Source organism: Macrosteles quadrilineatus, unplaced genomic scaffold, assembly GCF_028750875.1.
Source record: "Macrosteles quadrilineatus isolate MER2022 unplaced genomic scaffold, UCM_ALF_1.0 Scaffold_3__2_contigs__length_128488019, whole genome shotgun sequence".
Lineage (NCBI taxonomy): Eukaryota > Metazoa > Arthropoda > Insecta > Hemiptera > Cicadellidae > Macrosteles > Macrosteles quadrilineatus.
In genome coordinates, this window is record NW_026542596.1 from 7,875,182 (window position 1) to 8,149,688 (window position 274,507).

At 35.8% G+C, this 274,507-nt stretch overlaps 7 protein-coding genes across 14 annotated transcripts; 2 read left to right on the forward strand and 5 right to left on the reverse strand.

Moving 5' to 3' along the window:
* Positions 1–8,460: 8,460 nt before the first annotated feature.
* Positions 8,461–20,284, reverse strand: LOC128989749 (survival of motor neuron-related-splicing factor 30-like). 2 transcript variants are annotated; one of them, XM_054411784.1, is made up of 7 exons: positions 20,250–20,267; positions 20,019–20,089; positions 17,496–17,625; positions 15,353–15,467; positions 13,666–13,800; positions 12,312–12,438; positions 8,461–8,664 (listed from the first exon to the last, which is right to left on the reverse strand). In XM_054411784.1, exons 2-7 carry the CDS (start codon positions 20,061–20,063, stop codon positions 8,521–8,523), a joined length of 696 nt encoding a protein of 231 aa, XP_054267759.1. In that variant the 5' UTR covers positions 20,064–20,089; positions 20,250–20,267; the 3' UTR covers positions 8,461–8,520. The 2 variants fall into 2 exon arrangements, with proteins under 2 accessions (XP_054267759.1, XP_054267758.1); XM_054411783.1 differs by having other exon boundaries at positions 20,019–20,284.
* Positions 20,285–22,261: 1,977 nt separating this feature from the next.
* LOC128988538 (uncharacterized) lies at positions 22,262–44,548 on the forward strand. Its single transcript, XM_054409912.1, has 7 exons — positions 22,262–22,424; positions 28,843–29,110; positions 31,523–31,577; positions 35,731–37,106; positions 41,139–42,098; positions 42,646–42,842; positions 44,320–44,548. The coding sequence occupies exons 1-7, from the start codon at positions 22,342–22,344 to the stop codon at positions 44,546–44,548; spliced, it is 3,168 nt and encodes a 1,055-aa protein (XP_054265887.1). The 5' UTR covers positions 22,262–22,341.
* Positions 44,549–44,834: 286 nt separating this feature from the next.
* On the forward strand, positions 44,835–50,436 carry LOC128990069 (zinc finger protein mnm-2-like). 2 transcript variants are annotated; one of them, XM_054412299.1, is made up of 3 exons: positions 44,835–44,913; positions 47,187–47,234; positions 48,194–50,436. In XM_054412299.1, exons 1-3 carry the CDS (start codon positions 44,905–44,907, stop codon positions 48,416–48,418), a joined length of 282 nt encoding a protein of 93 aa, XP_054268274.1. In that variant the 5' UTR covers positions 44,835–44,904; the 3' UTR covers positions 48,419–50,436. The 2 variants fall into 2 exon arrangements, with proteins under 2 accessions (XP_054268274.1, XP_054268275.1); XM_054412300.1 differs by lacking the exon at positions 47,187–47,234 and having other exon boundaries at positions 44,837–44,913.
* A 1,363-nt stretch (positions 50,437–51,799) lies between these two features.
* On the reverse strand, positions 51,800–92,798 carry LOC128990921 (transmembrane protein 181-like). Of its 2 annotated transcripts, XM_054413581.1 has the most exons (13): positions 92,716–92,798; positions 89,124–89,299; positions 83,427–83,530; positions 82,345–82,515; positions 75,676–75,775; positions 71,521–71,674; positions 67,788–67,868; positions 63,491–63,590; positions 60,911–61,038; positions 57,369–57,518; positions 55,191–55,293; positions 53,567–53,791; positions 51,800–53,008 (listed from the first exon to the last, which is right to left on the reverse strand). In XM_054413581.1, the coding sequence occupies exons 2-13, from the start codon at positions 89,279–89,281 to the stop codon at positions 52,878–52,880; spliced, it is 1,605 nt and encodes a 534-aa protein (XP_054269556.1). In that variant the 5' UTR covers positions 89,282–89,299; positions 92,716–92,798; the 3' UTR covers positions 51,800–52,877. The 2 variants fall into 2 exon arrangements, with proteins under 2 accessions (XP_054269556.1, XP_054269557.1); XM_054413582.1 differs by lacking the exon at positions 92,716–92,798 and having other exon boundaries at positions 89,176–89,277.
* Positions 92,799–95,270: 2,472 nt separating this feature from the next.
* LOC128988722 (pre-mRNA-processing factor 17-like) lies at positions 95,271–136,652 on the reverse strand. The gene is made up of 10 exons (XM_054410306.1): positions 136,371–136,652; positions 133,123–133,339; positions 114,653–114,879; positions 113,571–113,667; positions 112,106–112,320; positions 110,466–110,574; positions 103,937–104,091; positions 100,424–100,557; positions 97,262–97,483; positions 95,271–95,517 (listed from the first exon to the last, which is right to left on the reverse strand). Exons 1-10 carry the CDS (start codon positions 136,518–136,520, stop codon positions 95,340–95,342), a joined length of 1,704 nt encoding a protein of 567 aa, XP_054266281.1. The 5' UTR covers positions 136,521–136,652; the 3' UTR covers positions 95,271–95,339.
* Positions 136,653–143,493: 6,841 nt separating this feature from the next.
* On the reverse strand, positions 143,494–223,556 carry LOC128988721 (CREB-binding protein-like). 5 transcript variants are annotated; one of them, XM_054410301.1, is made up of 35 exons: positions 223,027–223,556; positions 214,839–214,949; positions 209,321–209,559; positions 207,314–207,473; positions 206,667–206,801; positions 206,231–206,385; positions 205,117–205,285; positions 204,406–204,680; positions 203,299–203,494; positions 201,934–202,122; positions 201,215–201,378; positions 199,633–199,784; positions 197,124–197,241; positions 196,262–196,316; positions 190,880–191,059; positions 190,047–190,234; positions 189,354–189,656; positions 187,548–187,752; positions 183,254–183,364; positions 181,832–182,121; positions 181,256–181,413; positions 178,761–178,865; positions 171,755–171,889; positions 169,732–169,947; positions 167,636–167,896; positions 161,708–161,873; positions 159,039–159,206; positions 156,682–156,918; positions 155,309–155,539; positions 153,850–153,969; positions 153,278–153,484; positions 151,210–151,334; positions 150,071–150,224; positions 149,465–149,628; positions 143,494–147,882 (listed from the first exon to the last, which is right to left on the reverse strand). In XM_054410301.1, the coding sequence occupies exons 1-35, from the start codon at positions 223,109–223,111 to the stop codon at positions 146,991–146,993; spliced, it is 6,819 nt and encodes a 2,272-aa protein (XP_054266276.1). In that variant the 5' UTR covers positions 223,112–223,556; the 3' UTR covers positions 143,494–146,990. The 5 variants fall into 5 exon arrangements, with proteins under 5 accessions (XP_054266276.1, XP_054266277.1, XP_054266275.1 ...); XM_054410302.1 differs by having other exon boundaries at positions 178,761–178,841; positions 209,321–209,562; XM_054410300.1 differs by having other exon boundaries at positions 209,321–209,562.
* Positions 223,557–233,792: 10,236 nt separating this feature from the next.
* On the reverse strand, positions 233,793–252,860 carry LOC128990039 (membrane-associated progesterone receptor component 1-like). The gene is made up of 3 exons (XM_054412264.1): positions 252,534–252,860; positions 237,699–237,848; positions 233,793–237,273 (listed from the first exon to the last, which is right to left on the reverse strand). The coding sequence occupies exons 1-3, from the start codon at positions 252,844–252,846 to the stop codon at positions 237,158–237,160; spliced, it is 579 nt and encodes a 192-aa protein (XP_054268239.1). The 5' UTR covers positions 252,847–252,860; the 3' UTR covers positions 233,793–237,157.
* Positions 252,861–274,507: the final 21,647 nt, after the last annotated feature.

Sequence of the window (274,507 nt, forward strand, 5' to 3'; positions counted from 1 at the left end):
ATTTGTGAAATGCCGTAATAATATTTTTCACCACACTATGATGTTTTTAGCTGTTTTACATGCGTTAAATGGTGGCTGCAGAAAGTTACGTTTTGCTAGCCATGCAGGCTGTCATCGTCATTCAGACCGAGAAGGTTGCAAAGTTCATTAAGTCTGTGTGTGTGGTAAATAAATTAATACATGTCCAAGGTTTACAACAATAATCACATAAACCTTTTATTGATCGAATTTTACAAATAGGGTTATAATAGTTGTATGATGAAACTCTATCTGGGGTACTAGGGTTATCGTGCCGGCTCAAAGTAGAATTGAGTGAAAATTTAAAAACATACGTTTTCAGGAAAAGCACTTTGCAAATTTTTTTCCCCTTTTTTCAAAACTTTCTTTGGTAGTTTAAAAAAAAAAGAGCATCTTTAGTGGAAAAACACAATATCCTGTCACGACCATAACAGACGTTTAAATGAATATTAAAAATAGTTAATATTATTTTTATAACTATGTTTTGCTATAAAATAATTTACTTTTATGACCTTTATACAATAAAAAGGTCACTGAGCTTTTGGTATATTTGGTCTTTCTAGAAAAAAATAAAAAAAACTCAAAAAATTGATAAAAGCCAATAAAATCTTTTTAAGTTTGTATAACTCCGAAAAACTTACCTGAGACCCGAAAAATCTTTATGTTTGTATAGAGGTGTGCTTCTTTTGTGTATAAAACATTGAAATATGACGATATTTTAATTTTTGAAATTTTTATGATAGAAATCATAAACGTGATGGTCAGGGACAAGCGTTACGGTCGTGAATTTTCTGAAATAATCTAAATCTTTCTAAACAATCCTTCAATTATACTGTTAGTTATAATAAAAATATGTGTTTCAATTGAAATAAGCTGTTCAAATTACAATTATATTAAAGTTATTGTCACGACCAAACACACTATAATCCATAAGGCTGGATTGGTCATGAAAAAACCCGCGATGGTCGTGAAACTTTGGTCGTGAAATTACGTGTTATTTGGCTCTGTTCTGGCGGTAGCCCTGCACCTCATGTTCGAGGATACAATGTGGAGTTCTAGGTTAATCTAGCAATTGAAATATCTTATAAACAAAAATTAACACCATGTCTACTTCATCGAATGACTACGTACGGTCATGGACACACCAAAATTACAAAAAACACAATCTTTCCTTTATTAATCTTGTAATTCCTCCTTGCAACTCGAAACGACCGGCACTACAATCCTGAAGTACACCCCGAACTAGTCTCTAAAACCAACTGACTCCATCGACACCAGGCTTGCCACTGTCGTGCTCCAAAGTTGAAAATTTTTCCCAAATGGTCGTGACGCCAAATCGAGGGACAGACTTATTTTGTCATGGTAGTCAGGTTTCAATGACAATAAAATTATAATATGCTCCTTTTTTGTAAGTTTAATAACCATTGATGACATAAAAATATGGCTTTATATATTTCGGCATGAATAATTAGTCTAAAAACAGCGTGAAAGTTGGAAAATGTACCCTAGGGACACGTCTGTGAGTGTTTTTTGTAATTTTGGTGTGTCCATGACCGTACTTGTCATTTTACGAAGTAGACGTGGGGTTAATTTTTGTTGATATGATATTTCAATTGCTACATTAACCTAGAAGTCCACTTTGTATCCTCGAACATAAGGTACAGGGCTACCACCAGAACAGATCTAAATATCACGTAATGTCACGACCAAAGTTTCACGACCATCGCGGGTTTTTTCATGACCAATCCAGCCTTATGGATTATACTGTGTTTGGTCGAACACAGTTATAAAAATAATATTAACTATTTTTAATATTCAGTTTTATGTCTGTGATGGTCGTGACAAAATTTTGTGTTTTTCCATCAAAGATGCTCTATTAATAAAAAATCACCAAAGATATTGCGTTACCATGGGACATTTTATGAAACTTCAAATGTCAATGAAATAAAAAAAATAAAAATGTTTCAAAAAACGGAACAAAAGATTTTAAAAGTGCTTTTTTTTGAAAACGTACGTTTTTAAATTTTCACTCTTCTACTGTTGTTTACATTGAATTGACTCTTGTTTGTTTTGTCTTTTTGAGCCTACAATGATTTACCTTGGAAGGCTATAGTTCTCATAGTTCTCTTAAATAATGTAGAAGAAATGTTACAAGAAAACAATGATAATGATTGTGAGTTGTGGCAAGTTCCAATGTCTGCATCTTCTCTAAAAAAGAGAGGAAATGATATGGCTCATTTGGTCGAACCATTTCTGTGAAGAAAACTCGGTGTTTTAAAACACTCAACTTTGTTTACATACTTGCTTTTGTGGAGATAAAATTTGAATTAAGAAATGATTTTTAAAGACAGCGGATTTGGAAATTTGTTAACTATTGATTATCTAGTTGTAAAATTATGTAAAAAATGGGATTTCTTGAAGGAATTTGGTTATTCTAATACCTCTGTTGCAGTAAACCTGCAGACTAATGCAGATTTTAATTTACCTGATTGGATTTTGACTGAAACATATATATTCTTAAAAATGTCAGATAAAAATGACAGATTTATTCCATAACTAGGTTTAATGAGTACTTAGGATTGCTGCTAAAGGCAGTAAATTTTATTATTTACAAAATTATTTACAAAACTTATCTGCTCCCGAGATATTCTAAAAATATGAAAGAAGCATTTCAAAGTAAAGATAAACATCTGATTACAGATAATAAGGTTTTGGTTATGTAAACAGGCCATGTAAAATAGATTTAAAATTGTTATTTTTAGTCCAGTCAATAAAGGGATTGTAGAGGACATGGACATTTCACATTAAAGACTAAAAAGTAGAAAATAATTTATAAACATGTTGAGAGAATAAATACTTGTAAGATTTAAAACGAAAAACATGGGACGCATGCTAATTTACAATTAACTTCACCTATTGAACTATTTTGATCTATTAAATGCGCCCCACGTTTTTTGTTTTAAATCTTACAAGTATTTATTCTCCTAACATGTTTATGAATTATTTTCTTCTTTTTAGTGTGTTTAAAACCGTGCAATTTTAAATAGTATATTAGTTTATAAAATATTTTCTACTTTTTAGTCTTTAATGTGTAAATAAATATTTTAAATCTATTTTATATGGCCTGTTAATACATAACCGAAACCTTATTCTGTAATCAGATGTTTTATCTTTACTTTGAAATGCTTGTTTTATATTTTTAGAATATCTCGGGAGCAGAATCTGTACCTCTTAACCTCTCCTCTTCGAACATTCAAATTTAAGTATTTACAGCTGACTTAAATTAATTGATATATTTACATTCTTTCAAAATTAAACATTAGTCCAGTAAAATAAGACATTTTGGTATGCAAAAGGTCGGGTAGTTCTGATTTTTGGATATGTTGTTAGTATTGGGCCCATAACATAAAATCCAAGTTATCCACCTCAAGATGCTGCCGCTCGCCGCGGGGCGCGCCACTTGTTATCGAAATATCAAAAATATGGCAATTCCTATTGTTTTTCACTCAATCTCGCGAACCGCTCATTTTACAGAAAATTTTATATCATTACATTAAAGAAGGATAAATTTGTGACAGTTTAAGCCCAACAGCAAGTATGTAGCGTAAATAATGGTCAAAATACAGACCATCAAAATAAATAAATTTTCCAAAGACCGAAAAAAATTGTGGTTTTTTCAATATTTCCACAATATAGTTGTTTGAAGCAAACACCGTATTGATTTAGAGAGTATGACAGTTTATTTGCTATTTATAGAAAATAAATTAAAGTATGAATAAAAATACCCCCACCTCAGCAAACCTGCAGACTAAGCGAATTTCCATTTGCTTGATTTGATTTCCACAAACCTATTTAAATAACATTAGGTTTAACCGGTGCCTAGGTTTGCTGCTACAGGGAGGGTTATATAGTATATAAAATAATAATAGTATGATAAGAAACAAATAAATTTACCCAATTTTATAAAAATGTGTCTATAAATAAGGAAAAAAACAATAATTAAAAAATCTTCGCTATTGGAATAACTTGAGGTTTTTTTTAATTTACATTTTTTAATTTTCTCCGTAACCAATAACTGTAAAAAAACATTTTAATGTACTAAATTATATTTTTTTAAGCTCTACAAAATGGTCTAAAGATACATTGTAAAATTGTATGTTTTAAGGGTCAAAAATACGAAAAACCCGTTCAAACAAAAAACCCTATAAAGCAACCGTTCCCATGGCCTGATCAAATCAAATCAAAATCTGTTTTATTTCCAAACATTTTTACAATCTATACATATACAAAATACGAACAATAGTCCCGCATGGGCCGTAAAAGACCTGTGCGCAGGACGAGCTCTATTACAAATCAAATTAAAAATATTCTTAAAAATTAAAACTACATTAATCAAAATAGTATTTACAACTAAGCTATGAGACAGCTACAGGAATAGTTAATGCTAAGTAAAAGGTAGTCGAGTGAATGGAGTTGCAGTTACTAATGTCTGTACGCTAAATATTGTTTGGTGTACTTGTGTATTTATTATTGTTATGTATTGTATACTGAACTGATAAGTGTCTCAGACTGATCGAGCCCAATCTCCGACAGCCAACTGCTTACCGAAGGTTTATAAACTGGAAGAGATACCTGTAGATCTCTAATCTCTGATGGTATATTCCTATACAAAAAATTCGCAATATAAAAAGCATTGGTAAGGTTTGCAGACTTGAAAACTCGGGGTACCTGCATACCTACATTTACAGCTCCTCTGGTGGGATAGTTATGTGTGATTGGCGTCACTATCAAATCTTTATTGGAGTAGGTATATACAAGTAAAGTTTTGATAAAAAGTTGACGCACCGAAAGTAATTGAGTGTTTTTGAATAATAAATTTGTAGGGAAACGCCTGTTGAATTATAAAGCTATTTTAATAATTAGTTTTTGTATGACAAACAGTGGCTTTAAAATATTGCTACTAGCTCCTCCCCATACTATAATTCCATATTGAAGTACCGATTGGACAAATGCATAGTATAACATTTTTATTTCAATAATGTTGAGTATTTTGCGTACTTTTCTAAAAACATAAATAAATTTCCTAAGTCTTGTCTTATACTTCAATGATCATGCTTCGCGAACTCGTTTTAATAAATGTAGGTTTACATGCCGAAAAACAGACCTTCAAAATATACCTTCAACGGCAAAACTACTCTTCCCAAAGCTGTCAAATATTTTTACATAAACATTTAAACTAAGCTTTGGGTACAATACTTTCACATGAAAACAAAATAAAACAGTTTAACATAGTTAACAGTTTATTGAGGCTGAAAGATCAGGCAAATAAGATCTTCCAATTACAATCACTCTACAGATCTTCCAGGCAGCGGGTAATTTTTCCACGCCAAGTGCGCCCATCTATACAGGACATGCTGAATATGAATTGAAATACAGGATTAATATTGAAGAACAAAAAAAAATTCACAAAGATCGGAAATTTCACTACAAGACGTACAGACCAGTTCTGGTGTGGAATTTGGTCTGATTAGGTCATCGAACAGGCCCTCTTAAAGACAATGAAAAGCTCTGGTGGATTGACTCGGGGACGAGGGATAACAGACAAAATGTTGTAACTTGATGGGTGCTTGGGATGATCCGTCCTCATCAAATCTGTAGGAAGTTGAGAAATATTATAAAAAATTACGTCATTTGAACATTAACAGTGAGCAACATGTTGACGTGCGCCATTCTCGCATTGCTCGAGACAACGAAATTGATGAAAAGATTCAATAGTGGTTTCCTCAACACACACCATTCAATATAAATGATATGCTGATTATTAGCAAATTTACCTTCGAATACGCTATTACAGTAGGTCTCATGGTAAGACCTAGACCCGGGACCGATTTACTTTTTCATTTTGATATTCCAAGAGGCCAAAAATACTGTTGGTTCAAATTGTTATAACATATATAAATATATATATACCGGGTGTCTGAAAAAGACTCCATAGTTTTAAACATACCTCACGATACTATTGTTCAAATGGATGAGTAATAATCATTTCGTGCTGTGTAGAGTATATTTCAAAGTTTTAGTTTCGTACGTTGGCAATGAGTTGCGTACACCTATTTGACCTTGAACATAGTTTTGGTTATAAATTATAATACAAATAATAAAATATTAAAGATAAAAATGAGTAAAAATATTTTGCATGTAAGCAGGGCTACAAATGGTTCGCATATTGAGGTGTGATAGTTTTAAAATAACTTTTATTTAATTACCTTTCATTTAATGTATCAGCATAGCCTTCTCTATGGTATCAGTCGTTGAACAGTAGTTTGTATCTAGTACAATAAATAAATAAATTTTCAAACTAGGTAAGTTTTTTGGAGACCCTGTATCTAAAAAAACTAAAGATTTTACTAAACTGTATCCAAAAAAGTTATTATCGTCCGTTAGCAAGATGATTCCCAAAAATCATCCGATTTAGTGGAATTTGGTACAAACATTACTTTTATTTGTGAATCAAGAGATGGACTATTTATCATTTACTTTGTATTGTAAGTGACTTAGCCTATTGCTTTTGCTTAATGGCCTATATAAATCATTGAATCATTGAATAATGCACACGCACATTTATTTATTAAAACGAGTTCGCAAAGCATGATCGGCATGATAAGGCCATAGGAACGGTTGCTTTATAGGTATTTTGCCAGTAAGAATATTTTTTTTTCATTTTTAACACTTAAAACATAAAATTTTACATTTGTATCATTAGAGAATTTTGAAGAGCTTAAAAACAGATAATTAAGTACATTAAAATGTTTTTTAAAGTGATTGGTTACGGAGAAAATTAAAAAATGTAAATTAAAAAAACCTCAAGTTATTCCAATAGCGAAGATTTTTAATTATTGTTTTTTTCCTTATTTATAGACACATTTTTATAAAATTGGGTAAATGTATTTGTTTCTTATCATACTATCATTATTCTATAAACTATATAACCCTCCCTGTAGCAGCAAACCTAGGCACCAGTTAAACCTAATGTTATTTAAATAGGTTTGTGAAAATCAAATCAAGCAAATGGAAATTCACTTAGTCTGCAGGTTTGCTGAGGTGGGGGTATTTTTATTCATACTTTAATTTATTTTCTATAAATAGCAAATAAACTGTCATACTCTCTAAATCAATACGGTGTTTGCTTCAAACAACTATATTGTGGAAATATTGAAAAACCCACAATTTTTATCGGTCTTTGGAAAATTTATTAATTTTGATGGTCTGTATTTTGACCATTATTTACGCTACATACTTGCTGTTGGGCTTAAACTGCCACAAATTTATTCTTCTTTAATGTAATAATATAAAATTTTCGGTACAATCAACGGTTCGCGAGATTGAGTGAAAAACAATAGGAATTGCCATATTTTTGATATTTCGATAACAAGTGGCGCGCCCCGCGGCGAGCGGCAGTATCTCGAGGTGGATAACTTGGATTTTATGTTATGGGCCCAATACTAACAACATATCCAAAAATCAGAACTACCCGACCTTTTGCACAGCAACCCCATATTTTCTGACAGATTTACTGGACTACATGGAAAATTTGGAGGCCCATTGGGCTTAGCCAAGAGAAATATGAAAATAAAACGATACAGTATTGCATTGTCATCCATTTGTGAGCTATATTTCAAGTTTCAAGTCTCTAACTCATCAGGAAGTTAGTTTAAAATTGATATCAAAATTTGTACCGGACAAGAGAGCGAGCTAATAAAAAAAAGCCCATGGGGAGTAGCCCAAGGGGAAATTAAATGATATAATATTGCATTGTCATCCATTTGTGAGCTATGTTTCAAGTTTCAAGTCTCTAGCTCATGGGGAACTCTGTTTAAAATTGATATCAAAATTTGTAAGAAAGCAAGCTAATAAAAACAAGCCCATGGGTCGTAGCCCAAGCGAAATATGAAAATTAAATGATATAATATTACATTGTCATCCATTTGTGAGCTATGTTTCAAGTATCAAGTCTCTAGCTCATCAGGAAGTTAGTATAAAATTGATTGCAAAATTTGTACCGGACAATAAAGCGAGCTGATAAAAACATTTCAAAAAGTGTTTTGTTTAGTGAAATCTTATAATAGCTTACACACCTCAGCTTAAACATATATGAATTTGAATGGATGGTGTTTTTAGCCTCAGGGGACATAAAAAGAATGTCCCCAGTCCTGGATTTAGGTCTTACCATGAGACCTAAGACGGTAGTGGCCTATTCCCTCTATGAGAAATTCGCTAAAACATAAATCATATTACCATTTGGCAAATAAAATGCCTTAATAAATTTTCAATTGCATTTTCCTGCAAATATAATACATTTTTAAGTTTCCTAGGGCTACATGTATGCTAAACCACAGGGTTTTTGATCTCTGAAAAAAATAGGATAGAAAAAAAGAAGTAGAGTTTATATAAAACATGTATTATTATAATTTACACACTTATACAAAGCTGGTGTCAATTTATTTATACACCTTTCCTCCATTTCTCGGCAGATGTGAACTCTGTCATACCCTTGCCACTAACTCCGCAAGTGCCGATTCCTACTCGGCCATTTACATTGTCCGGTGATGCAAATATACTCTTCCTGATTATCCCCTTTTTTGTTGTCTGAAAAAAAAAACAGTGCAACAAACTTACTCAAAAGTTATATAGGTATCTATCTATTATATTATAAAGAATATGTAGTTTATGCATGTACAGTAGAACTTCTCATATCTAACCATGACGGGAACAGCGAAAAGGTCGGATATCGGGAGGAGCATATCATGCAGTTTCAGCGACATCGGTAATCGTCTCTCGAGATTGCAAAATCACCCGTGAGCGTACATGCAGTCTACGTGACTTTGGTAATCTTCTCTGGCAATGGTGGCAACACCTGTAGGCGTAACTTGCAGTCCCCGCGACTTCCGGTAATCGTCTCCCGCACCCAGGCAGCAACACCTGTTATCGGCCACAGTGGTGATCGGCTGCCGCAATTACGGCAACATCCGCAATCGGCCTTTCGGTTAATCGATCGCCCTCGGCATTATCGCCCCCAGACAGGAAACTAGTAGACCTGGGTATTTTGAGGTTGTCCAAATGGTAAGTCCGAATGTGCACTGAATTTACTAAGTTAATTGGTGAATTTAAATTAAAATAAACAAGAATATCCTGAGGAGTCGGTTTTTCCGAGGTCGGATATAAGGGGTTTTATTGTATGTCAGTTTGTTTGTTCAAACTGAACACAAAAACGAATGAACTGTAAACTCTCCACACAATATTCCTTTTAGGCTAGGACTATTCTATGTTTAATAACAGAACGATATACAAAAAGTAGTGATGGGCGGATCCAAGAAAATGTCGGTACCGGATCCGGATCTGGATCTTGAAAAATTCAGATCCGGATCCAGATAACCACTGTCATAAGGGCTTGTTAAAAAACCTAATTAACAGAATACCAATTTAAATCATACTGTTTAAAATTAAATTGGTAATGTTTAAAGGTTAATATATCTTATATATAGAGTAATCTCCAGTTGAGCCCATAATCCCTCATTTTTGGGGACACTAAAACTTTTCCAAATCTTAAAATGAAACTATTAGTTGATGATATTAGTTGGGCAATGTCACAGTACTGTATATTACGACGCCAATAACCTGTATGGTTAGGCAATGTCACAGTATTGTATATTACGACGTCAATAACCTGTATGGTTAGGCAATGTCACAGTACTGTATATTACGACGTCAATAACCTGTACGGATGGGCAATGGCACAGAACTGTATATTACGACGCCAATAACCTCTATGGTAGGGCAATGTCACAGTACTGTATATTACGACGCCAATAACCTGTATGGTTAGGCAATACAGTATTGTATATTACGACGTCAATAACCTGTATGGTTAGACAATGTCACAGTACTGTATATTACGACGTCAATAACCTGTATGGTTAGGCAATGTCACAGTATTGTATATTACGACGTCAATAACCTGTATGGTTAGGCAATGTCACAGTACTGTATATTACGACGTCAATAACCTGTACGGATGGGCAATGGCACAGAACTGTATATTACGACGCCAATAACCTCTATGGTAGGGCAATGTCACAGTACTGTATATTACGACGCCAATAACCTGTATGGTTAGACAATGTCACAGTACTGTATATTACGACGTCAATAACCTGTACGGATGGGCAATGGCACAGTACTGTATATTACGACGCCAATAACCTGTATGGTTAGGCAATGTCACAGTATTGTATATTACGACGTCAATAACCTGTATGGTTAGGCAATGTCACAGTACTGTATATTACGACGTCAATAACTTCTATGGTTGGACAATGTCACAGTACTGTATATTACGACATCAATAACCTGTATGGTTAGGCAATGTCACAGTATTGTATATTACGACGTCAATAACCTGTATGGTTAGGCAATGTCACAGTACTGTATATTACGACGTCAATAACCTGTACGGATGGGCAATGGCACAGTACTGTATATTACGACGCCAATAACCTCTATGGTAGGGCAATGTCATAGTACTGTATATTACGACGTCAATAACCTCAAGGGTAGGGCAATGTCACAGTACTGTATATTACGACGTCAATAACCTGTATGGTTAGGCAATGTCACAGTACTGTATATTACGACGTCAATAACTTCTATGGTTGGACAATGTCACAGTACTGTATATTACGACATCAATAACCTCTATCCCTAACTGATTTAGAAATGTCTGCTAAATTAGAATTTAAAAGTCTGAATCAGTTTTTAAAAGACCATAATTTAGTACTTAATACTAGTAAAACTAATTTCATTCTTTTCCAAACAAAAAGAGACAAAAATGATAAAAGTATAAAGTTAGATACCGGTATAGATACAAATTCCATTGCTCAAGTTAAAACCTCAAAACTATTGGGTTTGATAATAGATGAGGATTTAAGCTGGAATAAACATGTTGAGTATTTAATAAAAAAACTAAATTCTGGTATATTCGTCCTAAGAACAATGTCATATCTCTGTGAAGGATCAGTCCTTAAAATGATATATCATGCTCATATTGAATCACATATTAACTATGGAATTAGTGTTTATGGTGGGACAAAGAAAAAGAATTTTAAAAAGATTTTGAAAATACAAAAAAAAGCAATCAGGATAATACATAAATTGAAATATAACCAGTCCGTCAAATCTTATTTTAAAGGGATGGGCATTTTTACAGTTCACTCCTTATATATTTTTGAAACAATTAAATATTTTTTAAATATTGCTGAGACTCAAGAATTGCCTGTGCATAATTATAATACAAGGGGTAAAAATTATTTAGCTAAAGAAAAACCAAGACTGGAACTTTTTAAAAATAAACCTTCTTATATTGGAAATTATTTTTTTAGAAAACTTCCTAGTTTTTAAAAAAACGAAAAGGACAAATCTAAATTTATGAAAAAAATGAAGGCATTCTTACTTGACCTTGCACCTTACAAAATAGAAGATTATAGTAATTTAAATTTAAAATAATGTAGCCTATAGTATTTTGTTTAAATGTTTCTTATTGCTAATTTAGGTAGTAAGTAACAATAGGCACTATTCATGTACGAAAATTTGTACTGTGTGAATAAAGACTCTTTGAATCTTGAATCTATGGTTAGTCAATGTTACAGTATATGCCTCATAAAAAAAATATATTCTCGAATCCCGATCTTTTCTTAAGATTCAGTGGATTCGAGATCCGGATTCGACACATCCCTAGTCGTAATATAAAACACTAAAGCCTCGTTCACATGGGGCGAGTTTACACGCAACTCGCCGGCGTGTAAGAAGCCGGCGAGTTGGCAAGTGGACAAGCTCCGTGTGAACGAATACAAGCACACTCGTAGTGTAGAAAGACGCCGGCGAGTGCGCTTGTAGTCATTCACACGATGCTTTTTCCACTCGCTCAGTAGCTGGCTTGAACTAAATCCTCCGGCATCTTCGAATAACATGCGCACAAGCACAAACAACTATGTTCACACTGGGCTACTTTACACGCCTACTCGCTCAAATGCTGGCGAGTTGGAGTGTAAAGTAGCGGCAGCGTCAACTTTTTCCAGAGCTTTTTTACAAGCAGCTTTTGAGCGAGTACGTCGTTCACACTGAGCTATTTTACTAGCTGCGTGTAAAAAATCCGGCTTGTAGCTTGCAAACTCGCCCCATGTGAACGGGGCTTAAGGTGGATCTTTCTAGATTTTAAAAGCATAAAATTACATTCTTACCTTATGACTGAATGCCAGCCATTTGTTCTTTTCTTGCTCCCTTTCCTCTTCTAATTGTTTATATCTTTGTAACTTCTTCTGTTTCTTTTTCTTCTGATATTCTCTAACTTTTGAAATAGGTTGTTTTCTAAAAAAATTAAGTTATGCAATAAGTGTGTAAATTCTACTAAAGGATTACTTTCTAAAAATGGTCTATTAATTAACAACAGGTTTATTTGAACAAGCTTGTTTGAACAACTGTTCATCCTACTAATATTTTAAGTGAGAAAGTTTGGATGTATGGATGGATGGATAGATGGATGTTAGAGACAAGTAAACGCAAAAAAATACTGGTTGGATTGGGCTGAAATTTGGTGTCGATTAACATATAGACACATTATTATCTCAAAAATCCATCCGGGCTCCCCCCAGTGGCTCTGGAGTTTTCCATTTTAACCTTATGAGTATTCATATTATTCATAGTATTCATATATAAAGGAATAAAAGAATTTTGTCAGCTGTTTCAACTACACAAGTTGGTTCTATCATAGACAAAAAAATTAAATATTGACTGTCAGCCGTGCTACGGTAACAATAGGTTCTGGCACGCACCGCTGGGAGCACTGTATAGGCTAGTTACGTAGCGCGTACACCATAACTACATGGCGCTCCCAGCGGTGTGCGTCAGAACCTATGATAGCGGTTATCATAAAAACCGCACAGCTGACAGTCTATATTAAATTCTTTTTGTCTATGGTTCTATGATATTAAATAGCACTAAACAGTTATAAGGTTTACCATTAGGATGTATGAGCTGACAGAATAAATGAAATGAGTGATTTTGACTACATGATCCGAAAATAGCTATTAGGCCTAACGAAATTAAGTAAAACTATTGTCTAACACGGTACCTCCATGGGGGCCATACCCCCATTTCCCACGTCTTTAGCAAGGCATCCTTCTGGGTTGACAGCAGAGACACAACAGCCAGTGTTGGCGTCGTGCTCCCCTAGTCTCCTCCGTGCGCATGGGCGACCATAATGTCCTAGGTAGTGTATCATGGCTTGAACGTGGCAGGATATTTAAATTATTGTGGACTGATCTCCACACACACAAAATAATTATTGGGAAAAAATTACCTTCTTTGGTATAAAGGTGTTATAAAAATCAGCTTTTTATGTACTGGTATGTCAGATCCAATTCAACATGAACGGATCCTTATCACAGAATTAAACCCACATTGATTATTCACTGATTTAACAGTACCAAGTACAACATTCTGACTATAAGGTCAGCCCCGCTTCTATCTACATTATAGTAATACTGTAGGTACAATTAAAGATATAGTTAATGTAGATTGCAAAAAATGACATACTTGTGTTTTAAGCTTCCTTCTTGATGAGGTAATTCTTTTATGAACTCCAATGTGGACACTTGCGCACTCTTGTACTGGTCAAAGATCACTGACACCTCTTCTCCATCGATGCTTTCAATTGTGGCTTCATAGTACCTATGTACAATGTTACAGAATTGAAATACATGCTTAAGGTTTTACATTTCTTACCTCTATAATGGGTCTACTAATACTTTTTATCACAGAATAAAATATCATAGGCTCTACTTATACGAGAAAAGGATTGGTTATCAAATCTCATAGTAAAAAGGGGATCAGTGTCTTTTTTCAAGTTAAAGTAAGGTAGTGGTTTATGGGTACTTTGCTATTATACGGAGGCCACTCTAATACAACGCGCTGCGGCGGTTATGTTAGGTTGGGTTATCATAAATAGAAAGTATCACTCATCTGGTATCGTTTGATTCATAATGAAACAAGGAAATCCCTACAAACATATTTATGATAACCCAGCATATCATAACCGCCGCAGGGTGCTGTAAAATATGTGGCCTCCGTATAATACCAAAGTAGCGGTTTTGTCCACAATCAATCCAAAACTTACCTTTTACACCCAAATTAAAAAAGGACACCCTATACCTGTAGAAAAATGCACTAAAACCTTATGAATGTTTAGAAAAAGCACAATAAACAGACTACAAATACACTGTAGAATCCCAATCAACCGACCTAGAAACTGGCCAACTAGGTTGGATAAGTGAAAAGACTGCATGGTACAGTAATTAAAAACTCCTTTCAAAAGGGGCCTTTGATTCAATTAAATTTCTCCCTTGTCAAAACTTAATTAAGGTCATAAATGAAAAATAACTTACAAAGCGAGCACACACCCACTACTTTGTAGAGTAAACCGTAAGATCAAGCAACACAAAACCACTCAACCACAGGGCTCTGTTCTCACTAATACTAAGACATGAGAAGTAGCAGAGGCAGAGAGACATGTATGAGGATTTGATGAGTTGAGTAGTATGCAGTACATCAAAACAATAAACAAATACAGTCAAGGGTGACAAAAGGGTTTGTATCAAAGCACCTGCTAGTGTGCTATGTATCTGTGAGTATACAGTCATTCCATATCATACAGAAATAGGATGCAATATTAGAGTATTTGATCATTTGTAGGAAGAATCAAATTTATACAGAAGAAGATTGGATGACCGACGATTAGAGAATCAAAACTGTAATACTGTAGCCTACTGTACGATTTAAAACATGTAAGAATTAGATTATTTTGAGTTCATATTTTAGAAAAAAGCATTTAGCTTGGATTAAAGAATTATATAGGATTTAGAGGACACAGCTAACTCACCAAAGGAAAGGTTGCAGACAAGCCACAGCACAAATATGTACCTACACACAAAATACTTGAAATTTTGCAAGTACCTAGATGTGTAGTTACAAATACAACCTGGTTTGGTTACCTTTGTAACTTTCATCTACTTCTGAAGAAGCCTCTGAAAGAGGCGAAATATCAACTCTTTTGTGAGTACATAATTTGTTTTGCTGTTACTTGTCTGTAACCTTTCTTCAGATGAGTTAGCTGTGTCCTCTCCATATAGTTCTTTATTTGAGTGTAAAGATTTTAAGTGTTTGTAACTAATCTGTGTAAAATTAGGGATACAAAGAGAGTAACTCATGCTAAAGAGAAACTCACTGGCCGTCCTGTGTCCACAAGGCGAGGCAGCGGTCTCCAACTATCCATTCGTGTTTGGATTTATGCGATGTTGCTGCTTCCAAAATAGAGTCCTCGATTTCCCCTTCTGCTGAATCTGAAATAATACAAATTGACAACAAATAATTATTGTGCCTTATACAATAAGCATAGGCTATATTAGCTAACTCTGTAGTGAGTCAGGACATGAGAGCTTAAGATAGAGAGCCACTCTTTTCAGAAAGTAAATAGTTTTCAGTATCTAGGAGTCCTATTATCAGACAACAATAATGAAGAATTGGAAGTGTTAAACAGGTTAAATTCGGCTAACAGGTCCCTCCATGCATGCAATAGATTGTTAAGCTCAAAATTATTATCCCACAACACCAAATTACGTATTTATAAAACAATAATAAGACCAGTTTTACTGTATGGCTCAGAAACATGGGCAATGAGCAAAAAAATAGAAAAGAAAATTATAACATTTGAAAACAAGGTTCTCAGGAAAATATATGGCCCGACGCTCGAAGATGGAATATGGAGAATGAGACACAACATCGAGATTAGAGAGCGCTATAAAGACCCTGACATCATAGCGGAAGTCAAGAGCAGAAGATTGAGATGGTTTGGTCATATTTCGAGAAGAGAGGAAGACTCCACTACGAGAAATGTACTTGATAGAAACCCCGAAGGCAGGAGACCACGAGGCCGTCCCAAACTTAGATGGAAGGATCAAGTACAAAAAGATGTAAGAAGACTGGGAAGGAGTGAAAATGACACCAAAGACAGAGACATCTGGAGGCAGTGTGTGGGCGAGGCCAAGTACCTCTTAGGGTACCAGTGGCCAATCCAGTAAGTAAGTAGTGAGTCAGGAAAAAATAACACAAATCATTTTACATTGAAGTACCTAAATACGAGACATTTGTATTAAACTATTACCCATTAATCCGGCTATGAATTACCACTCTAAATACGTCTGAACAGTCACAACATCATCACTTAAGGGTAGAATCCAGCTAGTGGTAAAGAACACGTCGCTGGTGTCGGATTTGAATAATCCCACTTCATGTGACAAAAGGTTGTTGGAGACACAAATATTCAGACAAGCCTCGTACCTTTGAAATCAATGATACTACAGCCACTTTTTGCTATAGCCTCTAGAGTTCCATTGCGTTAAGGTAGTTTAACTTAATAGGCCTATGTAGGAGTAGGCCTACACCCGATGATTAAACAGAAAGATTGCCAAACACCAAAAACCCTTAAAACCCTAGATATTTCTGCTCCTAAAAACTTCAATCCGAGTTTTCAAACAATGAGTAAGGTGCCCTAATTAAAATTTCAAATTTTAGACTTTTACTAGGCCTATATCTGAGGGACGCGTTGCAGAAAGTCAACAGTGCCGGAAGGTTGAATAATTTATAATTGTGCCGATAGGTAAAAAACTACAATGTTTGCAGTGTCTGTAGATCAAAAATCCCAGTAAATCAAATACACTGCAAACATTGTAGTTTTTGACCTATCTGCACAAGTATAAATTATTTGACCTTCCAGCACTGTTGACTTCCAGCAACATTCCCTATCTGAGCTGCTGAGCATGCAAGTTAATAGAGTGCCTATTATTTTGCAATTTGAGAAATACTGGAACTAAGTCATCAATATTAAGGTAACGGTACCAATAATGTAGGTATTAACATGAAGTTAAAAGTGTATTGCGCTATTTGCCTCAAGGTCCAGCTCCATGTCACCGTGTGTTATGCTTGTTTTCTACAGTTTACTTAAAATCAGCAACTTGAATACAAATCTTTTAGAAGCAAAATGCTCTTAGAGAACAGTTAGACTGTATTTTGCCGCCGAAATGAAGTTTATGTAGCTGCTGCTAGGCCTAGCCTTTTGCTCTCTCCCTTCACTCTCTACGCCGATTCTCTGTCCCACTCACACTGTGGGTCCCATTGACTCTGCTCTGCGTCAGTGAATGCAGTGCCTTTGCTACAGTACCTAGTAAGTGGTCACTTCGGGAATTAGCCAAAATTAAAAAATCCCAGATTAAATTTGTAACATGGGCATTTAGCTTCATGCAAGTTTTGCATTCATTGAAATCAGTCGTGTAAAGCATAACTCATGAGAGAAGAGACTTAAGTAGGCCTACCTTTTAGTTTTTGTTCCTCGAGCAACTGGGTCTTTATGAGTTCAAGAGTTAACTGAATAACCTCCTCAAGATCTGTTTTTAGTTTGTGAAGTTCTTCATTATCTGGGTCAGTTGTTAAAGCTGCTTCCACCTAAAAGGAGAAATGTACAACATTACATTAATCTTACCTAGAATAAAAATCTATAGGTAGGTACCTAACTTAATGGAATATTTTCTACATTTGGTTAAATTTAGATGAGTTAAATATAAGTGTTGAATTCGGATATGGTCTAGTTTTGTTACAAAGATAAGATATAGACAAGGCTTCGCTGTAACAAGAGTAGGCAATGCAGAATATTTATGGTTTCGGTTGGTTTGGAATACTTTAGCTTCGCTGAAGTCAAAATGCAAATCTCACTTAATCTGTTAGGCCTACAATCAATTTTGGCTTGGGTTGGGTGAATTCTTCTTTATTTAGGCAACTGTAAGTTAGTTAAGTTCCTACTACCGTAATCTGTTTATCCTTATTTGTTATGGAGGAGATAACTTTTTGACTTTGACTAACTTAACCAGTTGCTCTGGGGAATTGTTGCTTTTTTGAGAGTTCAGTAAGTTTAAAGTAATTTTAATTTTCTATAATTCCGCAAATAAGACAGCCTCTAGGTAACTAACTTCGGTTGAATTTCTTTAAGTTAGCTTAATTCTACTCTATTGTTTGGTAGCCTACTAAATAATATTCAGGAAATTCCCATATCACATCAGTTTACAGTATTTGTTCTTCCACCTCACTCAAGGTAACTTAGCCTAACTTGGGAATTATTTTAAATAAACTTATTTCGGTACCGGTAAATTAGTTCAAACCTCAAATTTACAAAAGAACTTGGTTGTGTTTGCACTTGATCAAAGTTTTCAATGAAAAATTAGTGCAGGCTAGCCTTTAAATTGTCAAGCTCTTTTTTCAAGTTTTGAACAGTACCGGGAGCCTACTTTTCTTAGCCTAATAAATGTTCTTGTGAAAGGAACAGAATGAATTTCTGGTCCCTTGATGTTCAAACCATCCAAGTTCCACTGTATTAAAGAGGAGATACATTTTAGGAAAAAGTTTGGCTGCACTTTATTGTAGGTACTTAGTTTGTAGTTAGTCAAAACTTAAGTGTATTCATTCGAATTAATATATACGCAGAGGATACGCGTCCGGTAACAGGACGTGGATTAGGCGTCCAGCAGTTACTGTCATAACCTAACCTAACCAACCAAACTTGCTGATAATGAAAATAATCAAATGAAGGTTCAATTCTCTTCATAAAATAAAATTATAAATGCCAAAAATTCTAACAAAAGATGTACAGTTAAGAAGAAATTACATTCAAAGCAAAATCTGTGACAAAAAGTTAAAGAAACCGATGGGTTTCAAACCAGGGACCTCTTGGATATCAGCCGAGCACTTTATCCCCTACACCACGAACAACGCTGGCCGAACATCGTATCGTTGTGGTAATGGCGTTCCGGGACCCCACAACCCGGTGACGTCACTACCGGACGCCTAAGCCACGTCTGGTTATCGGACGCGTATCCTCTGTGATTAATATAACTTATCGATTATTCTATATCGAATCTATATATCGATTAGGCCTAGTCACTATTTTGATTACGGAATTGTATATTTCGATTATTCTGTTGTTTTTATTGTAACTTAAGTTAACTTAAATGTTTACATTTTTGTTTATTTTATTGTTTTTGTTTGTATTAGTTATTTTCAACTAACTGTAAAATGAATTAGGCTATCTTGAATTTAGGCAAAAATGTTTTATCAAACACAGACAACTGCATTAAATTGATGCAGGAACTAAGTAGGTTTAGCCTAGTTCCAAAATCTTTATAATCCAATAACTTAAATTGTTAAAATAGTTTGAATTATTAAATACCGTAGGCCAATCCTTTTATTTATAATTTGTAGGCCTAAGTTATCTATTTACTAATTTAAGATAAAATAACTTAACTTGAATAAACTACAGCTAGGCCTAATATAAGTAGGCCTATCATCTAAAATGATATTTTTAATGGAATGAAAATAATTGAGATTAGGCCTATCGATTATAATCGAATAATTGATATAGGATCGATCGATATATTCATTCGAATGAGTGTAGATTGACCTAATCTTAAGTGCAGCCACAAGTTTCATGTTTGACTCCTTAAGTTATTAATGGTAACAACTGATAACTTTAGGCCGAGTGTCAAAAACAATAGGCCTAACTTAAGTAACCCTAATTGAGTTGGATAACTTAGGCTAAACTTATTGAAGTTTTGCCAAATTTTAAAAATATATTTTCATTAGGCCTAGATAGGCCTAAGCCAATATAATGACGCATTTGCCAGTTTTTGTAGCCAATAGGGTAAATCTTGTAAAAAGTTAAAACTGTAGGCTAAGTTCTATAAGTTGCTCAAAAATGGGGGTCTAGTTTATAAACCAGGTAGGCCTAGTACTACATGTCGGCCTACCCTTGTATGATTCTATGATTTGAATCAATTACAGCCTTTTACCTGCTGTAGTTGAAGTTTGTAGTTTTGCAAATCCTCTTCAGCCATACCAACCAAGAACTGAAGTTAAAGAACTAAAACAACAAGTAAGGCAAAGTTTTAGTGTCAACAAACATAAAAAAACATCATAGATACTGAGGAGTAGGCGAATTGACCTTATTTAATTTTATAAACATAAATACATCATCTAATTATTATTATTGTTATACTTAATTCTAAAATAAATATTCTCACAAAACACAGCCCACTGCTAAGGGTGGAAGTGGAAGGTGGAACCAAAGTTGTGTAGTGTAGTTAGTTGAGTCGTTGTAGTGAATGTAGTTAACAATAAATAAATATTAGACTAATAAATATTAGACTGTGATGTAGTGTTGGTTGAGTGCAGTGAGTGAGTTGAGTGTTGTGCGTGCACTCGCACTGTTGCCACTGTTCTGTTGTGTTTTGTTTTGTGTTGTTGACATGACATGAGCGAAGCCGGAGCGACTCAGCGAGCGAGAGTCGACTGAGTCGAAGTCGAGACGCGACTGGACTGATGCGAGCGAGATTAGGTACGTTTTGCTTGGAGCGACAGGTGCGACCCGCGCAGCGACTGTCGCCGAGCGGCTGTGACAGCCGGGCTGTCGCGGGTCACTGCTGATCTTAGGGGTTTTGCATAGTCCTGTTTTGCTTGGAGCTACTGTCGCTAGAGCCGCGAGCTGCGGTCACTGGGTACTGCTCCAAGACCAGTCAGGAGCGACAGCCGCTTAGCGACAGTTACATTTCTGATTGTTTTTATAGTGTACAACATTTTGACAAGTTCGATGACCTTTTATTTTCGATATATGGCGTCGTACAACGTCTGGGATTAAGTTAAATTTTAGTAGTGAGGAAGACGATAGTTTATTAGAAGAAGTGGCAAAAAGACAACGTCAGGTTGTCCTAAACTAACCTGACGTTGTCCTTTATTCTTTGGTCTTTGTGGGAGATATGTTTCAAATCATAAAGCGCGGGGTGTTTTTCCACTTCTTCTAATAAACTGTCTTCTTCCTCACTACTAAAATTTAACTTAATCCCAGACGTTGCATATAGCGAAAATAAAAGGTCATCGAACTTGTCAAAATGTTGTACGTACACTATAAAAACAATCAGAAATGTAACTTTCGCTAAGCGACTGTCGCTCCTAACTGGTCTTGGAGCAGTACCCAGCGACTGCAGCTCGCAGCTCTAGCAACAGTAGCTCCAAGCAAAACAGGACTATGCAAAACCCCTATGATCAGTCGATCAGTGGCCCGCGACAGCCGCTCGGCGACAGTCGCTGCGCGACCGTCGCACCTTTCGCTCCAAGCAAAACGTACCTTTTACTCTACTCAGTCTTCATCATACATAATACAGCAGTAAATTCAAAAAATAAAAATATCACATGAGTCACAATGACCTGTGTGAGTCCTTAACTGATCACCTACTTGTTAGCGAATTTCCCATGAAAATAAGCTATTACCGTAGTACTCATGGTAAGACCTGGACCCGGGACCATTTTTTTTCGTTTTGAAGTCCCTAGAGGCCAAAAACACCATGTGTCCGTTAGTGCGATAACTCTAACAAAAATGATCCGATTTTGATGAACGTGCAACGCCAACACTGGACAACTAAAAAATGTGTCCATGTCCGTTTTTTGTCATTTGCGTGCAACGTTAAACTTGGACACATTTGAATGTGTCCAGGTTCATCGTTGTCTGCTTTTATCGTTGATTTAGGTGGTGTCATGTCTGTTTTTTATCGGTGGTGTCTGTTTTTTATCGTTTTCCGCGTTGAACCATGTTAAACGTTGTCCAACTTCGTCATCAATCGTCCCATTCAATATACATCACCACACTCAACACTCAATTGATGACACATACATCATTGACACTTCTCAAACACACGTAAAAAAATCAGGTTTTACCATTGGATTTGGATTGGCCGAGCAGTACTACTAAGTCATTGAAATACAGTAATTTAAATTTTTTTATCAGAAGTATATACATTAGCATTTAATTTCGATTCTGATGATTTTATCTAGCTTCTATAATCAATACTCATTCCAAGTAAACATGCAGTTGCTGCTTTGTATTACCAGGTATTACTGTATAAATCTGACGTAATAAATGCAAACAAGTGAACAGAAAAGAAAACTAACCTTCAATATCGTTTCGTTTGTCGGTCTCCGTAGTTTCATACGATACGATTACGTATGATAGGCTTGTTTTTGGAGGTTTTCGGTTTGTTGTGCTTGTGGAAGTGATGAGTTTGATTATCTACGGATTTTTATGGACCTTGAGAGTTGGAAGCTCTGTTTTTTCTTTTTCAAATGAGATCTCCAGAAAGAAGTGAATTATTGAAAGACAACAATAAATGTAAGATCGTAAAAACAGATCGAGTCTACGTAGATGAGTATGTTTTATCTATGGTAGATGTATTGTATTTTTGGTAAGTAGCCTAGTGGTGGTTTATAATAATTGTAATGGTTTGGTAGGCCTAGCTTCGACACAACCAATTAAGTTACGCTTCCCCTAAATTATTTGCCCAAACGATAATTTGGATTTGACAAATGAAAAATGTTTACTTAGCAGGTACTTAATTCTTTAACTTATTGTTAGGCCTAGGCCGTAAGTTACTATTTAAATAAATACATCTTCATAATTAGCCAGTTTTAACTTTTATTGCTTAGCCTATAATTGAACTTGGACACTTAACTTACCATGTAGCTTTTTTCAAAAGCTTGTTTGCAGTACAAGAGTACAGAATAAAAATATTAGGGTAGGCCTACAGTTTCTTAACTGGGCTAAGTTATGCTAATATCAATTCGATTTGTAAACCTTCATTTGATTTTTTCATTGTGTTGTGCACATTCGGAGTTTAAACATTTTTGTAATAAGTTAAGCCTAGCCCTAGCCTATGTAAGTAGAAACTTGTCGATTTACTTTCACTTAAGTAGTGTTAAGTTAGCATAGTCCTTCTTGCCTAGCTAACTTAATTATTCTGAATTCACTAAAATATTATAAGTTAAGTTATGGTGCCAAGGAAGCTTGGTTAGCACAAAATACAAAGTTCCCCAAGTTATGTTGTGTAAATAGACAGCCTAACATTTAGGGCTTTTTTCTTGTGTCTGCGTGAGTAGCTTTTTAGCGAATCTCCCTTTAGGGGATTCTTCTTATCGTAAGTGGCACGGTAAGTTAAGACCTAGGCCCGGGACCGATTTACTTTTTCGGAAAATCTGAACTTTCTGGACTTTTCTTTAACCCTCCGTGGGTCACGTGTCTGAAAATAGACGCACAACACACTTTGTGTAGTGTCACGCGTCTATTTTTAGACGCACGAACATCGTTTACGGCGAAGGCTCTATGACTGACTGAATCGGATTGAACTGGATCGAGTTAGGTACCTATCGTTCTTTTCATTAGATTCTAAGCTTTCTAAAGGTCTTTCTCTAAGCGCTGTTTGTTCTCTGAGCCGATCGTAATTGTAGCAGACAGCTGACGTGCATATTAGTAAACAGGTTAGTTAACCTCTGACCGATGACTGATGTGTTTTATTATGTTTATCATTGTTTTAGTGTTAAAAATCAAAAGTAGTGATATACGTGGTGCATTATAAGAAGATTTAAGTGGTTTTGAAGTGCTGGTTGATGATCCTGAAGAAGTAGGTAGTGATATTGATGTAAATTATCAGCCAGATTCCTAGCTATGGTTAGGCTATGCATTCTTAGCTAAACGCTATGTACTGAAATCCGTTTTTCGCTCATAACTTATTTATTTGATAACTTACCTCGCTATATGATTATATATTTGTAATCCTCATTAAATTTAGAACAAAGTGGCTATTTTCAAATATTTATAGGCCTATAATTTATACAATTTCATTGAGCGCGAACTTATTTTTTTTTGAAAATTTTCGAAATTATATTTTTTTTTACCTAAAAATTTTTTTTTTTAAATGTTCCTTATGTTTTATATATAATATTGAAGCCCATGATTTTCCAAACAAAATGGTATATAGAACATTAGAATTAACATTGTTTTAAGCTTCTCAGATCCGTTTTAATAAAACCTTGCAAATGCGCCAAAAATAGGTGGACATTAAGGCCTAAACTATGGACCTTTGGAGGGTTAAAACATTTTAAAATCATTCCTACAATCTTAAAAAACAAGGAAATAGCCTAAATTTTACCTTTAAACAAAGGTATCTTTTTAAGGCGCCGAAACCAGTGCAAATTACAAAAATATACAGAACTATTTGCTAAATGCGCGGAGCACATCGCTTGCCGAGGAACGAGGAGTGGAGTGATACAGACTGGTGACTAGGCCTACTTACTCTTGGACTCCTAGAATGGTTTGCGTTACCATTGATTAAATATTGATTGTTAATTTTACGGTGATTTTGAATCACATTAAAATAAAATGAAACTATTCTAAACTAACCTAACCAAACGTGCTGTATGGTTACATAAATTGGGTTTACAGCAGAAAAGGCATGTGTGGAAGGCCTGTGGTTTATGAGAATTTGTGGCTCCATTAAGTGTTTTGAAGTCCCTTCTGTCCTTGAAGTCCCCTTGAATCCCTTCTGTCATAGATGAAGGGACCAAAACCATCAGATTTGTGGTGTTCTCCTCACAGACCAAGAAGTACCGGTAGGTAAGGTTAGATTAGGAAGGTAAAGTGTAGGTTATAGGTAATCGGGTTCATTATTTGTGTTACACCATACCGGTATTGTTTTTTATCTTTTGTAGGCCTAATAGTTGGTTAAACGGGGAAACGGTTTCAAAAATGCAAGCAATTTGCAGTGGTTTCCGCGCCTTAAAAAATGTTTTAAAGGTACCTATTTTCTTGTTTTAAGATCTTAGGAATAATTTAAAAACGTTTGAAAGAAAAGTCCAGAAAGTTCAGATTTAGATGCAAGCATTTTTGAAATTGTTTTTCCGTTTAACCAACTATTCCAAAAGATAAAAAACAATATGGTGTTACAAAAATAAACAACCCGATTACCTAAACTTTACCTTCCTAATCTACCCTTACTCCAAAACACTTAATGGAGCCACAAAATACTCATAAACCCCGACCTACCTTCCCCACATGCCTAAATTAGATCATTGTTCAATCTGCATTTTATTAATGTAATAAATTACTGTACCGTCGATATAATTCAACATTCATTATAACCTGTGAGGTATTATCGGAATAAATATCGATTTCGATGCGGTTCGATATATCGCTTATTAAATCCTTATTTCTAATCAGCTGGCAACACAAATAGGTGCCCAAGAGGGCCAAGAGTAAATAGTCACCGGTCCGTATCTTTCCGCTCCTTGTTTCTTGAAGTGCGATATGCTCCGCGCATTGAGTAAGTAGTTCTGTGTGTTTTTGTAATTTGCAGTGAATTCCACGCCTTAAAAATGTTTGTAAAGGTATTTTCTTGTTTATTAAGATTGTAGGAATGGTTTAAACACGTTTAAAAGAAAAGTCTAGAAAGTTCAGAAATACCATCACTTTTTCATTTTGATGGCCCCAGACACCATTTGTTCAAATTTTTGTATCATGTATTGGGCCTAAACCTCCAAGATTTATATATAGGCTACGTCTGTGAACGTGATAACTTGAGTAATTTTTGTCTGATTTTGATGAGATTTGGCTTAGGCTACCGGTAGAGGTGTAAGGAGGGATTTAACTTAAACTTGAATGAGTTCACGAACCAACATGATCGGACTATGGGAACGGTGTTTTACGGGGGGTTTTGAACGTGATAACTTGAGTAATTTTTGTCTGATTTTGATGAGATTTGGCTTAGGCTACCGGTAGAGGTGTAAGGAGGGATTTAACTTAAACTTGAATGAGTTCACGAACCAACATGATCGGACTATGGGAACGGTGTTTTACGGGGGGTTTTATGGGGTAAAAAAATGGTTTTTCTCATTATTTACCCTCAAAAAACAAGATTTCTCAATTTCTCTCAAACAATTTTAAACAAAGAGCTTAAAAAAACAAATAATTTAGTATATCAAAGTGTTTTTGTACGGTTAGCCTATTAGTAACGGAGAAAATTGAAAAGTTGTAAATTTAAAATTCCGATGTTATTCTTATGGAGAATATTGTAACATTTTGTAGTTTCATTTTTTATGGATATATTTTGATTAAACCTGGGAAGTTAATTTTGTTTATACTAATTTCTGTAGCAGTCTTTCATGTGAAATACTAGGTCTATCAAATGCTTTAGAAAGTCCATGAAAATACCAGCAACACTTTCTTTTTTGTCTATTGATTCTATAATTGATATAGGCCCTAGTGAAATTGATCAGATCTGTGGTGACAGATTTATCTTTGAAAAAACCATGTTGTTTGTCATCTAAAAGACTATTTTGTTTTAAAAATAGCATGAGTCTTCCATGCATGGCTTTTTCGAAAACTTTTGAGATTGAAGACAGAATAGAAACTGGACGATAATTTTCAACATTAAGTTCCTCCCCTTTTTTGTAGGCCTAGATTGGTAGGATTATAAAAACATGATTATAAAAATCTTAAAAATTTTAGAAATCAATTTGTCCGGGAAGATGCCAGAAATGAAGGATGAATTTATCAGGTGCTTTATCAATGCAATTTTGGACAATTTTGTAACTGTTGTTGGTATTTCATCATATGATCCGTAAGAGTTTTTATTTTTCAAAGAATCAATTACTTTAGCCAATTCGTCTTCATTAAGTGGATTGCAACGGAACACTTTTTGTGGATTTAATGAGTTATTTGTCAAAGTCACGGGCTGTGCTGGAGGCAATTCCTCAAGTAAATTTTCAGTTGCATTCACATAATAGTCATTAAAAATGTAACTAACATGCATTGGATTGTTAGGACTAACAGGCATACTAACAAACCTTGCTTTTAGGACTAACAGGGATGTTAGGACAACTAATTTTTAAATAAAAAAAAATATTTTAATTGACATTCACTGAGCTATTTACCTCATTGGTGTGTACACTTCCCCGTAGTTGGCATCCACCAGAAATTGATTGAGACGGTTAATTTTATCCTCAGAAAGAATTCAACATTTTAAAATTTCCTACACGTTTTTTGTTTTATTTTTGTATTATTCATACCCTACTAAGGTCAGTGCTGAGACTAAAGGTAGTCCATACACCTGCATGGTCAGGTAGTATATAGGCCTAGTAACTGTTCTAGCAACCTTACCTCCACCTGGTCAGACATGACGTAAGAGGCTATACAAGAATAAGGCATGCGTTGAACCTGGTTAATTCTTCATGAACAAAATAAAAATTAAAAGATCTCAAGATACAACTTAATTCTAAGGGATTTGAGAATATCAACATTCAGGTCACCTGCAAAAATAGACATCAAGAGAAAGCTTAGAATCTGCTGAAAACAACGATACCGATCTGATTAAGTCAGTCCCAGAGCCTTCGCCGTAAACGATGTTTGTGGGTCGCAAAAGCGACGCATAACACCACGGCAGGTGTGTTGTGCGTTGATTACGCGACGCATAACACTCGGAGGGTTAAGACCTCGATTTAAAAAGGTTTTAGGCTATCCCTTCCATATATCTTAAATTGTTGGTCTCTGTGGGTATTATATTGTTTTTTTTTCTGTTTGTAAAGACAAAATTGAAATAAAATTAAATTACCATTTACAAAATACAAACTGTAAGCCAAATTTCAATGACGCAACTAGTTGGTTAAAAGTTTCGTAGTGGACTGTACGTCTCCAAAGTCGAGGAAGTGTGGTGGGGGAGGTTTACTGACTTGTTTCACCACCTTAACTAACCTTCTGATTTGATTCACACTGAAAAGTAAAAGGTTAGCTGTTCATTAAAAGTAGATTATCGATAAATTATTGATTTATAGTTTCAGCTTGGCTGCTTCATTTAAGATAGTAAGCCTACTGGTTTCAGTAGGATAAATCAATCTCAAAATTTTGAAAATATTGCACCAATAGTAATAAATTTGAAATATTGTAAATTTGATTTTTAAAATGTTTCTGTTTCTATTCCTATTTATGATTCAGGGTTAGTATTCATGTTTATAACATTATTTCAATAATTAAAAACAAAGTTTAGGTAACTTTCTCTCTATTTTGTAAGAACGATCCAATCTTGCACGGCATCTGTAACTACTCTACTACTTCAATGGAAAATGCATCAAAATTTAAAAATGAAATTATAAAGAGTTTAAATTAATACTAAACCTAAGTTAAAAATTAATTAATTGCAATGTCGATACAATGTATATTGTCAAGACAATGAAGTATTTATTTATTTACTGTAAAATATTAACTATACATTGATTTTAAAAAGAAGTACCATTGCTAAGGATTTTTAGTTAAAATATTCATTACATTGACTTGGTCATAAAATAACAATGGTGAAACAAGGTATAATTTTACCGTTAATCCTACTTATAGTATGGTATAAACCAGTGCTTGTATAGGTTATGCCTATTTATTTATTAGGTATATTTAATGAATAACTTCTTGATCAGCATCCTACGTGGTTTTAAATTAACTGAAAAAAACCAAACAAATTATACGACTAATAACACTAGTAATAATATATTTACACTTATACTGTTGAACCACAAGACAGTAAATACATTTTATGAAAGAAGTAAGTGGTGATCAATTTTGATTGGACACTCCAATCATCATCAGACCCAATAGGCGAAAAACCTATTGGGTATCTATTTCGCCTATTGGGTTAAAGTTATTGGGTTTCGCCTATTTTGATCTTTAATGTAAAACTTTTTATTTTAGCATTTTACTTCCTGAATACCCTTGCTTTGTTATAAAAAAAACTAAATTAAATTTTGTTTCAGATTGCAGGCAACAATCAACCTCTCCAGACCAGAGAAAATGATTCCCATCCACTGCCCACTGTGCTGTGATCAGCCGTTCGACGACCAAGATGCTTTGTTCCACCATTTGCGAAGTTTACGGAACAACCTCTTTTGCCCAATCTGTTCTGAGAGGTTTAGTTCCCTAGACTTGCTCATTAAACATCTGTCTCGGAAATGTGATGGTCCCCTCTCACCTCGCGAGGCCAAACGGAAGTGTCTGTACAATCAGAGCAAATTACTTGAAATGGTAAGATTTTATAACTGTCATTTTAGATATCTGATTCATAGTTTACTCTGTAACCTTAGTGTTTATGTCTGATTTTGTTATTTTTTCCTGTCCATTATTATTACAAATACAATAGCCTATATAAACTAACTAGTGATGGGTTGGTCGGTACCACAATTTCAATGTCGGTTCCGGTACGGGTTCGTAAACAAAATCGGTTCTCACTTCCGGTACCATCGGTACCTCATTTTAAATTATACTACCTGTACTTGTTTTATTTTAAAAACAAAATATCCCTATTTCAATTTTTTTTAACTGATTATTTTTCATTATTGTAGGTTGGTTATATTATGGGATTAAGAAAATAAAACTTAGGCCTATTTGTATAAACAACACTTTGACAACCAAACACATTCAAATTAAAACAATATATACCATAGCCTACCAGAAGTGTTAAATATAGGCCTATTTGTTGAAATGATTCACTGTTAAACAAATAAATTTAACATAGGTCACTAACCTTGGAAAGAAAAGGGGCTCTGGAAATGTGTTAACTAAGTTAACTGCCTGTTAAGTTCTAGCTAAATATTTAGAAGGAAGTAATCTTGAGTTATTTTGTACCTATAGTCTGCATTAAGTTAATTTTAGATTCCATTATTAAGGAAAATTTAGAACAAAAGTATTTATGGAAAGGACGTTTTGAACAAAACTTTTTAGAAAATATGCCTATTCATCTGAGGTTACAGTTTGAGGTGCAGGCTTGTAGAAAAAAAGATTTAACAAAGGCTTAGCTCTGTGGTGCATAGTTTAGATCTTAGTGAACATTTAACAGTTTATTTCAACTCAAAACACATTAATTATGCTAGGAGGTTCATTTTTTGTAGGACCATGTTTACGGCTTAAACAGCCGGCGGGTGGAACCCCCCTACAGTAGACTCCCTCTTATCCGGACACCTTTTAACCAGACATCGGTTCAACCGGACTACACTCCACGGTAATTACATCTCTTTAACCGGACAATTTTTATCAGGGCCATTGGTTTAACCGGACTAAATCGGCAGGAAGTGGGTGGTACTGAAACGACTGTTCTCGTGGGAAAGATTTGAGACCACCAGTGATTACATGGCTAAATACTATGCTCTCCTAAATTTAAGTCGAATAACACCGTAAACGGTCTGTTTTAACGAGTTTTTGGGGACGTTGGCTTAACCGGAAAACCCGTTATCCGGACTGGCCTTGGTCCCAAGGAGTCCGGATAAGAGGGAGTCTACTGTACTGGAATATTTGCTGAAGGATATGAGAAACTATAAAATATTAACATCGTATTCATCCCTTGAACTTCTATGACTTGGTTAGTGGTAGATTTCAACAGGCCTTGAAATGTGTGCATACACTCCCACCTCAGCTACAGTACTATTTTATAGGGAGGAAGTAATTATAGAAAAAAAACTTTGTATTGCAAAAAGAGCCCTAAAATTTGCGTACAATTTTAGTCTTAATTAGTGAATTTTGATCTAGTTTCGACAGAAAAGGTAAGCCTACGGCCGGGCGCACACCTGATGCGGCACGGCACGGCACGGCGCGACGTTTTGCCTTAAGGCGCCTTATGCGACTAGATTTCTATTATTTCAAATGGGGGTGCCGCACACATCATTGAGCACGGCAAGGCAAGGCAAAACAGCGCCGTACGGCGCTTTGTTCTGCCTTTTCAATTTTCGTCTTTCGGGCAAAAGGCTTGAGGCAAAACGATGTGCGCATGCGCGAGGATCGACACCACGTTCAGCGCAGTGACAGCCCCTGTCAAAATCAGTGTGCACTTCCAACGATTAGTAATTATGATTTTTTTCCGGATCTGCTCTTAGTTATGCAATGAATGGTTTCAAGTTCCTTTTTTGGTTGATGGGATACACCCACGATTCTCTGTTAGGGAGATCATCCATTACATTCATTAGGTACCATCATTGACTATATAAACACAACAGTCAATGGTACCATATAGCAGCGATGGCAGCAGCCTCTTCTTCGCCTTCTGCATCCATCCTCACAAAATGTGCATTACAAAGTGTCACAAAGTGTACAAACAACCTCATAACACACAGTATCTCACTTTACTGAAACCATGGGTTCGACCATGTGGGTGCTCAAGTTGCCTTGCCGTGCCGTGCCGTATGCATCTCAAATCTCCATCGGGCACGGCAAGGCGAGGCAAAGACGTCTCGCCTCGCCTTGCCGTGCCGTGCTGTATCAGGTGTGCGGCCGGCCTACTGTTAAACTTAACCACCACAAATTCCATTAAAATACAATATTGTGTTGCATACAGGGGGAGGGTTTGGAAATGTGTATAAAATCGATTTCATACTTTGACCATTGTCGCTTTAGCTTTGATTCTGTAGTTTATTTCTTTACTATAATCATGTACTCTCTTTGTTACAGTTGCCAGGCATCCCTCCAACTCCCCCAAGCAGCCTCGAACCAGCCAATTCTTCAGGTGCTTTTCTTAAATAGTTATAATACAGTAATAACTTTCAATGGTGTTGCTGCTTTAGCCTATTCAAAGCAGATTATGACTGTCCAGTTGGTAACCCAGAGTTTGTGGGTTTGTTGATATCACCCAACTTTTTAGGATTCTCTACGGAGAAAATTTGTTTAATTAGAGGGAAGTCTCAAATAAAATAAATAAAATGACCCAAACTTAAATTACTTAACACAGGCTATCAGTAAGGCAACAGTTTTCTTCAATTTTCAATGCTCGAAAAACTTTGTTGTAACAAGTTAACTCGAATTGAAGCAGATGGTTTAGCATTCATTAGAAGTTATCAATTAAAACTGAGAGCAGAAATAATGAAGGTGAACCTTTTACGACGCAAATAGATATATTTAAAATTAGTTTCTAACAAGTTTTTTAACAACTCTAAGATGTACTTGAATTAGATTACTTGAATTTAAGAATAACGTTTTCAAAGGAGCTATGTTTCACACTATGTGGCTCATTGAGCCGCACGGGTTCTCTAGTAAAATATAATATAGGTAAATATAGGTATAGGCATATAGGTAAAGTAATACATCTTGGTATATGAATAATAACCATAAATGTCTACTCATTCAAGCTATTATTACATTTTTACGTATTAAGGGGGATGCCCCACAAGAAGTATGACGAAATTCTCAAATAGCAGCCTAGGTCAAGTTTCCTAAACTAAAGGTATTATTTAGTAAATCACAATTCCGCAAACCCGAACTCAAGCGGACAACCAAATCGAAAATGGCAGCAGTTCAAATAATTTTTTTTATCTGCCACTTTTTACCCAGCTGTTATTTTGAGATCAAATTTGCGGCATTGTATTCTAAAATAAATAAAATAAATAAAATAAAAATGCCTTTATTTATTAAGCGTTTCTCAGTACAAATACTGCTTCTCAGAACAACTTTCGTCAAAAACAATATAAAACTAACAACAAATAAATAGAGCAATAACAAAACAGAAACAAGACAATATGAGTAACAATAATTAACCATCAGTGCACAATTCTTTGATCTTAACTCTAAATGATGATAAAGAATACTTTTTGAGGCCAGAGGGGAGGTCGTTGTACAGTTTTGGACCGAAGTACGAGAAGCTTCGTCTCCCAAACTCAAGCCTCACTCTTGGAAAGTGAAGCTGGAGACCACCATGGCGGGTACTGCGCTGAGAGACCTCCTCCCGGAAAGAGAGCCTCTCAAGAAGGTACTGTGGCTCCTGTAAGACAAGAGCCTTGTGCACCATGCAGCACGTCATGATCCTGCAAACAGTGTCTACTGTTGTCATCCCCGCTACAGCTCTATAGGGAGAGACATGTTCAAATTTTTTGAGGCAAAATATGAAGCGAATAGCTGAATTTTGCAGTTTCTGCATTCGGGTCATGTCTACTCCAGAGATGCTGTTTCCATAAGCAGGGAGACAATATGTAAACACCGACAGGACTAGTGACTGCATGAGGCGCAGCTTCGCAGATTCTGGCAGCAGACTTCTAAACCTGTACAGCCCTCTCAGCCTTCCTAACGCGCGCTGCGAAGCATGTGTGACATGGTCAGAGAAGGTGAGGCTGCTATCAAGCACAACGCCAAGAGTCTTTGACTTGTCACACAAAGTCAAAGATTCCCCGTTGAGCACAACACTCACTCCTCTCTCGCTGAGGGACTGCACCAAGTCTTGTGGCGCCGTATGCATCACAGTACACTTGCCAGTATTGAGTTTCAACCCATTTGCTTCTGACCACAAAAGGATTTTTCCCAGATCAGAGTTAATGAGATCGAGTGAAGCTCTAATCTGGGATGGCTCATAAGACAAGTGCAGCTGTGAGTCATCGGCATACAAATGAACTGTACAATGTTGCACACAGCTAGGAAGGTCTGCCGTGTACAAATTGAACAGAACAGGCCCAAGACAGCTGCCTTGGGGAATTCCTTGGGTTTTGACAAGCGGGGTTGATGTCTCACTCTCTAACTGCGTCACTTGCAGCCTGGAGTCTAAGTATGACCTTATCCATTTCAAAATATTTTCGTCAAAGCCATAATATTTCATTTTGGCCAATAGCATCTCATGGTTCATTGAATCAAATGCTTTTGAATAGTCCAGCATAACTAGAGAACTATATTTACCCTTGTCTTTGGCGTCAATCATATCACTAAATAAGTTCGTCAGGGCTGTACACGTGCTATGGTTAGGTCTAAATCCAGACTGAAGTTTGGGTAATATATTTTGTGTGTTTATGTAGCTGACTATTTGGCGAATAGCTATCTTCTCTAATATCTTTGACATAGCTGGTAATATTGAGATTGGCCTTAGGTCTTCGACTTTTCTTGGGGCTGTAAGTTTGGGTAATGGTCGGATAATACTAATTTTCCAGGACTTAGGAAATTGTCCCTTGTCTAGTGATAGATTTATCAGATCATTCAAGCTATTATTACATTTTTACGTATTAAGGGGGATGCCCCACAAGAAGTATGACGAAATTCTCAAATAGCAGCCTAGGTCAAGTTTCCTAAACTAAAGGTATTATTTAGTAAATCACAATTCCGCAAACCCGAACTCAAGCGGACAACCAAATCGAAAATGTAATAAACCTTTCTACTAATAAAGACATCTATATGAAGTGCATATCGACCTATGCCTTCGTTTATGATTTTCTTTTGACTTCTAGCGGGTGCCCCACAGTGGCCACAGTATTGCAAATTCAGGGAATCTTTGAACAGCTGTCATTTTTGACTCCATTGTCCGTTTGAGTTCAGGTTTGTGGCATTGTGTTTTACTAATGACGATCTTTAATTTGATATCAAACTCGACCTATGCTGCTATTTAAGAATTTCGTATGACTCCTTGAGGGCCGTTCCCCTTAAGGGGAAAAAATTAATAATAGCTTAAAATAGTAGACATTTATAGCTATAATTGAGTTACCAAGTTTCATTCCTTTATCTATAGGTAACAGTATAAAATATATTACCCCGTTCCAAGACTTCAATCACACTGTATATAGCTAAGCCGACCAAATACTCGCACCATGGCGGACTATTTGCGGGTTTCATTTTGACAGGATGTGGTCAAAAGAGGTTTCATTGTAATGTATTTAATATCTGTTATTTAAAACTCTTTGATTTGCAGGATATTTTTGGTACACAAGCACTCTGTCATAATCTAGCTCAAAAATCTGACATGACTCATAAACTTATAAGGAAAACACATTAACTACAGTAATGTTTAATTAATTAGTTATCTAATATTAGCGATATCACTGACTATTGGATACTGAAGAAGACTTCCCATCCATATGGACCAGGTGTAGCCATTTTTTTATTAAAAAAGAACATGTAGTTGTGTGAACCAGTAACAGAATGAGCTAGTGTCTAAAATTGTATTTTATACTTTATTTATGGTTGCTGACTAGGTTGATGGGTCATAACAGTCAAGGTGTATAAAAGAAGGAGCTACAAAAAAGGTATTATATTAAAAACTATTTGGTCACCCAAAAATATTGCCTGTTAGGCAGTTACAGCATTTACTGAGCGCTTTACTGTTTTTCGATTAAAATGTACTCACTATCAAAATGTTATATACTACCACCATTGAATATCCTGTATAACACTATGACTATATTCAATATTGAATACAACACAAATTTAACATGGGGATGGAATGTCTAAGGTGATATTCAAGTATCTGTGACACCTGTTTTTGAAATAATAAAATGTGCTGCTTACAAGGTGTTTTTGTTGTCAAACAAGATTATTAAAGAATTATCCACAAAATTAAACTTGTTGGGCACAAAAACGCTAGTGACACATATTAAGACATTTTCGGAAGTACAGTGAACAGTCAGAAGCAGCCGGGTTCTAGGTCGGATAAGAAGGGTTTTTAATGTAATAGTGTAATAGGGGAGCAAGCTGGTCTAGTGGTTAGAGCGCAGGACTCCGTTACCTGGGGCCCCGGGTTCAAATCCCGCCAAATCACCAATGAATTTTATCTAAATGATAATGCTGTAACTCCTAGGTCTAGCCTGAAGTAATGTGAAAAACAATTCCGGGCTTATGCCTAGCGTCCTAGGACAAAAAAAGTGATAGTGTTAATTATATTTTTGTGATATTGTCTAATATAATGTTGTCAACAGATTCACTGGAAAGCATGAGGTCTGCTGGTGTTGTCGTTGCAAGTCCAGCTTCTACACCAGCCATTGCCCAGCAACCAACTCCGTTGAAGCACAAACTCTCTTCAAGTGTCTCCCTCCGTCCGTTGCACACGGTACTACCTTCGCAGCAGCACAGCAAACTTACTAACAACTCCTTGAGTGTAGTCCTAAACCCAATTTCACTCCATCCTAGTGTGGATATCAGTTTTACACCAGGTAAAGCCAAAGGCACATCCCTTGAACAATCAATTCTTTTGGGATTAGGGAAAGGTTCTCAGCCGAAAGTTGTCTTACCGAACCATACCCAGAGCTCTACGTCTAAACACTCCAGAAAAGTAGGCCCTTTATCCTCAAAACTGAAAGAAAAGGGCAAAAAGTCATTAGAAGTTCAAACAGAGGACACGTGTGTTTCCAAAGGATTGAAAAAGTCATTAGAAGTTCAAACAGAGGACACGTGTGTTTCCAAAGGATTGAAAAAGTCATTAGAAGTTCAAACAGAGGACACGTGTGTTTCCAAAGGATTGAAAAAGTCATTAGAAGTTCAAACAGAGGACACGTGTGTTTCCAAAGGATTGAAAAAGTCATTAGAAGTTCAAACAGAGGACACGTGTGTTTCCAAAGGATTGTTACTAGTATCAAATGAAGAAAAAACTCGAGGGGAAGAAAAAGTTTTAACAAAAAGTAATACAAATGCTGAAGTAAGCAAAAAATCTATAATGAGTGATACTAATCAAAGTCCCACAGTGAATGGTGTTACGATTGTAGAGAAAACTCCTAATAAAACTACAAATAACAAGAGACCACACAGGAAATCTAAAGCCAATTCCACACCAGAGGTGACAGAACTAGTTAGTCACAGGAGGACCAGAGGAAAAAAAATCTGTTATAGTAAACTATTAAGTGACCTCGATGATGGTTTTGGCGATGACTCCAGTGATCACGTTGAAGATGACATAAGTGATAATTCCAAAATCAGTGAAATAAAAGAAAGTAAAAATCTAGGCAGTCCCAAAAAAGATGAAAAGACATCTGATCCAACAATTAATGCCATAAACAAAGATTTAAATGGAAAACTTCCAGATATAACTAATTCAGTTCCTCTAACAACAAACTTAGATTCAGTAAAGAGTTCTCCTACAGAGAACTCTACAGATGCAGGAAGAAATGGAGGCGTAGATAGTTTATTAGCGAAAGAATCAAATACATCAAAAGAAGATGCCAAAGACGTTTTGTCATCGGATGAACAAAAAGCTGAAGAAGACGAAGAAGAATACACTTGCTCAGCGTGTAACATTAGGTTTACTTCGATTTACGAGCATATTAAACAGTATCACAATGGACAGGAAGTTGTTGTGGAGGTTAGTATGTTATTTGCACTTTTCATCCTAAGCTCTAAAAGACAATTTTCCTCATACTGCAGTGAAAATAGCTGTTTTAGTATATGCATCGCAGGTTTAAAGAAGCCCCTCTTTACTCCTATGTGGAGAAAGAGAGTAATCAGGGGCGTAAGTTATACATTATTCTAATTTATAAACTGTGATTGTAAGTAATTGTTTGCCCAGGCAAATTAGCCCAAAAAAGAGCTGTAGCTACTAAAAATTGGGGAAAAGCTGGAAATTGTTTTAATCTGCTCTGGAGATCCTAAATAAGTTAAAAATGAGTTTGCAACGGATGCTGAAGTGAGCTAAGTGTATGGAAGACAAAAAACTAGGTCGATTTTTTAAGTTTTTGCTTATAACTAAAAAAACAGTGCATCCCACAAAAAAGTGTTTGCATACTTTTCTAAAGAACATTAAATTCCCCGTCAAATTACGTTAAAATCATTAAAATTGGCTCTGTCGTTCTGCTACAACAGGTCGTCAAAGTTCAGTAATTTTAACATTCTCCTTGTCATCCTACTCTTGATGATTACGGTGTGTTCCGCCAGATGGCAGTGTATGCTATAGTGTTCGGTTAAAATTACCGAACTTTACCGACCTGTTGTAATAGAACAACTGAACCGATTTTAATCATTTTAACGTAATTCGACGCAGAACTTAATGTTCTTTAGAAAAGTATTTAAACACCTTTTTTGTGTAATGCACTGTTTTTTAGTTATAAGCAAAAAACTAAAAATGAGCAAAATCGACCTACTTTTTTGTCTCCCATACACTTATCTCACTTCAGAATCCGCCGCAAACTCATTTTTAACTTATTTAGGATCTCCAGAGCAGATTAAAGCCATTTCCAGCTTTCCCCCAATTTTTAGTAGCTACAAGTCTAATTTGCCTGGGCTATGTAAGCAACAAATGTTTTTATCGATTGTAGTTTAACCAAATTGCAGCAACATCATAATTTAATTAGCCTAAATTTATCCGTTAATCCAAAACTGTAATCCTTAAGATGAGTAGGAGAGTATTCTTTATTGCAATCGATTGTTCAAAGTGTTTGAAATATTAATAGTTATAGTCAATCACACTCCATAGTGCAATACTAACACAATCGAGTAAAAAATTATTTTGGATAGTATGAAGTGTTCCATTGTGTTTATTTTATGTATACTTGTATAACAAAACACAAGTAAGGAAAATTTATTTTTCTTTTTTCCTATAATTTTTTCCTGTTCTATGTCACGATTTCGCACGACCGGGAAAGGTACATTTAGTACCCTTTAAATTATTAATTTATTGAATAACTAACATGTTTCGGCTCTTAAGCCATGATCACAGTTATTAATAAACAGTAAATAAATAAATATAGGCTAAATGTTAATAAATAAGTAAATTATCATATATATACTAGCTGTTGGATCCGTGCTTCGCAACGGAGAGGGCACTGAAGCGAAAAAATTTGATCTTGAATTCTGTTGTATAAAAATAGTTACACATTCCCCTTTGGTTTCAGGAACATAACTTAATTGAAACTCTTAGTTTGAAGAATATCTTTCTTCAGGCTAGGCTAGGCTAACTTATAAGGCTACCTAGTACGAATTATATGAGGCGCTGATGCATTTATAGAAATAATTTACCCCTACAATTCAATTTTCAAATGATAAGCATGCTTAAACATTTATTTTGTTGATAAACATACATATAAAGTTAATAAGGAAAAATAATCGCACAGCATAAAGCACTGTAGTAAAGCAAAGAAATAATTATATTGATTTTACATATAATTGATATGTTTTACCGTAGCTAATGAGCTTTTTTTAGTTTTTTTCAAAGTTCAATCTTTACCTTGCAGATCAGTGTGTATTTATCAGAACAATTAGCAAAAATAAACTAAATATAAAATGGAAAACTTGTATTACCTTTTTTGGAAAACCAACCACTATTATTGTTAAACAGGGCACAAATTTAATCAATCTATACTTATAAAAGGCAAAGCCCTCACTGACTCACTAACTCACTCATCACTCATCACTATAGTTCGGCCGCTTAGAAAGCGACCTCCAGCATTGGTTTAGCATTAGCGCTCAGGTTGTTTTCTAAGCGGCCGAACTATAATTCTCCCACTTCCCATTTACCTAGGAGGCTGAAATTCGGTACACCGATTCTTTGGGCAATAAATAGGAAAACTAAGTAGTTTTTATTCTGATCGGGCTTTCGGGCTCCGCCCCAGTGGCTCTGGAGTTTCCCATGTTAAACTTATGATTTTTCATATTTAAAAGGAATTAACGAATCTTAACAGCTGTTTCAATTAAACAAGTTGGTTCTGTTCTATGATGTTCAATGTATTACCTTTTTTGGAAAGCCAACAAAGGATTTTAACTGTACCAGTACATATCTCTTAGTTTTGAAAATATATTAAAATCCTGATCCAAACATTTGTTTATCAGTTCAAATTTGTAAACAAAAAGCTACCATATCGAAATTATTCCAAAAAATTACACATTGTAATGATCCTTCTGTTTCCATGAAAATAAGTATACTTTCATAAATATTTTAAATCAAACTATTCTCATAATCATAAAACTTTAGAATCTTGGGAGCAGAACCTGTACCTCTTAACCTCTGCTGTTTGAACTGTAAAATTATAGTATTTACAGGTGACTTCAATTAAAACTTTTTACTAATTACATTGTTCCAAAATGTAAACATTGATACTTTGGAAGCCCATGGGGCGTAGCCCAAGGGAAATATAATAACAGGAATAGGCCTATATGTTAACCAGGTATATAAGCTACCTTCATACAAAACTTTACTTCAATCGGTTCAGTGGTTCTTGCATTATTAAGTAACAGACAAACACACACTAACACACACCATCTTATTTTTATATATTAGTATAGATGTGTGTCCGTTAGCGCGATAACTCGAGAAAAATGATCCGATTTTGATGAAATCTGGTACAGACGTGTAAACCTACGTTTATTCAAATGAGTTCGGGAACCAGCATAATCGGACTATGGGAACCGGGTTTAATGGGGGGTTTTATGGGGTAAAAATAGATTTTTCCCATTTTTGACCCTAAAAACACAAAATTTCACAATTTCTCTGCAAACCATTTTGTAGAGCTTAAAAAAAATAATTTTCAAATTTTGTATATCAAAGCGTTGTTGAATGCCCAACAGTTACGGAGATAATTAAAAAAATTGTAAATTTAAAATTCCCATGTTATTTATTTGGAGAATAAATAAACCATCATAGTTTGCTTGTTTATGGATATATTTAAACCAAATTTGGAAATTTTGTTTATTTAATACTAAGCTGTGGACATGGCAATAAAAAAAGCCAATATCTTCCCTGTAGCAGCAAACCTAGGTACTCACCAAAATTAATATTAATTAAATACATCTGGAATATTTTAGTAGAAATCCAGCCAGGTAAATGGAAATTCGCTTAGTCTGCAGGTTTGCTGCTGCGAGGGTATTTTTATTTTTGTATAGCAAAACTGAAAACAAGATGGAATTCATTACCCAAAGTGAAGAAATAATCTATTTTGTATGGTTAAATATAAACTGTCTATACACAAAAATCTAACAAAATCAATTTGTTATTTCACCTCTCCAAGGTTAGTCAAGTAAAAAATTGTAATTCTGTACATAGCATCCATTTTGTGGGGCAATTTTTCTTCCTCAATATATAAATAAATATGTGTAGCCCAAAGTAACAGTCTTTCCAATCGTAACCATATTTTAAAGAAAATACCATATACACAGCTACAGCTTATATGCATCTAGTGATATAGTTTGGATGTATAGTTTACTGTTGCACACTAATTACACTGGTCATGTTTGATGCCATTTTCTCATCATGCGTTACAATTTCAATAATCAAGTGTTATGTGTTACCTGTAACTGTCACTATTTTAACTTTTAAGTCCTTTTTCTTCTCAAAACTACTGTATTTGCCACTCTAAAAGAATATTTACCAATTACAAGCTGTCATAAAATGTTTTTCTTCTTTTAGGTTCCTGAGGAAGAAATAAAAGAAGATTTGAAAGCGTATCAAGAAACATCAGAATCATTGGTGTCGATTTCAGGACCTGAAGCCACCGACACGCCGACACCGCCTATTGACAAGGGGGAGATTCCAGAGGTAAAAAATGAAATTACCTCTCCCTGCCCCGAAGCAAAAACCGCAGGGAAAAAAGATACTTCGGAGGTCAAAAATGGAATTACCTCTCCTCGACCTAAAGCTGAAAGCAGGGTTAAAAATAGAAGTTCAAATACTGAAGACAGTGAAAATGATTCAGAACACACTAAAACACCAAAGAAGGCTAAAAATGACACTGAAGAACACTGGGAAGAGTTACGGACAGAGAAGAAAAAATTCTACCATTTTGTGAGGAACAGGGAAAAATTCAATTTGCTTCTCTCCGAGTTCAAGAATAATCTCTCTATTCACCCTGAGTTCAAAACGACAATGAATTCTTTATTCGAATCTCCAAAAATTAACGTCGTTGAAATCACATACCGAGAAAAAACACCTTATTTTGCAAACAGAACAGTCAACTTGAATAACCCCATGCCGATTTTTATTGTCGACAGAGAGGCAACTGACAACCCGGCCTTACTCGGTGGCATAGCTAGTTTTGTCATGGCTGGCAAGGACAGGACTCCTGTGCCGAGCGATTCTAAACTGATCGCTGTAATGAAGGTGATACTCGCGAGTGACCGGGAACTGACGGTGGAGAATCTGGTGTTCAACGACAAACCACTCAATGCGGATATGGTGCCTGTGTTGGAGGATGTCAAAACCCCAGAGATTCCGTTGTTGAAACACGCTAAAATGCTCAAGTGGAGATGCAACAAGTGTTTGGGCACTACTTGGAAGTTCCCTGTACACAAGGACTCACACTTGTGCAACGCCTGTCCCATCTGCCACCAAAGCTTTACCAGTCCGGTGTCACTCAAGAAACATTTAGTTGTAAGTAAACATTAATCTGTGTCATGTTCTTTTTATTTTCTAATAGATAATTTTGTACACAATGAACTGTTATATTTTGACATACAGTTACTTAAAGTTTGGCACAAAGGTTAGGTTGACCATGTCCAGGAGTAAGAAAAGACGTAATTGGTTCCTTTTATAGGAAGCTACACCCAGTTTCAACCATGTCTTTAACAAATGACCAGTTATTGTAAGTAATTTAGATCAATCAGTTCAAGTGACTTGCTGTAGTTTTACTTAATATGGAAATACTTTTACTTTACAAAAACCTTACACTACAATAATAAATTAGTCTGGTATTTTTCAGTTTACAAATATTGCTGTCCCATCCAAAAAAGAGGTAGTCTTCTGTGCAATATTTTTAATGTACAGGATAAAAAAAATAACAAGCTTGGACTTGTAAACGCTCAAAGATTGTGGGTTTGTTTTATAGGCTAGACATCATAAAATTCACCCCCTTAAATCAATGCTTACCCCAGAAAGATCTTGAAAGTATTGTTTGCACTGTAATTTTTTGCTGTTTCAGCTTCACAGGAAAGATGGTACAAAGTATTGCACTGAGTGTCGAGCTGCGTTTGTCAGTAAAGAAGCACTTAACCGTCATTTGACACTGCACACGACGCATGTCCTGTGTGACAAATGTCAACTCTTTGTACAACGGGAACTCTTTGAAATACACAAGGATGTACATAGTAGTGACTTATCTGAGCAGTTTCCATGCAGGTATGTGACCCGATTACTTCAATGGACTAATATGTCCAAATACCAGGATGTAAAATTACACTGTTAGTTTATAAAACTGAACAAGTATGAGCTTATAAATAGTACCATACTCATAGATAATTGGTATTTTTATTGTTGTATCTGGTTACTTCGCCCCGGTTTTCCCCTGCATTTGGCAATACAGAGAACCTGTTAGTAATTTTCTTCAGTGCTGCTACCTGTTGGTTTCTTGTAGAACTACGCCCACAACGACTGGAACACAGTACATGCTGCATTGAGCCTCTCCTATTTAATGACATCAAATTTAAACATTTTTTACATTTTCACACACTCATCCATACAGCTGCCAGCTATCATGCAACTAAATCAAATGTTTAAGGTTCACCAGTAAACGGATACCAGTTTCATTTGGATCCTTGAAAGAAGAATGATTTAACATTTAAAAGATTCAATAAGTCTGGAATAGATAAATTTTTATCTAGCCTTTTAAACACAGTAAATTCAATTCAAATATCTTTATTCATTTTTTTGTACATTGTACAATAAATAGTGTCAAAATAATCACAGTTTCAATAGGATAAAAACAGCAAAAAATGAGGAATGATTATAAAAACAACAAATAGGCCCACATAGTATTATAAATCTAGCAAGATAATGTCAACTATCGTAGGGACTTAGGGAGGTCGAAAAATCTTCCAAAGAATAAATTGCTAAATTTATTAAAAACTCTTTCAATATTTGTATTAAATTTGTTTGGATCTATTTTTTTTTTTTATATATTATTTGGAATAAATTTTAAAAATCTATTACCTGCATAAGATGATTTAGTCCTGTGTGGTTGTATATTTTTGGTCTTATTTCGTAAATTATAAGAATGGGATTTTCTTTTGGTTCCGAATATACTTCTTGTGTTTTTGCAATTATTATTGATTCATATATATATACTGCCCGTAAACAGTAAAGATTTTTAGGTCCTTAAAATGTTTTTTAGCTGACTCATCACGCTGCAGTAAAGTCAGCCTCACTAACCCTCAGTGTTGTAACCTAAGTAAAACCTCAATAACTTGACATCCGGTAACTCGACAGTCTGTGTAACTCAATTGTCAACAGCTGACAGGGCAATTGAAAAAAAAACCATTTTTTTCAGAAAATTAAGTTTTAAGGGTTGAATATTTGACATTTCTTTGAAGATTGTCTACTCAGGTATGTAAACGTACTCAAGTAAGTGATACATTTATAGGTAAAAAAATTAGTCAGTTATTTAGGCTACTCATTTATTGAAACCCATTTAAAATGTTAATATTTTGGATAACTCGACAACCTGAAATCTATAAATTGTCGAGTTAGTGAGGTTTTGCTGTAATTTATACTAAAAACTGGATAAAGTTGCTGGTAACAGTTTTACCACTAAATCAGTAAAACGTTACACTAAACTAGCAAAGAATCAGCTGATTTTATCTTTTGTTTCACGTTCCAGTGTGTGCAAGAAGGTTTTTGGATCAGGTGAAGATTTGAACAAACACGAGACCAAGGTGTGCTCAAAGTTGGTCGCTCGGTTTAACTGTTTCACGTGCGACAAGAAGTTTCTGTCTAAGACAGCCCTCATGTACCACACAAAGGCCCATGAAAATTCTCCTGTCAAACTCAAGTGTCGTTTCTGTCCTAAAATATTCATTGAGGAAATGGAACAGGTGAGTTATAATTGACAGAGTTATTGACTTCTGACACTTACAATAACAAATTAAGGATTTGACGTTTCTCTTGTCTTGAATAATGGTGATAGTTAGAAATGAAATGAAACATTTATTTGTCACACAAAATTTAGGCTACATAATTGTGGTACATCACTAGTAAACATATGACATGGAAGTTTTTTTCCTTTTAAAACTAAAAGGAATTTAGGAATATTTTTGAACATTTTAAAATAATTTCTTTTCAATATCTTTTGAAGTCCTATATTAGGATGAAATATCAGTGAACTATACCGTACCACACAAAGGCCCATGAAAATTCTCCTGTCAAACTCAAGTGTCGTTTCTGTCCTAAAATATTCATTGAGGAAATGGAACAGGTGAGTTATAATTGACAGAGCTATTGACTTCTGACACTTACAATAACAAATTAAGGATTTGACATTTCTCTTGTCTTGAATAATGGTGATAGGCTAGTTAGAAATGAAATAAAACATTTATTTGTCACACAAAATTTAGGCTACATAATTGTGGTACATCACTAGTAAACATATGACATTGAAGTTTTTTCCTTTTAAAATTAAAAGGAATTTAGGAATATTTTTGAACATTTTAAAATAATTTCTTTTCAATATCTTTTGAAGTCCTATATTAGGATGAAATATCAGTGAACTATACCGTTTTATCAATGTCTACAGTGTGTCCTAGCACATTGACTTTTACATACCAGGTTAAGCCAGCACTACACTATCCCGTTTTGCCGGTCCGGGCAAACAGAAGCCGTTTGGCAGGATGGTTAGAACTCATGGGTTTTAATGGCCACGGTCACTAAAGTTGAAAACACGTGCAGTTAAATGAGAGCAGCCACACCATCCCGTTGTGCCTGCTGTCGCTATCAACAGTGCACAGGATGTGATGCTCGCGCTCTTCACTCGAAGTATGTTGAGGTAGAACAGGAAGGTGTGACAAGGTAATGTGTTTGCGGTAAAAGCGCATCCATCTCAACCGCATCCTGCTTAACGGAATAGTGTGGCGCCGGCCTTAGACATCCTATTTGGGCCAACTGTAGGAAATCTGTATTCACATAGTATCCATGGTATCTCCAAGTGTTTTTTCATTTATTTGAATTTTTTTATTGTGATTTTCTCACAAAAACGCATAAAAAATGGAAAAATTTGAACGTATATAAGATAGTAAATATATATACATGCATATACAAATTTGAACGAATAGTGTTTTTGGCCTCTGGGGACATCAAAATAAAAAAGTAAATCGGTCCTGGGCTCAAGTCTTATCATGAGACTTGGTAATAGCTACTTCCCTACAGGGAAATTCGCTAAAACAACTTATTATTAAACGTTACACATTTTGTATCAATCATCCAAACTATCACATTGTAAAAAAAAACTAAGAGAGAAATCAAATCTCATTTAACTACGAATACAGAGTTTACAGAGTACAGAGTACCTATTTGAATACAGAGTAACTATGTGAATACAGAGTAACTATGTGAATGCAGATTTTCTACAGTTGGCCCATATAGGATGACTAAGGCCGGCCCACACTATCCCGTTTAGCAGGATGCGGTTGAGAAGGATGCGCTTTTACCGCAAACATATTATCCTGTCACACCTTCATGCTCTACCTCAACATACTCACATTCTAAATTTCATCAAAATCGGAGCACAGGGTTAGTCTGTGGCTCTGTACACACATACTCACACATACACAGATATCACTTCTAAAACCACTTTTTTGGGTTCAGGAAGACCCAAAACAAATATATCCTCACAAAACTCAAACTCGAAAATGATGACGAAATCAATAGGGTACTTTCTCCATATTAATACCGGTATGGGGGATGAAAGTAAAAAGAATTTAAATTTATCTAGTGTAAAATGTATTAAAAGTACTTGGGGTATCTGTCATCTTGAAACTAATAAGCTTTTGTATCAAGTTCAAATTTATGGAACTACAAAAAGATTTTACTACAAAAAAATGATCTATACCTACACTTATATGTTGTGTTGTACAATAAATACTACAAAACCCATCCAACAACAGCCTAGACATTTTCTTAGTTGTTTTTCAAGGAATAAATAAATATATAGTGTAATAGTAATATTTTTGTCCTTAACTTTAAAAGTAGGGTTAATGATAAAAGTTTAAGATTTAACCACTTAACCAACTATGTTCTTTTTAAAATTTGTTTTCAATTATTCAATAATCATATAATTTTACAAAATTTATAACCTTTTTTTTTATGATTCAAGTAGATACTGACAAAAATAAAGTTCTCTCACATTCACTTAGGCCTACTAATAATCTACCACACGACATTCTATGGTGAAGTTGTTACTTTAAGCCCTTAGCCCCGTTACTTTCATTGTAGGTAAAATACAACTAATAAACCACTTTAGGATTGAAGGTTTTCTTTTCCTTGTCATTCTGACATCGGAACATGATATGATGTATGTAAGATTTTGTTATAACGTTACTTGTGCAAAAAACTTTGCAATATATTTCTTTCTTGTTTGTTAAAAAATATTTAAAGTTTTAATTTATTTTCTCCCTTGTCCTATTATTTCTTACTATCAAAAATTCATGTTTATTCTAGTAAGCTAATTTTTAATAACTCGTTTTGCTTTTTCAGTGTCCTAAAAAGGCAGGGAAAAGAAAACCTTCCTACTTCAATCAGAAAGTGAGTTTGAGCTATACTTATTTTTCATTTAGCATGGTATGAATATAATTTTTAAAGATGCAAATATTTTTTATCTGCACTCTTAAGCTTTTTGTGAAGCTTATTACCGTACCAAAATTACCAGGTTCTTGAGCAACGTCTAGAAACTACTGTTAATACTATGGTCGCACAAGGAAGTTCTGTAGTACAAAAGAATCAAAATGAGCATTTTCCTAAGTATACCCAACCTCTGCCCAATGCCTGCTAACTCTGTGAAATAAACCTAAACTCTGGCTTATTCTGTGTGAAACACACCTGAAACCAATGCCAGATTAGCAGAGTTTTAGCGAATATCCCTATAGGGAAGTAGCTATTACCATAGGTGGCATGGTAAGACCTAGACCCGGGACCGATATACTTTTTCATTTTGATGTCCCTAGAGGCCAAAAACACAATTCCTTCAGATTTTTATGTATGTACATATATAGATTTATATACAGGGTGTTGAAAAGTCTTAACACACCCAAAAATAAATTAAATGATGTAAGATAAAATTTTGCAACTTCAACATATCATTATCATATGATGACTTTTCTAGCTTTTTGCAGGAAATCAAAATGTTGCCCCCCCCCCATTTAATTCTAGGGGGCAAAAAGTTTTCAAATGTAAAGACCCATGTTGTGACGGCTTTGGAAAATTTTTGATTCCATATTGACTTGATTTGGATTTGATAAATTGTCTTAAGAGATAGCACTCATGATGTCTTAATCATATCTTCAACAAACTCACTGATTTAATCTCAACATAGAAGTGACTAGACCTGGACACAATCGGGTCTGCATGTTGGCTGGCTTCATAATACATCTTTGTGTTCAATTTCAGCCCAGTTAGTTCAGTAGTTATTTCCTTCACTCACAAACACACAGACACCACATCTTCTTTATGATACAAATGTCAGTAAAATGTTGATTCTTTCGCAGATCTGGCATGAGCGGATACACACGCGGGAGAGGCCGTACATGTGCAAGTCCTGTCCCAAGTGGTTCCGTACCAAGCATCATGAGGTGCAGCACAGCTTGACAGCTCATTCAACCTCCAACACATCAACTACTAAGAGTGTACGTTTCCACATGTGTACTTATTGTGATAAAGTGTTTAGTGGTGAGAGACAACTCCACAAACACATGCAGAAACATACTAAGTGACTCTCATAGGTGAAATTATTTCAGGCACTTTTGGAATATAGTTCAGTAAGCTCACCTGTGAAATTTAGAGCCCAGTGCACATAGGCCTTCTGAAACGGAATGAGCTTCAGTTTTGAACTTGGGTGAAAATGATCTTTAATCTATCCTCAGTAGAAGTCCTATATTTGGACGAAATATCAGTTTAATTTCTTGTGACCTTTTTGTGTATCATTTAGCTCCAGGACTGAATACCTAGCACTATACCTATCCCTTTAAAAATCCAAGATTAGATAAGAAACGTTATTCTTTTGTACATTAGTTTTGATATATTAGCCTCTAAAATACTGGATTAATCGAAAATATTTTAAACTACCTGATCTATTGAGTGATCTTTGTTTAGAAGTATGCTACTAAAAATGTACTCGTTTATTTTTCACCTAAGAATCAAGAATTTATTACAACAAATTATAAACTGTACATTTTGTATAGTTGATGTCAACACATGAATGGGCAAAAAGTATCAATGCTCCTCTACAGTATAGTGAACAGTGGATATTATATTTATGAGGGCCTACAAGATATAATACAATGATACTATAATATTATACGGGAATTTAACATACCATGGACATCCAGTCAGGACACTAATATCAATGTCAGACATAAAAAAATTCACTTAAACTATAAAGAGGATGATTTTATAACCAGCAAAAAAGTTTACTTTCGAATAGCTTTAAATCAACACAGTATGCTTCAGCTGGCAAATTATTCTTGAGACTTTGTTAGTGTGACCAAAGGTCAGATGGACCTGAGAGCATCCACAAGCCAAGTATTTGATATTCTTGTGATATCTGTAAATGGTTTCTGAAGCCTGAAACCTAATAGTTTATCTCTAAACAGGGGCCTCTTGACAGATCAGGTAATAGAAACCATTTACAAAAATTTTTGTTGACTTAATAGCTTGCATGTCTTATCTCATTTGGGGTATTTTTGAATGAGATTGGTTCCTTAATCCTCAGCCTTTCTGTCAAAAATTGATTCTGAAGAGTCAAAAAGATAGTGTTTTAAGGTATTTGTTTTTAATTTACGGTATACACTGTGAATAGAACATCTTTGTTCTGCTTGGTTTACTATTGAATAACGGTGCATGTTTGTTTGGTGAGACAACTAATTTCTAGACATCAATACTTTTAATAAATAAAATCTCGATTGAAAACAGTTAACCCATTGGATCTAGTTTTCCTATTGTTTAAATTCTACATTAATGTATGGAATTAATATAGAAAATAAACAGTATCAGAAATCTGACACATACTTTTAGGAATTAGCTTATCAATAATAATTTATTATCTTGTGTTTTTATGCACTTAAATTTAATGTTTGATTTGTTTTTGTTTATACTGGTTTGTTTCTCCTAAACAAAATTAAGATAGCTTGTAATGCTGGCCCGTCACAAGGTTAATAATTGCTATTTAAAATAGTTTTAAAACGATTTTTTCACAGTTCCTTGTAAATAGATTACACAATCAATCTATTATTAAGTAACCATTTAAATTAAGTGTCTGGACCCTAGATGACCAACCCAAATGGGGGTTTTAAGCAAAAGAAAGAACATCTTTAGTTTTTTAATGAAATCACTCAGTATAACAGATTAATCTTTACCTGTTATAATGATTGATGTCAAATGTAAATATAGATTTAATATTTGATTTTCCATTGCTTCTCATGTGTTTTTAATGAAAAAGAAAGAGTAGGCTATTTTAAGTTTTTAAATGAAATATATATATAACTTATAACTTACTTCTAAACCTGTTAATGAAGGCTAGATTGATGTAAATATAGATATAAGATTTGGGTTTCCATTGGATCTCAGGAAACAAAGATGAAACATAGGTTTATGTTATTATGTTGTTTGTATTTTATATGCGTTCTCACTTTTAAATTAGGTACTATGTCTGTAGCAATCAGTTGTACAAGCTTCTTACATCTATAGGAAGTGTTAAATATATTTTGTCAATACGATAAAACCATAGTTTGTATTTTTCAACATTATACTTGTATATATTATGTGCAGTTTAATATAAATATTGTTTCTAACTATCTTTATTTACTATACAATTAATCTGTAGAACTCCCTGGATGATTTAGTGATGCTTATTTATATGATTATCCGTCATTTTGTGACTGCGACAATCCAAATTCCTATAAAACAAGTTTCAAGACACATAGCAAGGGAAGGCAACTCACAAAATTCACCCTTTATACTGAGTCATTTGCTTTTAGTTAGGCCTCTCACAAAGACAAGTAAATTCTGCATAACACCTAACCGAAATGATTCCAATCCTTGGTCTCCTGGCAAGAGAAGCAATACCTTGACTTGCGTTTACACCTGAGTTTACAAACAAAATTTAAGACTTGAGACTTGATGATGAAAAGTTATTTTCTTCTGTATGTATACCGGGTGCCCATAATACTTCTCTCCTGGTTAATTTTTGAACGCTGCATATATTCAAACGAGCATCGATACACGTTTATCTATATATCATCTATATATATATATATACATAATACGCTAAGCCGATTTTTGTGAACAGAACTCCTTCCTCATTTTTGGACCGATTTTGATGATTAAAGTGTCAAAAAAATGGCCCTTATCTGTAGTTTTGCGAAGTGTTTTTCATTTTTAACGAATTTCCCATATAGGGAATAAGCTATTACCGTAGTACTCATGGTAAGACCTGGACCCGGGACCGATTTAATTTTTGTACAGGGACTGCAATTACAAGTGAACAAATTCTTATCCATATAGCAAAGCTACGCTAATGTTAAGACAAACATTAATGCTCGGGATCTGTTATTGACTAAATTATTTTGGTTTCATGTGCTTTAATAGTAAGGTATTGCCTAAATTTATGCTTAAGTGAATTTACCAAACAACTCAGATTGGAAAGAGTACATTCAACAGCAGTATTCTGGTCAACTTTAGAAATTGACTATTCAGCATCCTCAGTCAAAGTTATCCATGTTAAAAGTGAATAATATAGGCTATTCTTTTATTTTTTTTATCCTGAACCATTCACTTGGGAAACAGTACAATTTTCACTTGGAATCTAATATTTTATTTGATATCTTTTGTGGAACAATTGACAAGAAAGGTAACACTCACATTCAATAACTTTATGTTTATTACAAAAATTATTTTTATACTAATGTGATGGTTGTTGGAAAAATTTGTAAACAAGAAAACAATGGTTAAAAACGTATATAATTGTATAACTTACAAATTGTTTATACATTTAACAACAACATACACTAATATGTACAAAAAACAACTCATAATAACAGTATTTTAATGTAAAAAAACTATGTATACCTAAATTAATACATGTTTTATAAGGGGGTTTGAAATGTAATATGTAAAACTGGTGTAATGTAACATGAAATTTTATTACTGAGATCTAATATAATTATAAACGTTATTATGAATCATTTTACATTTTTGCTTGATTTTGATTCTATGACTCTTCCTGCATTTACAGGGACAAAGTTAACCTGGAAAAGGCATACTCAATACTGCTGGAATTGTTTATAAAATAGTAGAAAAGACACTTTTTGCCTGTGAACTATATTTTTTGTCTTATTGCATGCAGCTTTAGTTTTAACAAACTAATTTATATAACAAAAAGCACAGAGCTGCACAATTGGCACACAGCTCAAAATTAACAAATTGTATGCCTTTCATAATTCTTTTCCTAACACATAAAACGTGAAAAAATGGCGATGATTTCTCAACTTTCATGGAATTTTGAAAAAAATACTCTTAGAGGAGAAATAATTTGTATAAATGTTTTTCAAAGCTTAAAAAAAACAACTTCCATAATAATTGTAAAAATTCCAAAACAAAAATAATGTTATTCTTCAAAAATGTGGATTGTTACTAAATTTAGAAACTTTAACCGAATTAGCAATCAGAAAGTGAACTCCAATTTCTAAATTTTTTTGTTCTTGTATGTACCAATAACAACTTTCCCGCACTATAGCAACTTAAATTTTACAGATTTTTATACATCAACCTAATGTAAGATGGCCATTTACCGTTTCAATTAGTAAACTGAAAAAATGTGTGATATTTGTTTGCCGAACAATATTGACTTTATTCCCATATTATATTTTCTGATGTAAATTGTCTGCATCAATGACTTACAGCAATCTTCTGAGAAAATCTTTTTTTCCTAAACCGTTTTTCAACAAACAGATAACGAGATAACAGTGTAAGTAGTCATATTTTAATACAAGTACCGGTACACTCACAATGAATCTCACAAATAGATATTTGTTACAAAAGGCTAGGCCAGATGAAACCATAACACGCAGCCTTTTTTATCCTTATGACAACCATATACTGGTTACCAGCTAGGAACCCTTTCTCAAGAGATGGATCATAAGTATTTAGGAAACACCAGGATTGGACTGAGGCTCATCAATCGCTGTCATCTTCATTACGACTTCTGTTGAGCGGCTGACGACTCTCCTCATCCGACCCATAGATCACATCTTCGTCAGAATCATTGATCATGGAAAAGGCGGGGTTGTCCTTCGTGATACCTGTTTCTGAAACAAAACGCCAAACATGGTAAAATTACGATATTTACACTTCAGTACGAGTGTTAGTATAGATAAAACACTATGAATTAGAATTAGACATATTTTTTTTGACATTCTACTGTTTGTGTACTGTTGTGTAGAAATGAAAATCAAGGGATAGAGGAAGATGGTATAATCTTGCTTGTAGTAGCGGTGGAAGTATGGCGGTATTTTTTAATGTCTGAGGTTACACTTGGGACTACTGGAATGGCTAACATGGTCAGGATTGGGGGACGAGATGGTCCAATGGTAGAGCGAGGTGCCTTGATCCCTGAGATCCTGATTTAAAATCCTGCTAATTACCAATAGCTTTAGTACTGTGATGATGCCGGGACACTCTAGGTTAGCATTAAGTATTGTGTAAAACGGTTTTGGCTAGGTTTGATATAAAATAACATCAAAATAAAAAAAAATAAATTAAAACTGGATTACGAATGGAATGTAGATAAAAAGTAGGTTCAAAAGAGTCTTGAATTAAAATCAAAACAAATATCTACTGGAGTTTACTAAAATAAGGTAACCTACCGAAGATAGTCTTCTTGCTAGGGGAGTAGACATAGGTCATTGTATAAAGGTAGAAGTTGAGTAGACCGTAGCAAGCCATGAACTGAGCAGAGCTGGCGTAGTTAGTGGACAGGTCAGCAACAAAGTTGTCTTCCAACACTCCTAGACCAAACCTTGACACGGTGATGGACATGCTGATAGACAACACGATCAGCATCAGAAGCGTCACAAACTTCAGTCGCATGTCTGCAATCACAATCAGTATGGCAGTGTGTCAATAACTAGAACTTAATGTCCACAACACCTTAGGTCTGTTCTACATGGGAAGTAAATACCCCCGCCTCAGCAAACCTGCAGACTAAGAAAATTTCCATTTGCCAAATTGGATTTTTACTAAAATATCACCATTAAAATGTCAAATTTATATACCCTATGTCAATTTAAATAAAATTAGTTTACTGAGTTGGGTTTGCTGCAATAGGGAAGGTAACAAATTGCTCTTATAATTAAATGTTGATAGTATAGTATGAAATAAATAAATTTTCTTACAGTCACCCGACAAAGTGACACTGCACTGATTATAGTACAAAAAGCTGCTTAATTACTTACTTTGCCGCACACTTTTAGCAAATTTCCCATATATTGAGTTTGGATACTGCAAGTATACAGTTTGTTTACGTGAACCCGACGTATCATTCAAATTGAATACTGTCAATAGACATTCCATTTAATTGAACTAGGCATACCATTGACTTAGGATACTGCAAATAGGCATTTAATATATGAGAAGCAGATGAAACATAGACTTTGGTTCCTGCAAGTAGACAATTTATTTACGTGAACCAGGCTTATATAATTGACTTTGAATACTGAAAATAGACATTCCATTTATGCAAACCAAATACACCATTGACATTGGATACTGCAAGTACCTATTTAATTTCATTTACGAGGAACAGATGTAGCATTGACTTAAGAAAAATTGGATTAATATTCTTGCTCCGCTCAATATTGCAAGCAGACAACTGCACTGTACACCTAGTGCAATGAAGTATGAACTACTATTGTCAACAATAGTAGTGCACAACATACGGAGTTAGTCAAGGTGAGACCAGTGAGCGTCAATGTCGATGTGTTGTGTGTTTGTGGCATGTGTGGTGAGAGGGATGGGGAGCTGTAGGTGGGAGCCGGGAGGGGGAAGGAAGTGTTCTGACACTGCGCTGTCCTAGTGACTCATTCCACAGATAACACAATGCGTGCTCATCCTCAAACTCGCTCCGTACAAGTTCATCCGGACCATAAACAATTCGTAAACAGTCTAACAGTCAGATAGCATTCATCATTTCACTTGTGTTTGCACTTGAAATGTAATGATTTTCTTTTGCAACAAACGTCACATTAAAAATATTTTGAACAATTTTTGTTTGAAAAAGATCTGTGCCCGTGTTCGCGCCCCCAACAACTGGCGCCCGTGGCTCATGTCCCCCCCCCCCCCTCTAGTAACATCCCTAGCGATCCGCTGGCAAGAGTTGATGACGTCTTTCCCGCTATAACTGAAGAATAGGGTATATATTCATAGCGAGAAAAACATCACGCTAGAAATAATGTAAACTCCGAAAATCTCCATTCCATAGTATTGACTTACCAAAGAATGGCATCGAGCGCAGTTCGCTGTAGGCTCTCAAGATAAGGCACAACAAGTATGTAATGTAGAGGCCCAAGAACAAAAAGAAGGTCATCTTGAAATTCTGTAAAAAAACCAACAAAATTACTAAAATACTCTTACGAACTATAACCTGCAATTAATTGCACTGTTGCTGTAATTATATTTTTTATAAATTTGTTGATCATCCGAAAAAGGTCATTTTATAAAGTCTGATCTTATAAGAATAAGAATATCTTTATCGTCATTAAATACAAACAAAAGTACAATAGACAACGTCAAAACAAATACAATCTTTCTATGGATTGGGTCTATTGTGTTGATAGAAAATAAGTTACAATAGGAATTGAAAAAAAAAAAAATAAACTAGGCCTATATATTAGGTATTTGGTATCCTAAAAATTCTTTTACTGAAAAAAAAAACTCTGTCAAGAAGCCAAACAGCCAATTTATTTTTAAATTTATTCAAGCTAAGCTCTTGAAACGATACAGGTAGCTTATTAAAGAGCTGAATTTGGAGGAATTTGTGGCTATTAGTTGATTTTGATAATCTTACCATCACCATCGGAATATCTAGCTGGTTACTTGTTCTAGTATTATAACTGTGAAATTCATTACGTTTTGGGAATGATGAAAGATTTTCTTTAACAAATAGAAAATTTTGAAAAATAAATATACATGGAAGAGTCATTATTCTGTGTTTGATAAAGAAAGGTTTGCTGGTCGTTCTGCGTGGTATATCAAAAATTATTCTTAGTGCTTTTTTCTGCTATGAGAAAACCTTTCTGGCTCCAGCGCTATTAGCCCACAGAATGTTTCCATACAGAAGATGAGAGTGGAAGAAACTGTAATAAGCAGTAATGAGCATACTATCCGAGACACAACTCTTAAGTCTTCTCAACAAAAAGCAGACTCGGGAGATCTTAGACACAACATGCGTAGTGTGGCGTTGCCAGGTAAGCTTTGTATCCAAATGTATGCCTAAAAGTTTCACTGATGACAGGATATTTGAACCTTCTAAGTGTTTTAGCAAAAAGCAAATCCGCTCAGTTTTCTCATGATTTAAGGTAAGAGAGTTATACAATAATATTGTAGGTTAAACTTATTTAAACCCCGTCCTGTATATTGTGGAGTCATGAAAAGTATTGTACCTAACCCCCTGTATATTGTCGGGTCAGGTAAAATCTTTGCACAACATTCACCTGCGTGATGTAAAAACGCTCTTACTACACTTGTAATGTAAATAGGCTATTACCTCACTTGTTAAATGAGTTTCCAGAAACAGCTATACCTACTGAGGACAGTTGTTCAATATGGCATCACACCTGACACCAGAACAACAGTGGGCTCTATAAGTAGCCTAGCGTATCTGTGAGTACAACAGGGCAAATTAGAAATTTGATGCCATATCTAGCTTTAAATGGACAGTGGACACTCTAAGTGGCCTATAGATCGCAGAGGGTTAAGTTTAAGTTGATAATTGTTTTAAAGCTAAAGTTAACATAACTTAATAATGTTTTTTTAACTATAATTAGTTTTTAGTGAGTTTCCCATTAAGAGAATAAGCTCATACTGTAGGTCTCAAAGTGAGAATTAGACCCAGGATAACTTACTTTTTCTTTTGATGCCAAAAACACTATTTGTATGAATATTGAATAATTTTAGTATCTAAACGATATTAAAAACATATATAAAAGATCATATTTAATATGATCCAATATTTAAAAAAATTAAGTTAAAATGTGTAAACCTACATCCATTTAGGTTTGGGAACCAGTTTGGATTATTGGGATTACGGATTATGGATTATTAAACCCCCGTTGGTTTAAGGGGGGAATATGGGGTTTTCTTAATTTAGACAGTAAAAACATGAAACTTGACTTTCCTGTCCAACCGTTTTAAGACCTTAAAAAGCCAAAAAATTAATATGTTGGTGTTGCCACGCTTGTTTCGCTGCGTCCTTTACACTTTTATCACCTTTTCTGCAGCAGCAAACTTAAGTTCTTTTAACCCTACAGTTTTTCAAATCGGGAATATCTGACCTTTTGAGGAAATAATCTAGTGAAAATCCAATCAGGCAAATGGATATTTGCTTAGTCTGCAGATTTGATGCGGCAGTGGTATTTTGATTTCAAAGCGATACCGGTATGCAAAACATACGTAGAAATAAGATGTGTCCAACTGGTAGCTGTAGGTCGGGTCGAGATGTTCGTTATACTTCTGCCATGTAGCCATTATGACAGCACACAACCACACGGGACCCACAATCAGTAGCTTGGGCAGATAGAACGTCAGCAACCGCCTCTCATTCTACAACAGTATATCACATTAGCCTAGTATTAAAATAAATAATGGATAAAGATTTGGAGCTTCTTTTCTTGCAGTAGCAGCAGTATGACACAGTATAATTCTACAACTACCATTTTGTATTTACCTATTTGAGGTTTGTCTGAAAATTAAGGTCTCCAATGAGCTCCTTAAGTTACCAAGCTAACAAATTCAAATCTGTCAGTGACATCTGCGTTACTTCCCTGGCTACTATTTCAGCTGATCCCCAACCAATGTCACAATTAGTTTTGTCTTAAGCAGCTCGTTGGAGACATTGATACACAGGCAACCCTCGTAATTGGATTTTCCCTTTGTTGTATTGTTATTATGATACAAAACTTGAAAATTAAAAACATACTAGTGTCCCTGTTGCTCGAAATCGAGCAATTGCTAAGTAGGCCCACAGTAGTACTACAGGTGTTATTTTAAAACAAATATAACAGTCATAATTTTTTATGACATTAAAAGATTCGACTCAAAGATTATGGAATACTCAAGATGTACATAACAGATCAATATAATCAACATTTCTTGTAAATATCTTATCGTTTTTCAAAAGCTGATCTTGTTTTTTATATTTTCTACAAATAGCCTTACTCATAGCCGCATTAGATTGTCCATAATAACGATTACAAAATTAAAAAAGAAAAAAAATATTTCTATTTCTTCTCCTTGGTGGTGTTCTATGGCTTTCCTATGTTTCCATAGTTTGAAAATCGGCTCTTTCAATGATTACTAAGAAATGTAGCACAGTGTTAATTCAGTTTTCTTTTAAGTAAATCAATTTATCCAGGCTCTAGTTTTCTCCATCGTAATATTTACGCCAACCCAAATTCTAATAGTAACTATTTCATTTCAACCAAGTAAGTAAATGTTTGTAGCAAACTAACTGTTACATTAGCAAACTTATTGAATGTTTACAATTAACATACGTTCTTCTTTTCGCTTTTAATTTCTGACAACAGCTGGAGTTTCATAACAATTTTTGTTTCCCATGTTAATCTTATGGAGAAATACGAAACTTTAAGGGACCCAGGGCCTCGCCCTCTAATTATTTCCCTAAAAAGAATGTTTCCTGCACAACTTCACGCTACGCTCTTTCCAATGACACCAAGAACATGTAAATCGGTTCAGTAGTTTCGGAGGAGTAATTGTCACAAAATACCTGCTTGCGTATTAAATAAGTATAGATAATAGTAATAACTCATTCACTACAGCAATGGTGCCAACTGCTGTCTATATTTAGGCCTAAAAAGGATGTTTGTACAACGGGTTCTAAAGATGTATTATCAATATTTATGTTGGGGAAAGCAATTGTTTTGTTTTTGGTGGAAAAGTTAATATAATTAGTTTTAGAAATATTTAAAATTAAATTATGCTCAATTAAAAACCTTTTATTAATGAGTTCTGAGTTTGCCACATATACTCCTCCAATATCCTCCAAATTCTTTCCTGATATCTTTAAGTGTAAATCATCTGCATAAAGAATTATTTTGCTCACCCTTTGATTTACTTGTGTTTGGTTCAAACCGTTGATGTAGATTATGAACAATAAGGGTCCCAAAATTGACCCTTGAGGTACACCTTTTTTCTGTTATTTTTGTTGTACAGTTTTTGTGAGAGTGTGTTACTTCTACGAGCTCTGTTTTCTATATATGACTGAAACCAATTATAAGAAATTTTGGTAATTCCCACATTCTTTAGAATTTCCAACAACTTACTGTGGCAAACACTATCAAATGGTTTTTTAAGGTCTATAAAGATGTCAATACATGTTTCACCTTTATCTATTGAATTTAGAATGTCTCATAGATTTTTTAGAATGTTGAGAAAGTTAACTGGGGGTGTCCAGACTTTATCTTGCTTGCTCATCTTAAATTATTAAAATGGCTGCCATTTTGATTAGGGGTTTGATATTGACCTCTGGTTTGCACCATTCAATTAATTTCTCTTGATAAAACCTTTAAAATGAGGGGTCAAATGATAGGTGTTTACATTTGAAAATTTGGGGCTCCCCCCAAAATTCCCAATTTGGGGCTCCCCCCAAAATTCCCAATTTGGGGCTCCCCCCAAAATTCCCAATTTTGGGGGCTGGGGTCAAGTTGTAACGTTGATGAAAAAGTGCAATTTCTTATGTTGTAAATATGTGCCGAGTTTGGTTTTCCTAATGCAACACGTTAAAAAGTTAACTGGGGGGTTCTAGACTTTTGCCTAACCCTGTATATGTGAGGGTGGGGTAGGTTGAACCTGGAGGCATGTCTCGTGTCATGGCTGTGGAAATCTGACTGGTGGTGATTTCTTTTCAGCATACAAGATTACTTCCTTAATATACAGGGCAGTTGCTGTTAGAACTATCAGGGTTGTAAATGCTTCCCTACATTTGCTATCTCTGTATTGTAGACCAGACATGGTCCTTACAGCTCTTTTTTGCAAGATAAGTATGCGTTTGAAGTTGCCAGCTGTAGTGCCCCCCCCCCAGACTATCAGACCGTATCTTAGGTGGGATTCGAACAGAGCATAATAGGCAGTCATTACTGTGACCTCGTCACTCAATATATCTTTTAAGACAGCGGCAGGAGTTAAGTTCCTTCTCCCCATAAACAATTGTACTACAGGGCTATTCAAAAATATGGACCCAGTTTCGGGACCTTGTATCTCGAAAAGTATAAATCGGAAACAAATAAGTTTTACACCAATGGAAAGAGAAAATTTTGAAGCTTTATTTGCACTGATTATAAATGCTCAATGTGTTCCCCCTGTGCTGCACAGCAAACATCTAAACGATAGCCGAATTAGTCCCACATACGTAAGCAACCTGTTTATTTTTATTGAAAGAAACTAACTAGCTCACTGTCTATTTACAATCACATGGTTTATAATTAATTAAATCATGTGTATGATTGTTTTATCTTGAATCAGTTTCTGTAAACACAGTTAATAATAAAGTTTAACAACTATTAATCAATTATATTTTCTTTCTTTATTTAAACATTTTATTTTACTTTCACATCCAATTTCTTGAAATTGCCTAAACTATGCTATGAGCTATGCTTTTTCTAGTCGGCGGTTTAATACCAAATTCGATGCGAAAAGCCTGCTACACTGTAACAGGAGACTCATGTTTTGCAAACTCTGTCACACAGAAAATCAAATGGCATGGTAGGTATAGCCATCTTACTACTAATGGTAAAACAAAATGGCTTCCCACTGTTGAAATAACTTTGTCTGCCGTTTACTGAACTACGGAAAAAAACTTAGAAATTTTCTCTTTTTGATGGTGTTAAGTTTATGTCTACCCGATTTATACTTTTTCAGATACAAAGTAATGAAGTTATGTCCATATTTTTGAATAGCCCTCTAAATTTAAGCCTCACCTGTCTCAGCCCGTGGTAGATACACAACCAAAACAACAACAAGGAACAAAGGAACGAAGCCTGGAACAAAGCGTCCAACATGCCAGGGATCCATGAATCCATCAGGAACGTCAATGCAAATATAGGGTCTGAAATCAAACTTTACATTAATTAAACATCAACATAGCATACAGACTTGGTGGCAAGAGGATAAGTAAAAGGAACCACAAATCAATTTGTTTGTTAGTTATGGGACTGACCTTTTTCTTTTTATTTTCCTTTCACAAATACAAATTGAATTACAATTAATTATTATTTTTATTTGCGCCCGACAAATGGTATTAACCCTACTTGGCTGACTACTTGGAGGGTGAGTCAAAAAATTATTGACAACTATCAGCCTGCATGGTCTGGTATGTATTTTACTTTGGTTACTTTAATAATTTTCAACTTAACAATCTGGAAAACTTAAAAGAAATTTATTGTTTATTATATTTATTTATATTTAGTCCAGTAAATAGAGACAAAAATAGGGGGGTTAACTTACAAACGGTCCGGTAAGTCTAATTTTTTTATATGTTGTCTAGGGTGGTAAGTAGGTGTTTAAAATGAAAAATGCACAATTCTTCCCCCTCCGTGCCCGCCACCATATTGAAAAATCGAAAAAAAAACTGTACTTTCTAGAGATTTTCGCCTATATCTCCGTTTTGGTGTGTTTTAGCGAAAGATATGTAATGTCAATGTTGTAGACAATTAAATTTCCTATAATATATGTATAACAATTTGGTTCTAAGACTTATGGATACAAAAATATTAATTTTTTTTACAATAAAACGTCACATTTTTTTGTTATTTTGCCAAATCTCTATTAGTCCAAGCAAACTAAAAAAAACTGACACAGGGGATGATAAAAAAATTGCAAGAAAACGTTTTATGGTTTTATTTTGTAGTGTTGGGTCTGTAGAGTGACATACTAAAAGCTGCCAAAAAAAGGTCTACAGGAAACCTCCTAAAATCACGATTAAAACTGAATAGCGGCTTTTCCCAACATTGGACAAATTTGAAAAAAGTATATCACATGCATTTATTCAAAGTTTTTTGAGTTATTGACTTGGGACGACCACCAATGTTTGTTGGGTGGGTAGTACTTCATTTCGAAAGGGAACTCATTTTTTGCCGCCATCTTGGATCTGCCATATTGGATATAAATAAAAGAAATGCATGTAATGATAACGTTGTGACACATCATTATAAACAAGATTTTCACCCTGATTTCAATACCGAAATCCGTTTTTAAATATCTGTTTACTTTTTGAAGATATATTCAAACGAAAACTCTCTCCCATACATTTCTTATGGACCATTCGTACTTTGAAGGTTTTTAAAAACCATTTTTCTTATATCTCCAGTTCTTATTAACGCTTGCAGTTCAGTCTAGCCTTTAAATATTCTGTGATGTAAGCGCTTTCATTTGACCTATTGATCATTCAAATTGAACGAGTTAGCATGGAGATAGGATCCCCAAAACAATATTAAATTTAACTTTTGTAAATATTTTTTATTAAAAGATTTATATCTCGCGTTGTTAATACGTCACCAAGTTCGTTGTGGTCTCAAATTACTCATTTATTGTTTTGCTTTAATTTTATTAATCATATAATAAAATCTAACAAATTTAAAATGAGCAGAGTCCCTTTATTTGACATAAAATTATTGTTATTTTGAAATTTGTCTTTAGTTAAATAGTTATTTCCCCAATTACAAATCTATATAATTAACACGCTACATGAAACTTTGTCGGTTATAGACTAGTAAAATTGTTGGTTAACCTAGAAGTAATTGTAATATAATTTCTGTCAATGGATTCTTTTGTAAAAATGGCTGAAAAAAACGATGGTGAAAAGTCTACCACTCTACGGAGGTGCGTTGGCCTTGCATGAAAGGTTTTTCAAAATGGCTACCGGAAATATTTATGTTTTTAGCCAATAAGTCCTAAATTATTACAGGTAGCTTAAATAAGTAAATGAGTAAATTTTAAAGAATTAAATTATGCATTCTTTGGTATATAATAAGTTAAGTTAAGGTAAGTACTTACATTCTTACAAGAAAATAATGTTGTCAAACAATTTTAATAGTTTATTGTAATTCAGGGAAATTTTGAGTTATGGATTTCAACTTGGCAACAATGATTGTTTTGTTCCAGCTGAGAGTTCTAATTGTTATTGTTAATATTTCAATATGTTTCATGAGTTTCAAGTTAATCCCCCTTAGTATGACGATTGTAAAATAGAAAAATGAATATCGAAACCTGTTTTATTTGTGAACAAATTATACACGACAGTTGTGAGGTGTCATATCTCACTGAAAAAGGAATTGAAGCAATACACCGACCTGTAAGGCAAGGAAAATAACTGAATTCCATGTAATTGTTGGTCAAAAAGTTCATAAAAAATTTAGGGCATAGTTTATTAATTTCTCCATTCAGAAAGCCTGGATGATACCAGTTGTTCCCGTTCGACACATTTTAGTGAAACCTATTTTGATTTCAAAAGTAATTGTTTTTTGTACTGTAATGCTTCTACTATGATTATATAAACTTACTGTTATACAGCATAAGGAGGGGTAGAAGAACTGACATCCACTTCTGCTCAATGGACCAATCGTGGACTGAAAACGTCCTCAGCGTAATTGAGAACCAGCACTGAAAAATAAGGTTAAGATGAACATCAGTGATTGCTGAACGTAGGAGCTAACAAACCGGAGTAATACTAAGCTACATGACCACCATCAACTGTTCGCTACCAGCTATCACAATGCTCTGTTGTGTATGGTCTACTGACACGGTAGTGAATTTGAACCAAGCAGCAACAAAAAGCTGTGATACACAATGGAAATTGTCTACAGTTATGCTTATGTTTTAGATTTATAAATAATTTGTGATATTGTGGGAATATTTTGGTAATTTACTTTTAGCGAATTTCCCATATAGGGAATAAGCTATTACTGTAGTACAAAGTTATAAAATTTACCAACAGGGTGCAGCACTATAATTTTTTATTTATTCATTTATGAAAACAGCTAATTTGAACCAAGCAGCAACAAAAAACTGTGATACGCAATGAGAACTGTCAAATTAGGATTTATGTTTATGTTTTTAATTTAATGAATAATTTTGTCATATTTTGCGAATTCAATAATTTATTTTTCTCTATTATTTAGGTGATGAAGTAGCAGAACATTATGGCTATAGTAGATATGTAAATACTGGGTACCGTAAATTTAAAGAAGCAAATTTGATCAAACTGTGCCTCTCTCCATTGCAAAATAGCTTGAGTATAACTGCAATAAGCATTTATATTTATATGCCAATCAGGTACGAAGGACGGGTACTCTGCTAGTATATATATATACTAGCTGTGTACCCGTTCTACGCACGGGGATCTTATAGTATCAGTTGAAACCTTCTTATATAAAGAACAGTAGTTGGTTTGCATATTTTCAGATATGCTGGCCAAACTATTTATTATACATAACTTCATTTTATGTCGTTTGTTGTTGTTCCGGATCGGTATGACAATCAATAAAAGGCTAAATTACCTGTGTCCGCCGGTCGATCCTAATGTATCCTATTACAGGAGATGCATTTCGGCGAAATTAAATCGCCATCATCAGTCCTAATATAAGGTCTTGAGCTTCCCCATTAGGTGCATCTTGGAGTTTTTGAAACACATACACGAACTGTACACTTATACACATAACGAATAAAACATAAATACACGGTAGGCCTACTTTTATTTTTACTATGGACGGACAAGTAGACGCGCGTCGGTCGTGTGCCGAGTCTTGACTGAAAACGCTCATTTAAAAAATGTAAGTTTCCCAGCAATATACAACACTGATTCAAGGTCTATTTCCCGGTTATCAAAACTCAAGAACAATTTTATGCACAAAGAATCTCTATTTTCATTTACTGTTACCCTACAAATTATTGCACTTGCGATTAATTAAATCCGTTATGTAAGGAAAAACGTTTTTAATCTTAATTGGTTTGGATTTGCTTTCAAAACGTGATCGGAAATGGTTGCGGTATTTGTAAACAACATTCAATGTAAACATATCAGTGACAGCTAGAAGAAATAATCTTGATTTGAACAGCTGTTCGTTATTTCATAGAAGAATATGTGCTAAACATTGGGAGAAAACTTTACAAAAATCACACAAAATTGGGTTTTTAAACGTCCGTCATTTTATTTACAAAGTGGTGACGCCATATTTTAATGGCTAAAGACAATCTCGCCAATCCAGTGAATGCATTAAAATGATTTGGAACTTGATAGGTACTCTCATTTTTCAGGAGTAGGCCGCGTAAAATGGCTCTTGGGTCGTAACAGACTGGAAGACAGACAGAAATTTAGATGAGACTTGTTTCGGTTTCTCTAATGTATAACACGTAAAAATAACCTAAAAGTTTATGATTCTGAGCAATGTACAGACAAAACTCTAATTTTATTTATATGTGTCCGTTAGCGCGATAACTCGAGCAAAAATGATCCGATTTTGATGAAATTTAGTACAAACCTGTAAACTTGCATTTATTTGAACGAGTTTGCAAACCAGCATGATCGGACTATGGGAAGGGGGGTTTATGGGGGGTTTTATGGGGTAAAAATAGGTTTTTCCCATTTTTTACCCTAAAAACACAAAATTTCACAATTTATTTCTAAACCATTTTGTAGAGCTTAAAAAAACAAATAATTTAGTATATTGGAGCGTTATTATGCGCCTAATGGTTACGGATAAAATTCCAAAAAATTGTAAATTTAAAATTCCCATGTTTTTCTAACGGAGAATAAGTCAACTGTTGTAGTTTGCTTGTTTATGAACATATTTTGATCAAATTTAGAAAATACATTAATTTCTTACTAAACTACATAACATTTTACAACAACAAACACTTTTTTGCCCTCCCTGTTGCAGCAAATCTAGGCTACTTGTTAAACTAATTCTATTTAAAAATAGGGAATAAATGTGATTTTTTTTAAGGAGACACTTTAGTGTAAATCCAATCAGGCAAATGGAAATTCGCTAAGTCTGTAGGTTTGCTGTGGCAGTGGTATTTTCTATTGTTTAGGTGCAGTGGTTTCTACCACAACAATAGAAAAATACCCCCGTTATTATGGCGTTATTATGGCTATGGTAGATGTGTTATACTATAGCATACCATAAATTAAAAGAACAAAATTGTTTCAAACCGTGTCCTCTCCCAATGCAAACGCAAAGCACGAGTATAACTGCAATAAGCATTTCATACTTATATGCCATCCCTGCACATAGGACGGGTACTCTGATAGTATTGTAAATGTGAAAGTTTGTGTGTTTGTTTGAAGTTCAATAACACATTAACTACTGGTCGGATTAATCTGAAATTTGGTATGATAGCACTCATTCCCGATTAACCTATAGGCCTATTCTTATCTCAAAAATCCTTTCGGGCTCCGCCCCACTGGCTATGTAGTTTCCCATATTAACCTTATGAGTATCTATATATTTAATTCCGTAAGCGAAGCAGTCCCCACGAAATATCTAGAGCTAGGAAAAAGGTAGCATGGCTGTTGAGGATTAGTTATAATTTGAATTAAGCAGCAACAAAAAGCTGTGATACACATTGAGAACTGTCAAATAGGATTGTTTATGATTATGTTTTTAATTTAATAACTGATGTGTGTTATTGTGCAAATGTTTGATTATTTCCTTTTTTCTATTGATTAGATGCAGTTAGAACATTGTGGCTATGGTAGATGTGTTATACTATAACATAGGCCTACTGTGTAAATTTAAAGAACCGAATTGTCCTTCCTCATTGACGGAAAGTAAATAAATGAAATGTCTTATAACAGTTAAAACATATATTTACGCTTATACTGTTACTCACAAGACGGTAAATATACATAAAAGATGGTAAGTGAAGGTCGGTTTTGATTGGACACTCCAATCATCATCAGACCCAATAGGCGAATGACATTTATTTTATTTACTTTCTGTAAATTTAATAACACGTACAATGCTGATCAAGAAGTTATTTAGTGAAGCTAGCCTTCCCCATTGCAAACGCAAAGCTCGAGTATAACTGCAATAAGCATTTTATACTTATACGCCAAACCCGTACGAAGGACGGGTGCTCTGCTAGTATGTTATATTTAGTAGTTAGTTAGCTGAGTGGTTATAGTGCTTGTATAACACTAAAGAAGGTTGACAGTTTGATTCTAAAGAAAGTCAGAACTTTTTTGTTCAAAAAGAAGGTTGACAGTTTGATTCTAAAGAAAGTCAGAACTTTTTTGTTCAAAACTAGATCCAGCTCTCATTCATTGTTCAAAAATCAAAACTACTGTAGATCCAACTCTCCTTGATTGTTGTGCCTTTAATAAATGGTCCTCAATACACTTTTTAAGTGAAGTTTTCACTTATCATATTCATCCAGGTACATTCTCTTAAAAAATGAATTGATCGATTGATCATAAAATGAAAAAAGAACAGTGGTCATTAACCTAGGTTTAATATTAAAAATAAGGTAATATCTACTTGAGAAAATTTGCCAAGAATTTGACAACTTCATTGTGTTATGACATATAAAAAAAACAAATCTTTGTGTTCCATTTTGCAGTGGACTCAAGTACTGATAGTGCCAGCGGGGGTTTTTTTTTTATTGGACTTGGATTTAAATAAAAGCTTGTGTTGGAAATATTTTTGCAAAATTTTTTTCTGTAAGTTCATATACTAATTAAATCAACAACAATTCATTTGGCTAGAAAGTGTTATGCAACAGGAGTGCTAATTATTGCATATTTGTTAACTGTTTCTTGTGCCTTTTATAACTACATATTTAAAAGTTTTTATTTACCGTAACTCCAAATGTGGCCATGAGGAAAATAAGGCGAAACCACATCTCGATCTGAGTAAACCCAGGATTGTAACTCTTGAACTGAAACAAACAAAGAGAGATTAACACTTGTGGTGGATCCTAAGTTTAACAGAAAATTGAACCATTTGTTTGTCACAGTACAAGGGAGTGTCTTCTAATTAGCTGTGTAGGTGACTTGTGCTGGCCGGCCAACTATGTTAAATGTCTACCGTGTTATGTATGTGTATTTAAGAAAATTTGACAACATTCAATGAATCGAATATTTTAACATTCATTTTGAAAATGACTACTTAGTAGTCGAAACTAGTTAACGGAAGTTCGACTAAGGAATTGTGGGTGTCAAGGTACGTAACCTGTTATAATTGATAACCAATTCTGGAAGGCTTCAACATGAATAAAGAAGTAAAGAAGAAGCAATATTTGATTAATTTGTTAGCCCCAAAAGTATTCCATGATCTAAGAATTAGTTTAAGCCTATCCAACACTGAGGATCAAAGTTATTATGATTTGTGTGAAACTTTACAGCTATTACTTGAACCTGAAGGTAGCATCATCGTGGAACAACACAAGTGTGACTCTGTTAGTAGCTTCGCCAAAGATCTCAAAACCTTAGTCATTAAATGTGATTTTAAATGGGGTGGCCAAAATATTATGCATCTCAGGTCCACTTGCAGCAGCAGCTTATTTCGGGTATTCATATGATGGAAAATTGTTGTCAAAATTAATTAAAATTTACAAAAATAAAACTTTTAACCAATGTCTTGAAATACCTAGTGGTTTTGAACAGATCAAAAGCGAAACAATGAAAATCCAAGAATCAAATTTGGGTTCTAAAGTGGAAGAACAATATCAGATTAGAGGAAAGAAGAACGCAGGGTATTCACAAGGAAGAAAGGGTGGGCACTTAGCCTGTTTCAGGTGTGGGGGAAACTATCACATTAGTACCTGCAAAATTCCTGCAGACATAAAGTGTTGGAATTGTGAGAGAAAGGGACATCTCAGCAAAGTTTTTTGGAGAAAGAAGCAAAACATGCCACAAGCTGACGATGCCTCACCTTATGATGAATATGAAGATGAAGGTGAGTGTCAAAATCCACCATTCATGTCAATGTTATCCATTGTAGATAGGCAGAATAAATTTAGACAATTATCTAAACTCTCAGATGCATATCAACCAGAAATGATGAACAGGACGGGGAAAATATGTTAGAATGCACCATTGACGACAAGCGTAACTTCTTTTGAGTTAGATATCGGTGCTGCGGTCAGCACTATACACTTGCATCTGTTTAAACAATTATTTCTAGAAAATATTCTTAATAGAACAAGAATGCCATTAAGAACATATACAGGAGAAGTAATTCGCCTGATAGGCTTTGCAACTGTCAAAAATTGTTATAAGGATCAAATATCAGTGGGAAACCTATATGTAATTCCTGGAAATGTAGACAGAGTTTTCGGAAGGGAATGGTTAAAGTTGTTCAAAATTGAGCTTCAGAAGGAGAATGATCACTCAAGTAAGCAAGTTGGATACGCAGTGGAAAACAAGACATTGACAGAAGGCCGGAACACGATAGGAATGGATTCAAACCCTTGACGCTCGACCAGATTGCAAAAGAGGCAAAGGTTCTATTGGCCACAAAGCGACAGGCGATAGCTGAGGCCAGAGAAATCAGGATGAGGGAACTAGAAAGACTTCAGCGGAACAACAAAGTTAATGACAAAGTCTACGATATCTACTCCACTCCAGATGGGGTAGGCATCAGACCTTCTAGAACTAGCCCTGTCACCAATCCTAGATCTCTTATGTGCTCCAAGAACAGCTACCACTCGTCCCTTCAGAGTTCTGAAAACTCTCTGGAGGAAATCAAAAGCATACGAGAGGTTAGGCTGAGGGAATGTGAGAAGTTACGTAAGGTTGTGGTGACCAAGACGCAGCTGGACAAAGAGAAGGCTGCTTTGGTGTATCAGGTCGATCTGTTTAAGGACAAGCATGAGGATTGGGAGGAACAACATCTTCAGTTATTGAGAGATCACAAGGAGACCTGCTGGAAGTTTGAACAGACCAAGCGGAGCAAGACCAAACTGCAGGAAGATATGACTGTATCAAGAGCTCAGTTGGAGGAGTTATAGCAATTGATCAAGGAGAAGGGTCTAGTGGTGGTAGAGGTTGAAGAGGATTATGACGAAGGAGAGGTCAGAACACCGAGGACCAAACCTCCGAAGAAAGCTCTGGTTGCAGCAGAAGTAGCGGAAGTCCTAAAATATGGATCTGGATCTCTAGACATTCGGTTGAAAGGTGATGATTACAAGTTCAAAATTCAGAAGGCTGAAAAAGATGTCAACACTTTAACTTTTCAGGCTAACCTTGCAAGATTGGAGACTCAAGTAGTTAGGAGGTCTAAGTCTATTGCAGAAACTTAAAAAAAAATAGATGATGAGTGAATATTAAAAAATAGAAGATTACAAAGAACGCTGAAGGAAGCTCAGTCTTGTGTAGAGGAGATGGAGACTTCTCACTCCCACCTGCAGAGGACGCTAGACAAGCTAAAGAAATTCACAGTATCTCACTGTTAGATTAATTTTATGGGGGAAGAGTTAGTTCTACTATCTGTTCACAGACGATATTAATTTTTTTGTTTATCAGCTGGGTTATTTGTTTGTTTCTGTTTGTTTTTTGGTTGGCTTAAACTGAATTAAATGATGTACCATAGTATTAGTTTGATTTTATGTTAAAATAACTTGCAGACTCATAGAGTTAACATCCCAAAAGCCATCTTGTAACAAAACCATCGCCTACTATACAGGGTGTTTTTTTAAAAACTTGCATCTTTATTTATGTAAAAACCGCAATAGATAGAAATATGCAGTTTGCGGGAATCATCTATTGACATAGGGGGCCCAATCTTTTTTAATTCAACGGTACATTCACATTCCCCCCTTTCCCCCTTTCTCCCCCTGCCCTCAACTTATTTTTTTTAAATAGCAAGGTACCCCTTGTGACATATCAAATGAAAGAGCATGAAAAAAGAAAATGTTTGATGAAAAAAAATTTAAAATCGGTTCATAAATTTGTGAGATATCCCCCCTCCATCTCCCCGGAACTTAATTTTTTTTTTATAGCAAGGTACCCCTTGTGACATATCAAATGAAAGAGCATGAAAAAAGAAAACGTTTGGTGAAATTTATTTTTCATTTGATATGTCACAAGGGGCAACTTGCTATTAAAAAAAAATTAAGTTTTGAGGAGGGGAAAAGGGGGGATTATCTCACAAATTCATTAGCCGATTTTCAATTTTTTTTTTCACCAAACATTTTCTTTTGTCATGCTCTTTTATTTGATATGTCACAAGGGGTACCTTACTATTAAATACAAATTAAGTTCTGGGGAGGGAGGGGGGGAATATCTTACAAATTTATGAACCGATTTTGAATTTCTTTTCATCAAACATTTTCTTTTTTCATGCTCTTTCATTTGATATGTCACAAGTTGCACCTTGCTATTTAAAAAAATTAAGTTGGGGGCAGGGGGGAAAGGGGGGGAATGTGAATGTAACGTTGAATTCAAAAAAATTGGGCCCCCTATGTCAATAGATGATTCCCGCAAACTGCATATTTCTATCTATTGCGGTTTTTACATTAATAAAGATGCAAGTTTTTAAAAAAACACCCTGTATATAAAAGCATAACTCAACTAAAGGCGGATACTCACAAAGAAGTTGATCTCTCTAATGTGATAGAGTTTATGGAAGCTCTGGAGACCATAAAAGCGGACGGTGATCAAGTAACGTGAGAAATAGAGGTAACCAAGGTGTGCAACCGTGACGGGCTCACAGCTGCGCTTTGCACAGTGTAGGTGGCGAGTTCTGGAAACAAAATGAAACTATTGGACCCAACATTGACATAACCATACTTCCACTTACAAACTATTGACAATTATAACTAAAAAACAGCTGAAAGCTATAATTAACCTGGGTGCAAAGTTTAGAAGTACAGTGCTAAGATTGGGCTTTAGGTTGACAGTGTGGTAGTGTGGTAGGTCTGATCTGAGGGTTTGTATCCGACCCCAGTCAGGACAGGTGTGCAGCTCTTGATGTGTTCATCTGTCCGTGTCAGAGCTTTATGGGAGAAGCCCACCTGAAATGAACGGATAGGGCCGGAGGAAATTGATGGATGGGTAAATATTTTTTTTATTTTAACATCAAATAAAGCGTTTTGTTACTTTATTTGAGTAGGCCTAAATCAGATTGTTTCCCTTTTTTTTGGGGGGGGGGGGGGTTTAGGGTATTCATCAATACCTTGCTACTTTGGCCTATTGACCTATTGTAGCACCCCTTAACTCAGTCTGACAATTAATAGCCTATTCAGTCTGGCTTTTGGCATAGCCTAGGTGCTGTGAGACGCAAAATTTCCTCAACTTTGTAGGTTCCAATAGCGGCCTTCCCAGAGATTCCAACCTTTTTTGGGCCAACACCAGACAGTCCAGCCATAAGTAGTGTTCAGAGGTTTCCACCTCGTTTTCGCAGAACCTGCATTGGTCTGTCTGTGACCTCTCTATGGTTCTGGGTGTTTCTTAATAGGTCCATGCCCAGTTAGCATCCCTACTAGTAATCTGATTTAACCCTTTTTAGGCCCAATAAGCTTTTCCAGTCTTTCATTAAGGGGTCTATTAGTGTTTTTGTAATAGGTTGAAAGAATGGTTATGTAACATAAATGATACTTCGTTACTTAGGAATGTTTTAGAATAAAATCTATTGTTTTCATCTTGTTAAATTGTAGTATGTTTTTTTATATATTTAGTGTTCATCTATACTATTATAAAAAAGAGGTGGTTGCTGTATGTGTGTATGTGTGTATGGGAAAAGTAAACTCGAAAAATACTGGTCGGATTGGGCTGAAATTTGGCATGATGATAGCTCACATTCCCGATTAACATATAGGCATATTCTTATTTCAAAAATCCTTTCGGGCTCCGCCCCAGTGGCTCTGGAGTTTCCCATGTTAACCTTATGAGAAATGGAATTATTGAATCTTAACAGCTGTTTCAATTAAACAAGTTGGTTCTGTTCTATGATGTTCAATAGCATTAAAGTTACAAGGATTACCAACAGGGTGCAGCACTATTATTTCTTTTACATTTATGACAACAGCTAATTTGCAACCAAAAGGTGAGTGAGCGTAGCGAACGAACTTCAACCTGGAGGCGAGTTAGCGTAGCGAACGAGCTAACCTGAAGGCAAGTGAGCGCAGCGAACGAGCTCTAACCTAAAGGTGAGTGAGCGTAGCGAACGAGCTCCAACCTAAAGGTGAGTGAGCGTAGCGAACGAGCTCCAACCTAAAGGTAAGTGAGCGTAGCGAACAAACTTCAACCAGGACGTGATTGAGCCATGCGAACGAGATAATCTTGAAAATTAAGAAGTTAAACGGGGCAAAGCCCGCGGGTTACAGCTAGTTACTTATATTTTCAGGCAGTCAAATATTATATTTTAAGTTTTTGAAGTAGGCCTAAGTTAATTATGTAACGCTACAGGTAGCAGCAGGAGTGACAATTTTATAACGGCCTGATAAGACTGAACTCTTCATTTCATGTATCATAGATAAGATAAGTTTTTGTGTACACTGACCACAAATACTGGACAAAGTGGTCAGTTAATTTCCGAATTGATTTATGTTTTTATAATTGTTTGCTTTTGAGGAAATAAATTCATTATTCATTATTCATTTTCGAAGTCCTTAGTCCTGGGTTGGTCCTCCAAGCCTCTGCCTTCTGGACCTTAACCCAGTCACGGACTTTGGCTACTCCCGAACTAATCTGTGTACCACAGTAGGGTTTTGGCCCTGTAAGCTGTTCTTCTGCACCCATCCTGGCCAATGCATCAGTTTTATCATTCCCCTCATGCCCCGAGTGTCCAGGGACCCAAGCTATTTGGACTTGATTCCGCTTAGCTAAACTTTTGAGGTTGTTTTAACACCCCTTTACTGTTTGTGAATTTGTCACACAAGATAACAAGACACAAGACAGCGCCTTATTGTAGCTTGGCTGTCTGAGAGGATTATTATTTTCCCCTTTCTCAGATTCTTGCCCAGGATGGTATTCGCACAGCACTCAATCGCCAGGACCTCCAATTGAAAAACTGTCGCTGTGCTTCCCAGGGCTAGGGAGCCATATTGGTTTTGTTACCATAAACCACCAACCCCGAACTCTCATCCATCCGACTTCCATCTGTGTAAAAAACCAAGCATGCTCTGTCCATCAAAAGGTTGCTCTGTTGCCTGTCATTCCTTTCCCCTATGGCCACTGGGTAAGGAATCTCAAAGTCGTACTACTTAGTTATAAAGTTCTGGCATTGTTAGTTTCATGTCCATACTCCCGAAGTCCCTTAGTATGGACAGGTGTCCAGTCCCTCTCTGAAGCTTTATCTCGCCTCTGCTACCCATTTTGAGGGCAGCAGTGGCTGAACGTTTCTAGCCTTCCAGCCCTAGTGGAAGCATGTCGACTATTGCTTCAAGTGCAACTGTAGGACAGGATTTCATAGTCACACAGATCCCCATACAGCCACTGTCTGCTCTGCCTTTGGCCACCACACTAGGGCTGCGTATGTAACCATTGGCTTGACTATGGTCTCATAACTCATATTTTAGATTGGGGCTAAGTCCACATTTCTTTACAATGGTTCTTCTACAGGCTCCGAATGCTCCTATGCCTGTTGCGAGGACATTGTCAAGGTGCCTGTTCCAGGTAAGTTTCTGGTCAAGGAAGACACCAAGGTATTTTGTTTCCTTCACTGACTTCACTCTTTTCCTCCAAATTTCTCCTTCTCGTGAAGAAGATTAGCTCCATTTTGTCCGGGTTGATCCTGAGGCCCTCTTTTGAGCACCAATTAAGATTATAACTTTATTATTAAGTTATATTAATATACTTATGAGATCTAATTACTGTACTAACCTCTCTATCATTCCCAATGAACCTAATGCTCTGGCTTATTAATTAAATGGATTTGTCACATAGGTTAAATAAAGCACTTGTCAGACATAACTTTTGGCCGTGTTCCATAAACTGAGAAGATTGATTTGAATTTCTTACTTGATAAATAAATGGTATCAGCAATCTGACACATACTTTCTCCCGTTAGCTAGTCAACAACCTTTGTCATGGGTAAGCAGTGGGAGCATATTTTATAGGAAAAATCACAAAAGTTGCATTTACTTTTAAACCCTAATTTTTACAGCTATGAGGGGTTGCACTATTTTTTTGTTCAGAATGATAAGGACCATAACATACAAATTTTAATCAATACTGAGTTTTTCTTTCGGAAAATTCGATTTTATGTTTTTTATAGGAAAATAACAATAGTTGCAATAACTTTTGAACTGTAATTTTTACAGGAGTGCGATTAGTACCATTCTATTCAGAATTTAAAGGGCTATAACATACTAAATTTTTATCAAAATCGTTTAGGCCGTTTTTGAGAAAATTTGATTATTCCGTTATTTTATGAGTTTTTATGGGAAAATCACCGTAAAAAAAATTGCAACAAAATTAAATGAAACGCCTGGAGATACCATGGATTAGTACCTACATACCAAATTTCACCGAAATCGAATCACTGGCGTGGTCTGTAGCTCTGTACACATCCACACATACAGACATACACACACACGGACAGACATTACTTCGAAAACCACTTTTTTGGTACAGGGGGACTCAAAACGGATATATCCACTCAAAACCCAAATAAATACATTCTCCATATACTATGTATAGGGGGTAGGGGAGTAAAATCACGAAATGAGATTGGTCTGCTCATGGCTTTCACTGCTCTAAAAGCAATCCTAGTTTAGTTATGAATGATTTTCCCCCTCTTACCTGTTATGGATCCTGTCAGCCCTAAGAACAGCAATCCTCTTCTCAGAAGAAATACCTTCAATTGTGATAGATACTTGGAATGGTTTTTCATATACTTCATCTGCAACAGTAAATCTTTTACTAATAATAAGGAATATAGAAAGAAGAATCAAAGCTAAATTAAATTGAACTACATTAGATTAGGAAGTAAACTCTTAAATTAATAACAGTAGTTTTGGCTGATACAAATATAGTACAGTAAAAATATGTTTTGACCCAAAAAAAATTAGCACAACCGGGGAATTTGGTACAGATGTTGGGTGTACCTTCCTTTTGAACATACTAAAAGTCCCCTAAAATTGAAGCTGTGCTACGGCCGCCATATTGGAAAATGGCGGCATATTTCAGTATTTTTCGCTATAGTGACTTTATTATTAGAGATACAGGGAAAATATAAATATACAAAATGTAGGTCATCTAAAAATACACATTTTTTGTATTTACCATCTTTCTCTAAACCCAACGGTTTTTCAGTTATTTGTTATTAAGTATATTTAGTTTTTTCTATTTATCAAAAATAGGTGAAACACATGGAAATTGACCGTTACTATCAAGGATTATGATAATGTATTATATTTAGTTAAATAGTATGATACTATAAAATCTCAAAATTTAAGCTTATTTTATGAGTAAAACCAACGCCACAGCAAACCTGCAGACTCAGCAAATTTCCATTTGATTGGATGTTTTATTAAAAAATGTATATAAATAAAATTAGGTTCAACAGGTACCTAGGTTTGCTGCTACAGGTAGGTTATTATATTGTCTTTTTTTTAAGTAAAATATCAATACCTTACAATAAAATAACTAATTTTCCAAGTTTGATCAAAATATATCTATAAACAAGCAAACTGCAACAGTTAACTAATTCATAAGAATAGCATGGGAGTTTTAAATTTACAATAAACAAATTTGAATATACAAATTTTGGTTGTGTTTACTAAAAAGGTGGCGATTATTCGTCACGATTAGAATATTAACCAAATGGGTTTTCAAAAGGAGATGGAGCCTGTTATTTATGTAATATTAATTCGTACCAACCACCAAAAATATTGTATGCAGTAAGGTAATCTACCATATTTTGTAAAGTACGCAATAGTCATATTAATATTTTATCTTCATTTTTTACCCATTTAATAGTTAACATTTTAGTATTTTGATGGCACCACCACACTAACTAACTATACTTGACATCCCATTGTAAATTTGGAAGGGTGTTTTTCGTGTCTAGTTCATGTTGGTGACTAATTAAGTATGGTATAGTATAGTTTGTTTTATTTATCAAAAATCGGTGAAACCCATCGCAATCGACGGTTACTTTCAAGGTTTACGACAATTATTCATCCCACTTAGTTGATATCAGAGTGATAGTGGTAAGCCATCAAAATATTAAAATGTTAATTTATTAATTGGGTAAAAATGAGTATAAAATATTAATATGACTATTGCGTAGTTTACAAAATATGGATTTCCTCACTGTATACAATATTTCCGATGCTTGGTACGAGTTAATATTACAGTACTTAAATTACTTGCTTCATCTCCTTTTGAAAACCCCTTCGGTTAGTATTCGAATCGTGACGAATAATCGCCATCTTTTTAGTAAACACAACAAAAATTTGTATATTAAAATTTGTAAATTGTAAATCTTAAGCTAACATGCTATTATTATTAATTAGTTAACTGTTGCAGTTTGTTTGTTTATAGATTTATTATGATCAAACTTGGAAAATTAATTATTTTATACTAAGTTATTGATATTTTACTAAAAAAAACACACTATAATAACCTACCTATAGCAAACCTAGGTACCTGTTGAATCTAATTTTATTTAAATACAATTAATAAAACATCCAATCAAACAGAAATTTGCTGAGTCTGAAGGTTTACTGTGGCAGAGTTGTTTTACTTATAAAATAAGCTTAAATTTTAATATTTTATAGTATCACACTATTTAACTAAATGGGATAAATTATCATAATTTTTTAAAGTAACGGTCAATTTCCACGTGTTTCACCTATTTTTGATAAACAGAAAAAACTAAATATACTTAATAACAAATAACTCAAAAACCGTTGGGTTTAGAGAAAGATGGTAAATACAAAAAATGTGTATTTTTAGATGACCTACATTTTGTATATTTATATTTTCCCTGTATCTCTAATAATAAAGTCACTATAGCGAAAAATACTGAAATATGCCGCCATTTTCCAATATGGCGGCCGTAGCACAGCTTCAATTTTAGGGGACTTTTAGTATGTTCAAAAGGAAGGTACACCCAACATCTGTACCAAATTCCCCGGTTGTGCTAATTTTTTTTAGGTTTATGGAATTTTTCTCTTATTTTTACTGCACTAATAGGAGTTGGTTACAAAACTTTAATATTTTGTTACTGATGACCTAATTTAATTTAATTTAGCTTGGTCCTTCACTTACTGTTTTGTTTCTTTTAGTCACATACGGGTGCATATCTGTGGATGTTTAAAAAACTTAAATTTTAAGTTTAAGCATTGACTTTTGGATACAGAAGTAGACTCCCATCTATATGGACCAGCTGTCACAATATATTTATTTAACCCTTTCACTTTCAGTGCTAGGCCAATAATTCATATTTCGTAAGAGTTTTTACGCCACACTACACTATTTTGACGAACTTCCCACGCAAGGATTTAGTCCATAAAACAGCTGTTTGCTGCCAGCTTAATCAAATGGGGTTTCATTGCGTACTACTATACTGTAATGAGTTTTACCGGACACCAATCAGCTGATTATACTGTATTTGTGTGGCAATGAGTGGTTATAAACAAAAACATAACCTCTCTTAGAGGTTATGACTAGTGATTTTTACTCCTTTAGTTGGTGGTAATATATAATGATTTGTACAGATTTAGTAGTATGGCGTAAACTATCGTACGTAACTCGTCCAAAATGTGTGTACCGGACTCGTATGGTAATCCCGTACTCGACTTCTTCTCGCTCGGGAACGACCACACTCGTCCGGTAAACACTTATTTTCAGGACTAGTAACGTAATATACTATTTTCCAGCAAAGTGTCAGTAACACAATTTATGATCACTGCTGTGGTTCAACTGAAAAATATAATCTAAATAGTCCGTGACTAAGTAGTGCTGCTACCTAGTACCACATTGAACAACAAGCTGTCGGGCTCTGTTCGCAATCCTTGGCGTCGGCTTAAATACCGGTTTTTGACTCCTCAGTCTCCAAAGTACAGATAGCCGAGAAGGCTAGGGAGTGTGTCACTTGGCCAGTGGCATTCGTTTGCTCGGGTTCGATTCCCCTCCTGTGTGACAAATAATTGGTGACCTGTGTGTTTGTAGCGATATAATACAAGCTCTGGGGCATAGTTAGGTGTTCATAAACCTTGGTTTAGACATACACCTCGAATCATCGGATTGGGCAAATCTTTTAGCTAAGTGGTTGTTAGTGTATCCTATGAACATGCAGGTCACCAATGGCCGTTTTTCTACTTTTTGTAAAAATAACCTTACTCTCTATATTCCTTAGAGATTTTAGTAAACAACGATATATCCTTGCATAGCACTCAAACTCAAAGGGTGAAAAAGAACAAGCTGAATGAGCTCAAAGAGTTTGCTACACTCTAAATAGTTTATTTCGTACCTAGGGTTAAAAATGAGGTTTTGCCGACTCGAGATCATTTTTTAAGTTTGAGACGAAGTCGGCCCGTGGTACGAAAGATACTTTTCGGACGGCTACAGAGGCGCTGGTAAAATCCCCGTATAATTAAAGTACATTATAAAAAAAAAGCATAAAACTGTTAGTAAATTGCCTGGCATTGTAGCTGAGTGAAAATTTAAAAACGTACGTTTTCAGGAAACACACTTTGCAAATTTTTTTCCCCTTTTTTCAAAACTTTTATTATTTTTTTGATTTCATTAACATTTGAAGTTTCATAAAATGTCCATGGTAACGCAATATCTTTGGTAGTTTTTTTTTTAAAAGAGCATCTTTAGTGGAAAAACACAAAATCCTGTCACGACCATAACAGACGTTTAAATGAATATTAAAAATAGTTAATATTATTTTTATATCTATGTTTTGCTATAAACTAATTTACTTTTATGACCATTATACATTAAAAAGGTCACTGAGCTTTTAGTATATTTGGTCTTTCTAGAAAAAAATAAAAAACTCAAAAAAATTGAAAAAAACCAATAATATCTTTTTAAGTTTGTATAACTCTGAAAAAACTTACCTGAGACCCGAAAAATCGTAATGTTTGTATAGAGGCGTGCTTCTTTTGTGTATAAAACATTGAAATATGACGATATTTTAATTTTTGAAGTTTTTATGACAGAAATCATAAACGTGATGGTCAGGGACAAGCGGTACGGTCGTGAATTTTATAAAAAAATCTAAATCTTTCGAAACAATCCTTTAATTATACTGTTAGTTATAGTAAAAATATGAGTTTCAATTGAACTAAACTGTTCAAATTACAATTATATTAAAGTTATTGTCACGACCAAACACACTATAATCCATAAGGCTGGATAGGTCGTGAAAAAACCCGCGATGGTCGTGAAACTTTGGTCGTGAAATTACGTGTTATTTGGCTCTGTTCTGGCGGTAGCTCTGCACCTCATGTTCGAGGATACAAAGTGGACTTCTAGGTTAATCTAGCAATTGAAATATCTTATAAACAAAAATTAACACCATGTCTACTTCATCGAATGACTATGTACGGTCATGGACACACCAAAATTACAAAAAACACAACCTTTCCTGTATTAATCTTGTAATTCCTCCTTTCAACTCGAAACGACCGGCACTACAATCCTGACGTACACCCCGAACTAGTCTCTAAAACCAACTGACTTCATCAACGCCAGGCTTGCCACTGTCGTGCTCCAAAGTTGAAAAATTTTCCCAAATGGTCGTGACACCAAATCGAGGGACAGACTTATTATGTCATGGTAGTCAGTTTGCAATGACAATAAAATTATAATATGCTCCTTTTTTGTAAGTTTAATAACCATTGATGACATAAAAATATGGCTTTATATATTTCGGCATGAATAATTAGTCTAAAAACAGCGTGAAAGCTGGAAAATGTACCCTAGGGACACGTCATGGTCGTGAATTTCGAGACTTTAAAAATACGAAAAAAATACCTAGAACCTATTTAAAACCAAATAAATGTGTGTAACATGTTGCCCTCATCCTAAAAAATATTAAAACACATAATAATAAACTACAAATCCAGTAGCTACGAAGTAAAAGGCCAGGGACATGAAAACGTACGTTTTTAAATTTTCACTCAGCTACATCTTTCAGTTGCTATAATTTCAATCTTTGGTTAGTTTAGCAAATCATACTCAAAATTACTTATTGTGTTATTTTGTCCTTATTTGGTATTTGTATTATTTGTATTATTTGGTATTTGGTATTATTTGTCCTACATATTTACTTTTCAATAATGTTTTTAATTATTATTTACTTAGTTTTAAGGAATAGTCACACAGTAAATTTTAACACATGTTTTTCTTGGATAATAGCTATTTAACTTACCTTACAAGTGTAGTAAGAGCGTTTTTACATCACGCAGGTGAATGTTGTGCAGCGAGCGGAAGCGAGTTGCATAATTTACCTAAGTGATGTAAACACGCTATTGCGTATCGTGTAACGTACAAGATTTTACCTGACCCGACAACATACAGGAGGTTACGAACAATATTTTTCATTATCCATTTCACATCCTCTAACAGTAACGTTCATTTACAAACCAAAGCTAGGTTAGGAAAATTCTTCAAAACATAACAATAAAATTCAAGCGCACAGCTGATTTCTAGCGTTGAACGTCGTTGGCTCCATAGAGGTAAATTTTTTAAGTTAAGCACTCAATGTTATTTAAATGGGTTTCATTACCTCACCGAGTGAGTTTTTTCAACTTTACATCACTCGAGAAGTAAAGAAGTTGTATACATCACGCTTGGAATAGGGAGGTTTAACATGGCGGGTTAGGTAAATTAAATTATTGTATATCCACAATGCAATGGTTAGTATAGGCTACATAAGCAGATTTAGAACTCTTTTTCCACACACGGGCTTAAGCCTATGCGGAGAAATACATTTCATTATTAATATGTATCTGTTTATTGTCTGGTTCAATTTCTGGAGAAAAACTATTTGACTTTAAGTTTGACTTGGTTAAAAGGTTTGTGTATTCAACATAAATCAATCATTAAAATTGACTCGCTCTGTCGGTGCATCAATTCAACTGTGTCCGTTTTATGTTAACAACTTTAACATGGGGATGAAATGTCTGGTTCTGAGAAAAATCAGAGGTTTAAATAATAATTTACTTTCCTTTTCAACACTAGGGTTGTTTTTTTGTAGGGGTCCCGGGTTTAATACATGTATTGTTTTGTTTTGTTTTCCTTTAGTTATATTTATACCTTTTTATATATATTTTTTAGAAAATTAACTACATTAAATCCATCCTATACATAATTTTCATTATCAGCAACAAACTGGACAAGAATATATTCTAAATCATCTTACAACTAAACTAATAAAAAAAAACTATACTCTGAATAAACCAAAACACTACATAATCAAATAAAGACAACATTATAGAGTGTTGCTACCATCATTGTTGCTGGTCTGTACAACAGTGATGACCCATAACTGTTGTCTGTAAACTGACAGTAATGGACTCTGGATGGGGAATGGTCCTTGGTCCATGAGCTCATAACTGATGTTGTGGGCCTCCAGAGCTGAACTGCCTTTCACATGTGTCGTCTTAGTTATTGGAGGTCCTGCAATGCAAAGAATAATAATCATAGATCTGACTACACAAAAAGTATGAACTATCGGAAGAGTTTAGTGACTCTGTTTTCGTCAAAATATATCATTAATAAGTGAGTTAATAAAGTCTGCACAATTATAACCTATAAAAATACTTAATCAAAACTTCATATATTGGCGTATGTAGGCCCTAATACAACTGATATTGTTTTAAGAATGCACTGGTTGTTAATTTTTATTTTCAAATTTATTGAATGTATGCAGTTGTAGGATATGTACTAATTTAAATAATCATACTGTATTATATTATAGACAATTAATCTTTATCTACACATTCATTAAGAATAGCAGTAGCGTCAATTTATAATTTTTTTTATGTGTGGTTGAGGTGTTGTTTAGTCAAAGATCTGTTGATGGTATTCTTTTAACCCTCCAAGTGTCTCTAGTTTTGGTCTTAATGCTCGCCCATTTATTGCGCAATCGCAGGGGTTTATAAAAATGTACCTTAGAAACCTAAAAACAATGTAAAGTATACTGTTTTATATATCATTTTGTTTGGAAAATTATGGGCTTCAATGTAACATATAAAACATTACAAAAAAATGTTCAACAATTTTTGTGGGGTTAACATTTCGCAAAAATACGCACCCGTCCCCATCTTAAATAATTGATAATTGATAATTGTATTAGAGGAGGCTATGGTAGCTTTGATGGTGATTAGGAACAGGTGTTTTATCCACCCATTTATAAAGGCCGATTGATCCAGGATACATGGGTCCAATTTCAAATGCAACAACTAAAAATGCACCACTTTCACTACAATCTGAATTATAACTAACAAGGTCTGGTATGTTTTTCTTTTTTAAAGATAACAAATATGAACAAAAACTAGCCAGGTATAAGCTTTGCTTGAACATTTTACCTGCTAGTCCGATGAAGACACTGAGTCCCAGACAACAGAAGAAAGCTAAGAAGACCATCACAAACTCTCCCTTCTGCATTGAGTAGAGCCTCATTTGCACAGACCTACAAAATTGTTTGTCTTAAGATAATTAACTAAGATCATAAGATTATCATTTGCTAATTTTTTGGGACAATAATATATTGTACACAGTGTTTCAAAAGAAGTTTTAAACAGGTTAGAAATCACATTTCTATTATATACCTGGTTTACACCATCATTAAATAGGTATTGGCCATATACAGGTAGGCAGGCTCTTTTACCTGTACTGTAATTTTATACTGATTATTAATACAGAATTCATTTTACAAATAAATATGCTTGCTTACTCCAATTCAAACCCTCCATTTATTTATTTATTTATTGAGTTACATGTCAGTACATCATAATAACAGGACATATTGTCAATGGTTAAATAAAGACTTAAAACTACAGTAATACATCTGTATTTATACAAAATCAACTGAATCTTCCCAAAATAAAACATTGTTACATGACAAAAAATTGAGCTAGAAGGAGTGGGAAGGTTTAGACTATCACATGGTGGAAGGAAAAAACATAGGTGTGCTATTCCCGTCAATTCTGACGTCACTCGGATTGCAAACAAACGGTCACCTGATTGTAACTGTCAAATTAGTATAGGCTATGTATTTGTTTTGATTTGGTTGTTATTGTTTTTGTAATGTTTTCAAAATAGTGGAATGGCGTTTTGTGCAGTTGCCGGTTGTAAAAATTACTATCGCAAAACTAAAGACTCCCAAATAAAATATTATAGATTTCCAGAAAATGATTATCTAAAACGACAGTGGTTACGATCGTGTGGTCGGGTTGGCATTAATGTGAAAAACGCACGGGTCTGTTCGGAACATTTTACTGAGGACAATTTCGTAACACCTTTAAAATTCAAAATTCTAAATTATAAACCAACCAATTTTAGGAACCTAAAAAAAGATGCAATTCCAACTTTGAAGATCCAACAATCAAACGAAAATGGCACTTTGGAAACGAAGAACACTTTGGCAACCTCACAAACAACAGAAGAATCGTCATCAAATGATATTGAAATCCAACACCAAACTTTACCTAACGAAATTGAAGATTTGCAAGAAAAATTAAGATTAATGTCACAAAAAATTGAACACCTAGAAAACGAAAACGAAAAACTAAAACAAGAAATGAAATCTTTAGTTTGTAAAACAGTTTTAGAAAAATCTTCTTTGTACGAAGAAATGAAAGAACTAAATGCTCAGTGTAAACATAAAGATGAGAAATTAACTGCTGTGTTGTCCAAAGTCTTTACACCAGGACAAATAAAAGTTTTATTAAATCCGAAAAAACGGGTCCGTTGGTCAAACGAGGACATTGCTTGCGCCATCAGCCTCAGATCGATAAGTGCAAAAGCTTACCGCTACATGCGAAGCAAATTAAATTACCCTCTTCCTGCTTTGAGCACTCTCAGAAAATGGGCCTCCAAATTTGAATGTTTGCCAGGAATAATGAGACATGTGTTACTGGTCCTTGAACAATATGCTAAGACAATGACCGAATTTCAAAAACTCACATGTCTTTCATTTGACGAAATGAGTGTGAGTGGTCGAATGGGTTTCGATAAAATAAATGAACAGATTGTTGGTCCTCATGAGCATGTGCAAGTCGCATTTATCAGAGGACTAACAGGAAAGTGGAAGCAACCTGTTTACTACGAGTTTGACAAACCAATGACGCTTGGAACTCTAAATGAGATAATCACTTCAGTTGAAAAGACTGGATACAAAATTGTATCAGTAACGTGCGATTTGGGCGGTGAAAACCGAGCAGTTTGGAATTCATTAGGAATAACTACAAATAAAACTTATTTTCCAAATCCTTTCGACAAATCAAGAAACATTTACGTTTTTGGTGACGCTCCACACCTCTTGAAACTGGCTAGAAATCACTTTTTGAACAAAGGGTTCATTACTGTTGACGGAACTCACATAACCTCTAAGTGTCTTGAGGAAATTATGGAGCTTCAAGATTCCGACTTAAAAGTTGCTTTCAAGCTGAAAAGTGACCACATACATGTCAAAAATAAACAAAACGTCAAACTGGCTGCCCAACTAATGTCAAACTGTACCTCTAAGGCTGTGGAATTCTTAGGAGAAAAAGGTCTATTGACGGATCCTAACTGGAAGCTCACTTCTGAAATGATTGGGTTATTTAATGATTGGTTTGATGTACTTAATTCCCAAATACCAAATCACAAGATTCCTGAGAAATGTGCATTTGGTGTTCAGATCGAGAAACAGACTAACATATTGGATAATATGTCTCAGTTCATTTCAACCATATTAGTATTTGGAAAGAAATCCTTACTGCCATTCCAAAAAGGAATTCTAATCACGAATAAATCACTCAAAGATATGTTTGATGATCTACACAAAAGATATAAAACTAAATTTATAATTACATCAAAACTGAACCAAGATGTCTTGGAAAACTTCTTCTCCTACATAAGAAGTATGGGTAGGGCGTATGACCACCCAGATCCAATGCAGTTCTCGTATAGATTACGATGGTATATCCTAGGCAAACATTCCTCTACAGCCTTTGCTGTGAAAGGAAATGTCCAACCGGATGATGAAACGTGCTTGGTTTCAACCTTTGAAACATATGTACCTACAGCTTGCGAAGGAGTTGAAATGGAGTTCTGCCAAAGCGCAAAGATTTTAGGCACTGTGCTTACAACGCCTCCAGATGACGATATGGACGATGACGAAGAAGATTTGTCTCTAGATCTGTCATTCATAATACCTCCAGAGTCAAAACCAGCAGACATCATAGGGGACGAAGGACTGCGATATGTGGCTGGTTATGTCGCATTTAAGTTGAAGAAAAAATATCCCCACCTGGGAACACCCTCAAGCCACATATTGAGCGTTGATCCAGAAACATCTCAGCAGTGGATCGAGACTGTTTCCAAAGGGGGGTTAAGCGTCCCTTCAGACGATTTCTTAGGCTTTGCCAGACAGATTGAAAATGCATTCAATGAAATTCATGGTGAATGTGTTTGCAAAGAGCGTGGTATAATAAACAAAGTGTTTGATAAAGTGATTAAAACCAAAGAATTGTATCCAAATATCCCCGATGAAGCGGCGTTACGACTGATACAAGTTAGAACTTATATACGAATAAAGCACCTCAACACAAACTCTAATGCTGCATTTGAGGAAGGAAGGAAAAAAATGACAAATAAGTTAAAGAAGTTAAAAAGGTAGACGAGCCTGTAAGAAAACAAAAAGTTTTAATGAGTGTTTAAAAGTTTGTTTGATATTTATTCCAATGTTTGTAATTTTCAATGTTAAATATTTAAAAAGTCATAGAGTTAGAAATTTAACAATCATAACTAGGCTAATTAGTAACTATTGAACACTGTCTTTATTGTAGGCCTACAACTATCACACACTGTACAGTACTGCAATGTCTTGTTTGTTTTTTTATGCCATGACTTAGGGTATTTTGTCTTATGTATTGTATCCTAGTTCAATTATAACAATAAACCTAATTTTTAATTAAACCTTTACCGACTAAAATGAACTCTATTTTAATGAGAGGTTGTTCACTTTTATAACCACAATATATTGAATTCGATACTTTTAACAGTCAATTATACAATAAAATGAAAGTTTAACGTTGTTCAGTTCAGTTTTAGAAAGGGTTTGTCGATCATTACATTTTAAGTTGTTATCCGATTTCTTAAAACGCGGTTACGAATTTTAAAGGTGTTACGAAATGTTCCGAACAGACCCGTGCGTTTTTCACATTAATGCCAAACCGACCACACGATCGTAACCACTGTCGTTTTAGATAATCATTTTCTGTAAATCTATACTATTTTATTTGGGAGTCTTTAGTTTTGCGATAGTAATTTTTACAACCGGAAAATGCACAAATCGCCATTCCACTATTTTGAAAACATTACAAAAACAATAACAATCAAATCAAAACAAACACATACCAAAATGACAGTTACAATCAGGTGATCTTTTGTTTGCAATCCAAGTGACGTCAGAATTTACGGGAATAGCACACCTATGTTTTTTCCTTCCACCATGGACTATCACACCTAAAAAATACCCCCGCTGCAGCTAACCTGCAGACTAAGCAAATTAAAATTTTTATGTAGGATTTTTGCCAGATGGAGCCACAATCATCCCCTGGAGCAAGAGCCAATGTCTAATCTGGGATTTCACTTGCTCTGATACTTACGCAGTGAGTTGTATAAATCAAACAAAGCAAACCGGAGCAGCAGCTCAAATGGCCACCCAGAGAAAACATACAAAATACTCAAATATTATGTCAAAAGGATACCAGTTAATCGTCCTGGGTGTGAAAATTGCTGGGCCATGGTGCAAGGAAGGCAAGAGCTGGGTAAATGAAAGAGGCCGCAAGCTAATTGAAAAAAAACAGGTGACTATAAAGCGAGGAGCTACCTAGTTCAACGAATTGCCATGGCCATACAAAAAGGAAATGTCACCAGCATCATTATTTCCCCACCCGCAGACAACGACCTTTCTTCGATATTTTATCTATAAAATTATTGTAAAAATTGGTTTATAAATTGGTTTAAATATATATTTATATTAATAGTTAATTTTTATGTTGGTTGTTCACCTATTTTGCTTGAAACTTGTCCAATTTGAATAACTAATAGCTTAAATGAAAGCCGGTATTTCACTGAAGGTTCCTAGACCAAAATATGTAGGATTATATAATTATAACTGGTGAAATACATCTTAAAATGAAGTAAGAATTCTAAAATAAATCAAATTATGTTTTTTGGTTGAGTAATACAGTAGGTAAATATATGCCGATGCGTGATGTGAAATCTTTGCGTGCATGTCTTCAATTTGAGACCTCAATCATATAAATCAGTCAGGTAGAAGAGCCAAACGAACTCGGCATAGAGAAACCATATTTAACTCCCATAAGAAATACATGGAGAGCAAATTTCATTTACATATAATCCGACTGGGATTATAGATAAATATATGCCGATGGTTGATGGCGAATCTGTGCATGCATACCTTCAATTTGAGACCTCAATCATGAAAATCGGTCGGGTAGAAAAGCCAAACGAACTCGGAAAAGAATAACCAAATTTTTTAAATATAACTTTAATAACGCCTTAATATACAACATAAATTTGTTTTTTAAGCCATACAAAGTGGTTTAGAAAGAATTACATTAATATTTGAGGGCCAAAATGGAAAAATCCCATTTTTACCCCTTCCCTTCCCAAAAACTCCTGTTCCCATAGTCCGCGGTCATGCTGGTTCGCGAACTCATCCAAATAAACATATAGGTTCACGCGTTGGTACCAAATTTCATCAAAATCGGATCATTTTTACTAGCGGGCATGTGTATATATGAATTTGAACGGATGGTGTTTTTGGCCACTGGGGACCACGAAACAAAAAGTAAATTGGCCCTGGGGTTAGGCATTACCATGATAATAAATTTTCCCCTCGATGGAAAATTTGATAAAACCAGGGATTTTTAAAATCAATATTATATGACTCACAAATATTGTTAATAACTTTAGTGATAGTTTTGTTTTTCAATGAATAGATTTTTTATATTTAAGACAAAGCGTATAGCTAAGGTTTCTACACCCACCTCTCACATCTATCGTGGTGATAGGCAGGCGCTATGTACTTGTTAAACTCACTGAAGAGGTCACTGAACTGTGACAATGCGTTGCGCAGTCGTAGCAAACATCCCCCTGATGGCAGGTGGTAGGCATACCCAAGATTGACTCCTTCTAACTTTGCCATTCTGTTTTATGCTTTACCCTGAAAGCAGATCCTTATTTTTAGTACGAAGCATTCAAGTAATCCTTCCGACAGATGTAAAATATTTGTTGTAATTTTTGTACAAGTATTATTTATTAGTGTGGTAGACTGTTAAGTAATATCAATGGCTGTACAGTCTCTGTCAAGTCTCGTGTGTCTGATGCGAGAGGCCCACCTAAAGTAAACATTGGAGAAGTTAACAGGATGGGTGGATTCTATTCTAAGAGAATTACATCTCCAAACAGGCATTATACTAGTACTAGTGCACATGTTGCTCAAATTCGAGCAATTGCTAAGTATTACAGGCGTTATTTCAAAACTAATAACAGTAATGATTTCCGATGACAAAAAAAGTCTACTCAAAGATAATGTTATCAATCACTCCACTCTAGTTATCGAAACTGAAAACGAACATACTTTGAAAACGAACGCTCTTGTGTGTATTATGAGCAGCTGCAATTAATACAAATTATTTGTCTGTTTAAGTAAACAAAATCTTTCCTTCATAAGAAATACATTTGGACTTTGATGGCCTGTGGGGCAAAGCCCGAGGACTTTCATTGCAGGAATTGTTGAAAGGGGGGTTCTGCACAACAAATACTTAATTATGACACCTCGTTTGTAAAAATCCGTCCATTATTAACGGAGGGGTAGTGTTTCGTATAAATCGCCTTCACGTATTATATTTTTGGTGAGTGTTCAATTATAACTTGTTTTACAGTAGTACAGTGCAGACCCCACGGTGCGGGGGGGCCCACGAGGTTTAGGGGCCCGCGAGGTTGAGATACCCTTTTCTCCTAAAACCGTCCGTAAAACCAACCACGGATGTTTTTGCTCCTGACAAATTTTTTAAAACACAATGTGTTGGTAGATACTTTTATTCTGCCAAATCTACTGAAGTTTTATCTTTTAATTAACAAAATTGTTAACGAAACGCCACCGCCCAACACGATCATCCGACAATTTTGTCCGTGTGGTTGTGTTGCTACATGCTAGGAGCTGTAGCTGTGCGCCTGCTGCCTGGGCGACACACACTCGGAGCCAGACCCTACCTGCAACTCAGCTGACCGTAGATCACCTGATTTTGATAGAGATCCATGCGGGTGACTCACCAGCGGTGCCTGTCATTGTGTATTAATAATTCTATTAAACAATTAATAACATTAATGTTAGTAATATGTTGACATCGTTTAATGTTGTTAGGCCTAAAAGTGAGAATGAACTAAGGTAACAAATTTAACATTTAAGGTTAACAAAATTTAAATCATTTTGATGAACTAGCAGTGAACGAACTGCCTATCGGACCCTGACCTATATATTAAAACCGTTGTGTATCATGGATCTTAATAAGGTACTGTAATAATCAAATCACTTAAATATTTCTTGGGATGAACAATGTAAGTAGTATGTATTCCGTTCTCACCCCGGAGTTTTTATCGTAGTCTACAGATGAACAGTTAAATCAACAGAACTAGATGCTGAATATAACGAGGATTTCACTTCACATTTTCCTCATTGAGTTAATTTAAAACCATTGTTAAAAACTAACAGAATTTATTATTTAAAATGTGTTATAAATTAAATATCAAACCTCCTTTATATAAAACATTCTGATACGTATAAAAATAAGGTATTTTGATTTTATTTTAAATTTAGGCCCACAACCATTGATATTGATATTTATATATATAATGATGTAGTGATGTAACTTTATCATCAAACCATGACTGAAATAACTTAACACATAATTTTATGAAACATTACCCATAATTTATTTACTACTCAATTTATGATAAAACAACTGTTGGTCCAAAAAAACGCAGGGGGAGGGTGTTTGATTATGTTGTATTGGTGGTCTAAAAATAACTCATAGGAGGGGGGGCCCAAAAAATAGGTTTGCAGGGGGGCCCGAAAAAATCTGTTACACAACTGGGTTTTTCATATTCATTGAATGGGAAGGAATATAATAAGCCTAATAATATCAACTAGTGTACATGTTGCTCGAATTCGAGCAATTGCAAATATTACAGAAGATATTTCAAAACGAATAACAGTCATATTTACAACGAATTTAAAAGAGTCAATTCAAAGATTACCGGTGTGTAACTCAGACTATGTTTATCTTCGTTATTGATAAACCTAAAGCATTCGGGCCGGTTTTCTCCTTCTCAAAATGCCTCGCTGTACAGGCAACACAGGTCATTTATAGAGGGCCAATTGAGAACGAAAAGTCGTTTTGGGGTAGTGTTAGGGGGCATTTGTAACCTAATAGTTGAGATTGTCCAGGGTCAGGTGCTGACTGTGATGAGTTAAGCCTAATACTCGCCACTGTTCTGTGAGCTGCGGTCGTTATCACGATTACGCCTCCTGTCTATGTTTCGTTGTCGTCGCGTCGGAGACATTTAAACACAACAACAAACAACCAACAAACAAATAACAAATAAACAAATTATAGCTACACAAAACAACGTTAAATGCACAAATTTAAGTTACAATCATGCTTACACGATCCGTCTTGGGGGTTATGTTTGCACAAACTCAAATAGTAAATAAATGTACTCAATGCGTTTCATTGAATTGAAAAATAAAAAACAGCAATTAAATTATACAGCTGATCAAAATGTAAACAATTAAGTTCTCCATAAGGATAACATGGGAACTTTCAAAGCCACTGGGGCAGAGCCCAAGGGACTTTAAAAAAATGTAAGGCCAGTTTGCAAATCTACGCGACACGCTCTTTCCAATGAGACGTCAATGGATAAAATCGGTTAAGATATGGCGGAGGAGTTCAACCGACAAAATTTCATGTAGCGTATTAATTATATAGATTAATAATACATGTGCAAAGTGTTGATAATTTTTGCAAAATGTACACATCAAACAAATACCCCTCAAGTACCTAGGTTTGCTGATATAGGGAGGGTAATAAACTGTGTGTTTTTAGTAGAATATTAAAAGCTTAGTACAAAATAAATAAATTTACCAAGTTTGACCAAAATGTACCCATAAAATATATATACATATGTAACAATTTGAATGGATGGTGTTTTTGGCCTCTGGAGACATCAAAATGAAAAAGTAAATCGGTACCGGGCCTAAGTCTTACCATGAGATTTATGGTAATTGCTAATTCCCTATTGGGAAATTCGCTAAAAGACCCTAGTTCCATGATAGCACTTGTCTGCTATATTATAAAAATTACAAACAATTTAAATTTAGGATGGAAAACATTGAACTACCAACCAATATTGCAAAAGCTAATAAATGCATGTAAATGTTCAATGGGCCATTACTACTTGCCATCCATATGTTTTAGCCTTCGCTCTGACTAAGTATTAATAGTCAGTGGTTTGATCAAATTTACTATTTAATAAGCTAATAAACAAAAAACGTAGTGTAATAAACGAGTAAATTACCTTTAGAAACAAAGTAATCCCAATAAGACAGTTGACTATTACATGATGTTCTCAATCAGCTGGGTGGAAGGTGTTTATTGATTCTCACCCCCTCCCCTTCCCACCACTTGAGCATCACCATGGCAACAGCTATCTATCCACGTGCTGTCATAATCAATGTGCAGTGACTTTTTTAGCGAATTTCCCTTAGGGAATAAGCTATTAATGTAGGTCTCATGGTAAGACCTGGACCCGGGACCGATTAATATTTTTGTTTTGAGGTCCCCATAAGCCAAAAACACCGTCCGTTCAAATTCACACACACACACACACATAGGCCTATATTGGTGAGTTTCAATAGTCCCCCCACCAACTTTTTTCTAATTTTTTTTCAAATATCAATCCCAGACCACTTCCAAACATTTTTGGGTAGTAAGTACTTCATTTTGACAAGGTGGTAATTTCCGGCCACCGTCTTGGATTCGCTATATTAGAAAAAAAATATTTTTTTAAAATATAAAGTTGGGGTTGTGACCCATTATTTTGAATTAGATTTTTACTCTGATTACAATGCCACAACCCGTTTTTGAAAATCTTGATTCATTCCAAAGTTATGAAGGCTTTTTATCACTTTTTTTAGCCCATTTTAACATTCTGTATTAACAAACTAAGACCCTAATTTTAAAATAGTGTTAGATAAAGATAAGTATACACCACCACTCATTTTTGACTTATTTTCACTTGGTTATGACGGATGTAATTTTTCGGCCGCCATCTTGGTTCCGCCATTTTGAAATGTGATAATTTTTTTTAAATATGAAGGGGGTGTTGTGACCCATAACTTTGAATTACTTTTTTAAGCTGAACTCAATGCCGCAATTCATTTTTTTATCAGGTTTTCTTTATTAAATATTGAAATATTTTTTTTTAAATGTCAATATTTCAAAATAAAAATATGAAAATGAAAAAAACGGATCATGGAATTGAGTTCAGCTTATAAAAGTAATTCGAAATGATGGGTCACAACACCCACTAGAAATGAACAAACTCAACGTTTCAAGAACCAATTAACAACATGGCTGCAAGAAAGGCCATTCTACTCAGAAAAAAAAATCCTTGACAACCAGCTTTAACAACACATTAATTTCACAAATTGTATTTATTATTCTGACGCATGTACTGTTCTAAATGAACATGTCAATAAAAATTATTGTCTATTGTCTATTCCCATGTTATTCTTGTGGAAATTAGTGTAAACTGTTGTAGTTTTCTTGTTTATGGATGGATAGATGTTGATAAATCATGGTGAATTTCTTTATTTTATACTTAGCTAATATAATATTTTTATACAAAAAAACTTTATTACCCTCTCTGTAGCAACAAACATAGGTGTTTGTTAATCTAATGTAATTTAAATAGATTTAAATGGGTGTCAATTCAGGCAAATGGGAATTCGCTTAGTTTGCAGGTTTGCTGCGGCTGGGATATTAAATAATATTGCCAAACACTAGACCAACAATTAAAAAATGTTAAAATAATGTCCTGAACTAAAATCCATACAAAGTTATACAAATTAATTGTTAAATTATTTAGAATCTAATATTGGAAACATGTTGTGGGTACTAATATTGCGTATATTTACAGCTAACACCACAGCTCTCAATTAAAAAAATGTTTTGAGTTGTTTCATCCAAAAGTAACAAATCAATATATGGTTTTAAAAAAAGGTAATACTTGTACTAAGACAGATTTTGTTTGAAAAGACAAATAATGTTATCGTGTGAGTACATCTAGTTTTTAAATTTTGTATTGTATGTACACATTTCCTTGGAAATCAACATTTGTCGATTATGGAACTCTTTGAACACATCCCTCAACTTCCATTTAGTTTGATTTATTAAAGTAAAGCTAGTAGTCCTACAAAATTTTATCTTTCTGAATAAACAATAGATGAATACAGTTGGCGTATTACTGGGTAGAATTTAGAGGACAGAACTTCTTTCCATGAGTCCCAGGTTGAAACCCTGCCAATCTCCAATGGCTTTAAGCTATTTGACAAAGCCCAGGTGTTTGGTCTCACATCTAAAGCTACACGTCCACCTGTATTGTAAGCTATTTGACAAAGCCCAGCTGTTTGGTCTCACATCTAAAGCTACAGGTCCACCTGTATTGAAGATCAATAAGGAAAGGTTTCTAAGGTAAGGAGAACCTTCTCTGCATTGTACAAGCACAAATAGTGTGAAAATCCTGAGTTCTAAACTACGACATTAGCTTTAATTTTTTAGTAAGGAAATAACAAAACTCAGTAACCTACCTAATTAACTTTAAACCTACCAAAATTTTCTTGTAGTAATCCACCTTATAAGTTAGTTATATCAGTGAGTCAACGTTTAATAATATCAAAAGGAATAACGAGTTGGACTTATTCCATTTTTCTTGAGGACCTAATTACTGAACTACAAAGGCTTTTGAATGTGTGGTAAATTAAAATTGTGACATTTGATATAAAATAAGGAAGATCTAGCAAATTGAGGGAAAACTATGTAAAAGAAATAACACAAATTTACTCTAGGTAATCTTTATATGGCAATAAACTGTATAAATTATTTATTAAAAACTATATACAAAATGTCCGTTGGGTTAGTTTAGTCCCAGTATTTGATGAGACCGTCCCAGCCCGCTGTGGCTAGCTTGCTGGGCTCGTGAGGATGCCAAAGAACAGATATACAGACGTTGTCATGTGCCTTCCATTTGCTGAACAGTTTGGTTGTCTTCCAGTCCCACACGTAGGTCTTGCCATCAGCATCTCCTGACACTATGTAGCTGTAACAACCCAAGCAATAGACAGGTCTAACAGTTGTAACTTACGTAAAAACAAGCTTAGTTAAAGTATGAAGAGTTTTTTTGGGAAACCAGGCTTACTAAAAAAGGAAAGTGTCAATTTTGGTACAAGAAACATAAACACTCTACACAAAAATTAGAATATTTCATTGTAAACTGACAGCACTTTCAACCAAAGAAGATTTGTGTTAAAGAAAACAGGATGTCTAAGAGATTAAAACATCTTTCTACCCGACACAAATATTCTGTCAGTGAAGCAGTGCTCCGAAACCTGTCAAGTTACAGTTCCGGAACCTCATTTTCTACAAATCGAGCACTGCAGTGAAGTATTATAACTTTTGTTTGCTTCTAGTGTCAGGATTACAGTTGCCAATTTTGTCATATTTTGACTGAGCAAAACACAGGTACACACCACCTGTGGGAGGAGGTTTATATATACAGGTAATGTAATTTTATTTTGTAAAACAACTTATTATTACCTTGGAAAAATTTATTTTTTCTCGTCAAAACAGTGCCATAGTTTACCTTGATTTTTAAGTATTTTGTTAAGGATAGGTTTTAATTAAATTAGTCAACCCTAACATTAAAAACTCTAGCCCAAAGCCATTTTCAACAAAAACCTCATAACCTTAAAGACCCAGTTTTCACGCTACGTTCTAATTGTTTTCTGTCCTATTCTTTTTTCCTATCAATGTTTCCTTTTAAATTTTTATGTACGAAAAATACTTCTAAATGTCTGGTTAAACAATTTACACCTTTAGCCAAGAGAAATCCACATTTCCTTTTTCTTTTCTATCAATCTAGGCCTAGCCCCAAAATGCCTTTCCTGCAAACCACCAGTATCAGGTTGTCATAATTACATGAGGCCTAAAATCACCCTAATGCATCAAGGAGACCACAATACTGGTTACTAAATCCTACAAAAGAAAACAACCAGAACTATCTGGTAAATTAAACACAACAGCCAACACTATTTTATCCCACTACCCCTATCTCACTGAAATTACACTAGTTATATATTGAGTAGACACTGTTGTTAATGAAGCAAACAAACTGCAGGATGACCTAGCCAAGATAAAATTAATGAAACTTTCTCAACTCCGTGTTAGCCAGATTTAAAAGGTAGGCTTCATAGCCACTTTTTGTCAAACTACACATAGACCTAACCACTGTTCTTTTTTACGCAAAAAGCCACTTAATCAATCTTATCCACCCCAGTTGGTCAACTTCCAAGACTATCAAAAATCCCAAAGGCACTCTGCAGTGCAGACCTAACACATATTTTAAAACCAAGGAAAACCTTCACAAATCTAGTCGGAGCTGAATCCAGCTTATTTTTCAAAGGTCTAACATTCACCCCAGTGCCGAGATCGTTTTACTCTTGGGAAAGATGTTTTCACGTTTGGTAGAAACCTAAGGCTGGCTGAAACACTACAATTCACAACTACCGTAACTCAAACATCAAACCATTACACTAAACCTGAAAACAATTTTCTTCCAATGTATGGCAACTCAAGTCAGGATGGAATCTTCCCCATTCAGGCAAACCTTTTTCAAAAAAATCTTTCAACCCTAGGCTCTTAAGCCCATACACAATAACCTTGTTACATGATAATTCAAGCCTAACCTGTACTTATAAAATATTTTTGTGTACTAGATTTGGATATGGAATTATATCTTTCCCCTTTAATATACCATCACTGCAACAACCCTCATGTTTCACTACCTCATATCAGGAGAGAAGTCTAGAGAGCAGGCATATCCAGCGACCATGTGACCTGTAAATGTCTTCTTGCGGTTAAGTTTGAACCGGTTGAGAGCTGAGAATATGACAATCTTGTTGTCCATGCTCTGACATGCCAGCCACTTGTGGTTGGGTGACGGAGTGACAGCAGGCATGGAGTGCATGCTGGGATCCGCTATGTACTTCATGTCCACTGGGATGTCCCTGAAAAAAATTATTATATCATCAGAAATCCAGAGGTCTTTAACAGACCTAAAAACTATGTGTTGCAAACAACTACGGGTCTGTAGTTCCTAATATTTTTGGGTTGGGTTCTGCCAACATTTGGCTAGACAGATCGGTTTGGACTGGAAACAATCTTCTCCAAGATGGTCGATCGAAAAGTGACAATATGCTGCGATCAAGTGTGATATTCAGGATTTCCCCTGATCATGAGAAGATGATGTTACCGTGATCGTAGAAAATGGCATATCGTCACTTTTCGATCGCCCTGATAGTTGAAGATATTTCCGGCTTTTCCACGGCTGAAGATGTTCACAAATTCACCGCGATATAAGGAAGATATCATGTAGATATTATGTAGACAATAGACAATTCCTTTATTACAATTTCAAAAACGAATAAAGATATTTGAATTGAATTGAATTTACTAATCTATCTATGTAAAGGTGTATTAAAGTAATTTATTTGTATCATTTTAAATGTGTTACAGTTTCTAAAAAGAAAAAACTAAACCAAAATGAATGTTTGGATAGATTCCTGAATGCTCTACCAAAAATGCCTTCACATTATTGTCAGAAGTCTTCATCCCGTTTGTACATTGAGCCTACATTTGAGTCAATGACTCACTTGTATGATACTTACAAAAAACATTGTCACACTGAAGAGCTAAAAGAGGGCAAACATTCCTTCGACAATTCTTTTTATAAGAAGAATCCCTCCATTTTTCAACTTAAAAAGGACAAGTGCGATGTTTGCGCTTCGTATGAAGTTGGAAACGTCACAGAAGAAACCTACCAAGTCCATATCAAGCTAAATGATGCCAGACAAGAAAAAGAATCCGACAAAAGAAAAGCCAAGGATAAAGAGGTGTATGCGTTTACATCTGACGTAGAGGCCGTCAAGGTGGCACCTTTTCTAAAAGCAAGTGCGCTTTACTATAAAACAAAGCTCGTGGTGCACAACTTTACCATGTATAATCTTGGTACAAAAGAAGTGAAATGCTTTTGGTTTGACAAAACAGCTGTGACACTTGAAGCCTCTGTCTTTGCATCATGTGTCGTACATAAGCTGAAGGAAATGTTGTCTATAGACCCCAAGCCAGTTGTGCTCTGGTCTGATAGCTGTGGAAACCAAAATAGAAACGCGATCTTTTCTAATGCTCTTGCTCTGTAATTGAACAAAAGTTTTTACTTAAGGGCCACACTCAAATGGAGTGTGACTCTGTCCATAACAGTAGTAATATAGAAATATAGTAATAGTAATATAGTAATAGTAATATAGTAATATAGAAGAAAAACTAAAGAACAAAGAGATATACTTACCCAGCCAATATCACGCCCTGACAAAAGAAGCCAGGAAAAACCCATTTCCTTACGAATCAGAATTTCTGAACTACACCTTCTTTGAGAACTACTCAAAGACAGAAAGTATGGCTTACACGTCAATAAGGCCTGGACGGGTTGCTGGTGACCCAATAAATTGTCATCATGACATCAAAGCTATACGCTACAACCCTACAGTAACCCAGTAACCTTGTTATAAAAATCAGGGTCTACCTTGCATGAAATGGGGTAGTAGGTTTCTTTTTTTTATGTTGTTTGTAATAGTACCGAGTTGCTAAATCCAAATTTTCGACCTTGGCGACCTTCCGGATCACCTCCAAAAAGCTTAAAAATCGGCGGAACTTCGGACTATTTTTACGTTTGTCCGATTTTGACCCTGAAGCATCACTTTTTCATAAAGAACAACCATAACCATTTTTAAAGTACATTAGATTACCTATAATTTAAGTCTTAAATTATTTCATTGCATGTTCTGTATCTTGTCTTATATTGTTGTATGTGGCTGTTAAGGTTTAATTTTTTTTTTGTTTCCAATATTTTTTTTATTGTGTCGAAGGTACTTTATGCAATCTAAATCTTATGAACTAGAATTATGATAGTGATTTTGCTACCCTCATTGTAACCTACTCAATTGTAGGCCATCCTAAATAATTAGGTCTAGGCCTGGGTCTTTTGACTCTTTGGAAGAGCTTTAAAATGTACTAAGAACATTTGATTGAGTCTGAGATAAACTAATGATTTATATGTGTGGATGTTAACTTTGTAAATGAAAAGACAATAATATTTACTCTGTGGTAATACAAATTTTAGTTTCAAGCTGATAAAAAAGATGCTTTTTGCCATTACTTCATCATAGCATCCTATTTTTCATTGTCATCTGTTGAATGTGAACAGCTGGCAACTAAACTGTTTTCGTACTGAATGCTTTTATGTGTTTTTAAAAGTTTAAAAAACAACTAGACATTGTGTTGGTTGGAAATAATTTACCAGCTGTGTGAAATTATCTTGTCAATTAATGCTTCAAACATGTTTATTCCTAAACATTCTTATCCTGATTTTAAAACCACTTTATCATGGCTATTCAAAGTATCTCAGAGTAAAATAGGTAAAGCCTTTATCTTAACAGTGATTTTTCTTGACACAATCCTCGTAGTAGTAAAAGGTTTTAATAATGTGTGGTACAGTAATTGTTGTTAGTTAAACCATGAATGTAGGATACTATCCATTTTCATAGTAATGTCAATGTATTAAAATTAAAAATAATGGTTTAAATACAGTTCTGAGAAGAAAACTGCAAAAAACGGGTAGCCGCGTACCGTACCGATTTTGTACCGAGAACCGAGGTACAAAATATTCTACCGTACCGACCTTAAATTTTCTGTACCGCAGACCCCTAATAATATACAAATTTGAACGGATGTTGTTTTTGGCCTCTAGGGACCTCAAAACTAAAAAGTAAATCGGTCCCGGGTCCAGGTCTCACCATGAGTACTACGGTAATAGCTTATTCCCTGTATGGGAAATTCGGTAATAAAGAGATTGAAATACAAAAATACAATTATGTCAATAACTATCTTACCATTCCCAGACTCTAAGACTCTTATCATCGGAGGTGGTGACAAATCTTCTGTTCTCATCTACAAAGGTAATGGAGTTGACTGCTCCAAGATGCCTGTCATACTCCTGGACAATCTCACCACTGCGGGTGTCCCACTGAAACAAGACTAGTTGTCAAAGTGGTTTTGTTTTGAAAAGACAACTTTTTTTTACATAACAAAATCTAAATAATAAATTAAGTTGCTGGAAGACAACCAGATATTGAAGGCTAACTAACCATGCTTGTAAAATGAAATATGAATCTCATTCATAGGTCTACCTCTAAAACTTTGTTTTTAATAATAACAACAAAAGGCTATCCAGTTTTATAAATTATCCATATTTTACTTCGCTAGCCTATTTTTCTACTTTCCACGCTATCATCGTATCATGATCATAAACTCCAGTAGTCTGGCCATGAAGATAAGCATCGGATACATATCTTGTAATCAAAAAGCAATTCACTGTGACCTTACCTAGGACGCGGAAGGGGATTCAATGGTTTAAAAAGTTTGTAAAACACACAGCGAGCGTACATGACAGCTACATAGCTTTAATTTGTGTCATTCTGGTCACAAGTGATGCCAGTAAGTGGGGTGAGGAGCCTCTTTGTGGCATACAAGCAAACTATGGATTAATACATAAAACCGGCCTTACTTAAACCGCCCCTAATTTCAATATCTATCTATACTATTATAAAAAAGAGGTGGTTGCTGTATGTGTGTATGTGTGTATGGGAAAAGTAAACTCGAAAAATACTGGTCGGATTGGGCTGAAATTTGGCATGATGATAGCTCACATTCCCGATTGACATATAGGCATATTCTTATTTCAAAAATCCTTTCGGGCTCCGCCCCAGTGGCTCTGGAGTTTCCCATGTTAACCTTATGAGAAATGGAATATATAAGGCAAAGCCCTCACTGACTGACTCACTCACTCATCACTAATTCTCCCACTTTCCATTTACCTAGAAGGCTGAAATTTGGTACACTGATTCTTTAGGTATTAAATAGGAAAACTAAGTTGTTTTTAATTTGATCGGACTCTCGGGCTCTGCCCCAGTGGCTCTGGAGTTTCCCATGTTAACCTTACGAGTACAGTGCAGTCCGGCTAATCCGAACTAATTGGGACCGAACCCCGTTCGGATTAGCTAATTGTTCGGATTAGCCGAAATAATGTAAATAATCAAGAAGGAAGCAATTTTATGCGGTCGTAGTGTCGTAATATGAACAAGACATACACAAAAACCAATATTAATAGTCCATTTACTACAACAAAACTAAAAAACAAAAGTTAAATAAGCGCATTAGTTAATCAAACTTAGCGTAGAGCGATATGAACGGGTGGGCAGACGTGTATGATGTGAGTGATGTGACGATAATGCGCGCGGACTGTACGTCTGCTCTGACTGTCGTCAGACTCTGACTGACGATGACATCATAGCAGCTAGCAGCAGTGACGCAAGATCATGTTCAGGGCGACGAGGGGGAGGGCAGTGTTTCCATTCTCTGGATTATTATCCCGAAAACAGGACTTTTAGACCACGAGTGGGATTAAAACGGGATGCGGGATAAAACGGGATTTTCAGCTACGACGTGTATTTTTATACTTTCTATTTAATTTGAGGGGAAAACGAACTACAGTGGATAAAAAAACGACTGTAGTAAAAGATAATAGCAATGTTTATACAACTATTTAAACATGGTACGTCAAATAAAACACTCGGGATTGAACAAAAACACATGCGGGATAAAACGGGATTTTCTATCATTCAAAAGCGGGATTAAACGTGATTTTTCGACCCGGCAAGCGGGATTATTATTTTGGTCGTGAGGATACACTGGGGGAGGGTAGTGATGACGAGCTAGGGGGCGGGGGAGGAGAAGAGAAAGTGACACACAATGAGGCAGCTGCAGCGCTTGACCTTGCCCTTCGCTACTTAGAACAACAGTCAAACCAAACAGTCTACTGCCACTGCTACGCCTGCAGATGTGATGTTCATGAGAAAATGGCGGAACTACGCGGCAAAAAACAGACTTACTAAACTGCAGCAAATGACAATGCGGGATTTAATGTCCAATAACAAGTAGGCCTAACCAAAGTTAATTTTTCAGTACGGTATGTGCAATATTTCTTACAAAATAATTCTTTGTTTTATTTGTTGTTTTTTATTACGATTTGTAAATTTAAACTTTACGTAATAAACAAACCATTGTATTCCTAAATTGATTACTCTGTTTATACTTCATTTCAAGATATTTTACCTTTCCCATTGCATTTTATATAGTGCAAATTTATTTAAAATAATATCGGGAACGTGTTCGGATTAAGCGGACGTTCGGACTAACCGTGTTCGGATTAGCGGGACTCAAGTGTACTCATTTTTAAATGGAATTAATGAATCTTAACAGCTGTTTCAATTAAACAAGTTGGTTCTGTTCTATGATGTTCAATAGCATTAAAGTTACAAGGATTACCAACAGGGTGCAGCACTATTATTTTTTTATAATTTTTACCAGCTAATTTGCAACCAAAAGGTGAGTGAGCGTAGCGAACGAACTTCAACCTGGAGGCGAGTTAGCGTAGCGAACAAGCTAACCTGAAGGCAAGTGAGCGCAGCGAACGGGCTCCAACCTAAAGGTGAGTGAGCGTAGCGAACAAATTTCAACTAGGACGTTGATTGAGCCATGCGAACGAGCTCACTTATGAAGTAAAGCGGGGCAAAGCCCGCGGGTACAGCTAGTATCTATATATAATAGGCAAGCATGTTTCTTTCAAACCTTTTTTTCTAAGCTCAAAAAAAATCACAGGAAAAATCTATGCATACTGCTAGAAAGATATTTTCCTGGGATGTGCAAAATTCCTGTATAGATTAAAATAGGTTCAAAAATAAACACAATAAATTAATTTTAAATTTTAAAAATTAACATTGGCCTTGTGGGTTGTCATGCTGGTGACAAAATAAAATAACAACAAAATATATACAGAAAATAAAAACAAATGGAAGAAATTCCAATCACATTTTTTATTACAGTGTGGGGTGAAAATAGAGAGTCTATACATTACATATTTTTGGTTGAGTTTTCGACCACTGGAAGGAGTGGTTATGAATAGTTTGTTTAAAATGCAAACTACTGTACTTGTTTTGTGATCAAATAAATACTAACAATGGCTTAAACAATGTCGGTTTGGTATTTGTTCTTGTGCCATGTGTAAACTGTGACATAACTTATTCTGGTAACACATTAAGAAGTGGTTTCTTTTGTTAGACTGACTTTTGCTAGACTATGGTGAATTGTAATAACATCCAAAACATATATAGAAAGTTTCACCACATGCTACTCTAATTGTTAAGGATTGTCTGACAAAGTAAGTTTTACCTATTATTTGTAAGTACTGTAAACACAATCCTGGTGTTATAAAAATGAATTCTACAAGATTACTATTGTATTAAGCCTAGTAAGTCTAGTTTTAGCCATCACCATAATGAACTTACGCAAATAATCTTTTTGTCCGATGTTCCCGCTACAAAGAGATGTTGTTTATCTTCGTCAGGATTGAATTTGACACAATACGGTATCTTGCGGCTGGTGAAACGAGAGATACATTCTCCTGTTTCAGTATCCCATAACTTGATGTACCGATCATATGCTGCATGCACAAAAAAGGAATATTGAAATCTTGGTGAGGTATCCACACTTCAATACTGTACATCCACTGCAGACGGCAGATGACATTTTAAATTAATAAATTGAATTAATTTAATGTAAAAGTAAATATGTAACCCCTAAAGTTAACTTAGGGGAATTTTACTGAAAAAATAGATGGACTGCTTAGTAAGAGATTATCGATCGATAGATACATTTTACTTTGTGTAGCTAAAAACGTCAATTGAACTCCTCACGATTCCCAAGGAGATTTTTGTTAAGGGATGGTGTTTAGCTACTGTAACTTACCTGAGAAAGCTAAAAGTCCAAGGGCTAATAGATAGGCCTACACAATATAAGGTCTCTGAAGATTCTCTTCAATCCACTCTCTGAAGAAGTACTATTTTAGGACAAAATATCAATGTTATGTTAATGCTGGGCGCACACTGATCCAGCATTTCTCCTGAAGCAAAAAGTTGCACAACGAATTGCTTGAAGCATTTTGTATTTTTGCTTCTCCAGTGAGCGGGAGGTTCAAGCATAATTCAGAATTTGGTTTCAAGCAAAATTAAGAAAAAATAAATATCATTTTTACTGGTCATCTGCTATAGTATTGTTTGGACATGTGTGACGAGGACGTCAACATAGCTATTGTTGTATGCTAGTTTTTGCAAAATGCTGGACTAAATAGAAAGAAAACATTGGGTTCGCCCAATCAATCTGATGATGATAGTAAGGCTTTCCTCTTGAAATTAAATCAGATTCAGGGAAATTTTACAATCATTGTCGAATAATTGCTATACTATTTTATTGGAAGAGTTTTAAATACCGTAAGGGATATTGTAAGAAATTATCATTAGATAATGTTGTGATGGTTATATAAAATGAACTGAGTAACCATAAAATTTCTTAATTACTACTTTGCATGGGCTGTGAGACTACCAAAAAGGTAGCAAGAAAAAATAAACAACATTCTTCAATGGAAGTTCAAAATATAATTGTTGAGTTATAACGAAACTTCAAAATTCATTTTTCAAAGAAGAGTTATTTTTTTGAACAACAAATGGTCAAACAACAAATTGGATATTAAAAGCCACAAAGCTTTACCATACAGGGTTAGGCAAAAGTCTGGAACCCCCTAGTTAACTTTTTAAATAACGTGTTGCAGTAGGAAAACCAAACTTGGCACATATTTACAACATAATAAATTGTACTTTTTCATCAAAGTTAAAACTTTGCCCCAGCCCCCAAAATGGGGTATTTTGGGGCAGCCCCAAATTTTCAAATGTACCTATCATGTGACCCCTCATTTTATTAGCGAATTTCCCATATAGGGAATAAGCTATTACCGTAGTACTCATGGTAAGACCTGGACGCGGGACCGATTTTTTTTTTCGTTTTGAGGTCCCTAGAGGCCAAAAACACCATCCGTTCAAATTCATATATATATATATATATTTATATATTTATATATATATACAGGGTGAGTTTCTACTGACGCCCATAACTTCGCCAGTGGATTCTACTGATCAAAATGAACAAAAAAGTTGATATAAACCCTAGTCCGATTCCGAACCGTTTGGTCGTAATTGAGAATTTTGTGTTTTCTAAAAATATTGGACTTTCTGTCACTATTTACTTTATAAAAATAAAACCAATTACTCTAGCGATTTATATAAAAAATAATTCGAAAGGGCATTAAATTTGCTACAAAACCAAGGTTACATGAAAAAATATTTCATTACATACATCGGTTCCTAGCCGAATTAAAGTAAAAAATATCGTATAATAGTTATTTTGTTTAAGTTTTAAGACCCATTTTTCTTACCTTATTCTGCTGCCACACAATGTCCAACTAGATGAAAAACTTCCTCATTTAATAAGCTTTAAATTGATATGCAATTTTAAATTGTTGTTGGTAGAATTGACAGAAAAACTACCATCAAACTAAAGTAAAACACGGTTTACCGATTTGGTTTTAGCAAGGTAACAAAACTACTAATATTAAACTCACTGATTTACACATGTCTTGGTTCAAATCGTACTGGTTCAAATCAGCTGATTCAATTGTTATGATTTGTAAACAAGTCTAAATCAGCTATAGCAAATAACGTTGTTTGGTTTCCTAGTCAGATTAAAACGCTTGTTTGTTATTTTTCACGTTATGGATCCTTTCACAAGTTCAGAATATGCTGATATGCATTATGTTTATGGTGTTTGTTCTGGAAATGCGTCCAAAAGTGTTCGCGAGTACATTCGACGCTTTCCAGACAGGAGGATTCCTGATCGAAAAACATTTATTCGCGTCCACCAGTGTTTGCGTGAAAATGGAAAGTTTCCCACCAACGGCCGCTTAGTTGGAAACTTTATGCAAGATGTTGGATTGGAAGAGGCTGTCTTAGAACGGGTAAGTGAAGATCCAAGGATAAGTACGAGGACATTAGCCCGTGAGTTTCTCAAACATTTGTGTCAAAACTATTACGAAAAGAGGGGTTGCACCCATTTCATTTCACGCGCGTCCAGAAACTCGAGCCGAGAGATCCACCTCAGAGGCTCCAGTTTTGTCAGTGGATCCGGCAACATGATCACAGGGATTTCCTGAAAACAATTTTATGGACTGATGAATGTACGTTTACGAGAGATGGAGTCTTCAATTTCCATAATGAGCATCACTATGCTGACGATAATCCGCATCTCGTTCGTGAATCTAGGAGTCAGTCACGATTCAAGGTAAATGTGTGGGCTGGACTGATAGGAAATCGAGTGATTGGACCATATCTTGACCTTCCTCCAACACTGAATGGAGTTGACTACTTACAGTTCCTAACTGAAATCCTACCAGAACTCCTGGAGGACATTCCATTGAATTTGCGAGATCGCATTGAGTACCAAGCTGATGGCGCACCCCCGCACTTCAATCTCAATGTACGTGACTATTTAAGCAACAACTTCCGCTTGTGGATAGGAAGAGGTGGAACCGTTGCCTGGCCTCCACGGTCACCAGACCTCAATCCATTGGATTATTACTTTTGGGGGTATCTTAAACAAGAAGTTTATCGGACGCCAGTGGAATCAGCTGAAGAAGTGAGAAACCGAATTGTCACAGCTACTGCACGACTACGCAATACGGTAAACTTGAATGCTACCGTTAGAGAGTTGAGAAAACGTGTCCGCATCTGCATCAGACAAAATGGTGGTCATTTCGAAAACTTGCTTAAGTAGCAATCAACATTGATTGTCTATTCTGAACGCTTGTAATTAATTTGTTAATGCCATTGAGTTACTGTATGAAAATGTTGTGTTCATTTGCCTCGCATTATTAAAATAAGAAAACCCTTACTCGTAAACCTGGTTTTTATTTAGTTTCATAGTAGTTTGTTCATAGTAGACTTGTTTACAAATCATAACAACTGAATCAGCTGATTTGAACCAGTACGATTTGAACCAAGACATGTGTAAATCAGTGAGTTTAATATTAGTAGTTTTGTTACCTTGCTAAAACCAAATCGGTAAACCGTGTTTTACTTTAGTTTGATGGTAGTTTTTCTGTCAATACTACCAATAACAATTTAAAATTGCATACCAATTTAAAGCTTATTAAATGAGGAAGTTTTTTATCTAGTTGGACATTGCGTGGCACCAGAATAAAGTAAGAAAAAGGGGTCTTAAAACTTAAACAAAATAACTATTATACAATATTTTTACTTTAATTCGGCTAGGAACCGATGTATGTAATGAAATATTTTTTCATGTAACCTTGGTTTTGTAGCAAATTTAATGCCCTTTCGAATTATTTTTTATATAAATCGCTAGAGTAATTGGTTTTATTTTTATAAAGTAAATAGTGACAGAAAGTCCAATATTTTTAGAAAACACAAAATTCTCAATTACGACCAAACGGTTCGGAATCGGACTAGGGTTTATATCAACTTTTTTGTTCATTTTGATCAGTAGAATCCACTGGCGAAGTTATGGGCGTCAGTAGAAACTCACCCTGTATATATATATGTGTCCGTTAGCACGATAACTCGAGCAAAAATGATCCGATTTTGATGAAATTTGGTACAAACGTGTAAACGTACGTTTATTCGAACGAGTTCGCGATCCAGCATGATCGGACCATGGGAACGGGGGTTTACGGGGGGTTTTATGGGGTAAAAATAGGTTTTTCCCATTTTTGACCCCAAAAACATAAAATTTAGCAATTTCTTTCCAAACCATTTTGTAGAGCTTAAAAAAACAAATAATTTAGTATATTGAAGCGTTATTATGCGCCTAATGGTTACGGAGAAAATTTAAAAAAATTGTAAATTTAAAATTCCCATGTTATTCTTATGGAGAATAAGTAAACCGTTGTAGTTTGCTTGTTTATTAACATATTTTGATCAAATTTGGAAAATGTTTTTATTTCTTACTAACTACTAACATTAAAAAAAAAAAACATTTTACCCTCCCTGATGCAGCAAACCTAAGTACTTGTTAAACTAATTCTTTTTAAATCGGTAATAAATGTTATATTTTTAAGTACACATTTCAGTGTAAATCCAATCAGTCAAATGGAAATTCGCTTAGTCTGCAGGTTTGCTGCGGCGGGGGTATTAAAGGGTTTATTGAGATAAATTGAATGGCTCAAACTAGGTCAATATCGCATCCCTAATCAAAATGGCAGCCATTTTAATTATTTAAGATAAGCAAGTCTTAAGCATAAAGTCTTGACACCCCCAGTTAACTTTAAAAAATTAATATTTTAATATTGACCAAAAGGTGAATTCATTTTTTTTATAAAGGCATGCTGAGTTTAGTTTTCCTGCTATAACCTGTTAAAAAGTTAATAGGGGATATTTAAAAATGACTGCCATTTTGATTAGGGGTGCGATATTGACCTCTAGTTTGCGCCATTTAATTTGTTTTGAGAAACCCTTTAAAATGAGAGGTCACATGATAGGTGTTTACATTTGAAAATTTGGGGCTGCCCCCAAAATACCCTATTTTGGGGACTGGGTACAAGTTCTAACTTTAAAGGAAAAAGTGCATTTTTTAATGTTGTAAACATGTGCCGAGTTAGGTTTTCCCACAGCCACACGTTATAAAGTTAACTGGGGGTGTCCAGACTTTATCTTGCTTGCTCATCTTAAATTAAAATGGCTGCCATTTTGATTAGGGGTGCGATATTGACCTCTGGTTTGCGTCATTCAATTTCTCTTGATAAACCCTTTAAAATGAGGGGTCACATGATCATGATAGGTGTTTACATTTGAAAATTTGGAGCTGCCCCCAAAATACCCCATTTTGGGGACTGAGGCAAAGTTGTAACTTTGATGAAAAAGTGCAATTTCTTACGTTGTAAATATGTGCCGAGTTTGGTTTTCCTACTGCAACGCATTAAAAAGTTAACTGTGGTTAGTTGTGTTGGTTAGTCTATGGCCTTACTAGCTAGAAGGGATTTGGCGCATACGCAGAACGTTTTGCTCCTTGAAACATCAAACATCGTGCTGTATGGGATCCATTCTTCGAGCGGCTGCTCAAATGTTTCAAGGCGTTGCGAGGCGCCTCGTTTGATCAGTGTGCGGCCTCCCATTGAAATACATGGGGCGCTCGTATCCAGCTAAACATTTTGCCTCGCAACACTTGCATCAGGTGAAATGCTGCATCAGTGTGCGACCGGCCTAAGTAACCATAAGTGTGTTATCTATTATCCCCTGAACTGGGACCGTGTCGTCGTCATGTAATCCAGCTACCTGGAGGTCAAGAATTTTGTATATTTATAGGCATGATCTGTGGATGTGATACTCTCTGGTGTAGATTAACAAACTAGTGAGCACTACGACTATAGGCAGTAGGCCCTACTATCCTGATTATTAGACCAAAATTGGTAAATTCCAAGGCAAAAATGTAGTTCGATTCCACTATAAACTAGTCAGTAAAAAAAGTATAAAAAGTATAAAAGAACTCTTAATTTCTTCATGTAAGCTAGCTAAACCTAAACCTATTTGTTTTGTTGATAAATCATAAATTTTGTAAACAAGTCAATTCATATACTTAACATTTTATAAAATATATGTTGAAAATGGTTGAATTTGACACAATACGGTATATTGCAACTGGTGAAACGAGAGATACATTCTCCTGTTTCAGTATCCCATAACTTGAATGATGTACCGATCATATGCAGCATGCACAAAAAAAGAATATGGAAATATTGGTGAGGTATTTCAATACTGAGGCTTCAAAAAGTGAAGCCGTTTTTTTATGTAGGCCTACTGATAATATTCATTTTCATTTTAACTCCCAAAATTGTTTAAATTTACTATTATCAATTATTTTTTCATTTATGAATTTAACCCAAACATATTCTCGTCATTATCATTTTCCACTCACCTGCTGAGAGGAACTGTGTGCCAGGGTTGTTGAAGGCAATGTCTCTGACAGCCTGACGGTGGCCGTAGTAAGTCCTCACACACCGTCGGTCTTTGTAAACTTCCCACAGCTAAAAGGAAGTATAGGCTAAGTTATTTTATTTGCAGCTTATAGAAAACGTTAAATACCGTAAACCATTGAAATCTAACCCGTTAAACCGAATCATTGAACCCAGGGAGTTTTCATAGATTGACAATTTGTTTTTTCCTCCATTTTATAAACACAAATTTAAAATACCCCCGCCGCAGCAAATCTGCCGTCCAAGCGAATTTCCATTTGTCCGAATTGATTTTCAATTGATCTATTTAAATAACATTATTAGGTTTAACGAGTACCTAGGTTTGCTGCTACAAGGAAACTAATAAAGTAGTGTGTTTTTAGTAAAATATTGATAGCTTACTATAAAATAAATAAATTTGCCAACTTTGATCAAAATATATCCATAAACAAGCAAACTACAACATTTTACAATATTCTCCATAAGAATAACATGGGAATTTTAAATTTACCATTTTTTTAGTTTTCTCCGTAACCAATAACCGTACAAAAACACTTTGATATACTGAATTGTTTGTTTTTTTAAGCTCTTTAAGAAGGTTTAGAGAAAAATTGGGAAATTTTGTGTTTTGAGGGTAAAAAGTGAGAAAAACCCATTTTTACCCCATAAAACCCCCCATAAAACCCTGTTCCCATGGTCCGATCATGCTGAATCGCGAACTCATTCAAGTTTATCCCGCCTTACATCTTCAAACCAAATTTCATCAAAATCGGATAAAAATTACTCAAGTTATCGTGTTCACGGACACATATATATATATATATAAATCTATATATATACCTATATATATATACATATATAAAAATTTGAACGAATGGTGTTTTTGGCCTCTGGGGACATTAAAATGAAAAAGTAAATCGGTCCCGGGCCTAAGTCTTACCATGAGACCTACGGTAATAGCTACTTCCCTAAAAGGGAAATTCGCTAAAAAATAATGAAACCAGTTTTTTTGGTGGATATACACATAGTAAGAACAGTTAAAAAGTAGAGAAATGCCTTATTCAAAGGAAAAATGCAGAAAGAATTTACTTGTCAATACCTTTTATTTAACACTAGGCCTGAGTGAGAACGTATCCAAACCCTTTATCTATGCGACTGATTCCTGGCTGGAGAAACAATCCTTTAGACTGCTCCGCCATTGATCAGGCTACAGTCTACCACACTAAAAGACATACTCAACCCCGAGCGTAGTAGTTCAAAAGTTGACTAACAAGTTTCAGCACAAGTCGGGTAAAGCTTTCAACCATTTTGCCAATGTCCCGAGTTCAAATCCCATCAATTACAAATGGATTTTATCCATGTAATAATGCCGCAACGTTTTAGGTCTAGCCTGAATTATTCAGTATAACAGTTCCAAGCTAGATACCAAGCTGTGTCCTATGTGAAGGAAGAACATAACACCCCAACAGGGTTTTTAAATAAATAGCTGTTTAGGCTGGTAGATATTCTTTCAGAACCTGATATTTATATCAACAATGTAACTTAGATGGTGTAAAATACTGGAAACACTTCAATGTATGACGTTGTGATATGACAGTTGTACCTTGACCCTACAATCCATACTGCAAGACAGCAGCAAGTGAGCAGAGTGGGGGAACCAGCGGATGGCAGAGATTCCCTTGGTATGTCCCTGCCAGGTGTGAATGTGAGATTTGGGCAAGAAGCATCTATCTGGAGGTGTCTCTGACTTGAGGTTAACACCGACGTCCTGAGGAGGATGTATAAACGAACGACCTTGGTAGTCTGTACTGTCCTTGACTGCAACATAGTGGCACCAACGTTAAACATTTATTTGTATATTATAATGGTATATTTTTTCACTAGAACCTGGGAGTGAGCTGGTCTAAAAGCGACTTGGGTCCCTGAGGTTCCACGTTCAAATCACGCCAATCACTAATGGATCCAAGTGATAAGGCCTAGCCTGTTTGAAGTAATATGATAATGTCAAACAGTTCTGGGATAGAGCACACGTCCTAGGATGTGAAGGTGGGACTAAAAAAAGACTCCTTTAGATACGAACTTAAACTTGACAACAAAATTAAGCGGTTTTTTATGTAGGCCTACTGATAATATTCATTTTAACTCCCAAAATTGTGTTCATCTTTGTTTCTGCTAATATAAACCCAGGCCGACGATGATCTCCACATGGCCGCGGGAGATGATTACCATTTTGACACAATCACGGGAGGCAATTACTATGTCCAAACGACCGCGGGGAAGGTATAATGATGCCTTCACGGCCGCGAGGGGTGTTCAGTATTTTATCGCGATCGCGCAAGACGATGATAATACCCCCACAATCGCGGGAAAAGATCGGAGTTTTGCCTCATTTACTGTGACGTTGATGATCTACACAAGACCGCAAGCAATGATTACCATTTTGCCGCAATCGCGGGCGGCAATTATTATGATGCAAGGGATTATCTGTTTTAACGCGATCGTATGCAAATACAACCACAAAATATTTTACTTTCCAATTTTTTGGCGTCCCCAAAAAAGCCAATTGCCTCGTGTCCTAGGCACTTGCCTACTAAATTTAAATAAAAATGTGTTTAATCTTTTATTTAGAACTATTTGCTTCCTCTAAATAAGCTAAAAAGGTTAACAAAAGAGAACATGTTCAGCTGATGTTCTCGACTTTCAGCTTATTTTTAATAATTCACACTGTATCAATCTCTTCCCAAAAAACAATACAACTTAAGTAATGCAAACACCATGGAACCAGTAAAAAGATTCAAACTAGCCTAAATTTCTATCATTAAATACGTTTAAGTTTTGTAACAAAGGCATTGAAAATGGAGGAGTGGGAAAGAATTTTTAAAAACCACTGCTGTCTATATTTTTTTATCCGATTTTCCAGTTAGGCCTACAAAGAGATGTTGTTTTTAGCAATTTGTCAAGTGTATATACGTGATATCTTAAGAATAAAGTTTTTTGTTAGAAACCTAACTACTGTATTCAATCTTAAAACCTATTCCAGAATTCACTGCAATTTTAATCCTACTTACTGTGTAAAACGGTTTTCTCCTCCAAAGGTTTATCATCAGATTGCTTCCCGCGTTTCTGTTTCTTGGCCAAATACTCCTCTAGCTCCTCAGCTTCAGCCTGGAATTAATAGCCTACTTTGAATCTGAACCAACTCCCAAAGAACACTTGAATTGTAGGCTCTACTGTGTATACAATTTTGTACAACAGACATTTTTTCAATACACAATTTTCCGATCAATATTTAATTAATAATTTATAAATAGTTTCTTTGCATTATTCAACAAACTAAAGACAGAAAACAAATTTATCGAACCAAAGACCGAAAATAAACATTGATTTTTTGGAATTGTTGGAAATCGAGTTATTTTTATATAGTACAGATTCAAGATTGATCAACAGGACATATAAATGACAAAAGTACTCTGAAAAAAAATATTTTATTTGAATCACTTATTAAGTTGGACAAGGAGTGTAATAAAGGCGGCCGGGGGACAAAGTTCAGCTCCTGAACCAGTTGAGACTCGGCACCCGTCATGTGTACACCAGTGTTTGTAGGCCTACAGTCTTTGTCCCCTTTTTTAAATGTTTTTAATGTTTTGTGTAATTTTTATGAACTTTGACGCGACCAATTAAAGAATGGTTAAGTTTCTTCAAGTTTTGTGACCTGATAATGATGCTAATGCATTGAAACGTGCGTAGTCCAGTATGGGAGCAGAGGCATCACGAGGCAGTTACAGGTATTTTTAACCTTTTTACAATATTATTGTAAACCTGATTCGGAATAAACAACACAACATGAAACCATTGACTATATACAGAATTCTGTGTATATAGTCAACGATGAAACTAAGTCTTCAACTAATTTTAGAGTGACTATTTTATTGAGGTCTAGCAGTTTATGTTTTTGTTCTTAATCCTTTTTTTACATGTTGCAGTTTTGCTCGATTTTCAGCAACAGGTTATCTAGTATCATTAAATATAAATAGTACATGCTTGGATAAATATTTTAAAGGCATTAGTTAAAATTGACTAAGTACGAAATTACTCTTGTTAATATTAGAGTCATCCCTGCAAAGTTGGTTTTCAATCAAAGTTGTTTTACCTCATTAGGTTTCATAACTCGCTGCTCATCTTTAAAACCACCCCAAGGACCAAGAAATCCCTCAATGTCTCCTGGATCATCATTTTTCTTTCGTTTTCTCTTGTCCAATGGTCTTTTGGTTGTCGCCTCAAACACAGTCTTCATCGATGTCTCCTCTGCTGCGAGCGTGGCCCCAACAATAGTTTTACCTTCGTTTTCATTGTCAACAGTAGGGTCAATAGCATAACCTGAAATATCAAATATTACATTTTGGAGATTTTTTTTGTCAGCTAAACAATGTTTTGAATAAAGATTCTGTTCATTCACAAACACTTATTAATTTCTTGGTTTCTTTTTAAGTAATTAACCCTGAACTACTAAAATGTAACTAAGAAATATAGTATGTAAATATTTTACGGTGCTTGTTCTGTTCTCAATGAACTTTAATAAACTATATATCTTCTATTTTCTACAATGGTACGTGGTGGAAGGAGGAAACTGCATGAATTTGTAAGTGTTTGAAACAAGTTAAAAAATATTTAAATGACACCTAATTTTCTTTTTAGGGAAATCAAATCAGACAATAAGGACTATAAATCTTAATTTTAATTAGAATTTTATATATTTTTAGCGAATTTCCCATATAACTTAGGAAATTAGCTATTACTGTAAGGTCTCGTGGTAAGACTTGGACCCGGGACCGATTTACATTTTCATTTTGATGTACCTAGAAGCCAAAAAAACCATCCGTCCGGATTCATATACAGTGTATATCCTACTTATAATATTATAAATGAGAAAGTTTGGATGTATGGATGGATGTATGGATGTATGTTTGTGACAAGTGAACGCGAAAAATACTGGTCGGATTGGGCTGAAATTTGGCATGATGATAGCTCACATTCCCGATTAACATATAGGCATATTCTTATATCAAAAATCCTTTCGGGCTCCACCCCAGTGGCTCTGGAGTTTCCCATGTTAACCTTATGAGAAATGAAATTATTGAATCTTAACAGCTGTTTCAATTAAACAAGTTGGTTCTGTTCTGTGATGTTCAATAGCATTAAAGTTACAAAAATTACCAACAGGGTGCAGCACTATTATTTCTTTTACATTTATGACAACAGCTAATTTGCAACCAAAAGGTGAGTGAGCGTAGCGAACGAACTTCAACCTGGAGGCGAGTTAGCGTAGCGAACGAGCTAACCTGAAGGCAAGTGAGCGCAGCGAACGAGCTCCAACCTAAAGGTGAGTGAGCGTAGCGAACGAGCCCCAACCTAAAGGTGAGTGAGCGTAGCAAACGAGCTCCAACCTAAAGGTGAGTGAGCGTAGCGAACAAACTTCAACCAGGACGTGATTGAGCCATGCGAACGAGATAATCTTGAAAATTAAGAAGTTAAACGGGGCAAAGCCCGCGGGTTACAGCTAATATATATATATATATATATATGTAAATATATATATATATATTTAAATATATATTATATTTATATATAGGGTGTCTATAAAAGAACTACGGGGTTTTGAGGCAAAATATTACACTGAAGTAAAAAACTTAGTAAAAATAAGTAAGTAACTTAGTAAGTAAAAAATATACATGTTTAATACATGATTGGAAAGGTTACATTTTCAAGTTTTTTTAACAATTTAATAAAGTTCAATATGAGCGCCGTTAGTGGCACGGCACCCATCGTAACGGTATTCCACCTCTTCCCATGTCCTGACCAGCATGTCTGGGGGGACGGTTGCCACACAATTGATTATTAGTTGCCTGAGATGGTCAACATCATGAATTTTCTCCGCATACACAAGATTCTTGATGTGCTCCCAGAAGAAAAAGTCCAACGGAGTCATGTCAGGGCTCCTTGGAGGCCATGGAATCGATCCTTCCCTTCCAATCCATCTGTTGCCGAGTCGAACGTCAAGTGCCTCACGCACACGCAAACTGAAATGTGGCGGTGTCCCATCTTGTTGGAAGTAAACTAAACGCCGAAAGTTTCTTTGTACCGTAACAACAGATTTAGTTTCTATTAGCCAGATAATGCACTGAGCATTTTGTTGCGGCGTCGCCATAGCGCGGCAATCCAGACAGCACTGACAGCCTCACTACGTTGTTTCAAGGTCAACGCTCTGCAGCGCTGCAAACTGTTGATGAAAACATTCCCAATCGGTAGTAAAACTTGATGAGCTACTCGTTTCAGAGAAATTAACTACATTTTGCTATCTTCTACAGTTATTAAGATATTAATTTTTAAAATCCCGGAGTTCTTTTATAGACACCCTGTATGTAAGTGTATATATTTAACTGTATTGAAACAGTTTTCATAATTTATATAAGTGTATATATATATATTCTCCCATAAAAAACATAGGCTAAAATAAAAAAAATCTCATTTTTGGAGAAAAGCTGGCTTTGATCAAAATTAATATGTTATGGTCCTTACAATTCTAAAAAAATAGTACAACCCCCATTGCTGTAACAATTATGGCTCAAAAGTTATTGCAACTTTTGTGATTTTTAACTATCAAATATCATATTTACTCTCACCGCTTACCCATGATAAAGGTTGTAGACAAGCTTATGGAAGAAAGTATGTGTCAGAATGCTGATGCTGTTTATTAAATATTGCATTATTTTTAAGCATATTATGTAAATTTCATTAAGTTCAAAGGTCATACAACCAAACTATATTTTAAAAGCTCATTTTATTTCTTTAATGTACCGGTACATTTATTTATTTATAATAGGTGTCTTACATAAACTATTAAAAACAATAAAACTGTAAAACAATTATTTAAAAATACATTTTTGTGTTACAGAGCCTAGCCTACTGAAATTGGAGTTTATTCCAAATAAACCTTTCTTTATTTTTAATGTTAAAAACGACATCTATAACTTTTAACCATAGTGATAAGTTACTTGTTCTATGAATAACACTTTTCAATGTCAAGAAATTGTCCTTTGTCATTATGCATAGGGCAAATTGTGCTTCAACAAACGTTGCAGAAAACAGTATTCAGCAACTTATCCTGAAATCGGCTTTTTAATTTAAACATGTTGAAAATTGTAAAGTAAAGTAACACGTAGGCCTACTTGGCTATGTAACAATTGGCTATAGTAGGCTTACAACAAGGACTGTAATAATCTATGTCTAATCTATGCCTGCCTTCTTTCATATACAGTTTAACTAACATATGTTTTATTGATTATTATGATTTTTGTAAACAGTCAAATAAATACACATCTTTTGTGAAGTCCTAATAGTCTTTTATCTTGTCTGTCTAAACAGGGATCCAATAAAAGAAAAAGCGTTAGAGAAGGAATGCCAACCCCTGGAGGCTAAGAATATGATTCAAGACCCTGAGAAACATTCTGACATTCTCACCAGTGTCCAGACAGTCCGAGTGGTTGGAGAGAAAACGGAAGAGCCTGATAAAGAAAATGAGATAGGTCTAGTTGACGATGAGCCGATAGAAAATTCCAAAATACTTGAAGTCTTGAAGGAAGCCATGCTGGAATCAATGTTAAAATATTATAGACAGACAAGATAAAAGACTGTCAAAAAATATGTCAATCCGAAAGTCAGGGAGAGAGAAACACCCTCCAAATAGATATTCCCCAGAAAATGCAAATGACAAGAATGATGAACCCATAGAAGGAGATAGTCAATCAGTAAAACCACCTTCTAAGTCAAAAACCAAATCTTCAACTTCCAGCAAGCACCGGTTAGTTCAACTGCAACTAGAAGAAATAGAAGAAATAAACAGGCTTGAGAAAATACACGAAGAAAGAGAGTTGCAACGGCTGAAAGAATTTGAAGAAAAGGAGATGGAGCGACAGAGACAAGAGATGGAGCGACAGAGACAAGAGATGGAGCGCCAAATGCAGGAACAACAAAGGCAAAGAGAGGAGAGGGCAATGGAACGACAACGTCAAGCTGAAGCAAGAGAACTAGAACGACAGAAGCGTCTGCTGAGAGTAATGTGGGAGTAACCCACATCACCGCCAATAATTATATATATTGAGGTAAGAGTCAACCCCATCGGCTGATCCAAAGGCAGGCAGACAGCTCTAGTCGGACCGAGACTAGCGCTCCAACCGGAAAAGACCAACCGCCGGCAAGCAGGTTTGTCTGAGATCCGTCGCCGAAGAAGAAGGAGGTCCTGATCCTTGGTCAACAGTTGGTAAAGTACCGATAATGTCTAATTAATTGTAATCTTTTGGGGGATAAAGGGGGTAAGGGGTATCTTTTCTAAATTAGGGCAGGTTCAACCAACAATAAATTAACTGATGTAACTAAATTAACTTTACAATTATCGATATCATGTTTAGGGCAAGTTGCTGCAGGCGAGTTTCAATGGCGAGGGGTAGTTAAAATTAAATAAAAAAGTAGTTAATGAATTTATTCACGACTTATCAAAGCTGGCTTACGCTGGGCAGGGTTTACGTGAGTGCTATTGGGTAGTGGAATCAGCACGATATTTATTAAATGTGGATCTAGCTGGGTTAATTCCAGTCAAGACCCCACAGTTGGTAGCAGAGCAAAGCGTTACGTAACATCATCGTGGCCTGCATAGTAACTATCGCGGGATCCTGTTCGGCTGGCCAGGCTTTGAGTAAGTCTTAAGTTCCATAATTTTCACTTTTGAAACGATTTTTTATTTTCGGGGAAGGTAATTTAAGGTGTTCAGTAATGGTTTAGAACATGAATTCCATTGTGTAATCATGCAAGGTCAGATCATGTGATCGAGTTTGGAATTTCCGGCGTGACCTCGTGTGAGCAAGTTGACTCATCAAGATATTAAATTTAACTTCTGGGAATTTATTTATTTATTAAGTTGAGGTTCCAAATGTCAAGGCGTGTTTACAATAAATTTTCATTTCAATATCCGATTTTAAGTGACGAATATGCGTGTAATTAGTACGACGTGGGACTACTTAACCCATGTGAGTGCCTAGGCTATGTGAAGCATCCTGTTGAGCTGCGAAACACATTTCAATAGTAATAGTAAGTAACGTACCTTTTATTTATTTTACAGATAATTATAATTCCCAATATTTTTTCCCCAAGGTTAGTTAGGCCTATTTTCAGTATATTCAGCATAAGTAGGTAAGTTTGTTAGGTTAAAGCCGCAGTGTGTTCAGATTAAATTGATTTAAGTATTCAAATGCAATGGCCCTTGACTTTTACATACAGAAGAGGTATATTTATCACCATGCACAGTAATTTTGTGTAGGCTAACTCCTTTTGGGTACAATAATTTTTTGTGGTGGTTTCAAGCAATTTAGCCCTAGGTAGGCCTAGGCCTAGTTAGTCTTAAGTAGTTAATCTTAAGTAATTCCTACCAGAGAATCAGGTCATTGTTCTTTATTCTTGATCTTAGCAGCCTAGTTTATTTTTAATAGTGAAATTTACACCCCTTTTTTTTTTTTTTTTACACAATTTGCTAGATTTAGTACGGTGATTGCTAGAACAGTTTAGGTTGAATTAGGCAATGGGTGGGTTGACCGCAAGATGTAATAAGTTTTACTGACTTGATTCAGTACCTGAGTAAAGCATGCGATACACAAAAGGTAGTAACATTTTACTATCATTACTCGGGACAATCACCCCCCCCCCCCTCAATTCACACAAACATTGATATAGATTAATTGTTACTGGCGGTCCTCTTTCATGATCTAGCGCCTTGTTTTTTACAGTTAGGCCTACTGGATTATTAAGCCTGCAATAAATTTTCATAAATTAGTTTGCATTGTTTATAAATTAGTTACAGTTGCATTATTCTTAGTTACAGCCACAGTAGCCTAAGTAAATTTTTTCCCGCAGTTAGTAGTTGTACCAAATTTTCTTTTTTGCGATGCGTTGGAGCGTACTTGTTGATGAGTAATACAGTAGGCTAATTATATTTAACTTATAAGTTTATTGTTTAACTCTGTTATCGGTTAGGCCTATTATTTAATGTGCTATATGCATAAGTTAGGCTTTTCCCACATGGTTGAAAATTCCCACGACTAATTATTTTGCATTTTTCACCTCATTAGTAGGCCTATTATATTAATCCCCCTCCCCGCACATCAGCACATCATAACCCCCCCCCCCCACCCCCTTCGAATTATTACCATCCAAGGATCAAACAAAATCAGAATTACAAATGTATGCAATTAGTTTAATGGGTGACTCCCAATTCTGTAGATATGCCAACTTTCTGCAGGAGCACAGATCATTAATAGCTTTAGAAAAATCATTTTGTTTTTCCGGCGCGACGATAGCTGATTACAAAAAACATTATAAGTCAACGCATTCGTCGATACCGCCGAATTCAATTATCCTTATTTGCTTAGGAACGAATGACATAATTCGAAATACGCCATTGATGCATATGAAGAATCAATTTTTGTCTTTATTGAAATTAGTTAAGAAACGCCACACACCCAAACTGTTATTAATCCTAGCCTTGCCTAACTTTCCACGCCTTGCACAGAACAACAACGCACTCGCTCACATTGATGACTTCAACAAATACTTAGCCACTTTACAGTCTCACTCCACACACTTACTACGTTTGGATATTCCAACTCACAGCGCTCATCGATACTTTGAAGCAAAATATTACCCTTCGGGAAGAAAAGATGGAATCCATTTCAATGCCAGAACTTTTTCGCGCCTCGTGGAAATACTAGGGAATCATTTGAACAACATTTCACTTTAAATTAACAAAATAAATAATTTTTTTTTTTTTTATTAATTGCAGCGAATTTACAAAAGCGTTTGAGCCGACCATTGTCGCAAGCCACAAGCATCGATGCATTTCTTAGTGTAGGCCTAGGTATATTTATGACGATTTTGATGAATGTTAAAAAAAAAAAAAAATATATTCATGGAAATCGTCAATTTAATTTCACTTGAAACGAAAGTCTGCTTTCTACGAATTCAAGATAGGTCACCTTACCACCTTATCCAGTCTGGAACCAAGTAGGGATTCTGTCAATATTTAGTTGGGTTACTCAACCCGAAATAGAATTAGGGCGAGTAGTCAACATGTCTCTCAGATGCACTGTCACATTTCAGGTGATGTGATGACATCACATAGATGATTGATGGTTTTGAGGTCCAAGTCTTTAGAACAAAAAACAATAACTTAATTCGAGTTGAATGGTATCCCCTTTTGTTAAAAAAAAATGTATGTATATATGTATATTATATGTTATAAATATATGTATATATATATGTAAAAAAAAAAAAAAAAAAAAATCATCATGAGCAAGTACCTTTATACCTATCACACCTTGTTACCTCACCTGGAAAATATTTAATTAAGCGGCTTCCAAACTCCAATCCAGCTTAAGACGGGTACAACCCCCCCTTGTCGGCCCATTAGCATGGCACCCGTGGGTGGTGATGGGATGGATAAAAAAAAAAAAAAAACCCCATCGTATCACTCATCCGCGGGGCTAGTGCATACCCCTGGTATTTAAAAAAAAAAAAAAAGTAGAAATGCCAGCAAGGTGACACTGGTAGCCCGCGATGCGTCGTCGGGGAACATGGAATGGAATGTGACTAGTCAATAAATTCAAAGCCGCCAAGGTATCAACGTCCCTTGTCTTCACCCTCCTTACTACTTGCTCAACCAAAAAAAAATAAATAAATAAATAAAAAAGAAAAAAAAAAAAAGTTCCCCTACCATCAACTCGGAGGCCTCTCCCCAAATCAATAAATTGTTTGTTTTTTTTTTTGTTGCTGCCCCCTTTGAACACCAAGATATAGGATTGAATTGCGTTTGTGAAACCCAAAAAAGGTTTCAACCGGGGTTCGCTTCTCCTCCATTCACCATAAGGTATCCGGGAAACCGAACGCCTTGGAGGCTCACCGTTGACTTATTGTCGCTGTATAGGGACAGTGCATTATGAGACAAGAGTTTGCTGGTTATTCCAAACTTTTTATGTATGGTGTCCAATAGAATAGGGTGGTTCCATGACAAAACAATCCTGCAATCCCATATTAACTCTCCACTTGTAATTACCTCCTAACATAAAAAATCAAACGATAAGCAGATTTTCAGGGAAAGTAATTGGGTATGGGAAAATAGGGATTGTGGCCCGACAATGCGTCCGGTGCAATACGCTCAAATAATAAATTTTTTTTTATAGATTAAACAATTTTATAATTTTGTATAGGTACATAAAACACACACATAATAATTTTTTTTTTAGAACCAATCATACAGTTTTAGGATCGCCAACACCTTTCACCTTTTTTAAGTCGATACCCCCACCCCCCTCTAAGCCCCCAGTCTTCGTATTGAATAATATGCCAATTTATACTCTTGAGAATGTACCGAGCACGGTAACATGGATTAATGCACTTAACGCTCAACAAGCAGTAGCTCAATGCGCTGCTTGGAATATTAACTCAGCCCCGACCTTAGAGGAAAATAGGTCAATTCTGAAGAATTTCGTGAGAAGTCTCAATGGAGAAAATCTTCAGCATAATGGCTCAAATGAAGCCAACCTTCAATCGCCAGCACCCAACGCTGAGCAACCGGTCACAACAAACACTGAAATGTCACCTACCGCTGTTGTCACGACAATCACTGGAACTTCACCTCCCACTGCCACCATGACAACCACAACATTTACTACGACTACTCCACTAACTACAGCTACAACCAGTACCAACACCCTTCACAGTCCTTCACCAATCCTAGACCCAAACATACAAGTCCTCATTCAGTCCTTGCAAACAATGACCTTGAACGCGGTCGCTCAAACGGCAAACACATTCACAGAACAATTTAAAGTAATTCATACGCCAAGTCAGAGCCAGACAGAAAATTTTAGTTGTCCGCCATACGTCACGGAGTTGCTAAAGGAGCTTCCCAGAATTTCCGGCGCTGATACTCGCGAATTGGTCACTTTCCTTAAGAAGCTACACCAAATCATACAATTAAATCTCGTCAAAGATAGATACATCATAATGAACATAATGCCTTATACGTCGAACCGTTTCAGAGAATTCTGGATGACAGCGATCGCACAAAATCTTTCATGGCCCCAAACACTACATAGCATTAGGGAGAATTTTTTCACCTCGGACACTCTGAGAGAACTCAAGAACCAAAATTTATATAGGCGTCAGCACCAACGGGAACACTTAGCCGATTTTGTTAAAGACATTCAAACCCTGCACACCATTTTGTCTCCTAGCACCCCTGAACAGGAAATTTTTCAAACCATTTTTAGAGGTATTAATCAGCAAACACGAACAACCTTTGCAGGCCTTAAGCCTATCACTTCAATTCAGGATTTACTTGATGTGGCCCCCCTGTCAGCAAGCCCGTTAGACCAATCAACCCAAAATCAACCAAGAGACCAGCAACCATCCACTAGTAGACCTCAGTACCACAGCAATTACCAATTTCGCCCAAATAGAGGCAACTTCTCAAATAATTTCCAGCACAGACAACCCCATTGGCAAACCAATTACCCCCAACAATATCATCAGACTCAACAATTTCCCAATCATTACCAATTCAATTCACAACCGCCCAATTTCCGACCCCAATATCAGCCACCAAGTAACCCGAGTCGAGGATTCAACACGTATCCACGTAACACTAACTTCAATCGGCAGCCCAATCGTGAAAATCAACCATCTTCCTCTGATAGTAAGCGGAATTTAAACTCCACCAGGGGAGGTCATTAGGCAGCGCATCTCTCCGGACCATTCAGTCTGCCATACCACAAACTAAAGCCCTTCAGGCCTCAACCTCTACCAACACTAGCACACCCCAACAACAAAAAACCACCCAACCCAACAATAGTAACAACAACCTCAAAGCCAAATTAAATAAATCAGCCTTTGTCTCTCTAAAATTTCAGCATCAAATATCACAGGCTTTAGTAGACACCGGAGCATCATGCTCAATTATCTCTAAAGAATTTTTTGACATCATTAAGGCAATAAAAGGAGTGGTTACAGGTCCGCCAATTAAAGTTTCCACTTCAGCCACAACAGCGTCGTCAAGCTCTTTAAAATTTCAATTCAAGGTCAATCTTCACTTTAAAATTCAATACCTCTCATGGACATTTCCCTTTTACATCGCCGAAACATTACCAGTCAAAGTTATTTTAGGCGTAGATTTTTTGAAATATACAAAAGCAGTAATAAACATAGCAAAGCAAACCATCATTTTCCCATACACCCAACCTCTTATATTAACACTCGGCGAGGATTCACCACAGGAAATCAAACAACAACCAATAGGCCCAACCTTTGGTGACAATCTCACAAACGATCAAATTCGCAAACTTAAGAATTTAATTGAGCAGTTCCCCAATACGGTAACCAAGAAATTAGGAAGAACCAATCTCATCAATTACCATATAAACATGAAACCAGGTCATCAAGCCAAGTCCCGCCCATACCAATTTTCACCACCAAAAGCAGAAATTTTAAGACAACATATCGACGAGCTTTTAAAAAACAACGTTATTAGGGAATCCACTTCACCTTTCGCAGCTCCCGCATTTACAGTTCCCAAAAAAGGAGGGAAAACGAGAATGGTCGTCAATTACAAAGCCTTAAATAATGGGTTATCCCTAGAAGCAGTCCCTACCCCCACAGTTGAAACGGCATTCCAGTATTTAGGTAAGGCCAAATGGTTTACTCTTTTAGACCTCAATTCAGCGTACAACCAAATACCCCTCGATGAAGAGTCAAAGCCCTTGACAGCTTTTGTGGTCCCTTGGGCCCAATATGAATTTAATTATGTCCCTTTTGGACTGGCCAACGGTTCTATGGTACTCAACGATTTGATGAACAAAGTATTAGGTGATATCAAATTTAAATATGTTTTTTCTTTTTTCGATGATTTAGTAATCTATTCAGACTCCTTTGAACAACATGTTCAGCACATCCAAGAGGTACTTCGTCGCCTCGAACGAGCAGGTCTCACAGTCAATCCCGGAAAAATGGTGATAGCTTCGCAGGAAATCGAATTTTTAGGTCATCAAATCAAAAACAACTCCCTATCAATTAGCAACACTAGAACCAAACCCATAGATGAATTTCCAACCCCTAGAACACTCAAACAGTTGTCCAGATTTTTAGGTATGACCGCCTTCTATTCTAAATTTATCCCCAATTACTCCGAAATATCAGCTCCTTTAAACAAACTCAAAAAGAAGGGTGAAAAGTTCACTTGGGGAAAAGAGCAGGAAACGGCCTTCAATTCATTGAAACAATCTTTAACTTCGGCTACAGTCCTTAAGATGCCAAATTTTGATCTGCCCTTTGTCTTGCATACAGATGCCAGTAGAACTAGCATTAGTGGAATAGTGTCCCAAAGGTACGACGATGCACTTCTGCCAGTGGTATATGGTTCACGTCCCACAAACATACACGAGAAAAATTATAGTGCCTTCGAGTTAGAGGCGCTTGCCATAACTCACTTCCTCGAGAAATTCCGTGTATATTTAGAACACAGACATTTTGAGTTATATACAGATTCTAACGCACTAACTTGGCTTTTGAACCATCCTAGACAGGTAGGCAAGATCGCACGTTGGATCACACTAATCAATTCATTCCAATTCACAGTTTATCATATTAAGGGAAAAGACAACGTAGTAGCCGACTGTCTCTCTCGCATGTTCGAGGAAGGCCCACCCTCAATCACATCACCCGTAGCTTGTCCACCCCCAATCACATCACCCGTAGCTTGTTCACCCACATCAGATCACCCACATCAAATCAATGTTTTATTTAAAATACCAGACGCTTTTAAAGATATTAGGGAACATCAGTCAGAAGACACAGTTACACAACAAATCATTAAGTCATTGAAAGGAAAAAAACCACCACCAAACTATTCAATGGTAGACAACGTACTGACACACAAATTTCCAAGCCAAACCAAACCCAGAGTAGTTATTCCAGACCGATTAATACCACTTCTCTTTAAATATTATCATCTAGCCCCAACCACAGCTCACTTAGGCATCAAAAAGACTTGGTCTCGAATCGAGCAGCATTTTTGGTCCCCAACCCTTAAGGAAACCATAACCGACATGGTCAAAACCTGCACCTTCTGCCAACGATCTAAGCAAGCCCTAAATTCTAGAGCAGGACTCTTATCCTCCGAAGTACCGACAAGACCATTTGAAAAAATTTTCATAGATCACATTGGTCCATTACCACGTTCCAAGAAAGGAAATAAATACCTTCTCACAATTGTCGATTCATTTTCAAAATTTGCAATTTTTCTTCCGGCCAAGAACACAACGTCAGCAACCACAGTTTCACTTCTACGCTCAGGCCTCTTTGCTTACTTCGGCTTCCCAAAATATCTGGTGTCAGACAACGTTTCGTCTTTTACATCTAAAGAATTTTCAGACATGTGTCTTCAGTTAGGGATCCGCCACATAACCACCACTCCATACTATCCAAACCCAAGCCATGCCGAGCGAGTGAACAAGAATATCAAAATAGCCATTCGAATTTATCACTCAGATCATCAAACTGATTGGGACCAAAATATCCATCTTTTCCAGATAGCCTTTAATTCAGCCAAACACTCAAGCACCGGATATTCCCCAGCAGACCTTTTTTTAAGTTTTCAGATCAATCATCCATTAGAACTAAACTGGGATTTGGACCAATTACTAAATTACAACACAAACCCCCAAACAACCAGGGACAAATGGGTACAAGCGCACCAAAATTTAACTAAAGCACGAGAAGCCCGCGAAAGACAATACAATCAGGGAAGACACCCCCCATCCTTCAAGATAGGCGATTGGGTCATGTTTAGACTACACCACCAGAGCAAGGCAATCAACAAAATCAATGCTAAATTGCTTCCACTCTGGTCACAACCCGCTATTATACAGGCATACACGTCACCTGTCACAGTAATTTTAATGGATCCAAAGACAGGAAAGGTTGTGAGGCGAGCTCATGTCTCTCAGCTCAAGCACTATTTTCACCCGAATCAGGGACTTCCACGAACGACCACATCAATTAAACCCCCACCCACCCGTTAAATCAAAAACTCACGCATCTCATGAACCCTCTCAGCTGGTGATATTAGATTAAGTTAGGTTAGTCCATACTGTACAATTTTTCACTCCGTAGCACACACATACACACACAGGGTTGTGATGGAGCCTGCACCTGTCGCCAACTGTGACTAAGGTCGTGTTTCGCGTAGGCACGCCCTTCAGAAGGCGGCAGGGTTTAGCGATCGCCCATTACAACCTGAGCTGCAGCTCTCCTCCACGTCATTGGTTTTAGAGTAAATTCATTTTTTGCGCATATTTAAAATTATTTTATTTTCTTTTAGACCGTGAACTGTGCCTAGTTTTTTTTTTAACTTTTTTCATCTTTTAGCGCAGTTCAGGGGCTAATGACCGTGGGGAAGAGCGGATTGTTCCCCTCAACCTACTTCGAAATAGTTTGAGGATACACGCTCACCAACACTAACACACCAATCCTTACACAAACACATCTCTCATCTTCAAACCGGTAGTTTTAAGTAGATTAAGTCAGTTATGCGATCAACATGCTAACCTTAGGGCAGCGAACCTACATAAAAGCGCCCTACAGGATCATACACCTTTAAGAATTATATGTTTCATCGCATTGTTATAATTCAAACTATTTATTCATTGTTATTTGTTATTGATATTTATTTACTTGTTTATGGATTACTATCCTATTTGTATATTTATAATAAACTGTTTAAGCCCCGCCAACTAAGTAAATTGCCAACACTGGAACTGCAGTCTAGTGTAGCCATGGCAGCAGCCTTGCCTACCAAAACCCCAAACACTAATTTTTTGCCCCCTTTTAACCAGAAGTTCCAGGTCCAGCATGCTAGCTCCAGCTCCTTTTTTTGGGGAGCGGGGGAGAGCTGTGGGAGTAACCCACATCACCGCCAATAATTATATATATTGAGGTAAGAGTCAACCCCATCGGCTGATCCAAAGGCAGGCAGACAGCTCTAGTCGGACCGAGACTAGCGCTCCAACCGGAAAAGACCAACCGCCGGCAAGCAGGTTTGTCTGAGATCCGTCGCCGAAGAAGAAGGAGGTCCTGATCCTTGGTCAACAGTTGGTAAAGTACCGATAATGTCTAATTAATTGTAATCTTTTGGGGGATAAAGGGGGTAAGGGGTATCTTTTCTAAATTAGGGCAGGTTCAACCAACAATAAATTAACTGATGTAACTAAATTAACTTTACAATTATCGATATCATGTTTAGGGCAAGTTGCTGCAGGCGAGTTTCAATGGCGAGGGGTAGTTAAAATTAAATAAAAATGTAGTTAATGAATTTATTCACGACTTATCAAAGCTGGCTTACGCTGGGCAGGGTTTACGTGAGTGCTATTGGGTAGTGGAATCAGCACGATATTTATTAAATGTGGATCTAGCTGGGTTAATTCCAGTCAAGACCCCACAGTAAGGACCGAACTTGAGTCTGCTTCGGTCTTGGGAAGTAGTCAGTCCGCCTCAGTCTTGGGCAGTCGTCATTTGGAATTGGAAGATAATGAAGACCCTGACAAGGTAAGCTTCAATATTGCTACTGTTGAGGAGGACTCTAATGTCAAAGTCAATAGGTGGCTGAATGAGGAACCGTCAGTTCCTTTGACATCATCAGCCATCGTGTCCACGGCTATTGATAAACTAGCAGACTCCTTTTCAAAAGCTATCAATTTATCTAACCCCAACCAACCTGTCTCTTGCCGACAGCGTCTTCCATCCTTCAGCGGGAAACCAGACGAGTGGCCCATGTTCTATTCCTGTTACAATAAGACTTTTTTAATGACGATGAAAACCTTGACAGAATAAGAAATTGTCTGGAGGGAGATGCCTTTAAAATGGTAAAACCTCTATTTATATCAGGTAAAAATTTGAGTACAGTAATGAAAACTTTACAAATGCGTTTTGGACGTCCAGAGTTTATAGTCGAGTCAATGTTGAAGAAGGCGCGCATGCTCCAACCAGTCAAGGAGGATGACGCTGTCAGCCTTATTGAGTTTTCAACAACTCTTTTAAACCTGACCTCTACCGCAGAGTCGTTGGATTTGGAAATGTACTTAATAAATCCTCTCTTGTTGAATGAACTTTTAAGTAAGCTCCCCTATACTCTGAAGTACAGGTGGACTGAACATGTAAATAGCATGCATTTAGAAAAACCTACTGACCTGAAAGTATTCTGTAACTGGCTTGAAAACCAGTGTTCCATAATGAGTATTTATTTTCGTCCACCCGAGGAGACAACGCGGAAGAGAAATGACCCTAAACCAGTTTTTACTAATTCGCCCAATGAAAACGTTTGCATGTTTTGCTCGGAGAGTCATGAAACCGATAAATGTAAGCTTTTTAGAAAAGCAGAAGTCTCGCAGCGGTGGAAGATGATAATTGAGAAAAAACTGTGTTTCTTTTGCTTCCGTCGTCACCACATCAAATTTTGCAATTTAAAGAAACCTTGTGGAATCAATGGGTGCAAACTATCCCACCATCGCCTTCTGCATACTGACAGTGCCACTAAAAATGCCCAAGAGATCAGCTGGGACAGAGTACAGAACACTTTCAGGCAGGAAGGTAAATCAAAAGAAGAATTTATAAGCAATCACTCGGTAAATAACCGCGTTTTACTAAGAGTATGTCCAGTGACATTATATGGTCCAAGCTGTCAGATCGACACATATGCACTTTTAGATGACGGTACAACCATATCTCTACTAGATTCAACTACAGCCAATAAATTAGGCGTCAGTGGTATCATTGAACCCCTTACCACTTGTTGGTCAAATGCAACTAAACATTTTGACCCAACGTCCAGACGAGTTGAACTTAAAATAAAAGGGCTCTATGAAGACGAAGTTTTCACATTGACTAATGTAAGAACTCAATTTCCCTTAGATTTACCCCAACAGTCGATCGATTCAGTAAAGCTTCGTGAGACATGGTCTCATTTAAATTCAATCGACCAACCTCTACCAACATCTCATGCCAAACCTACCATCTTGATTGGTCAAGATAATTGCAACCTAATATTGACAAGGAAAGTTGTGGAAGGACCTCCTAACTCGCCAGTTTTATCCTGGAGTTACTTAGGCTGGTCGTTGCATGGAAAATGTCCAGGATACAGTGGAGGACGTATCGATGACAACTTTGCTCTGACATGTTTTAAATATGATAAATTGTACAAAACAGCAGAGGAATCATTTGAGATTGACAACTACGGTGCAGAAAACATCTCCCAAGAGGAAAGGACTCAAAACAAAGATATGAAAATCAAAAAAGCACATTTAAACAGGGATCCAATAAAAGAAAAAGCGTTAGAGAAGGAATGCCAACCCCTGGAGGCTAAGAATATGATTCAAGACCCTGAGAAACATTCTGACATTCTCACCAGTGTCCAGACAGTCCGAGTGGTTGGAGAGAAAACGGAAGAGCCTGATAAAGAAAATGAGATAGGTCTAGTTGACGATGAGCTGATAGAAAATTCCAAAGTACTTGAAGTCTTGAAGGAAGCCATGCTGGAATCCAGTGTCAAAATCAAGAAAAAGATCTTTGCGGTAACTGGCAAAAGGAAGAATGTGAAAACAGAAGACAAAAAACTTAAAGCCAAACCTCTATGGGAAATGAAGAAAACGGAGAACGATTCAGAGTTGAAAATTTGTGGTGGATGTGATGTGCAGTTTGACAATACCTCCTTCTACAGACACAAGAAGAAACGTGTGTGCTGGAAGGAGCACAAGAATAACGATGACAATCAAACAAACAAGTGTGCTCAGTGTGGCTGCAAGTTCCCATGTCTGATGGCCTTGTTTAAACACAACTGTAGTCGCTCACAGGAACCTACGATGCCACAATGGTGTCTTGAAGAGCAGATGGCGGAGGTGCTAAGAGACAGCGTGGAGGACAATTCCAACTTGTCACCTATGAAAATATCCAGAGACGAGTCTGTGAGGAGAATGTCACTAGTAGACGATTCAGTCAGCCTAGTCAGTGACGAGAGCTTTGACATCTCACAGTACCACAACAAGTCCAGCAGTTATAACCAGAGGAATAAGAAATATTCTGAAATATTCAAAGAAATCAAACATCAAAGAAGAAAACGTATGCTCAAAGTGAAAATCACTAAAGAACTGGTGAGTGCCAAAGTTAGGCTTCGCAAGCCTCGGCCAAAAATTACTATTGCTCCAAAGAAAAAACTAATGAAAAGGAAAAAGAAACTAATTTTTGAATGGTTAGTTCTTGGGGGGGAGAGAATGTAATAATCTATGTCTAATCTATGCCTGCCTTCTTTCATATACAGTTTAACTAACATATGTTTTATTGATTATTATGATTTTTGTAAACAGTCAAAAAAAATACACATCTTTGGTCAAGTCTATCATTTTTGTCTTGTCTGTCTATAATATTTTAACAAGGACTGAACAGATATATTCCTAATTATTGAACTTGGTATTCATATTAATCCAATAGCATAGCCTAGGAATAGTCCTTGACAAGAGCTGTTAGCAGGAGCAAACTATGCTATTTTTTCAATTAAAGTTTCATGTTCAAGTATATGGAGATTTTTTTGTTACAATTATTATGTCGTATAGGCATATCTTAAATCTCATCAGGTAATTTCCTCTTCTTTAATTTAGTAAACCTTTGAAAAATCTTTGTAATCCAACCAAGGAAGGGCATGTGATGATGAACCACAATCAACAGCTGAAGCAAAGGTTGAGAGACCAGCTTTCTCATTATTTTAAGATTTGGTGTTGGTTTCCATTAAAACCCAAGTTGAAACTATCAATAATAAAATAAAGAAACTAAATTGATTACCAATTTCCCTGTCAATCACTTGCAAGCATTCAATAGCTTCTCTTGTCACCATTACATCGTCTTCATCTAGCGATTTTATTTTATCTAACAGTTAGTAATCATAGAGTAGCAAATGAAGGAAATGGGAGCCAAAAATGTGGATAACACTCAGATAATGGCCTCCATGTCTACACAACGTTGTAATAGGTAATAAAACGGCTGCGACCAGCTGTATGAAGCCAAGAAAGTAGGCCTAATTTTCTTGAAAATCTCGGTTGTTTCACGTACCTAAGGTTGTGATAAAAATCACTATCTCAATCAATGTTAATGTAGCGAGAAAAGTAGCTAAAATTATGCTACAACTACTTTAAAAATGTAGCTAGCTACAGCTAAAGCTACAAAATCTTAAAAGTAGCGTAGATACAGCGAACGCTACAAAAAAAGTGGCGCGCTACTTCCCAACACCAAGGATTCCTACCTTAAAGGATGGCAGTCAATACAAACACTGCTGCCACGGCCCGGCCTCAACGACTGCCTGCTAAGTGTTATTTTTGCATATCCTCTCTTTAACAAATTGTTTTAGAAACACATTTTACGCAAACAAGCAAAAAAGTCATATTCATAAAGCTATATTCATCAATATTGGATACTGTAACTCACCATAGCTACTGAACGTTCTTCTTTGGTTTTCAAACTGGAATTCACTAATATGAGCTTTTTCTACAAATCCAGAAAGTGTGTTTTTTTGTGCTCTTTGTTGTTGAGTCAAAAAAGGATTCTCTGGCCCCAATTCAGGAGCAAAAAGTTCTTCATACTTGAGATTTTTAGTAAGTTCCTTTGTAGTGACATCTACAAACTTCATGCTATCAGATGGACCCTAGGAAACATGAAACATGTTTATAGAAGTTCAACAATAAGGAATACGATTTTTATTAGTAACACAGAGTTGATAAATAAAGATGAAGGTAGGTCCAATAACAAAATTAGGTTTTGAGTTGCTGATCTATCAAGCTCCTCTTTAGGCGGATACTTGGGAAATAAAACACCTGAATTAAATCGTTGCCTCTTGCAATTTATGATGTGATTTCATAAAAATGAATGAATAAATATGTATGTACAACATTGAGTAAATAAACAAAAAACCGGGGCTTCCTGAAAGATTCACCATAGCCCTAATGTTCTACCACTGCACCTAAACTATAGAAAAAAGTGGCCCGACAGACCTATTGTGGTTTTATGTCAAATCCTCTTTCATTTTCAAGATGAGCTCGTTCGCATTGCTCAATCACGTCCTGGTTGAAGTTCGTTTGTTACGCTTACTCACCTTTGGGCCACCAGCTAAAATCTCCTCTTTTTTGTACATTACCATATATGGCAACCCTAATCACGCAATTCTAATATCCAAGTTAAGATCTTATGGCGTTATGGATCCTTTGTTATCATGGTTGTGAAGCTATATCTGGAAGACAATCAACAGTCAGATTTGTAAATAGCTGTTCTAATCCTTTCAATGTAATATCAGGAGTTCTACAGGGCTCCCTTCTCGGTCCCTACTTGTTTAATTTATTTATGAACGATATTGGTGAGGCGATTGAGTGCAAGTTTTTTGTTTGCAGATGACATTAAGCGGTTTCATGCGCTGAACGTTTCGGAAGAGTAACATACTGCAACGCTCTCTTGATAAGGTCAGTATATGGTGCAATAATAACATGATGCAACTTAATGCTAATAAATGCATGGCTATTTCGTTCTACCGGAGAGATTCCTGTGTTAATATAATAACACATAATTAATTATGAAATTCAAGGTTATGGTGTTCCACGCTGTGAGACTGTCAAGGATCTTGGTGTCCTACTTAACTCATCTCTTACTCCTGATGACCAAATAGAAGCTATCTGCAAACGAACTAGCAGACTTTTGGGGCTGTTATGGCGAGGTGTGTCCAGTTGTCTTCTATACAAAAGTCTATTATGACCTACCTTTGAATACGCATCAGTGGTCTGGAAGCCCTTTTACAAAACCACCTCATAAGATTGGAAAGGATACAGAGAAGATTCATTAGATTGGTTGGAGTTAAAATGGGTCTAAGATATCTTGAGGTCCTTGTTGCTGACTTAATGAAGCACTTTGATCTTCTACCTCTGGAAGTTTGTTTCAACTATGCTGACTTGATTTTCCTCTTCAGGCTTCTCAATGGTTCTATTGACTGTCCGAATCTTCTGAGTAAAATCAACCTTAGAACACCAGGTCACACTGAATTCTTCCATTGAGGTTACTACAGGACAAATTACCTGAAGTCAGGCCAAAAAATTGCAAGATTCCATAACCTGGGAATCTCTGTCTCTGCTGAGGTTAACTTCTTCTACCATAGGTAGGTAGTCTTCTTTGCTTCAAAAAGAAAGTTAAATCAACTTTAGCAAATCACTGATTTTTGTCTTCCGTCTAGTCATATTTGTATACACATCCATCTTTCGTATCACTGTTATGTATCTCAGTAGTTTATAGTTTACTGTTGTTAAGCTACACTGTAATCTATGTTTGCTTATTCACTGTTATGTTACCAGATGTTCATAGTTTATACCGTTGTTAAGCATAAGTCAAGCATTAGTTGTCAGTCTTTGTTAATCCTTTTTAATTAGTTTATCTGCCCTTGTTAACTCTTCTTTGTTTGTTTTTTTTAGTACCGTAACTCCTACATATGTCAAGTCTTTTGTCTCCACAACTGAATTAGTATTTTGTTATCAACTTCCTTTTTGTCTATTCTTGTACATCTAGACTGTAATCTATGTTTGTTATATTCACTTTATGCTACCAGATGTTCATAGTTTATCCTACCAACATTTTGTAAAGTAGCATAAGCTGTCAGTCTTTGTTATTCTTAACTTATTTAGGCCTAATATTATCTGCCCTTGTTAACTCTTCATTGTTAATTTTTGTAACTTCTATCTCAAGTCTTTTGTCTCCACAACTGAATCTAGCCATTTGTTATTAACTCCCTTTTGTCTAATATTGTACATCTAGACTGTTCAGTTATGCTTTCCACCACCTTGTACACAGCACATAGTATTATCCCTATTGGCATTGCCGTTAATAAATAGGAAATAAATCACATAAGTTAGTTAGGGTTTTAAACTCTTTGTACACAGAGTCGGATAGGCGTATAGAAGTTTTACCTGGGCAATTATCTTACCCAAATATGTCATTGGTGATTAGTTTTATTGAAAACCCCTAAAACTTAATCAGATCTGATAACTTAGGCCTAAGTTACTTAACATTTAAACTAAATGTGTGATCGATTAAAAAATCATAATATTTAAAGTGTTATACCCCTTGGGCCTTGACATAACTCATACCGGTAACTGAATTTGAACTTAACACAGATAAATAAAGGTGTCTTGCTAGCCTAGTGGTTAGCACATCGAAATAGGGTGCGAGAGGGATAGGGTTGATTCCCGGCACACACCCAAAAACCATATGAATTGAGACCGCTTGCCCTACAAGTGTTTGAAAACCTCCGATAGTGCAATACCTCCCTTGCACGATGTGGAAAATTCCACAGGTTGCAAACAACATTCAATTTATGAATTGATTAACCTAACCTAACCTAACCCTTTAATATAATTTTGAGTAAAAAATAAACCATGGGTGTGGAGCTTTGGATGCAAGAAACACTAGGGGTACCGGTAGCCTACAGTTTCTTAACTGGGCTACACTAATATCGATTGAAACTATCGAATTTAAAATATTGATTAATAATCAATATTTTTAACTAGGCCTATTATACGGTAGACCTATATCTATTATAAAAATGAAAGTGTCATAACCTAACCTTTACTAACCAAACTTGCTGATAATGAAAAAAATCTCATGAAGGTTTACTAATCCATTTAATAGTTCTAATTTCTTACCATTGGAGTAACATCTGGTGCTGCACAAACATTACTAAGTGCAATTTTTGCAATAGTTTTCCCATCGTCCAAAGGTTTCAAATGAGCAGTAGTAGCATTTTCATCAAAATCAGAATCACCACTATCACTATATTGTTGAATTTGAAGCATTATTATTATTATTATAAAATCACGACAGCCAAAAGTGTAGGGCAATACAGTCCTAGTAAAAATATTTGTTTTTGTAAACAACTAACGAAACGATTAACGAACATAACACGATCGTGAACATAACCTACAAACAACTAGAATAGTAGAATAAATGATGACCAAAGAAAGACCAACAAACTAAACCGAACTAAACCTGAACCTGAACTGAGCAACTTACTGAACTGAACGTACATCGGGAGTTCCGTAGTGACTAAACTGAACAGAACAGTCGGACAACGAACAAACGACGAGACCGTCCAGTCCATCGCCATCCATCACAGTCTATATATTAATTCTCTTTGTCTATGATCATAGCCACCTCTAATACATTAGAGTGTGATTTATAAAAATTAATGAATGTAATAAATATGTATGTACAACATTGAGTAAATAAACAAAAAACCGGGGCTTCCTGAAAGATTTACACTGATGGGCACCACGGGTGCAAGGTTTAGGGCACAGAAAACAAAAACCCAACTTAAGTTAAAGGGAAACCAAAAATAAATTACATGTTTTTTAATGAATGAACTTTGCAGATGAAACAGCTGATCTTTAGCAGTAACAAAAATCATCTCATCCACAGATAGGCCTACTCAAATCCTAGTCTTTGCCGGCCACCTCATTACCAAGAATTTCAGATGACGATAACACAGAGTTTGCATAGATTTGTACTTTTCTTTTAAAGGGAACATTCATTATTTTTTTTATATATCGATATTTTATTTTATGATCCGATATATCGATATTACCGAATTGAAATATATCAGCTGACAACTACGATAAATAAATAGGGATTGTTCCAACAAACAATTAAAATATTAAGTAGTTACGAGAGGTCGCCCAGTGGTCGAAACTCGACCAAAAATATGTAATGTATTCACTTCTCTATTTTCACCCCTCACTGTAAATAAAACATGTGATTGGAGTATCTTCCATTTGTTTTGATTTTCTGTTTATATTTCGTTGTTATTTCGTCACCAGCATGGCAACGCATAAGTTCCATGTTAATTTTTTCCAATTTTTAAACTCATTTTTTGTGCTTATCTTTGAGCCTATTTAAATTAATAAAGGGGTTCTGCACACCTACAGGAAAATTGCTTTCTACGGTATGTGCAGATTTACCCCACGATGCACACAAGCTGAGAAAAAAGGTTTTAAAGAAACATGCTTGCCTATTAATATATAGATAGATATGTTGAAATGAAACCGTTCTAAACTAAGTTAACCTAACTTAACTAACCAAACTCGCTGTAACATTTCAAAATTCCGTTTGATAGTCACCACATGCGTTATTATCAAACTGTTATTCTGTTATCAAACGGACTTTTAAAACTGTTTGGCAAGTTTGTTTGGTTATGCTAGGTCAGTTTAGAACAGATTCATTTCATAATCAATATACAGAATGTCCCACGGTATGTATCTCAAATTGATTACAGAAGAAAGGCTTAACGTACAAGGATGAAATAAAATTATGTCCCGCTAAATCAACCCCAAGGAATAACGTTAAAATATTTTCAACTTTTTTCCGAAACAGGGTGTGCCAAAACTGAAGGTCACTAACAGTTCGAATCTTGGAATTTTCAAATGTAAACATATGTCATGTTATACATCATTTTAAAGGTATTTAACCCTTCACGGTCGAATGGCGAGTATAGGTCGCCGCCCGCATTTTTTCCGACTGCTCAAAAATCTAAAAAAATCAAAGTATCTCAAATTAAAAAGTTTATTTTTGCAGTCAAATTGACTCGAATGGCGAATATAGGTCGCCGGGCGCCATTTTCCCGACTGCTCAAATGACAAACTATACTCGGCGAAAAATTCGACCTTAAAGGGTTTTAATAGACAAACATTTGGGCAAAAACAGAAATGAGTTATCTTTTTACGTTTCAAATGGCGGCAGTTTATTTGGAAAAAATCAATATGTTTTTAATACTCTGTGTTTCCTATACCAATGCGCTTAGCCCTTATCCGGTTGAATTTTCTTACTCGTTATGAAATTAGCTTTACTGTGATATGCTACAAGTAACAACTTTTTTTAAATAGTAAAAATAAAAAAAAGATTTTTGAAAATTTTCAAATACCTATTGTTCAAAATTTTAAAAAACAGTAGAACCTCGATGGTTCGATACTTTGTGGACTTAAGGGGTGTCGAACTATAGGGAGTAAATGGAGTCTAATACACAGGAAACTAAAAACATATGTGTCTTAGATATCACCCAAATTTATTAAATACTAAAAAGCTTTTAACCTTTGCATTTGCCCGTCCACATAGACTAAGCGCCCGTGCGTGGTGCGTGGATCGTTTACAGCAAAGCAAGGAGTGAGCCGGTACAGTACAAAGGTGAACTGTACTGATACATTTTAGTGGCAGTGACCATTAGGATCCGAACCCACGACATCGCTGCCTTGGGCCCGAAGTCCGCGACGCTACCGACTGAGCCACCGACTCACATTAACTCTTAAGTCAACAATAAGAGACAAATTAATGTTTAAGTCAGATTACATAACAATAGTAACCATTAAATATCACTTGACAAAATAGCTCAGCCCGTGTTGAACTACAAAGGAGTGTCGAACTATCGAGTGTCTAACTATCGAAGGTTTACTGAAGCAAAATATGTCAAGTGGCACATCATTTTATAAGTTTTTTAATTCTTAACAACTTTGTAATTTAGACTTACTTCGTATCTCTTATAGTTTTTGTGTATATAACCAAAAACCTAATTTTCCTATAAATGCATGTTATTTTGGGGTTAACCCTAAATTCAATGGAGCCTTTAGAGTTTTGAGAATTGAAAAACCTATAAAATGGTGTGCCACTTGACAGTTGCTATTTGAAAATTTTGAACAATGGGCATTTGCAAATTTAAAAAAATCTATTTTTTGGAAATTTTATTATTTCAAAAAACCGTTACCTGTATATACCCTGTAATATTTTTACGTTATTCCTTGGGGTCAATTTAGCGTGAAATAATTTTATTTCATCCTTGTACGTTAAGCTGTTTTTCCGTAATCAATTTGAAACACCTTACATGGGACACCCTGTATATTATTTTTGCCTAAACAAGATCAGTATATGTAATTTAAATGCGTTTGAAGACATTAAAACATAAGAAATATGGATGGTAAGATTAAGGAACACAAAAATGTCGGTACTTACTTAACTTATACTACTTATGTTATATTGAATTTTTTACCTTATCTACCAAAATTGAATGAATGAATATATAGTTTGTTCCAAAAAAACATTGGCTACAAACTGTGATTATAAACTAAAATAAAGTATATTAGACAGAGACTTTTGTCACTAAAAATACATACAGTACGAGTTTTAATAAAGCCAAAATATATAACAATAAAATAAAGGGACATAGGCAGTGCTACCTGTGCGTCTGCTAAGTTGCTGTCAAATATAAAAAATAAAAATTATTGAATTTTGGAATGACAATTAAAAAAGACAATAGGTCGTTATTATTATTATTGAAATAAGTAAATGTATTTCCATGAACACAATGCTGGTAAGATAGCGCTTTATAGATTTCCGTGGTGGCTAGGAGAGAGAGAGAGAGAGAGAGAGAGAGTGAGTGAGGGGGGGAGGGAGAGAGAGTGTGCGTTTCGTGTGTAAAGGTGGTAGTGGAGAGTGATGAGTGGATTGTAGGGTAAAGAGTGGAGTGGAGTGGAGAGTGGTAAATTCGACTCTGCGGACAGTCCAAACAAAGTGCCGAGGTCAGTCAGTTCAAAGGTCGGATCAAGTGCGCCGGTAGTCCGCCGTGATAATAGAATCGGCCTCGTCGATATTTAAACTGAATAGGAAATCATTGACGAGGAATTTAAATACCTTTAATGAGTCACGACCAAAAAATTGAAATCCCTAAAAATGTTGCATATGTTACGATAGACTAAGTGTGAAACATAGTATGAATTAGTCATAGAAAAAGTATAATTCACTTGAATTGTGGTGATTCCAACTCTAGCCGATTATCAACGACAGCTGGGCTGTTTTGATTTCTCAGGATCAATCGAGTAATTTTTTATTAGGTCTGAAATATGGACACAAGGATACTCAGTCTTGGATAACATTTAGTTGTTATGTAGTGTTGCAAATCACCAGGCATAGAAACTAGTTTGCATTACTTAAAATACCCCCACCGCTTGTCTGATGTAATATTTCATTTCATTAATTATTTTGTACTAGCTGTGTGCCCGTTCTACGCACGGGGATCTTATAGTAGTCAGTTGAAACCTTCTTATATTAAGATTAAGAGCAGCAATTAGTTTGCATATTTGCAGATATGCTGGCAAAACTATTATATATAAACCTTCGCAAATACGTATCTGACAGTTCAAGCCAAAATAAATGCTTCGCAATTAAATGTCGCCCGGATCGTGTTGGTCCATATGTCCAATGATTAAACTTAAAAATGTTTTATAGATCCATGAAGCGTAGCCCTAAAGTAGGCCTATAATTGAAAGTTACTTTCCACATCGGTTAACTTAAACATATTTAAAGTACTACCTCAACCTCACCATTTAACACTTTATTCCGGTTGACATTTTCAGTATCAAAGGTGCTCTTGTCCATTCCGTGAAACACTGAGAAATAAGGACATTAATGCGTTACCAACATACAACAAAACAACACAATACAACAATCCAACAAAGGCCACGAACTATTGATACATAAACAATATAAAGGCGTAAACAATTCATTATGGTTTGCCCAACAAATGTTTTACTCAAATAGGTTATCATTTTCTTAGCATACCGGGTAAGCTAAGATTTGGAATCCAGGCAGAAAAAGCAAAACTTATACAGAGTTAAGACATCACTTAAATTGAATACGGACGGCTCTAATAAATAAGGTGCAACACCAACGATATCTAATTTGTAAACTACCGGTTCTAAGGAAAAGAACCAGTACCTAAGTAAGAACCTACCTAAGAATTACAGTAAATCGGACCAATTAAATACATTAATATCTAGCTTCGAGGTTATTGATCTCTTGCTTTTGGATTTTCTCGTAAAAAGTTATAGCGTAAACTTATCGGTGTCAGTTTGAAAAAAAGCAACCTTACCCAAACAACTTTTTGTTATTTAATAGATTACGCATTCTCTAAACAATGATTAGTATATCTATTAACATTAGAAGGAAATGTGACGAAAATCACACAATGTTGGGGTTTTGGTCATTTGTAATTTTATTTTTAAGTAGGTAGGCCATGTATTCTATGGAAAAGTACCGGTATCAAGGATCGTCGTCAAAAAGGTTGTTATGAATAAATATGTAGGCTTACGTACCCAAGATATGAGCTATGGGCCTATTGGCTGTATGGTCCAGCGATTGCATCACACGGTGAGTAGAAACAGAAAGTGACACATTGGAAAAGCGAATTTAGCACTTCCTCTGTAAAACCTCTGTTACAATCACCCACTGCAGTTGTGATTTTTTACTTTACACTTTACACAATCGCCATTGAAGCGCCGTCAATGAGTGGAAACCTTTTTTGTAAGCTATTGGCGACGATCATTTCAGTGTCACAGCCCTATACAACACTGATTCAAGGTCTTCTTCTTTCTGGTTGTCAAAACTCAAGAAACATTTTATACTCAAAGAATTTCTGGTTCCGATTTGGACGATGTCTAGTTATTTAATTTCATTTACGGTTACACTATTAGACTATATTATTGCACTTGCGATTAATTAAATCCGTTATGTAAGAAAAACGTTTTTAATCTCTCTTGGTTGGGATTTGCTTTCAAAACGTGATTCGAAATAGTTGCGGTATTTGTAAACAGCATTTGTAAACATGTCATTGACAGCTAGAAAAAATAATCTTGATCCGAACAGCTGTTCGTTATTTCATAGACGGTTCTGTGATAAAAATTGAACGAAAATTTGACAAAAATCGCACAAAACTGCATTTTTGAACGTCCGTAATTTTATTTACAAAGTAGTGAGGCTATATTTAAATCACTAAAGACACTCTCGCCAATCCAGTGAATACATTAAAATGGCTTGGATCTTGATATGTACTCTGGTTTTCACGGAGAAGATTGCGTAAAATGCCATCTTGAGTGTTACAGACAAAGGGACAGACAGACAGACAGACAGACAGAAATTGAGATAAGACTCGTTTCTGCTTCTTTAATGTATAAAACGTAAAAATAACCTAAAAGTATATAATTCTGAGCAATGTACAGACAAAACTCTAATTTTATTTATATAGATAAAGTTTCTTAAAATGTTAACTTTTGTTCATACACCTTTGTTATTAATCACTCCTCAGAAAGTCATGCAGATATATAATAAGGCTGGCCTAGTATTCATTTATACAATCCCATTTATCTATGTTCAAATAATCATTAATAATATCCATATTCCATAGCCTATATACAAATGGTTGTTGTATATATTTTTACAAAGCCTACAACTTTAGTTATTTGTTAAATATGTAAGAGAATTGCAATACATCAACATTTCTTATAATATAATTTCAAAATTAGTCCTTATGGAATCAAAAATAAGTAAGCAGTGATCCATGTGTTCAACAATAGACCCATGTGAACATTAATTGAAGAAGACTGGGAGAGAAGGGAAGCCATAGTTGAAAGTTGAAACTGTTAAAAGGAGTCCAGGTTTCTAAGTTAAATTAATTAATTTCACAAAAAAAACCAGTTTATATTAAAGTTATTACAGTCAACCTCAAGAGGACTAACTCCATTATTTTACAAAATTAAGTATAAATATAAACGGATGGTGTTTTGGCCTATTGGGACCTCAAAACAAAAAATTAAATCGGTTCCGGGTCCAGGTCTTACCATGAGTACTACGGTAATAGATTATATTCCCTATATGGGAAATTCGCTAAAAGTCCTAAAGTGACAATTGCTATTCGGAGGAGACTTAGGTTAACAAATATACACAAATAGATCGTAATTGCTTAAATATTTATTTAAAAAAAATTCTTCAAATTTCTAACAGCTAATGAGACAAGAGTAGCTTCTATATACACACTTCGGCCTCCACTCTGTGACACTTTAACAAAAATAATAAACGGAAAGCTACATTCTCCATTTGTGTGAAAACAATCACACTTTAAATACATTTATATTATGTACATTTTCACGTCAAGTAATCATACACTATACATTGAGCGCTTATGTATAACTAGATACAATATTTACACTGAACCTATCTCCAACTTACTCTTAGTATTATGGAGTTGGACCTTAAATCTCTAACTACTAGCTTAGAATTTGGTTTTTGGAAAACACAGTCACCGTCTTTAACTTTATAATAACAGTCCTCTTTGTATGTAATTGCACCGAGACTTGCAAATCAAAACTAAAAAACACTTCTACCGTTGAAATAAAACATGATTTAATTATATAACGTTTGAAACAGAAAATTGCAACTTAAAAAAATTGTGTTTGAAATGAACACCATAAAAAATCAAAATATTAAAGTGATAACCATTTTACTTTATTTAGCACGTTGACAGGTAGTTAATAAATACAAATTGGTTGAGAAAAGTAACCATTTTGAAATTTACCAAAAAAACCTCAAACGGTTTCCAATATTCATAAAACTTCATCTTTGTTTCACACACAATATTTGTTTTACCACCCTAATTTTTTTTACTTCGATCACATTTAAACAATATTGCTAACTAGTAAAACATCATAGTATAGTTTTGTAAATTTAGTTTAAGTACCTATGGTTTTAATGTTTGTAATGCAATTGTTGGGAAATCTCTTTAATATTTTAGCAAAGGAGGGTTTTTAAGGGACAGAGATAGTAATACTGTATAAAGTGTACAAAATAGATAACATCCCCTATTTTTCAAAAAAAATAATCTTTGATTGATACTTTTTGAGAAATAACTATATGACAAATTAGTTTTTCATTTAAGAAGAGTTTTAAAATTTAATACCATACGTGCAGTAGCATTTTAATATATCTTACAGAACTGGGTTTAGGTATGAACTACATGATGCAGAAAGGGGTCATGCTCATAAAAAGGCACATTTTACGAGAACACTCGCTCTGTTCATACTGTAGTTATAAAGGTTTTTTACGTTAAGACCTAAAATTACCTAACTCGACAGTTTGATTTCATGGCTGGCCTAGTATCAAATTAGAAACTTGATGTGATGTTAAAAATGAATTCATTATAGTACCAGTTATTCAACAGATTGAATCAACTTTTTTATATTAGTTATTTGTATGAAAACTATTTAAGGCCTCCTGTTTGGAAATATTAAAATCAAAAATATCTTTAATTACATTGAAACATGTTAACCGCTTTCATATTTTTCCACTGACTCTATGAAACTAGGGTAAACCATCGATCTCGATGGGGTAAACATTCCATTTATATGAAACAGCTGTGGCCATTCTAATATTTTTTTGCTATTCAAATATAACAAAGTTGAATGAGCCTCTCATAGAAAGCTGCTGTCAAAATAACTTTCTCAGATATTGTTACTACACAGTAAGTAGACAGATAGTAATTGCAAAAACTAGTAATTGACAGTATCACACTCTATCAGAGGCTCAATAATTCAACTGTGTTTATTTGATTCTAAAATCTGACCACAGCTTTAACATGGGAACGGAATGTATAGCGCCACCCACTGTTTAAGTTTTATACTTTTCTGTTGCTGAATCATAAACCCACAATTTTTGGGGGACAGGACTGGGACATGAGGTCTAAACGGGGTCGTATAAGAAAACATTTTATTTACAAAAGGTCGTCGTTGTGACATAATTTTTAAATTTCCCTCGACTATACATTTGATTCAATTTTGTTTACATAATTTACAGAAATAAATCTAGTGGTGTTCGATCGTCGACAATTTAATTGTAAAAGGAACAATAACTTATACAATACAAAAATATATATATAAATCATTATTTTATCATCGTTAATGTTAGGGACGTTGGAAATGACATCAGCTAATATTACAGACTTAATAATATAACAACAAAATAAAAAATTGTCCACATTTAAAATTATAAACAAAATAAAATACAATAAGTTAATAACAACAACTATGAAACTAATGATTTGATCCATGGACATATCCTCGTACCATCGCTCGTCTCATCTTAATACTGTAACACATCTCTGAGGAGGTCTTTGGAATTTCATCTACCTAACAATCGTATCACATTTGGCAGAAAACATGCAGGCGATAAATCCAAATAGGATAGAGCGTGTAATATTACTCTGATAGTAAAAAAATCTTCTCACTTGTATTCACACATTTTATATTTGAATCTAGTGTTTATAATGGCTATTGGATCGAGTTTGAAAGGGAAAATTGTAGTCAGATTAAGATGAAATTCCAAACTGAAAAGGGAGTAACAAATAAAATAACAATAAATATACCTAAAAAATTTAATAGTAAGAGATAATTCACAAAAGCAAAGCTTTTGAAGAAATTCTCTCTAAGCGAGTAGAGAGGAACTAGTACCCAATGTACATGGCTGGAGACAACCTATTTGTTTGTATTATATATAAAAATATCATTACACGATCTGTTGAAAAATCTGTCTATCGGAGATCTTAATCTGAACTCGATTCACTCACTTAGTCATGTATAAAAACTATCATTAATCCAATATGAATGAAGTAACAAAACAGTACCTACAAATACATAGTTCACAGAAGAAGTAGAGGAAAGATAATTTTAACAAATGAGTTGTCATCTTAGAGTAACAAATCCATTCCAATCCTTTTTACACATAACCATGAACACAGCCTAACTTGTGAGACAAGTTAAAGACAAATTTTATGAACAACAATCATTTATTTTTATCTTAGATATCCATATATTTATATATGTGTTTTTATTAATGTATACTAGTCATTTATCGAACAATAATACATTTATATACACGTAAAACATTTTCTATTACTATATTTACACAGCGGCACCTTTTTGTTTACAAAAGATGTAATAATTGTATTAAGTCTATATATAAAAAGAGGATTTAAGTGTTACTTTTCTTTACAATAAAGGTTTAACGATGTACATACAAATATTTTATTTCGTGTAGTTGAAATATTCTCACATTTGTGTCGTAAAAAGAGACTAAAACAAAAACAACAATACACAAGACACAAAAGAGACTAAAAACGGCCATCGATAGTCAACATTCCTTTAACAAAATGTTTCACATCTTTATTTTTGGTCAAATAATAAAGTTCAATAAATAAAGCACGAGCGGATCATAGGGACGCTATACACATTCGCCACCCGGCACTATTTAACTTATGTACACCTACACTAACAGAATAATAATACTATAATCGACAACAATCACAACATTTTTACATAACACAGGATAGGAAGATTGCTTTGTTTATCGACAAGGAAAATGTCCTTTTAAGTACACATTAAAAACTAAAAAGCCGCACTGTACTACAAATTTTCCACATATTTAGTCAACTGATCCTGAGGCGTAAGATCGTCGGGCTGTGGGGGTGCTGGGGGCGGCAGTCCGGTAGCGGAGGAGCCTAGTTGTGATAACATCATCTCACTGGGTCCACCGAGGTCGTGGTGAGGCGAGGGCACCGGCTGGTTGCGAGGTGACTGTACTGGCCGAGGCGAGGGGTTGGGTTGAGGCGACCGTATAGGTGGGGGCGACCTGACAGACATGAGTTGTTGTTGCGACATACCAGGAGGACCCATCATGCCCTGGGGCGACTGGACTGGACTAGGGTTGGGTTTGACAGGGTACTGGTCAGGGAAGCCTTGCGAGTAACTTCTCATTGGTAACCGTTGCTGCTGAGGCGTATAGCCCCCGGGGAACTGCTGAGTCGGCTGTTGTTGTTGCTGCTGCTGCTGTTGTTGTTGCTGTTGTCTCTGTTGGATAGCCAGAATCTGCTGCTGCTTGTACCAGTTGGGTTGTTGTTGCATCATCTGAGGGTTCTGTTGAGGCATCTGCATGTGCAGCCTGTTCTGTTGTGGATTTTGCTGCTGAGTCATCATGTGCTGAAGCTGCTGGGTCGGCGCCTGAGGTACGTTCACCACGTTCTGCTGCTGCTGCTGCTGCTGCATCTGGAAGTTTTGCCTCTGTTTGATAAAGGCTGCCATCAGCTGAGGGTTGCTCTTGAGGATCTGCAGTATCTGCTGCTGCTGTTCCGGAGTGTTGGGTGATCGTAGAGTGTGCAGCAGTTGTTGAAGCGCCTGTTTGCTCTGGGGGTTAGGTCCTGGCTGAGAGAGTCGCATTGCCCCCACGATGGGTCCTTGCGCCCCAGGCTGAGGGTTAGGCTGCCTCAGCCCTGCATTGCCCACATTGGCTGTTTGGTATCTGGAAATATCAGGCACATTAACAAACTGCAAGTCGTGAGTAGGTGAAAACCAAATTTTTAAAATTATACGTTTCAATTAATTGTAATTTACACATTTTACCATCCACAACAAATTAGTTTCTTACAACCTACATACCATTTTAGAGTGTCCAGCCGATCTGGAATAGTATGTGAATTTTGATGACCGGGAGAATATCTGTGAATTGTACATGAATTTTGTAAAGAACAAGGGTATCTAAATGAATTAATAACATCCAATAAATGCGCACAAAATTGCGATCGCGGAAAACTATAACGAAAAACAAACGTTGCCACGATCACAAGAAATTATCATGGGTGTTGCCGCAATGAGGGGATATCATTATGAATTTTGCCATGATTGCAAGACAATCTCAGATGTAGCAGCCATCGCTACATCGGGATCGTTGTATACAACCATCGATCACAGATGTCCGACACCTCAAGAGTTTCTGCGATGACGGAAAATAATAATCAAGGATAATGCTTCGATCACGGAAAATCATATTGGATGTTGTGCATTTGTGTGTGTTGGCGAAAGAGCTCAAAACTGTTGAGCTTACATTGTGCACAAATTTCGATCAAACTCGAGGTTCAATATTTTGAGTCTACTAGCGTCCTTTCTTTGACCCCTTATTATCTGGCCCCCCACTACTTTGTCGACTTCTTTAATGTGATTTCTCAAGATATTATTTTCTTATCTTTGACATTATGACACTGAAATACAACACAGCCAAGTTCAAACTACCTACGTTGAACATTTCGACAATTCTTTTTTAAACACAACCGGTACCAAACAGAACAGACAAGTTCCACGCTCGTTTATGAAACGATGTGTGATTTTTATACAGGTTTGATTGAAATAACAATTTAAAGATATAACCCAAGTAGACCTAAGTTCACAGCAAAGAAGTAGACATTTCAAAGATAAGTTATATAATTCTTTAGAAAAGATTGGGCCTTAATAAAACCCCATTTCAGTTAAATGTCAAAACATCAGTGTTCCTGACTTGGGGGGTTTGCTATTAAATACACACCAAAACCCTAAACTAAAAAAAAACCCATTGTAAAAAAAAAACAAAGCCTAAACATTTTTCCATGTGGAACTTGTTTATGGCTCCCATATTCTGTAACACTTTATAACCTCTAAGTTTAACAATTTATAAAGTTTTGAGCAACACCAAATTACACTCATCTAATAATACGACAATGAAAACTTCAAAAGTTCAATAACATTATATTGATAAAATGTCCAATCTAATACATGTTTACAATATTTACATGATAAGGAAGAACAACAGTTAGTAAGTATTACTAAACAAAATTCACTTATTGAGCATCAAATTCAGCAAATCAGTCAACATAATACGATTCTCCAGAAGATTCACTTGAGAAAGTGTAGTCATTCAGATCTATCGAGATTACCTACAAGGGGAAAAATATTATAACTTTTAAAGGAATAGAAAAATAATAATTATAGGTAAGTACACTAGTGATAGGAATTTTTAGGTTAGTTAGGATTTTACTTTACTATTCTGTAATGTGTATAATAGTTTAGTTTACCTGTTCTGTTGCCACTGGTCCATGGAGAGAAGCGGGGTTGGTCCTGGCCCTGGCCCTCTCTGTAGCTGTGGAGGAGGCATCACTTGAGGTACAGACTGAGGCACTTTGCCTACATAGCCTACAGCAGCGTGAGGTGCTTGTTGTCTGGCCGCCTCCTCCTGCACCTATCACAACACCCATCATACTCACTCAGTGTACACAGGCAGGAAAAAGTGTAATTTGGTAAATTTTTATGCAATTTTAAGCACATAAATTCTAAAAACTTCTTTTGTTTGGAAGTAATTACAAAAAAATCTAAACGTCACTGCTGAAATTATCCTTATTCACTTAATGAAAAGGGCTGTTTTCTAACGTTAGAGCTAACTTAGGGTTACACAAGAAGTGAAAACAAAGGCCAAGTACAAACAAGAGCAGGGATCTGAAGGGTGACATGTCATTTTTGGGTACAGTCGTAGATGGCAGGGTTATCTCAACCCAACCGCTATAGTGTAGAGTCATGCCGCATGGAATGAGGGAAGGTCGGATAATTGATACTACTGTAGGCCTACTAAGAGACCCAAACCTCCAGATCTTACAGGGTTTGTTTAGGATTGATTGGACACACACCTGTTTGACAACTTGCAGTACGTTGGCAGGAGGAGTCTGAGTGCCAGGCTTGAGGCCGATGCCAGGCTGGTGTTGAGGTGAAGGTGCCGGCAGAGCTGGCATCACCACTGTCTGCTGAGCGCCTGGACTGACTGCACTCGACCCCATCACAGACCTGGTGTGTGTAGACAATAAGTAAGGCCAATGTCGACACCAAGTACTCTTGCAATCTCAATATTGCAAACCAGTCTGTTTCAGTTTTATATTGGTTTGCTAATAATAAAAAGAGCTTGCTTATATACTCTATACATTAGAACAGGCTGAGAAAAAACCCATTTCTATTGTAGACGTCTTGTCCTGGAACATTTTTACTAGTTCTACATTATTCGTGCAGCACTTATAGGGTCAGTAATTTTCAACATCTACAATATTTATTCTTTGGTTGCCAAACAAACTACAGTAGAGTCCCGTTAGTCCAAAATGGTTGGGACCGGACCCATTTTGGATTACCCAATATTTAGGATTAAACTTTTTTTTTATTTTTAAAAATAAAAAATAAAAAATTTGTCTTAGGACAAATTTACACAAGTAATACAATAGCTATTTACATTACAAGTGTAGTAAGAGCGTTTTTACATCACGCAAGTGAATGTTGTGCAACGAGCGGAAGCGAGTTGCATAATTCACCTAAGTGATGTAAACACGCTCTTGCGTAACGTGTAACGTACAAGATTTTACCTGACCCGACAATATACATGGGTTTATGTACAATATTTTCACTATTCATTTCACTCATCTTCTAACAGTAACGTTATTTTACAAACAAAAGCTAGGTTAGGAAAATACTTTAAAGCATAACAATAACATTCAAGCGCACAGCTGATTTCTAGCGTTGAACGTCGTTGGCTCCATAGAGGTATATTTTTTAAGTTAAGCACTCAATGTTATTTAAATGGGTTTCTTTACATCACTGAGTGAGTTTTTGATACTTTACATCACTCGAGAAGTAAGGAAGTTGTATACATCACGCTTGGGATAGGGAAGTTTAACATGGCGGGTTAGGTAAAAATTAAAAGGACCAATTTACTTTGAAACTATGACACACTGGAAGAGCAAGTGTAAATGGTTAAAGCAGCATTCCCATGACACTCATTACATACCCTCTAGTATTCATGACAGCCATTCGCCTACGCAGCAGCTGCGCTTGCTGCAATCTCGCCTGTAATTGTTGCTGCTTCATCTTGTACTTGATGTTCTGACAGAACGGCACCGGGCATTTGGTCTCCTGGACAAACAACAAATTTTATTAGTTCTTCTAATATTATACTAAACTGAACAAAGCAATCTAAGAAGTCAGTACAATTTGTACTTACTTACTCTTACTCTCAGGGCCATGCATATCTAAGAAGATATTTGGCCGCACCAACAAAGCCTCTCCATCTTGCTCTATCCTCTGCATCCTCCTCAGTTGCTCCATGTCTTTCTTTACTTGGCTCCACCATTTTTGTTTTGGCCTTCCTCTCGGTCGTCTTCCTTCGGGATTTCTTAGATTACTCTTTTCTTGCCCCCCTGCTATGTTTTTTCTAATTTATTTTAAACACACTGCATGTATTGTATACACAGTGCACCTGCTTTCAGTCTTTGCTTACCCATGTTTTTGATAAGCTTCAGTATTTTATTTTTAAGATGACTGTGATACTTTTTGCATGTACACTGCACTTGTTTATATTTTATTGTTTATATTTATTTAGCCTTATTGCCCGTAAACTTTAGGCTACTATTATGACGTTCATCCATTGCATGTGTTGTACATAGCGTTAACGATGAATAAAAATTCTTGATTCTTGATTCTTAGTAAAACTAATATTAACTTATTTTGCTCCTCTCTTCGTAAAACATGTCCAGCCCATCTAACTCTTCTACACTTAAATTCACACACCACATCTGGATCTCTGTAGAGTTCTCTCGGTTCTCTGTTGTGTCTCTTCCTCCATTCACCACCTTCATAAATTGGTCCATAGATTTTTCTTAAAATCTTATTTTCGAATGTGATTAACTTCTTTTCTTCTTTTTTATTTGGTTTCTATGTTTCAGCTCCGTATAATAATACTGGGCTGATTATTGTCTTATAAATTCTAACTTTGGTGTTTTTTGACAGTAACTTAGAGGACATCAGTACAATTTGTACCAGCATTATTCTTTTAGCTTTATCCATATTTCACATTCGATTAAGCTGAGTTGACATCATTTTGATAGGCCCAATTTGCTTATGTAATTCCCTCTTTTTCCTAATAGCTATTATAATGGCTTTTGTTAGCCAGCTGTTTGTTTTATCTCCTTGCTCTTTGTCTTTACCAAGGGAAATGCCAATTCAAAATTATACATAAGAAAATTTTTATAAGCAGTGTTAGGATCAAAGATTTTAGCACAGTATAATGGTTCACAATTTGCGTTACTAATTGAATCTTGAAATTTTAACATGTTTCATGTTTTCTTTTTTAAAACATCACTTTTTGGTCTCAGTTTTGTTTTTATTTACTCTATAAATTATATATGTTGATAAAATCTGATAAGTGTGGTCAAAGATTTCAGTATCTACAACTAAAGTTTGAAAACTGTCTAAAGCTACATTAATAAACACATTATCAATACAGGTTTTAGAAACACAAGTAATCCTAGGAGGTTGTAAAATAGTGACTAACAGGTAAGATTCTATCAGGAATTTGAAATGCACTGTGTGTGGTCCTTTTTTGAACAGATAAAAAAAATCTCCAGATAAAAATATACTGTACTTAGAATTTTTTTGTAACAATATGAGAATGCAAGGAATTAAGAATACTAAGGAATTTCTTTAAAGTAGTTGTATCATTGTGTGGTGGTCTGTACATACATACTATCTAGGTTTAGCAAGTGAGGCTTCAACTGCACAACACTCCAAAACCTAATTTTGCATAGGCCTATGTCATGTTTTTCTGTGACTTCGGTTGTACTGTAAGACAGTATGCAGACACCGCCTTATGTTTGATTTTCTCTGATAAATTTAGGAGAAAGCTTGCTAATGTTTCCATAATAAATGCATTGGGATTGTGATTATTTAACCAGTGCTCAGAAATTCAAACAAATATTGGTTTGATTTGCATTGATTGAAATAAAAAAATTTTATTATCCGATTAAAAAAAATAATTTTAAGGAAGAAACTGTGTTATAGCTTGATATCAGTTTACTTACTTGACAATACTTGGCGTGGTAGCAACAGAGTGCAATGAGCTGTTTGCAGATAGGACAGTCTCCGTTGGCCTTGCGTTTGCAGATCTTGGTGTGCTGCACCACCCGCTTCATCTTCTGACAGCTGGGCAGACGACAGTTGGCGTCCCGACACTGACATGCATGCACCAGTGACTGGATACACCTCTGTATGGACAACTTCCGCGCCTCCTATCAACCAACACAGTTTGTTTAAGACTGAGCTGATCTTTAAAAAAGAGGGTAGTGGGTTCTTTAAATCTAGCATTTGCCTGTTGTCATGAAAGTGTAGAACGTATTAAATAAAGCAAAGGGTGTGCCAGTACAGTACAAGACTGGACTGTACTGATATATTTAAGTGGCCAGGCACTTGCCTTAGTTTTGTGGTCAGACTTTACTGACTCACCCACCTCGTTTGGAATACCTTGAATAGAACACAATCAATTGAGCCAATCTCAATTGATAAATCTTTGTTATTCTATTTTAAAGATACATTTCTTAGAAGAATCTCAGGATGACATTTATTTATTTACTTATTTTAACGTGATGACATTTACCTGTGGGTTTGCTTGTTTCTGGTCTGCAGGTGATGATCCGTCGTCCAGATCCAAGCCCAACTTTTCCATCTTGTGAGGATGTCCATCCTTGCCGTAACATGTTATACACAAATCAAAGTCCTGCAACAAATTAAGCGAGTTAACAAAGATACTTGGAATATTTTACAATTCTAATGTTATGTAGAAAAAAGACATTCAAACTTAGTCTTACAGAAACTTTTTCTACCAAGGTGGATTTCCTACTAGCCAATTATAAATTAAGCATGTGTCTAATAAAAATCTCAAATTTCCCCAAAAAAAAAAAAAAAAAAAAACGGTATCAGCAATTTGACACATACTTTCTTCCATAAGTGTGTCAACAACCTTTATCATGGGTAAGCGGTGGGAGTAAGAAACTATGATATCTTATAGGGGAAAATCACATTAGTTGCAATAACTTTTGAACCGTAATTGTTACAGCAATGGGGAGTGGCACTATTTTGTTTAGAATTATAAGGACCATAACACATTAATTGATAATCAAAACCAGCTTTTTCCTAAAATCCTATCTTTTGTTATTTTATGGGGTTTTATGGTAAAATAACATAAGTTATAATAACTTTGGAACCGTAATTGTTACGGAAATGGGATTTGTACCATTTTGTTCCAAATTTAATGGACTAAGTTATAACATACTAAATTTTTATCAAAATCGTTTGGGCCATTTTCGAGAAAAACAGATTTTTCTGTTATTTTTTATGGGGTTTTATGGGGAAATCACCATTAAAAAATCTAAATTTCAACAAAATGCCTGCAGATACCATGGGTTAGTACCGACATACCAAATTTCTTCAAAATCGGACTACAGGTATAGTCTGTAGCTCTGTACACATTCACACATCCACACACACACACACACACACACAGACATCACTTCGTATTAAAAACCACTTTTTGGGTTTAGGGAGACCCAAAACGGATATATCCACTCAAACTAAAAAATTTTGATGAAAACAATACTTTCTCCATATACTATGTATAAGGGGAGAAAGTAAAAAGCCAATTTAAATGTGAGATTTTACCACTGAAATAAGACAATTTCAAAGGGCAAGACAATATGGATTGGTAATTTCCATTTATAGCTCTGTTTGAATCTACTCATTCTCGCCCCTACTAATTGAAGTGCATTTCAGATCTCGTTTTAGCATTTGCTTGTCTTGACTTTTCCAAAATTCAGCATCTCCCACCTTCAATCATCCTAATCCTTACTTATAGAGTACAAGGACTTAAAAACATCTCTATTTCCACCTCAAACATTCTTTTGGGGAAAAACTGTCACCACTGATGAAATATTCTAACTTTTGTGTATGATGTAATTAATCATAACTATCCCCAATTATTTATTTTATATAACATCTCAGACTATTAATTATTAATCATTTTTCACCAGAAAGCTGTAAAAAAAACCCAATAAACATACATCACAGATAGTGCAGTGGTAACGGGTCTCAACGTGTAGCTTGCAATTGTTGCATGTGTAGACAAAGCGGTCTTGACCCTGGTTGTGTAACTCATAAAGCATCGCCATTGACGAGTATTTCGCCCTTCGTAATGAGGAGAACTCGTAATGCCTCTCTCGCGCCATAGTGAGAAAAGCATCACGCCCGTCCATCAGATCACAATTGATGAATGGGTCAGGGTCTTGGATTGGCTGAAAAATAATGCACGTTTCAATTTTATTGAAATGATCTGTTGTATGTTTTAAATATAACGATCATATAAATATTGTCTATTATCTATATACCTGATTTCATATTCTATTGACTACCGTACTTAATTGAATAGAACTTCAGTGAAGCCATTTGACTAGTTTATTGAGACTAGAATGACTAAAATTTTAGAGACCATGAGTTGTATACAAGTTGCAAAAGTACATAAATTTATAAAATACTATTTCACCTTTTCAATCGATGATTCTAATTATGGGAAATTAAAAATTAAATCAACCGTTCTTAATTATTTTAAATGTGTCGTTCTGATTAAATCTGAGACTGCATTGTTTAGTAGAGACTTGTTTGTGATAATGTATCACAAACAAAACAACTACAAGATTGAACGGTTAACTAGTAGTGTCGGTTCCAAAAGACAGTTCTTGGTTCCAACTTTTCACCTCAGGAAATAACCAGGACCGAGAACCTTTTTTTGAGAGAGTGTTTGTCCGACAGTTCCATCAACTACTTTGTATTTTTTAGTTCTTAAAAAGATTGGTTGTATATTGTTATTTTAATGTTAATTACCACCCTCTAATACAATGATAAAATATATAACTAAAAATTGCTGTTGTTATCAATAAGTGATGATAAATAACATAGACTAGTGTACATGTTGCTCGAATTCGAGCAATTCCGAAGCATTACAGACATTGTTTCAAAAAGAATAACAGTGATTCTTCTACTTGGTGGTGTTCCATGACTTTCCTATATTTTTAAAGTTTGCAAATTGGCTCTTTCAATGATTGCTTAAGAAATGCAGCACAATGTAAATTCAATTTTCTTTTTAGTATATCAAATTGTCCAGGCTTTCTCGCTTTTTCCATTGCAATATTTACACCAACCCAAATTCAAATAGTAAATATTTCATTTCAACCAAGTCAGTAAATGTTTGTAGCTTACGTTTCCTTAAATTGCAATTAAAATATTAACAGCAATTAAATTATCTAGCTGATCATAATGTAAACAAATATGTTCTTCATAAGGATAACGTGGTCCAGGTACCAAGAACCCTTTTCAGATAAGAACCGAAGTGTTAAAACATGGAACCAACACATCACTAGATTTAACATATAATCATTACCTGTAAACTGGCTGCAGACTGTGCTGAATGAAGCCTTATAACAAAAAATACTTCTTTGTGCTTCTCCATTGTGGCAAAGATTTTTGCAGACAAATCATTTCCAGTCTGAGGCGTATTTGATTTTTTGCTATTGCTTTTCCTTTGGTTCGCTTTAGACTTGTTTGACTTCTTGGCTTTTTTCTGTCCTTTCTTTTTACCATCCGCTCCAACTTCACTGTCCTCTGATATTGACAAGTACTGCAAAAGAACAACGTCATGTTTTAGCAGGTTTAAACAGAGTTTTCACAATGTTTCTTACCTGCATACTATCATTCTGCTACTAATCCGAGGTAGTTTAGGGCCTGAATATAAATCGGCCGGAATACAATATTTACATTATGAACGTTTGATTATTAAAAATAACACCGTACTTTTGAAATAATTAATAGGAAGGTATTATTTTAACACTGGTCTGCAATAACCCAAAAAAAGGTCTAGAAATTTTGAGAAATTTTAAACCTTGTCCTTCGAGACGAGATTTTATTTAAATCAAGATTTTTTTTGAGACAAGGAAAAAAAAATGGTTAAAAACGCCTGCAGAAAGTCAATGCAATACACACAATACAGGAGCGCGTTGTTGCGTTCCCTTTGAGCGTTCTTTTAATTAGTTCTTAACATGTGAATATTGGCTTTAATTGTTTTATAATTTGTTGTTTTGACATCTTTAATGATGAGAGGTTTTGTTAAGGTGTACGCAGTGTGAGACATGTTTTACTACTGTAAACATAGACAAAACAAGTCCAACTTCTCACGAAGTCATCTTTGGGCGTCCAGGGGATGTCAAATCACTTCATCAGAAGGTCGTCAATACACACATTATACGTTCATACACGAACATGGTCACGGATACGAACACGAACACAAACATTGAAACGAAAAAGTACAATTTAACGAGTGAAAAGCTAAAAAATGGTAACACCAGTGAGAATGATGCGTCACAACCGGATGGATGTAGGGTCTAGACTCATACCATGTTCGTGTATGAATGTATAATGTGTGTATTGACGACCTTCTGATGAAGTGATTTGACATCCCCTGGACGCCCGAAGATGACTTCGTGAGAAGTTGAAACTAGTTGAGTCATAGCAACAACATTTTGGATTACAAGAAGCAGGTATTTACACCAAAAGATTCACACATTCATGCCTATTATTATTTTTTTATTCAACCAGTTATCTGTCATAAATCAGTAGGTATTTAATTTAACAATGTAACAAAATCAGGTTAAAATGTCAAACATGCATTTCCCATTATGTATGAGAAGCAGGGCTGTGCGAATAGTTCGAAAAACGAATCGAATCCGAATCTTTTTAGAGATTTGATTCGGATTCGAGAACGAATCTACTGTTTCTAACTGGATTCGGATTCGGAATCAATATTCGAATTTACTGGTAAGAGATCCGGGTTTGGATTCGATATTCGAATTTCTTGGAAATAGATCCGAGTTGGGATTCGATATTCAAATTTACTAGATTCTAATTGAATATAATTTTCAATATAATTTTTTAGACACTAAAAAACTACTTGTGCACTCCGATTTGCTGTTGACTGGTTCATGTTAGGAACCTGACCATCTTGGTGTTAGGCTTTAGGCACATTAGTGTAGGTCGCATTTGAACCCTATCTTGGCTATCAGTAAACTTCACCTCACAGTGTTAGTTGTTACTTGTAATAGTAATGCAGACATAGGCTTGTGTGGAGGATTAACACCGAGGTGTATAATAGGCTGGGCCTATGTTTTAGACTACACAAATTGGTAGACCATCACTTTTAGCGAGAAACTTAGGCCTAGGTGGTATGCCTAACTTATGCCCAATTTTTTAGTTTCAAAACTTCAAATAGGTAGGCCTAAATTTCATAACTTTTTTATTTGACCCATTTCAAGAATTTTTTTAAGCAATTCCCTAAGTTATTTCAGCCCCAGAAAATGTGGTCTAAAAATGTGAAAATTGGTACTGCTGACTTTCCTCGGATTTGGATTCGACTCTGAACAGGTTTAAATATTCGGATTCGATAACAGCTTTAAATTTCAGATTCGGATTCGATCCAGGTTCGATAATGGCTGTAAATTTGAGATTCGGATTCGACCCAGATTCGACTCGGGATTAATTAAAATATTCGGATTCGATCCGGATTCGATAAAATCTGTTCAGCTATGATTCGGATTCGGATCAAAATTTCTGGATTCGCACAGCCCTGATGAGAAGGGAAATCCCGTCTAAAAATTTTATGAGAAATAAAAAATCCTGTCTCGTCTTGAACTATAAATCCAATCTCGTCCATCCCTAAGCATTAGAATGTCACTCATATTTACTCACAGCATTGGCTGCGGCCTCAGCTGCCTCAGCTTGTTTCCTCTTCTCTTCCTCCTCCTGGTCTAACTCCTTGATGCTCTCCTCCAGGACATTAGGCCAGAAGTCACCCTCAAAGTAAGGCAGTTCAGCTGCACTACTCAACTTGTCTTCCATTGCTTGCTTTAGAATATCCTGCAATAAAAAAAAACATAAGCACACTAGCAGTTGCCCGTCGGCTTTGCCTGACATAATTTTTTTTTGTGTTAATACTTTGAACACGCTCAGGTTGTGACTTTGAATCATAATAATAATAGGTTAAATACCTTGTATACGTCCTCAATCCAAGTCGTCTTTTATAATGACTATAGTTTCGGGGCCAACAGCCCCATTGTCAAATTTTCTGTCTTGTTAATTACTGTTTACAGCATTGGTCACCGTTGAAGTACACATATACACATACACTGACACACGAAACATTTATATTTACACGTAACATTGAAAAATTATACTTTTTGGCCGGCCTAAACAAAAGTGATTACATCATTGTGCGGACCGGTACACTGACTGACAGTCCCATATTGCTTATGGCATTGAAATTTATGGTGGAACAAATAAATCTAACTTAAATGAAATTTTACATTTACAAAAAGAGGCCATAATAAGGTGCATCCTTAATTTAAATGAAAATGAATCATGTAAAAATCGTTTCAAAGAATTAGAATTCTTTACAGTTTACAGCCTCTACATATATAAGACTATATTATATGTTAAAAGCCGGGAGTCGCAACTGCAAAGACAGCAAGATGTACATACTTACAATACTAGACACAAACAAAATTTTATAATTAAAAAGCATAAAAAAGAAAAATTTAAAGAAAGCCCTGATTATATTGGGGTTACATTTTTTCATTCCCTCCCTTGTAGCATCAGAAATGAGGAAAACGGAAATAAGTTCAAAAAAAAGCTTAAGAATTTTCTAATTAGTGGAGAGTTTTATAATTTTGAAGAATTTACTGCACTATGTTCAAATATGTAAATAAACATGTAAATATGTAAAAAAAAAAAAATAAAAGATAAAATGGATCAGGAAAATGGTTTTTAGTATTAGTTATAGTTTAAGATTGAGACGCATTCATGTACACATTGTTGTATGTCTGAATAAAGATTTATTTGACTTGACTTGACTTGACTATTTAACCTATTAATATTATTATTATTCAATCCAGGAGGCAAACATGGATAAACTTTGAATCAATTTTCTGTAAAGTAACAGCTGTTAAGGATTAAATCCATTTGTATGTATCCTAATGGCCTAAGCTAATTAAACATAGGGTCTACTGAAGTCAAACTAAGGGAGAACTTCTTCATTTATAAAATTAACGTTATTTTACCAGGAGCTTCTAACTACTCTCTCTGGAACAACCTAAATAATGTTTTTACCAGAAATTTCTGAATTGTAACTTTTAACAAAAACAATCAACGTTTTACAACAGTTTGGCTAATAATTACAGGTAATACTAAAATAAAGTTTCATAATATAAAATTTGCAATGTTTTGTTTTGGTTACAGGTTTTATTTGGTACATAGGCCTAATTCAGAAGAAATAGCGTGAACAATTTCTCCTTAAATGTAATGAAGTGCTTACTTTAATCACTTGTACAGTGTTATCCAAGCGCTTTTTTATCGATTTATGTATTTTATTATGTAAAATTGTAATGAAATAGAAGGTTTGATAATCGTGGTTTGAATGGCAAATGCCTTGTTTTGAGGCGTAAACATGAGGAAAAAGTAATTGTTCAAAGTTTTGACTTAAAACAGATTTTACTCAAAACCCGTTTGAGGTACTTAAGAACGTTAAATAAAAAAATTGTAGATATTTAATTCCACACTAACGATTATTCATCAGATTTAAGATCCAAACATTGGTTCAGCTTATACAGACCAAAATATAAAGAAATAGTAGAATTTCACCAGAAATCACTTTACCCCCCCCCCCCCAAACGCACCTTAAATTTTGAATTTTGTAAAACCCTGCCATATTGCACATCTACACCATACAGGGTCCTCCTATACCAAATTTGATAAATCTAGGTTGTACGTTTTGAGATATAGTGGTCATCTGTCAGTGAGTGGTATTTACCATTTATTATATTTTATAATAAGCACTTCATATGGCAAGAGTCAACATTATTACCAAAAAAAAAAAAAAGATTGGGTTAAAAATAAAATTATGGTTAAAACACACAATCAAATTATCTGAGTGCCATGCCAGTATTGTTTATAATTAATTTGCCAAAAAATGTGTCTTTATGCAACATCATGTAAGCAATAGCTGTGAAAATTTGGAGTTACAATTTTGTTTAGATTTGGATCAGGTAGAGATGGATTAAATTAAATTTAGCTAAGATAAAAGACAATGGCTCATTCAATAATTATTATGTTCTTTTGTAATACAAAATTCTTTTTTTGTGTTACATCTGGATCATAAAGATCCATAGATGGGTTGTTTGCTTAAGTATACAAAAATGAAAGGCAAAACAGGTTATATGTAACGATAATTTTTTGTATTAATTTACAAATTAAATACTATTTAAATACTGTAAATACAACCAAGCCATTCAACACAAGATCATATTTCATTTGAAAACGGGATTGTTTTATACCAGATAAGAAATCGATAGATCATTGCTTACCTTATAATCTAAAACTATCCTCTCGATAATTCCCTTGTCCAGCATCTTCTTGTACCATTCTTGTAATCGCTTTGGCTTTGGTATTTTTTGCTCCTGGGGATGGCAGTGGAAAATGTAGTCGTCACCTTCTGAAGGTGGACAAGCCCAGATGTGTGCCATCGTGTATCTGTTTGGCACATATTTACAGGTTAGTACTAGGGATGGAAGGGTCCCGAAATTTCGGGAATTTTTCGGGGAAAAAATATTCCCGATTATCGGGACGGGATTACATTTGACTCGGGAATTTTTCGGGACGGGATTTGGTCCGATCGTCGGCGATTTTTCCGCTTCGCGAGTGCCGATAACGCCGTTATTGCGAGCGATAGGTCCGCGAACGCAAGAGACGAAGTCGTTTCGACGATAACGCCGTGACCGCGAGTCATAACGACGATCGGGCTGTGACCGCGGAGTCATACCGACAGTCACGCCGTGACCGCGGAGTCATAACGACGATCACGCCGTGACCGCGAGTCATACCGACGATCGCGCCGTGACCGTGGAGTCCTACCGACGATCGCGCCTTGACCGCGAGTCATACCGACGATCACGCCGTGACCACGAGTCATACCGACGATCGCGCCGTGACCGTGGAGTCCTACCGACGATCGCGCCATGATCGCGAGTCATACCGACGAAAACCCCGTGACCGCGGAGTCATACCGACGATCTCGCCGTGACCGCGAGTCATACCGACGATCGCGCCGTGACCGCGAGTCATGACGACGATCGCGCCGTGACCGTGAGTCATACAGACGATCACCCCGTGACCCGCGAGTCACAAGTTTCTATAGGTACCTGTAAATTGTTACCCATTTTTTGGTTTTTATAGATCAGTGCCACAAATGGTAAAAATTGATTTTGTATGTCTTTTTTGGTAACTGCAATACAGTAGAGTTCGTGCGTTTCCTGGTGAAGCCTGGAGGGTGGGTGGTTAGTGAAGTGAAAGGTAAAACTCACACCACAGTTAAACATAGATACTTTATTAGCCAAGATCCCAAAAGTAAGTCTTCAAGCTCAAAACAACAATACAATAAAAACAAACATCAAATATGCAACATATGATAGCAATTATAAAAATACCAAACAGCACATCTTCTCTTTTCTCTTTTTTTTTAGTTTATTTGTAAAAATCTGAATCACTGTATCTAAGAGGTGGTTTTACACTTCTTTTAGGTCTGTCATTTTCATTGCTATTGTAATTATGTCCAGCATCAGTTTCAGTTCCTTGGTCTTCTTGGTATTGGTGTTCAAATCTATTTCCACCATTTTCAATAGGCCTATGCACAGCTATTATATGTCTCCTGTTCCTTCTGATCTTCCCTGCCTGTGTATTTATCAGGTAGGACCGAGGATGATTTGATTTATTCTCAACATGTCCATAACGTTTTAAATCTGGAATCCAAACTTTGTCATTTTGATCAAGCTGTGAGAGATCTCTTACACCTTTCCTTACATCGTAGTTTCTCTTATTTCTTTCCTTGATTGAAAAATCCTTCCCTTTAAACTTTTGCAATCTTTCCCTTGTTACCTGTCTGAAGTTATTTATTGACGGTAATGTTGATCGGAGCTTCCGTGAATAAAGTAACTCTGCAGGTGAAAGACCAGACTCTAAGGGTGTATTTCTATATTCTAACAATCCAAGATTTGGATCACTACATTTCGTTAGAATCCGCTTCGCTATGTCAACTGCTTTTTCTGCTTCTCCGTTTGATTGTGGATACCTTGGGCTTGATGTCACTATACGGAAACCATATTCTTCAGCAAAATTTTTAAAAATCCTGAGAAGTAAATTGCGGACCTCCATCAGCTCTTACCACATATTATGGTACTCCATGTCGAGCAAATATATTTTTCAATCTAGCAACCAAAGCTCCAGTAGTCAATGCATCCACATAAACCAGTTCAAGAAATCTAGAATAGTAATCTTGCACAACTAAATACCATTTTGCATTACATTTCAAAAGATCAATACCTAAAGACTCCCAGGGATTTTTTGGTAGTTCAGTCAACAGTAATGGTTCTGATTTGTTACTTCTTTGCTCCAAGCAAACTGGACAATTTGTTACAAGTGTAGCAATATCTGTTGAGCAGCCAGGCCACCACACCGATTCATACACTCGCCTTCGACATTTGACAATTCCCATGTGACCTTCATGTATTTTACTCAGTATTTCCTTTCTCAACGATTTTGGAATAAACAGTCTTGTGCCTAAAAGGAGGAATCCTTTACTGATGTTTAGATCAGTCCTGTACTTCCAATACACCGAATTTTTATTCCAATTGTTATTCACAATCCAGGATTTAATTCTTCCGCATTCCTCATCAGTATCCTGAGCTTCTTTGATTTCCTTGAGCCTTTTGTCAGAACAAGGAATAGCATCTAAAATACTCTGAACAAACAAATCTTGTTCCAATATGTCTTCATGTTCTTCATTTGACTTAATGGGGTTCCTAGACAAAACATCTGGTACATAAAATTCCTTTCCTTTCACATATGTTACTTTATATCTAAAACAAGCCATTCTCATTCTTAACCGCTGAAGTCTTGCCGATAAACTAGCGATTTGTTTACTTCCAAGCACCTGAACTAAAGGTTTATGGTCAGTCATAAGTTCAAACTCGGTTCCTAAAACATACTGTGAAAATCTCTCACATGCCCAAGTCAGTGCCAGTGCCTCCTTTTCTATCTGAGAATAACGCATCTCTGTCGGTGATAAAGATCTCGATGCATAGGTGATTGGTTTCCACTTTCCATCGACAAATTGTTCAATCACCCCTCCTAGGCCAAATGACGAGGCATCAGCTGCAACTCTGGTTTTACGATTTTTGTTGTAAGACACCAGAACTGGATTTGAAGAAATTAGGGATTTAATTTTATCCCAAGCACTCTTTTGAACGTCAGACCAAACCCACTGATAACCTTTCTTAAGTAAAATTCGCAATGGAGCTGTAACTTCAGCCAAGTTAGGAATAAACTTCATCAAATAATTAACCATGCCAATAAATTGCCGAAGCTCGTTAACATTATTTGGGGTTTGCATTTTCATAATGGCCTCCACTTTCTCAGGATCAGGCTTTATCAATCCATTTTCAATCAAATGTCCTAGAAATTTAACTCTGTTCACATTAATGTTACATTTATCTTTATTAAGTGTAACATTGTGTTCTCTCAATCTTTGTAATACATTTGCTAGTCGATGGTCATGTTCTTCCTGTGTTCTACCGACCACAAGTATATCATCTGCTTGGTTTACTACCCCATCCAGTCCATCCAAAACTTGGTATATCCTCTTCTGGTAAACCTCTGGGCCAGAATTAATACCGAATGGTAACCTCTTGAAAAAGAATCGCCCAAAAGGAGTTATAAAAGTCGTAAGCTTGTAACTTTCATGATGTAAGGGAACTTGAAGAAATCCATTTGTAGCGTCTAGTAATGAAAATATTTGTCCGCCTTCTAATTTACTTAGACTTTCTTCTACAGTTGGTAGTTGCCACCTTTCTCTCTGAATGCTTTTGTTGAGTTCGGTATAATCAACACATAGCCTCACTCTATCACCTGTCTTACGCGGTACAACAACAATTGGTGCACACCAGTCTGTTGGTTCTACCACTGGCTCAATTATTCCCTCAGAATGCAGTCGATCCAATTCTTCTTTGACTTTGCTCAATAATGGAGCGGACACTCTACGAGGGGCTGCCACAGCAAAGGGACGAGCATTTTGTGTTAGTGCAATTCTGTAGTTTTCCCCTTTCATTTCACCAATAGAACCAAAAACATCAGAAAACTGAGAAAATATTTGGTTAGAGAAAATCGAATCTATGTTGAACTGAATTAGGTTTAATTTCAACATTGCATTTCTACTTAAAAGTGGAGTAGGTTGTTGCTCAATGACGTAAATATCTTCTACAATAGATTTATTTCTAAAAACCAAAGTAGCAACGATCTTACCAACCACTTTCAACCTAGTTTTCCCCGGACCAAATAATATTTTACTTGTTTCACTCGTTTCCAGTTTTAATTCCTTGCAAAGATCATATCCAATTATAGAAACATCTGCTCCAGTGTCTAACTTAAAATAAATATCATGCCCCTTGACATTAAGTTTTACTTTACAAGGATTTTGTCCTCCAACCTCTTCTATGGTCAATTCCCCTAAATAGGTTTTAGGTTTTTCTAATGGTTCATTACTTTTATTAATTTCTCTCACTTCAAATCCTTTGGTACAACATCTCACATAGTGTCCCTTTATTCCACATCTGAAACATGTAGACTGATTGGCAGGACAATCATTGCTATTGTGATGACCAACAAATCCACATTTGTTACATTTACCTTTCTTTGAAAATCTTTGATCTTGACTTTTATTGCAAGAACTGTCCCTAAACCGATGTTTAGTGGATTGATTAATCCCCTTATTGACAAACTCAATTTCTGGTGATTCCCTCACTACTTTTTGTTGTTGTTTTAAACTCTCTGCTTGTCTTGCTTTCAAAATTGCTGTACTTAAAGTTAATTTTTCATCCAACTGTAAATTTTGAGAAAGTTTATCATCATTTACCCCAATTACTATCAAGTCTCTAATTAGTTCATCTTTTAATTCCCCAAGTTTACATCGCTCTGCCAGTTTGTGTAAACTATTTATAAAAGAATCAACAGGTTCCCCCTCAGACTGACGTCTTTTTAGAAATTTAGCTCTCTCATATACAATATTGATTTTGAAACCTAAGTAAGACTCAAATCTACCCTTGACAGTGTCATAACTCTGTAATTCTTCATCTTTTAATCCGAAAGATGTTAGAAGGTCTTCTCCTTCATCTCCTAGACAGTATAAAAGCATATTAACCTGATTTTCCCCGCTCTTACTGTCTAATCCTGAAGCTAATCTAAACCTTTCAAATTTTCTTATCCATCTAGGCCATTCAGAAGGTTCCCTGAAATTGAAAGGTTCAGGTGTGACAAGTTGGTATTGAACTGTACTAATTGTACTACTCACTCATTTGTCATTTGTCATTTGCTTCAGCCATGCTTAGTTCTTTCTTCTCCACAAAAGTTTATTTAACCTGACACCATGAAGTGAAAGGTAAAACTCACACCACAGTTAAACATAGATACTTTATTAGCCAAGATCCCAAAAGTAAGTCTTCAAGCTCAAAACAACAATACAATAAAAACAAACATCAAATATGCAACATATGATAGCAATTATAAAAATACCAAACAGCACAGTTAGAGTGGCTCTAAACCGGTTTTGTATGGGCTTCAACCCTACCCCCAGGCTTCATCCCTACCCCCAGGCTTCATCAGGAAACGCACAAACTCTACTTTCTTTTTATGAACAGAAAAAAATCCCGTCCCGTCCCGTCCCGAAAATCGAGAAGGAAATAAAAATCCCGTCCCGTCCCGTCCCGAACTAAAAATTCAATCTCGTCCATCCCTAGTTAGTACACAAATAAAACTAGAATACCAAGTAATCACATTCCATTGCATATATTGTGTTTTTAGGGTACAAACTGTTAAGTACTCAGTGTAATTTCCTGTTCTACTGTAAGAGTGGAATGAGTAGAATTAGCAGCAGTTGTATGACTAAATGCTTTTTTGTCAGTTGAACTTGAAATGCTCCCCAAAGCTGTATATTGTGTTTAGTGTTAGTGTATAAAGTTCATAGGCCAACTTCATTTTGTAACATTTTTTTAATAAACTCCTTTTGCACATTGGACATAAAGTTTTAAGTAGACCTCAATTTGATATCAACAGGGAAAAAGAGTACTGTGACCTTTAATTTGAGACCAAGACAGGAGAGGGTGGCCTAAAACTTTGACAACACATTTCAACTTGTAATTCTTGTAATCCAGAAAAAAGAGCAAAGAAAAACGAAATAACTAGCCTACCCAAGTTGTTTGACATAGTCCAGATAGCCGAGTAAGATCTCATGGTAAACAGCAGTCCTGAACTGCCTCGGCCTGAAGAAGTGAACTGAGTCCAGGTATGCGATGTACACCCGCCTCGTGTTGGGGTTGGGACACTCGGAGCCATATTCCTGCACGTGCATGCCAAAGAAACAAACGTCTGTGCCGTCGATGTCTTCAAAGGCAAACAAAGCTTTCGCCCTGTATGGGAACTGTTCTGGCAGATCACCGTTTTCCACAAACCTAAAAAGATCACACAGAATTAGTAACCCTATAATGTAATTGCTAAGAAATATGTGAAAAAGAATAAATTGTATTGGACACACAAACACCTGCCACAAAACTCTTTTTTTCTAGAGTATACTGTAACATATCTCTATATGTTTCTCTAAGACCACAAACTCTAATGTTATTATAAAATGAAATTAATCACCTTGCATAATGTAGGCCTACGGCATTTGATTGGTCACAAAGTCAGTTACGTAGGTATTTGAACTTCAGATTGGATTTTGAGTCTGTTAGATAGGTACTCAACAAAAGAGGTTTAGACTATTAACTCTACTGTTACAGGGTGCATACTAATTTTTAAAAGTAAAACTCCAGGTTTTTTCTAGGATTTTCCTGGCTTTTAAAAGTTTTTCCAGGTTCCCCCGTGAATGATTCCAACGTGAACATTATATTAATTTCCGCGTAAATGTTTTGTTCCACTTAAACTATAACCAATTTATGACTTGCAGCTTAAGTATCCATCAATATACATAACATTTGTATATTACTAATTGTCCCATTTAAGTGAGCTAGAGTTGAAAAAATTATAATAAGCCTTATTATAGTAATCATTTTCATTATCATCATTACTAAGGCCACGAAAACAATGTTTCTCTCGATAGCAGCATATTCCATTCAATTCAAACAATTTTACTCATCCAAATCTTAAATTAATTACAAAATCCCAAGTGCCATGCACGCGCGGGATGAAAAACATACATTTTTATTAATACTGACTAAAACAATTTATTTTCTTGTTGCTGGCAGCAAACAGTTCATGTTTCCTTCTTTATCACTTTTACAGAACAGTGCGTAGACATTTTCTCTTGCAACAGTTTTAATTATATAAATACCACTTATGTTAAAAATAAATAAATTAGAATAAATTTAATAAAAACAAGCATTTTTTGAATTACAATACATTCTACATGCAAATCCTGCATAATACTTAATATTATTTCTATTGTTGACAAAAAGATTATATAATCAGCAGCAAAATTCTGAATATCTTCCACAGTCGTGTGACGGAAACCTCTTCCCCGATCGCGTGAAAATTATAAAAATCTTCCGTGGCCGTGTAGACGTCATCGTCATCTCCCGCGGTCACGGAAACGTCATCATCTGCAGTCGCGGCAAAATTATGAAAATCTTCTGGGGCCGTGTAGATATTATCATTGAATCCCAGCGGTCATGGAAACGTCACTATTCATTGTCATCGGCAATTGCGGCAAAATCGTGAATATTTCCTGTGGCCGTGTAGACGTCATCGTCATCTACCGCAGTCACGGAAACGTAATCGTCTGCAGTCCCGGCAAAATCACGAAAATCTTCCGCGGCTGTGTAAATATCATCATTGAATCCCGCGGTCATGGAAATGTCATCGTCGTCTCCCACGTTTACGGAAACGTCACCCTGGCAAAACCATTAACATTACCCGCGGCCGTGTACACGTCATTATCGTCTTTCGCAGTCACGGAAACGTGTTCGTCGTCTTCTGCGATCGTGGCAAAATCATGAAAATCTTCTGCGGCCGCGTGGACGTCATCTTTGTCTTCCGCGGTCACGGAAATGTCATCATATTCTATCACGTGAACTTCTCACATGCGTTACACGATTGCAATCTTCTTCTGGGGCTAAAATGTGAATCCCGGAATCGTTCCAAAAATCCCGGCTTTTCCCAGTTTTCCCCAGGTCCCTTCTAATTCAAGGTTTTTTCCCGGTTGGTAAAAACCTTGTGTTAATTAAATTGTAAAATGAATTGAATTGCTTTGCCTAATGAATGGATAGCCTCTGATTGTTTAGGTACTCACTTGTTCCTCATGCCGGGCTTCACCTCCACTATTTTGTCCGAGCTGGCAACCACCCTAATGGCCACTTCCCCAGCTCCTGCCTCTTTCTTCTTCAAGAAATTATTTACTCTTGTCTCTATATAAGTGCCCAATTTTGTCACTGGTAATCTTTTGGCGTTAAATTTGTTATCTTTTCGTTTTTGTGATTTCTTTTTAAGGCAATTTTCACAAGCAAACCTGAAAAAAAAACATTTGTTAATGAACATATATATCTCTTTAATTTACAACATGAGTATAAATAAAATAATACAACATAATTATTATTTAATGAGATATGATACAGGCAACAAAGAGTTAAGTGCTAGATAATAGATAGGCCTTTTACAAAAACAGAGATTTTTACTTTTTCAAATTAATGATGTTGAGATAAAATACAACAGTTCTCGAGATAAGCATGCATTTTTTGTACTTTAAAAATTATATTCATTGATAGTATCACACCAAAAAAACAAAATGGTACTTAGGTTTGCTGCTACTGGGAACATATTGAGGTGTGTTTTTTTATTGCAATGTTGATAGCTTCGTATTAAATAAAAATTGCCTGATTTGATTAAAATATATCCATAAACAACTAAGCAAACTACAACAGTTTATTTATTCCCCATAAGAAAAACATGGGAATTTGAAATTTATAATTTTGTAAATTATCTCTGTAACCACTGGGCATACAACAACGCTTCAATATACAAAATTATTTGTTTTTTTAAGCTGAACAAAATGGGTTGGGGAGAAATTATAAAATGTTTGTTTTAGGGTCAAAAATGGGAAAAATCAATTTTTAACCCATAAAACCCCTTTCCCAAAGTCCCAACCTAATAACCTGTGTAAATATCATCATTGAATCCCGTGTGTCACGGAAACGTCATAGTCGTCGTCCACCATCACGGCAAAATCATAAATATTTTCCCCGGCCGTGTAGACGTCATAGTCGGCTCCCACGTTCACGGAAACATCACATTAAACAATAAACAAATCCATAATGTTCTTAATGTTGAAATTTGGTACGAACTTGTAAACCTGCATTTATTTGAACGAGTTCGTGAACCAGCATGTTATGGGGTAAAAATTGGTTTTTCTCATTATGTAGAGCTTAAAAAAACTAATCATTTAGTGTATTGAAGCGTTATTATGCGCCTAATGGTTACGGAGAAAATATAAAAAATATTTAAATTTGAAATTCCCATGTAATTTTTATGGAGAATTAGTAAACTTTTGTTGTTTGATGTTTAAGAGTATATTTTGATCACATTTGGAAAATGCATTTATTTCATACTAAACTATAATTATTTTACAAAAAAAAAACCTCCCTGTTGCAGCAAAATTAAGAGTATTGGTTAAACTAATGCTATTTAAATAGAGAATAAATGGATATTGTTAAGGAGTCATTTTAGTGTAAATCCAATTCTAAGCAAATGGAAATTTGCTTAGTCTGCAGGTTTGCTGCGGCGGGGGTATTATTATATAGATGTGTTAAAAATATGTCTCAGATTTAAGAACCAAAAAAACTTACTGAAACTGTTGACATTTTAAGTCATTATTATTTGGTACTCAATAAATAGCGAAATAGCCATCAATGTCATAACAAGAAAACTTCTTTATTACAACTTGTATTTTATTCCTCTAAAATTGTATGACTTAGCTGAATTGAAATTTGCATTATGGTATTCTCAACACCTTTTTTTAAACAATTTTGAAACGTTTTATTTATTCATAAGAAGTTAAAAGAGAGTCACATATTCATGTTATTATGTCAGAGTCAGGAGTCCAATTTCTTTCAGTATTGATTACGTTATGAAAATGTTATTAAAAAACAGGCCTCCTGTATATTTTTGGAATAATAACCGGGCAAGTAAAAACACATTTAGGTTTTAGAATCCGGGTTCAATTTTTTTAGTTTTGGTTCCATGATTTAAAATTCCTGGTTTTGACCATCACTTAGGTTTATTATTACTGTATTACAGTACCATAAACTGATACAACTTACCCTTGTGGCCAGATAGCCTCCATGTGTAAACAGCAGATCTGGTGCACTTTGCGGCCACAGTCCGAACACTCCACAAACGGCTCCAGCTCCAAGTGATCGTTCTTCATCTCTTTGAACTGGTCCTTTTTGATTACACTATAACAACAAATTGTCAGACAAAATAATCACTAGGACCTAAAATTACTCTTTTTAGCATCGTTTTAACGACAAAAGTAATATAGAAGTTGGGAAATGAACAAAGTTTTGAACAAAAGATTTTAACCCATGTGATTAACTATATTTTTGACGAAAACTGTAAAAATATTAAAATATATTAAATAAAAATGTTATGAACAAATTTTAATTTAAAAATTTTAAAGAAAAAAAAACACCTGCTGAAAGTCAATGCAATACAGGAGCGTGTTGATGTTGCGTATTCTTTGCGAAGGCGTTTTTATTTAATTATTAATTCTTTACATGGAAATATTGCTTCAATCGTTATAGGATTTTTTTGACATAGCAAATGATGAGAAGTTTTGTAAATGTAGGCAGTGTGAGACATAGCCAAAATAAGTCACTCCAAAACCATTCTAAAAATAACACAAGACTTAAAAATTGTTACTTGATACTAAACTAGCAATACTGTTGTTTTAGACATATAAATTTGATATTTTTCAAAGTTGAACTATATATTAACTGATATCTCCAATCTCCATGTTTTCTATGCGGAAGAGTAATTTTTAATCAGTTAGGCCTTATTATTATTTTTTTATACAGGTGTTTTTATTAATGTTTTTAATAAAAGATTTTAAAAGATTTTTTAAGTATATTTCTGTCTATTATTATTAGTTTTGTATTTAACCAGTCTATCATGAATCAGTAGGTATTTAAAAAATGTTTAAAAAAATCTGGATAAAATGTGGAACGTGCATTTCCTGTCATGTAAGAGAAGGGAAATCCCGTCTCGATCTTGTCTCAAAATTTTATGAGAAATAAAAAATCCCGTCTCGTCTCGATCTAAAAATCCATATCTCGTCCATTCCTAATTTTTTAGTGTTCCAGCAAAGCTGAGAAGACAGATTGATGTATAATTGAAAGTAAATAAATATAACGTGAGAAATACACAAAGAAACAGTAGAGCATTACAAAGCATTATTATCACTTGAATGTATATTTATTTAATGGGTTGGCACTACTGTTGCCGTAGACGATAGAAGTGGTTTCACACTGTCTCCAGTTTTAATACGCTTTTATCCGAGTTAATGGTTAAACATTTTCTTATCAGTAGTGATAACCATAGTTCAGAACAAGTATTATCAGTTTAAGTTATATTTCCAGCGAGGAACTAGTTATAAACATTATTATCCGAACAACAGTTTCGAGGCCGAGTCAACGTGGTCGTGTCGTGCCGGAGCAAACGGGTTAGTCTAGTGCAATAGTGTATAACGGTGATCGAACAGCGACCGATGTTTTGTGTTTTTATTACAAGACGTTAAAATTGTGAAAGTGTTCTTAATGAGCGGTTCAAAAATTGAAGACTATTTCACACCTGCAGCGCCGAGGGGAAGTAAACGTCACCGAAAATACACGTCACCTGAAAGCCCGGTCGACAGCGGGGATAACCTCAACATGGGTGTGGAGAAGGTCGGGGACATGCCGCTCGAGCAGCTAATGAAAGGTTTGAGTGATCTGTTGGATAGGAAATTGGACCAAAAACTAGGGAATTTAGCTACTAAAGATGACCTGTGTAGTATAAACAATAAGGTGCAGGAACTGGTAATTGAGAATGAATCGCTAAGGGATCAAATCTGTGAGCTTAGGCGTCAGGGAAAATTTGTGCATGACAAACTTATTGACTTAGAAGGGAGGTCTAGAAGGAATAATTTAATATTCAAAGGCCTTAAGTTTAGTGGGAAACGTCCAGATTGTAAACAAATTATAAAAAACTTTTGCCGAGAAGTGTTGGGCATCGATAAATTGTGGGTTAATAGGGCTCATACAATTGGGAAAGAGGGAAACTCTATTATTGCTCACATTCCGGAGGACGCGGATATAGACTACATATTGACCCAGGCTAGGACTTTGAAAGGAACTAACTATATCATACATAGAGACTTTCCGCAAGAAATAAGGGTTAAACGGTCGCGTTTAGTGGCAGTACGAGCAGAAATAGACAAGTTAGTTGGAGGACTTAAGATGCCACTTGTCCATGATCACCTGTACGTGAAGGGCACGCGTTTTACCTGGGAAGACAACACACTGAAAGCTGGACGAGTTGAAGGAGCCCGAGAACTGATGAAACTATTCCGACATGACTTCTCGGACTTCCTCACCAAACTGTCTCGACGGGGCACGGAGAAGGACGACGACGAAGAGGAGCCACAACGGATGACGTCTCAAACATATGCGGAGGCTGCAGCCATGGACACGGGCGCGGGACCTAGAGAGTCATTGCCGGGGGCACCTGAGGCGGCGCAGACCACGACTCCTCAGCAGGTCGTCGTGTGAGGGGACTACGCCAAACCTTCTGAGAACCAACGGCAGGACGGAGACAGCGCTGTGCAAGTAATGGGACATGGTATAGGAACCTTTAAGGTACTTTCATATAATATATGTGGGCTGAAAAATAGAATTATTGATGACAGTTTAGTTGATTTTTTATGTAAATATGATTTATTTTTCCTAACAGAAACATTTTTAGTTAAATCAGACGAATTTTTTATTAGAGACAAATTAAAATGTTTTAAGTTGTGTATTAAATTTGCTGAAAGGATAGGTAATGTTGGCAGATATAGCGGAGGTGATATTATTGGGTTAAACTTGAATTCACCTTTCCAGAAAAATTTTACTTTTGTTAATGAACATGAACTAAGTTATGTAAAGGCGAGTTTCAATGGTGTTCAAAAATCCTTAAATTTCATACCTTTATATTTGAATTACAATAAGTGGGAACAGAGTTTTAGTGATATTGTTGAATATTTAAATAGTAATGAAATTGGGAATTTAATATTTTTTGGAGATCTGAATGGACGAATAGGTGATGAACAGGGTTTTGAAAATGGTGAAATAAAAAATGTAAATAGTTATTTAGATAGTGGTAGGAAGTCAAAAGACAAAACCATAAACAGAAGGGGGAATAAGCTATTAGAATTGTTTGACAATAGAGGATTAATCGTTCTAAATGGAAGGTCAGCTAGTGATAAGGAGGGTGAGTTTACTTTTATAGGGGCGATGGGCTCGTCTGTTATAGATTTGGCAACTGTGTCATTGGATTCCTTGCATTTAGTGAAGGACTTTAGAGTAGTGCCATATCCAGGGTCCGATCACCTACCGATCGAAATTATTCTGTCAGTTGATGAAAGAAATAGTAGCATAGGGAGAGAGGTTAATACGTCAACTTTGTTACCAAAATTAAAGTGGTCGGATGAGGATCAATCGAAATACAAAAGTCGGGTATTACTTAATTTGACCAACGTTCAGATAGGAAATGATAATCAGGATAATATAGACAATTTGACTAAGTGCATTGTTAGATCGGCAAAACATAAAACTCATACAGCGGTAAAAAACAGGTTTGTAAACAAGCAAAAGTGGTTTGATTTTGAGTGTTTAGCCGAGAGGAAAAAGATGTTTAGATTGCTTAGTCTTTTTAGAAAAACTGATTCGAACTTGGTTAAAAGTAACTATCTTACTCAAGTAAATATATACAAAAAATTGTGCAAGTTAAAAAAGAAGTTATATAACGACAAAATTATTTCAGATTTGAACGATAATAATACAGATAGTAAAGCTATGTGGCAAGCAATTTTAAATTTTAAGAGAAAGTGCAGTAACGCAGTAGGAAATATAACGACGAACAAATGGATAGAGCATTTTAGCGCCTTGCTTAACCCCCCGCTTGTGGCAGGTGAGATGAGCTATGCAGAACCTTTCATAGATAACGACCGATTAGACAGCGATTTCACCTTGGTAGAGATAAAGGATGTATTGGCCGTGGTCAAGGCAGATAAGGCCCCAGGAGCTGATAGAATTCCTTACGAGTTTTACAAAAACGCACCTGATCATTTTCTAAACACATTATTATCAGTCTATAATAACATTTTCAAAAGCAATAAAATCCCTAAAAGTTTTAAGGAGTCCATAATTTATCCATTACACAAAAAAGGCAATATAGATTTAGTGGAGAACTACAGAGGTTTATCTTTTATAAATTGTGTAGCTAAATTATTTACCAGTATGTTAACGAATCGATTACAAAATTGGATCAATGATAACAATATTCTAACAGAGTTTCAAGCAGGTTTTCGGAAGGGTTACTCGACAATTGATAATATATTTAACCTAAGTTGTATGGTCAAACTAAGGCTTGCGCAGAAACAGGGTAAACTTTACTGTTTTTTTGTTGATTTTAGTTCTGCGTTTGATACGATTGACCGCAAGGCATTGTTCTACAAACTGTCAACGCTTGGAGTATCTACGCGCGTGATTAATAATATTAGGAGTTACTATGACGAGACTTTTGCTAGTGTGTGGTGCAAGGAGGGAGTTACAAACAGTTTCGTTACAAGGACAGGTCTGAGGCAAGGATGTAATCTCTCACCTACCCTTTTTAGCCTATTTTTAAATGATTTGCCAGAAGCGTTAGGAGGAGGGTGTAGCTTTAGCGGGGAAAAAGTAAATTTATTAATGTACGCCGACGACATTATACTCCTCTCGCCGACGGGAACTGTCCTTCAACATATGATAAACAAATTGGAGGCTTATTGTAATACATGGAACCTAAACGTTAATTTAAAAAAATCTAAAATTATGGTATTTAGGAATGGCGGAAAGTTAAAAAAAGAGGACAAGTGGTGGTACAAGGGTAAAACGATTGAAGTAGTAAATCAGTACAAATATTTAGGAATAAATTTGACAAGCACATTATCATGGACCTTACACTTCAAAGAAAAGTGTAAAATGGGTAAATTTGCTCTAAATTCAATTTGGGACAGGTTGATTTCTAATAGAAATGTACCCATTACTTCCAAAACTGTTTGCTTTGAGTCGATAGTTAAGGCTATAATTTGTTACGGGGCTCAAGTGTGGGGTTTTATAGATAGTGAAATTGTCGAGTCAGTCCAAAAACTGTTTATAAAAAGATTGTTCAGATTGCCTTCTAACACTCCTAATTACATACTATATATAGAGACGGGTGCTGATAAAATTTTTTTCCAAACTTTAAGAACAAATATAAATTATATAGTTAGAGTGTTATCTTTGCCTAATAATAGATTGCCTAGAATATTAGCAAAACAGGTTATTGAAAAACATATATTTTGGTGCAGACATTGGGAAACCGTTGGGAAAACTCATGGCTTAGAAATAAATTTTAAAACTCAGGATGTCAGCGTATTGGCGATACAGTTAGGATCGCTGGCAGAAGCCATTAAAATCAAATGGAAGGATGAATGTGTAGGCCGAGCTAGGACATCTGTTTATCACAAACAGCTATTGCGAGTCGACCTTGAACTAGGAGATAAGAGTCCCCTTGCCTTCAGCGATGTTGAACTAATTTCTTGGGCGATTAAAGCTAGGGCAGAGCTGGTAAATTTAAATTATAAACCCTGGACCGAACAAAATTTTATTTGCTCATTATGCAATCTTGAAGAGTACGAAACTACCTTTCACTTCATTGCCGTCTGTCCAATTTTGGGTAATATTAGAAGGTCTTGGTTAGGAAGCAACACTTTGAGTGAAGTAGAATATTATCAATATCTAAACGGGAAGGATTGGCGTATCTTCACAAAATACATTAGAGAAGCTTGGAAGTATAGATGGAATCTTATAAGCGAGTTTAATTTCTAAATTTTAGGTAAACAAACAAAAACAAAAAACCTTGAAACTCGTTTATTTTTATCTGATTACGTTTAATTCTGTATTATGTTTTGTTATCTATTGAGTACTCTAATTGTGTTTTATTATTATTTTATTTATTGTATAAAAATGTTCATTTCTTTTGTGCTAAATGTTGTTTAAAAACTATTTTAGAAGGCAAAGATTGTGTCAACCAAACAGACGGTTGTTATCAACCATTGTTTAAAAGTGTTATGTTTTTGGATGTACATATTACCTTATCGTTTAATAAAGCACTTACTCATTTCATTTCATTTCATTTCATTTCATTATATTTATTTAATAATTCACTTTAGGCAAAAGATAATACCTTGAATTTTTTAAATTGAATTTATTTGATCCTAGTTAATTTTTATATTATATTTGTACAGTATGGTAACTTTTCAAACAAATAGAAGCTATGTTAGAAGTATTATTTTTAAATGAAGAAGGAGAGATAGTTAACACTAAAAGCTATTTTTTGGTGATTTTTCTAACAAAGTTTTTTCAATAACTCGAAGTTTAAAATGTGTAAAAACTGGATATTTTTAGTAAAGCATATTTTTCATGAGGTTTGCAAAATGTTCTGTTGTGAGCAAAAATACACGGAATAATTGTAAAATATTTATTGTATTCTATAAATATTGACATTGAATTATTGTAGATAAAATAAAAGGATTACCTTATCTAACCTAACCACAGTTGGAACTGTGGTTGCCTAATGATAAGGAGAAATCCTTTATTTTATCAAAAATATATTCCAACCAAATTCCAACCCAAGGGTCACAATAAATAACATTGAATTGTGTGAAGACCCATAGAACAATACCATATTGTATTACAGATCTGTAGCATAATACAGCAAGAGGGTGATTAAAAAATCCATATATAAATCCCAAAGTACGGTACCCATGAACTTTTGAAAAAAACTACAAGTCACACCCCCATAAACCATATAGGTACTTAAAATGCTCATAATGACAAGAGACCTTGCGCAAAACCATCCATTATTTCATAAATTACCCTTTAAGGCCGTAATTCCTTTCAGAAGGGAACTTTCCATTTACCTAATAATGTTAAAAATACTTCATCTGTACTTAAACAGTTAATTTTTTGCCCTACTTTCTGTGTTATTCTGGTCGGCAATACTTACGTCTGTGGCTGGGTGGGATCGTCTCCCAAGGTGACAGTGTCTCCGGGTATGTCGTTGAAGCACTTCTGGCAGAAAGTGTATCTATCCGACACAACACCGTAGCTTCTTTAGTACCAACCAAGCAAGAAACAGAAAAATATGTAAGCAAGTGGGGTAGTGCGAGGTGCAGAACATGGTGCAGTCAGACAAACAGGTCAGCTCTTACATCAACAACGAAAAGTTGGGCATTCAATACTGTTACAAATGAATGAATGGAAGAAAATGTAATTATTATAATTTTAATGTCAAAGAAAGATTGAAACACGGATTAAACTTAGATTTTGTCATCTACCTGATAAAGGTAGGCTATACCATACTCTACATTAACCCTGGGACTGCCCTGACCTGATTTATGCCAAACTGCTTGGTGCCCTGGCAATTTTGACCATTTTGCAGAGTTGTTTATGACAATTCTCAGAGCCTTAACTACTGTTGATAACCTAGTCATATTTATACTTGTTTTGTTCAGAAAAAGAAGGACATTTAGAATAACATAAAATAAGAGGAATTCCTTGTTTTCCTATTTTTTTTTTATAATTTTTAAAAGTAGAGACCTAGCATTTTTACAACAATTTTTTTTACGGACAATCTAAGATATACAAAATGTAGGCAATTTATTTCCCTACGTGGAAATGTGATTGATTTGCATAAGATTTTTTTTTAAAGTACAGAAATTGGGGAAAATCAACAAAATTGCGCTGTAGATTTTAAAAATAAAAGTAAAATCAGAAGTATAGGACTTGCTTAAATTGTTATATTTGTAATTTATTCAGAATAATGTATCATATTGTACAATATAATAACTTTTTTATGACTTTATATGATTGAAAAACAAAATTTTGGTTTTGCAGAAAAAAAATTAGTCATTCAAAGTTAGAGTTGGCCAGTTGATAAAACAGCTGATTTCAAAAATTTATTTCTCAAGACTTCCTAACGTCATATTACAAAGTTTTCTTTATGAAAATAAAGTACAACTCATGTTCATTCCAATGTGACAAACCGCTTTCTGTTTGGGCCAAAATAAAGATTTCACAAATTTATTACAAGAAAACATGTTTTACAAGATTTTGTCGATCGCGACTCGAGAATTTTTCGCACGCTAAATTTCGTTCAAATTATAATAGCAGTTATATTGATCCGTTACAGACTACGAAGTTTGTTTATATATGAAAATTAAAGTTTTGAATCTCCTCTTTTTAACGGTATTAAAATTATTACGCTACTGGAACATTTTCATTGTGTAATAAGTGTAAAAAAAAAAATCCATACCGCCTTTAACAGCGGTTGGACATTTGGCACACACATGTTATCGGCGGAAGGCAGTTCTAGGGTTAAAAAACAATTTACAGGGTGTTTGATAAAGTACCGTACCCAACAACTTTGTTAGCTTGAAGAAAAAGTCATCTATTCCATGACAGGCATTGTTTAATAACAGGTGATAAGGTATAAATCTTTGTTTAATTATTCATTTTGTCAAAATTAATATTTATTTCATGAAAATTGAGTGGTGGAGAGGGTTACTCCGATTGTTGATCCCTAAAATAAATGTTGGAAAGGAACACAATTTAAGTTTTGACAAATTCCCAAGATCAAAATCAAATTTAGCAGCCTTAACTCTAAAGAATGTGGCCCATAAGTATTTTACCCAAGGCACATGAAAAAAGAACACATTTTCTAAGAAATCTCAATTAAACCTAATCAGCAAAAATGAAAGTAAACCGGATGTATTAACTAAGGTATATGATGATGTCCAAACCAAAACTTTTAGTGAAACAAATAAAGCCAATGAAAGACAAAGTTGTAGTACTTTTTGAAACACCTTTACTTGAGGTTTACCATAAGATTACGTTTTGAGGGATGAAGAGCGGACCAATAAAATCACACATGCATAAACTTGACCAATCATTCGTCACACTCTAACACTGCCAAGCAAGGTTAACAGGTGTGTGATTATGACAACTTTGGTTGAAATGCAAGTGAGAATCTTACTAACTAGACACACTATTTTTTTTGCTATCAATGACAAGTTACAACAATATTTTCAACATACTAGTAAGTCAGTTGGAAACTGCTAACACATTATAAAATGAAACTAAAAAATAATAAATGTTTTAAGTATTAGCTATGAGACTGTAGGAAATTGTACTAAAACGCCGTATTTTATATTTTAGTTATCTTTTAAGTTTCCAAAAGTGACTAAGTTCACCAAACACACACTGAGTTCTCTATCCCCTTTTGTTCAAAATTCAAGAGAAAAAAATCAAGAAGCTTAACAGAGTCGATAAAAGGATAATCTACAGTACCTCCTAAAGAAGTCATAAATTAGGTCAAAATATGACAGTAATATTTCGTAACCTTTTTTTAGTGTCCATTAGCTCCTAGACTAAATTTTCCAAGGTAAGCTCTACTGTATCTGAACCCTGTCCTTTTATAAACATGATTCATGCAACACTAACCTGTTCTGATAGCTGTAGTATTTGGCATCTCTTGGGATGGTACACAGCTGTTTGCCGTAACAGCATAAAACTTGAGGGTTGAACGTATATTTGCGGCCACAACAGTAGCCTAAAGCTTGCATCACAGGGTCTATCTCCACTTCAAACACTTCGGATAACTATAAACAAAGTAATCAAGAGTTAGGAGGATATATATTTAGAGAGCTAAGACATAAGTTACAGGTTTAAACCAATTTACCAAGTTTTTCAATGAGTAAATTTTACGATTGATTAGACCGTTTCAACTATAAAACCATCAGGGTATGCTGAAATCCCTTAATATAAATAAGCCAGCAATAAGAGGGACAATTTCAGGTTTAAAGTATTTAAAAAAAGAGGTTTCTAATTTTTTCTATCTGTGTTCGATTTGTGTGATTTTTTATACCTAATGACAACATGCTTAGTTTACAACTACTTAAATGTAAGTAAGGCTTATAAACTCAAAAATTAAATTAGACCATCTAAAATGTTATTTGATATAAAAATTGGTTTTAAGCAACCCTTGCGACTCAACTTACATCAAAGTCAGGCACACACCTTTGTACAATATCTATAGACGCGGGAGCTCTTCCTATTGTAGAGCCAGGCGTTGTCGAACATGAGCCAGACATCATCCACGTACTCCCACGGGTCTGAGTATTGGCCTGTGTCCAGCTTACGCTTAATAGTGCTCAGGTCCATTGGCCGCTTGACAATCTCAAAGTACTCTGGGATGCCGAGAGACTGTGGGTCTACAGGCTGACGGAACGGCAAAGACTCTGGGTCCTGGCGGTACAGCTTCTCCAGCGTAGGCATCAGAGCCTGTCTAAGCTCATCAGGTTTGAACACTGCAACATAACATGTTTGGTTCTAAAACTCGTATCTGAGTTAAACATTAACAATAGATTAATAGGGCTACTATCCTTATATAATAGCAGTTACCCGGCGCGTGTTGCTGCGCTAACGACTATTATTTTAAATGGTAATTTGTTCTTTAGGATAAATAATAAAAATGTATACCAAAAACAAAAATATAATATTTATTTTATTTAATTACCAGTGGATAAACAATGTTTTTTGTTTTTCCATTAGGTGTATAAATAATATATAAGTCTTAATGCGTATAATCCGCATGACCAAAATGTAAACAAATCTGTGGAGGGATCTTTAAAGGCTTCTGGGGCAGAGCCCTAAGGGAATTTACTTTGTTTTTCTTTTGATAACTCATATACAGACCAAGACATTTCTTTGGGCACCTCTACCAAGTTTCTAAGCCCAGCCATTCTCTCAAATTAGTGGAGACAAAGTTTCCGAATAACTATTTAGATTCCCCCATGTTAATCTTATGGGAGAAAACCCAACTTTGATGGAAGATCCTGCCCAAACTAATAAAGATTTAAAAAATGAAAAACACTTTGCAAAACTACAGACCAGGGCCATTTTTTTTGACACTTTTATCATTAAAATCGGTCCAAAAAAGATTTGTAACCATATAACTTTGAAGATTTGGCGAATACTTAAACTACCTATTTAGGCCTAGGCCTACTTTATCGCAACTACTCGACTCCACTCGACACTCAAGTTTTTACTCAAATACTTGACTCGAATTGAAATATCACTACTCGCCCACCCATACATTTTTCTGTTTGCAAAATGGTTGACTTTACTTCAAGATTAGTAATTAGGTAATGCTTTGCAAAGTCTTATTTAATAGTAAGATAATTTTTTTTATACACACAATTGAATAAACTGTCATTGAGTTTTGGAATGTCTTTAGGTTTGTCCAATGTAATAATTGTCACAATCACTGCTTATACATTTCAGATCTGTCGTAAACCTTTGTCCTAAAGTTTGTTAGAGGCTTTTCTACAGCTGAGTTTTACTAGAGCCACTATTGCCAATAATTCCTTAAATTACCACATAAATTAATGAGACACACACACATATTTAAATAACACAGTAAAATGTAATACTACTTACGGCACTTTTTCTTTTTGTCACTTCCTTGCACTATAGGCTCGATGGGAACTGGTGGTTTGATATCTGCTTCTGTTTTAGGAGATCTCGGCTCCTCTTTGATTGAAACTTCTTCTGTAATGTTAATTAAAATTAGCACTCTAGTGAATGAGAGGCATAGAGCTGCAAGTTTAATTCATCTACTTTAAAACATGATTGTATTGAAGCATGCAAACTACTGAAATCTCTTCTATATTATGATATAGTAAAGTCTCAATTTAAAGAGCCGTCGGGTTAGCGTCGTCTGTTGTCGTAACTGATCAGTAAATGTTTCGTGTCCGTAACGTGTTTTGTGTCGTGTGTAAATGTTTTATTTATTTTTACTTGTTAAATATGACGCTCTTCATATGAAGAAAGAAGAAGTCCTTGTACCGCCTGATGATGACTCCACATAGGAGTCGAAACTAGTTGCAACTGCAATTAAATGGATTGCTTAATAGCAGGTATTTAAACCTTTTTAATCTCAATTTAAAGAAATAAATATTTCAAATAATTTTTACTCCCCTGAAAAACCTGTCCAAGTAATAAAATACTAACTCAAATAATTTAGCAATTATATATTCAAAGGTTTTTTCTCTTGTCAAATTTAATCACGAATTACTTCAATCGCCCAGGACAACCTGCATATCAAATCACAAATAAGAAAGACATTTTTTCAAGAGGTAAGAGGTCTCTTAACCCCTTCGCTTACAACGACGGCGATCCGCCGTCGCGCTCCCGTTAGCCATTGTGTGAAGCGACGGCGAATCGCCGTCCGCTATTAAAACCTGTTTGTGCCGAGTTAGTTCCCCAGAAATCCAATAGATCGCATATGCTTCTTGTTCTATGATTTCCAGGCTTTCTTTTGGTTATATTTTCGTCATCTCAGTCCAGTCCAATCGGCAAAAAAACTGAAGTTGAAATGGTGCAACTTAGCAGCTGACGACGTCTACTCTGGTTTCACAGCTGATACGTTGTTGTGTTTACTTCGACGATGTAAACATTGTGTTAGAGCCTTGTTTTACTTTATTATTTTATTGAAAAGTGTAGTTATCTTATAAAATAAGTTATAGAATTTACTTAGTGTAAGTTTTTATCAGTATTTTACTTTTTCATCGTTATAATGACTGAGTTATTAGGCCTATCATGTCGTGTTTCACTTCGTCGCGATAAAGATTGAGCTACAGTATCTTGTTTTACTATATTATTCAATTGAAAAGCTTTTGTATAATACGACGAGTCTTCAAAATAACTTGGTATTCGTGGATGAATGTGGAAAAGAGTTAGATGAAAGTGACATCATAAAACTTATAGGGGATTGTGACAGTGACAGTGATTGTGACTTGTTTGAGGAGAGTGGTTGGAGTGATAATGATGATTTGGAAGGGAGCAGAATTCAAGTGAGTAATAAGTCTAATACGCCTATTGATTATGAGACCACAGTTTCCCCAGAACATAATACTAATTGTGTTAGGCCTAGGCCATTAGAAAGTGACCAGTTGTTGCTTGAACAGCCTTCTTGCAGCTATGCTAGGCCTATGACCCCTCCAGATGCCCTTACTGTCCAATATAATTCAGATTTGTCTAGTAGGCCTGAAATGTTTGATCAGCATGTATCTTCTCCATCACGTGATGAAGAATTGCCTAAATCAGTCCAGTTTCTTGATCGGTTATACCGCGGTAGTATGAGCGCGCCTTCTCTCTCGCCTACACCGAGTGAGGAAGCTGACGACCCTGGTTTCCCTGACTCTAGGCCTATAAATGATATAGATAGTGGCAGGCATAGGCCTATGACCCCTCCAAATGTCCAATCTGATTTAGATTTGCCTATTAGGCCTGAATTATTTGACCAGCTTGCATCTTCAATCGTGCCTGCCCTCTCACCTACACCGAGTGAGGAAGCTGACGACCCTAGCTTTCCTGACCCTAGGCCTAAAAGTAAACCTGTTAGGGGCAGGTCTAGAGGAAGAGGTAGGCCTATAGGAAAAAAAGCTATTTCACAACCATCTAAGCCTACTAAAAGGTCCAAAACTCAAACTAGTAACGATACAGCTCCACCAAAAAAGAAGAAAAAGGAGGGTTGGCAGTGGACCAGTACCATAGAAAGTAATATAATAAATAAAATCCCTTTTACTGGTTGTCCTGGTGTTAGAGCAAGTTTGGCTAGAAGTTTAGGCTCAGCTCCCTCTGAATTAGATGTTTTCAATGCGTTTCTTGATAATGACTTTTGGCAACATGTTGCAACAGAGACTAATAATTATGCCAAAGAAACAATTAAGAAAAAGAACGAAGCAGGCGGGGTAGGAAAAACTATATACTCAGAATGGTTTGACACAACTGCAGATGAGATGGCTTGTTTTTATACACTGTGTGTCCTTATGTCGCTTGTAAAAAAAAGAACCATACAATCATACTGGTCGCCTAATGCTGTAACTGAGACCCCTTTTTTTCGTAAAGTGATGCCATTCCGCCGTTTTTTGCTACTGTCCACATTTTTCCACCTTACAGACAATAATAGGAAACCTGTGAATGATAAACTGTGGAAGTTAAGGTACGTTATTGAGTACATGAACAGGAAGTTTTCCCATCTGTACATACCTGATGAAAACATAGCTGTCGATGAGAGTCTTATGAAGTTCCGAGGGAGGTTGGGCTATGTCCAATTTAATCCCAAGAAGAGAGCCAGATTTGGCATAAAGTTTTACAAGTGTTGTGAATCTGGAAGTGGTTATTGTTCTAAATTTAAGATCTATACTGGAGCTGAAGTCAAAGAAAATGTACCGGTTGAAGAAGGAAGTGGGGATTCTACACAGGAGGAAAAGCTGTTAACGAGTGAGGCGATAGTCGTTGAAATGACAAAAGATTTGGCAGGAAAAGGACATACTCTGACAATTGATAATTGGTACTCCTCACCTCTTCTCTTCTATAGACTTAAGCAAATAGGTTTCAATGTAATTGGAACAGCTAACTGGTGGAGATCAAACATGCCAGAGAGCTTCAAAGAGGGTAAACTTAAGTTGGGCGACTACGAGACAGCCTATAGCCACGATATGTTAGCAGTAAGGTGGCAGGACAAGAAGCAAGTTTGCATTTTGTCTACCTTTCATCAAAAAGCTGACAAAAGATCAACTGGCAAGAAAGACAGAGTTACCCAAGAAATTATAACAAAGCAAGAACCAGTGATCTACTATAATCGTTCAATGGGTGGAATTGACCGCGAGGATCAGCAATTAGCGTCGTTTCCTAGTATGAGGAGGTATGCTAAGGGATACAAGAAGATCTTCTTTTACATAATGGACATTGGCCTTTTTAACTCTTATGTAGTGTTCAAAAAATTAACCAGAAAAAAATTGGGGTTCAGTGAGTTCAAGGAGAGGTTTGTCAAGCAAATGTTTGAGTCGCGACAACTGCCACCGTACAATCGAAGAGGACGATCATCCAACTCAGAAACACCTCTGAGGCTCCAGGCAGCAACTTGGGGACATTTTCCTAGGCCTATTCCTCCAAATGAAGTCAAACAAACACCTTCAAGAAGATGTAAGGTGTGTAGTGCCCAGGGAAAGCGCAGTGACAGCCGATGGGAGTGTGAGCTCTGCCTTGTCGCACTTCACATGCCAGAGTGTTTCAAGGCATACCACACCAAAATGAACTTTGCTTGACATTTGGTGAGTTTTTATAAGTGTCATACAGTATTATAGACTAGTTCCAAAACATATATGAGCCCTATGTAGCTAAAAATTACCAATAAAAAAGTTTTTTTAATTTTTTAATTTTTTTATTTTATTTTTATATGGTATAATAAAAAATTATAGTTATATTTTTTTGGGAAATATTTATATATTTTGAATCTACATTTAATTTTGAATAAGAAAATAATAATATCTTGCATATAAATAGTAAATGTTGCCTGAAAAAAAATTAAATCAGAAATGAATGAAACTAGCCACAACAAATTCGTTTGTTTTGGCCTAGGCGGGTAAAAAAAAAATCATAAGTGAATGGGTTAACTTTGAATTTACCCGTTCACATGGACGAATCATGTTAAATTCATCTATTAAAAGGAGGGCTTAGATGGTACAGAACAAGAATAAACTATGCTAATAAATTTGAGGTAACAACACCAGGGTGCGAACCCTAGACATGGTTGACATAGTTCCACAGTGCAATTAGTTACCAGTTGAGCCACCAACTCACCCAAAATAATCAATGGTTATAATGCTATTTCATGGCAGACCTTTCCCTACTAACTGGCATCTACTGTTAGATTGACAGTACTTACCTTTGATTGTGTCGTGGTCCATTGGCTCAGTCTTGATTTCTTGTTTGATCTGTTTCCCACAGTCAAAGTTAGGCATGCCCTTGCCTCCTCCCTCGCCACCGTGACGAGATTCACCCTCATCATCCCCTTCGTCCCTCTCACCTTTGGAGCCAACTTGATTCAGTTTTCCCTTATTTTGGTTTGAACTCGGGGGTGAATCTTCATCCTGAGAAAAACCATAAATGAGTATAACAAGAAATAATTATAATTTAAAATATCCCAACATTTAAAAAAATAGATTGTCTATTTTTAGGTGGACGTAATCGGTTGGGTGGATGGACAGCTGAGTTGTTCACGCACGGTCTTTTGCAGATCAACTTGGATAAATCTCACGTTGGTTGTTCCTGCAACAAGTGTGGTCAGTGATACTGCGCAACATTAACAGACATAAAGACCCTGAGCGGGACCGGCCTGTCAAATTCAGTTATTTTTCATGTCTACTTTTCAACAATACGCAGTGAACTTCATAAAAAAAAATCTGAATGGTGGGAAGAACCTAACATGGTTTCATAACACTAAAAATAGTAGTGATGGCTGTTTAGCGATGTAATTTTATCATTATTTGTTGTTTTTCTCTAAACTGAAACAGCTGCCGTGACTTTGTTTGTATTGGGAATGGCAAATTGCTTTGAAGTTGATTGCTGTGCGTAGTGAATTGTTCAAAAATGGGTTATGATCACCGTTTGAGTTTTTTTTTATGTTCTCCGTTACCAATAACCGTACAAAAACACTTTGATATACTATATTATTTGTTTTTTTAAGCTCAAAAGGTCTAGAGAGAAACTGGGAAACATTGTGTTTTGAGTGCCTAAAATGAGAAAAAACCATTTTTACCCCATAAAGCCCCCTGTGAAACCTCGTTCCCATGGTCTGATCATGCTGATTCGCAAACTCATGGTGTTTTTGGCCTCAGGGGACATTAAAGTGAAAAAGTAAATCAGTCCCGGGCCTAGGTCTTACCGTGCCTACGGTAATAGCTACTTCCCTATAGGGAAATTCGCTAAGAAATAGGCTATGTTATAATGTATGTCTTCTCGAAGTATCTTATTTTCCTTATAGGCTAAACTTATCATTAGTAATGCAGTTATCTTATTGTATAAAAAATAAATATAAACAACATGCCCTTTTATTCATAGCGAGATTGAGAAGCACACATATATGTGTTATTAACTTGTTCACTGCAACTCACCGGTGAGTGTTCTAACTTCTAATTCCTTTTTGCCACACTTAACGCTCACCGGTGAGTGCCGGCATCGCCTACATTACATTTAATTTCTCCAAAGCAGCACACCGAAAAAAATGGGTAGGTATTTTTATGTCTGCGTTTAGCTAGGAATGTGTGCTTTATTGTGGTGTAGGTTAGTAGTATATTTCCCCGCAAAGTCCCCTTCTGGCAAGCCTAGAAATAAACTTTTGTCCCGTCTTTCTCCCTGCAATTGGCAGGCAATACAATGTGACCGGATAGTTCCAGACAGTGCTGCTATCTGTGAGTGTTTCAGCAAACAACGTTGACTCTTGTCACAACACAGCACATCACCGCACGTCATTTGCTATTCTTCAGACCAAAATATTTTAAAGCTTAACCAGTTCACTCGACTCTGCGTCGCACTAGGGATACGCCTGGTGGCTTAAGCCAATGGTGGGTGCAGCGAACAAGTTAAATGAATTTATAACAGGTATCGGCATCGAGAATCAAAACCAAAGTTCTGGAATCGGAAACGGGTTTGGAATCAACCCATCACTAATCTAACAACGCAAAATACGTACCCGTGTGAGTGCAGCAGTGATTGCAGCCATCTGACTTGTATATGAACTGGAGCTTGTGGTGGAAGTTGTTCTAGCAAACTGTGACGTGGTGGTGGTGTTGGCGGGACTGAGTGACGGGGAAGGGATTGTGGGAGGTCCTGAGGTGGGAGGTAAGGGTGAGGAAGTGGGGGGAGGAGTGACACACGAGGGTTGTGACACCATCACTCCTCCACTACTGGCTGACGTGTTGTTGGGTGATGAGAACGGAGGTAGAGGGAATGCCGGGGAAGTCTGCGGTGCGCTGAGCCTCGCCTGCTGCTGAAACTGATCATCATATATTATAAAATAGACAATGTTCTTTATTTAGAACAATAAGCTCTTTTAAAGCAAAGTTTTTCTCTGATTCACTTGTAGATTGGAAGGGCTTTACAACTCAGCAACCTAGTTTTATGTTTATTTTTTAATCACAGCAGTTAAAGTAGCTTGATCAACAAATATTTTCCAAATCTATTTTGAATTTCAAAAATGTAATAGCAAGCAGGTCAGTGATATCAATCATTCAGTATGTATTTTAAAAAGTTAAAATATTAATGCAGAAGTAAAATGGAGTGAGATTGTCTATGGAGCTCTATTACCATGACCAGATGTTCTATTTAATTTTAAGCTGACAGTATAATTGATTAAAAACCCAATTCTCAAGGACCTTCTGCTTACCTGATGGTTGGTGGTGGAGAATTGACTAGTAGAAGAGACAGGGGTGGGAGCCTGAGAGGGGGTGGGGCTAGGACCTGGAGGGCCCACTACCATACCAGGGGTGGAAGGACCAGTCTGTGAGGTGGGCTGTGTGTTGTTAAATGGCATTCGGGGTCCACTCAGGTGTCCACTCAACATACCTCCACCCACTGCAACAATTGAAAACTAAATAAATAACCGTTGCTACAAGTATTCTTTATGTCAAACTTCACTGGTGGGATTAGACTCCTTACAAACTGAAGGTTTTTTTTATTTGACATTGTTTGATGCATAATTTGCAAGTAGTCTACCCCCGGATATGGCCCATAACACGTGACAGGTCAATCACCTATAAATGTATGCTTTTCAGCCTGCCGTTCCCGCCAGCTGACGTAACCTCACTTGTATACGTAGGAGTTGCCAGCTGATCATGTGACTATCCCTGTATACGTAGTTATTCCCAGTCAAGGTACACACTTTTTATCCATAGTTTAATAGAAATATCTACATATGTTGGCAGGAACAGCTGGCAGACGACAGCTCCTACATATACAAGTGAGGTTACGTCAGCTGGCGGGAAAGCATAAATATTCAGGTGATTTACCTGTCACGGGTTTTGGGCCATATCCGGAGGTAGACTACTTTTGCAATCTATATCTTTCTCACATTTGATATTAGGATAAAATAAACACCTTTTATGAGAGTCAGGGTGTTAGCAACAATCCCAGTTTGTTTCAACTGGAAATAGTTCACCAAATCACTGTAGGATAGAGACACATTTATTGGATTGTTGTTAACCGCACTGGTGAGTTTACCTGGCGAGTGAGAGGGTAAGTGTTGTGAAGTGACTGGTCGTGTAGGGACACATCCTGCACCTGGCCTCATCTGAGGTTGCGTTGCCACCTGCTGTTGCTGCTGCTGCTGCGCTGGCTGGTTCTGTACCTGCGCTGCAGCCTGCTGCATTTGCTGTTCTTTCCTCTTTTGTCTTTTCTCCTCTGTGAAACAGTAAAAATGTGGTGTTAACTATCACATGTTTGTTGCGCTAGCAAAAGAAACACTTGGTACCTGGTAGTGATGTGTCAAATACGAACCCACTTAATCCAAAAAAAAAGATTCAAATTTGAGATTTGATAAACAAGATTAGAATCTTGGGCACGCCGACAGAATAGGCCTTAACGGCTCTGACTTGCCGCCAGCTCTATAATAACGTGTAGCAGTGTCTGTCTACGCATTAGCTACGGAAGAAAGCCAAACTTAAGTCTCAAAACTCAAGGCCATGGCTTGAATTACGACCTAGTCGAATATTGATTGTATTTTATATAAGGATGGGCTAATACTAGAATTTCTCGACACTGATTTTGTTATATTATTCACGATTTTCGATACCGATTCCAGGCGATAAAAGAAAAAAAAAAACACATTTAAATCAAAATAATAATTTAATATAGCCTAATAAAAATTGATAAAAATACCCCCGCTGCAGCAAACCTGCCGACTAAGCGAATTTCCATTTGTCTGGAATGATTTTCAATTAATCTATTAAATTAGAATTTATGTTTAACAAGTACCTAGGTTAGCTACTCCAGGGGAACTAATAAAGCGTGTTTTTTTATTAAAATATAGCTTAGTATGAAATAAATAAATCCGCCAAGTTTGATTAAAATATATCCATAAACAAGCCAACAACAACATTTTATAATATTCTCCATAAGAATAACACGGGTATTTTAAATTAACAATTTTTTGAATTTTCTCTATAACCAATCACTACCCATACAAAAACCCTTTGATATACATTTTTTTTTTTTTTTAGCTCTTTAAAAAGGTATAAAGAAAAATTAATTGATAAATATTGTGTTTTAAGGGAAAAAATGAGCAAAACCCATTTTTACCCCGTTAAACCCCGTTCCCATGGTCCGATCATGCTGGTTCGTGAACTCATTCAAGTTTATCCCGCCTTACACCTTCAAACCATATTTTATCAAAATCGGACAAAAATTACTCAAGTTATTATCTGGACGGATACATACATATATACAGGGAGCGGCAAAATAATCTGACGGTTTTCTTTGCCGCCCTGTCGAGCGAATGAGTGGCGTAGGGTGGTGGGAATAGGGGCGTTACAAAGCCAACGTGTGAACATTTTTAGTAGCCATGGAGCCGTGGGATAGCTGAGCAACATGTATTTGTAGTAGAAGTGTTTTTAAAAGTGGAAATTCCTGTGTAGCTGTTCAGTACACGTTTCAATGTGGGTCCAAGGGGAAAAGTCCCAACTCAAAAAACCATTTTGCAGTGAGTAGGTAACTTCAGAGCTACTAGTTCAGTATTGAAAAAAGCCAACAGGCTGTCCAAGTCCAAGGTCAGCCCGGACGCTAGAGAACGCTGAGAGAGTGAGAGAAGCTGTGGAAGTTAGTCCTCAGTGGTCTAAACGTTAATAATCTGCAGCTCTGTACTTGTCTGGCCGCTCGGTAGAAGAGTATTACAATACGACCTGCATTTCCAATCATACAAAATGGCAATTGTGCAACAGTTGAAACCCAGAGATGCAATGCGCATCTCTTTTTCAGAACAAGTAGTGATTGATTTTCTTACACGTAACAACATTTTCATTACGAGCGACGAATCACACTTTGAACCACAACATACAGTCTTCCTCACTCTCTTTAGTTTCACACCGAACTAGTAGCTCTAAAGTTACCCACCCACAGCAAAATGGTGTTTCGACTTGGGACTTTTCTTCTTTGACCCACATTGAAACGTGTACTGAACAGCTACACAGGAATTTCCACTTTTAAAAACACTTCTACTACAAATACATGTTGCTCAGCTATCCCACGGCTCCATGGCTACTAAATATGTTCACACGTTGGCTTTGTAACGCCTCTATTCCCACCACCCTACGCCACTCATTCGCTCGACAGGGCGGCAAAGAAAACCGTCAGATTATTTTGCCGCTCCCTGTATATCTATATATAGATAATAAACATTATATATGCATATATAAAAATTTGAACGAATGGTGTTTTTTGCCTCTGGGGACATCAAAATGAAAAAGTAAATCGGTCTCGGGCCTAGGTCTTACCATTAGACCTACGGTAATAGCTACTTCCCTATAGAGAAATTTGCTAAAAAACATATCCATAAAAACATAGACAACATTTGCAGGTAAAAAGTTGGAAATACCAATTAGTTTAGTTAACAAACTGAAACTGTGAATAGTGAATCAAGAATTTTATTGTCGTTAAGCACATGGCAATAGACAAAGTCAAATACAGTATTATAAGACATCAAATGTGCAATATGGACAAATACAAAATAATAAATCAAAACAGACATATAGATATAGACACTGAAAAAACAGCTACAAGTACAAAATCACTATCTAATTAAGTTAAAATCTTAATGTACTAATATCACAGGCCGAAAATTCGTTAACAGAATAAAAAACATTTTCTTTTAACCACTTTGACAGAGTTATTTTGCATCTGCTTAGGTTCACAGTCCAGGCTTCTTTTGGCAGCTTGTTAAAAAGCTTGACTTTCATAAACAAATGGCTTTTTTTAGATTTTTCTAGTTTTATAGATATGCAATCAAGTAAATAGTTCCGTCTAGTATTATATTTGTGAAATTCACTTCTCTATAGCTATTTAATAGGGATGGACGGGATTGAAATTTTAGTTCGGGACAGGACGGGACGGGATTTTTATTTCCTTCCCGATTTTCGGGACGGTACGGGACGGGATTTTTCCTGTGGATAAAAAGAAAGTCTTGAGTATTGCAGTTACCAAAAAAGACAAACGAAATCAATTTTTACCGTTTGTGGCACTGATCTATAAAAACAAAAAAATGGTTGGGTTACAACCATTTACAAGTACCTATAGACACTTGTGACTCGCGGTCACGGTGCGATCGTCAAAATGACCATGGTCACAGGGTGATCATCGGTATGACTCGTGGTCACGGCGTGATCGTCGGTATGACTCGCGGTCACGGCGTGATCGTCGGTATGACTCCGCGGTCACGGCGCGATCGTCGGTATTACTCCGCGGTCACGGCTCGATCGTCGGTATGACTCCGCGGTCACGGCGCGATCGTCGGTATGACTCCGCGGTCACGGGGTGATCGTCGGTATGATTCCGCGGTCACGGCGCGATCGTCGGTATGACTCCGCGGTCACGGGGTGATCGTCGGTATGATTCCGCGGTCACGGCGCGATCGTCGGTATGACTCCGCGGTCACGGGGTGATCGTCGGTATGATTTCGCGGTCACGGCGCGATCGTCGGTATGACTCCGCGGTCACGGCGCGATCGTCGGTATGACTCCGCGGTCACGGCGTGATCGTCGGTATGACTCCACGGTCATGGCGCGATCGTCGTTATGACTCCGAGGTCAGGGGGTGATCGTCAGTATGACTCGCGATCACGGCATGATCGCCGTGATCGCCGGTATGACTCTGCGGTCACAGAACTATCGTCGGTATGACTCCGCGGTCACCTCACCATCGTCGGTATGACTCCGCGGTCACGGCACGATCGTCGGTATACTCTGCGGTCACGGGGTGATCGTCGGTATGACTCCGCGGTCACGGGGTGATCGTCGGTATGACTCCACGGTCACGGCATGATCGTTGGTATGACTCCGCGGTCACGGCACGATCGTCGGTATGACTCTGTGGTCACAGGGTGATCGTCGGTATGACTCCGCGGTCACGGGGTGATCGTCGGTATGACTCTGCGGTCACGGCGCGATCGTCGGTATGACTCCGTGGTCACGGCGGGATCGTCGGTATGACCCCTCAGTCAAGACGCGATCGTCAAAATGACTTCGCCTCCTTCATCGCGGAACATCTCTCGCGATAGCGGCGTTATCGTCACTCGCGAAGCGGCAAAATCGCCGACGATCGGACCAAATCCCGTCCCGAAAAATTCCCGATTCAAAAGTAATCCCGTCCCGAATATCGGGAATATTTTTTCCCCGAAAATTTCCCGAAATTTCGGTACCCGTCCATCCCTACTATTTAAGTTTCCCTTAACACTAACTAAGCTAAAATATACATACAAACACGGAAGAGTTGTGCTGGTTTGTCAGCACAAATATTCCCATTTAAATTGTGACGATGGGCTGGGCAGTAAAATGTCTCATATTTTTAAGACGGAAGTTGCCAAGGTCAATGTTATGCTGTTCTAATCAGGGAACCGCTCTTGCTTTTTACGAAACGTAATAGTCTTAGACTGAAAACATCCAAGCGCTTTTATCATAGCGAGTTTCGACTGAGCTAGAAATTATACAACTGTAGGTAGCACTGGCACGGCAACTCTGCGAGCCGCTGTAAAATATTGTTAGGTTGGTACCTAGAAGACTCAACCAGCTCATTGGCTCTTGGCTTTATTACAATCCCCTTGTTCTAAAGTACTATTACCCCTAATACATATGGCTACCAACGTCTCTCAATTCTTTCATTCAGCTACGGTCGGTTGTAGCTCTAGATCAGTCTTCAGTGCGAGCAACTATTGCTACCATTGTCGGTATTGACTTTAACTTTGACGGCAATACATTTGTCTACGTTCGTGTAGCAATGGCGGATATAACTGTACTGTAAACATAGACAGACGACACCACAATTTATGTGATGACGCAATACGATTCCCAATCCACGCTCGTGTGTGGATTGATGTTTATATTTAAAATTGTATTAACAGTGTAAACTATTGATCAACAAATTTAAAAATATCAAGTACACAACAAATATCATAAATAATGCTATTTAAAATGTTATTAACAGAGTATACAATTGATCAAAGAATTTTATTAATCACCATATAAAAAAGCCCATTTGTAATTATTTTTGGGACTCGAGATTCAATTTTTTCGGATTCAGATTCGAGATTCAAAATTCCTGGATTTGACAATCACTACCACACCAATAGCTGGTGACATTGTCAAAATGAAATCTGTGAAATTGGTTCAATTATTTTACATTTTAAGTTTTAAGGTAGTTAATTCCCTTAGATACCGTAGAGAAATGTTTTCCTTCTATACAGTTGTATAGTAGCTAATCAAGTGTAAGTGTATCAAGTTTGAAGAAATTAAACTACTATTTGAATGAAAACAAAAGGCGTGTTTTATTTAATGGTAGTATAAATGTTTTAAACAGCTAATCAACCGAGAAGTAATTTTACTTCAAGCTCAGACTTACCAAGTTCCTTTTGAATTTTGTAGATCTTTTCAGCCAACAAATGGTAATATTCGGACTGAAAAAATAATAATAATAATTAGAAAAAATATTTCAACCTTATACAACCAAATTCTCTGCAATTAAAAAAACATAGGCAACACTAAATACAGCAAAGATATATTGAGGCTTTTATTTACAATGGATATGAATGGCTTAGAAAATTTTAATCCCCTCTTATCATTGGCAACAAAGAAGTACTGTACAATTAATAACAAGTACTGAATAAACACATTTCAATCAATTTATAATGTAAACACTAAACTAACTAAACACAACAACAATCTGTCGGAACATCCCATCTGTAAAATCTATTTCTATATTTCCATTTTACTTTTGTTACATTTACAAGTACAATTGATTGATTATAGCCTCCTTACAAGTAAATGAAAAATTATGTGAAATAAAGAAATTTAAGAGCTAGTCGACCAGAGCTGAGAGATTGATAAGAATGATCTTCCATAAAAAGTCTATAGTATCAGAAAAAGACTCGCTATGATACATGCTTGGGACCAATTCAAGCATCTGCACCACAACATTGAAATAAACAACATGTGTAACAACAATAATTTGTAAAAACTTAAAAACACCCAACATAATTGAACTATCATGAAAAAATCTCAAAATTATTTAGTTTAAAATTTTTTAGTGTTTTAACAACCCTTGATGTTGCTTACTTTATTCAAAACTCACAACTTTTATGTTTTTATTTATAATTGATTTTTATGTTTGACAACCGTAATAAGAAAAGTTTAAATTCTACTTTCAGGGTATATACATAGTTATGAATAATAATTAATTTTTTGGATGTCTGAAACCAACTTACCCTTGAGTTGGCCATTTCATACATGTCTCCCTCCACTTTTCTTGCATAGGCTACGAGGTTGTGCATACGTTTGTCCCTCATGGCATTGGGATCTGGTGTTGGAAATATTGCTTGCACACTAGAAAAAAATCAAATTAATATAAAATACATTCAAGCAAACCAACCTTCATTAGCTTCAAGGTCAAGCTATCCGCTTGCACTGACAGTGACTATAAACAAAATGACTGGGACGGGTGGCGTCGTCCTGTAATCCAGCTACTAGGAAGTCACGAATTGTGGATAATTATAGGGATGCACTGTGGTTGCGATGCTCCCTGGTATGGCTTAACGTCCGCACTAGTGAGTACTACGACTATCCGCAGTACTATCCTAATAATTAGACCAATTTGTTAATTACGAGGAAAAAATGTGGTTCTAAGGAACATGTCGGCCTTAGTCACTAACAAGACTACAAGATGGCGCCACTCATCCTACACTCATATTTGGGTTTAAATACGCACATAGTGGTGTCCCCATATTAAATAATTGATAATTGATAATTGACAATCTTGCACTGACACTCACAGACTGACAATCGTCTGCTCCTTACACATCTGTCTGCTATGTCACAAGACTACAAGAGTTTGTGGTTGAGTGATTAGTAACCATGACAACTTGTGGATGAAGAGAAACCAAAGAAAGAATAGAAGAACAAAGAGAAATAATAAGTGGTGTTTACGTCATTGTCATTGTTATATTTATCTTATTTCACAACTGTTTTTATTACCAAGACTTAAGTACTATGATTTTATGCTGTTTTATGAGTTGTTTAATGTTTTTATCCACACATTCATGATGTTTGTTCTGAAACATCATGTAGTTTACTAGTCTAGACTTTCTTTTGTTTTGTCCTTTACGTGATTTATTGCTGTACAGTGTTAAGCAATTATTGTTTTGTTTGAGTTAGCACAGGTGAAGTTTTTATTACTGAACCAAGGTTAATGACTTCACATATCACGATTGCGCAATACTTATTGTATTTTGATGATGTAAAATGCAAATTAATCATAATATTAACATCCATTTATATAGTATTATGTTGTGGTGATGTGGAGTGAGCGTTTTATGGGTTTGTAATACATGTTTATGGCGTGTTGGATTAACCTTGGTTTTCAGTTATCCATGGTGTCCCTCCTCCCCATTACCCCGGATAATCGAGATTCTACTGTACTGTAAAAGCTAAGAAACATTATTCTCTGTATACACTAACTTGGCGTCTGAACCCTAGTCTACCTGCGAACGGACCGGGGCCGAAACCTTTCTCACCCACTGTTGAGCAGCTGTTTCCATAATTATAAAGTTTTTATTCCTCAGTAGCTACTGTACATATGCCTGTAGGTTCTACAAACATAATAAGAATATGGTCAAGTTTGGTATCATTTTACTTATTTATTCATGGACTTTTTGCTCGTACGGATAAAAATGTAAAATTCCGCCCCGCACAAAAAAGTTAATAAGTGCATTGGGGGTGTGACTAGATGATTAATTATGGAAACAGCTGCTCAAGAAGTGAGCGAGCAAGGGACGGTCCCGGCCCGGTCGCAGGTAGTCAAGGGTCCAGACGCCAAGTTAGTGTATACAGAGAATAGTTAAACAGGCATTTAGTATGAGTACACCCAATCTGAGGCATATTTCCAAAAACTTGGTAGATTGTGCTCGTTAGGCTTACCTAATGTAAACAAATCTCCTTTGACCAATACTGGATTTTTTAATGTGCAGAAGGATTACAGAAGGAGGTTAGAGGAATTTTACTGTAAAAGCAATTTTTTTAAATGCATAAATACTTTTCACTACTGTAGAACTCGATTTGAGATGGAACACAATAGACCCGTGTTTAAGAACCTTTTACTCAATGGAATATTTTAACTTTTTGGAAAGTTTCTTTTGAAGAAAAAAAATAAATAAATAAACAACAAATACTTAATCAATCAAATCATCTTTAATCATTATTAGTATCTCCATCAATGGTACGTTGATCAGAGTCGCTAATGTCCTTAATTAAAACAGTAACAATGGTGTTGTATGATACTAATAACAAATTTTATTTTATCTATATAAATAAAATTAGAGTTTTGTCTGTACATTGCTCAGAATTATAAATTTTTAGGTTATTTTTACGTTTTATAGGCTACATTAAAGAAGCCGAAACAAGTCTCATCTAAATTTCTGTCTGTCTGTCTGTCTTTCTGTAACACTCAAGATGGCATTTTACGCAATCTTCTCCAGGAAAACAAGAGTACCGATCTAAGTCATTTTAATGTATTCACTGGATTGGCGAGAGTGTCTTTAGCCATTAAAATATGGCCTCACTACTTGGTAAATAAAATTAAGGACGTAAATAAAAAAAAAACAGATCATATACATATAGGCTACCTAATAACCATTCTCATCATGCAGTGATTTTATGTAATAAATCATTCATTCATTCTATATTCATTTGACTGTGTATATATAATACAGTGATACTTACAGTTTGTGGACCAAGTGGTTTCTGAGATCAGTTGTGACTGACTGATGCCACTCCTTAGTTCCGGGGACTGGAGTTGCAGTGACCTGGCCGGAACCGGCTAGTCCCACTCCCGGTAGTTGTAGGCTGGCTAGCTGATTGTCTACTGTGCCTAGCTGCTGGGACAGATACAACCATTAGTAGATGTAATAGTGAAATAAGCTGTGGGTTGCGAATAAGTGAGGACAAATGACAAAGATGTAGTAACACACTTCAGATGTTGGTTGGTAGGCGTCTAATCCTACAATAGGGTCATTTAATTTAATCCGCTCACTGGAACAATATTCAAGAAAAAACAACTTTGAAATAAGTGGCATCCCTCAAACTCCAAATGAAGATGTGGTTAAGTTGGTGAAAGACGTTGGAGCTGCTCTAGGGAATCAACATCCAGGAAGGTGACATATCGATTGCACACCGTGTTCCATCCTTCAAAAAGGAACTTGCAGCCGCTTATCGTACAGTTCTCCAGGATATCTCATGAAACCTTGCTGAAAAGCTTGAAGGAGAAGAAGAAGATGACAGCCAAGGAAATCCATGCCGCCTTCCCTGCCCAGAACGTCTATCTATATTTAAAGAACTGTGGCTATCCCCAATCTATTTTTAATACGGCCCCAAACAAAGTAAATAACTCCAGAGAATTGGAACCCACCACTGAGGAAAAACCAATTACTACTGTTTGTTAACCATATGTTAAAAATGTCTCAGAAAAATTAAGGCGCATAAATTCAAAATACAAAATTCGTACAGTTTTCAAAAGTAAAGATAAAATTCGTAGCCGTCTCACCAAACTAAAACCTGAAAATGAACAGCAAAACACAAAAAATATTGTCTATAAAATTCCTTGTTCATGTGGTAGAAACTACGTAGGGCAAACGTCAAGGCCAGTGACGGTGAGGATTAATGAACACATTAAAAAGGTTAAAAATAAAGATAGGTATGGCTCGAGAATCTGTGAACATGCATTAGAGACAAATCATACAGTAAAATGGGATTCCAGCCAAAATTCTATACAAAGAACCGGATTGGAGGAAACGGAACATGGCAGAGTCACTATTTATGGCTATTGAAGACGAGCCTCTATCACGACCATCGGTGGATATTAGTACTGTTTATTTACAAGTAATTAAAGAAGAACTAGAACAGCTGAGAGACAATGCCAAGGATGTCAAAGGCTTATCTACGATAACCAGTATGTCCACCGACCCCCCTGCCATTCCACCCGCCACAGGAACAGCTGATCCGGCACCGGTAGTCGTGGTTAGGCATTCAGCTCGTGTACGCAAGAAAAATAAAGTTTTATTTCCCTGAGGAAGCGGGACGTTGTTTTGGTTCCGCGAAAAACGTCGGACAAATCCAAGGACGATTTTTTATGTGCGTGTATGTGTGTGTTGTGTGTCTTCGTGTATTACATTTCCATTTTGACGAGTCCTGGATTAACAAATAAGGTGAGTGAAGCCCACAAGCTGATCAATACGGTAAAATAGCATTGTAAAAAATGGCCTATCAACTAGTTATGGTATTGGTTTGTATGTGAATGAAGACTTACATTATTACTGGATGAATCAGGGTTGTTGAGGCCAAACAGAGCGTTCTGCATGTTGGCCACATTCTGCTGGATGGATGCAGCAGTCTGGGCTGCGGCAGTGGGGACAGCGTTGTCCAATGATACGTTGGGAGCCACCACTGATGACTGAGATCCCACAACGCCTCCTGTGTCACAATCCAATACAAACTTTAGATAGGCTCTTCAATTCCTTCTACTACACAGACAAAAATAAAGGTACCGGTAGGTTTAGATCAATCCTGAATTGAAAAACTGGTTAATTTAATTGACCTTTTCTAGGAATTTGGAATTTTTCAGTATGGACTAGTAAGTATCTAGTCCAGTAAATCCAGTAGTAAAATGTGACTTTCTAACGACCTCTTTGTAGTGAATTATGTTCTTTTATCACCTGAGGATGACACCATTGCCGGGTTGAAACCGTTTGTCGCTCATCGGTGACGTGATCACACTGACAGATTAAATGGAATTTTAACATCTAGTATTAATTTGGAATGGACGAGATTAAATCCTGAGTGTACATTCTTGCAGATAGCAATAATGACATAAAAATCAATTTGCCGTCTTCGTTTCACTGTTCCATAAAAATCAAATAATGTGTAAAATCTTTTTGGGACTGTAAATATAAAATTAAATCTATTTACCTATTTAGTTTGATAGAAAGCGAGACAAATAACTATAAAAAAAGTAGCAGTTTTGCTTACCTGGTTGCTGGTTGGATAGCACGTTTGCTTGTGAGGGTACTGGCAGTCTAGGCCGCACCTGCGCAGCACCTGCGCCTCCCATCAGCTGTCCAGTGGTAGGTGGACATTGGATGCCTAGGGCGTCGTAGGCCCGCCTCATGTCCGAGGGTGAGGGGTTAGGTAGAGCTGTGGCTCCCTGCTGTGCAACTACTGTAAACACCATTGTGGTATTAGTCCCAGAATAAGCTAGTTGATCTCTAAAAACCTTTCAAAAACCTCCTTATCAGCCACTTATCTTTCCTTAAGAATATTTGAATATAATAAAGTACAAACACTTTCCCTTTGTAGCCCTCTGTTCCTCATTTTTTCTGCCTGTAGGTCTTTCTTAACATGTCTTAGATTTCCTGGACACCCTTCTTCTTACTGGATCAAAGATATTAGACATCCCTTTGAATTTGATAGTTTCCATATTCAATCATTATTAGTTTGGCTTTGTCGAGATTTCTGCTTTCACCCTTTCTTTGTTTCAGAACAACCCGAAAATAATTAGATTTGTTAAAAATGCTGTAGAGCTAGATTGTTACATTTAAATTACATTTAGAAATTATATTTACTTTTCAGTTAATTGTTAATTTGTCTGACTTATAGCAAAATACACATATTTTTATTACCTCTTGAATTTGAGAGGTTTCATCTTAATTTGATGACCCCAAAGTGATTTTAAATATCAAAATGTCAAACGGGGAACCATCAGTAGGTAGTAGACAAGTCAAGATTCCCCCTTTCTAGCACTCAGATCCAGAACTGTGATCACAGTTAAGACAAGACTAAATTTTATCACATCCGAGTCACCAAACAAAGATCAAAACTCTCAAATTCAAGAGGTGATAAAAATGTTTGTATTTTATAAGTCAAACAAATGAATAATTAACTGAAAATTAAATATATGTGAAATATTTTCATGTGAAATGTGCTCATGTGAAATAAAAATTAATAAACAGGTAGTCAGGAGCTACTACAGTGAACATAGGCAGTAAAAGTAACATCAGAATATTAGTGTAAACAATTTAACAACAAAGATTTATCTAAACTATTACTATCAAGTTCTTGTACTTTTTCTACAACTGAATACTGGTATTCTCAGCCTAAAAAAATCTGAAAATATAACATCTTGAGAAAAACTTTCAAGGATAACTAAGGTGGCAAAAGATAAATAACATAAAAGAAAACAAATATTTTGAGGAACTCTACATTGTGCTGGTCAAGTCAAGCAAGATTCATTCAAGCGAGAGGATACCAGTTTGGAAACCAAAAGAAATATTAAGTGTTTTCAAAAGTATTGAAAGACAAAATATCCCAAGTGAATGAAAAAATATATATATTTACCATTGGGATTGTTTCGGTTCTTATCAGCTTGTTTAAGAGGCAGACAGACAGGACAGTCAGCTCTCATGCAATGTTTCCAATGAGAGATGATTTGTCTGGACGACGAGCAATGAGGAACAGAGCAAGACTTGCCTGCCTGACAGGTCGTCATGTGATTCAGCACATTCTTCATTGTCATGCAGTGTGGCAAAGTACACTGTAAATATACAATATAGAGGTACAGGGATCAATTTATGATGGTAAAACATACAACATAAAACTTACAAGAGAAAGAATAGGACAATACTGTGAACAACTGACGTTCTGCAACACGGAACAGAAAGGCATAGGCTTTCAGGTTTTTTTTTTTTTATAACAGGCTTACCTGAATGGAAAGTACACTGTGGCATAGAACAAACAATGATATATTTCACTGTCACTGACTGTATTAATTGACAACCAAGGAAGGTTTAAGAAGTAAGATGTCTTGAGATCCAATCATCTGAAACCATTTTACCCTTATCTTACTTGGTTGAAATTGTAGTATTGATTTTCGAGTTTGTTGTGCAAAGATCTCTTTCCCATTTAGGTATGGCTGCCTAATTAACGACTGGATAGAGAATATATGTTTTCCCCACTCGTAAAAGTTTAGCTTCCCTTATCTAACATGTAATAAATACATGTAAACTTGTATAATAGATTTACATATTATTATAAAAGTTAAAAGATTGTATCTTGAATTTACCTTTAATGACCGATTATTAAAACAAAATTAGCTTACTAATCTGAACACCCCCAATCCCCAATTATTTTGGATAATCAACTCTGAAAAATAAGTTACTATGCTTAAATGTAATTGATGTAATATTATAAGAAATTTGATTGTATTAAGATGATTATTTTGTTATGTTATATGACATGTCCCATTTCTTTATAAAAAGACCAATGGAATGAATTATTCTTATTCTGCTGTAATTTTCTTGACATGCATCACTGATTTTTGTCGAATGCACTCACTTAAAAAAAAAGCTAAACTGAAAGACCACTTATAGCTAATAGCATAACTTATGTTACATCGACTAAGGGAGAGCTGCACACTCTGTAAGTGGCTACAGCTGATCTACAGACCTGCCAAGCCTCTCCATTAGACTGACTCTCACGTCGTTGACACTTGTGTGCGTGCAGTAGCAACACCAACTGTTGTTGGATCAGTTTCCTCTTCTCTGGGTCGGCAGTGGATGTGGAGGGTGTTGTGGTGGTTGTAGATTGAGACTGAGGAGTCGCAGCCTGTGTGGGCCCCGGCTGACCACCTGTGGGGGCCCCACTCTGGGGCTGGGCTGGGGACGGAGCGGGAGGCTGAGCTTGTTGAGCCATGCCTCCTTCACTGTTCACTACACCTCCGCCTGAACAACACATTTGTTCAAATAAATAATATAAGCCTACACACATTGTACTATCTAAACTATAAAAATATTTAGGGAATATTTGTTTAAACAGGTAAATAACTGCTCAATTAGCTAGGAATTGTGAAATTGGTAAATTTAAAGAAGTGTTTACAAGGAAAATAGTACAAATGTTAACATTATCGTTTCTTCATTTGCTACTGTATATAGAAACCAATAACTATTTACCTGCAAAGGTTCCATCTTCAAACTTTGGAAGATATCCCCGCTCAAGCCGGAGGAATTTAAGGAATGTGAATAGACACATTAGAAAGGTTCACAATCAACCTTTGGGTACATTTTCTGCCTGCTTGGTGCATGAAGTTTTGCATTTACCAGGAACAAAACAAACACAGACGGACATACATAAAAAATAAAATAAATATACATCACATACCAATCGCATTGCCAGCTGTACCGAAGCGGTTGGCCTGCATTGCCAGATTGTTGGCAAGGCCGCGTTGCTGAGGAGTGACCACAGCTACCCCCACTCCTCTGTTGTAGTTGTACTGAGGTCCAGCACCCATACCTCCAGGCATCTGGCCCATAGCAGCCATGTTGGGCCCCTATCCAACACAGTAACACTTGAGAATACTGTAATGTTCAAGTTTTCAGTTTCTGAAATTGACTAATAGCAACCCTGCAAACTTAATTACACAGGGGGTCCATCGTCCCATCAAAAGGGCAATTTACTTGTTTGTACCTACTAGTACATTAAAAAGCATCAAAAATACCTAAATTAACTCCAATTCCAGAAGAGTAAAATGTACTTAAAAACTTGTTTAAACTATGAAAGTTAAGATGATTAAACATACAAATTGACAAAAAAGAAAAACAACAACAAAAACAGAACAAGTACAGTAGACTCCTATTAGGTACGGTTAGGTAAGGTGTGCTATTAGGTTCAAAACGAGTTGGACATTCTGAGATTGGTGAAGAATCAGCCATAATTTATAGTAGAACTGATTACCGGACACGGACGGTTCAGAAAACATTTGCAACAAATTGGATTGTGCACCACAATGCAGGAAATGCGGCAGGTCAGAGGAAACTGCTGATCACCTGCTTGACTGTGAGGAGCTCACTATGTAAGAAGAACAACTATTGGCAAATTTGGTATTTGGAGGATAAGTGGATTTCTTTAATAAAATCAATGTATCAGATAGGCATAATCATTGCGATGGCAGTTTGAAATTCCCGTGGCAGTGGTCACCAAATATGTTGAAAAAGCTTGAGCTCGAAAATGTTTAAAAAAGCTCGGCTCGAGGTTGAAAATCACTATTCGCACACCCCTAACAAAGACATAGCCTAACCATCTTCGCCAAGATTATTGGTTATATTACTATCTTCGCCAACGTTCGTGGTTAAATTACTACCTTCGCCAATGTTTGGGGTATTATTACCAGATTCTCTATCATTTTTTAGGTTTTTGCCAGATTTTTTTTACGTTTAAGTCATCAATATTAAACGTACAATTATTTTCCCGGTCTGGACACCCAGTAAAAGCTTACCTGTATTCTGGGTTGGCCCACACTGATGGCGTGGACCTGGTGTGGACTCTGCCCTCTGTTGACCAGATGTGTCTGCTGCTGCATCACTCCCACGCGAGCTGCCATCATTGGTCCGTTCTGTAGACCCTGGTTGGGAACCCCGTGATGCATGATTCCTGTTAACAGACAATCTGTGTCAGAAACTCTTTGTTAGAAATTCTCTGTAGTCTGTATACTATGTGCTGTCTGCATTTTATACATAAATCATATGTTTTATTATATTGTTAAAGAGGTGTTTGGTAATAATAATTGTGAAATGAAAGTAACGACGTGGCAGTTGAACTTAAATGATTTTCCGTTTTGATTTCCTCAGAGGTCCAAAACGCCATCTGTTCAAAGTTTTGTTAGCAAGATAACTCAAGTAAAAATCATCTGACTTTGATGATCAGTCACTAACCTTGAGGATTAGCGTTGGGACCACCAGCTAACATGGTGGTGGGAAGATTCTGCTTGTTTTGGCTGTTAGTTACTACAATGCCTCCACCTGCCATGCCTCCCATTGAGTTCACTGGTGGACTCGTCATTATCATGTCTGAAATCACATTGTCATCAATAACTGATTGAGTTCAAATATCAAGCTAGATATTTAAACACAACCTTACTAGATTAAATTAAATAAACATGAGGGAGAGTGATCTCGCCCGAGAGCAGTAGCTCCAGATTAATTTTAACAAATGAGAGCAATAAAAAACAGATAAATTGAAAATTTAAAACTATTATTAATTCAATAATTCTGCAGATGCCTAACAGTTAGGAATGTATTTTAATTGGAATTGCAACCACGGAGACAATACAGTAATTCAAACTACCGTACACACACCCACTACACACACACAATCAGGATCAACAAAACCAAACAGAAGGCACAAAAGTCTCCAAAGCTTAATCCCTATGGTCGCAGTGACAATATATAGTTTTAACAATTTGTCTTATTTCAAGTTCTATCTATCCATCTGATTAATTTATAAATTTAAAATTTGTGATAGTTGATGCGAGTTGAGGGTTTTAATTTTTCCCACTAGGTTAGTATAACGAGTTACATACTGGCTGGAGGCACGTTGTTGAGACCAACTCCCATACTGCTGGGCATGACCATGGGGTCTCCTTTGCTGACAGACACGTTGGGTGGGGACTGCATGGTGGCGGGGTTGGCCTTTAGCCCTCCGCCCAGCCCCAGTGACTGACCCTGTTTGTTCAGCAACATCTGCAACACAATTACTCTCAGTACGATTGGACGTTAAACATCTTCATGAAAGAATCCCCATCTATTGTACCAGTGAGGACGACTATCTACAATCAAGGTCACTCTATTAAAAAGCAAGATATAACAACCATTGTTACATTTTTGTCCATCATGGTTAATTTAGCAAGTTTACCCACAAACATTATTGGATAGAATACATAACTGAATCAACCCAGCGAGAGTTTTGATAGTTCAGACTCCTTAGTGACCAAGAAGCACACAATCTAAGATGTTGTGTATTAAAATACATTTTAAAATATAATTGTAACGTTATAATTTACATTAGAAACGTACTATTACAATATGTTTGGCAAATCCGCTATGCCGTATTAAAGAAAAATGTCAAATTATTGAGCAACATCTGATAATAGTCGTCGTGAGGGTAGAGGTAACCTTATTAAATTGAGTATAAATTACTACCAATAAGGTGTCAGACCCTTTTTCTAACTATACTCGATCGCCCATCACCAACTCTGCTGAATAAATGTGATTGGAAATACTTATTCAGAGTAAAAAACACCCCTTGAACTAATGCCAGGTTATTGAATGTTCAATTCAATTCAAACATTTTTATTTCATGCAACATCATGCTAAAATATTTCACATCCTCCTGTGCACACGCAGGTACAAGGAAATCTTTAGATACATGTCGTTTTACAATGTAGACTGGCTGAGTATAGTCACTGTTGATAACAATATACAAATACAATTAATAATCATGGAATGTAAGCTTACAATAATGACAGAGTGATTTTTTTTATAACTTGTAAACAGACAAACACATGCAACAAAGAATAATAAAATATTAGTGCTTTAACAAGGAAAAAAAATAAAGTGATTAAGATAAAGAAAAAAATGTGTAAAATAATGGGGTGTTTAACTAACAGAAATATTTAGGACATTTTCAGGAGATATCTGGAGTTTGTCAACAGCTTGTGTGTGTTTCAGCACAGACAATAGACCATTACAGACCGCTTACTGATGACTGTTAGATAATATTTTTAAATATAACCACTGATCTGGGGCGCTACCTACTGATTCATGTTTAAACTACGTCCTCACACGCGCCGTTGTCTGCTGACCAGGGATACTAACAGTTGCAGATGACAGTAAAGTACGAGCAACATGGCGGTTGGCATGGCAAATGACCTACACACGCGCGCAGTTATGCATACACAGTCACACTGTAGTGGTACACAATGATAAACCGCTAGGCTATCACTGAGTTTTTTTTTTACATCCATCCGTTTGGACGAAGACTTATAATTAAGTTGATCGCTTTTAATAGTAAATATTAAGGCCCATGAAAACTTAGGTGCACAAATTATATGCTATTGTTTTATTTTTATGAATAAATCAAAATCCATTGAATACTTTTGCATTAAATTTAAATGCTGAAAATCCATTTGATTTAATTTACAGTGATTAAACTAGAGAGTAAACTAAAGAGTCACCAACATTCTGTTGTGACTGTTACGGAATCAAGTTATATTAGAAAAAAATAAGTTTTTTTAACATTTATTTTTGGTAAGCTACAGAGAGTTGCTTCAACATATTTTTCCCTAACAATTTTCTAGAAGAATTTGAATCAGCTCTTTGCCCCCCCCCCCCCCCCCCAAGAGGCCTGCGCCTCAGTTGCATTGGCATTAGTTACGCCACTGCACTGGGCGCTGCCATATTTTTGGGACATGTCATCCAAGTGCAACTCCAGATAGCGCGGTCGGTAATTGGTCTATAGACTGTGGTTTCAGCACTTCTATAATAGAGTGATTATCTGTTAGTTTAATTCTTACTAAAGGTCAACATACCTGCTGCATCAGTTGATGTTGCAATTGCTGAGAGGCTACCATGTGCCTCTGCTGCATGGGGGCTCCGTCCTGGTCCAGGGCCCCATTCTGCATGTTGCCAGGGCCCGGGCCTGTGGCGGGGGGCTTAGATGTGGGGGCGTCTGCCACCGAGCTCCATGATGATGACCCAGTCAAATCCCCCAGCAAATCATCAGGCAGGTCATTTTCAATATTGAACATGTCGTTGTTGGTGAAGATATCTGCTGTAATTAGATTTCAGAGTTAGTTTGAATAATTTTTTCACTTTTAAACTTGTGGCTTCATAATGTGATAAATATTTGAGGAGTTGAAAAAAAGGCTTATGAATACAAGGCTTATGAAAACCAGATATATTGTACTAAATATAGTTTCTACCATAAATTTGGCACAGTAGACTAATAATTGACTGCATGGGATTAAAACTGTTCTACTCATCATCAACTTCCACTGCAGTTATATCACATTTATAATACACAGTTATAATAGCATGTTGGTGACATGATTTCATTAGAACTCGAAACAGTGATCATCACAATGGTGAAAGAAGAGGATTACAACAAAAGTACGGTAAGTTTACTAACATGTACCACCAGAAAAAAATATTTTAAAGACATCTGGACCACTCAAAAAAATTTTCTTAAGAAGACCCGATCTTTAAAAAAGTAGATTTTTGAATAAGTTGGAACCATATCTAGCTGGTAAACATTTAGAAATACAAAGCAGAGTAAATCCAGCCAGCAGAAGTGTTTATGCCTAATAAATATTTATGATCAAGACTCTTGACTGTCCTGACAAAACGACAAAACTAAAATTTACACAAATATAAACATGACCAATTCTCTCCAATGGTTCCAAAACATGGACTTTAGACAAAGGTGCTGAGAAAAAGTTAGAGACATTTGAAAATGAAGTAAAATCTTTTGCCAAACAAAAAAAAAGTTAATAGAGAATCTAACAAAACTATGATATCTGTATCAAGCACCAGTCCTAGTAGCTAAAGTAGGAGAGCACAGACATATGAGATGGACCAGACATGTAGTATGAAGGGAGCTGAAACAACTGAAAAAGGAAACCTAGATGAAAAAAGACACCCCTAATTGAAGAGGCGGAAAGTTAAAGAAACCAAAGACACAAGATTGTTGAGAGCTGATGACTAAGAGACATAGGATTGGACGAGATGGAGGCAGTTAATTGAAGAGGTAAAAAGATTACAAGCAAAAACATTCGACCTTTCGTTGCCAAATTTTTTTTAAATCAATTCAAATTCAGCCATTTTATTCAAGTTAAAGTAGCTTCATTACTCTTTAGAGTCAAGCAAAACCACCCTGGTAATACACATTAAGTATGGCCTTCCACCTGGCCTATATGACTCAGTGTCTTAGCTTGAATTGGGGATGGCATATTGGAGACAGACCATATAGACACAAATACAAATCTTGGTCAATGAAAAGTGACTATACCCTTGCCACTGATATTTGGCAGTGTGCAAAACAGAAAGGAGAAAAAAAAGAGGATGTAGGTGAAACAGATATACAGTACCCTAGTGTGTGGTTGGTGCTAATGGCTGTAAAACAAGTTTCTCACTGACAACAATGCAAGTGTTTTAGAAAATGCTGAGATATTTAAGATCCTACTCACGCTAGTTTCAATATAAGCCCGTTTTACACAACCTGTTCCCGTTCAAGGTCCCGAACGCCCTGTCGCCTGGACGAAAGAGCGTTCTGTCATGACCAGTATTCTGTGCCCAATCTGAGTTCAGTGTATTGCTGTCCTTCGTTGAAAAACATCATTTTTAGCTAAAAAGCTGTTTTTTTAGTTTTCTTAGTGTAATGTAATAATATTCCATATATTTATCGAAGCGGCAAGTTGTTGGAGTAGCATTAACTGCATTGGCAGTGTGAAAACAGAAAGGAGGAAAAAGAGGATGTAGGTGAAACAGATATATCCTACAGTACCTCCAAAGACCTGTATTAAGTCATGCAAGACTTATGGACGTTTAGGATGCTGAAGACCTTCAGAATTTCTTACATATGACACTGATTTTCACAATACCATACATGGTGACCTTAAATAAATTTAATAGTACAGTTATGTGAAAAAAGGTGAAGAATTTCGACTTTTAACGTCCCGTTCCTAGCGGAAGTGCCCTATCCCCACTTTTCCTCACTAAATCCGATGGAAATCTCTCCCAACCTCCCTACCTGGTCGCTAGCCAAATCGTGACCAGGAGCACGAGTTTACACAATCAGATTTCAGGGCCGACGTCGAACGGGCGCGATTTAGGGTCCCGAGATTGGGTTGTGTAAACCGGGCTATAGATGTAGTGTGGTAGTAATAGTTAACAACCTAATTGTACTTTCATAACTTTTTTATTTTTTTTTAAAGAGGTTGGCGGCCTCTTTTAACCTTGCATCTGCCCGTCCACATAGACTAAGCGCCCGTGCGTGGAACGTTTACAGCAAAGCAAGGAGTGAGCCGGTACAGTACAAAGGTGAACTGTACTGATAAAAGTTAGTGGCAGTGACCAGGATCCGAACCCACGACACTACCGCCTTGGGCCCGAAGTCCGCGACACTACCGACTGAGCCACCGACTCACTACACGATGTGCTAAAGATGTGTCATCAGTTATGTTTACAAATTCGGTTAGTTGGAATTAACATTGTAATATTGATTTCAGCTAAATCACTTACTTAGCCAAACACAAAACTGTTACTCTTTTGTAGAAGACTTAATCACAATCTAACTACTTCAGACTGCCACAAATATGATCTAACATGTTTATAAGCTGAATTATATGTTGTTTATATGGAAGAACAACACACTATAGATGGACTGCCCCACAAAGATCATTCTTACTGACAGTGTCACTGACTATTGACAATGTTGTTGGACGTTGGTTCATCTCTTTATTTACCTTTTATCCTGGATCACAAACAAAACTACCTAGACAGCTGGTCCAATATATCTTAATATCTATAGTAAAACGGTTATTCATTTCTTCTAATTCAAAAGGATATAGCAAGAGAAATTAAAGATTAAATCCTTTTCTTTTTAATATTGTGACTTCTAGGGGAAATAAATAAAAGGGTGTTGCGTGTATATTGAAGTTCTCCAAAAAGATATGGTCACTGCAGAGAAAAATAATTACAATCTGATACTACTGCCGGCCCAACCACTATTTCGGTTGAGCAACGCCAGTATTGTTGTTGTAGCCATTACCAACAGAAGATAAAATTTGCCAAGTAGTATCAGTTGCATTAGATTAGGGACTTAATTGTTTTAGTCTGAATTGTCATCCTTTATTAAAATCCATCCCCAGTTGATGGATGTGCATAGAAGTGAAATATGAGTGGAAGTCCCTTCGTTTCTTAAACACGCCGATCTGCAAGTAAAATTACTTTAACTTTAGTCCCTATTTAGTACAAAATAAAGAAGACAGTGCTAAGGTCAGATTTGCACAAGCCTGCTATATCAGCACAGGCCGTAGTTGGAATTTGTTTTTAAGTTTTGGAAGACTATTAAATTTTGTATTAAAAATACTATTTGAATACAAAATTATTTTGTTTTAAAGATTATTTTGAATCGGCCTGGTTTAGGCCTAATGATTTAATTGCACAAAAAAGGTACTTACATTTTCAACCTTTATTCCAGATTTTCAATTCACAAAATTATAAAAATGGTGTGTAGGCCCTACGTCAAAATATAATTGACTCGTTTTATTGAAATGTTCAAATTCCCGATTAACGGTAGGCCTACATGTAAGGTAATCCGAAGTAGCCTATTTCAAACAGTGGGATTGGTATCATTTTACTCTTGGATTTTACTGCAAAAATTAATTTGGTGAAACATATGGCCTACTTTTCAATATAGTAAAAAAGAACAACTACAATCTCAAAACAATTATACACAAAAGCTGTGATGCTACTGAGAAGAAGCCTCCAAACACACAGTACGGTAAAAGAAACAAATCAAAACATATATTAAGCATAACCAAAAAAAAACACATTTAAGAATTAAAGGAAATATTGACGAAGCTACGCAGCTATATCCATGCTAACGGAGAAGCATGCCAAAATCAGTTTCATAAAAACAATATTTGTTTGGTTTACACCAACATCTCCAATTAAACAAAAAGATAAAAAAATAGAAAGTATTCATCAACTATCATAACTAATATTTCCCCAGATGAGCTCAAATAAATCATATCCCGGTAGTGCATTTAACTGTACCATATGGAAACCATCAGAATTAAAAGAAGTCTTGTGGGGATTTCAGTTGACAGTTGGTAGCCTTATGATTAGAGTATAGGCCTATCCATTCAGAATACCTGTTTTGTTCATTCATTTTCGGAAACCATACGGACAGGACGATGACATTTTTAGAGATGGCCCTAATTAAAATATGCCTACGTTAGAACTTTTGCATTTGTTTGACCTAACCGTTTACCAAACCAGTAACATACAAGTGTCTTGCACATCATTACTTTGTAAAATCCATATGACTAGTGTGGCTAAAATCACTAAAAAATGGAAAGTTGAAATTTTGCAACACTATATTTTTGTAAGTTAACTGATCACACTTTATATTTCATACAAAATGGGAAATGGATTCATTTGTTCAAACTAACTAAAGTGAAACAATGTTTTCTGATTTAGATAAATTAGTATAACGATTAAGAGGAAGTCTGTAAATCTAATGTACTGTAAATTACTACGGGTTGCAGGTCAACTAAGGAATAAAAAAAGTGTAAGTTTCTGCTGTAGCCTATATTAAGAGTAGTCGTAAGAGCAAAGTATAGACCTATATTTGCCAGAGAACGACTGAACAAAACTAAATTGTTCAAATTTGTTTTACAAATCATCGTATAAAACTGCTAATTAAATATAACACAGTAACTTAATTCACAGTGTCAGGATCAATGATGTTGAGCTGAAAGATAATTAGTTGTTGATTAGGTTGTTAATAAACTCGTTTCACCTAGGCCTACTGCAGTGAGTAGGCCTACCATAAACATATGTACACTGTGTTGGAAAAGTTAAGTTTTAGTCAAATTAGTATTTTAATCTACAGATTGTAAGTTAGCCAACAGCACAGAGGGAGAAGATATTGTAACATTGTAAGTAGACCTAAAATCATTACAAGGGTGATTTTCAATTAGCCTAAAATGAATATTGATTATAAATACAATTGAATTAGACCAACCCTACTTAAAATCATTTCATATTATCATACATTTAAAAGGCACAATATTGTTAGATTAATCAATTTGGATGACTATTTTTTAGACAACACGTCCTAAATTGCATATTTACGTTTAGTTAAAATTAAAAGTCTTTGGTTATTTAAAAAAATCATAACTTTTAGTTCCATTTTTACCATCCATTTTTTGAAGAAGCCTAGACAAGAACTGGAAACATGTCGTTAGCCGTTACTTAAGTCAATATATTTAAGCTAATCAATTGATTTTCTTTGAGTGTTAAGATATGAATAGTGTTTACTTCTCCTGGTTGTGTTCCATTGTTGAGGTTGCTGCTGTAGGGGGCCTCCACCACTTGCCAGACCAGACGAAGTTAAGCCGTAGTTGGTGTAAGCATGATGTGCCGACAGCGCTATCACCCCAAAATAAACAAAACACTCCATCAAAAAAGAAAACCATCAACCAAAACTAATGCCTCTTGGACTGATTAGTTGCATTACAAATTACCATCCGTAATCAGCATTCTACTCAAATAAATATTGTGTTAAGTAGCCTTCTGTTATAAGTTCTTCTGTTTCTACATTTACAAAAATTAGGTAGGTACCAAAACCTGATTAGAAACTAAAATTATTAAGAGTATAAAAAGTTATTTGTACAAATGAGCATGATTTCAAACTCATAGAGCTTTAATGGTGTTTTTAAAAATGGTCTTTTGTTTGGGTCACTAAGAAATTCTATTAGTCTACCTACATCTTCTAACAGAACAAAATATTGTGATAAAATACTGTAAATTAACTGTACTTAATCAAATCACTTACTAATTAGGATAACAAAAAATTTTTTAGTAACTTGAATCTTTAGTTAAACTTAAAAATGCTACTCTTCCTTAACTTAAAATTCTTCATAGGCTATTTTGTTACGTCTTAAACTTCTCTAATTAATAGTCAATTTTCTTTGTTTTAAAACACATTACAAAGATGGAAGGGCCAACCAAAAATATCTTGCATTACGCTTTAACTAGAGTCATATCAATTTTAAAATGAGGTTTTTTATCAACGTTAAAAGCAAACTTGAAATAATTAAGTAGTTTACCATAACATTCAAAAGCACAATTTCACATAAATTAACTCAATTGGTCCTAGTCTTATTAAGAAAATGCTCAGATTATGAAAATAAGTAGGCCTACTAGCTTAGACATATAAAGCATCAGATTTCAGATTGATCAATGTTGAAAATAAAACCAAAAGATTAATGATCATGCAGCATGCAGTTACGTATAAGTTAAGTTATGCCATGCGAGGATGAGCTTTAGCTGCAGTTTTTTTAAGTTAACCTAGGCCTTCCCCACAAAAAAGTCAAGTTCTAAACCTGATAATGATAACTAGGCTAACTTAAAGGGCATTAGGGGCCTATAGTTCCTAGGAACTTCTCGATAGGAAGGTTAAATTAGGTGTTTTAGGTAAGCTTTAGCTTTGATATATCCTAAATTAGCAGCTTTTAAAAGCTTGAAACAGTTTGTGTTGTGCCCTGGTAACTTAAATTAAGCATAAAGGCCAAGTCACACCGAGCTTGCTCCCGCGGCGGGAGCGAATTTATAAAAATCGCTCACCATGTTATCAAATGTGCCAAGTCACACCGCACTACCGCGCGCCCGCGGGCATGCGGTAGTGTCCGCCACGTCCGCCTGCTGAGCGATTTTTTGAGACTACCGCGGCGGGAGTTTTGTCTAGCGCATGCGCAAAGGGGCATTTCGAATGCCCAAGCTATTTAAAGTTTAAAAGTAATACGTAATACAGTTTTAAATTAAATTTAACATGTTTCTTTTGTTTGATGATGTAGTCTATGTTGTTTTGTATTATCTTCGTAATTATGTTTATCACCAGAAAAAAATCATTTTTGTTTACCATGCAAAAATAATGTTTACGGTGAAAATTTAATGTTTTCATAAACATTTTTATATTGCCGACGTAAACATTTTTTTTATTGTTTCATCAACTTTTTTCGATTTGCAACAACCAAAACTTGACAATCAATGTAAACTTGAACTTTCATTAGAAGGCTTAGCAAAAAATTACATTAGTTTTAAAATAGTCATATTTTTTTATTTAAAAAGTAAATAGTCATTGTAGTGTAGCGAAAAATAACGTTCAAAAGCTGAAAGTGGATAATTTATCCACAACCATATTTAAAATGCTTCGAACAAAAGGTCTAAATTAAATTTAAAAAAATAGTTATTCACTTTTTAAAGTAGCCCTACACTAACAAATTAATAAACATTCAATTGCTTCTTAAACACTTTACTTAAAACCTGCAAATTTACATGGCATACTAAACAGGTAAGATGAGTTTCTTATGTAACTCTCAAAACTCCCGCCGCGGACGCGAACTTTTGGTGTGACATGGCTCGAGGAAAAACATCCGCGCGCGGTACTCCCGCGGCGGGAGCGGCGGATGTCGGTGTGACATGGCCTTAAGTTATCCAATTTAGCCTATAAATGATGGCAAAGATCAAAGTAGGATCAAAGATCCTATATATGACTCATTAATTAATTGGCAGAAAATATGTAATTTTAGGTAGGCCGATATCAACTTATGGCCATACTTGACCATGATCACATGCAGTGCGGGTTCAGGGTGCAAGTCTAGACTATGAGGGGGCACCTACACCCTGAACCTGCAGCCGCGCAGTGATCACTTAGATGTAAACTTATGGCCATAACTTACAGTACAGGTAGGTTATTATTTCTTCGTAAAAGTAAGTTATTAGGTTAAGATACGTGTTCTGAGGACTTTTTGACAACCTCCTAGAAGCGATATTACACGTCTAAACTCAAGGCTTGACAATGACACCTTAAACTTAAGTGTCAAAATTAGTCACTATTATGACAACCAAGAATTACGATGGAAACAAAGTATTTTAACCTCTAGAAAAACTTATTTAGTTAATTTACTAAGTAATCTGAAGGCAACACCCTCAAAAATGAAGTAGACAGCTGCTTAAGTGTCTTCCTCATCATAAAGGTAAATAACCTAGAAGTTACCTACGGTACTGAGAAGCTGAGGTCTGAGAGCAGGCCTAACTTATTTAAATTACCTAGATGGCTATAAAGGAGGAGCATGAGTGCTGCCATCTTCATCTGTAGGCCTAGGCTATAGTTTCATTACAAACATTCAGATAGCCAAGCCTAAGTTATGAAGCTTTGCAGACAATAAGTTACAATACTTAATGCTATTAAAATAAGTTATTTGAATGAGAATTAACTGAATTAAGTATAACTTAATTAATCTAGACTTCAGGTAGACTATTAAGTTAACTTCTAACTTAATAGCTAATCTTAGTAACTTTAGGATCTAACTTTAACTAACTTACCTACATTTAGGCCTCCCGGTAACTAAAAGTTAATTAACTTATTGTACGGTAGCACAGAAAACATATTACTATAACCCAGAATGCCAACCGCATGGTAAAAAGCATTAAGTGTTTTGAGAGAGCTTTGCCTGTCAATCGTAGGCAGCGCCACCAGCGTTGCTATGCTGAGTGCATGGCAACGCTGGTGGCGCAGCCTACGATTGACAGGCAAAGCTCTCTCAAAACACTTAATGCTTTTTACCATGCGATTGGCATTCTGGGTTATAGTAGTATGTTTTCTGTGACGGTAGGCTAATCTAGGGATAGCTTCATTTTTTCTCATAGCTTATAGGCCCTAAGGTAGGCCTACTTAACTTAAGTTAAAATGTAAGCAACAAAATTCTTAACTCGATAATTTAGGCCCATGTTTGGTTGCTAACTTAATAGAGAGTGTGGTTCGTCAACAAAATGGGTTTCAAACCATTTAAACGCCAATCTGTCTTAAAGTTGTAAACCCACTTCAAAATTCAAGTAGGTAGCCTAAATCTGTAACTTAAGTTAGCGTCATTTATTCCATGAAAAATGTGTGAACCTTGTCATAATGACACAGTAGGCCTAATTAGCCAAGATGAGTTATAATCTTACGAGAACAATTATATAGGCCCTTTAACCCTAGGACTGCCCTGATAGTTTGGATGAATGTCCCTGTCATTTTTGCGATTTCGCAAGGGGGTTTTTAACAAATTTGCAGTGTCTAAATTACTTACGATAACCTAGTCATATACATAGCCTACTCATTTTGTCAACAAAAAGGAGATTTTGAATAAAATAAATAGGATGCCTATAAAAATCCCTTAGGGTACGTTAGTTTTTTTCTACAGTTGAAAAACTAATATTTTTGATAGATTGTTTAGAGAAATTTCAAAAGTAGAGTCCTGGTATTTTCCTAAAAAATAATTAACAAAAAATCCAGGATATACAAAAAGTAGCATTTTATTTCCCTACGTGGAAATAACTTAGGCCTATGTTTGATTTAAAAAAAAACAACAACAAAATTATACCCCATATAAGTTAAGTGAAATAAATATGTCAAATTGGTAAATATCGATAAATGGAGGTTTTCTATTAATTATTATTTTTTATCCATGTTTTGCCTACTGGATTGATAAAGAGTAATAATAATAATAATAGGTTTAATACCTTATTTACGTCTTCAATCCAAAATAGTCTTTTTATGTTACTATAGTTTCGGAGCTAACAGCTCCATTGTCAAATCTTCTTGTCTTGTTAAATTACTGTGAATAGCATTGGTCATAGTTGAAGATCACATGTAGACATACACTCACACACGAAACATTAATATATACAAGTAACATTGAAAATTTGTATTTTGGCCGGCCTAAACAAAAATTATTAAGTTAGCGTAGTGGTTGTACGGACTGGTACACTGACTGAATGCTAAATTGAGTGCTAAGGTTGAGTCAGTCAGTGTACCGGTCCGTACAACCACTACCTATGCTAATCATTTTTAGGCCGGCCAAAATACAAATTTTCAATGTTACTTTCTAGGCTATAGGCTATATTAATGTTTTGTGTGTGAGTATAGCTTATGTCTAGGGGAAGGTGTTGTACCTAGGACCTATTTTACCTTTTTATTTTTTTATTTTGATATGACACATTAAAACACAATAAATGTTAGTGAAAAGTAGCTCCGAGTTAAACGTGGCCCTGGATCATGCCGCAAATTAACATTCGTAGTGTTGTTATCAGTGTACTTTTAGCAAGACGACATCAATCACAACAGAGAATATGGTGGATCCATCCAATATTAAGTAAGAGAAAGACTGAAGGGATGTTCCCCACATTGCATAGCAAACTAAATTAGCTAGGATAGTGAAATCCTGCAGACAGGAGCTTCTGCTGCCCTAGCTTCACGTAATTTAATTATCACTCACACAAGGTAATTTCCCATCGAACATGAAGACAACGAAGATCTCTCCCCTACACAAAAAAGGAACTCGACTTGACATTGGGAACTATCGACCAATATCTTTGATTCCAACCTTTTCGAAGATCCTGGAGAAGATTGTCTTAAAGAGGCTATTAGAACATCTTTTCTCTAATCAACTCTTGACAGAGAGACAACATGGTTTCGTCAAGGGAAAATCCACAACCACGGCACTTATTGACTTCGTAGAGTCTGTCATTGATGATATAGACAGTGGTAATAACGTTGTCGGCATTTTTGTTGACATGAGTAAGGCGTTTGACTGCCTGAGCCATGACTTGATCATCTCAAAGCTTAGCTCCTTGGGAGTATGTGGAACGGCTCTTGGTTGGTTGACTCAGTATCTGAAGGGTCGAACGCAGCTAGTCGAACTCAGCCACTCCAGGAATAGGACTATCACCACCGTTAGATCTGAAGTACGTCCAGTGTCCAGAGGAGTTCCACAGGGGTCCGTCCTGGGACCGGTGCTTTATATCTTATCGACAAACGACCTTCCAGATACCACCGAACCCTTCAGTAAAGCTATAATGTATGCGGATGACACTGTCTTGCTTTCTTCAAACTCACCGGTCAACAACGTAGAAGTCAATGCCTACATTGGTTTGAGCCTAGCTGCGGAGTACTGCGACAATCATGACCTTGTTTTCAACACCTCAAAAACCAAGCTAGTTTCATTTAGCAACAGGAAAAGTTTCGTCTGCTGTATTCCCGACATTGACTCTGTTAGCTCTGTAAGACATCTAGGTCTCATCATTGACGAACATCTCGCTTGGGACGAACACATTGAAGCACTCTGCCATAAGCTAAGCACCGCAATTTTTGCACTGAGAAGAACAATGGCAGTGAGCACAGAAGAGGCGGCACTAACAGCATACTATGCCCTTCTTGAGAGTATTCTCTGTTATGGCATTGTGGTCATCAGGAGGTGCACTCATACAACACAAGACAAAGAAATGATTACAACCTTCCTGCTCACAACACAAGGCTCTATGAAGAGAAACCCTCATACATGCGTGCCAAGTTTTTTAACGTCCTTCCCGTCCACTTGAAGTCTCTTCAACCCAGAAAACTGAAGAAAGAACTAAAGTGCTAGCTGTTACATAGACCATTTTATAGTCTGGATGAGTATTTGTCTTGGCAAGAACTTGAATAAATCATGTCTTCACTGCAAGAACTCTGATCAACTATTTTTTATTCTTAAAAAATAACAATTTGTATTGACTTTTATATAACAACTGCACAACTGTATTGACGCCCTTTCAATCATAATGATTGCAAATAAAAAGTATTCTTGTATCTTGTGGTCGAAACTCGACCAAAAATATGTAATGTAAACTTACTCACTTCTCTTAGTTATTTTCACCCCACACTGTAAATAAAACATGTGATTGGAGTTTCTTTTGTTTTGATTTTCTGTTTATATTTCGTTGTTATTTCGTCACTAGCATGGCAACGCATAAGATCCATGTTATTTTTTTCAAATTTATAACTCATTTTTTGTGCTTATCTTTGAGCCTATTTAAATTTATAAAGGGATTCTGCACACCTATAGGAAAATAGCTTTCTAACAGTATGCGTAGATTTACCCCACGATGCATACGAGCTGAGAAAAAAGGTTTTAAAGAAACATGCTTGCCTATTAATAGCCTATATAGATAGATTAAAAGTTGAATATACTTACTTTTTCCTTGTAAAAACTTGTTTTAGTTTTCTTGCCAAAAGGACACATTCAATTCCAACTTGAACACATTAGGATAGACCTCTGGTGGCTAAAGCATTTAAACTAAGGGTACAAGTTCTCCCTATACTCAACAGATAGTGCCAGAATGAGCATAGGTCCAAGGTACAACACCTTCCCCTACATGTGATCTTCAACTATGACCAATGCTATTCACAGTAATTTAACAAGACAAGAAGATTTGACAATGGAGCTGTTAGCCCCGAAACTATAGTAGGCCTAATCATAAAAAGACTACTTTGGATTGAAGACGTAAATAAGGTAACTTATTTAACCTATTATTATTATTTCTCAAGGTGTCTGACATTAAGCTTAGGCTAGGCTATACAAGTTAGGCCTAATCTTCTTGATACGAAAATAAACTGAAGAACAAAATCTAAACTTATTGGTACCAACCACATCCAGTTTGACGTAAAATTATTGGCGGTAGGCTAAGTTAACTTACCATTTTTTGAACATAAGTATGAATTGACGCACCAAACCTCAAATCGTCTCGCGCCTAAATTGTCATTCTAATTGTAGCCTACAGTACCGGTAACGAAAATGAAATCTGTTAATGCTAAGTTATAAGGTTCGTTTAACTTAAGTAACTTAAAGACTAATGAAAATGAAAGCTTGGAACCTCATCTTTAGAATGGTATCAAACTTGTTAAGTATAAGCTGTTAAAAAGTTACACTAAGTTAAACTATCTGACGATTTCCGTCATATGGGAGTTCTAGAAGCACGTACACAAGACGAAAATCGTCATAAACTTATTGCCAGTCCTAGGGCTAAAACAATCCTTACACTTTCAAGTTAAGGAACCTTGATTTTAAACAAAGGTTTCTTCCAAAAAGTGTAGCCCAAAACTTATAAAGGCTAACTTCAGTTACCCGGTATGTTTCAGAGTAGCCTAAGGGACAATTTTTCAGGGTGTTGTAGGCTAGGCTATTTGCTTCGGACGGTTTTACATTTCAGCCTTGGACTAGGCCTTGAGCCTTTTAGTTAGGGCTACTAATAGAGAACAAGAGTGTACGCCTTTTTATTCAACTTAATAAGGCTAACTTTAGTTTAGCCTTACCATATGAACGTAGGTCTATGAAGCCTTACTAGGCTAACTTATTTTTACTAACATATGAAGATAACCTCATTTGAAAAAGGAGGTTAAACCTAAAAACCTAAATATTTAAATATTTAGTAATTTAAAGACCTGTCAATAATGAAACACTTTAATATGATCTGCCTAAGTTAATTAAACCAATTTCGGTTTTGAGAGAAAAAGAGACGTCCAGACATTTTGTTATTGTTAGGTAGGCCTAGCTTATTGTCATCGAATTGATGAAAATATTAATTATTTCGACATGCAGTGGATTTATTTGGAAATATTTAACAATTTAATTAAAAAAATACTCACCAGACGAATCTGAAGTCCCCTGAAACGGATCCGTCAATTTCGGCCGCTTATTTGGCGGCCCGTCCGTGACAAGATGATCGGCCATATCTCCCCTGTTTACAAAGCCGTACCTACTTTGCCTGGACTGAGTACTCGTATTTAATAAAAATTATAATTCGTACATGATTTTAGTCGCATCCAACGGCTGGTGCATAAATTTAAAATATCTGTGCCATAAGTCCGATATTTAAAATATCCCTCAAGGCACATAATAATAACGCAAAATCAACCATCGGGCATAATGAAGACCCAAGCTGGCCGATGAGCTTACACTGTTCCTCTCTCCATCTTCCGTCGAAACTCACACAATGATCGCAATGTATATCACGCACAGTTTCTCACTTTGAAACGCACTATGATAAACAATTACTTTTTAGAATTGAACTACAGACAAAATATCACTAAAACAACTTCATAAATAATCATTAATTGGACAAAAATTACCGATAATTTGAAGAATAATATCCAAATTTCAACTCACTCTCGGATAGTCAAAATGGCGGCTGTTGATGAAAAGTTTTTCTACGCTTGTCAGAAAATATCCGACTACAAATGAGAATTCCACACTCCCATTGGCCAAGTGAGACCACGTGACCAAAAGAAGCGATGCCATTGGCGTCTTGCTTTGCCGAAGTAAAGTCCTGACGTCATAGACACAACGAAGATGCACGAAGTGTAATTGCTCCAGCGGCAGAGCTAGAGTGGTGGAAATTGGTAATCCAGAATAAAATAATTATTATATAAAAATCCTAGTTATAATAAAACTGTAATTATTTCTACTATTCAATTTTTTCATCCACATATTAATTTTATCCTAGGTATATAATCCTTTTTTTTCAACACCCCAAATGCAGCAATTTAGCGTCACATATTTTACTTAGGCTAATTTTTACAAATAAAAATATTAAAATTAATTAGTAACTAACACAAACGGTATGGTATAAAAATTATTACCTAATGAACTAATATCACAGTGGAATATGCTGGGTTCAAAAATAAAATATTGCTAGACATTTTTTTATCACATAATTTTATTAAATTGGTCAAAATTTAAAAGTGTAATAACTTAATAAACACTGCTCAGTGATAATATACTCTTACCAGTAATTATTTTTAGGAATTAAAATTTAAATGTCTTTATGACAATCTAATTAAAACTTAAAAATTTAATTGAAAACGTTAATTAATTTAAATTTAATTGTGAAATATTGATTATGTAATTGTGTTCAACTTAAATAAAATGTATAGAAAATCAAAATATATAAATTTAGCAAAGCATAAAACTATACCTTCACTAGCAGTTTTTATTAGGTACTGTACTGAAACTCCAACTAAGTTTTATCATGATTGTATTTTGAGAACATGTTTCTGTCAAAATTTTTAAAAAGTCTTAAAGATTCAAAAGGTTTTCTTCAGCAGCATCCTGAAAAGGGGTACACAAACTATTTAATGCATACAAAACATACTTACGTAGTTGTTTTGAATCTTTCTTATACAATTAAAAAAATTTGGTTTTTCTTTTCTGAGTTCGTTTGGCTCTTCTACCCGACCGATTTTCATGATTGAGGTCTTACATCGAAGGTATGCACGCACAGATTTCACAACAAGCATCAGCATATATTTATCTACTGTATTACTCGGGCAAAAAATATAAAGTTGATTTATTTTTTGAATTCTTACTTCAATTTAAGATGCATCTCACCAGTTATAATTTTATATAATCCCTATATATTTTTGTCTAAGAACCTTATTCAGTGAAATGCCGGCTTTCATTTATGCTATTATAATTATTCAAATCGGAGGAGTTTCAAGCAAACGCAAAGTGAACAAACAACATAAAAATTATTTTTTAGAAGGTTTTTCTATTATAGTTTTTCTATTATTAAAAATCAATAGCTCCATAGTATTGTTTATATGTTTATTTATATATGTTTTAGACTCAAAATAATCAGTAAATTACGGTATATAACTTAGGGTTTAATTTAAGCTATTGATCCTTTGAATAAGTTAAGTTCAAGATACTGAATTACTGAATCAAAAATCATAGATTTGGTTATTTCTCGGACATGATATTTATGTCAACGCTGCAGAGCAGGATGGGTCCTCAAGTGATATTTAAACAAATGCAGTTAAATACAGAGAAAGCAATAGCATACCAAGAGATGGACTCAAAATATAACATATAGGTATACAAAATATATTTACCTAGCATGGGTGTTTTAATAGCTTGAAACTTAAAATACTAAATGCTTGTATCTTAAGTTTCAAGCTATTATATTTTGTCAATTTTATAAAAAACCATAATAAGAAATAAACTGATTTATTTAATCTCAAGAACAGATTGTGTTATACAATTTTTTTTATGGAAATAAATCTATTGTATCTATCTACATAGAAGGAAGTAGTAAAGGTGAGCAGTCTGGAGTGTGAAAACTGTTTAAGACGATTAGATTTAGGTAGGTATCTGCATTCCTAAAATTCTATGGGAAGGGAGGAAAACGGGTCCGTGACGTAGGAAGTGGTGAAGGAAGTAGTCAAGACGAGCTGCCTGGAGTGTGGGAACTGTTTATGACGATTAGATTAAGGTATCTGCATTCCTAAAATTCTATGGGAAGGGACGAAAACAGGTCCGCGACGTAGGAAGTGGTGAAGGAAGTAGTCAAGGTGAGCTGTCCGGAGTGTGGAGAAACTGTTTATGACGATTAGATTTAGGTATCTGCATTCCTAAAATTCTATTGGAAGGGAGGAAAACGGGTCCGCGACGTAGGAAGTGGTGAAGGAAGTAGTCAAGGCGAGCTGTCCGAAGAGTGGGAACTGTTTATGACAATTAGATTAAGGTATCTGCAATCCTAAAACGCTATTGGAAGGGAAGGAAACAGGTCCGCGACGTGGGAAGTGGTGAAGGAAGTAGTAAAGGCGAGCTGTTCGGGGCATGGGATCTGTTTATGACCATTAGATTAAGGTATTTGCAATCCTAAAATGCTATGGGAAGGGAGGAAAACAGGTCCGCGACGTGGGAAGTGGTGAAGGAAATAGTCAAGGCGAGCTGTCCGGAGTGTGGAAACTGTTTATGACTATTAGATTAAGGTATCTACAATCCTAAAATGCTATGGGACGGGAGGAAAACAGGTCCGCGACGTGGGAAGTGGTGAAGGAAGTAGTCAAGGCGAGTTTTTTGGAGTGTGGTAACTGTTTATGACGATTAGATTAAGGTATCCCCAATCCTAAAATGCTATGGGAAGGGAGGTAAACAGGTCCGTGACGTAGGAAGAGATGAAGGAAGTGGTAAAGGCGAGTTTTTCGGAGTGTGGGAACTGTTTATGACGATTAGATTATGGTATCTTGGTATCTACAATCTTAAAATTCTATGGGAAGAGAGGGAAACATGTCTGCGACGTAAGAAGAGGTGAAGGAAGTAGTAAAGGTGCGCAGTGTGGAGTTTGGGAACTGGAAACCGTTTGTAGCAGTTAGATTAATGTATCTGCAATGCTGAAATGCTATGATAAGGAATGGAAGCATGCCCACGACATAGAAAATGGTGAAAGAAGTAGTAAAGGCTAGCAGTGCGGAGTGTGGGCAATGTTTGTGGCAATTAGATTAACGTATCTAAATTCCTAAAATGCTATGGAAAGTGATGAAAACAGGTCCACGATGTAGGAAGTGGCTTAGGAAGTAGGTATGAACATATGTTGAGAACCGTCTGTGGCAGTTAGATTAATGTATCTTCAATCATAAAATGCTATGAGAAGGGAAGGAAACATCCCCCACGACGTAGGAAGTAGTAAAGGCTGGCAGTGCAGAGTGAGGGAACCGTTTGGGCAGTTAGATAAATGTATCTAATACTTAAATGCTGTGAGAAGGGAAGGAAACATGTCTATGACGTAGGAAATGGTGAAGGAATTAGTAAGGCTTGCAGTGCAGAGTGTGGGAACTGTCTTAGGCAATTACATTAATGTATCTGCAATCCTAAAATGCTATGGTAAGAGACGGAAACAGGTCCACGACGTAGGGGGTGGTGAAGGAAGTAGTAAAGGTGGGCAGTGTTGAGTGTGGGAATGGATTAATGTATCTGCAATGCTAAAATGCTATGGGAAGAGACTGTAGACTGTAGGTTAAAATGATTATGAAGCACGAATCGTTACATAATTCGATACGTATTCAATCGTTTACAATAGAAATTTACAACTGAGTTGACAACAGCTGAGTTTTACTCCATAGAGGCTAAAAACGAATTTTATTCCCTAAAGAGTAAAAATGCTACTTTAGACCCGCAACGCATGCATCAATGACGACTGTTTTCACTGCAGTATGACAAAAACAATATAATATGAACCATTGATGACTCCGCTCAATTTTGTGGATGCTTCTGCGAATGCCACCTAGTTTAATAATTAATCTAATGACATGGTGCCGAAACCCATACGGAGTAGAAATAAAAGGAATGACTTAAAGGAAGATGACAATATCCATAAACCATACAGAAGACAAGGATAATAATGTAAAACCACCAAAATGTCTTGTGATTTCAAGTACTCAGATGGCTCCTTTTTGGAAGAAATGGAAGTAACAGTGGAACTGCTACAACACAGCTTCTGGCCTTGATAGGAAATCAAATGCAGTACATGTAGCATGTCTAGTTTAGGCCCAGATGTTATAGATATATATATATAACAGTTTTGGTTTCATGGATGATGAAGATATTGAATTAGATTAAGTTGTTCAACAATTTGATACCGTAAGTTTTTTGTTGGTAAATTTAATGAAGTATTTAAGCAATTTTTGTTCAACAAAATCACCCGAGAAACCCATCAAAGCTTTGACGATTTTTTTACAAAATTGGTTAACCAAGCTAATTCTTGTAATTTTGAGCAACTAAAAAACTGTTTGTTTAGAGATAGAATAGTAAATTTGGCATATTACATAGATTCTAGCTTTTAAGGGAAAAGCTACTTTCTTCTGATAACCTTACCCTAGATGATGCAATTAGTAAGTGTAAGTGGTGTAAGGCACATGAAAAAGATAAGAAACAACTAGCAGAAATATCTTCTGACAGCCCTAGAAATGTTAATGTCATTAAAAGGGATGATTCCTTTTCTGGGCCTACGTTACAAAATTCAGTCTTAGACTGTAAACGTTGTGGTTTACAACACTCTAGAGGCCAATGTCCAGCTTTTAATCAAACTTGCAATCAGTGCTTGACTAAAGGTCATTTTGCTCAAATTACTAAAAACTCAAAAGAATCGTCCTAGTAAGAGTAAAAATAGGTACTGATGTTTTAGAGGTTGTAGAGAATGAAGATTCTGATGTTGCCCGTTGGTTACATCTCTAACCCAGTCAAGAATCAAGATTGGACAGAACTCTAAAAATTGCCAAATAACAAAACTGTGCCGTTTTAATTAGATACTGGGGCTCAGTGCAATGTTATTTCCCAAGATTTGGTGCTAGCTTATTGTTATCTTAACATTGTAAATTCTGCAACTAAATGCCTTGTTTCTTTTAACAACCAAAAACGCCAGTTTTGGGTGAAGCCATTTGTCTAGTTGTAACCAAAAAGTCTCATAAAGACACTGTCTTGTTTGTGATAGTTCCAAATGGGCATCAATCAATATTAGGAAGAGTATCATGTGAAACACTAGGGTTTGTCAAACGGATTTGCTGCTATAGGTAGTTGATCAGTCTAAAAGAGGATTATATGGTAATAGGATATTTAAAGTCATTTGAGTATGACATTGATCTTGTGGAAATGGAAAATCCTAGTTTCAAAATACACCCACCCAGGCGAATACCTCATCCAATACAAGACGTAGTGAAAGCAGAACTTAACCAAAAATTGTTTCAACATGATAAGTGCTCCCGTTTTTTAGGAGTAGTGCCACAAAGACATGTCAATTAGCGTAACAGACGGACACACAGACAGACAATAATTTAGATAAGACCTGTTTCGGCCTTTTATAACATTAACAACGTAAAAATATCAAATTAATTTTTAATTCCAAGCAATGTAAAGACAAAACTCTAATTTTATTTTTATAGATTACAAAACAACAAATAAAAAGTATGTAATCAACAAAGTAATCTCTTATAACGACTTACACTTAGGCTACCACACTACATAATAATTTCACTCCTACGATTAAGGGTGGAAACTAAACATTAGAGTCCCGTCGAAGGTCATTCGCCCGTGGCGCAAGATTAAGATTTTTTAATATTATAGATTCACGATTAGGTACCACACGAAAGATAATGTGATTTTTATTGTGAAAATATTATATTCTATATCATGGAAGACCAATGTTGCATAAAAAATAAGGTCACAGTCCACTCTAAACATTGATTTCATTAATTGATCTGATTACAAATTATTTATCATTTAACTCATTTAACTTGGTAAAAGACAAGATTATTACTCTGGTAATTGAGCCTACTCCTTGTGTCTCCTATGGTCATAGTCCAACAAAGAGACAAAATACGTCTTTGCATTGACCCAACTGATCTTAACAAAAATATAAAGCGTACATAGACATTACCCATTGGCTACATAAGAGGACATCTCAGCTAGATTAAATGGTTCTACTTTATTCACCATCCTATACTGTAAAAAAGGGTTCTGGCAGATAAAAGTTACGAAGAGAACATTCAAACTACTAACTTTTTTAATACCTTGGGGGTGCTCTAGTTTACGCATGCCCTTTGGTTTGGTATCGGCCCCTGAAGCGTTTCAGTATATCATGTCAGACTTGCTCCAAAGAATTAAGAATGTAGAATGTTTAATGGATGATATACTCATTCACAGTAACAATGAAAAAGACTTTCAAAAGATCAGGAATGAAGTAATGACAAAGCTGAGTGAATCAGGACTCACACTTAACAAAGTAAAGTGTATATTTGCTAAACCGTTGGTGAAATTTCTTGGTCACATAGTTTCAGACCAAGGGTTACAAGCTGATCCTGACAAAGTAGCAGCCATTTCAAGAATGAAGGAACCCACTATAAACTGTAGGTCCCTTAGTTGCCATTAGCTGTATGGGCTATTAATTAACAGCTGTGTCTAAGGAACATGTCGGCCTTAGTCACTAACAAGACTACAAGATCGCGCCACTCATCCTACACTCATCCTTCACTCATATTTGGGTTAAAATACGCACATAGTGGCGTCCCCATCTTAAATAATTGATATAATTGATGTTCATCTGAGCTTCAGAGATTTTTAGTTTTTATAACATACTTATCAAAGTTTATACCAGATGTTTCGGTTGATACTCAACCTCTTAGAGTTCTCACTGAGAAAAATGTGGCCTGGTTCTGGGAAACACCACAACGAGAAGCATTTAACAAGTTAAAACAAAAACTGCAAACAACTCCCGTGCTTTGTTACTATGACCCCAACTCTTCTGTGACTCTAGAATCAGTCTCATTCCCTCTATGTTGGGTCTAGGTTTTAAAATGCCCCGGTGTGTTTCTTGCACAAGGAGGAAGTCGCATTCGTACGTCTTGCACATATGAGACAGTAATACTTCTTTGTCTCTTGATATTCCCTCGATTTTTATCACGGACACGAGTCCTGGATGGATCACTCTCAAGCAATCGGGTGGCAAGGTGGGAGGCCACGTTGACTAACCCTCCCATACCAGCCAGGGAGGAACTGGCTCCTGGTGGAGGCCTTCATCACACGGTGTGGAAGACCCTAAATTGAATCAGGGTCGAGGTACCAAAATGCATGACAAACATGCAGAAATGGGGTCTCTTACCAGACGAAGAAAACATCTTGTGCGCGTGTGGTGCTGTTCAGGATCCTGGTCATCTGCTGATCTGTCCACGCCTAGACCAGTTTGGAAACATTAGATGATCTTTTACAAGCGAATGACAAAGCCATATCGGTAGCTAATTTTTGGAAAAGCAAAGTCTGATTTCCGGACACGGAAAGTAAGTCCTGTGACTCGCTCTGTCGATTCAAGCAGTTATGCAGTAGGTGCTCTTATGTTACAATCTGGGCAGCCCTTAGCTTATAATTCCAAAGCATTGACTCAATCACAACAGAACAACAGTCAACTTGAAAAAGAGACATATTTATTTAATACTGACTGCTTGCAAAAGGTTTCATGAGTATGTATGGGGATGCAAGGAGTTGATAATTGAATAAGATCATAAGCCTTTAGAGGCTCTCTTTTAGAAACCGTTGTCTGACGCTCCTCCCAAAATCCAAAGAATGTGTTTGGAAATCTTACCATATCGACCAACAGTTGTGAACAAGCGGGGTTGTGAGCTTCATCTGGCCGACATCTTGTGTAGAGATTGCTACAATGACAATCAAGATGATGAACCTCACCACTTTGATATTCAGTTGATAATTCCTATGTCTTCTGATTCAGTTTTTCGAATCAGAACCAGTGTTGGAAAATGCACAGAGCTTTCTAAATTGAAGGAAATAATCTTGAATGGATGGCCCAAAGAAAGAAGCACTGTTGATAAGGAATTGGTTAAATATTTCACTTTCAGAGAAGAACTGAGTTGCTATGATGGTCTTTTGTTTAAAGGAAGCCGTTTGATTATACCTGATGAAATGAAACTTGAAGTGTTACAGAATATTCACCGTCCTCACAAATGTGTTCAAATTTTAATTAATACAGCACGTGACTATGTATATTTTGGATTAATATGGAAAGAGGTATTGAGCAAGGTGTAATGTATGCAGCAAATATCAACGAGATAAACCTCAAGATGTGACCCTTCAAGAAACAGTACCAGTGAGAACATGGCAGTTCATCGGAGCTGATGTTTTTGAATTTGGAGGTAATAACTTCTTAGTAGTTGCTGATAGTTACTCAGGAAAGGATATTTTGAGTGTGAAAATCTAAGGAACAAAAGTAGCATTACTGTTATTACACACCTAAAAAAGTACTTTGCAACTCATGGTATTCCAGATGAACCAAGAACTGATGGAGGACCATGTTTTGCTTCTATAGAATTTACTAAATTCGTATCCGAATGGAAATTTAATCATAGAATTTCATCTCCTCATTTTCCAAGATCCAACTGGCTAGTGGAGAGGTATGTCCAAGAAGAGAAAAACTTAATTGTCAAGTGTCAAAAACAGTCTGATATCTTGCACTTCTTCATCGCCGTAACACACTAAGAGGTAACCTAGGTTCCCCAGTTCAACAGCTGATGAGTAGGAGGACAAAGACTCTTCTTCCATCTACGACCAACCACCTTATTCCGATGGTCATAAAGAATGTTTCAAAACATCTAGAAAAAATTAAAAGACGATTGAAGCTGTACGGTGATATGAGGAAGACGGAGCCTGATCAGTTTAAACTCGATGAACCAGTGCTTTTCAGATTCAAACTAAAGTGTTGGCTGAGAGAAAAGATTGTTCAAGTTGGTCCTGAACCACGATAGTACAAAATCCAGACTGGTGATGGACGAGAATACTGAAGAAACTCATGGTTCCTAAGAAGAGACAAGTCATTCAGAGTCTCCCATGATGTGAATAGCTTTAATAATAACTTCTAACTGAAATAGTAGTTTATGCAACGATTGCGTTAAGTTAGTCTTTACGACTCGAGTAGAAAATTTAGAGCACCTTAAAAACTTCTACGAGTGTCGTAAAGACTATTAACGCGAGTTCCGTACACTGCTTTACCTACGACCATTTTTTAATTACTAAAAAATCTGGTTATTAATTACTAACAATCACTACTCATAACTTCTTAGAGAAGTTATGTTTTAGCTTATTGTCATTGCCACTGAAAGTGGTGCAACGACTTATTGTTTAATCAGCTGATTTCATGTAATTCCGTGTTTGTCAAACTAGGGAATAGGTTCTGCTAGCAGCATTCTTACCATAAATACTGTATCAGGTACAATTAGGTAAATATTGCATATTTTTTTGGACAACTAAATTTAGACCTAGTGAAACAGTTAATTTAAAGTTTGATCTCAGCATCGAATATGTGGCCCACAACGAGTTTGGTGAAAAAGTGGTTAAGAGGTTTTCAAAATAAACCAGAAGCACAACAATGACTCAGCTCCTGTTGTAAGACAATTAGAAGAAAACCAAATAATTTTGACTTGTGAATGAGGGATGACAGTACTAGGTTATATGTTAATAACATATGGTAATTGTTCAACATATGTTTTGTGTTATTGTTTTATATTTTGATTGAGTTTTTGTTTAAATACAAATACCCTTTCATGAATTCAGTACAATTATTTAATAATTAATCTAATGACATTTCATACTACACTATTAACATTGAACTACAAAAACACTTTATTACCTTCCCTGTAACAGCAAGCCTAAGTACTCGTTAAACTGATGTTATTGAAATAGGGAATAAATATGACATTTATTAGGAAATATTTCAGTAAAAATTCCAATAAGGAAATTTGCTTACTCTGCAGGTTTGCTGCAGCACGGGTATTTGTTAGATAGCATCATTGATTCATAGCCCAATGACAAATGGCCTCTGGGTCAGGTAACAATCTTTCTTGGAATCGAACCAGAGACCTTCAGATTTGAAGGCAAGCACTAAAACCACTCTGCTACCCATACATTTTATTTTACAGCAGTCTCAGATATAAAATTGTCAAAGCTTCCTGTATCAATTAAGGATTCAACTTGATTTACATTCAGAATGTACTAAAAAATGTCAGTGCACACAAAAAAATAAGGCAAATTGACAATGCTTAGAGTAAGACATGGTAGAAATGAGAAAACAAACACCTTGGCCTTACACAACAATACATTTATTTACTTTACATAAAAACAGGCTGTACATAAGTACAATGCATTTATCAATTATTTTGAAATTTCTAAAGAATATTATAACTATGTGGTAAAAAAGTAGGAAAACACCATAACCTTCTAACTTAAAATAGGCTAGAAAAACAGAATTTTACATTAACCTATAAGTGTATATTTATGTCTAAAATAACCTTATAAGTGCACAATTTAGTAGGATAAAAAATAAATCAAACACTCAAGTTATCTCTATACTTTGTTTTTCAAATAGGTTTTTTTATTTAACCCTTAAACGCGCGCGCGGGGGTATGACATACCCCCACGTATGGTAGTTTTGTCATAAATTTACAAGTATGGTGGCAACCCTAGTGAGCATAACAGTAGCTCCCTAAAATAGCATATGCTATCATCTGGCCGCAGGGTTGTTAGTCTTGACTGAGTCATTGACCTGTTATCACCACCCTGGGTCTGGCATACCCCCACGCGCATGCTTGTGTTACCAGTAGTGTGTTCATTGGGGGTCTAATGTACTCCCGTGCGCGTAGTGGTGTTTCAGTTTTATTATCATAATTAATATTAATAACTTTTTTAATTTATTATTTATAATTTTGATAGTATTGAAAGTTTGCCAAAAAACTTGGTATCTGTAAACCAATTGGATGGAAATGTCCAACCAATGCGTCCACTGATCTAGCCTCCCAGTTAAAAGGTGCGGTGTACCGTCTGCCTTGGTAAAAAAGACTAAATTTAAAGTAAAACCTTAAAAAACTAATGTCCCAGAGACAAAAGTAAAATATTTGTAAAGTGTGTTTAAAAGGACTTCTAAACCAACTACTGGGCGAGGATTTTTAAAGAAAAACAAACATTACCAAGTAAAACATTTAATTTATTTTATTTTTTGTTAAGTATTTTCTACAAACCAGTAAATGTATTAATTCATGAAATATTTACTGCTTCCATGGTTTTTTAAAAGTATTATACTTTTGTAAAATTGAAAATAATATTTGTTTGCAATAAAAACTTTTTTACTATGATTGTCCTCTCTAACACCATTATTACCTACATTTCATAATTAAAAAATTAAGGGTTCAAACTATTATTTTTTAAATAGTTAAAGGATAGTTTAAATAGGTAGGATCATAAAATGTATGTAACAATATGAGAAAATGAATATAGATATTATGTCTTAAGTTTAAAGAGCTAAATATCAAAAACTTTTGTTATATACCCATTTTTATTTGGGGGTCCACTAGACACCCGCGTGCGCTCCCGCGTAAAAAAAACGAGCACGCTTAAGGGTTAAAATATTTTTTAGGGATGAAATGTTTGATTATCAAAATACTTAAACAATTTTTTAAATAAGGACACAAAATTGATTATACATTATACAAAATCAATAAGATGCATGATATTTGTTGGAAATGCATTACCTTGTTCTATTCTAATCAGCCTTGTCATCATCACAAAATAACAAAGAAAATCATCAAATTATATTAAAGAAAATACATTACAATTTAGAAAACATTTGTATACTTCACTGCAAAAATAATCCCTAACTTGAATATTTAAATTTGGAATTAACTGACTACTATGCTATAGGCCTGCCTACATTGACATGTAACTACTAAAGGAGAATGCTCCATACCCTCACAAATTAAAGTAGCCCTAAAAGTCTTTTTTATAACTAAAACTAGATGAATAGTATTTTTCTCAAATGGATTTTCCAAATTTAAAAATAAATTATAACAGCAAAATAGATTTATTTGAATCTTAAAAAGTATTTTTATAGGTCATATAAGCTATGATTTGTAAAATATGACCATAGTAGATATAGGCCTACCAAAGTAGATATACAAACGAAAGGAATTTATTCAGCTTTAGTCAGCTTATAAAAATAAATAGATATATTTAGTTTAACAACTTTGCACTTTCTTTAAGTGGTAAAACATACAAAATTTAAATTCAATTTTTTTAATACTAACAATTAATTGTATCAATCAATTATTTTGTATTTTAATCTAACATTTGGTTAAAAGGTCTTGAACAGCTTCAAATGTGTTTAGATTTCAGGTCTTGTTAAGGGGTTAAATCATCAGAAATTCATTTATCAAATTTAGGTCTGTAAGCTTAAGGCAAATTTCAAGACTGTTCCCAATAAATTATGCTAGCCTTGTAGACTGAAAAAAATATAAACATACAAAAAAAATCAAACTTGTTTTATTCACACTGGTTTGGTACAAAAGTTTGTCACTATATCAATTGACTTAACAAAAACAAAGAAAACCGTTTGCTTCATTATGTGATTTAACTCTTCTTTAGTTAGTCAATTGACAAAATAATCTTTGGCGATACCATCAATTTAGAGCTTGAATTATCCTTGAAATAAGCTACACACATTGTGGTCGTAATTATGTATTATTCTTCAGTCTCACAATTGGTGACCCAATCTTTGGTTCTTCTCCTTTGCCGTTATTAACCAAACCAACGTACAAAGGGACAATAACATGTTAAAGGCAGAATACAGGTGTCCTCAGATTTCATACACGTGTGTCTTCCGCATTAACGGACATTGGCAGTTGTGATAATACAAGGAGTTAGGTTATAGGTTACACTGTAACTTTCATTTTACAAGTTTCAATATAGTATCAACATTAGCATCACTAGCAGAACAACCGCTTAAGGGAATTTGGAGAGCTAAACAGAATTGTTACACTGTGCAACTGCTAAGTTTTTATTTATAGAAAAATGATTAAATATTGAAGAGTGCATTGAAAAAAACAATAATAAGATATTAAAAAGAAATCATTTAAAAGAGAGCGCAATATACTGTACCTTTAAAACATAAATTTAATAGAATTTAATGAGGCCAACAAATAATTACACATATAATATAGAGCCAGGCTGATAAATTATACATAAAATATACATCTTCTAATAGACTTCATCATTTATAATAATTTTCAACTCAGAGTACCCAAGATATGGTATCATTTTTAAAACTTATCGAAAGTTTTAAGATCACAATTCACATTTACATTTGTTTAACTGTGGGTGGCTTTACTTTACAGACATACAGAAATTCTCCTGACACTTAACTTGAAACATTTAACACTAGGAATATATTAGGCTATTTGTTTATTTCTTTAGGTAACGTAACTGCTGATGAAAATCGACCCAGCATGTGTTTTTTACACTAGTCTATACAAAAGACCCTTACCTAATAGAATTTCCACAACACAAAATGATACAACTAGCCACCACCGTGGTTTATTCCAAGATTTAGTGATAAAACCTGCATAAGGTCTAGAATATCTAGAGTAGCTTAAAAGTTGCACGCACATCATTGTTTTAGTCGTCTTTAGACTTGTCCGCTACATCTGTACCACTTGGCTCGTCTTCCTCATCTGAATAGCTGTTAGGCGCCTCTCCTGGCTTCAACAGTCTACCCACATAATCGTACTTCTCTGCAAAATTACAACGGCAGAATAAAGTAATTTTTTTTTTACAGGTTTACAAAAACATGCTCTTGTTTTTCTCCTCTAAGCCCAAAGGCCCGGCCCGTACACTAAAACTCAATCCAAATCAACTGGGAAAAATTTGAATGATTGGATTCTTACAGAATCCCAGGTTTTCCCAGGTCTCTTCAGATTCAAGAATTTTCCCGGTTCTCCCGGTTGGTATACACCCTGCACAATTACAATACTAGATATAAACAAAATTTCACAATTAAAAAGCATAAACAACATGTTAGCTAATAATAGTAAGCCTACAAAAAAGTAAATAATGTTGGTTGGATTAATAATAACGTACTAAGTAAAAAATCCTGCCAATCCCAGATTTACATTGCTATTTAGATAAAAGTGAAATTCCTCTTAGGTCCAGTGTTTACCTGTAAACTGCATCTCCCACTCTCTGACAGAGTCCATCTCCATAGGGCTGAGGTCACTGAGGTCATCGTAAGTATCACTGCCGCCAGTCACCGAGAATGTCGCCAGACCTCGGGAAGCATCCCTCCCTCCAAATGCTGCGTACGGCCCACCTGTCAACAAATTACACACTACTAATAATAATGTTTTTCCACCTAGGACACTAGGCACGAGCCTGGGATTGTTCTTCACATTACTTCAGGCTAGACCTAGGGGTTTTAGCATTATCAGTTAGATAAAATCCATTGGTGACTTGGCGGGGATCGAACCCGGGACCTCAGGGAAGTGCCGCGCTCTAACCACTACACCAGCTCGCTCCCCACTACTAATAATAATGTAATACGCTACAAATAATAATGTAAGAATGTAATACGCTCATTCGCCGTGATGCCTTAGAATGGCCACCGGCGTAATAAGCTAGTATGGGCCGAAATTTGTTTAACGGTGAAAAACCGCTTATAATCAACTCTGATGTTAACAATATAGCCTATATACCATTCGAAAGATCACATTCTGAACTTTCATTTTATTATATAAACAAACCCTGTAGCAGGTATATGACAATGTAACGACGATTAGAAATTAAATGAATTTTTGGCGTGGCACGACTTTTGCAGCTGACACATACTTAGCAACTGTCAAAAAACAATTTGTTTGGCATTACCCTGCTTGGGCAATTTTCGTCTTGGGATGTTGCGGGTGGTACCACTGGATAGCCATTGATTTTATCTTCATTGTGGTATTGATATTTAGAACGAAATATTGATTGCACAACAGGTATGATTTTATGAAAACAGCTGTTTTCAAAATTTATAACAAATGGCCAACCAGCGAAACGCTAGGCAACTCTAGTTCGGAAAATACAAATTACATACAGTGTAAGTTATAATTACTAGTCATATAATATGTCATTTTGAAGAGGAAGAAATGTAGCTTGTGATAGTGGCAGCCCTGCGCTCAGGGTTATTTCCATCTGCTCACATGAAGACGACGAAAGTGCGTCACTACTGTCAAGGTCTCATACACAAAGTGCCTTGTATTCATTTTATTATGCATGAATATTTACTGAATAGTGTGAAATTGTGTTTATAAAAGGTTGTATTTTTCTGGCGGTTGTATTTTGCAGTTTTCCGTTTATTAGGTATATTATTATGCCCCTAACACGTAAATAAAAAACAAAAATTGTTACCCAACAATACATTTTTATGTAGGTAATTGAATACACTACAAGATGATTAATGTATGTTGGTTTGAAGTAAAAACATTTGGTACAAAAGTTTTATACTAAATACTATAATTTTTTTTTCACAAAATCGCTAAAATATAAAAACATAATTTTATTTATAAATAAAAAAATATTTTTACCATAAAATTTATGACTTTTTTGGTTCCTTTACTTCATTAGCTATAGCCTACAAACATGTATACAGTGTGTAAATTAAGTATGGAAACAAATCTGTATTTTTAAAACCGAAATAGATAGAAATATTCTATTTGTGGCAATAATAGTTAACAAAGATTCCGCAATTTTTCACATGAAAAATATTTTTTTACCCCCCTAACAGGGTAGGTGGTAGGGGGTGACTTATTTTTTTCAAATAGCAACCCCTATTGAGTGACCCCTCATTTTGAAGAGTTTGTCAAAAGAAACACAATGACGCAAATCCGAGGTGAATATCTCACTCCTAGCCCAAATGGCGGATATTCCAAAATTTGATTTATTGTACGTGAAAAGCACCAATTTCACAAATAATGGAAAGAAATCTGTATTTTTAAAACCGAAATAGATAGAAATATTCTGTTTGTGGAATTGATTGTTGACATAGGTTCCGCAATTTTTTTAATCAACAATATTTTTTCAACCCCTTTAACAGGGTAGGGGGTGGGAGTGACTTATTTTTTTCAACAACAACCCCTATTGAGTGACCCCTCATTTTGAAGGGTTTGTTAAAAGAAAAAGAATGACACAAACCCGAGGTAGATATTTCACCCCTAGCCTAAATGGTGGGTAATGAAAAATTTAATTTTTGTAAAAAAAAGCCCATTTTGGAATATCCGCCATGTTAGCTAGGAGTGAGATATTCACCTCGGATTTGCGTCATTGTGTTTCTTTTGACAAACCCTTCAAAATGAGGGGTCACTCAATAGGGGTTGCTATTTGAAAAAAATAAGTCACCCCCTACCACCTACCCTGTTAGGGGGGTAAAAAAATATTTTTCATGTGAAAAATTGCGGAATCTTTGTTAACTATTATTGCCACAAATAGAATATTTCTATCTATTTCGGTTTTAAAAATACAGATTTGTTTCCATACTTAATTTACACACTGTATATCATTATTAGTCTGCTGCCTACAGAGTCTGCAGACTTTTCAGAGAGGTTACTTCGATGTATTCATTCAGCTTAGTGAAAACATAATATAAATATGTAGGCCTATACAAATAAGAACTTGAACTCTTAGAGAGCCTTTGAATGTTATTAGACTAACGAAAAGGGTTGTGCATGTTTACTAGCACTACTCAGCAACAAAAACCATTTAATTTATCTCTAAAAAATATATTCTTAAAGTGCACTGAGCAGCAGCTTTAAAAAAAATATATGTAGCTGATATTAACTTATTATTTGCTACTTATATATAGTTCATAGTTTGACAAAATTGTATTAATGGAGAAACCGTTGGAATAAATAAATAAATAAGGTATTTATTCCGTACAGGTGCCTCCAAACGAATTTTTAATTTTGATATCTTACTTTATAGTTTTTTACCTCCTGAATCCAAATATACCATTAATTTTCACCGCTGATGAATATTTCTCAAGATATTGCCGTAAAAACATACCTAACATTACAATAAACAAGATAGGATGGATGACATCTACAAGTGGAATGAACTGTAGGTTAACTAAGCCTTAAGGTTGTGCTTGGGCTTTTACAATTTTTGTTTTGATACTGAAATTAAGTCAGATATTACTTTAAGTGTAATAATAAACGGGAAAAAAATTTTAAAAAAAAATTTTTGACCAGTTTTTAGTGGTTTTTAGATGTTAAAAATAGCGAACTTCGGACCGGAATTACTGGATCATTGTTTCGTATTTTGTAAATATGTTAAATGTTTCTTACGCTGTTAGATATGCTTAAAGTCATGAGCATAGTACAAATTTCATATCGTAAAAAAAAATATATTTTGGTTTTGAAAAACATTTTTTATCTGAGCTCTATTTGCTTTAGGAAAAATATAAACACGTCAATCTCTTTTAAACAACTTCTATAAAATGTTCCCAAAAAATCTTTTTTTTATTATTAACGGTTTTTCTTAAATTGTGGTACATGTGAATAGAGTTAACCCCTGTATTTTTGGGATACTAACCCGCTACGCAGTCCGCGCTCGGAATTCCCCCACTACCACCACCATACACCTGCAGTGCAGATGTTGCTTTTTGTTTTCGCGCGCTTTTCCATCATCTCAGTGACGAGTGACTGTCACACACACGTGGCACGTGCGGTACACACCATAATCTTTTTTCACTGTGTGTTTAGTTCTATAGCTCTGTAACACTGTGTAAGTTATTTTACTTAGGACAGCTCCTTTTTTATCCGTATACCCAGAATAATGCCTAGAAAGCCGAGGCCACATAAACGAAACAAACGCTCAATAGGTGCAAGGAGATATTTAGCTAATATTAGAAATTCCATGCCTACTGCAACCTCCGTAGCAGAGACAGAAGCCACAACTACGATCCAAGAAGACACCAATGATGACATTTTTGACAGATTGCTCCTTGAGACCAGGTATGATCCAATTTCATATAATTTATGTCTATTTAATCTATAATTATAAATATTTGCCTTTGTATAATAGGGAATTATACAGTTTTTTATTCGCACTCACGGCAAATATGTTTACTCACTAATTGATTGAAAAAAATGAAATGAAATGACATGAAAAAGTGCTTTTATTTACAAATAAATGTACAACAATAACTTTTACGCCACACAACATTATTTACGCCACACTACATTATTTTGACGAACTTCCCACGCAAGGATTTAGTCCAGAAAACAGCTGTTTCCCGCCAGCTTATTCAAATGGGGTTTCATTGCGTAATACTGTTCTGCAATGAGTTTTACCGGACACCAATCAGCTGATTACACTGCATTTGCGTGGCAATGATTGGTTATAAACAAAAACATAACCTCTCTTAGGTTATGACTGGTGATGTTTAGTCCTTTAGTTGGTGGATATATATAAGGATTTGTACGAATTAAGTAGTATGGCGTAAACTATCGTACGTAACTCGTCCAAAATGTGTGTACCGGACTCGTATGGTTATCCCGTACTCGACTTTGTCTCGCACGGGAACGACCACACTCGTCCGGCAAACACTTATTTTCAGGACTAGTAACGTAATATACTATTTTGCACTAAATACAACAATGGACAAAAAGCCCGCCTGTTGCGGCTGGCGTACCTGGTTAGCACTTGTACAACAATTGACTAACGTTACCACTAATTGATTGCTTATTCACTAGCCTTCGCTGTCGAAAAACTGGGGGTGAATCCAGAATATTTTTTTCTAGGAAATATTATTTTTACTAAATATCATGACACTTATAATTATTACTGTGGTGCTACACAACAACTTTTATTCTCTATGTTTCGTTGAAATGTGTAATTGGCATAGAATATTCGTACCTATAAAATTGGTGTATAAAATTAATTATTCTATACTGTATATTAACTAATTATAACATATATTTCAATTAGGCTATTAACAATATGAAAAATAAATTAAATATAATAAAAAGCGCAAAAGTGTCAGAATAATAATAGGGGATATTAAAAAGAGGCTATAGCAGTAGCTTTGTATTAGTGTTTTTGAACACCGATTATAAACTAGTAATTGAATTTATTGTTCTATAGGACTGAAGATAATCAACCAATTTTGAATTACAATGAAGATATCTTAGAACATGATATTGAATCAGACCCGGAACCAGACTGCAGCAAAGATGATCCGTCAAGTCTACTACAACCCCCCATTGTGGAGCCTTATTCGTCGGAAGAATTGAAAAAACTAAGGGAAAATGTAATGAGCGGTAGGAGAATGGTTGATGTTGGCCACATTTTTCGGCAACTACAAGTTATCGCTTCCCACCCTATGAAATGTACAATGGGGAAGTATGAACTGAAAAAGGAAATTAGAAGTGGATTGTTCTGCACCTGGAGTTTTTACTGTGACAACTGTGAAAAGACCTATGTAGTTACCTCATTGCCTGTTGATGAAAAACATAACGTCAATGATGCTTTGGTATGGGGAGCAATGTCTATTGGAATCGGCTTCGCTCAATTAGAGGAACTTTTCAGCCTTTTGGACGTTCCTGTAATGTCACAGGAAAAATATATACACCACGAAAAAAAGGTTGGAGATGTAAGTATACTAGCTATAAGTTTGTACTAAACTCATATTACAGACTAGCTGTGTGCCCGTTCTACGCACGGAGATCTTATCATAGTCAGTTAAAACCTTCTTATATAAAGCACAGCAGTTGGTTTGCATACTTTCAGATATGCTGACAAAACTATTCCTTCGCAAATACAGTATCTGACAGTTTCAAGCCAAAACTAATGCTTCGCAATTAAATGTCACCCGGATCTTGTTGGTCCATATGTTATATCCAATGATTAAACTAAATAAACGGTATCAGCATTCTGACACATACTTTCTCCCATAAGTTTGTCAACAACCTTTATCATGTGTAAGCGGTGAGAGTAAATATACGGAAATGGGATTTGTACAATTTTGTTCAGAATTTAAAGGACTATAACATAATGGTTAAAAGTAGGCACATTGAGAAACAAGGACATTAATGCGTTACCATCATACATACACACAAAAATACCGAACTTAATTAGGGAATCTGCTACGCTTTAAGCATAAAAAGGTACATATAAAATTAGTACTTGAAATCTTTGTTTATGCCATAAAATTTGATCATAACAATTTATATTTGCTTGGACCGGAGATGACTCGAAATTCTGTCGAAATGCTATCTGAATCGGTTTGCTATATGAAATGAAGTACAGTAGGCCTACAATAGACGATTTAGATTGGTAATTTGTAATAAAAATTACCAAAATAGGCCACTAACTATTGATACATAAACAACGTTCAAAGTGTTTGAACAATTCATGATGGTTTGCTGAATAAATGTTTTACTAAAATGTGTTATAGTTTTCTTAGCATAACATTTTAGGATCCAGACAGAAAAAGCAAAAATTATACAGTTAAGACATCAATGAAATTGAATAGGCCTACGCCTGTAATAAATAAGGTGCAACACCAACGATAACTAATTTGTAAATTACTGTGATGTGTTGGTACATAAAAATGATTCTTGCTGCTACCAAAGGTTAAAAGAAAAAGAACCAGTACCGTACCAAAAACCAACGTTTACAGTTAAGAACTGTAGTACAGCCGACCAATTATATGCGTTAATCAAGGTTATTGATCTCTTGGTTTTGGATTTTCTCGTAAAAAGTTATCGGCAATCAAAGTTATTTCCCATTAATTGCTTTATTTGTACACAACTCTTAATGTAAACTTATCGGTGTCAGTTTGAAAAAAAACCTTATACAACATAACTTTCTGTTATTTAATAGATTACGTATTCTCTAAACAATGGTTGCTGGTATATATATTAACATTATAAGGAAATGTGACAAAAATCACACAACGTTGGGTTTTTGGACGTTTATAATTTTATTTCTTAAGTACCTAGGTAGGCCGTGTATTCTATGGAAAAGTACCGGTATCAAGGATCGTTGTCGAAAGGGTTGTTATAAATAATTGGGTAAGCATACGTACCACACGTACCCAAGAGAAGGGCTATGGGCCTATTGGCTGTATGGTCCGGCGATTGCATCACACGGTGAGTAGGAACTATTGACTTTATATAGTCAATGGTAGGAACAGAAAGTGACACATTGGAAAATCGAGTTAGGCATCATCCGTAAACCTCTGTTACAATCACCCACTGCAGTTGTAATTTTTTGCTTTACACTTTACACAACCAACAATTGAAACAACTAACAATTGAAGAGCCGTCAATGAGTGGAACATTGTTTCTAAGCTATTGGCGACAGTCATTAGTAAATTTAAGTTTCACAGCCGTATACAACACTGATTCAATCTTGATTCAATGTCTTCTTTCTGGTTATCAAAACTCCAAAACAATTTTATACACATATTTCTGGTTCCTGACCTGGATGATGCCTAGTTATTTAATTTACGGTTACACTATATTATTCCACTTGCGATTAATTAAATCCTTTATGTAATAAAAACGTTTTTAATCTCACTTGGATGGGATTTGCTTTCAAAACGTGATCGGAAATGGTTGTGGTGTTTGTAAACAACATTTGTAAACATTTCAGTGACAGCTAGAAAAAATAATCTTGATCCGAACAGCTGTTCGTTGTTTCATAGATGATTATGTGATACAAATTGGAAGAAAACTTGACAAAAATCGCACAAAACTGCATTTTTGAACGGCCGTAATTTTAATTACAAAGTAGTGAGACTATATTTTATTGGCTAAAGACACTCTCGCCAATCTAGTGAATACATTAAAATGACTTGGGTCTTGATAGGTACTCTCGTTTTCCTGGAGAAGATTGCGTAAAATGCCATCTTGAGTGTGTCAGACAGACAGACAGACAGACAGACAGACAGACAGAAATTTAGATGAGACTTGTTTCGGCTTCTTTAATGTATAAAACGTAAAAATAACCTAAAAATGTATGATTCTGAGCAATGTACAGACAAAACTCTAATTTTATTTATATAGATAGCCTAAAGCAATTATCATTTGCCGGAATCTAAACATTATTTCGTCATACTGCAGCAAAACTCTATATAGTACTAAGTATCTTTTGAGTATGTTATGAGTTCATCTATAAGGGAATGAATGTGCAGGCGTGGGAGACTATTCTGGTTCACAAAATGCAACGCAATGCTGAGGAAGAAAAAAAGATCGCACTGGAAAAGGGTAATATATTTCAAGGCAAGCCGTATATCACAGTGATTGGAGATGGAGGATGGGCAAAACGATCCTATGGCCATGGAATGAGCTCTAAAAGTGGAGTGGTAAGCTAAAATTTAACTCTGTAATTTAACTTTCCATTTAAGTTCGATACCGTGGTGTTTACTTTTATATTCTATCCCCCTATACATAGTATATGGAGAAAGTATTGTTTTCCTAAACATTTTCGAGTTTGGGTTTTGAGTGTATATGTCCATTTTGAGTAATTTTTTGGTGATTTGTTTTCAAAAGTTTTATTTTTAATTGTGATTTTCCCATAAAACCCCATAAAAAACGGAAAATAGTTTTTTTTTCTAAAACGACCCGAACAATTTCAATAAAAACATTGCTATGTTATAGTCCTTTAAATTCTGAACAAAATGATAGAAATTCCATCCCTATAGAATACCATAGTTACTCCCACCGCTTACCCATGATAAAGGTTGTTTACTAGCTTATGGGAGAAAGTATGTGTCAGTTTGCCGATACCGTTTATTTTACTTGTAGAAACATTCATTTTTCCTGCAGTTACCTAACAATGTACATGTTCTCTCACTGATTTGTGAAAGCAAAGTGGCCAATTCGCTCATCAGGGAGACAATGTTAACATTGTCTCACTCCAGATTTGCAACTTGAAGGCACGAAATAGTGAGCGCGTAACATGCAGACAAGGTCGTATGCGCGCGAAATACGTTGGCAGCACTGGCTGTAAATCAGCTGGTCAGTTGTTGTACGTATTTGTCACAACCCTTCCGGTCACGGCAGAAGCCACCATTTCATTGATTTGCCATTTGTTTACATTGAAGGTGGTTTTGCTGTCGCAATATAAGTAATTCTTTGGTTAACAATTCTTTAAGGCTGTTTGTGTTCATTTTTAAGGAGATTATTTTTTGTTTTATAATGTTGTTTCTGATTTATTAATGCTACTTTCACATTACATGTCATATTAAAATATCACTTCTGTGTAAAAATATGTTACGTTTCTTTACCAATTTATTCTTAGTATGAAATTAGAAATTAGCCAAATTTAATTTAAACTTTATTAATCCATAAACAAGTAAACTAGAATTTTTAATTTATTCCACATAAGAATAACGTGGTAATTGAAAACGTACACTTTTAACATTTTAATATGCCTTGTTTTTTGCCCAGGTCACGCCAGTTTTTACTGCTACTGTATATTGTACATGTATAATTATCGAATGCTTACATTACAGGGCATAATCATTGGGGCTGAAACAAAAAAGATACTGTTCCTAGGAGTAAAGAACAAATTTTGCTTCACATGTAGTAACTCCAGGAAAAAGAGGCAAGATCATATCTGTTACAAAAACTATACCGGTCCTAGTACGGGTATGGAGAGCAGCGTCATCGTTGAATGTTTCAAGAGAAGTGAAGAGGACTACGGTCTCATATACAAGTACTACATTGGAGACGGTGATTCTAGCGTTTTTGCTCGAATTCAAGAAGGATGTCAATACGGAAGATTTGTGCAAAAAATTGAATGCGCGAATCATGTCACACGAGCTTTGAGTGACAATTTGCACAAGGTAGCCGAAAATACGCAGTACCCTCTACAATCTCGGCAACTTCTAAGCAAGCCGGCTCCAAACGAATCTATTACAAGACTTGAGCGGATTGTAAAAGGGGTCAGGACCGCAATAAAAACATGCGGATCCAGTACAAGTACGACAAATGTGCCAAAACTTAGACAGGCCATCACAAACTCACTGGACCATGTGTTTGGAAACCATGAACGATGTGAAGAATTTTGCGTAAGAAAGGAATCAGGGGAAGAAAATGTAATAATGCAACTAGATCGTGATTTTCTAAACAAATTAAGGACCGTCATTGGGAATGTTGCGAGCAAATGTCAAAGTCTTATTTTCAATGAAACCACCAATCTTGCCGAGCGGTATATGGGGTATGTTGCAAAGTTTACTGGGGGCAAAAGACTGAATCTAACCACAGGTGGTTCCTACCAGCGGAGATGTATGGGTGCAGCCTTGGCACACTCTTCAGGGCCGAGCTGGCACCTTAGTCCCTGGAGGAAGTTTTCATCTAGAAGTCCAGGTTCTTACTTCAAGAAGAAAATACTGATGAGAGAAAAGAGAAACTATCGGAGACGCTTGTACCTGGAAAAAAACCCACCTAAACGAAAACGCCGTCAAGGTATGTTGATAAAAAGCACAAAGTTATTTATTTATAAGGTACTGATATCATTGTTTGTACATGATAAAGTCTTTAGGTGTGATTATACACACACACTTATGGTATATTTGTAAAGTTAAACTATATCAGCAATCTGACACATACTTTCTCCCATTGCCTTGCTAAAACCCCTTATGATGGGAAAGCGGTGGGAGAATTTATGGTATATTTTTCGTTAAAATCACAAAAGCTGCAATAAATATAGAACTCTAATTTTCACAGCAATTGGGGTAGTACTATTATAGCTAGGACTGTAACTACGAAAAAATACTAAACATGAATAAAAATCACTTAAACTTCTAATCAAACATACGATTTTATTTTTATTTTATGATTTTTAATGGGGAAAGCCCACAAGTTACAATAAAGTTTGACCCATAATTTTTGCAGTAGTGTGGTTTTTTGTAGTAGGAGGAAATAAAAGTGAATTTAAAATTGTTCCCTGATATTTTAAACAATGTTTGTCAGAAGAAACTTTAGGGGTTCTCCTTCTGACATAATATTCCGGTTGTTGCTTCAGGTGGTGGTGAGTATGACAGCGAGTATGGACCTTTGGCTGTAAACCCCGACATCGAGGAGTGTGAGATGGTCTCAAAATGCTCAACCTTCCTTGACGAACTTCGGAAAGATGTTCATTCTGGAAATAATTCTATTGAGCGCTCCACCATAGGCCAACACACAAATCCGCTTTGGAGAGAGAAGAGGATAAACCGGCTCACAGCTTCCCGGTTTGGATCTGTGGCAAAAAGGAAACCCCATACAGATTGCCACAACATGGTTAAATCGATCCTCATACAAAGACAACTAAATACTGACGCTGTCGCATACGGTATGAATACATTAATTCCGTAGCATCTCCTGTATAACTAATAAATAACAATTACAAAACAATGTTCAACAAATAACCAACATTACACCATTCCACTTCCATTGCAAATCCATTCCATTGTCCATTCTCTACTTTTACACAAACAGAAATATTATCTTACAAATAATCACATATCATATTCCATATTTAAATTTAAAGATAACAACAAATTTATAATTTTTATAAATTCACGCAATACTATAGAACTTTTAGCTTTAACGAGTTTTCAAAAACTAATTAAGTTTATTTGTATACACATAGACATACCATAAGACGACAAAGAAATAAATTATGGCATGATATTAAAATTGTATGTCAGTACGTTATATGCCAAGTATATTCAATCACTGATACATACTAATATTACTCATATTAATGATAAAAACCAAAAAATTGTATAATGTTGACGATGACCGATAATGCTACTAGTCAAATCCCTAAGATTTACCCATTGTTACAGGCCGAGACAATGAAGAGCGAGTTGTTCAAATGTATGAAGGAAGAACTGGACTAAAGGTCGACCGGTGTGGCCTATTCATAGATGAAACTTACCCATTTTTAGGGGCTAGCCCAGATGGATTAGTGGAAAGCGACGGCCTGATAGAAGTCAAATGTCTATATTCAATTAAGGACACTTCTATCGAAGACCACTTGCAAAATAACAAAACCACATGTCTTGAACTTGTCAGCGGAAAGCTTCGACTAAAAAAAAGTCACGACTACTATTTTCAAATTCAAGGTCAGTTGAACATTGCCAAAAGAAAGTGGTGTGACTTCGTAGTTTTCACCAGAAAAGGAGAGTTGTTTGTTGAGAGGATTGTTATTGATGAGGAATTCTGGGCAAAAGTACTACCTACCTAAATTAGTACAGTTCTACCAGGAATGCATTTTGCCGGAAATCATCGACAGTCGCCTCATTAGAAATTTGAGGATAAGGAATCCCCCCTCCATCATTGAGGCCCAGCAACGATTGAAAAACCGACCTAAAAGAGGGAAAAAAAGTTGTTCAAGACACAGACCACAACCTCGAAATTGAGAGACCGAAACGTTTGAAACTAAACACGGTTCCAACCCTTGGTTCACTATAGCTAAATAAATAAAGAAATTGTACAGTTATAGACAAATCAAAGCATTCACAGTTTATGTTTTCTCACTTATTTACAGTACCTTTATTATATTTAAATGTTACTTATTTTTGTGTGTGTGTGTTTCAATCAAGCCCCAAATAGAGTACAGTACGTATTACAATGAAAATTAAATTTGTAATAATCCTTATGTGCTATTTTACTTCTATTTTGACTTTATTTTTATTTTCGTAGTTGCAAAAGGATCTTACAGTTTAATGTAGTATGGCAAAATAATTTTGAAGGTGCCTCCTAATGAGGCATGTGGTTGGTTTTTATATACAGTACACTTATACCAAATTATAAAATCGTACATAAAAATATTTTGACTATAAATATAATGTTAAATTTGCCTACATTACACAAAATACATCATACTGATATTCTAACAGGTTTTAAAAATCAGTGTGAATGTAAGACACATTATATTGTGCATATATTCTTATGTTAATAGCCTACTAAGGTTGTAATTTGAATTATTATTTTATGTTACAATTAATTAAGTTGAAGATGAATCACAGACTTCCCCCAGCCCATGACCTGAGCCCGGGATACCAGCGACTAGCGTTAGTAAGGCGACACAAGAAGACAAGACATCTCAGAATTCAGATAAGGAGATAACGCAAACAATAGCAGCAGCTATCTGTGCGTTAGGTTTTTGTATTCATTAGATGGTTCGGCGTGGTGGGGAGGGGATGTTGAGGGGAACAGACGGCGGAGGGGGAGAGTTGAGCGCTGCCAGTACTAGTGCTGCGATCTAGGCGGAATAGTTTGGCATAAATCGCCCTAGCACAACGTTAAGCCTACTTACAGCTGATTGTTTTTAACCACACGACAAGAACAACTGGAAGTAACAACATTAACTCACTCTGATTCTGTCACCGGCAATATGCCTAGTGACGACATTTTACTTCACTACAAATAAAATACAAAACAAAATACTCATTCGTACTCATACATGTTGCGTAGTGCTAGAAGTGCTATTCTGTCTGCTACGCCATCGCCATCACAAGTTCGGATTAAGTTAAGTGAAGAGAATAACATGGTTGATGAGAAGAATAACATCGTTGACTAAAGATAATAACATCGTTGTAGACACGGCCGCCTTTAACTTTGTAGAAACATATCAAGTGATTCTATAGTCAATAACTTAAAGTTTACTACAATAGGAATTTCGTCACATTATGGAGATATAGATGGAATAATGGACTAATTACTCGTAGTTCTAATTTAGGCATGTCAGGGTGGTAGGTCGTGCTTTATGTGAATTGGTGACTGCATTAAGTGTTTTGAAGTTAGGTTAGATTAGGATGGTAAAGTTTAGGTTATACTGTATCAAGTGGTTAGTTTATGTCGCCTGCAGACTGTTTTTGTAAAATTAAAATCCTGAGAAAAACACTTCAAATTACTATTTCAAAAATAAAAACAGTCTGCAGGCGACATAAACTAACCACTTGATACATTATAACCTAAACTTTAACTTACCTAATCTAACCTACCTTCAAAGGACTTAATGCAGTCACCAATTCACATAAAGCACGACCTATCACCCTGACATGCCTTTTCTGACATCAAAAGGAGTTTGCTTACACATTCTAGAGGTTTGGTTAGGTTAGGTTATGTTAGAATAGCACCATTTTAGTATGTAATTTCTAAACTGTGAAATATAAATCAATAAATCATTAATAAGGATAAAATACTGGTAACAATAATACATTTGTAACTTATTGGTCTTAGAAAGTGAAAAGTGTAACTTAGTCAGGTGATTTTCATATTGCAGAATCAGAGTTAGCTAATTAAAGTTGTCACTTCCATTTGCTAGACTTTGATTGAAAACAATCAGCTGGTTGGTTTACTTAACCCATAGTACATTCCACTTGTAAATGTCATCCATCCTACCTTGTTTATTGTTTGTTAAGTACGTTTTTACGGCGATATCTTGAAAAATATTCATCAGCGGTGAAAATTAATGGTATATTTGGATTCAGGAGTTAAAAAACTATAAAGTAAGATATCAAAATTAAAAATTCGTTTGGAGGCACCTGTACGGAATAATTACCATAAATAAATGTAGCTTACCCATATAGTTACAAAACGCTCAAACTCCCATTGTGATATTTAACTTATAATTCGGCTTATATTTTTTCAACAGATAATTCATCTGCAGAAGAATTTTATTTTGCTCTTATCCTGTGTCTATGTCTAATAACATCCAAACACAGATAGGCCTACTTCATTTAAACTTATAGGCCTAGGTATCTTAAGTTCGGTGAAACCACAAACCAGTGTAAGTAGGTTATCACTGGCTAAAAGTGTTGGTAATGTAATCACCTATATGCAATGAAAACGACCTTTGATATGCCAGTCAGTGTTCGTGCAATAATTAATTTCGTAAAGATGAGCAATGACTAGTCATAGTCAATTAAGCCTATCATGTAGGCTAGGCTAAGTTAGGGTTGATAAACTACTGGAAATACATTGAATTCCATAATTAAGGGAATTTATTAACTTACCTGGCCCATAAAATCGTTTTCCTCTAGTAGCATCAAACACTTTTCCATTCACTGCAACCAGAACTCTCCCGTCTTCACCAGTGCCGTCATATTTTCTCAGTTCTTCGATAGTAAAGTCCCTTTTCTTCATCTTCGGAAGAGGTTTTTCAGCTGGAGTGACGTTGTCATCATTACCTTGCCTTACCTTAAATATTTTGTAGACAAGAAACGCTATAACAAAAACTAATCCAATATTAAGTGGACTGGATATTATTTCGTAAAATACACTGGACAAAAGTCCACCCCGCTCAGCGGGCAATTTGGATTCCGCCATGTTTATCAATCAACTAGTCAACTTGCACTTGTAAACTTAAAAAAAAACCCATCAGATCATCTCACCATCACCACGAACAATTTTACGACAGGGACAGACACAGAAGCAAAGAACGGAAAACAGACCAACCGACTGACAGATGAGAAGAAACGTCTGCAAGTTTGCTGTGGCGGGGATATTATAACTAAAAATTTATAAAATTAATTTCAATTTTATTAACTTAGCGGTTCTAGCGGCGAACGCTGACACTACAAGATATGTTAAAAGAGTCGCCAGAGTTTGTTTAGCTGTAGCAATCGATAGTCCCGCGGCTATTCGATAGTTAAGTGACGTCACTCTCTAAATTTCTCTAAATTAACTGAATCAAAGTGCAATATATTTAATGCTACAGAATATAAATCCAACCGATTTACGACAAGAGTGTATGGTGGCGGGTTGTCGAGGTGACACGTTGTCGCCTATGAGCGAGGTGGCGCGTTGACGGCACCGAACACTGAGCGTACACGTCAACCCGCCACCTCGTAAAAGAGTGGTGGTTGGTTGACGGGGCGGCGCGTTGTCGCCTTCGTGCGAGGTGGTGGGTTGACGTGTACGCTCAGTGTTCGAACGGGAACGCGCCAACGCGCCACCACGTCAACCCGCCACCAAGTCAACCCGCCATCAAAAAGAAGAAGAAGTTTGAGGTGGCGGGTTGACGTGGTGGCTCGTTGTCGGGGTGGCACGTTGACTCTAGCGTGCACGACAACCCACCACCTCGGAAAAATGTGTGGTGGCGGGTTGTCGTGATGGCACGTTGTCATGGTGGTGCTTAGACATGTTCATACACGTCAACCAGCCACCTCTTTAGTGTGGTGGCGGGTTGACGTGGTGGCTGGTTGACGTCTACGTGCGAGGTGGCGGGTTAACGACACCGAACATTGAGCGTACACGACAACCCGCCACCTCATAAAATAGTGATGGTGGGTTGACGTGGTGGCACGTTGTCGCTTACATGCGAGGTGGTGGGTTGACGAGAGTTAACATGGGGCGTACACGACAACCCACCATCTTTGTAGGCAAAAGCCGCTGTTGTCTGTGTATTATAAAATGCATCACTTTTTGCAGTTTACCTGGACTTGTGTTATCTAGTTTACTGTTAAGTTAACTAGACATTAGTTATTGTGAATTCATTAATTTTCGAATCGTTTTCCTAAAAATATCTGCCATAGAAATAAAGTACACGCGCATCCACGCAAGACAGTTTTTCCTTTTAATCAACGGTTATTGTTTTAAAAACATTTGTAAGATAAACTCACTACAAATTAACGACTTAGGGTCATTCTAGAATTAAAATAACAATATTTGTTATGTTTTCGCATATTTTTATTGAAGACAAAAACATGAAACTTTAATAATTTTGACAAAATAAGTTATTAGTTTCTTAGGATTTTTTGTAGGTGTATACCTGGTATAATACCCATACTTATTTTCTTTTTCAGCAATATGACAATGAATTACAAAATAAGTTACCTAACAACTTCATCAATTAATTGTAATTCACGTGTGTATGGCATAAACAAAAATTATGAAAATGTATTGTTCGGTTATAATTTCTCTTAAAACCGTATTGTGGTGAAAATAATTATACATTCAACCAAAAACATAAAACAAAATATACATCGTACTGATACAGAGTACTAACAGACTAAAATGTACTTTGTGTGGACTAGCGCGCACCTGTTTTTCTATTTAGAAGAATTTGAGAAAGGATACAGAACTAGACTCGACCCAACCGGTAACGTACTTTGACCTCTTGAGTCAAGGGTATTGCCCAGAGAAGTTCATACCAGACAGATATATTCCAAAAATCTCATTAGGAGATATCTTAAACCAAGATTTCTATTGAATTTATCATGCTCTGCTTGAAATTCCATTTCATGCTTCAGGAAATACCGTACCGGTACCGTTACTTTGGTATTATTCGGAGGCCACTTGTTTTCTAGAGGGATTTTTTTACCTAAGACAAAAAAACACATAATTAGAAAGAACATACTTTAATTAACTTACTGTCCAAATATGAAATGATTGCAATTGCAATTAGCGGTTTTTGAGTTCTGCCTCCCAGAAGGCAAGATTGAGTTGAATGCGTCACCGCCCCTAGCTGCCACACGAACTCCGCCGAGTAGATACTGAGTAAATACTGCGTGCGCGCTGTAGCGGTTATGTTAGGTTGGGTTTCCTCGTTTCATTATGAATCTAACAATACAACATGAGTGACGATACCTGAGATACAGGCGGTGACAGGTGATGCGCGCGCTCCGGTCATTGGTCAACGACATGACCTTGGCCTACTTGGAGGGGATTTGGCGATGGTATGACTCATCTGGTATCATTCCATCCATAACGAAACTAAGAAAGTTGTAACGAGTTATTTTTCCTAGGGGGGTAAATATTTGCTATTTGGCCGCGCACCGATTGTTGAGGTGAGCGAGCGGCGGCAGCGAGGCTAGCGAGCGCCCTTTGACCCGGCTTATCAGTGCCGATAAGCCTGGGATATCCTAGATTTTCAGGATAGCCTAGGACGGACATTCGAGTCGTGGATCCCGAAGAGTGAGCAGTTAGCGTGTGTCTAGTGAGACGTCAAGTGATTTGGGTGACATCGGAGTGTGGTGATACCGGTGAAGAGTGTAGGGGTCGAGTTGGGTATTAAGACCCACTACTGGTGAGTGGACGACATTCTTTTGATTTTGGTTAAGGAGCCGATATTATTAGTTTGATAATATTATTATCTGATTTTATTGCGAGAGTTAGAGTTGTAACCGTGCTGGTCAAAGCCTGACGGTAGTTAGGATTTATATTAGTCAGGTATAATATTAAAGTATATTCCTGACGGTTCTGGGCAGGTGCTAAAGCGCAAATAATATATTTAATTGGCTGTAGTAGATATTATTTTGCGTTGTACCTAGAGTTAGTTACTAATAACTGTAAGGCCCGACAAACCTAGGCTGCACGATTTGGCGTGCGTAGTTGGAAGCACGAGGCCAGTAGGCTAGTAGCTAATTTTATTAGCCTATTAACAGAAGCCCAGCTAAGTAACACAAAGTTGGTAGTAGCAGTAGCAGTAGTAGGGTTGTTATTGTTTACTCATTTGATTATTTTAATTTAACCTGAACAGCTTGTTTGGTAATCCAACACGTTAGCTTGGTAGCTTGGATAGCGGAGTACCGGCTATCAGATAATATATTTATCTAGTGTTTGGAACGTATTTAATATTTATTTATCTGCTACTAAGTAGCTCAATAATTTAATAGCAGTGCAATTGCCATTTAGCTTTGCTTGTTTGGCTTGGTATTTATTGAGACCAGCTACTAGTGGTGTAGTCACTCTACCTATAGTGCACTTGTATTGTTATCTGGTATTATTATTGAGTGAACTGTTTGATTGTTAGCTTGGGCAATAGAGTTGTGTATTGCAGTTTAGTGGCCTAGTAGACCCCGCCTGGTGATAACTCGCGTTGTGGTTTTTATTGGCAAGTCGTCGTGTAACTCACCGTGTTTTAGGCACTCTGGGCTTAACTATTGGATAGCTAGGACGAAGCCCGAGTTGCGTAGTCAGCAACGACCCCCTAGGGGTGTGGAGAATCGGCGTAGGCCTGGTAGTGATTATTGCACGTTTGTTTTGGTGACTTGTTTTTGACTTGTTCACAGTGCCCGTGTATGAGCCAGTCCTATACCGGTTAGATCCGGCTTTTGGCCTAGTGGTTTCCCTGACCTTATCGCAGACCCTGGAACTTTACCCAGCCATTGTAGGCTGAGCTATCCCGGCAAACGGTTGCGACTGCACTTTTAATAGTTTTTTTCCCAGTGCAGAAAATTTCGTCGCAAAGTTCTACAAAGATATTTATGATAACCCAACCTAACATAACCGCCGCAGCACGCTGTATAAGGGTGGCCTCCGGATAATATCAAAGTAGCATTAATACCGTACTTTGGTGGCACGTAACTCTTGGCACAATAGGTTCGGGGCATTCCACTAATGTACTGTTGAAAATTGTATGAAATAATTGATTCATATTTAAAAGTATCTTTACTAACTAAACTAAATCTGTATACAGCTTGTAAACAAATCAAATATAAACAATAACAATAATCACATAATAATAACATCTACCTATCCATCTATCATCTACTAAATCTATCTATCTATACTATTATAAAGAAGAGGTGGTGTCTGTGTGTGTGTTTGTATGAGCTAATCTCAAAAACTACTGGTCGGATCGGGCTGAAATTTGGCATGATGATAGCTCACATTCCCGATTAACATATAGGCATATTTTTATCCCAAAAAATCCTTCGGGGCTCCGCCCCAGTGGCTCTGGAGTTTCCCATGTTAACCTTATGAGAAATGGAATTAATGAATCTTAACAGCTGTTTCAATTAAACAAGTTGGTTATGTTCTATGATGTTCAATAGCATTAAAAGTTACAAGGATTACCAACAGGGTGCAGCACTAGCACTATTATTTCTTTTACATTTATGACAACAGCAAAAGGTGAGTGAGCGTAGCGAACGAACTTCAACCTGGAGGCGAGTGAGCGTAGCGAACGAGCTAACCTGAAGGCAAGTGAGCGTAGCGAACGAGCTAACCTGAAGGAAAGTGAGCGCAGCGAACGAGCTCCAACCTAAAGGTGAGTGAGCGTAGCGAACGAACTTCAAAAAGAACCGAAATTTCTTAAACCATGTCCTCACTCATAACTGCTATAAGCATTTGATACTTATATGCCAACCCCGTACGAAGGACGGGTACTCTGCTAGTACTATTATAAAGAAGAGGTGGTGTTTGTGTGTTTGTATGAGATAAACTATAAGCTCGGCTACTGAACCGATTGGACTCAAATTGGACAAAAATCAAGCTACCGCTCCGAGGATTAGAACTACCCCCCCACCTTCGATATTGAACTAGTATCTGCTCCGCGGGCTTTCAAAATTCTGAGGTGAGGGATATTTAACTTATTTAATACGCAAGCAGGTTTTTCTGTGACATTTACTCCTCCGAAACTACTAAACCGATTGGCATGTTTTTTGGTGTCATTTGGAAAGAGCGTAACGTGAAGTTGTGCAGGAAACTTTCTTTTTAGGGAAATAATTAGAGTGAGGCCCTGGGGACCTTTACAGGTTCATATTTCTCCATTAGATTCATGGGAAACAGGCATTGTTATGTAACTCCAGCTGTTGTCAGAAATTAAAAATGAGAAGAAGAACATATGTTAATTGTAAACATTAATTGAAATGAAGAAAAATTCTATAACCATAAGTTATAAAAATTATGTTATTGATATATTTTAATGTAAACAGTAGGGTAATTACAATGTAGGGCATACATTTTTGTAAAAATTTGATTGCTATTTGTTTAAAAACTCAATCTACTTAACAAGTGTTTGGATTAGGCAGTATGGACTTTTGCTACATCTTCCCGTTGCGAATCACGGGCACAGCAGCTAGTTCCGTTTATTCACTGATTGTAAATAAATTATAACGTAAAGATATAATTGACAGTTGGTAGGAAGATGATTACACTAAACAGGTCGCCAATTGTTTTCAGATAACGTATTATCTCGTCACATTATTTGGTAAGTGACGTTTTAGTACAATTTTAAAGAAACGTGTCCAATATCATTCAAAACAGTGATTTGGATTGTTTTGTCTACAAATCTTTCAAAAAGTTTAATCCGACGACTAAATAAAATAAATTAATACAAGAAATAGGATAGTTTTATCAACAGCAGAATATTAGTTTGGTTCTCTTTTGTGATTACATACCTGAAATGAAAACAGTATTTAGGTTGGAAATTAAAGGACAATCGCGATCTCGCAACTACGGGAAAGTGAACTGACCTGAGTGACCCGACACCTCAATAACTGGAATGGCCTGTTGATGTGAAAGAAAAATCTAAGAAATTGCAGATTAAGTCCATTCGTAGAAACGTGCGAGGATTAACGGGACACCCCTGTATTCTGTTCCCTAATATTTCCTTTAAAGTTCCCAGTACTGACTGTTATGGGTTTGTTTATATTAAACAATCGGCCAAATACTTTGCACCAGGTGCCCACGTCTACATTTTACAACATTCATTTCGTTCACCTTTCCCAGTAATAATTCGTGGTTCGTTCCTGATTTTTTTATAATGAGGCATATTGTGCTATTGTTCTAAATACATACGAGAGATATTCAAAAAGGCAAAAAGAAAGAAAAACGTTTTGAGGTAATAACAAGCCTATATTTTAATCAGGAAAGTGTTATCATCATGCCAAATTTCAGCCTAATCCCGATGTTCCCAATGAATTGTTATTGAGTGATTGAACCCCAAACAAACACACAAACATTCATTTGTAATATTAGTAAAGTAGCACTGTACTTCAACGTATGAATCAGGCCGTAACTTGAAATAAACGCTTCCCAAGTAGCAAAAATCGTTGGCAAATCGTTTGGCCCAACGTTTCTGTAGATCGTTGGCCAACGGTATGTTTTGGCACTCAGTCTTACGGTTGGCCAACCAACCAATTTTTGCGGAAGGGCCAACCATCCCATTGGGCATAAACATAAAAAACACAAAATAATAAATATTTTGTATGAAAAGCATAATTATGAGTTGAGTAAAATGATTAAATAGTTCATAAAAACTTATTTTGAAAATAAAACAAGATAAAATATTTTTGGCCGGGACGGGACTCGAACCCGAGACTTTCGACTTGTGAGCCTCACGCCTTTGAGCTAACTGTGCTTGATGATAAAGAGTGTTTTCAAATGGTGAAAGAGTAGCCGACAGGTGCAACGGTCAACGGTCACAATTAATACTTTAAATATTTTTGATGCTACAGTATAATATGATTCTGTTAATCTGTTTAGGCCTCAAGTAGTTGAATTGTTTTTCTGGTTGTTGCAGAGGATACCAGTATTTGAATATAGATTATTTAATTACCATTAGATTAGTAGGCTACTGTTATAATTGATTGTTATATAATTAATTAATCTTTTCTCTATAACTATTAAAAACTTGCTTAAATATGTTAAAGAATATAAAAAAAATGAATTATAATAATTATTATATGTTAAGCAGGTGTTCCCCACTGTATCTAGTATCACAACATCATCTGACTACATTCATTATTGATCCAAATTTTTACAATATTTGTCTTATATTCTGCTGCTATGACATTTATGTACTTTTAAATAAATCAATTTGTTGAAATTCGTTTTAGAATGTTTTATACTTAAACCCAACGAATGCCCAACGAAGGCCCAACGATTGTTTCCTTTGTAGGGCCAACGAATACCAGTTTCCGTTGGGCCAACGTTGGCAAATCGTTAAAATTTCTGCCAACCATTTCCCAACCGTGCCGACCATTTCCCAACGTTGGGCCAACGATGTGTGCTACTTGGGTTAGGCCAGTTACAACATCCAAATGTAATATTATTTCGCATAACAGCGTTGATCAGTTATTAAACGGAGGCAAATGGTACCAAAAGTCATTATCTTGCAAAAAAAGTTTTTTTTTTTTTTCAAACAAAAATCAGGTTAACAACAATAAATGACTTTGACTTTGACTTTTTTCTTTTTATAATCCTAAGTCAAATTTGTATCTAATCGTATAATGAAACTGCTTGATGCATAAGGTTCAAATGAATCAGTAATATTGTTTTAACCTATGTAGATACGATATACTGCACATAGTGAAAATTGTTTAGTCGAGGATACATTTACACATAAACATCATCATTATTTAAATATTTAATTGGCCAACACAAATGTTGTGATTATTGTTTTGAAACTGCTACACATCCGATCATCAAGTTTAAGGTGTCGTTGGATAGGTCGTGACATGTAAATTTGTCATAAAACAAAACACATTTGAAATTCCATCAGGGCTCTGCCCCAGTTGCCTTCAGCCAATTGAAAGCGTCAATATACGTGATTAAATTTATTTCATATCACGGACGATTACTTAATATCAAACATTAGAAATGACAAAATAAATGTAAAAATAAACGGTATCAGCATTCTGAAACATACTTTCTCTCATAAGCTTGTTAACATCCTATATCATGGGAAAGCGGTAGTTCAAAATCACAAAAGCTGAAATAACTTTTGGACCATAATTGTTACAGCAATGGGGTGTTGTACTATTTTTTTAAAACATCATTTGTTTATGTTTATAATCCATACCGGGTCTCTTCTAGTATTCGTGGTCTAATCACAGAATACCGATAATTTCACCCGAAATACCTTTTGAATTCAAGTGAATACAATTTTCTTTGCGTCTTGCTTTCGCAATCACCATTATAAAATGGCACAAGACTATCCCTGACCATCGCCGGTTTAAATGTATGAAATGCATGCTTTTCACACGTATGTTGCGTGCACACGTGGTGGTAGGTGCGCATAAAAACTTATATATTTATATGCCTAATGAAAAAAAATTGTTTATTCACTGGCAGTTAAGTAAAATAACTATTCTATTTTTGTTTTTGGTATACGTTTTTATCATCTCATATTAATACGCGAGGACTGTGTTTTGTGAACACTACTCCTCCCTTATTTGTGAACAAATTTCAACGTTAATTTAAGGTGTTAGTGTTAAAGGATTCGGACCAATTCGTAGTTTTGCATTAAGGTTTTATAGTTTAAAGACATTTAAAATACATTTAAAGACATAATTTAAAAAACATACAAGCTCCTACCCTTAAGAGCGTGAGACCCATTCAAATGTCGGGTTTTCACCATGTTAATAATTGTATTACCTATCAATCTTTCTTCCAAAAATAAACTAAAATTGTCCAGAAATGCTATTTAAGAGTTAGGTACATTTATTTCTCTAAATTAACTGAATCAAAGTACAATATATTTAATGCTACAGAATATAAATCCAACCGATTTATTTATTGATAAAGCCAACCGCGAGGTGGTGGGTTGTCGAGGTGGCACCTTGTCGCCTATGAGCGAGGTGGCGCGTTGACGGCACCGAACACTGAGCGTACACGTCAACCCGCCACCTCGTAAAAGAGTGGTGGCGGGTTGACGGGATGGCACGTTGTCGCCTACGTACGAGGTGGTGGGTTGCCGACATCGAACATGGAGCTTCACGACAACCCGCCACCTCTGATAAAAACTGGTGTTGGCGGGTTGTCGTGGTGGCATGTTGTCGTGGTGGCTCATTGACTTGAGTGTGTACGACAACCCGCCACCTCGGAAAATTGTGTGGTGGTGGGTTGTCGTGGTGGCCTGTTGTCGAGGTGGCGGGTTGACCTGTACGTACACGTCAACCCACCACCTCGGTTTTTTTGTGGTGGCGGGTTGACGCCTCTGACCAAAACACCGAGGTGGTGGTTTGACGTGGTGGCGCATTGACAGCGACCCGTTCGAACATGGAGCTTCACGACAACAAGCCACCTCTGATATAAACTGGTGTTGGCGGGTTGTCGTGGTGCCTCATTGACTTGAGTGTGTACGACAACCCGCAACCTCAGAAAATTGTGTGGTGGTGGGTTGTCGTGGTGGCCTGTTGTCGGGGGGGCGGGTTGACCTGTACTTATACGTCAACCCGCCACCTCGGGTTTTTTATGGTGGTGGGCGGCCGTGGTTGACGCCTCTGACCAAAACACCGAGGTGGTGGTTTGACGTGGTGGCGCATTGACAGCGACCCATCGTGGCTAAATGTAACACAAAGGGAGAAATAACCCCGCCACAGCAAACCTGCAGACTAAGCGAATTTCCATTTGCCTGATTGGATTTATTTTAAAAATATCTCCTTATAAAATATCGCATTTATTCCATATTTAATCAATTTGTCAAAATTGTGGGCGACTATGGGAAGTCGTAGAACGAAGGGAGAAGGCTCAAATTAAAGTTCTCAGTCCCGTGACTGTGGGAAAAATAGTAAAATTCCTTAAATTTTTAAAATTCATTGTTGTAGCCCCGGAACAACAATATAATATGTATATTATGTTATATATAATATATTTCGTTTTACATTACCTTTATCAGTTCCAAAAGTAACCTTCCTCAACGTGAAGGTTTTGACAATCACCGAAACATGTAACACGTTGACGAAGGTTACTTTTATATTATTATAACTATTTTGTTTTATCGTTTTGTTGCATTATAGGGTGACAACTGACAAGTGAGTATATAGCTAGTGAATATATGTTTTGGTGAATTATGATTAGTATGATAAAAATAAAAGGTATCAGCAATCTGACTCCTACTTTCTTCCATTAGCTTGTCAACAACTCTTATCATGGTTAGCGGTGTTAGTAATTAAAATGTTAATGTTAGTAATGAAATTTGGTATGAACGTGTAAATCTTTATTTATTCGAACGAGTTCGCGAACCAGCATGATCGGACTATGGGAACTGGGAACGGTGGGTTTATGGGGGGTTTTATGGGGGTAAAAATAGGGTTTTCCCATTTTGACCCTAAAAACACAAAATTTTACAATTTCTTTCCAAACCATTTTGTAGAGCTTAAAAAACAAATAGTATACACAAATAGTGAATTGTATATTGAATCGTTATTATGCGCCAAATGGTTACGGAGAAAATTCAAAAAATTTTAAATTTAAAATTCCCATGTTATTCTTATGGAGATAGTCATAGTCGTAGTCATAGTCAATAGTCAACTGTTGTAGTTTGCTGGTTTAGTTTTTTAAGAACATATTTTGATCTAATTTGGAAAATACATTTATTTCTTACTCAAATATTTACATTTTACAGCAAAAACACGTTTTTACCCACCCCTGTTGCAGCAAACCCAAGTACTCGTTAAACTAATCCTATTTAAATAGGGAATAAATGTGATATTTTTAAGGAGGCATTTTAGTGTAAATCCAATCAGGCAAATGGAAATTCGCTTAGTCTGCAGGTTTGCTGCGGCGGGGGTATTTCGTTTGCTTGATATTCCTTTATTGTATGAGTTTTTATGGGGAAATCACAAAAGTGGCTATATCTTTGGTACTGTGACCTTCACAGAAATGGGGCTGTACCATTTTGTTAAAAGTTAAAAGGGATGTAACATAGTAAATTTCAATCAAACCCGTTCCAAAGATGTACCTAATGCAAATATAGTTTTTTAGTTTTTTATGGAGTGTTATTAGAAAATCCCCATAAAACTCATAATAAAAAAAATAAACAATTGGCCCAGAGTAGAGATGTATTAGTATCAATCAATTATCAATTATTGAAGATGGGGACCCCACCAGGTGCCAAATATGAGTGAAGGATGAGTGGCCCGATCTAAGTAGTTTTGTTAGTGACTAAGGTCGACATATACATACTTAATTTCCTTCACATCGGACCACCGCTGTAGTCTACTAGTCTGCAGATCTGTACGTACATATCCACACACACAGCCAGAAATCATTTCGAAAAACACTTTTTCCTACAGTCACCCGACAAAGTTGGCTTCCTTGTACTGTTTATAGTACAGAAAGCTGTTAATTGCTGCATATTTATACTTTGCCGTACGGTTTATACTTTGCCGCACATCAGGATTCCAACGAAACAACACAAAACAGCGTGGTTCTATTATGCACGTAATCCATGTACGCTTGGAAATAGGTTGGCAACACTTAAAGATAATAATACTATGAGCAGCTGATTGACTATTATAACTACGATTTAATCTGATCTGACATTTCGTGTTTATAGTTTCGGTATTTCTGAACTTTCTGGACTTTTCTTTTAAACGTTTTTAAAACATTCCTACGATCTTAATAAACAAGAAAACATCTTTAAAGCATTTTTTTAGGCACGGAAACCACTTCAAATTACAAAAACATACGGAACTATATTCTCAAAACGCGGAGCACATTTCTTGCTGAGGAAAAATAGCGGAGTGATACGGACCACGGGTACTACTTTCTCTAGGGCACCATTTGTGTTGCCAGCTGAACCTAAAAACGTGTTGTATAGTGTTTGAAAGACTAATTATTTATATGCTTTATAGTGACTGTAGGAAATAGTTATTTTCCTACAGTCACCTGACAAAGTTGGCTTCCTTGTACTGTTTATAGTACAGAAAGCTGCTAATTGCTGCATATTTATACTTTGCCGTACGGTTTATACTTTGCCGTACGGTTTATACTTTGCCGCACATCAGGATTCCAACGAAACAACACAAAACAGCGTGGTTCTATTATGCACGTAATCCGTGTACGCTTGGAAATAGGTTGGCAACACTTAAAGATAATAATACTATGAGCAGCTGATTGACTATTATAACTACGATTTAACCTGTCATTTCGTGTTTATAGTTTCGGAAACTATAAACACGAAATGACAGGTTAAATCGTAGTTATAATAGTCAATCAGCTGCTCATAGTATTATTATCTTTAAGTGTTGCCAACCTATTTCCAAGCGTACACGGATTACGTGTATAATAGAACCACGCTGTTTTGTGTTGTTTCGTTGGAATCCTGATGTGCGGCAAAGTATAAACCGTACGGCAAAGTATAAACCGTACGGCAAAGTATAAATATGCAGCAATTAGCAGCTTTCTGTACTATAAACAGTACAAGGAAGCCAACTTTGTCGGGTGACTGTAGGAAAAATATAATGTGTAACACTAGTGAAAAAGGCTTTTATCATCTTCGAGATCATTGTAAACATTGCTCTCGTGTGCAGCATAGTGCCACTCACCACTAGTTACACAAATAACTATTTCCTGTTCATATGGGAAGGGAATCCAAAATGGATATATTTCCACCAAAAACTGCAACTCAAAATTTTTGACCGAAACAATAATTAATTTATCTATAACTTTCTATGTATGGATAAAGTAATAATGTTCGTAACCCGGGTATTTGCCATCTCCAGCTGACAGTGGCAGTAAAAATCAGATAGGTTTGTATGCGCAATAAAGACAGACAGACAGACAGACAGAAAATCTTTAATCGAAATCTTAGAGATTTCAAAGGCGTCAATACAATATTAACACAAAAATGAGATAAATTGTCAAATACAATCAAAGTTCTGCCAGTCCATAAATTCTCTTATGCTGTAGAATGGCATCTTGCAGAACCAACGGGTGAGTTGAGCTTTTAAGGTTTTAGGGTTGTCATCTTTCAGCTCTCCTGGCAGCATGTTGAAGAATTTTGATCCAGCATAGGTACGTTCGAAGAGTCCAAGGCGATGAGCAGGGAGGTTGTAGTTGGTTTTATTTCTCGTTTCATAGCTGTGTACTTCTTCATGTCGCTTGAGATTCCTGGTTGAGGCCAAAATAATGGTTTCTATTATGTAGAGACTGATTACAGTAAGTAGTTCATTGTCTTTAAAGAAACCTCTAGAACTTTCCAGCCAGTCGACATCGTACATGATTTTCAGAGCTTTTTTCTGCAGTATCAATACTCGTTCCAAGTGAGTAAGAGCAGCAGACCCCCAAACTGCTATTCCATACCGTAGATATGGCTTTCAAATAGGGCGTGATACGCCACAAGCACAGCCTCTTGCGTGCAGACGCTTTTAATTCTTCTCAGAGCATATAGAGCGCTACTAAGCTGTCGACATAGAGGTGGTCTAGATGGTCTTGCCAGGAAAGTCGTTCGTCTATAACTACACCTAGATGTTTAGTACTCTCCACAGTCAGTAGGCCTGGTATAGCAGATACATGTTCTCTTTTGTTTCCAAAGGTTAGTTGAATGGTCTTTGATTCGTTGAAAACCAAGTCATTGCTACTACAGTAGTCCTCCGCACATCCAAGAGCCACGAATGTTCTCATTTCCAGATTTTCAACAGATTTACCCGATGTCAGCAGAACAGAGTCATCTGCATACATAAAGGTATGGCAATGTTGGTGAAGGAAATCTGGCAGGTCATTGGTAAATAATATGAACAAGATAGGTCCAAGGACCGATCCCTGTGGTACTCCCCTTGACGTTGACAAAAGTACAGATCTGGTCTTAGATTTTATTCCATTTTGGACTTCTTCTAGCTCAACCAATTGATGCCTTCCTTGAAGATAGTTCTGGAACCACCTCAATGCTGAATCTTCGAAACCCAGTAGGCTGAGCTTTTCCAGTATCAGGTCATGACCAAGGCAGTCAAAGGCCTTGGTCATGTCTAGAAAGATGCCAGTATTTGTATCACCCTCCTCAATTCGGTCAATGATGTATTCAACCACTTCCACCAACGCTGTCAAGGTGGACCGTTTGCTCAAAAACCCGTGCTGTTGATTAGTTAGCAAGTTGTTCAGGGCAAGGTGATAAAACACTCTTTTTATCACTATCTTCTCAATAACCTTTGAAAATGTTGATATGAGCGAAATGGGTCTGAAATTTCCAACGTCTTCTTTTGACCCCTTCTTGTGTAGTGGTACTACTTTTGACAACTTTAGTTTGCTTGGAAATTGACCTTGCTCAAGGGAGAGATTGGTAATATAAACCAAGGGAGGTGTTAGTTCATCTGAACAGTACTTTAAGATTATCGAAGATATCTCATTCAGGCCAGCAGATGGTTTGGGTTTTAGCTTACGGATTATCTCATGTAGTTCATGACTGTCAGTTGGATGTAAGGTGTTTATGGGAGAGGAAATGTTAGGTGTAGCAACCCCTACTTTTTGCTGTAACCGTACTCTCTGAGTTCCTCGAAGGGTTTTTCTGCAACAGAGGAAAATTACTCATTGAAATGATCAGCAAGAACTTTGGAGTCAGTGGCTAGTTTTCCGTCGATCCTCAGTTTTTGGTTGCCATTGCTTACTTTTTTCTGAGTTCTTTCTGAGTTTATTGTCCTCCAGATGGCTTGGCTTTTGTTATCAGAGTTTTGGATGAACTCAGAATTCACCTTTTACCAGTTTTACCTATGGTACGCGTCAACCAACCAAGGCCACAGTGTGGCCTTGAACCAACCCACGGGGGTTCCTTGGCTTTTTTGTGGTGGTGGTTTGAATTTGACACCTCTTACCGAAAAACAGAGGTGGCGGTTTGATGTGGTGGCGCTTTGATAGCGACCCGAGTTGGGTTCGGATTGAACTGGAGGGAGAGTTGGAGCGAAGGAAGGAGAAGAAGTAAAACTAGCACACTCACTAGTGATGGGCGATACGGACGCGTATCGCGATACAGCGATACGATACGTATCGGAAAAAAATATCGTATCGCCGTATCGAATCGGGCGTCTGTATCGCGATACGCGAATCGTATCGTCAAAAATATCGAAAAACGATACGTATCGTATCGTTTTCCCCCTCCCCTACCTAACCTAGAAACTGCAAATTTATATAAGTACCTGGGGACCAAGCTTTGCTCGAGGAAAATCATTAGTTTACTCTGAAAACAGTCTTAGTATTGCAGATACATATTTCCATTTCCACACTCCACACTGCTCGCCTTTACTACTTCCTTCACAACTCCCTACGTCTTGGACCTGTTTCCCTATCCTTCCCATAGCATTTTAGGATTGCAGATACATTAATGTAATTGCCACAGCCACAGACAGTTCCCACACTCTGCAGTCTGCACTGCTAGTGCCAAATAGCACGCTAGTGGAAGTGGAAATGGACTGGGATGGGACCACTGAGCTATAATTCTAACTGGAGGTAGCACTGAATGTCAACGATGCGTGTCGCCAGCCGCCATGTTTGCGTGAGGCGAACGTGTCATGTCATAAGAAGCCATGTTATTGCAATGACAAGAAAACTCACTGCTATACCAACCTAGTTATAAGAAGCCATGTTATTGCTATGATAAGAAAACCCACTGCTATACCAACCTAACAAAATCAGCGACACGCTTTTGAAAGACTTCTGCAATGGCAGTGCTACCTCCAGTTATAATTATTTTAGCTCAGTGGATGGGACTGGTACATTATCAAGTAAAAACCAAAAATACAGACATCAAAAACTCCTATTTCAAACTACCTACACATCAACAGAGTAAAGATTTTGCAGTTTGCTCGGCCTGCGCAAAAAAAGCTTAAAAATGTCGTTTTGACATGAATCGTATCGCTCTATGTGCCGATATAAATACAAATATCGTTTTAGGCGATACGATACGTATCGTTTTTCAAATATCGTATCGAAATATCGTATCGTCCCTCGCGTATCGCGATATTCCGATACGATACGATACGTATCGCACATCACTAACACTCACTCACTCACTCACACCCAACTCACTCACACTAATATCATAACACATCAAACAGCAATAAACCAAGCATCTTTTAGTTATATTAAAATAAATTTAAAATTAGATTAGTACTGTGTGCAACATGTTCTCAAGCTTTAATAACTTTAACCTTTAGTGTCGCATAATTAATTGTAACGCCAGTTAAGTTAGGATATATCAAGACCAACAGGACAAAACTCTTCCTTGGTAAGTTAACGTTTCATGGTTTCATTCCATATTATGAAGTACTTTTAAATAACTTTGGCCTAGGAATTTTGTTTTATTGTTTACAACTAATTCATTCACTGCAAACAGCATTTTGGATGTCGTTTCTTTATTTGCTTTCCATATTGTTAAACGAAAATCCTCTAAGAGGCTGTGTACAGGGATCCCACCTAGGCTAGGCTATAACTGGCAACTTTTGCCTTGGCCTATGCATCAAAATGGTTTACCGTATGTCTGGACCTAAATCATATGACTTATATTGAAGTTTGTACTCCATTAAAGTAGCAAGGCCAACATTGAATTGATTATAACCTATGACCCTAAAAGTATAGGATTAAGTAAGTTTCGGTTAGGCTAGGTTATACTTTTAATTTCTTATGGGTAGCCCTAGGATTAGGGTAGGCTACTGTTTTTTAACTAGGCTACCCTAATATCGATTGATACTTCACTTGGAATTGTCCCGCTGGAAGTGTAGGCTATATAGTTTAAAATACCATAGGCTAAGTTAGGTCTAGCCTGTTATTAACTTAATCAATATTTTCAAACGATATTAAGTTAGGGTAAGTTAGCCCAGTTAAGAAACCGTACCCTAGGATTAACTTAGCTGTCCTAGGATTAACCACATTGCTGCATTTCCGGAGGTAACTTAGCCTTGTTGGATTTAAGGTTAAAATTTAAAACTCTCGAAAGTTCTGAAACGAAGAAGAGATTTTTCTTGTGCGCTCCTTTAGCTTCTGGCATGCTTTAAAATAATTCTTTATTCTGCCTGAAGTTAATTCAAGTTGTCAGGCTAAGTCAACAGTTTTCAGATTTAATGATTAATGTAAGTACCAAAACCAGCTTCAAACAGTTAGGTTAAATGTAAGTGGAACTTAACCCTCGAGCTGGCATGCGCCCCATATCGGTTGATTTACGCCATGGCCGAAATTGCAGTGCCCGATATCGGGCGCATTTACAACGTCACAGAAATTGCCGATTTTTGCACGAAAACGAAACAAATTTCACTTAACTTAGCCTGATATTGTTTTTATTTGACTCGGAAATGAATACGGTAATCTGTCGATTCATGTGCATTTCAACTATTTAGAAGCCTTTGGGAAAACTCTACGTATGAAAATAACTTAACGTATCATCTGATGACATTGTCATGATGACGCAGTTGCTTATTGCCGGCGTATGTTGTCGCTTATCTCGCATTGTGTTTGGTAAGTTTCGGTGTTTTAGCGTTAGGTATAAGTTTTATTTTTTATTGAAATGCGAGTTGAAATGAATTGAATTGAAATTTGGGATTCTCTAGGTGTAGGCCTAATATAACTTGAGTAGACTACCTATTTTATAAATTATTTCTTGTATTAAGTTAGACCGAATGTTTCGCTTCAAATATTCGTGTAGGTTGAACAACGAATATGTATATGGTATAATAAAAACCGTTATATGTATTTTTTGTTAGGCCTATAGGAAAATAAAGCAGGTACATGTATTATATACCCTATCATTCTTTTTCTCATGAAATTGTGCACAATTTGTAGATTTTGAAAAATTATTTTGAGTTCATTGATTTGTGTTAGCCTATAAATAATACGGAATAATGTACGCCTATGCATATAAATAAAAAAAATCTGCTTAGTAAATTAAACAAATTATTTTTAAAATCAAAATTTCATATCTAAAGTTTATATAATATTATTCCTTGTATTTTGCTGAAAAAAAAGATATATAACCTAATATGATATATTTACAAACTTATTTACTGTAAAAAAATGTGTTATCGGTACTGTATAAAAAGTGTTGCGCGACCCATAAAAAAAACCCTTGCCACCACAGCATAAAAAGACCACAAGCTCCAGGGTTAAAACCCAATTGAAACTTAAGTTAACTCTTCAACAACGCTTAGGCCTAGCCTTTATTGAAGATAGGGCCTACCATTAAAAGGCCAATACCCTATACCAGAATCCTTCCAATCTAAGTAAACGAGCAGCTAACTTAATTCCAGCTAAGTTTATCTGATGAGGTTAGGCCTAGGCCTACTGCATTTTAAAAAGAAAGCTACATGTTTAGAGATTGCAAAATTTCTCAATAAGTTATAAGTTATTATGTCAAGATAGATTCCCTATATTTGGGAAATGTACTGATGACCAACCTAAAATATTGAATAGGCTTATTCCTATAGGCTCATAATCAAGATCAGATGTAGGCTATTGGACATCTTTTCAAGGGGAAAAAAGCAGTGTGCAAGCAAAACAAACATCGTGTTTTAATCATAAACCATATAGTTTTAACCTCTAATCTTTATCAAGTAGCCAAGCTGATGCCCAAGGTTATCAAGCAGCTGGCAAAGGCGCTCGGAGGACAGTTTTAAGGGCTAAACCGTTATATTTTTTAGAGGTTGGGAAAAGGCCCTATGGGTTTTCTGATTGTGACTAAGCTACCGATAGTCTGTGTTATCATTAAAATAGATTTTGGATTGGGCCTACATGAGTCCGTCTACAACTCATCGATTACTGACTCATTGCTAGAGGTTTCTTTTTGCTCAGTTTTCCAACTTAAACTGCCTTATTTAAATTCTTTAAATAGTTGCATATCCTCAAACCTGGCCAATTAACAATGATAGGTATATGTGAATAAATTTAAGCAAGATACAAATAGGCTACAATAAAATTATACCAATCTTTATTATTGTATTTAAACACAATTCCACTCAGAGCATTATACCATTGACTATATATACCTACACACACCGGTAACTTAGTTTGATATGTAGTGCAAACTAACAACAATAGCCTAGAAATGATGATAAATAATAGACATGTAGGCCTACAGTTTTTGCCGCCAAGCCTAATTTATTAAAAAACCAAATGCAATTTATTTTATGGCAGTTTTATCTTTTGACAATCTATGGACAGGGCTATTAAGATTGGATTTGCCTCTTGTATTGTAAGGATGTATATTCTATCAAAGTGAATTTAAGGTTTGGAGTGTATGGAGTGAGAACTGTTATGGTCTTATTGTATTGATGTATGGTTTAGATCTTAAATCTCTCAGATAGGATACAATTTGTAGAAATAAGTCATTATTTTAATAATTCAAAACCTAACTTACATTGAGAGTGTTCAAGCTTATTAAACGTAAAATATGGAGTCCCCCAAAAATCAATTTTAAATTCCTTGTTATACCTCTGTTACCTGAAGGGTCTGCCAGTGGCAATATTGGCCAAGAACGATAACATCTCTCTATGCCAATACTACCAATATGATTGCGACTGCCAATAATAAAGAAAACGTACTTAAATTGCATCTCATATAGGCCTAAAAACTTATCATTGATAAACAATTTTTATATTGGCCTACCTAATAAAAATCTCTTGCTAAATAAAAAAAATAGTTTTGTAACATTCACAACTAAACAGGCTAAGCAAAAATTAAATCCCACAATATTCATTAAAAAAAACTTATAAGCTTAAACATTCAATCAGAGAAACAACAATTTTTGAATATTCATTGGTGAAAACTTTTATGGAATGATGAAACGACCATGTAGGGCCTACTGGTAAATCTTGTCGTTCGTAAAACATTGAGTGATTTTTATGCTCTCCGGAAAATGGTTTGCAGTAGGGAAAACAAAAAAAAATTACTTTGACTTAATCCACTCACATATAGATGATCACACGTTGATCTATGGGTCAACTGCTAAATTAAATATGGACAGAATATTACTCCCAACCAAAAAGGGCGTCAACGGTAATTTTGAATCTAAAAAATAAATCTGATTTTAAGTTAAAAATTATTTTTTCAACTTGAAAATGTTCACTGTTTGCAGTCTCTTTATTTTTGAAACAATGTAATTGGTATCTAACAATAAACTTACACTGGTAATACTGTCCTTAACGCTTGGGCCCTACTTATTTGATACTTAAATACTGCATCGGTGACCGACAAAGTCAGAAAAGATTGTGTCGCTTATAGGAAAAAATTTAAATATAAAAACTGTAGGGTAACTACGATGGCGGGGATTGCAAAAAAGTGGTGTGTCATCCAGTTCACTTAATGAACACGGTACAGAGGTCTGCCCACCAAATTAATAGTCCCTCAGTGTAGTATCTTTAAAGGCCCTTATCTAGTCCTAATAGTCTAGCTCGCACACTTCAACTGGGAGCGTGTTATAGAGCTTAAACACAAGACCCCATAGATTGGTTGAGCAGCATAAATTACAGCTTTTTAAAAAGATAATCACTTAACTTATAAATATATTTTGACCTTTTGCCACAAAATATCAAACTTTAAGAAAGATATAAAGTAATACCCAAAGGTTTTTAAATTTTAACAAAAACAATTCTGATTTACAGTACTGCTCTTCTCCATCGAGGAGTTTTGTTCTTAATTCTTTTAAAGGCTCTGTGTATAATGTTGTTATTTTACATTATTTATTTTTAGCCTCCTTTATTAACTTAATTTTAGTTCTGATGACTATTTCTTGTAACAATGTGTACATATAATGAAATATATGTATTTTGATGTAATTGATTGAATTGTATTTAGATTACAGAGAGTTGTCACAGATTATTGTAAAAAGAAATGAGTAACATCGCAGCTAACTTATACAGTAACGGTACATAATGTAAACCGATTTTATTATTAAAAGAAACATAGTTACATATTTTAAATATTACAACTGATCTTTATTTTAAGAAAAAATTGTGACATTCAGAATAATGAAAATGATCAAACCTCATAACCAACAAAATCCAACAATAATTAGGTTAATTTGCTATATCTAGAGTTAAAAAAAATTACAATCAAATAAGGGGGGAATGTTTTGGTTCATCTGTTTATTGAAGAAACAAATGAACTAGGCCTATGTGATAAATAATGTTTTAAAGAGTAAACATCTCAAGTGATTCACACTTCCCCTAGACAGTTTTGGGGTTGGTAATTAGTGAAATTAACCAGCTAATCACTTCCTGGCTACACATATTCAGATCACTTAGAGTGGATGGTTCAGTTAGTCAGGGTAGTCTGTCTGGCCTTTTGTTCTGGAGATTAGTCCAAGGTGCAACTCAGGGGAATTCCATTTGTTCACTCAAGAGTGATAATCTTTGAAATCTGGTAGGTTGTTTATTTATAGGTTATTCATATTTAGAATTTCCTGATCTTGTCCAATGGAACTTTCATTAAACTTAGTTACTTAATTTTTTTAAAAAGTATTACAAGTTTTCCACAACATATTAATATATGTACAAACCTTGTACAAGCTATTTTAAAATATTTCAATTGTGACCTAAATATTTGTAAATGTAAGGAATTT

Coding starts and splice junctions, on each gene's coding strand:
- LOC128989749 (XM_054411783.1), bottom strand. CDS start 20,063: ATGGCTGAAGAGGATTTGCAAAACTACAAACTTCAACTACAGCAG. Junction 13,801..15,352: donor TTGTGGACACAGGACGGCCA/GTGAGTTTCTCT, acceptor CATTGTACATAG/GTACTATGAAGCCACAATTG. Junction 8,665..12,311: donor GGCTGGCATTCAGTCATAAG/GTAAGAATGTAA, acceptor TTTTTTTTTCAG/ACAACAAAAAAGGGGATAAT.
- LOC128988538 (XM_054409912.1), top strand. CDS start 22,342: ATGAGATCTCCAGAAAGAAGTGAATTATTGAAAGACAACAATAAATGT. Junction 29,111..31,522: donor AGAGCAAATTACTTGAAATG/GTAAGATTTTAT, acceptor TCTTTGTTACAG/TTGCCAGGCATCCCTCCAAC. Junction 31,578..35,730: donor CGAACCAGCCAATTCTTCAG/GTGCTTTTCTTA, acceptor TGTTGTCAACAG/ATTCACTGGAAAGCATGAGG.
- LOC128990069 (XM_054412299.1), top strand. Junction 47,235..48,193: donor CTTCCTACTTCAATCAGAAA/GTGAGTTTGAGC, acceptor ATTCTTTCGCAG/ATCTGGCATGAGCGGATACA.
- LOC128990921 (XM_054413581.1), bottom strand. CDS start 89,281: ATGGCAAAGTTAGAAGGAGTCAATCTTGGGTATGCCTACCACCTGCCA. Junction 63,591..67,787: donor TGGCCACATTTGGAGTTACG/GTAAATAAAAAC, acceptor CTTATTTTTCAG/TGCTGGTTCTCAATTACGCT. Junction 61,039..63,490: donor CCTCCTTATGCTGTATAACA/GTAAGTTTATAT, acceptor GTTTGATTTCAG/ACCCTATATTTGCATTGACG.
- LOC128988722 (XM_054410306.1), bottom strand. CDS start 136,520: ATGCTTCAAATTCAACAATATAGTGATAGTGGTGATTCTGATTTTGAT. Junction 133,340..136,370: donor CACCAGATGTTACTCCAATG/GTAAGAAATTAG, acceptor CATGTTTCCTAG/GGTCCATCTGATAGCATGAA. Junction 113,668..114,652: donor GAGTTATGAAACCTAATGAG/GTAAAACAACTT, acceptor TATTAATTCCAG/GCTGAAGCTGAGGAGCTAGA.
- LOC128988721 (XM_054410300.1), bottom strand. CDS start 223,111: ATGGCCGATCATCTTGTCACGGACGGGCCGCCAAATAAGCGGCCGAAA. Junction 206,802..207,313: donor CAACAACGTGCCTCCAGCCA/GTATGTAACTCG, acceptor ATGTGATTTCAG/ACATGATAATGACGAGTCCA. Junction 153,970..155,308: donor ACCACTGCACTATCTGTGAT/GTATGTTTATTG, acceptor AATTTGTTGCAG/GACTTTGATTTGTGTATAAC.
- LOC128990039 (XM_054412264.1), bottom strand. CDS start 252,846: ATGGCGGAATCCAAATTGCCCGCTGAGCGGGGTGGACTTTTGTCCAGT. Junction 237,849..252,533: donor AAAACGATTTTATGGGCCAG/GTAAGTTAATAA, acceptor ATTTGTTGACAG/GTGGGCCGTACGCAGCATTT. Junction 237,274..237,698: donor GTGGGAGATGCAGTTTACAG/GTAAACACTGGA, acceptor GTAATTTTGCAG/AGAAGTACGATTATGTGGGT.